The sequence below is a fragment of the Solea senegalensis genome, linkage group LG15, assembly GCF_019176455.1.
Source record: "Solea senegalensis isolate Sse05_10M linkage group LG15, IFAPA_SoseM_1, whole genome shotgun sequence".
NCBI lineage: Eukaryota > Metazoa > Chordata > Actinopteri > Pleuronectiformes > Soleidae > Solea > Solea senegalensis.
Window position 1 is genome coordinate 2,120,980 of NC_058035.1, and position 288,358 is coordinate 2,409,337.

Genomic DNA, 288,358 nt, shown 5'->3' on the forward strand with positions numbered 1-288,358 from the left:
GGTACAAGTCGGGAGGTCTGGGGAACAGAACAGTTGACAAATTAGTGAAAATGAATCATGTATCGAAACTGACTGTGACTGTGGTGAAGAAAATCATGAAAATCAAACTGTCAGGAAATTCCCATATGAATGAATGGGCAGCAAAGATTCTTCCCACTGACAAACGCGTCTTGTGTCGTAAATCCACACGTGCAGAACACCGCATATAATATACATATATATATACATATACGTATATATATATATATATATATGTATATATACATAGAAATCAAGTAATTTGGAGCCATATTTTAACGTAGAGATGTGGTTGAAATTTGACTTTATTATTGTTATTATTACTGAGATCATGTACGTTGTGTTATTTGGTTTTAAAAACCAATATTGAATTCAGTGTAATTCAAGTATATAATTATGTTTTATGGTGTAAAAACAAAAAAACCTGTAATTCCTCTACTATGTTTTTGCAGATATTAAAATAGGAAAATAAAATATTGGAATGTTGCATTAATTTACTCAAAACATCTATGAATGAATGAATTAATAAGTCAGTCAATCAGTTAATTAATTCTGAACATACAGAATACATTTTTGTTACTTTTTCACATGACTAATATAAACATTACTGCTATAAACAACCTGATTGAATAGAAACATTTTCATATTCTGTACAATTCCATAACTTATAAACATGAACAACTTCAATTCTATCATTTTTTCAAGCTGATTTATTGTTCTAATCCAATCCATCTGTATTTACATTGAAATTAAAAAACAACAATAGAGTTGCAACACAACATACTGTATAAGTTACTTACATTGTGCTTTACGTGACTTTTTCCATTGAGTATTTTTGCTTTCTTTCCAAATGTAGCTCTAAATTCATAACTATTGCTTGGAAGGAGAACATTTATTTCGTACATTTATATTAATTGTGGACCAATTTACCTATAAAATCTGATTAAAAGTGAATTTACATGATTTACTTTGTAAAATGTTACCTTTTAATTTAGCTTGAACTTAACAAACCGCACCTGCTATGTTTCATTGACTTTTAATCGATTTGACAAGTTTCCCATCAAAAACTTTTAGGCCATATTTTTAAGATTGCGTGTGAATTTCCTGTTTCTTTTTTATTCACAAACCGTAAACTGTCGTAAAAATCCGGCTGACGCAAACATAGGCTAAGGTGAAGAAGTTTAACTTATGTAATATTTCGTTTTCTGCTCCTTCTAAAATGTAAATGGCGGCCAACAGTGGGCGGGGTCATCTTGGACTTTGGCGACTCTGATTGGTTTGATGTCGCGTCGCTCAGCAACGATCCCACAGCTGATTGGTCGGCTGAGTTCCCCCTCTTTCTCAACTTCATGCTGCCTCTGTGGAAATCGGGTCCGACTCTGGGGCAACTGTCGTGTGGCGCACTTGTCCACGTTTGTCCGGTGTCGACTAAGTAAAAAAAATAAAAAAAAGGTACGGTCACCGGAGGGAGTTTGACCGGCCTTTCCACAGCTCACTACCGGAGGCAGCTTGTCAAGTGAGCCGGAACATTACCGGATCTGAAACTTTTTTTTTAGTTCCTCCTCAAGAGACAGTTAAAGAAGCAAAAGTAAGATGGCAGACGGTGAAGAGCAGCTCGTCTCCTCAACGACTCCTCTGTTCAGCGACGTGATGCACCACTACCAGGCCGAACCGGAACCCGAGCCCAAATCCGAGCATGACCTGTACAGTCTGGACGACATCGTGGACTTGGTCGGCGGAGCTCGGGACGCTCTGGAGCGCCACATAGCCGAAGACAGTGCGTCACACGAGTTCACAGAAACTTCCCCCGCTCCAGTGACGCTACTGGAGCCAGAACCGGTGTCGGTGCCGGAGGTACCGGACTCCACCAGCGCTTGTTTTAAGTCAGACCCCGTATTAAGAGCAGAGGACCCGATATTAATACCCCGCAAAGCCGAGCCGGAGAGTACAGAGATCGAACCGGAGCCACAGACTGCCCTTGAGCCTGAGCCCGAGCCTGAGTCAGAGCCTGAGCCTGAGTCAGAGCCTGAGCCTGCGCCGGACAGCGCCGCCCTCCCCGCGGCTGAACCCCGAAAAGCAGCGCCAGCCCCCGCAGAGGCAGCAGAGGAAGCACCGGCTCCTGCGTCCTGTGAGTATTTACACGGAAAAGCGACCGTGAATGAATGCGTGAATCTGATAAATAAGCTTCATATTTCTCACCGAAGCGATGGAAATTCAGCTTTAGCGGAGATTTACGCTGTTTTTCTTTATCTTAAGCCGGTTTGTGTGCATCACCTCTGGGTTAGCATTGTGTTCGCGCACCGACGTGAAGCCACGGAATGGAAGCACAAACCCGCTGTTTTCAACCATAACTATATCCTTAAAAACGCGTTGAATGTGGTTATTGTTGTCTCCGTGTGTGTGTATATGTACATACGCATATGTATATGCGGCATTTTATATGTACATACAAATACTATATTTGTGTTTTATGCGTGTCCCGGTAGCGGTACAGGTTAGCTAGCGTTGATGCTAGCCCGGGGCGAGGCGTCAGAGGCGGATGCTCTGGGGCGGAGAGAAGCCGTTTGACGCCCGCGTGAGACCGTGTTTTTGTGGGGGGAGCAGTCTCTTCAGCTGTCGCGTGTGTGTGTTTTAATTTTAATAAAATGTGGATTTATGTTGAAGATGCACTGTCTCATGCGGCAGCTCAGTCGCGGTGTTCTGCCGCTACTGCGTTGACGCGGCCCACCTGTTTTCTCGCACGCGGCAGGACGCGTCACGTCAAACTGTTAGACTCAATGGCCGAGCGATTCGTTTACCTCCGATAATCCTCTCGTAATCCGTTAACAAATGTAACCGTTAACAAACAATTAACCCCAAAACAACCTGTGTTGTTTAAATAAGAAGATAAGAAACATGTCCACCGTTTTCCTCTTTTCCCCGCTAGAGTCGTCACCGTCCATCTGCTCGGTGCCGCTAAAGCTGTTGCTAAGATGCCTAGTTCCATTAGCGGACACAGAGCATTTTTCCGGCTCCTGTCTTCTGTGTGCAAATGAAAAACCGCTGCATGAAAATCTCTTGTCTTTTAAAAATACACCACTTTATTGTTTATTATTACATTAAGCTTGAAATGAATGAGAGAACCAGGTTTGTGTCCAGTCTGTGCTGAAGCTAGCGCTGTTTAAACCGCAGCAGGCCTCGTTATTGTCTGCTAACCTGATGATGATGATGATGATGATGATGATGTGGTTGAGTTCTTAAAAATGACTTGATGATGTTAAGTAGTCAGTCAATGGTGGGGCTGGACACGTCAGATGATGACTGCATGTCCGATAATGGAAGCAGGCGGTGAGTTTGTTAGCACAGCGAGGCTGTGTCTCCCTGAGAGATTAGTCACAACAAAGGAATCCGCTCCACGTCCACTCCCTGTCTTTTTCCACATTATAAACAAACACACACACACACACACACACACAGCCTCAAATCACTGCTGGGTGTGTGTTTAGTCCAGTCATCCACCACCTGTTCTCCATCTTCATCATCATCTTCCTCCATCTCCACCCAAACCAATGCCTCTGAAGCTCCAGAGGCCTGGTGTCTCCTCATCTTCCCCTCATGTTGATGAAGTACAAACATGGTGTTGTTTCTGAACATGATGATGATGATGATAGTGCTCGTGTCGTCTTCGTCGTCGTCGTCGTTGTTGTTGTTGTTTACTGGATGCGGCAGCAGGTAAACAGGCCTGTGTGGGCCTCCAGCACAGATCCAGGGTGGGGCTGCTGCTCTGGCAGAGGCCACAGATGGAGGTGGATGAACCATGAGCTCCAGTTACATGATTCAGCACAGCTCAGTTCAACAGTCTGAACAAAAGAATGACATGTGCACGCAAAAGTAAAATCATAAATCACGTAGTTTTACGGCACCATTAAGGAGAACTGAGCTGTAACTGCTGTGGACTATTGGCATCACTGTTTATCTTCATGTATGTCGATAAAACTGCTCTCATGTGGATAAAAACTCAATATAATAGAATATTGCATGATACAAAAGGTATTTTATACTACTTTAAAACTAAATCAATAAGGAAACATGCATTTTTACGGGTTTTTAAATGGTTGAATACTTAAGAAAATACGCTAGTAAACAGTGTTTTACAGTGTTTTTTTATGTAAGTTAAAACTAAATAAATAGTACCACAGGCATTTTTACTGGCTACAAATGGTTAAATTCTGAATATTTTAGAAAAATGCTGTAATAAAACCAGCATTTTAACCATTTTCATGTGGTTAAAAATGACACCATGAGTGGTTACAGTGGACGTTGCCCCGGCCCCGCCCACTCTGTCGTCCCCTTCACTGGACACGTGTCTGACCTGACGAGTCTTACTGTGTCTTTACATCACATTCATGTTGTCACCATGGAAACAAAGCTGTGTGTGTGTGTGTGTGTTAATCGTCTTGTTTTGTGTATGTGTGTGTGTTGTTTTCTCTATATCCTGGTGAAGACGACGCATCAGTGAGGTTAAAGTGCGTCAGTGTCTCACACACACGCACAGCGCCACCACCAGGCCTCTGTCTATCAGCGCAGCAGCTGAATAACGTGATGAGAAGCACATGTTGGTCTGTTTTAAATCCTTTCTCTTATCGCTGCACATGTTCATAGCAGAGCGATGATATCGTTCCAGTGCTGACTCGTCACATTCTTCCTGATCTTACAGCTGAAATATTATACTTTGGAATTTACAGAATGTGACGTTTATCAGAGTGAACTTCTATGGAGCACAGGTCGGCCAGTGTGAGTTTTCTCTGGTTTTTACAAATCAGCATGGCTGATAAATTACTTTCTTTTACCCCATCTGATAAAATATCAATTCAGTTATGAAACAATACCAAAAAATAGCTGAAAAGCACTAAATATATGTCCCTCCAATCGACATTTAATGTCTGCAGTACAATTATATACATATATACATTCAATAAAAAAAACAAGATAAAGTTTTAAATAAATGTATAGCATTTTTATCGTCATGGCGATGACAATGCGACGAATAATGAAACACAGCACAGTAATCGCACATCGCAGATTTTGTTCATTTTATCGACAGGAAAAGTTGCTGCCTCCTCAACTTCTGTGCTAGCGCCCTCTACAGGTGCTGTTATTCTACTTCTGCTGGGACATGATGAGTATGAAATATATTCTGTTTAACGATCAGAAGAAACTAAATGACCTTTGAAGTTGGACACAGCATAAAACTTGTGTTGGTAACAGCTTACAGCACAAGCACTCGATATCTTAAGAACATGTTCACAGCTTTCTTTAATTGATACACAGACTTTTCCAACAGGAAACTGAAGTTTGTAAACCACTCACTCTCCCACACCAAAGCCCATAGAGAAAATCAGTGATTTTAACATCACAGCTCCCAGGAGTTGTTGATCCACTGGTGCCTCCATCTCTAAGTTCAAATGTATTATTTTGTCATTTTGGCATTTGAAAAACTTTGTTTGGATTGACCTCAGTGACACAAAGTGACCACACGAGGCAGCAGTAGACCAGCAGCTCCTGTGTCCATGTGAGCTAAAATCACTGATTTTCTCTATGGGCTTTGGTGTGGGAGAGTGAGTGTTTTACAGAGCTACACAAACAAAAGTTTCCTGCCGAGTTCTGTAAACTGTACCGTTTTTTTGTATGAGTATGAGCAGTTCATACAGTAACCACGGTGATTACAGGCTCAGACAGGATTGGTTCTGGTTTTGCTGGAGGCCAAGTGTTCTTCTTCTTCTCTCTGTGTGAACACCAACACTGACAGTTTAATGTCAGTGTTGTCAGTCTCACATGGGGTTTTTAAAGCTTTAAATCAGATGGTCTTATTTCACACGTGTGTCTTGGTTCTTAAGTTCTTATAACCATTAATAATGCAAACAAACTAATTCACTTCTTGAACATGTGAGGAAGCTTTTATTGTTGCTGAAATGCTTTTGTTATTATAGTTGCGTCACTGATGTTTGAGGTGGTGATGGCTCAAGCACAGACGGTCAAATGTCCGTGTTTGGAGTCGTGGACGTGAGGAGAAGTCATTTTAACGTGTGTATTTTAAGATGTTCTGTACATGGACGTTGTCTTTATGTTACAAGATGGCAGCAGGTGACGCGTCGTTGGCCCGGTGTCGTCTCTTATATCAGCCTGAGACACGTCGAGACGCACACATGCCTCAGGACACTTATAGCTCCAGAGGATGATGGCACATGTACTGTACAGTGTGTTATCATCATGGCACGCCACACTTTATTTTAAACCATCACTTTCTCATCGATGAATGAAAATGTCAGAGAACGTCTCATTCGTGATTTCTTTGTCTTTGTTTTTGGAGCAAAGAAACCAGAAAGTGTTCAACAAACAATAGTTAAATTTTTATTTTCATTAAAAACAAAAGTATAAACTTCATATTAAGAGGTCGTCAAACAACGTTTGGATGAAATATATAGTTTGATCTACCGAATGCATAAAATACAGAGTTAAAAGTGTTTTTAAAATAAATAAAACCATCTTTTTTTGTGGTTTTCCAGCTCCTTAAATGTGTTCTCGTTTCTTTGCTCCATAAAACAAAGAAATCATTAAAACTGAATCATTTTTAGTTTATAGACTAAAGCGAGACAAACATGGATCAATATTTTATGATATTTCATGGACCAAACCACTCATGGATTCATCTAGAAAATGACTGATTATGAAAATAGCCAAAATGTACCCTTCGTTAACCATCGTTGGCGTCAGGATCTTGAGAAAGTATCATCGGCTCTGTTATTCCACTGAGTCTGATTTTGAAATGTGTTTTAAGTCCTAGGTCGTCGTCATCATGACTGGAAGTTAAACCTCGACAGCAGAGGTAAAAAAACCCAAACGTAACAATGAAAGAATCACTTTGATCCAATCACCGACTGATAATCAGATAATCACCATGATTCTCTCAAACACTGGATTATAATGTTTGATCATCAATACAAGGAGATTTATGGATGCTTTGTGATTGACTGTGATTCTTACCCTACCCGGTGTTTCTCATTACATTACATGTCATTTAGCAGACACTTTTACGTCGACTTACAATAAGGGCATTTAAACATTTGGGTGCAAACAAGAGCTAGAAGTGCTTCAAGTAAGCCAAACTAGTGCGATGTATAAGTGCTTTTTTTTCTCCTGCCTGTGTCTTACTCACTGATTTAGCTTCTTCCAAATGTCAATAACTGGATTTTCATCTGATTTCATCTGATTTTCCAGATTTTCCAGATTTTTTTAAAATAAAGAAAGTAGGAGCATGATTACATCCCACATGATGCTTAAATCGTTTGCTTTGGTGACCAGAAGGTGATCGTTAGACCTTCTCTGTAATGATCCGACCTTTCGTTGACCTCCCGTGTTGAGCTGCAACTAATAACTGATGGATCTGTTACTTTCTCAATCAATCGATTGGTTGCCGGGATAATGTAATGATTTTTTCAGAAGCAGCATTTCCTGGTGACCTTGTGGTTTGTTTTGTTTTGGTTTTTTTTTGGCTGAAACTGAAGTGAATAATCACGTCCTCCTGATGAGACTGTTGTCATGGATCTCTGCATGTACCCTGACGTCTATCTCTCAGTCATGTGTCTTCTGTCGCTCTTATCCGACTCTACTCCTTCAACAAATATTATAAAATCTCACATTCCTCAGAGAACTTGTTGAGTTAGAACATTTGACGCCACAAACAAAAGAAACTCCCATTCATTATATTTCACATGAGGGACAGTTTCTAAGTCTGTGACATCTTAAGAATGTGTTCTTGTCTTTATCTCACTGTGAGACAGACTTTTCCTTGTGTAAAGTGGTTTACAAACTTGTGAAGTTTGTAAACCACTCACTCTCCCACACCAAAGTCCATAGAGGAAATCAGTGATTTGAACATCATAGGAGTTGCTGCTGCTGCCTGCTGCATCACTAAGTTCAAATGTATTATTTGATCACTTTGTGTTTGAAATCCTTTGTTCAGATTTTCATAAATGACACAAAGTGACCACACGAGGCAACAGAGCACCAGCAGCTCCTTTGTGCCCGCCAGCTAAAATCAATGGGAGAGCGAGTGGTTTATAAAAGGTCATAGACTGGACCTTTTTTGTTGAAGAAGACCTTGGAGCTGGTTTAGATGTTATTATATGAATCAGGGCTACAACTAGAGATTATTTTCATAATCAACTAATGCATAAAATATTAGTATTGAAAAATAATCTAAAACAATGCAGTAAGATGTAAGTGGCTAAGCCGTGATGTCACTGAAAGCTGAACTAGCCCTTTAGCCACACAAAAGATCCATGTTTGGGTGCATGTGTTTTCCTCATCAGAATCTCAAACTCTGCTCATGTTTTCGCTTTATCTTCCTCTGGTCTTTTTCTCTCTTGGGTTTTTTAACTTGACTCTTTTCCTTCTTCCTTCTTCTGGTTTCTTCCACAGATGCACCTTCTCCTCCTAAAGCTCAGCCTCATCTTCTGATGCACTTCCCTACAGGCAAGTCCTCTCTGCTCGCTGCTGTCCTGTCCCCGTCATCCTCGTCCTTTGCATGTTCTGTGGATTTGAGTTTGCCTGTGTTTGTGTTTTGCTCGTGTCACTGTTGTTGTCGTAGAGTAGATCATCGTCACAAGCTCTGACACTGAAGTTGTGTTGTAGAAGAATAAAGGTTCTCCTCAGGTCTGTTTGTATTTGACAGTAAACTTAAAAATGTTCTGTGGGAAGAATCATTATCTGTTGTCTTTGAGAAACACATGGCCTGCTTTACGATGGTTTATTATTCTTTATTCTTTATGGTTTATTATGCTTTATGATGGTATATTATTCTTTATGACGGTATATTATTCTTTATGATGGTTTATTATGGTTTATTATTCTTTATGATGGTATATTATTATTTATGATGGTTTATTATGGTTTATTATTCTTTATGATGGTATATTATTATTTATTATGGTTTGTTATGGTTTATTATTCTTTATGGTTTATTATGCTTCATGATGGTATATTATTATTTTATGATATTATGGTTTATTATTCTTTATGATGGTATATTATTATTTATTATGGTTTATTATTCTTTATGACGGTATATTATTCTTTATGATGGTTTATTATGGTTTATTATTCTTTATGATGGTATATTATTATTTATGATGGTTTATTATGCTTTATTATGCTTTATGATGGTATATTATTCTTTATGACGGTTTATTATGGTATATTATTCTTTATGACGGTATATTATTCTTTATGATGGTTTATTATGGTTTATTATTCTTTATGATGGTATATTATTATTTATGATGGTTTATTATGGTTTATTCTTTATGACGGTATATTATTATTTATGATGGTTTGTTATGGTTTATTATTCTTTATGGTTTATTATGCTTCATGATGGTATATTATTCTTTATGACGGTATATTATTCTTTATGATGGTTTATTATGGTTTATTCTTTATGGTTTCTTATGCTTTATGGTGATTTATTACTCTTTATGATGGTTTATTATGGTTTATGATGGTTTCTTATGCTTTATTCTTTATGGTTTCTTATGCTTTATGATGGTATATTATTCTTTATGATGGTTTATGATGGTTTATTATGGTTTATGATGGTATATTATTCTTTATGATGGTTTATTATGGTTTATTATTCTTTAGTCTTTATGGTTTATGATGTTTATTATTCTTAATTATGCTTTATTAGCACCAGACCTGGGACAAAACAAACCATGTTTTTACACCGAAGCTCCAGACAAATGCTGATAAGACGTAGACTGTGGTCTCTGGACACTGAGAATATCTATTTGATTTAATACATTTGCTGACGTCTGCAGAGCTGTGCTGCAAACATGTTCAATCCCTGGAAGATCGATCAAATCGTATCCTCGCAGAACCACAAAGTAGGGATGGAATAACACCGATATCACAAACTCAAAGACGCATTTCTCCAACCGTCTATGATAATACTCTTACGTGTTGAAAAATGTTGATCAGTATTCAAACGTCTTGTTTTTGTCCACAAACTAAAAATGATTGCGTATGAATGATTTCTTTGTTCTATGGAGCAAATTTAAGCAACAATGACCAAGTAGAAAATATTCACGTTTAAAAAGCTGAAAAATCACAAACTTGTTTTAATTATTTGAAACAAATTAACCGAGTATCAAAATAGTACCACTTATTACGTAATAGATTGATTGTCATAGGACTGCAATGATTAATCAATGATGAATTGTTTTCTAAATGAATCGTCAACTATCTTGATAATTGGTTTAAATGTTTGCTTTTTTAAGTAAAGTCAGTTCTCTTAGATTTAACTGTCTTTGTAAATAATATAACCATATTTAGTTAATTTCTTAAATATTGTCTAATGAATCAGTCTTCCCTCTAATCAGGAGGTATTGATTATTATTGAATCTTTAAATCTTTGTGTGAACTCTGCCTCCATTTCTTTGCCGCCACCGTTCAAGGGCTGCAATGAAGACTCTATTATTATTATTATCATCATCATTATTATTATTATTGTTATTATTATTATTGTTGTTATTATTAATAGTTTGTCCAAAGACAACAAAATTGTTTTGGAAACAATGATTCAAATTTTTTGGGGGACTTGATGATGTAGTAGATAATCTTTAGCTACAGCCTTAAACCATACATCACATTCATTTTGTTGTCAACACAGCATTCGTCGTCTGCGGTGGTGAACTCACTTTTTCACTGATTTTAAGAACTCTGACTGACTGATTCAGAGTGAATTTTCAGTTATAAAATAAAACCTTCCCCGTCTGTCAGTGTCAATCAGCTGATTTACTCCTCCAGGTTATTTTCTGCCACCATTAGGAAGACGCCCTGTACCTGTTTCCCCCTCAAGACTTTATTTAAAACCAGATGCAGCAGCTTAAACGAGTGCCAGCACGCTAAATACTACAACTGAAGCAAATTTAGTGCTGAGGAATTCACTATAAACAGACTCAAACCACAGCACACTCCCCATTCAAAATCAATACCTGATGCTGTCAACTGTCAGCATATTGTTCTCATAATAATGTCTCATTTTGCAGCTGAGTAAGCAGTTTTAAAACATTTAGTTTTCCTGAAAAAGGCACAGAATCAGATTTTAATTCCGAGGCCCCTTCTTCAGGTGTACGGTCGTGTTCGTGTTCACACCTTGTTCATTATTCAGCTGACGAATGATCATTTACTAAACTGTCTACCTGCCACAGTCGACCTTTCAGCAGCCTTTGTCTGGACTTAACGGCGTCAATATCATCTGTTAATTCCAATAAAATAGTGGGGAAATGGACTGCAGACCAAACAACATAAACTCACCATAGGGATAGCATGGATGCTAATGTATGTTGAGCTAACCTTTGATAGCCTTTGACAATATCAGTCAATAGCATCAACAACCTGTCCACGGAAAAAGTTGCTACATGTTCTACTGATTAAATGTGAAACAAAAAAAGACTACGATCAAAAGTAATGGTAGCAGCGTTTGGATGGGTGGCAGTTCCTCCAAGAGGAACACCCCTCTCAAGTCGAAAATTCCTACTTACGATTACAACTAGAACACACCATTACTGAAATGTTCAGACCAGACATTATGGAGATAGCACAGCATAACATAGCTTGTGGGTCACACTCACACGGGTGTGACATAATTCCCACTTGCAATTTACGATTTCTGGAACATACTTAAACATACTCAAAACATGTACGCCAGCATCTTAAGTCTAATTTCCAAACGAATGTGTTGCACAAAGACGGACAATACAAACATGTATTTTTCAATCTAGCTCTACTTATGTTGGGTTTATGTTGGCTGGTTTGCAGTTCCAAAGGGTCCTTTTTCCTTTGTTTTCAATCTCCAAACTTTCCTTGGTGTGATTTCTGTGCTAACTTCTACCCCGGTGTGGTGGGCTCTGTAAGGAATGGAGTATGTCTTTGATATGTGCTGTATTGCATTTTCCCTCCTCCCTCTCTACTCAAGCACTTGGGCAGAAGGGTGATTCCCCTGCTCCCATCTCTCCTCTCTCTCCTCTTCACTCCCCCGACTCTCTGGAGGAGCTCTCCCTGACTGAGAGTCCAAACCAGCCCCCTACTTCAGCATCTGCTGGGCCCCTGGGCTCCTTCTCCTCTCAGCCCCCAACTAATCTTTCCAAGGGCATGCCTTGGGAGCGTGAAGAGGTTGACTCCGGACCGGGTCGTAGTAATAACAAGGAAGATCTTCTAGATCCATTAGCTGGTCCTTACCTGAGTTTAGGGAAAAACCCAGGGCCTCATAATCAATGTGAAGACAGCGGAGTTTCCTTTTCACCTGAAGAGAAGCTAATTAGCTCAGACAGGTCTTCCACTGGCCCCTCCCCTGTGAACCCTCAGATGATGGTCCCCGAGTCTCACCTTGACTCCTCTAACCCAACAGAGCACTGGGATTCACCATTCCTAACATCTCAAGACAACTCCAAGGTCTCCATGGATAGCTTCTCTAAGAACACAGCCCCTATTAGCGCCCCCAAGTACGAGCCAGACCTGCACAGTAACCAGTCTGATGAAGATGATGACTTGATGTACGAGGTGAAGAAGAATGTTAACCCCTTTGAAGGCTTTTCCCCACTGGCGGATAGTGGGTACTCTCATTTTGGAGACTCTAAGTCTGACAGCAGAGCCTCTAAGATGTCGGAGAGTCCCACTCCTGATCTGGTCCAGTATGGACAGACTGGAGAATCCCAGGATAGCCCTCCATCTTTTGTAGATGAGGTGAAAACATTTGAGACAGCCAGCAAGATGGCCACTGACTCACTCATGCAGTCAATGAATCAGTTCTCATCGGGTTATAATGAGGATGAAGAAGAAGATGAGGAGGATTCTGCTCTTCCACCATCGCTTCCAGACATCCTGAAATCTTCCCCTCTCAACCCAGAAAAAATCGACTCTGGATCTTCAGAGGGAAGCCCAGAGGAGCAGAGCCCCATCTTAGAACGAAGGATGATGGAGTCGCCCAACCCGCCAATCAATCTGTCTGCCAATAACCCGTTTGCGTTTGATGCTAAAGTGTCACTGCTGAAGGAGATGACTGAGGAGATGGAGGTGAGGGCTGCTGACCAAGCAAAAGTTGATGATGACAAACCGTTTGGTGCATTCGATCTAGTCCAAGATGCCAAGGAAACCACTCCAGTCAAGGTCAAAGAAGAGGAACCTGTCAAGATTGAGCAGAAGGATTGGTTCTCGAGCCACGATTCCCCCAAAATGGCTGAAAAATTTGAGCCTCTTGACTTCCAGTGCAAAAAGACCCTGGCTGAGGATTCAGATTCAGAGTCCCCGACAGCAGACTCGCTGTCTCCTGTCCTGGAGGCCATGGCCAAAAACCCTGCCAGCTTCCAGGTGGAAACTGAGAAGAAGGACCTGCAGATGGAGGCGGAGGAAGTAGAGGTGGCTGAGGAGGTCTCTGAGCATGAAGTGTCCTCTGAGGAGTTTGAGTTCATTGAGCGACCACCCAGGGGCGTCATTGATGAGTTTCTTGAGGCTCTGGATACTTCCAAGTTTGCCTCATCTAAGCCCCCTGAAATCCCCATGGATGACGACCTGAGCTTCGGTCACAAAGATGTGGCTCCACCTCCAACAAACGTTGCCCCACCCCCAGTGGTCGAGGAGGAAGCTCCTAGTCAGAGCTCCTACTGCCTTCTCACTCAGGCATCACCGCAGAAGAGCAAGGCAGAGCTGGAGAAGCTGAACATCCAGCAGCCCCCCTCTGCTCCCCTCGACCACTCCCCCGTCCACAAACCTGAGGAACCTGTCGCCAAGAAGAGCACGGTGGTCGGAAAACTCTTTAAGATGCCAAACCTGAACATAAGAGCAGGTAAACTAAACCATTTCTGGCATGGAAACCAACCCCAACCCACATCCTCCTGTTTTTACTGCCACCTCCATGTTCATCCGCATAATTTTCATCTTTACCCTTTTTCGTTTTCTCTCGTGATCGCCACCCCAAACCAAACAACCGACTAGCAACCAGTTTATACTTTCAACCTCAACCCTTTCTCCTCAGTGTCCACTTTTCTTTTTTGCCTCGTCCTTGTTTTGAGTTTCCTCTGAAGATTAACCCTTGCCAGCTTTCATTCACATTTTGCTTGTTTCATCTGCATTTTGACGTTTAATTTTTTAAGCTTGCTGCATTTTGAGCCTTTCCCTCTCACTAACATCATCTGATCACGTTGTTTTATTTAAGTTTGTGATGCGGTAAGTACAATGGGTTATTTGACATTGATTTTTAAAGAATTTCTCTGTTTTATTTGACTTTTGAAAAACTAGTAGTTAAAGGAAAAGAAGTAAGTCGATGCTTTATACATAATGAGACATATTTTTTTTGACTTAAAGGTACAGTGTGTAAAATGTTGCCGGTAAACGTATATAAAAGTTTCTGCAGGCTCATTCTCGGGTCATGAAAAACATTTTATACAAACAGGTCATCAAACACATAGTATATTATTTGATATCTTAAGAACATGTTCATGTCTTTATCTCACTGTGAGACAGGAAACTGAAGTTTGTAAACCACTCACTCTCCCACACCAAACCCCATAGAGAAAATCAGTGACTTTAACATCACATACACAGAAATTGTTGATCCACTGTTGCCTCCATCACTAAGTGCGAATGTCTTATTTTGTTAAATAAGGCATTTGAAATCCTTTCTTCAGATTAACCTCAGTGACACAAAGTGTCCACACGAGGCAGCGGTAGACCAGCAGCTCCTGTGTCCCCGCAAGCTGAAATCTTTGGTTTTATCTATGAGGTTTGATGTGGGAGAGTGAATGATTTACGAACTTCAGTTTCCTGTTGGAATAGGAGCAGTGACTGAGAAACGGTTGAACTGTCCCTTTAAACACACCCCGACCCTCCACCCCCCAGTTTGCTCTCGGCTCAATAGGATTACCTCGCTGTCTGGTTTTAGCTTCTCACTGCCAGGGAAATAACTGGAGATGCTTTATTGTAACCCAACACCACTTTAGACCCCGACACACGCACACACGCGCACACACACACACACACACACACACACACAGACACACCCTGTTAATGAGTGAACAGGCCTATGCTGAGATTTATGTGCTTTACAACCACAGCCTATGATTCCATCAGATTTCATGTACCTGAGACACATATATGTACAAACATCGTTAACCCTCTCAAAATGCCAAGTATTGCCACCCCTAATAATCAGTTTTCCAAAGATTAAATAATAATTTTAGAGCAAAAAACAAACTATTTGGTATTTTTATCACTTGTCACATGACTCGTAAGTCTTAACTTTTATATATAGTTGTAGTAAATGTCAGATTCTCTTTGTCTCCATGACGACACCTTCAGTCTCCAGTTTAATACATGACTGTTTTATTTAAGTTAACATGGATCAGTCTGGTTTATACACACACGCACACACAGTTACAGACACACACACACACACACAGTTACAGACACACACACACACACAGACACAGACACACGCGGACTTTGGTCTCATAGAACGAGCTGGTCTCTAACTGTGTGTATGTGTGTCTGTAACTGTGTGTGTGTGTGTCTGTCTGTAACTGTAACTGTAACTGTGTGTGTGTGTGTGTGTGTGTCTGTCTGTAACTGTAACTGTATGTGTGTGTGTGTGTGTGTGTGTGTGTTAATTAAAGCCGCCTCCTCCTCCTGCATTGCGACACTGGCAGACCCACAAAGATTCTCCCCCGACCCAGATTCCACTCAGCAAATGTTCTTGGTTGTGATTTTCATAGTGTTCTTCATGAGTGGAGGAGGTGTGGCACTGCAGCATGCGCGCACACACACACACACACACACACACACACACACACACACACACACATGCACACACCTGCTCCTGATCATCTGATCTGAATTAGACAGGATTCTAAGTGTCTGTGACGTCACTTCCTGCTTTTAAAGGCAGTCGCATTGATAATCATCATATTTATTATATTAAACGCACTAAATGTTCTAAATGTTGATTCTAAATACAGGACGAGGAGGTAGCAGCAGCTTCTGCACTCTGCTGTCATATTATGGGATTTTAGCTGCTTTGTCTAATATTTTAAAAACCAATATCCAGATCTGTTGCTGATTTAAGTTTTGTTTTTCAATATTATTGATGAGTCGTTTCTTACTAAACTTGCATCGTTATGTGAATGAAACGTTTTCAGAGGGAAACAGTTCAAATAATCCCGTTTGTAGTGATTTAGCAACATTCGTCGAGGTTCTGAGAATGAAATAATAATCAGTTAATCCTCAGAGGGAAACGCAGACTTTGTTCTTTTCTTACTCAATCGTGTGTTTGAGCAGTGAAATCACGCCGCGCGCCGTGTCCTCGTCTCCAGCAGTGATTCAGCACTTTTCGCGACTAAGCTAATCAATAATAATAAAGACAAACATTTCATTAAAACAATATCTCTATACCTTTTTCTGAGATTCAGTTTTTTATTCTTTGTATTTCTGGCTTTTAAAGTGAGATAATAATGAGAAGAATAGAGGATCATTTTAACCTTATTACCTAATTTTATTACCCTTATGAGCATTTTTAAATGAATGTTAGTGTTTTATAATCTAAGTGATCTCTCCCCATTTATCACAAACGTTATTAAAATGTATGTAAAACTGAAATATTCCTTTGGATTATTTATCTTTTATTCATCCACCTTTTATCTCTAATCCTGGGTCTGGGAAAGAAGAAGAGAGGTTTTTAACATGACACTGTTGCCCTCTAGTGGACGACGTGTGTAATCGCCACTCTGATGAGACACGAGTGATGTTTGTTAAACAACTTCACTCAGATGATCACTGGAGTTTGTTGTTATCAGGGGTCAGAAGGTCACCAACTGTTTTTGTTTTTCTGGGTTTTTTTCCAAACCTGAACCTGGTCTGAGCTCAGGTCTGGTCTCCACACCATGACTTAAAATCATCAGAATGAATCTTTAATTCTGATGTTAATCTCACTATTTCTCTTCTGTAGTTGATTGTTTATTGTTAGTGACACATTGATTCTGAGAGGCTACATTTCATTGTGTGTGCGTGTGTGTGTGTGTGTGTGTGTGTGTGTGTGTGTGTGTGTGTGTGTGTGTGTGTGTGTGTGTGTCTGAAGGAGGGTAAAGATCAGACTGAGGCAGAGACGTTTATAGTTGCTGCGTCAGAGCTCTGGCAGCAGACGGTCAGCTGACACTTTTCTCGCTGCAGTCGTCGTCCTCCTCCAGAGGAAACCTCAGTAGGGTCCTCCTCCTCCTCCTCCTCCTGCGTTCGGGTTCCTCTCTGTGTGGAATGTGTGTTTGCTGATCAGACAGCATGGAGAACGACTCTGTGGAGAAACCTGCGGCCAAAACCTTCAGGCAGCACGGTACTCCTGCTCCTCCTCCGTCTTCTTTTAGCTGCTGGATTAGCTGTGTTTTTTTGCCGTGGCTCTCGTTCTCCCACAGCCTCTGATGATGTGAAATAATCTAATCTGTAATTCAGAGTTGGACGTTTAAGACGACGAGGTTTGCCAACTTTTGCAACGATAAACCTGTAGTTTTCGTACAGCGTCACAATGTTGATGTTAAAGGATGCAGTAGGTCAACTTTTATTCTGTCATTTGTGTGGGATTATAAGTGTTTTCTGGTCAAGTCTTGCAGATTATCCCCCACACACACACACACACACACACACACACACGCACACACACACAAGTGTTTTGCGGCAGCAGCAGTGATAGACAGTTTTTCTGTCCGAGACCTTTGGACGGTCAGACACTGTGACCAAAGGTAGGGCAGAAAGAGGGGGAGGGCCTTATGAGCAGGGTGACATCATCGCGGCAGTCTACTGATTGGACGACATGTTGATGAGTGTGAGGAGAACCTGACGCAAGCTTTGAGCTTTTGCGACGCCATGTTTACCGTTTGTGTGTGTGTGTGTGTGAGAGAGAGGTCAGAGGTCATGTGTCACACGAAAAAACCAAAAAAAGAGAATAATTTTCTCATGTTTTTTTTTCTTAGGGAAAAAAATATCAATCAATGACTCGGCATAAATGTGTAGTTCACAGCTTCATTCATACGTTCATAAACCGTGTTGGACTAATATCAGTGTCTCGATCCTCCAGTTTGTGACGTTAGCGTCATGGAAAGTTTTTTTTGAAGATGGAAAAATGAAAAGTTGCCTTTCCGAAGTTAGTGCCAAGAACACGTGGTATGGCACCTCCTACTGGTCAGATGTGAATGATAATCCCACTAAAATGTATTTTATAGTAAATATTAGCATCATTAGTGTGTTAATCACTCTCAAGCATAAATTCATACGTTGGTACAGGTCGCGTTTATTGATCGTCACTTTGAATTATTTATTGACAGAATGTTAGGTATTGATTCTGAGAGGTTACATTTAATTACCCGTGTGTGTGTGTGTGTGTGTGTGTGTGTTACCTCTTTCCAGCATAAACAGCAAAGAAACCCCATAATATTCACTTTTTTAAAAATACTCCAAAAATGTGTTATTTTTAAAATCAAAAATCAAATCAAAATAGTTTACTAAGAATTTAGTTATCGATGTATAATAGTTTTAAACCCATTAAAAAAACCTCCGGATATTTCACCAACAGGTTAAACCTGTATAATTGATGAATTGATCATTTTTCTTTTTTTATATAAATGTTAGAGGCTTCTGTAGAAATAGACGGGAAACAAAATACTGTATCACATTCTTAAAAACTCACCATTCACCATAAATGCAATATTTTTCCTAATATTTACTAAGAAGATGTAGAAAAATGAATGAACAAAGTAAGAAAATAATAATAATGAGTTTATTAGACTTGTATGTAACAGTTAAAAATGCTATAAATGTAATAATTTACTACAGAATAAACACAGATTTTAATGGGTTGCAACTCATTATTTCTGTTTGACCTCTTCCCGTCACAGTCACCGTTTGTTACCATGGTGACGGTATTGAGATAAAAGGCATAGTTCAAGCTTACAGGATACAAGTCACTTGACGAATAAAATTTACGATAAGTCTACGATATCTACGTCACATGATCACGTCTTTATCTCTCTGTTCAACTTCAAGTTTTCTCTCCCACATCAAAGTCCATAGAGAAAATCAGTGATTTAAGCTTGTGGGGACACACGAGCTGCTGGTCCACTTCTGCCTCATGTGGTCACTTTGTGTCGCTTAAATACATATAAGTTAAGATTTTAAAATGCCCAAGTGACAAAATACGACATTTGAACTTAAAGGGGACATATTATGCAAAATCAACTTTTTAACCATTTTAATACTGATATTTGGGACTCTGGGGGCCCTACCAGTCGCCAAAGTGTGGAAAAACAATACTCAGTCATGTTTTCGTGGTCCCTCTTAGTGTAAGTATAGGCGATAAAACGCTCGATGTTCAATTCCCTGCGCTTATGACGTCAGCATGCGCATTTCACCGCGAATGTTACCGCCCCACCAGTACGTTTACTTCGCAAGCTCCACCTTAGCTCCACCTTGTCCCTGCGAGAGTGCAGGCGAGGGAGGAAGAGCGGTATTATGTCAACGCGGAGGGACAAGTGTGCTGTTGGTGGCTGCACAGTGGAGCACAGTGTTTTACAGAGGATTTTATATATGAAGCTAATGTGCCGGATAAAGTCAGCAATCGTGTGTTCGTGTGTTCGCACCACTTCACATCAGACTGCGGCCAGCGGTTGCCGTATTTAGTCAGGGGACGTATTTCACCGACGTACAAACACACAAATTGTTAAGAAAAGATCACATAGAGCTCATAACTGACCATTCTGACACGTCCTGATTAAACATATTTGTTCAGTACGTCCTCCATGACCGGAGCACAGACTCAGTCTGATACAATCACATAAAGCAGCTGTTTATGCAGCTCGCCGCTGACGATCAGCGGTGCTGCACTCTCTGTGCAGCGGTGCTACACTCTCTGTGTCACCAGCGGCGCGCTGAATAAACTGTATGTTGCTGTATCAGACCGGAGACTGATACAGCGGTGGCGCGTTACACGGTGATCACCAGCTCGCCGGACCACCGGAGGTGGTCAGCGGTGGTGAGGTCTCCGGAGCACAGTCTCCGGTCTGATACAGCAACATACAGTTTATTCAGCGTGCCGCTGGCGATCAGCGGTGGCGATCAGCAGTTCTGTGTTTTTAACTGATTTACAGTTGGACAGTGTTCGGCTCGATCCTTATGTAGGACGTCTCTTCCTGTGACGGCACTCTCGCTGTTTTCTGCTCACACTGACATGTTGATATTGTCAGAGAGCTAGTGGAGGGAGGGGGAGACGAATAGAGCTGTAAAGCGCTGTAAAGAGGACAAATCAGAAACCCCCCTGGAAGAAGTGGGTGTGTGTTTGCCTGTGTCTCATTTGCATGTAAAGGGACCATGCACGAAAACCGAGCGTTCTGAAAGGGGCGGGTTTAGCAGGGTTATTGAACTGCTATGATTCTTCATCCTTATGGTATTTTGACCAAAGCATGTCACTGACATGTTCATTAGGACACCAGGGAACTATTTTAATGGGGGAAATAGGGTATAATATGTCCACTTTAATGATGGTGGATCAACAACAACAACTGTGTGCGTGCGTGTGTGTGCGCGTGTGCGTGCGTGTGTGTGTGCGCGTGTGCGTGCACGTTTTCTCTCAAATGTATTTGTTTTTATTTTCTCAGCTCTGAGGACAGTTCTGTTAAACGTCTAAAGATCAAAGACAACTCGCACACATTTATCAGTTCAAACAGCTGATGGAATAAATGATTGCTTGTAATCAATCACCTGTTTATTCACAAGGAGCAGAGCAGCACATCTCTCTCTCTCTCTCTCTCTCTCTCCTCCACCATCATCAAATTCTCCCCCTTTCATTCTTTCTGTCCGTCTTACTCTCGTCCTCCCTCCCTCTCTTCCTCACTCCCTTTTCTGTCTCGTCCCCCCTCCTCACGCTCTCGTCTTCCTCTTCTATTACTCTCTCTTCCTCCGTCTCTCACGCACACGCTCCCTCTCTCTCTCCGGTCAGTCAGGCGGAGCTGCGTGTGTGTAACGGAGGTTCAAGATGGACGCCAAACGGGGTTAGTCTGCCGTTAATCTTTTTTCAATTCTCTTCCTTCACGTTATCACGCGGTGAAACGTCGATCTCTGTGGCCGCGGTCACGTTTGCACGGAGCCGGTAAGCGGTGTTGGTGGCTGCCTCAGGCTCGGAGGAGGAGGCGGACCGGACCGGACCGGGCCGCCGCCCCCGCTTGCGGAGGTCACAGCGGAGATATAGCGTCCATGTCGCCGCTGTGGCGACGAGGCTGCCGTTGGCTGCTTTATGTCACATATATTTATAAAGAACAGTTTCCGGTGAATGATAAAGATAATAAGCCGCTGAGGAGCGAGCAGTAGCCGGGTTTAGTTCGCTGTGATGCGGCGTCTATTTTTAGCCGGGTTCGGCGATGCTAGCACGCTGCTACCATATGTAGCCAGGCGGCTGAGCCTCCTCCTCCCGCTCCTCCTCTTTCCACCGCCTCCTCCTCTGCTTCTACACCTTCAACGATAACCACAACACCGGCTCTCTGCCTGAAAACTCTCCCGGCCTTCGCTGCTGCGGGGCGGCTAACGGAGCTAACGCCGAGGTGGTAGCATGGTGAGCGGCGAAGCTAACAGGCTGCCAGCGCCCACTTTGACCCGGAGCTCCGCGACAACGACACCTTTAAATATATATGATTTTAATCAGCGACTTCAAATAATAGCACCGTGGAGTCTCAGCGTGGTTCTGACGTGTTCCAGGCCCCAGACCTTCTGTCAAATTCGGCTAAACTCGTTCATCTGTCACAGCCTTGAAACCATGATTTCTCTATAAATATGTTGTTAATCAATAACTAAATCAGCTGCCAACTATGTATAATCGTAATTTCAGCTTCTTAAATGTCCTTTTAACAAGTCATTAAAACGGAATCATTTTAGTTTGTGGTCAAAAACAAGACATTTAAAAAATATAACGTAATCATTTGAGAAACATTTTTTTAACATTTTCAGACATTTTCATGGACTGAAAAATAAATTGATTATGAAAATAATCGTTTAATACAAAATGTTGAAAAACACAGTGTGGACTAAAGGTTGAGGTCGTCTTTACCCAAAGTGTTTGGGAATATTTTGTCCAGCTTTCTTTTTTTAAAGCAGGAATTTTTGAATGATTACTAAATAAATTATCAAAAAAAACATTTTATAGTTCTAGTTTTTCAGATATTCCACTCGCTTAAATGTGAATATGTTCCAGTTTCTTTGCTCCATAAAACAAAGAAGTCATTAAAACATCATTGTTTAAAGGATTGTGAAACACTGACCAAACCATTATTCCAGAAAACAGATGAATGGATTATGGGAATAATTGCAGTCCTCCATCTTTTGTACTAAATGTTGAAAAACAACCGCAAAGGAGTTAAAAAAACAAACATTTTATTTTGTGACAGATTCATCTTGTTGTGAGCCGTGTGTGTTTTGTTGATGTTAAATAAGTATGTGTGTGTTTGGTAAATGTCTCTGGTTTGCTGCAGTGAAACTGATCTAAAGCTCATGTTATTGGACGTTAAAGCCAACAGTGGGAATATTTTGTCCAGCCTTAAACGTTGTGTTAGCTGTATGTGACGCTGACTCACACACTCGGCACCTGCCTTTGTCTCTGTGTTCAGCCTGCGTTTGCAATTTTATAACGCTGCTTTGCTTATCAGACAACACTGTCTGTACATGTGAAGTTCAACTCAGAGTTTATTCCTGCAGAGCTAAAAAAATAAATTATTACTTCCTACCAGGTTTTAAGCGTTAGTCTTACTTAAAAAAAATAACATTCAATCCATTTTGTAAATAAATGTATAATCAAAGGTGTAATTCATCAAAATAATCTCAAGTCCACTCACTAAATACTGATAATAAATGCACAACAACTAAGGTTTGTCATATATACGTGTGTGTGTGTGTGTGTATATATGTGTGTGTGTGTGTATGTATATATGTATGTATATATATATATATATATATATATGCAGCGCTAAAACAAATTTACACGTTTAACGCCTCAATGTCAACTTTAAAACCACTTCTCTTTCGACGTTTATTTTATTATCAACCTGGGAGTTTTGTTTGCAGATTTTTATAAAGCCACTTGTTTTTGTGGTTAAACCTGCAGCTGCGTGTGTTAGTGTCCTACAGTTTGTCGCGATGTTTGAGGAAACTCGGGACAGTCGGGACTCCGGCACGGCTAATATTGTCCACTGACCTGCGAGGAATTCCCTGCTGAAATATAAGCATGTGCTCAGTGCAGGGCTCATGAGCTCAGCTGTCCCCTCTAACAGTCCTGTCCTCGTCACAGAAAGTAGAAAATATTCACATTTAAGAAGCTGAAAAATGACAAAGTAGAAAATGTTCACATTTAAGACGCTGAAAAATGACAAAGTACAAAATGTTCACATTTAAGAAGCTGAAAAATGACAGAAAGTAGAAAATATTCACATTTAAGAAGCTGAAAATGACAAAGTAAAAAATGTCACACATTGAAGCTGAAAAATGACAAAGTACAAAATGTTCACATTTAAGAAGCTGAAAAATGAAAGAAAGTAGACAGAAAGTAGAAAATATTCACATTTAATAATTAAAAACTGAGCGAAAGCAGAAAATGTTCACATTTAAATGACAAAGTAGAAAATGTTCACGTTTAAGAAGCTGAAAAATGACAGAAAGTAGAAAATATTAACATTTGGGAAGCTGAAAAATGACAGAAAGTAGAAAATATTCACATTTAAGAAGCTGAAAAATGACAGAAAGTAGAAAATGTTCACATTTAAGAAGCTGAAAAATGACAGAAAGTAGAAAATATTCACATTTAAGAAGCTGAAAAATGACAAAGTAGAAAATATTCACATTTAGGAAGCTGAAAAATGATTGAAAATTGTTTTAATTATTAAAAACAAAAAGGTTGTAACCGATGAATGGATTATAAAAATGATTTGAGGCTGGTGGAGTCGTTTTTCTTAAGTTGTGGATGATGGTTTTTTAAGTGTCTGAATGTTGACGATAATGAGCGTTCACCAACATGTGACACCTTAAAATATATTATTTATAAAGTTGATATTTTTGCCTGAGTAACAATTGATTGTTGGGTAATTGTGAACAAAATTAGGAAAGAATTGGACGTTCATTAAAGTAGAAACACCTTTTCTCGTCTTGATGACTCACTCTGAACTGCTTTTACAGTGTCAACATTCACTCATTCACACATCTCATAAACATTCACACACAGCCGTCAGGAGCAACGCGGGGTTAAATGTCACCATGTCTGGAATCGCGACCCTTGACCTTCTGATGCCCTGGAAACCACAGGAAGTTAAATTTGTTTATTATTAAAATATAGAGCCGGAAGAACTAACCTCCCTCCTCGTCCTGCAGTGGTGGATCTCCTCTACTGGCGTGATGTGAAGGCCACGGGCGTGGTGTTTGGCGCCATCTTGCTGCTCCTCCTGTCACTGACGGTGTGCAGCATCGTCAGCGTGTGCTCCTATATCGGCCTGGCTCTGCTCTCCGTCACCGTCTGCTTCAGGATATACAAGGGAATCCTGCAGGCCATCCAGAAGTCTGATGAGGGGCACCCCTTCAAGTGAGTCCTGACACCTGACCAGGACTGTCCCACCTGGTCCCGACTGTCCTGTCCCACCTGGTCCCGACTGTCCTGACCCACCTGGTCCCGACTGTCCTGTCCCACCTGGTCCCGACTGTCCTGACCCACCTGGTCCCGACTGTCCTGACCCACCTGGTCCCGACTGTCCTGTCCCACCTGGTCCTGACTGTTTGAGAACATCAATCCCACATTTTTCTGACATTTTACAAACCCGACGATTCCTTAATGAACGATGATGAAAGTTAACGTTAATTTTTTTCAATTCAATTCAATTTTATTTGTATAGCGCCAAATCATAACATATATTATCTCAAGGCACTGTACATAGACAACATCAAAGAGAGCAGAGACCCCCAACAGTTCACACAATGAGCAAACACTAGGCATCAGTGGAGAGAAAAAACTCCCTCTTAACAGAAGAAGAAATCTCTGACAGAACCAGGCTCAGAGATGTGCGGTCATCTGCCTCGACCGGTTGGGGTGAAAGGAAAAATGGGGGACAGTGGAGAGGTGGGGGACAGAAAATGGGGGGAGAGAAAGGACAAGAGGGAGATGAGGGAGAGACAGAAGAGAGAGAGGGAGACCAGCAGCAGATACACAACAACTGTATCAGGTTACAAGTTTATACAGTTACTGATATCGACTTTTTAATTACAAAATAATAATAATGGTGACGATGAGCGTAGCCTCGGAAACTGGATCTTGATCCTTCAACCTGCATGATGAGAATACAGAGAGAGAGAGAGGGGGAAGGAAGGAAAGACACAAACTAGGGAGAGAAAGAGACAAGGTTAATGACATATAAAAAGTCATAATCAAATGCTGAGTGTGAGAGAGTGAATGTGCGTGTACCACCGGAAAATCCCCCAGCAGTTTAGTTCTATAGCAGCATAACTAAGAGATGGTTTAGGTTTCCCTGAACCAGCTCTAACTATAAGCTTTATCAAAAAGGAAAGTTTTAAGTTTAACTTTAACTAATTGCAGCTTTAATTTCGTTAATTGTAAGAAGAAGAAGAAGAAAGATTATAGTTTAAATGATAAATTAGCTCTAATCACACTATAGCTGCTCTGTATTCAAACCAATCCCCTGCTGTCCCTCTCAGGCAGTACCTGGACCAGGAGGTGGCGCTGTCCGAGGACATGGTCCACAAATACAGTGACATGGCTCTGGCCAAACTCAACAAGGCCATCTGTGATCTGAGGCACCTGTTCCTGGTGGAGGACCTGGTCGACTCCATCAAGGTGAGAACCACGGCTGAAACTCACTTTACTTCCGTCTGATAACATTTGATACGAACAACGCATGAAATAACAAATGTAGACAGACGGGAAAGTCAAGTTTGTACAACACTCACTCTCTCACACCAAACCCCAGAGAGAAAACCAGGGATTTTAGCTGCGCGGACACACGAGCTGCTGCGCTGCTGCGCTGCTGCGCTGCTGCGCTGCTGCGCTGCTGCTGCCTCGTGTGGTCACTTTCTGTCAAATACTGAATTTTACAAAATAAGACATTAGAAGTTAGTGATGGAGGCAGTAAGTTTACATGTGGACCAGCAGCTCCTGTGTCCCCACTGAGCTCAAATGTGACAGAGTGAGTGAACGTCTGAGTGAATACCCTGTGACATTTTAAAGACCTGCTGTTGTGCTCTCGTAAATATTCATCACGCAAACAAACAATCACAGGAAGTCAAGTTACAGTCGTACACAGTATCCCAGAATGCACTGGGACATGCAGGGAATGTGGAGTATTCCTGCCTCCTGATGGGATTAAAGAAGCAGACGTCTCTGTAAGGGAATGCGTGCAGCGCTGCTCTGTGATCTGTATTTGGACTGTGGTGGACTGTGGTGGGCGGGGCCGGTGGGCGGGGCAACGAGGTGACAACAGGCGTCCGACAGCTGCACAAGTCTGAGTCACATTCCACTGTGAACCAATTGACTCCGACTTTACGTTAACATGAACACAGGTGACTGTGCTCCAGTGCGCCCCCTGTGCCCAGAAACATGCCAGTGAATGGGGACAAAAAAGCTTCAGTCTTTATCACTGAGAAAATCAGTGATTTGAGCTCAGTGGGGACAGAGCAGCTGCTTGTGACTTTGTTCTGATTCCCCTCAGTGACACAAAGTGACCACACGAGGCAGCAGAGGAGCAGAACCTTGGCTTTCCTTTCGGAAAAATGTCTAACAGCGAGATAAAGACAAACCTCCATAGAAAGTCACTGCTCACTTGTCAAAGCTGAGGAATTGAATCATTTTCTTATATTCGGGGGAAAATAAGGACCTTAAATGACCTGTGGATAAGAAATCAAATCTAAAAAATCTGTTTGTTTCTCTGTAGTTTGCCGTGTTGATGTGGATCCTCACCTACGTCGGTGCCTTGTTCAACGGCCTCACTCTTCTCATCCTCGGTGAGTGACAATAACACACTTGTGCATTTGTTGCTTTTGGCTCCATCTGCTGGTGAAATCAGGGCCTGAATTAAATCGAAACCGCCTCACCCTGAAAATAAGGAAAGTGTTGAAAGATTTTGTGGGAAAATGTCTTAAATTGTAATTTATCTTGTGATATTTGCCATTTTTAAATGATTATTATTGTTATTATTATAAGATGAGATAGTCCTTTATTTGTCCCACAGTGGGGAAATGTATTATTGTTTTTATTATTGTTATTGTTAATAACAGTAATCATAATGACATTTTTGTTCTCATAAACTTGATAAATGTCACTAAAGTCACTGAAACTCAAGTTTCATCCAAAAAAGTAACATTTAAAGGTTTTTGATGACACGTTAACACACTATTTTCATTGGAAATTGTCTATTTTAATCATGTAAAAGCAGTTTTTCTTTGTATTGTTACTCATCACTGAACTGTTATATATATATATATATATATATATATTTCATCAGATGGAGGAACATTTCTATAAATCAGGATAAACTGAGTATTTTCTTCACTGATTAACGTGATAAAGTATAGAATTGCTACTTTTATCGACTGCTTGGTTTTTTGTGTTCAATTTTTTGTTCTTGTGTCTTTGATTGACAGTTGTGGTCGGAGCGTTCAGCTGCCCGATCGTCTACGAAAAACACCAGGTAAGACCCGCCCCCTTTTTTACCCATAATCCTGCTGTTTTTTGATCACAAACGGTGGATTGAAGACAATTTAAAATGTTTGGATCGTTGATTCTGTCACTTCGATTTGTTTCAGCTTCTTAAAACAAAGAAATCATTTTCTTTGTTTTTAAACCTTTTTATAGACAAAAGTCTCTCAGCATGTGAATGGATTTTGAAACGGAGCCCTAAAAAGATGTTGCGGTGTTCTAAACCCATGAGTGTTTGTGTCGTTTTTCAGGCTCAGATCGATCACTACGTGGCTCTGGTCAACAACCAGATCAAAGACGTCGTGGGAAAGTAAGACAATCACTTTCATCTTTGTTTAAAATGTTAAAGACAAAAGAATCCTCGTGTTTTTTTAGTTTCCTGTTGGAAAAGTCCAACAGATAACGACATAACGACATGAAAAGGTTCTTAAGTAGACTTGATTTTATTTGTTTACTACATTTGTTATGTCCCACGCCAAAGCCCAAAGAGAAAACCAGTGATTTTAACATTACACACACACACAGGGGTTGCTGGTCCACTGCTGCCTCCAACACCAAGTTCATGAAATTGGCATTTGAAAACAAAGTGACCACACGAGGCAGCAGAGGACCAGCAGCTCCTGTGTCCCCGCAGTTAAAATCCCCGATTTTCTCTGTGGGCTTTGGTGTGGGAGAGTGAGTGCTTCACAAACGCACACCAGACGAATGAATGTCGTCATTTTGTCGTTGCTGCAGGATTCAGGCGAAGGTTCCCGGGATGAAGCGTAAGGCGGAGTGAAGCAACGACGGGTCGCAGGCTGCATTCAGGAAGTCCTGAGAAGGAAGCAGGTGGGGGGGAGGGAGGGAGGGAGGGAGGGATGTGTGTGTTAAAGAAGGTGTGAAGAGCAGGGGGAGGGGCCTGGTGGTGACGCAGCCCTTCTTACTTCAGTTGTCAAAAAATAAACACTTTTTTTTCCAGCTCAGAATTCCTGTTTTTGTGTTTTCTGGAAAAGTGGGATCAGTTTCACATCGATGTTTTTTCCCCGTTTTTAATTGACCCCTCCCTCTCTCGCTCTCTCTCTTCACCCAGTGCATTGTGGGAGGTCTGCCGCCTCTTCGGATGGTTTTTACGTGATGTCGTTTATTACACATTATTGTTCTGCGATGACGAGCGGCGGAAAAAGTAGGTTTTTTTTTGTCGTAGGGTTTCGAGTACTTGGTGATTTTTTAACCATCAAAGTCAGAGCTCGCGTCGTCGATAAATCTGCTGCGTGCTTTTTCCTCGGACGTGATGAATGGATGAAGTGGTGAACAGCGTCTTTGACTTCTGGTAGAGCGGCGGGGGTGGGCGGGGTTTGAGTTGTATAATCATAGAGAAAAAAAAAACCAGTCACTGCTTCTGCGTAACTTTAGCTACAAACATCTAGAAACACACACAGTTATCTCCATGTCATCGCAGTCGTGTCTGTACGGAAACTCGTTTACATTCATCCACGTCAGAGAAAACACGGAAAAAGTCTAAAAAAAACAAATAAAGACATGAAATTTAAAAAAATAAAGTAACCATAAACTGTCTGTGGAGCTGAGTATCTTAACGGAGTTACAAACGTCATGTGACTTTTTGGGGAAAAACCTTCTGTTTGTTATGCAAGTATATTTGTGAATGATAAACTTCATACTTCAATTGTGACGATGATTAAAAAGCTTCCCCTCCGTCGGGAGTCGTGTTTGTGGAATGCATTGTGAGATGTAAACAATTATCAATAAAGCTTCTAGACGAAGAAAAAAAACAAAAAAACATCCCCGCTTCCTGGTTTTTTTGTCTGCTGTCGTGAGGCTAACGAGCGTTAGCTTCACGTAACTCACTGAGAAATGAGATGCTTTAAGATGAAATAAATACATTTTCTGTAAATATGTTGTGTTCAGGACGTCTATGACTAGTAGAATACTATAAATCAGACTTTTCTCCTTTACACTTTGAGAAACTTCAAATTAAAACTCACATATCTGGACTTTTAAATCAAATCAACTTCAATAAAGAGTTGATTTCTAATAAAGTTCTAGACAAGACTCAATAGGTTTTGTTCAGGACATCTGTGACTACTAGCATACTATAAATCAGACACTTTTACTGAACACTTTAAGAGGAATTTCAAAGTGAAATTCTCATATTTGCACTTTTTAATCAGAATAAATGATCAACTTTGAGAGTTTATAAAACAGTCATTTCCATACGTTCTGGACAAGACTAACTAGGCTGTGTTCACAACATCTATGACTACTTGAATACTTTAAATCAGACATTTGTTCTGTGCACTTTTCGATACAGTTCAAATTAAGACTCACATATTTGCACTTTGAATCAAAAAACGATCAACAAACTTAAATCTGCCAATACAAAGTTACACACTGGAGCTTTTTCACTGGTTTTTATTTGTATATAAGTGGCTGTTGAGCCACATTGTTTAACTCTGTCATCATTATTATGTAGTTACTATATTATTTTTATTATAGTTTGCAGACGTCAGTAGTAGAAAAGTATGTCGTTCATGCAGATGTCGGGCTGCAGGCTCTCATACGTGCAGTCGGACATGTCCATCGCACACCTGCTGCAGCTGCAGCTCACAGCCACCGGGTACGTGACGCTCGGGTCCACGCCGGGACCACAGTCCGGCAGGTGAAAGGTCTTGTAGTGCACGTCCTGGTACGTGCACACGTGCTGGTACATGTTGAGGAATGGTATCTTGATGACGGGATCCTGGAGGGTGTGAGGTAAGTGCGGATAAAACTCACCTTTACAATATTTACAATATCTATGTCTACGATGCCTGAAGAACACGTTCACGTCTTTATCTCACTGTCAGACGGACTTTTCCAACAAGAAACTCAAGTCTGTAAACCACTCACTCTCCCACACCAAAGCCCACAGAGAAAACCAGTGATTTTAACTTTGGTGGGCTTTGGTGTGGGAGAGTGAGTGGTAATAAATGTGCTACAACAAAGTAATTTCCCAGAATACCTTGGTGTAGCAGTGGCCGCTGCAGATGGTCGTCTCCACCGGGTGACACGTGTGACATCCGTCCTTCTCCAGAGACACCGTTTGGTTGACAAGCTGACACGGAGACAGCTGAGAGGACACTGAAGACACCGTACATTTTTTTAAATTTAAACGAACGTCAGCGCCGCGATATTTAAAAAAATAACAACAACGTGTTGTTAGATCTCAGTTTATGAAGTTTTAGCTGCTAATTTGGTCGATACCTCAGAAGTGTGATAAACCGTTCAAATTGAATCTCGGTCAAAGACGTCGTGTCTCGTTTACCTGCAGGAGCCGGCGGCCAATCGGACGTCGAGGATCCTAGGAGGACGGTGAGCGTCAGGTGAAAGGTCAACCTCCTGATCTGCACGGCGGCCATGTTCCTGCAGAGGAGAAACAACAACGATGTCCGATGTATGAGATAGGTAGCGTGACATGGGAGCGTGACATAGAATGTGACACAAAAGACAACAATGGAGGACGTCCAGCAGCTCTTTTTGTGTCCATTTGTCTCCACAAGACAACGTCAGATTTTGTGTAAGAACAGACGACGTCGCTGATACTAAACTGAGTCGAGTTACAAATGTGTCCTGGAAAAGATCAAAGATAAAACGTTCTTGTTTGGGGGCCCCCAAAAAATCTGCCGTGGCCCATCTGTGGGTCTCCACCCACACTGTTTTAAATTCTTCTTCACCTCTTTGACAAATGTGTGTCGGACAAACTCACCTCTGTGTCTTTGTCCACAGTCGTCCTCTGCGCGCCGTCTTTATACGACACAGACTCGGTATCCTGGGTCAAACTGGATCAAACTGGATCAAAGTGGACCTCATCGTGTTTCCATGCTGACTGTTTCCTGTTCGTCTTAATGTGTTTTTGTTTTGTTTTGTATCTGAGAGATTAATCTGTAACGTCCTGTTTGAGTCTGTGGGGACAGAGAGACGCTTCAGGGACATGGGGGACGTCCACAGATCATTAAAAAAAATTGATAATTTAAAGATTGCAGAAATGTCCAGGAAAAAAATAAACATCTTTTCTGTTTTTCCTGAATCAAAATGTTTTTCTGAAAATTGAAAAATTCTGCAGTTTTTCTGATTCTTAAATATTTTTACTCATTTTTAAAAAAACCTCTGCTGTTTTTTTATGATTCAACAATTTTTGTCATTAAAAATTGAAAATTAATTTCTCCACTTTTCCTTAAAAAGAACCATAAAAAGATACAAAATGTATTTTAAAAACAATTCAGAAAGAAATCATTTGAAGATTGAAGTCTTTTTTTTCAATGTATATTTTCAAATATCGTCACAGTGAATTTCATGTGAAAACAATCACGTTGCCTCGGTTGTACACGGTCCCATATGGTCTAGCGGTTAGGATTCCTGGTTTTCACCCAGGCGGCCCGGGTTCGACTCCCGGTATGGGAACTCTGGTTTTTCAACAGAAATTAACGGTGGCGTTTGTAGAAATAGGCGTGGTTTGTTTAACTATAGGGATTATAAATGATCTCGCTGGGTCACCGGAATGTAGAACTGTGTAATTTAATAGAATCCGCTGGCGACGGTCAGCTGATGTTTGAGGTCACGGTGACTCCGCTGCTGCTTCACGTTTGACCTCACTTTGATCCATTCACATGGAAACACGGAAATCCCGTGAGATTTAAAAGACGCTGTTGTTTAATAGGAAATGACACCTCGAGCTTTCACGCTTGACATTTATGAAGTTTATCACATTCACTTTGTAATTAAAAAGTAAATTTAATGTTGTTTGTGAAGAGAGTTACAGCCAAACAACAGAAAAGTAAAAATAAATTCAGTGAAAATGACTTATTAATAATATACGTATATTATTATATATATATATATATAGTTATAGAGTATATATTACAGTTATACAACTCTAATGTATGTCAATTGAATTGAAGTTCATTCCATAGTACATTTGTATATAATATATGTTACTACTTTTACCGCTATATACTGTATATGTACATATACTGTATATTTTGTGTTGATCTAATTTACACCGGAACTAAATGTCTGTTTCCTCTTTTTTAAGTCGGCAAACAAAGGTGAACGGACCACCTTGGCATCTAAAGCGCATGCGCAGAGTGTGTTTTTGGTCACCGGTCAACAGCGTTTCTTACGTGATAAACGTTAATATTTCTTATCATTATTATTATTATTATTATTATTATTATTATTATTAATAACGTAAATGGTTTGTTAACGTTTACGTTAAACCGAAATGGCGGGAGAAGAACAGGAGAAAAACGACAAGGTGAGGATTTAAATCCAAATAAAAGAAGAAGAAGAAGAAGGTGCTTGTTCTGGAACTCACTCGTACTTTAAGTTCGTTTTAAAGTCCAAGTTTAATGTTTTCACAGAGTTAGTCGTTAACACAAAATGTAGAAAGCTACAACCTTAGCAGCAGTGCAGTTTAGCACTATCACGTATGCTCCAGGGAAACAAAATCTCGTTCGGATAATCTGTCATTTAAGACTAACTCGTGTCTAGAAAACTAACATTACGTCATATGTAGCGGAAGACATTATTCTCAGAATTGTTGTGTCCCATGGACATGTTCGGCTCACATTGTCATCCACCAGATGAAGTTTATGGAACACAGTATTGTTGTTTAGAGCCATGTCACAACAGTAAGTTACACCAAAGAGGTGTAATAAAATGTCTCTGTCGGTCTGTCCTCCAGGGTTTCAGGCTGCCGGGGTTTGTGGACGTCCAGAGGACTCCGTGTGCCAGAGAGGCCTTACTTCATGGAGCTGCAGGGTCATTAGTTGCTGGTCTGCTTCACTTTCTGGCCACAAGTGAGTTTTTCATTTATGAATCACCGAGTTTCACATTTTCAATGATTTGAATGAACATAAAATATAGTTTGTACACAGTAGGACTGTGTGATTCTGCAACATTTGGTATCGATCCAATACCAAGTAAATACAGGGCCAGTATTGCCGATACCAATACTGATACTTTTTACTACTACCATCTACTTTTGTGTAGGGGAGAGCAATGTATCATAATTTATTAAGTGAAGGAGACATATTTATACCCTATTTCCCCAATTAAAATAGTTCCCTGGTGTCCTAATGAACATGTCAGTGACATGCTTTGGTCAAAATACCATAAGGATGAAGCATCATAGCAGTTCAATAACCCTGCTAAACCCCCTCCCCCCTTTCAGAGGGGAGGGGGTTGGCAGCAGAGTAAAGGGGAGGGGCTAATTGAGCATGCGTGAAGTGAGAGAAGAGCGGTGTTGTACGGTCAGTCGGTCACTCTGTAAATGCTTGCAGTTGTACTTAAGAATCGAGCTCATCACACAAGTATCAATAAATATCCAATACCAACGTTAGTATCAATACTATCGATATTTTAAATCGATCCTCCCACCCCAGTACACAAATTTAAAGAAAAATAAAATTTGTGTCTTGTCATGTCAGGTTTTGTTTGTCTCTTATCTCTGAGACAGACATTTTGTGGACGAGGTTTACACAAGTCTCAGGTGTCTCGTCCGTCTTCTGTCTTTTGTCGTCAGGTCGAGTGAAGAGGTCGTTTGACGTTGGCTATGCAGGTTTTTTCCTCACCACACTCGGCTCCTGGTGAGTCTTTATTTTGTCTCTTATCAGGGTGTCCATGGGGTCTTAAAAAGTATTAAAAATTGATCAATCAATTTTGGGAATATTCAGGCCCTTAAAGGCAACATAGACCTGAAGCTCCAATTAACGCTGCAGTTATATGTGTATCTGTGTCATGACCTCGTTTCTGAAACCCTAAAGTCTCAGAACAAACACATCAGCCACTGCTGAGAAAATAGGCTTTTATTGTTTTCCTGGGTTCTGCAAAGTGCAAAGTTACCTGGCCAATCACAGGACAGTGGTAAAGTGCTCGTTGGCTGGCCAATCACAACACAGTCCACGTTCTGGGGGTGTGGTTTTGGTCTGAAACAGCACGGCTGACGAGAGCGTCAGTGAGGAGATATTTACATCGGCTCGTTTGCAGCGACTAGGAGGGTTTTAATCATGAAAACAAGTTAATATATGTAAGTAGACCTCCATAACTAACATATATGTGACCATGAAAACAAGTTAATATATGTAAGTAGACCTCCATAACTAACATATATGTGACCATGAAAACAAGTTATATATATGTGACCATGAAAACAAGTTAATATATGTAAGTAGACCTCCATAACTAACATATATGTGACCATGAAAACAAGTTAATATATGTAAGTAGACCTCCATAACTAACATATATGTGACCGTGAAAACAAGTTAATATATGTAAGTAGACCTCCATAACTAACATATATGTGACCATGAAAACAAGTTAATATATGTAAGTAGACCTCATAACTAACATATATGTGACCATGAAAACAAGTTAATATATGTAAGTAGACCTCCATAACTAACATATATGTGACCATGAAAACAAGTTAATATATGTAAGTAGACCTCCATAACTAACATATATGTGACCATGAAAACAAGTCAATATATGTAAGTAGACCTCCATAACTAACATATATGTGACCATGAAAACAAGTTAATATATGTAAGTAGACCTCCATAACTAACATATATATGTGACCATGAAAACAAGTTAATATATGTAAGTAGACCTCCATAACTAACATATATATGTGACCATGAAAACAAGTTAATATATGTAAGTAGACCTCCATAACTAACATATATATGTGACCATGAAAACAAGTTAATATATGTAAGTAGACCTCCATAACTATCATATATATGTGACCATGAAAACAAGTTAATATATGTAAGTATGTAAGTATGTCCATGGAGTTTGAAAGCATGCATGAATGTATGACATTACGCATCTTGCGAACGCGCTCCTCCTCCTGCCGTGAAATAATTCCACGAAATAAACTCCAAAATCGTCAGTAATTGTAATTATAAACTTTTCGGACTCCTGGTTGGAGATTTCTGAATTTCAGCAATGGCTGAAACCTGTTTCTGAGAACAACCGGGAGGCTTTTTGTATATATTGCAGAAAGAAGATGAGCGTAGACTCGATGGGCATCAGCGCTGTTAAGTCGCTTATGCACGGCGCCACCCACAGGAGAGAGCAGGAGCAGCTGTCTATCGTACTTTCTGTGCTTCACCATTGACAACAACACAACTCAGTATTACGACAGATGAGACAAATTGGGTAAATCGTCCATTTTTTGAAGTGGTATAAAATACACAATTTTTATTAGAAGTTTCAGTTTTACTGAATGTTTATACCTCTAGTACTTCATGTAACAACACAACTGAGTATTACAACAGCAACTTCTGCCTCACTTCATCGGCCAATTTATTCTTTCCAGCTTAGTTCCTTGTGCTCTATAGATTTAATTGCAAACTTAAAGTGTTTTGTAAGTTAAATATGTTAGTGATTACAGCTTGAAGTGGCGATAAGGTCTTATTCTGTTTCAGAGATTGTCCATCACGTCTCGAGTAAAAGTTTAATCTGTTGATATTTAAATTGGGTTTTTATTATTATTTATTTTTATTGTTATTATTTTTCCACATTATTCATTGAATAAAAGTTAATCTCCAGTCATGTGTCTTCTGTGGCCTCAGGTGTTACTGCAGGATGCACAATGCTCAGCTTCGTGTTCAGCAGAGAATCATTCAGGAAGGAATCAAGAACAAGATCATCTACGAAGGATCGGGTCTGGATCCAAACAACAAACCTGGACCTCCATGATCTCAACTGATCTCAACTGATTTAACATCTAATGACTGTCTTTGTTTTTGTGTCATGTTAAACTGCGTCAGTCTTCATGTGGAAACGTCAAACGGTCTAAAGTTCCCTCTGACTTTTTAATTCATTTTATCATAAATATTCAAATCTTGAAAATAAATTGTTGACTTAAAGTGTGTTTGTCTTATACTGTATTGTAGAAATGAAGTCAACATTTTTAAATATATTTATTAGCATTTTAACTCTTTTAATCAAAATTTCTCAAACATAGTTACAACTTTTTCCACATCAAATAACACAAAATATAATATTTTATATTTAGATTATTTATTATATATATATTACATGATAATGACATTTACAGGGACAACACAACATTTCATGTGTCAATGATTACCAACTACTCTTGTTGTAGCTGCTGAGCGTATCGGTTGTACTGAGCTCAGCAGCTACAACGAGCTGCTGTTAAAAAGTAACAATATAAAGCAGGACACAGCACCAAACTTCACCTAAAGGAAGGAGCAGTGCCAACAATGTATATAACTGTCTTTGTGTGCTTGTTCTGTCGTTTAGCATTAGTGATAGCCGGCATACACATTTACACCAGCTCGTTTGTCATTTTTGACCATAAAAACGACTTCATGTTTGTAAGTACACCTCCATATCTCACATAGAAGTGAGATAGGACTATGCTATGACCTCTTTAATAATTTTTGTGTTTAACTCACTTCCATCACCTTCAGTGCCAAAAATGTCTCATTAAATCTCAGTTAGGTCTGTTATTATTTTCTAAAAATAGTGGATAAAAAAGCCTTAAAAAGCATTATTGTTGATAATAAAAGTGTTAAATATGAAAAGAATAATGATTATAAATCAAAATCTACAAAATCATCAAAGTTCAACGTGAACTGAAAAAGTTGATTTAAATAAAAACGTGATTACACAAAAACACGTGGAGGAAACAGAAGGCGTATCCATGACACGCCTTTAATAGACACAAACGTGTCTTATAACTTAATATTTGACAGCTTCACAGTCCAAAGGTGATCAACAGAGGAATGATCAGGTCGACTGTTGGTGCTGCTGCTGCTGGTGCTGCTGAGGAGGAGCCCTTACTTCATTTCTCCTCGTTTCTCCGGACACTGCAGACGTCCACGCTTACAGGTGAGGAACTCTTCTTCTCTTCTTCTTTTCCTCTCTCTTAGATCTGTGGGATTAGATCAGAAAGAGGAAGCAAGTGAGAGAAAGAGAAAAGGAAGAAGACAAACCATGGAGAAACAGAGACAAAGAAGGAGGAGGAGAAGAAAGACCAGAAACTGGAGAGCTAATTCAGACTCTGTGAAGCTGTGAAGCACCAAAGAAGAAGAAGACTTTGACTTTAAGAAAATTTTAATTAAGGAAAACAGTTTTCCAAACCAACAATTCATTAATAATAGTCAATAATCAACTCACTCACTCACTCACATGCACACACAACTAAACATTAAGCTGCATTGACCCATCCTCTACTACTGAACACAGGACCTGTCCAATGCCCCACATTTCCTCAAAAGCTCCCAGGTTACAGGTCAATCTGTGTAACGAGTGCTCTATCCTGAGCCTGGCTGAGACCAGGGCCTTCAGACAGAGCACCGGCTCCGTCCAGCCCACACCTGACACCTGGTTCTTGCTCCTCTTCCAGATTGCAAGCTTAGCAGATTCCGACAAGAAATTGATAAGAACCATTGTCTTTCTTTTTTTTACAGTATACCTCAACCCAAAAATAAAAACGGGAGCAGAAAAAACCTCTCCCAGAGCCTCTACCACCTGTGCAAAAACTTAAACAGGTCTGCCAAGCGAGGACATGAAACCAAGTGTTCTAGAGTCTCTGTCTGCCCACAAAAGGGACATCCCTCCCCAGTGCTAGGATCCAGGCGTTTGTAGCTATTGCTCCGTGTATGATCCTCCACTGGAGGTCAGCCATCCATTTTTCAACCGGAGGCTTATACAGGAGCCGCCAGCAGCCTTTAGGGGAAGTATCTGCATCAAGAACCTCAGTCCATTTGGATTCTCTGAGGCCTGCCAGAGAACCAAAGTTCAGCACTTCAACACAGCTTAGGTACAGCTGTTTTTTCCCACAGGTGATGAAACTGCCAAGGACCGGAGTCTTCATGGAGAGAAGGAGGCCACTCTGCTCTCTCCACTCTCCTACAGCAGGTTTGACGGCGAGTGATGGAAACACGAATATTGAGCCCTCGCTCCACTGGTCAACCAAGGCCCTGTCCTGGACAAAGGCCAAGAGAGGAGCAGACAGGGACAGCAACACCACCCCAATAGCCTTCCCTATCAGTCTGGGGGACCTTATGTTCAGTGTTTCAGCCAGTGCCATGGGTGGTAACTTCATTAGGTGCCCTATTTTGTGGCATGGCAATTTGGTGACACCAGCTTTGACGAACCGAGTCCTCACAGGCACCGGTGAGAGTACCTCGCTGGGCAGAAAAGTGTTGTTTAATTAAATTAGCTCCTCAAACAGCCACATTCCAGGCCTGGGGTTAAGAGGCCCGATGATGTCCAAAGTCCTCCAGGCCTCCATCACTGACCTATAGAAATCAGTAAGTCCAAGTAGGTTGCAATGGGGCTCGAGTAGAAGCAAATGCCTGTCCAGTATGAGACGTCCGGCTTTCCTGAGTATGAGCTGGGCAGAAGCTAGCCAACATTGAAAGCAGCTATACAGCAGCTCCTGAGCGGCCTGTAACCTGAAGGCCGCTATCCTGGACTGGATATCAATGAGGCCCTGTCCTCCCTCTGCCACAGGGAGGTACAGGACAGCTGCCTGCAAACAATGACAACTCGTCCAGAAAAAGTTTACCAGCAGTCTCTGCAGTGCACCACAAAACCTGGTGGTGGAACCAATACTTGCACTTGTGCCACAAGGCAGAGGCAATGAGGTTGTTAATGATCAGGACTCTTTCCCTGTAGGACAGCTGAGGGAGCAGCCATTTCAACTTTGACGACCTGGCTTCAACCTTTACCAGCACTCCCTCCCTTTTCTTTTCCCATGTCCTCATTGCCTAGGTAGATCCCTAGCACTTTTAACCCTCCTGTTCCCTAATTGAGGTTGCCCGGAAGATCCGGGGGGAGTTCTGAGCTCCACCGCCCCACCAGACAAGCCCCACTCTTCCCCCAATTTATCCTAGCTGAGGAGGCTCTCCCATGCATAGCTAGGGCCGCCTCTAATTCTCTGACGTCCCCCCGGTCCCGGACAAAAACATTTAAGTCGTCTGCATAAACGCATATGACCACAGGGGGGCAGTCAGTCAGCCCTGGAAGAGAGAGACCCCCCAGCCTGGAGCTCAGTCTTTGGAGGAGCCACAATGTAGAGCTGGCCTGAAATGGGGCAGCCCTGCCTGATCCCCCTATTAACTGGGATAGGCCTACTAAGACCTCCCCCCACCCTTATAACAGGCATTTATAACGGCACCAAACGCTCCAAGTGTAGCAAACAAAAAAGAGTGGTCTACATGATCAAAGGCCTTATCCTGATCAATACATACAATCCCCACATGTAACCCATACAATTCACACACATCCATGCAGTCTCTCATTAAAACAAGTTGTCCAGCATGGACCATTCAGGGACAGTACGATTGATCCTTTCCAATCAATACATCAATAAAAGCCTTCAGTCTATTTGATAAAAACCTTTGAGAGGATCTTGTAATCCGAGTAGTAGTGCAACTGGTCTCCAATTTTTATGGATGTGGGGTCTCCTTTCTTTGGCAGGAGGGACATCACTGCTCGCCTACAGGAAGCTGGTAGAGCACCTTTACTAAAAGATTCTTTAAAAACATCCAACAAGTCATGTCCCAACTGATAGTCCGTCAATCCCAGGAGCCTTTACTGTGGCCATTTGGGACACAGCAGTTGATAGTTCATCTAGACTGATGTCTGCGCCCAGGGTACAGTGTTCTTCTTGACTCAGCTGCGGAAGATCTTGGGTTAGCTCAGCAACAGAATCCAGATCACAGTTCTCTTTATTAAGCAAGTCAGTGTAAAAATTGTCTCCTGATCTCAGCCTGATCAGAAGTCAGCCTCCCGTCAGGCAGTTGGAGACACACGATCTGCTTTCTCTGTGCCACCGCCTCTCCAGGTTTAAAAAGAATCTGGATGGTGCATCCATGCTGTTAAGGTGAGTGAACCAAGCTCAAGTGTTTTAGCTTGTAACTGGGTATTCTGCTGACCAGATGTCAGCCTCTAACTGCTGCACAGCGTTCCTAATATTAGCTGTGGAATAGGCTGAGAACTGCTGACAGAACACCCTGATATGGCCTTTCCCAACCTCCCACCACTGACTGAAGGAGGGGAAAAACTATTTCCTTGACCTCCAGTATGCCCAGAAAAATTTAAAATGTTTTAATAAAAACACAGTCAGACAAAAGTTTAACATTAAAATGCCAAAAGGATTTGACGTTGTCATTGGCTGATAAAACTACTGGGAGGGTGCAGCACGTGGCCGCTGTATTAATAAAATCAGACGACAGGTAAACCCTGTCCAACCTGGCTGCACTGACCACACCTCCTACAACTCTTACCCAGGTGTATTGTCTGACTGACGGCTGTTTCATCCTACAAACATCTACTAGGTCAGCCTCTGTTAGCAGCTGTTTTAAAGCTGCAGCTGACTGAGGGTGCAGCTCTTGACCAGTCCTGTCTACAGGATCTGTGCAGCAGTTCCAGTCACCCTAACCCTTACACACTGTCCCTGTCCACATAGACTTAGGTGATTTTTTTAAATGTTAAAAACAACTGAGCGCTCTGGGCCTCGTTTGGAGCGTAGACATTAATAAAAATAAAACAAAAGCCTTGGATCTCCTGCGCTGATGTTAGAGCTGTGACTGAGCACAATCTGTCTCATTCACACTGTCACTATTATCAAGTTTCTTCTGGTTTATAATCTCAGATATTACGGCTCTCTTCTGTGCGTTTCTGCCCCCATTGATATTTAAAGAAGCTACATTTAAACCGTGCATAAAAGATGGAGAGAGCGTGGTCACCAAGAAAAAAAACAGACAAAGAGGAAACCCCCAGTGTTGTATGGTCATTATTCCATTTCCTTAAACCTTAATTTTTTTCACTCTTTTCCGAACAGTTATGCCTAACTCCTTTCTAACTGTAGTAATGTACCTCTTTAAACGGAAGGGTTTCCTTTCATCCAGTAGATCAAAACCAATATTCAAACACACTAGCTGACTTACCGAACGTTTCATCTAAAAAGAGATTTTTAGATGAAAAAAAAGCTTAAATCCTCTTTGCCCAGCTCTGACACTGTCTGACTCACAGCATCCAAAGCCACCTCCCGTCCTGCTCTCACACAGTGGAACAGAACCAGCGGGCTCCACAGGCGCGACATGCACCGCAGCCGCGGAACCAGCAGGCTCCTGTTTCCCGAGCTTGCGAACACCATAAAATAACCATTCTCATGTTTTACCCGGAAAGAGACATCAAGCGTTTGAGTCGGCGAGTCTAAGAACATCAGTACTTGTCTTCTAAAAGACTGAACACACGATCGGAACCCACAGGCAAACTTACCGATCCGCCGTAGCTCCTTCTCCAGTGCCTCGTTAGAGACGAACGGAGGAACTTCAGACACCGTGATCCTTGTAGAAGGAACAGCCAACGGTGACTCCTCACTGAGCACGAGGCCGCTCTCCACGAGCTTAGCTACATCGCGTTCTTGTTTAAGCAACACGACCACCGCTTTATTCATGCAGGAAGCGTGGCTGATGTTCCCGTGTCCCACTTCATCTCCCACCGCCAACAACACCTGTTCCACCGTCACAGCGGACGGAGGAACGATGCGCACTCCGTGCTTCAGGGACAGGGTTAGGGACGGCGTCTCAGCAGACACACCCCTGCCGTGAAAAACACGGAAACACACTAAACTACAAACAACTAACAATGAGCTAACAATACACAAACAATTAGAAAATAAGAAAAAAGATATTTAGGTTTATATAGATATATATCTATATCTCTATATATCTATATATCTCTCTCTCTATATATAGATATATATGTATATATCTATATAGATATAGATATATATGACTTTCTAGCTCTCCTTGCTGCTCTCTTCTCACAACCACGTGGTGAAGAAGAAGAAGAAGAAGAAGAAGACAAACCCTGAGAGGAAAAAGGACATAATGGAGTAGTGAGAGAAGGAGGAACAAGAACCAAGAAGAAGAAGAAATTTGAATTGAAACTCACAACTTCTGTTCTTCTGAGCTTCAGACTGTGAGTGAACTGACCACCAGGGGGCAGAATATTTCCTGTTAATGCATGGAAAGCCTTTTTTTTCTTTTTTTAAATGAATTAAAATAGAAAACAGTTTGTTGCAGTTGAGATGTTCTACAGAAGAACAGAGGATCTGTAACTCAACTCATGACTAACAATCAACTCATTTACAATTAAGAAATAAAGGATGACGGAATCCAGAGAAATGGCAGTACTGATAACAAACTAACAAACTCATTAACTAACTTACTAACTAACTCATTGATTGAATGTGTGTGTGTGTGTGTGTGTGTCTTCAGGATGAAGTTTGAGAAGATCCTGGAGGAGATCAATGGTTTCGGCTCTTTCCAGCTTCTCCTCATCGTCCTGCTCTGTTCTTCTCGTATCGTTCTCCCGTGTCACTACCTGCTAAACATCTTCATCACCGCGGTGCCTCCTCATCGCTGTGACCTCAGTGACCTCGGCGACCTCGGCGACGCTGCAGAGACGCTCACAAACCTGAGTGACGCACAGAGACTGACGGTCAGCGTTCCAAAGCACAAAGATGGGACCTTCAAGTCATGTGAGATGTTTGCAGAGCGTCAGTTTCAGCTTTTATCAAACATCTCAAACATTAGCGCTGACGTGTCCACAGTCCAGTGTCACAGTGGGTGGGTTTACGACAACTCCAGCTTCAGCTCCACGCTCGCAACAGAGGTAAAAAACATTTGTTCTCCCAGAAAACGTCTTTTTACAGAAACGTCAGTGTCTTCAGGTTTGAAGATTCAGATTTTTAGACAAAAGACTCACAAGATCAAATCTACCATATTTTATAAGATTCAGTTCAATTCAATTAAATTCAATTTTATTTGTATAGCGCCAAATCATAACATACATTATCTCAAGACTGGATTTTGGACTGTATCTGATTCTACATTGTTAGCTGTTTCCGAGGGGCGGTAACGTATTGTGTCACTTCCTGTGCTTCCACTGGTGTTCCACTGTGTGTCTCCTGCGCTCTCTGCAGTTTTATATCTACTGGAACTATCGTTTCACTGAACAAACCGCAGTAAGAGTCCTGTCAGTAAGAGTCCTGTCCACCGCAGTAAGAGTCCTGTCAGTAAAGAGTCCTGTCAGTCCTGTCAGTAAGAGTCCTGTCCACCGTAAGAGTCAGCAGTAAGAGTCCTGTCCCTGTCCACCGCAGTAGAGTCCTGTAAGAGTCCTGTCAGTAAGAGTCCTGTCCACTGCAGTAAGAGTCCTGTCAGTAAGAGTCCTGTCCACCACCAACCTGTTCACACCTCAAACAAGTGTTCCTCTCTCAGCACCACACACACACACACACACACACACACACACAGTGAGTGAAGGATCTGAACAACATGTTCACGTCTTTATGTCACCGTGAGACCCTTTTGTAAACCACTCACTCTCCCACACCAAAGCCCAGAGGGAAAATCAGTGATTTGAGATCAAGAGGACAGAGGAGCTGCTGGTCTACTGCTGCCTCGTGTGGTCACTTTGTGTCACTTGAAGAAATATAACTTAAGATTTTGAAAAGCGGAATTCACAAAATAAGACATGTGAACTTAGTGATGGAGGCAGCAGTGGATCAACATCTCCTGTGTGTGTGAGTGGTTTACAAACGTCTGTCTGACAGTGACGACAAAGACGTGAACGTGTTCTCACGTTTTTACAGAATGACGATATTTTTTTAATGACATCATTATTTTTAAGTAGCCAAAATTCCTGATGATTCCTGATGTCCCGCCTTCACAGTGGGACCTCGTCTGTGACAGGAAGAGTCTGAGGAACACCACGGGTACCATCTTCTTCCTGGGAGTGATGGTGGGATCCATAGTTTTCGGATTCCTCTGTGATAAGTACGTATACACACACACACACACACACACACATATACTGTATACATATATATATATATATACATACACACACACATATATGTGTATATACACACATACATATATGTAAACGTACAGGGGCGAACACACACATGATGTTTAACCTTAAAAATGATGAAGGTTTATTTGAAATGTTCCAGATACGGGAGGAAAAAGACTCTCCTGGTGTCGTACGTGATCTCGATGGTGTTCAGCCTCGCCAGTGCGTTTGCAAACTCCTATGTCATGTTCGCCGTGCTCAGGTTTCTCACTGGGTTCGGAATGACGGGAATCGGCATCAATTCATTGGTTCTCTGTGAGCCGACAAACATTCACGTTCAATCACAATCAAACAGCTGCTACTGTCGGAGTGTTTACGGTGAAATGTTGTCGCGTGTCTTGTGTGCAGCCATCGAGTGGGTCGACACAGACCACAGGTCGTTTATCGGCGTGATCGGCAGCTTGTCCTGGTCCGTGGGAAACATGATGCTCGCCGGCTTTGCCTTCTTAGTGAATGACTGGCGGACGCTGGTCATGGTTGTGACGGCGCCGCTGGGCTTCGCAGTTTTGACCTGGTGGTGAGTGAAGGATCTGAACAACATGTTCACGTCTTTATGTCACCGTGAGACCCTTTTGTAAACCACTCACTCTCCCACACCAAAGCCCAGAGGGAAAATCAGTGATTTGAGATCAAGAGGACAGAGGAGCTGCTGGTCTACTGCTGCCTCGTGTGGTCACTTTGTGTCACTTGAAGAAATATAACTTAAGATTTTCAAAAGCGGAATTCACAAAATAAGACATGTGAACTTAGTGATGGAGGCAGCAGTGGATCAACGACTCCTGTGTGTGTGTGATGTTAAAATCACTGGTTTTCTCTCTGGGCTTTGGTGTGGGAGAGTGAGTGGTTTCCTGTCTCACAGTGAGATAACGACGTGCACATGTTCTTAAAGACACAGTAGACTTAATTAATGAATAATTGAATGTATGTGCAGGTGGATTCCTGAATCTGCTCGATGGCTGTTGGCGAACGGTAAAGTGGAGACGGCTCAGTTTTACCTCGACAGATGTGCAAAGTTCAACAAGAGAGCAAAAGTAAACGTGGAGGTCAGTCAGCGTCACCTAAACATTTACGTCTGTGTTTAAAGTTCACGAAAGAACTGTTGGGAGGGAGTTTGCCATTCTTTACATTAAAGGGGCAGTTCAGGATTTTTTTTCAGGAATGTGTGTTTAATGTGTCACATTCTGGGGGCTGACCTCTGACCCCTGTTTACTTTGTGTGGGAAAAAAAATCCCTGGTTTTCTCTGTGGGCTTTGGTGTGGGAGAGTGAGTGGTTTACTAAGTGTCAACAGTGAGATACGTCTGCGCTTCTTTACAGACTCTCTGCAACAAGGAAGACCTTGAAACGCAAGACAAGAACTACACGTACCTTCACCTGATCAAGACCCCGAAGATTAGAAAAATATCTGTGGTCATTGGGATTGTGTGGTGGGTATCAAAGAAAGACATTGAAATGACCTTTGCAGTTTTACAACAGTACAAAGACAATAAAGAGATTTTTAAAGAGTAAAAATCAAGAAATATGAATTCAGTGTGAGCATATACAGTGAATGTGTGTGTGTGTGCGCAGGTTTGGAGTTGCGGCCACGTATTACGGAATCAGCCTGAACATCGGCGGCTTCGGTCTGAACGCTTACCTCACACACTTCATCTACGCAGCCATCGAAGTTCCCGCCAAACTCATGATTTACTGTTTACTCGACATCATCGGACGCAGGAAGTGTCAGTCAGGAACGCTGTTACTGACGGGAACCTGCATCGCCATCAACATCCTTGTCCCCAGAGGTCAGAGTTTAACCACACATGACAACATCATCTTATTTTGTGTGTAGAAGCCTCAGATTTCTGCACTTTCTCTACAACTGACAACAATGTGGACGGGAAGGTGAGGAAAAAAGTGAGGGGTGGAGCTTTTGTATAGCATAGCCACACCCTAAAAATATTTCCTGCTTGACTCTTCTTTACAATGACCCGTAAAAATAGTGTAAAAATAGACTCGAAAAAAAATCTCGTAAAAATCGAACCCTGAAAAAACCAGAGCCTTTTTAAACATGAGCTCAGGTGAAGAAAATGGTCATCATGGACTTTTTGTTTTAGTCGCCCCCCGATGGCCATTCAAGAGAATCCAGCTTCACTGTCCAGACACAGACGTCCATTTTTATCGTCAGTCTTCTAACGCTGATAACTTCACCACCAGAGTTGATGATAATCCACCCTACTCTAATCCCACTCGTTGCTTCGTAGATCTGTGGATTATTCGCAGCGTTGTTGCGATCCTTGGTAAAGGTTTGTCTGAAGCTTCCTTCACAACGGTTTTCCTCTACACGTCAGAGCTTTACCCGACAGTCGTCAGGTCAGTCACTGTCACACGTTCATCTCTGTATTCATGTATTCATTCATGTGTTTGGTGTGGGAGAGTGAGTGCAATCTTCAGTTTCCTGTTGGGAGATTAAGTACACACACACACACACACACACATTTGTCTGTGACGTCACCAGACAAAACGGTTTGGGCTACGCCAACTTCGTGAGTCGCGTGGGCGTCTCGGTGGCTCCGCTCGTCCTGCTGCTGGACGACGTGTGGACGCCGCTGCCTCAGATTGTCCTCTGCTGCGTGGCCATCTCGTCGGGTCTTGCGTCTCTGCTGCTGCCGGAGACGCTGAAGGCTCGGCTGCCGCAGACCATCGACGACATCGAGGAGGAGCCCGGGTGAGACAGAGACGTCTGACGTCATCGAGACGTTTCTTACATCATGTTCTATGACTTTGTTTAAATTCCAGAAGAAACGTCGCGGACTCTTCAGCTGTTTTCCTGGAACCAAAGAGCGAAGAAGACGGTTAGCAGCAAGGACACGAGGACACGAGGACGACAAAGACTTATTTTAGTTCCATACACTGAACCTTTTTAAATGAAACACATGAAGATTTTTCCCACTTATTGTCACAGCTGATGTCATGATTGCTAGATTAATTCATTTGTTATTTCAAATATAAACACTGCAAAATTTGTTTGGGGAAAATTTCCCGTGACCCATCTGTGGGCCCCAACCCCTACTTTGAGTGTCACTCTCATGGTGTCGATCATGAAGTCGATATTTTTAAAGGTGCAATTAAAAAAAAATGTATTTGATGTGAACGTATCAGGTAATCTGTTTATCCAGATTAATCTGGTTACTCTGAGATTACTGTCCACTGTAGACGATTGTGAAACCTGTATTCTCAAGAATATCCACCAGGGGGTGACTTCTTCTCAAACAGTTGTCAAAAATGTCTCTTCAAAGACTGAAGGACAAATATTTGTCCCCATCAACCGACAGATCAGATGATTGCAGATATCTCTCACACACACACACACACACACAGTTTCTTCTCATGAACAATTCATTTAATCTCATTAATGAATTTAAAAATACATTAATATTTATGTTTAATAAACTGTTTACAACAAATATACAAAACACACAAATATAATCTGTAATAATAATCAATACATAGGAATTTATTTATTCACACAAAGTTTGAATAAATAAATGGTTGAAAAATATTTTCAGGATATGTCAAACAAAAAATATTGAAATTCAGAGGATGTCCTCTGAAGCAAGGCGAGAGTGCTAACCACTACACCACCGTGTGGCCCTCATAGGTTAGTATGTCGTCCAAAATGTCTTTCAAAATGAGACAAAAATGTCATAGTATAATATGTTGTCCAAAATGAGACAATAATCTCATACTTTAGTATGTCGTTCAAAATGAGACAAAAAAGTCATAGTTTAATAAGACGTCCAAAATGAGACAAAAATGTCAAAGTTTAGTAAGACGTCCAAAATGACACAAAAAATCATAGTTAAGAATGTCGTCCAAAATGAGACAAAAATGTCATAGTATAGTATGTTGTCCAAAATGAGACAAAAATTTCATAGTTTATACGTCATCAAAATGAGAGATAAAAAAAGTCAATACTAGTAGTAATGGGTAAAATGAGACAAAACATGATTTAGTATGTCGTCCAAAATAAGACAAAAATGTCATAGTTTAAGTAAGATGTCCAAAATGTGAGACAAAAAATTTCATAGTTTGAAATAGTCATCCAAAATGAGATAAAAAAGATCATACTTTAGTATGTAGATCCAAAAATAGAGACAAAAAGTCATAGTTTAGTATAATAGGTCCCAAAATTAGACAAGTCATACTTTATTATATGGATTCAAATGAGACAAAAAAAATAGTATAAGAATGTTGTCAAAATGAGACAAAAAAGTCATAGTTAAATTCAAATGAGACAAAGAGGGTCATAGTTTAGTATATGAAAATCTGAGCAAAAAAAAAAATCATAGTATAGTGTATGCGTCCAAAAATGTGACAAAAAAGTCATAGTTTAGTATTATGTCATTCAAGATGAGACAAAAAATTAAGTAGTATAAGGTATGTTGTCCAAAATGAGACAATAATCTCATACTTTAGTAATAATGAGTAAAATGAGGCGAAAAAGTCATACTTAATATATATGGTTAGAAATGAGACAAAAGTCATAGTTTTAGTATATTAAGGTCAAAATGAGACAAAAAGTCATACTTTAAGTAAGGCGTCCAAAATGAAGAGACAAAGATCATACTTTAGTAGGCGATCAAAAATGAGAACACAAGGATCATGATTTAATAAGACATCCAAAATGGAACAAATAATGTCATAGTTTGGCAAAGCGTCCAAAATGGGACAAAAATCATAGTTTAGAGCATAGATCCAAAATGAGACAAAAATGTCATAGTATAGTATGTTGTCCAAAATGAGACAAAAATGTCATAGTTTAGTACGTCATCCAAAATGAGATAAAAAAAAGTCATACTTTAGTATGTCGTCCAAAATCAGGCAAAAAAATCATAGTATAGTATGTCGTCCAAAATGTGACAAAAAAGTCATAGTTTAGTATGTCATTCAAGATGAGACAAAAAAGTCGTAGTATAGTATGTTGTCCAAAATGAGACAAAAATCTCATATGTTAGTATGTCGTCCAAAATGAAACAAAAATCTCATTCTTTAGTATGTCGTCCAAAATGAGACAAAAAAGTCATACTTCAGTATGTGGTCCAAAATGAGAAAAAAAAAATCATATTTCTATATGTTGTCCAAAATGAGACAAAAAAGTCATAGTTTAGAAAGACGTCCAACATGAGACAAAAATGTAATACTTCAGTATGTCGTCCAAAATGAGACAAAAAAGTAGTACTTTAGTACGTTGTCCAAAATGAGACAAAAAAGTCATACTTCAGTATGTGGTCCAAAATGAGAAAAAAAAAATCATATTTCTATATGTTGTCCAAAATGAGACAAAAAAGTCATAGTTTAGAAAGACGTCCAACATGAGACAAAAATGTAATACTTCAGTATGTCGTCCAAAATGAGACAAAAAAGTAGTACTTTAGTACGTTGTCCAAAATGAGACAAAAAAGTCATACTTTAGTATGTTGTTCAAAATGAGACAAAATGTCATAGTATAGTATGTTGTCTAAAATGAGACAAAAATCTCATATTATAGTACGTCGTCCAAAGTGTGACAAAAATCTCATACTTTAGTTTGACAAAAAAGTCATAGGTTAGTATGTCGTTCAAATTTTGACAAAAAGTCATAGGTTAGTATGTCGTCCAAAATGTGACAAAAAAGTCATAGGTTAGTATGTCGTCCAAAATCTGACAAAAAATTCATAGGTTAGTATGTCGTACTGAATAGCTCTGCATCCCGGTGACATTAAACCAATTGTCATGCAACTATGTAGTTCATAATTTCCATAATTATGATATGCCATAATGTCAGTATCAGTATTTGCTTTCTACCATATAAACATATAAAAATGTCACTGAACTTTTGCTGTGTAATAGTAACAACGAGCACTCAAAGATATAGAAACAAGAACTAACCCCACCCCCAAAAAGGCACTGTAACGTATATGATAAAGTAGCAGTATTTTCTAAATGTTGTAGTTTTGTGTGTCATGGTGCATGGTGTGATGTTAGCTACATATTTAAAAAAAGAAAAGAAAAAAAAACAACTCTTTCCATTTGACAAAATTCTTAGTCCACACATCCACACATTTATTGGACTTAATCGTGGCACATTTCACATTTTCTGGGAGCAAAAACATCCAGGTTTTGTGGTGGAACTCAGCTGAAAAACTTAGCGAGCATTAGTGAACATCTATGGCACATTCAAATTTCAGTCAATAAACAACATACAGTCAATTTCAAGTATTAATAGTATAGTATTAACCTATAGGATTTACAGTATTCCTGCTCTTAATGAACATTTATTCATTCTTGTGTCAGATTTAAACTGGATTAGTTTCACTTTAAGTTGCTTCAAACCACAGTTAGCAAGTTGTGTGTATACCGTTTTGTACAACTGTACAAAGTTGTTTGCACAATATTTTTAATTTTACATTTTTGAACTACTAATGGTTTGCCTTTCTATTATTACCAAGCATGATTGAGCTGAACAACTCCACAGAACTCCACACGATTCAAACAACGTGTTTTCTGGGCTCTGTGTGGTCTTGACTCCAACACTAACTCATACTGTATATAGATATAATGAAAACAACCGTTTATATATTAAAATGCTGTACAAAAAAAAACAGGATGTGCAGGAAATTAGTTGTGAAAAGACAACAGAGAAAATACAAAAAAGAGGCACTTAAGAATATCAAATACACACATTCAGGCGTATTTATGTACAAAAAGTCAGAAACTTCAGCCTGTGTTGTCACACAATTCACCTGAAAAGATATATTTATATATAGATAGATATTTTTCTTCTTACAATTATATCAGATACACTTGGTTGATGAAGTGAAGAGACTGCGAGGAACAGGTGAAAAAGTCATCATCACTGCTGTCTTACACCTCACATGGCTTTTAATTTTCACTTAGTTCGACACTTCACAACCTGGAACGCAGCAGATTTGTGTTTGAATTCACACGTAAAAGGTTTTAGCTTCAGACTAAAGTACAAGGCTAATGATGTGACGTCAGCAGAGAGTCACAATTTTTTGTGCCTAAATATCCATCAAAAATATTTCAGTGTATATGATGTGTGTTATAAAAAAGAGGATTAGACACATGTAAAAAAAAATCTGGGGAAAAAAAGTCTGAATTTAGAAATAAAAAGTCAAAATTCTGAGAAAAAATAAAATTCTGGGGAAAAAACCCCACAACAGTTTGTTTCACAGAATTTTTACTTTTTTTAAATTCAAAATTCTGACTCTTTAAGTGTTTTTAGATTTATTAATCTAAGAATTCTGACTTTTTAAATTTAGTTTCCTAGTTTCCAACAGAATTTCACACATGGCCCTTATCCTCTTCTGTAGTATTATGTATTATGTAGCTGATTGAAAACTACATATTTTATAAATTTAACCCAAATTATTGCAAAGTTTTGAATACAAGAAAAACAATGACATGACAAATTCCTGATGATTCGCAGATGAATAATTTGGAGAAACCAGCTTTTCAAGCGGAAGACAGATTTTCAAAAAAAAACAAAAAAATCATGAAATGTCACATGTTCAACTTCACTCACAGTTCACACCCAATCACTTTGTCATGTTTTTTTGGTGAAAAGCCACATGAGCCTCTTCACCCACAGGGTTTGTGAAGTCATGTGAATCTGCTTAGAATAATGTGTGTTATTCCTGTGGTGTTTTAGTTTTCACCTTTGCATCACTGTGCACAGATTGTGCAAATGCACCACAAATGCACCACAAATAAAAAAGGTTGCAGGAAGATGAAAACTGTGGAGATCTGTCACACATTTTACATTAAGTTGTATTTTCACTGAATCACTGGTCAAAAACACCTTTAACACGGTTTTAAATGGAATTTTTGACCAGTGAGAGTGAAGAAAATCTCCATGGTGTTAGTCATAGTTCGCAGAAAAAAAGACTCCCTTTAGATATTAAGTGAACAAAACCTATTTTTTGCATTGCTGTACTATTTTAAGAGGCCAATACAGCCTATATTGTAGACACTAGAATTCACAGCAGATAAATACTGAACCTGTTATCAATATTACTATTAGTACGATTAAAATAAAGAGTTCAAGTCGGTAAAATATTGCTATAATAAATTGACCCAAACTTGACATTTTCAGCCAATTCTCTCCTGTTTGCACCTGGTGTTATTTCACAGGATTTAAAAGAAATTGTACCCCTGAAGAAACTTCTGACTTTTTCCACATCAGAAAATTCACTCTAGCGACAATTTTGGCAGAAACCAAAACGCTTCAAATCTACTGAGCATTGAAAGGATGACTCATGGTTCTGTAGCATCTGCCAGAGCTAATACTACGCCGAAACATTAATAATGGAGGCTTAATCTGAAACTCTGCTAATTAAGTTTGAATATGGCGTAATGCATGTGGATCGGTCGCTTTGCTTCAGACAGAAGCTAAAAATAGCACCAGCCAAACAAAATAGCTAATATAGCTGCACAGACGCTGACCAAACAGAGCTCTCAAACAAAGCTATTCTTAACCAATGCTTGTCGGATAAAGTGCGCCCCAACAATGGCTAACACCACATTGCAACCACTTTAGCATTACTAACTCTTGCGACAAAGAAGGCAAAGATATATCCTGCCCCGCTAACTTCCGCAAGTCGCCTCAAGCACCAAGCTTAAGGAGACCGTGTTTTAAAAAGAGTGTACTAAAGTAAATGTGGCAATGTGAGCGCTAGCCAATCCGATCAAGCTATGCAAATAATCTAGCACTTGTGCAAGTGAATCAAAATCACACACATTTAAATTCAAATGGAACGTCATCCACGGGAACTCTTGAACAAAGCTGTTGCAAGAGTTGTTGTCACACTTGTCGGACAAAGTGCACCCAACAACAACTCACCATCACTTTAGCATGATTAGCAATTCTTGCTACAAAGGTGTCAAAGACAGACGCTGCTCTGTTAACTTCCAAAAGTCACCTACCAAGCACCAAGCAACAGGTGTACCAGTGGTTAAGCATTTAAGTGCCACATATAGACGGGTGCAATCTAAAAATGCCGTTAATTAGCTTAGCTGTCTAAACAAAAAGTCTCAGTATGATCGCAGCATTTCAGTCAGTGCCAAAAACAAGTTTAGAATTTCTATACCTGGACCAGGTGTTCAGCAGACTGGACTTTTTTCCAAAAACCATTATGTGACCAACATGCCAATCAGCGGGTAACTTTGGTTGTATAACACTCTCCACATTTCGTACCTGCTACAGTTTCAAAAACACAACATTTATTAAATAAGGCAATCTCCTTTCTGATGCAACACACACATGGGTCTCCACTGGGTCTGGATGGTTTTTGGGATTTTGTCAAAGGTGAGATTGTTTCTCTTGGCTCAGGATAAAAACCTCTGACGTGTCTAAAACACCTTAATCCCTAAAAAGACAGTAAAACTGAACAATCTGCAAAGAAGTATTATCATAGTTTATAGTAGCCCTTAACCTGGATTGATACTAAATAAATGCTGAGAAGAAAACAAAGCTAAAACTGTTGTGTTTTAAGACTTAACCCTGGACTTAAGAGTCTTATAGAACTGTTAATAATAAAGTTTTTTGTTTTTTTTTCTTTTGCTTTGATAACCTGATAAACCCTACAAAGGAACGACTTCATTGTATTCACTCCTCATCCTTCTAGCGCCGCCCAACATCAGCCCTCCTTCAACTCTGGCCATACTTCCTGTGCAGCCCTTCAGTCCTGCACGGACCAGGTCCTGGCACATTACGGTATCATGGGAAGACACGATAATGGGGGAGGTGTTGCTCTCCCGCTCTCTCCGCTGCGGCTCTGGTGTCGGAGCAGGTGCTCTGATGCCACTACTCCCAGCACCGGTGCCAACACCAACACCACCGCCTCGCCTTTTAGGCGGTGGACCCCAGAGGAAGGCGTGTGCGGGGCGGTAGTGCTGGCGGGCGTAGCGAAGCAGGCGCCTGCGAGTGGCTGGGAGACGTATGGTGTAGACGTAATACTCCAGGACGCTGTGCTGCATGTTTGGAAGGGTGTTGTGGAACAGTGACTCCTCCAGGAAGAGGCGAACCAGTGGAGCTTTAAAGGCCTCGTAGCCCAGTTCGCCCAAGGACTTCAGGATGCGAGTGATTCGCAGGTAGTTGTGCTGGGACCTTAAAAGAACAAAACGTGAGAAGCAGTTTACGAGATTTGTAAGAGAGAAAAATATCTGCGTGCTAATTTTAACCACTTGACTTTACTGGCACTATTTTGAAAGACTCAGTCCTTCTGGAATGACTGTGGTGATTGTGAACTTGTATCATCTGCATAGAAATTAAAAAAGCTGTAAAAATTTATGTAAATTAAACTATTTTAAAACTGACAGGGGTCAGCTGTGTATGAACCCCACTAAGATCCATTATATTACACAATTAACGTGAATGTTTAATATTTTTGTCAAGTTTGCACATTTCCAAGATGTTGTCCTAAAAAGTACATTTTTGTCAAAACTCTGACATCAAAGGTTAAAACTGAACAAAAATTAAACAAAAGTTTAAAAAAATAATGTGTTGTAATGTGTTTTGTTGACTACGGCTCAACTAAATAAATCTCAACTTCCCAAACTTCAAAAGTTTGAGGCCCTCAAAAATTCCATAAATCTTTCAAGAAGGATGCCCAAACTTGATTGAAAATATTTTATCTCTGTAACAAGCATGACATCATTCTGGATCAAAATAATTGATATATTCAGCATCGTATTAAAATGTGAAGAATGGACTGTATGTTTCAAAGAATTTGCCATAGCCCAGTCTGAGGCCACACTGCAGTACCCCAAAGGCCCACCAGTGGGCCACAGCCCACACTTTGAGAAACTAGTTGCAAAATGTGTTAATGCAATCTGAAAATATATAACTGTTGTTAATAAGATTTGTTTGAGATAGTTCATTTGCTCTGAGACGTGCTGGGCTGAAGGAGAAAAACATGCTCATTTGTACCATTCAGGTGCTTCTTCAGCAACACGGTGAAATGTGATGTGGAAGAAACAGAATCCCTCTTACCAAATTACAATTAAACCATCTGTTCCCTCACTTTAAACAAGTCGTTTCACATTTGGCTGCTAATAAAGGGAGCAATTAAGTTGCATGGGCTTTAGAAAAATCGCTAAATGACAGAAAAGCAGCAGTTGTCCATGTTTAAGTGTGTTTGCTTACTCATTAAGGTGCTGGAAGCGCTCCTGCCAGTTGGGAGCCCGGGCAACGTTTCCACTCTTATCCAGCAGTTTGATGCCATAAAAGTCCAACATGAGGGAATAGGCTGCCAGGAATCTCCGCTTGGCTTCACGAGTGCTTTGGAATTCCTGATAAGATTCAAGGCGGTAAATGAGAAAACTAACACAGACAGGTACAACAGCATCTTTCTGCTCTGCATGTACTTTTTAAAAGGATGGGTCACGCCAAGTCAACATCAGAGTGAGAACAGCATTGAAACCCAACTGCTACATCAGCTAATGGCTAGCATCCTAATTTTTTAGGCTGAACTGCAACTTGTACATTCTGCTCATGATTATAGTGCAATAATTGTCATGATCAGAAGTCTGGAAGACCCACAACAGAATTTGCTAACCTCATACTCGCTAACAGGACGAGCACTTTTGACCAAAGGCCTTTCTGTTTGGGTAAAAAGCCAATCTTGGTATGACGCTAACTGTTGGCGTAGCGTGTCCTCGGCCTTGACAACAAATATAAACCAAAATCAAATAATCATCTCTAAAGACTTTGTCTGAAAAGGTCGGTTATGTTGCTTTCTGAAGGAACTGCTGCCTTGAAAGAAGCATTTTCTATTTCTTCTATTAAATGGAAGCTGCAGTACAGTGCAAATAATGCAGTAGACAGTAAACAAAGCTCCGACAATGACCCACATGTGGTTACTTGTACTGTTTGTGTCTTACTTTGATCTCGTCCTGAGTCAGTTCATAGGCGTAGAAGTTTAGCCCTTGTTCCCTCAATGGAAACAGCCTACGACGCATAAAAAAACAAACATAAAAATAAATAAATAATGATGTAGATTTCTCAACATATATCTTCTTCTTCTTCTGTTGATTATTTTCTCGATTAATCAGTATACTGTTTGGTCCATGAAGAAAAATCTTGTTCAACCTCAAAAATAATATTCTAAAAATCAAAATGATTCAGTTGTAATGATTTGTTTCCTATACAAAGCAAAGACATCAGAAAACATTCCCATTTAAGAAGCCAAAAAAGCAATTAATTTAGTAACTGATTAATAAATGCAGATACTTATATGCACATATTCTGTATATAATCCAGGTAACCACTCAGATTAACGTCTCACCACTGAATGTAGGTGTGATTGTGCTCCAGTTTGTCATAGTCTCCTCTCCACTTCGACAAAATCTCTTCTACGAAGATACCTGAGGAGAGAGACACACAGCAGTCTTGTATAAACTACATAAAAGGTGATACTTGAGTAAAAGTACACGTTTGTTACCAGAAAATGACTTTGATAGAAGCTGAAGTCACTTTTTACATTACTTAAGTAAAAGTCGTAAATTAAAATAATCTAAGTGGTGGCTCAGTGGTAGCGCGAGTTGTCTTTTATCCGTAAGTCTGTGGGTTCAGTTCCTGGCTCTGCTCGTCTACATGTGTCCTTGAGCAAGACCCTTGACCCCATGTTGCAACATAGAAATGGGTGAAAACTGTAGTGTAAAGCAGCTCCTCAAGTCTAGAAAAGCTCTATATAAATACAGGCCATTACCAACAGATAGATGTCTATGAGGTGTCCTCACTAAGATGTAAAAACAAGTGTGTACTGTACGTGTGTGTTTAAGCTCACCATCAGGTACCAGAGGGATCTTGTTTAGGTAGAAGCGTAGGTTTCGGTACTCATTGGGTTGCCGGGACCGTTTGTAGTTCTACACACAAGCACACAAACATCAGTGAGATCATGGTTAAGGTAAAAGGCTAGAGGAATGTATTATGTCTGTGAGTGTCCTCACTAAGATATAAAAACAAGTCTGTGTGTCTCTGTAGTACGCCGTGAGGACACATTTATTTTCAAACGTGTCTTTGTGAGGACATTTTGTCTGGTCCTTTTTGACTCGGTTAAGGTAAGGGGCTAGATAATGCATTTAATCTATGTGTGTTGTCTCTAATGATGCTGTACAAGTGTGTGTGTGTGTGTGTACCGGGTAGCTGTGACGGTATTTATAGAGATCTCTAGCAGCGTAGAAACTCCTCTTCATCTTTGGAAGAGACTCGGGGGAGTCAGTCAGCTGAGAGAAAGAAGAAGAGGAAAGAAAGTTATTCAGAAATAAAATAAAGGAGGGAACAAAAGAATGAGCATGAATATTAAAGGAAAGACTTACGAACACTATCTGAAATATAAAAACAGACGCGGTGTAGCTGCCGTTCAGCTAAAATTAAAAGCACCCACTTTGCTTTTGAGGTCGACAATTCAGATCAGCAGAGTTACTACAGAGGGATTCTGGGAGTTGATTTATTTTGTCTCAAGTGAATGAAATCTAGGTCACGTCACATTGCACTGGTCAGAGAATCTACGAAGCTGAAAGGAAACACTTTATCCTACACTTTCCCAAGTTGTGTTGTGGGCCTCAAAAGATTTTAAGGAAGTCCAATTCTTCTCACCCTGACCAGGTCAAGCAAATCACCAGATTCTCCATTACACAGTGTCTAATACATTGACTTTAATCTACATTGATTCTAAATTCATATTTACACTCGCACATAACCACTGCCTTCTGTTTTTGTTTTATAGGAAAATGATTTTTTTTAATGATTTATTTGTTATACAAACCAAAGAAAACGGAAAATAATCACATTTAAGAAGCTGCAAAATCAGAAAACTTGTTTTACTAATCATTTACAAAAAAACACTCACTATTATTATTCAACAAACAAAATAGTAATACAAGTAATTAAGTAATTGATTGATTTATTAATAGTTGCAGCAATGTGTTTTATTTTGAAGCACCTTTGGGAAAACACTCACAATATAATTGCATTAAATTTTCAGTAAAAACTTTGTTTACTTGTATTAAACCAGGAAAAAGTCCAAGAAGAATAAGTTATAACATGGTGGTTTTTTTTAGTTCAATGTTTCCCCCCCAAAATTGGGGAACCCTTTATCCCGAGCCCCCCTGGTAGCGCCCATGCTCGGTATGTCCCGGCCTTGTCAATATTGTGAGCTGCCAGTGTCACATGTTTCCGCCCACACTTTTTTTTTTTACCCCAAACCTCCCCACAGTACTATGAATCAAACGCACCCTCACCCTCGCCACCTCTCCCACTGTACCTGCGGGGACGAGTCTCCGGGCTCTCCCGGGGCTCGGTCGCTCTCCGGCGGGCTGACGGAGTCGGAGATGCCGCTGTCATCTTCAGCCGCCGGCAGCAGCAGCTCGTCGCTCTCGGAGTCCGACCCCCACGTCGAGTCGCATTCCTCCACGGTGCTCGGCTCCTTGAAACGCCAGCTGCCCAACAGATTTCCCATTTAAATACACACACGCAACAACCGCTCCTCTTAATTATCCTCTTTATTTGTCGGATTTAAAAAATAAAAAAAACTACATCATGTCGCTCATGACCTCGTTTGTATGTAGGTTAGCAGGCTCGCGCTGTCTCTGAGCTTTTAAATGGCAGGAAAGAGGAATCTCCACATCAGCGACGATGATGCGCGTGTCTGTATGGAGGGCGATTAGTGCCACAGGGCAGCAAGGGATGTATCACAAAACACTTGTGCCCAGTCTGTTCTACGTCCATCTGTCACAACCTTCACACAACCTTTATAGAATGTTCTCTTTTGGTTCCCAGAATGTTCTTAGAACGTTACATTTTTGTTGAGGGAACATTCCCCTAATGTTACTTGTCTACAACCTTGCTACAACCTTTGTAGAACGTTCTCCTTTGTTTCCCTGAACGTTCTTGTAACCACTTTTGAACAACCTGGCCAGAGGGAGAGATTCAGAGGTGACATTTTAATCTTTTTAAATGTGGAACTAAATAAATACTAACAATAACAATTAAAATATTTAAAATTACATTAAAACAAATGAAACTTACTGAAATTAGTAACCACATCATATTTAGTGTATAGCGCTCTATAGCGCTCACTTCTCTGTGTGGCACTAATCACCCATCATACACAGAGCTGGGGAGCGCAGCATCAGGACCAGAGCTTTGTCACGTGACACAGGAAACAGAAAGGAGGGTTCAGGGTGTTTTGTTTATTGAAATATAAAGAGCTGAGGTTTGGTGTGTGTGTCTAACGTTGAACGGAGATTATGAGAGGCAGAAACTGCCATCTATTCAGGGTAGTGCTTTTCCATTATGTGTATAATTCACATTTAAATAATCACCCATATTATTCATATACACACATATGTGTATATAAAGATATAGTTTACTAGTCAAGATATTAGATATCTAATATGTTATATACAATATGCAATGCACAATTGAATAGCCTATAAGAAGATAGAGTAAAACCTCTCTTCTTCAATCAAATTTCAAACTTTCCTGGTCACAGAAAAACTCCACAACAATATGTAAATGCCCTTTTAAAAAAAAGATATATTTTGACTGCAATACAATTGCTGTTAGATTATTTTAAAAAAATGTATTAGCATCAAAATACTATTAAACTCAAACACAAGGAGGATTAATTTCTCGTTTAGGGAAATTTTTAGGTGACATGATAAGAAACCACTGCACCAGACATGAGGAAAAACTAGTGAACTTTAGAACCAGATGTGAGAGATGTGTTTTCTTTTAAAGGCCTTTGACCTTTGAACATTATTCACATTTTAACTTTATCTGTCACATGCTTCAAAAGTACAGTGTAAAGATAAATGAAGGCAATTAATTACATGTCTGCTCTGAATACACAGGCAATAATAATAATGTGGTTATTTGTCTTCATTAAAACATTACATTACATTACATTACATGTCATTTAGCAGACGCTTTTATCCAAAGCGACTTACAAAAGTGCATATAAACATTTGGGTACAAAAAACATGCTGATCCTCAAAATGAAAATCCACTGATGGATCACTTAATTATAAAAAAACATGACTTCACTCTGTAAATGTAATTAAATAGTAATCAGTTCATTCTCCTGTAAATAAAAGACATTTAATCACATCATTAACCCTTTTTGACACATTTCAACTGAAGCTGCAACGTTTTTCTTTTCGCTTGTACTTACACAAATGAACCACTAGAGGGCGTTGTTTAATAAGTAATAATGTCTCGTTTTCCCTCTCTCCCTGTGAGTGTTGTGTTACCATAAACACTGACCTCGGTCAGGACCACTAGTCAGACATGGAGACCAAAACCTGGTCCTAATGAGGCAGAACTTCATTTCTGAGGAACTGGTTAAGTTCAGGGATAAGATTTGTAGATTTGTGGTTAAGTTAAGGTGACATGGTTAGGCATGAAGTGGTTATGGTTATAGATGAGAGAGCAGAGTTTGGTAGCTTCCCATTTCTGCAGCTCAGATTAAGGTCACAGGTCAGATTCAGGTTGAGGATTTAGCATTTAAATGCACATTAGGGCAGGATTATTGATTCAATAGAATTAAATGACTGAATAAAATTAAATCTGCCCCTACTACTGAAAATGTCACGATTACTTTTAAAGAGCCACCTCTTCTTTTTGGCCACTTATATCTCGATTTTACCTTTATTTCAGGGTTTTATTTTTATGTTTTTATTGATTTTATGTTTTACACCCTTGTTTGGACTTTGTTCAACCCTGGTTGTTCCAGAAATAAAGTTAACTCGATAATAATCTTTCTGCATGATATAAATTGTAATAATCTGAGAGTTTACAGCCTCACCTGTAGCAAATCTGTAATCTGATATTTTTGACTCAGGACAGAGCAGGTGCAGGAGCTGCAGTTTCTCAGCATTTAACGTTAGCAGCTACTGTTGCTATGACATTAAATGCTGTTGCTATGTTGTCTGGCTACAATAGAAGCTAACAACGAGCACAAATCCCACTTTATTTTGATTCAGCAGATGCTAACGACAAAACTAGGGCTGTCACGATTCCCCAAATCCTTTTAGCCAATTTTAGACTTGTCTAGTTTAGTCTTAGATCTTTCATTTTATGTCATGATTACTCATTTAATTTTGTTTTCATTTCCCATTGATTTCTGGGAAAAGCTAAAAGACATGCTAACATCCAACACTGGTGCTGCAGGTAGCTAACAATAGCTGCTAAAGTTAAAAACCTTACGCCACACCGTCCTTAAGCCAAATGACAATGCTATGGTTTCTGGGTAAAGCTAAAGGAGATGCTAACATTCAAAACTGGTGCTACAGGTAGCTACAATAACTGCTAACGTTAAACCGATGATGTCACAGCATCTGGTACAGTAGCTAGCAGCTTGTTGTTGTTTTTTGTACAATATCAAGTTAGATTGTTGTGTTCAATCTGAAGATGGAATAAAAAATAACCTTTTATAGATTTTATAGAGCATTTTAAACGCTTCATCTTCTCCGAGACACCTGACGTTCTGTCTGAGGTGGAAATTATGAGTGTGTCTGCCCGGGGAGTTCGGCTTACTATCAAATTTATATTCAAATCCAAAAGTGATTCCCTATTTAAATGCTTTTCATTTTCTATACGGGGGATGAAAAAAAAACAACATAATGAAAAACTGGTCTCAAGCAGCAGAGTTCGATTTCAACTGCACACAATATGAGATGATTGACATGAGGAAAATCCAAAACTTCATGTTAAAAAACTGCTGCTGTAGTTTTATTTTTACTGTTACATGAAGGATGGAGTTTATTTTCCATCTGTGGTTTCATGTGAAGGCGAGAACAACGAGTGTCATTTATGTAATGAGTGTCATGTAATATACGTGATAAATTATGGACTTGATGCATTGATTAAGTAGCATTTTTGAGAAGCCGGTTGTTCATTTGCCGCCAGTTCATTTTCCATCCACTGGTGAATGATTTTTTTTTTTTTTGTTGTTATTCCTGCACGGGCAGCATTCATGCCTGTAGCCTTTAGTGAGTGTAAACAGGTCAGTGTCGACAGCAGCCTCATCTGTTACACTGACACTTAGTCATTAGCCATGAGCCAGACTGTCGGCCTGAGAGATTAGCTGCTAGCCCACTGCTACTTAAAGGCTCTGAGGGAACAGAAAATAGAGGTGAAATTCAACGAAACGTGTTTGGGTGCAGAGTCAGACAGTTAAAAAGTGAATCTATAGTGGAGTTTGAGCGATAACCTGCCCGAGAATTGCAGGTTTTCGTCAGTTTCTTGACACAAACAAGTCGACTGTGATGTCCTAATCAGTGATGCAGAGCTCTAATCTGTGCTGATTGCTGATTGCTAAATCCTAAATTAAGTGGTTTATGCGTAATCACAATGTTGCAGGTGTTTTTCACAACATGGCATTTTGCTTCCCTCCCTCCTTCAACGGTGTTTTTGAGGATGCTTGTCAACAACCCAGCCAACTGCCTTGATGTTTGTTTCAAATATCTGTACATGCTTAATATTGCTTTATTTTGCTATTAAATGACCTTTTCTGATTGAAAACTGAAGATTGTAAAGATTTTAGTCACTCACACCAAACCCCATTCCCAAACGCTTGTGGAGACATTGGGGTTATTTGTTTACTGCTGCCTTATTTGGTGAATTTGTGTCAATTAAGTACATCAAAACAAAAATATTTCAAACCCCAAAGTCACAACATAACATATTTGGACTTTTTGATGCGTGCAGCAGTATATCAACAACTCTTGTGTGCTGTGATGTAAAATCTCTTATTTTCTCTATGGGGTTTGGTGTGGGGAATGAGTGGGTTACAAAGGGACAAATAACTTCTTCTTTAACCACTTAACAAAAGGCTCCACTGCTGATATCAATACATGCTTAATATTGTTTTCTTTTACCATTAAATAGCTTTTTCTGACTGGAAACTGAAGTTTATAAAAATGTTACACTCTCACACCAAACCCCATTGACAAATTCAGTGTTTTTAGCTTGTGGGGACATGGGAGTTGTTAGTCTACTGCTGCCTTGTTTGGTGAATTTGTGTCACTTAGGTAAATCCAAACAAAGGATTTCAAACACAAAATTCACAAAATAACACATTTTGACTCCCTGATGGAGGCAGCACTGGATCAACAACTCTTGTGGCTGTGATGTTAAATCTCTTATTTTCTCTATGGGATTTGGTGTGGGGAGTGAGCAGTTGACAAACAGTCTGCAAAGGCTGTCTCACAGCAAGCAAAATATTATTATAGGTATTGTAGCTACTATGTGTCAGTATTTCACACTACCACACTTACCTTTAACATCAAAAGATGTTAATAATGCGATTAAAAGCAGTTTAGGACTATGGAAATTGATTTCTTTTACCATTATTGACTATTACTTTAACTGATTCATTCTACAGCGTGCTTTGCAGCTAATAATTTTTTATTGGTATTCAGTGACAGATCCTCTCTGTGTTGAGTTATTCACGATTACCGTCTTTCACGACTGCGCGCGGCGAGAGAGAGAGAGAGAGAGAGACACATTTTTATCCTCTGCAGGAATCAATGCTGAAGTGATGTAAATCTCCCTGTATACAGCGAGACTGTGTCTGTGAGTGGAATGCCTATATTAGGGCTGACTGTCGCCCCGCTTTGTTATGCTAAACCAAAGATCTTTAATTTTAATGCAGAGCCACAGCAGATGGAGCAGAGTTTATTCAGCGGCGTCACATATTTTTCCATTTACTGCCACCATCCTTTTCTCCTACAGCGATGATAAAAGTCTGTTTTAATATTAGCATTTGAAGGGTTTTGTGCAATGGAATGAAAGCCTGGCAAATATATTGCTATATTATTTTTCTGTCACGTCATCAAAATATCTGTATTAAATGTATATGATCATGTGTTATCTTTTAAAGCCTAAATACTGTACGTTATTTCTCTTTGTTTCCATTTAACGTTCCCTTGATGGAACCTGACTAAACAGAGGGGTAAAGAATGAATTCCTCTTAGTTGAGTGACATCAGTTTTTATGCATTTAATATTCAGTGCAGATCTCATTTCCTCCTCTAGTGCTTCAAGAATTACATCAAACAAAAGCCCTGATGGTGTGAGATAAAAAGTTTTGAAACAAGGCCTTTGTGTGAGTGGATCATGTAAATCTAAAACCAAAAAAAATCTATATTCATTGTGAAGATAAGACGCCATTCACAGCCTTCTCTAAGGAAACTTAGACTTGGGTCGCTTTGTTAACACCCCCATACCAAATCCCATAAAGAAAATCTACGATTTTACGTCACGGCACTCAAGAGTTAGTGATCAACTGCTGCTTCCATCAGTAAGTAAAAATTTGTTTTTTTTAAATGAGTTCTGTGTTTGAAATCTTTCAATCAGATATTATCACAAACTCACCAAAATGAGGCAAGAGTACAGCTCCTGTGTCCTCTGAGCTTAAATCGACAGTTTTTTCAATGGACTTTGGTGCGGGAGATTCAGTCAGAATTCAACTTGGTCAGGAAGTTGAACATATATATATATATATGCATATATATATATACATATAAATATGTATAAATAAATATATATATATATATATATGTGCATATACTACATATATATATGTATTATTATGATAGCGTACGCTTCCGAAATCGGCTGATCTGTGCTGAAAATGTACCTGCAAAGCTGAACAGGAGGATGTTTCTCCAAGGTTTGATGCCAAAGAATCAATGTTTTAAAGCTGCCTAAGCTTGCGTGTGTTATCTGCTGGTGAACAAGTGGGTGGAGGAACATGGTATCTGGCTGGGAAGTAGAAGAGTTGTTGTTCACCCAGAGTGGGAGGCTGATTTATCTGAAACAGTATGTACACTCGCAGACTGTGGAGTCTGGAGAACAAACGCTCTGTTTTACTTCTCTCTGCCCACACTTTGATCTTCTGTCTGACGCCCAGTAGGCCACTGGTGGAAAATGGAAAAGTACTGTATCGGGCATAATATGAACTATATTTTCAGTTTGTTAACATTAATGTGACAGGAGAACCAGTTTAGCTTTCTCCTAAAATCATACTTTTATACAATTGCCAATGCTTAAAGTGATAGACCAGGGTTTTAAAGCTATTATAAAAAAAAGGCTTGGTTAATAAAAATATATGCCTCCTTAAGTCTACAAGATTTAATGTTCACTGCCTTACCTTACCACTAGATGGACTTTTGTCCAATAGGAAACTAGTTTTTAAACTGCTCACTCTCTCACACCAAACTCCATAGAGAAAATCACTATTTTTAGCTCACACAGAAGTAGGAGCTGCAGGTCTTCTGCTGCTACGTTTGGTCAATTTGTGTGATTAAGGTAAATCCAAATCAAGGATTTCAAACACAGAAATCATAAAATACCACATTGTGACTTACTAACAGAGAAAACCAGTGGATCAACAACAGCTCGGTCCCATAATATAGAATTGCTGATTTTCTCTATGGACTTTGCTATGGGCAGAAACCCAGACTAAAAAAAGTACATTTATTACTATTTAACAGTGAGTCAAATACACACGTACACACACACACATACACACAAAAACACATTAGAGCGGAGGGCTGGTTTTTCTGCATCAGCTTTGGCAGCTACCATATTATTAATGGTGGCAACACACTAGAGGTAATCCCCAGAGGAACACAACAGATGTGAGTACACACACTGTATTGTATACTACTGTGGATGTACACACACACACACACGCAGACACACACACACATTGAGCTGTACATTTCACTTAGCAGGCTTTTCTTAGCAGCTCATACTTTAGCTACACAGTTCTAGTCTATTGTTTATAGTGTGTGTGTGTGTGTGTGTGTGTGAGCCTGAGGTATCTCTTTACATTTAATCCACTCCCACCTCACTTCTTGTGGTTATCTGTACCCGTAGGCAATCGTGCAACATATCGTAGATGTGTGCGTACACGTCCGACACAAGAATCAAAGCGAACACACACAAATCACCAAAAACATGCGCTAATCTCCAACATTTAGCAAAGGAAATCAATATCTCAATATGAGGAGTCAAAAAGCCAGAAAAATTCTGCAACAAAGTCCATAGAGAAATCACATGTACACAGGAGCTGCTGGTCTTCTGCTAAGATAAGATAGCCCTGCTGCTACATTTGGTAAGTTTGTGTGATTAAGGTAAATCCAAATCAAACACAGAAATCATAAAATGTCACATTTTTACTTAGTAATAGAGTGGATCAACAGAATGTAAAATTTCTATTTGCTAATTGAGAAAGCCCGAAGGAATCAATTATTTGTGAATTTCTCTGTGAGATGAATAAAGTATCTATCTATCTATCCATCTACATTTATTACTATTTAACATTTAATTAATCTTGATTAAAAGGTTGTAAAAATTCTGGACATTCTTTTTTAGGGGCCGCAAAATAATCACCCGCTACCCACGTGTGGGTCCCGACCCAGTGTTTGGGAACCACTGTCCTGAAGGGATTGTTAATACACAGTCCAAACTCCAACATGATGAGATCGAACACTGACATTGTTGTGGCTAAAGCTAAGGCCTCCACTCTTATGCTAATGACGCTCGATATTGCCAGCATTTTTTAAGGTTAGTCAAACAGCAGTTTGTTTGTGTGTTTGGTTGATGGTCACGCTCCACAGACGCGTCCCTGACTCTCCTGGCTCAAAGACACGCTGGCAGAGCTACAGCCGTCAACGTCACGGCAGCGGCAGCGTTAGGTGGAGCGGTTTTTGTTCCCGTCCAGGCCTTTGTTTTTACACACAGAGAGAAAGAAAGGACATAAAAGAAAGAAAGAAAGAGGCAGGCGGAGAGCCAGCACTGTCACAGAGAAACACAGTCAGGGTGGAGAGCAGAGTGTGGTGAGATATAAACCAGGTTTATGAGAGATTTGTCATGTCGCCACATTCACACGTACACTCCCAGTCTGATGTGGAAACTTTAAAGGACAACTAAACCTCCACTCTAACTCTGCCCAATGCCTGATTTTGAAAAAAATGCCAAGAAGGGAGGTGAGAGCACTCTAAAGGGGGTGTGGCCTGGTGTTGAAATCTAAATAAATAAAAGGCGGAGTTGTCTGGGACAACATGTACGTGTAGTAACCGATTTTTATGTATAACTTCAATATTTTACTCCAGAGGTGTCAAACTTGTGGTCGGTGGACTACATGCAGCCCACCCAATCAATGAATGCGACCCCACACTTAATATCAAGTTATAATGAGTTATTAATATAATATTATTATTTCATTATATATTTTTCTCAAAATGTGGGGACTTTCTTTTTTTTTCTTCACACAACCCCTACTGACCCCAGGTCAGTGAGACCCCTGCTTGACACATGCATGGTTCTCAAACTGTGGTACACAGGCTTCCTCTGGTGGTACTTGGAGTAATATTTAGAAATACAGGTCTACTGTAGATTTATGTTTAACATTTAGATTTAGATTCAGCATTTAGATTTAACATTTAGATTTAGAGTCAACATTTAGATTTAACGTTTAGATTTACATTGAATATTTAGCTTTAATATTTAACATTTAGCTGTAACATTTACTATTTAGAAATATTTAATATATTTCTAGGTTAACAAATATTGGTGTACATGTGGAAAAAACACTTTTTTAAACATTGTTTGAAGCTAAATGTGGGAAAAAAAATTGACATAGGACTAAGTTCAGCATTTTGATTTAGGGTATACATTGTAGGTTTTCAAATATTGCAGTAATTACGGTTAAAAAATTTACTTAATAAACGTACACAATTAATTTTGTCACCGTTTGACCTTCAATGTAGAAAACCTTTAAATTCCGCATTAGCAACTTCACAAACGGTGCCCCCTAGTGTTCTGTAACAGCCATGTAATTCACTGGCACACGATCTTCTGTATTAAATATTAGTACAGGACGCACAAAAATACTTCCCAGAATAATCCCATGTTAATGTCCAGAAGTTGGTAATAAATAATACATATAAGAATATATATAATCAAATAAACATGTAAATAAATAAATACTATCTTTTTGGGTCAGAAATAAAAGGTCACGTGTCTGTGGTATGCAGAAACATGATCCTGGTGACTGAGCAAGTGAAATATAAAAGTAAGGCAGTGAGATTGAATATGGGGAAGTAAAAAAAGCAGCATAGAAAATAGAGAAAAGGAAGTTAGAGGAGAGAAGGTCTTTATTAGACTTTTATCAGTCAGTCGCTCTCTGTCTGTATAGAGGCACAAAAAAACCTGTTATTCTTTGGAGATTTGATTTTAGAGGCAGAGAATAGATTCAGTATATTGCGAGGTTCTATCGTTCAACAGAAGCAGTAATCTAACGTCTTTTTTTCCTCCTCTTCTGCCTCAAACTACTTTCCAATTGTATGAACTCAACTGTTCCTCTTTCTCTAATATTCCTCCCTAATATTGAAAGTGTCTGTAAAGAGCACAAATAAAAAAAACGGAAAAAGAGTTTCCTCACATTTCCCACTTTTCAACAGCGCCGTTAAAATCCATTGTGGTAAAAACATATGCAGACACTCAGTCTAACGATTCCTCCTCTAAGAAAAGGTGGAGAATCCCTTTGAGACGATTCAACATTATGAAATGATAATGAATCAGAATTGAAAGAAAATTGGTCAATGTGCTCTTCATGTTCCAGCCATAATTGTTTTCTTAGAAATGTCTTGTTCAATAGAAACATTTTCACCGATAATGACACATTCATTAACCACTTTATCCTCCACTTCAGGGTCGTAGGACCTGCTGGAGCCAGTCCTAGCTATAGCGGGCCAAAGGTGGGGTCAGTTGACTTCACATTTTAGTATCGACTCAGCTCGCTTGGAACCTCGACAGAGCAGGGAGTTAAAAAAATTCCAGGAACCAGGTACTTATCACTGATGGTAAAGCAGAGGAAAAGAGTCGAGTCAAGCTAGTATAACGGAAAATATGGAAGGATGGAAAGTTTGGAGTCTGACCAGTTTGACGTCTCGCCTCAGTATTTTGACTGTTTTTTCATTCTGATGTCATCAAATGTCAAATGTCCACTCTGCAGAAGACACCCAGTCACCCACCAATCTGCAGAGGTGCTGGACAGAAACTTATTTCTATGCTAATGTTGTTGACAAATTTAGTTTCGATCAGGCCGCCATTTTTTGGGGGGAGACCAGATTTTGAATTGAATTGGAACCTGAATTATCATAATTGTATTTTCAGCAGAGATTCATATGCACATCAGCGCCGTGTGTGTGTGTGTGTGTGCTTCAGGTATCTTCTGTCTCACGTCTGACTCCAGACACAGTGGGATTATTCTTCATCTCCCTCCCTCTTTATGTTTGTATAGATTAGGTTTGTTGGAAACAATTATTTCCTTAACTGAGGAACTGACTATAAACCTGCTGAATTTTAACCTCAGGAGTGTTTCAAAGAAGATACTTCATCTGTGTCTAAAAATGTCAATGTCCGTTGGACTGGTGGTCATTCATATACTGGAAGTACTTCAAAATAAAACAAGGTTCCACTAACAAATTAAAAACTCACAGGAAGTTGTCCATATCATAGAAAATGTACTTTTTAAACAATCAAAATCATTTACAATTTAAAATACAGTAAAATATTGTATTTTAAAAGACACTACTGCTAGACTACAGTTGTTTACCGACTTGTGCGTCAGTGAAATACATTAAAATAAAGTATTTAAGAAGAAAATGAAATGCCATACTGTGAAATACAATAAAATATGCTGTGTGTGGGTTTTTTTTTAAAGAAAATACTGCAAAATCACAGGCTGGTATACAGTCAGTTAACAAAATAATGAAAATATTCATGATTTATAAAGAAAATACAGCTAAATTAGAATAGTATATTATTCTGATGGCATTACTGTGAAACACATTACAATAAAGTAAAAAATCCAGAATTTATGAAGAAAATATTGCTATACTACCATAATTTACTGAAACACATTCCAGTGAAATATGTAAAATATGTTGTTTTTTAAAATTCAGGATTTATAAGGAAAATGTTGCTAAATTAAAATAATATACTGAACGACATTACTGTGACATACAGTAAAAAAAAGTGCAATATGGGATTTATACAGAAAATACTGCTAAATCACTGTAAAATGACAGAAATATGTGACAAAACTGTGGTTACTGTAGGTTAATGAAAAACAATGGCGTAATTTACTGTTAAAGTACAATATCTAGGACACAGTGATAAACTGTGAATTTACATGCAGTAAATTGTTGTTGAAGTAAAGCAACAAGTACCTTTCTGTGGCTGTACAATCAAATATTCTACAGTGTGTGTGTGAAGCAGAGCTGCTTATTCTTGGAGAGGGTGTAAGAGAAATGGACTGAATGACATGAAAATGAAGTTTCTTCCTCCTCACTCTCCTTTAACTGCATCTCCTCCCATCACACTTTGACAGAGTGCTCAGGTAATGCAGAGCAGATTGGAGTTTACCTCGCACAAACATTTCCCTGAGCCACTCCGGAGGCTGAAAAATATTAAAACTCTGGCTGATGTCTACGTGTATATATATATATATATTTTTTTTTTTTTATCTTCACTGATGTTTTTAAACCACATGGAGGTTTGCATTTTAAATTTCGTTTGTACCTTGGTATAAATGACAATAAAAGGATTCAATTCATTCAATTCAATATATATATATATATATATATACATATATATACGTACAGTATATATGTAAAATCTTCAGAGCAGTGGCACATAAACAGCAAATTGAGTCAATATTTACATCAAGTTAGAACTGCATTAAATCAATAATTTCAATGTAAGTGTCTGAGGATGGAGAGCATGTGGAGAGAATACAGATTATTTGAGGCATCTTTGTAATCTGGACACAATTAGATACATGGTGTGTATGTGACTTTGAGTACTTTCAGTTTATTCTTCTATTCTATTTCAATTTAAAACAAGAATTAAATCAATTAAGCGTAATATTGCGCTATGGCACCTATTAAAACCTATAAGCACAAATAACTGTGTTGCGATTGTAAAAAACAAAATAATAATAATAACAATATTTTTAAAGTGATAGTTCAGGTTTTTTAAGCATGCCAGTCTACGACGCAAAGGCTCGTTCTCACTGAAAAATGTCGGTTTGTGGGGAAACCAAGAAAAACTGACCTTAGCCTCTTAACAATATACAAATCTATGTTGTCTTAAGTCTATTTTTGTCAATTATGTTAGAATATCTTACAATATCTCACCTGCCACATATGATCTGTCCGTCATCAGACTCCCAGTCAGCTAGCCCTCAGCATGCTAGCCTATAACTAGCTTCCAAGTCGATGTTTGTTTTGCTATAATGTCCAGCTAGCCTCCCTGTTGGCTATAATGTGGCAAGTTAGCCCCTAGAAAACCTCCCACCCTGCTAGTTTGCAGCCTGCTAACTCCAAACCAGCCTCAAAATCTGCTAGCATACCAGTTGGCTAGTTTGCTGCTGACTACCCTCCCGCTAGCTTCCCAGTTTGCTAATCTTCAGACAGTTTATTCACACCAGCCAGCAAACCCCCAACCAGCCTCCAAATTGACTAGTTTGCAGCCTGCTAGCCTCAGGTAGGCCTCCCAGTTGGCGAGTTTGCTGGTTGCTAGCCTCCAACTAGCTTCCCAGTTCACTAGTCTTAATTGACACCAGCCTGCTAACCCCCAACCCGCCTCTAAATTTGCTAGACTCCAGCCTGTTAACCACTAGCCAGCCTCACACCCTGCTGCATGCTAGCCCTTAGCTATAGCTTTCTAGTTTGTTAGCCTTTAAGACAGTTTATTTACACAAGGACTTAAACTTAAACTAACCAGAATAATATACTACAAAGACAGAGAAGAACACAGAACAACAATGATCTTAAATGAAACATGTGTGGGAAAAACAGAACCACAAACCACTGTAAAACAGGGATCTAACAAGAAACACAACAAAATAAAGGAAAAACATCCCCAAACAGGAACAACCAAAACAAATGAACTCCATGATGAAGACCATTAGAAAATAACTAACAGAAAAACAAATGAATCAATCAGTGCCCAAAAGTTAAAACTGAATCATGAAACTAAATAAATCAAACGTCCTCCAGGGTCATGAAAACTTGTTAGCATAGCTTAACTAGCTTAATGAGAAGCAATTATGGCTCTGGCTACATTTCATCAGTTACATTAGCGGCGGGCGTTTGTCGACTCTTTTATCCTTTTCATTATACTTGTGTCTAATTTTACACTCTGAGGTTTACGTCTGTCCCCAGAGCCGTTCAGCCACTAAGGAGCACATGTACAGTATATTATATATAATATATATATAGTATATATAAATATCATCTGACAGAGCTTTTGTTGTGGCAAATTGTCATTTAATTTAGAAAAGCATACCTCAGCTGTGAGAATTAATGACACACTGAGTTAATTTGTTAGAAAGCTGCTGCTCAGTGGCGGTCGGAGCATGTTTTTATCTGCAGTCTCATTAGATGTGTAAAAAAAATAAAAAAATTTGGCCCTTAACTCTATTGTTATTTACAGCTAAACACAGCAGATGAATGAAACATCAGCAGTAATGTAGAAACAAGTGAGTGCAGTGATGGATGACCACATGGGTTTTTTTGGAGCGTGGTTGTATGAGGTACAGGCACCACGGTTGGGTATTTTTTTGTGTAAATGTAGAAAAATATTGCGATATGGTTGAGAACCTTTTGCTTTTCCACCCGTGATAGTACCTGGAACTTTTTGCTTTTTTAGTAATCTGCTCTATTGGGGTTTCAGGTGAGCTGAACCAATACTAAAAAGACTTGAAAATCACTGAAAACATGCATTAATCAACATCAACATTTAGCAAAGCAAATGTCAAAAACTTCAATATTCTGAAGGAATGAAAGCCGGCGATCGTGAGTTTGAATCACAACCCGTTCAGTGGTATTTCACTTCAGTGACTGACAGTCATGCAGGAAGTACTGAACGATTCTGTGAACAAATCTTTTTAATCAACTGATTCGACCCTGTCCACATTGAGGGGTCACCGTCAAATAATGGAAAACGATGCGTCTGATGCCAAACCGAGTAGTCAAACCGATTAGTGCTAGAAATGTATCATGGAAAAGTGCCATCATGGTCCCACATCAAAAAGTTTTAATTTTGACATCAAGATCTTTGTGAATTACAGGACCAGCACAATCCTGTTAAAAAAAAAAGGTAATAAGTAATAAGTAAAAATAATAATTTCCTTCACGCTTCATCTTTAATTTCCAATTGCTCATGTTCTACAGACAGCTGTGGGAACATGAAATCAACACAGAACAAGCATGACAATTTCATATTGGAACAGAGCCCTTTAAACCATTTGCTGCATCACGTCGATTTTTTTTTTTTTCATTAAACAAGCTCATTACTTGGTTCGAAACCAAATCACTGAGCGTGACATCGAGTTAAGCCTCAAAAAAGCCGGTTTTATACGAGCACGATGTAATTCTTGATAATTCAGAAAATACTGAAAAAAAGAAGTGCCAGTGGTTATCTCCATCCTCCGTACACATCAACGTTCCCAGGCCGCAGCCTAATCCGAACAATCAAAGAGGCTTTCATCCTGTGAAAGCTCGGCGCTAATGGACTTGGTTCTCACCAAACTAAATGCAGGTAAACCAACTCCATTAGCACGGATCAGACAGATCTCTTGATCCATGTTGCGTTGCATAATTATCCAGCATTGATTAGCTCCTGAGCTCTGGCTGAGAGCGTCAGTAAGACAGGAAGTCCCTGCACTTATCTGCTTCAAGGACCCTTGAAGGGAATCGACAAAGACCAGCGACCCCTGTTTGATCCACTCCCCTTCACATGAACCTCATCTGAGAACGTCGGCTGTGGTTATAGACGTGACCTTGATTAGTCGTGGCGGGTGAAGAGAGGCCGTATCATCAACGGCAGCTCCTCACGCTCACGTGTTCATCTTTCAACGCGGCTGCTGTGTCACATCTGATGGCCTCATAAATCCTCGCCATGTCCTGGATGAGCGATATACAGCAGGAGACGAGCATGACCAATCATAGCTCACCATCTGAAGTGACGTGCAGAACATACACACGCACACACAGTATACACTCACCAGCCACTGCTCTACTGCCTGTTAACACAAATATCAATCAGCCAATCACACAGCAGCTAGGCACAAATGTGCCACAGTCAAATAACCACCTATAAAAGATCATCTCTGGAGTCACAACACATGAGACCTTAAAGGAGATGAGCACCAGCAGCAGAAGACCTCACCACGATCTCCATCTTTAAACGACAAAAATAAACCTTATAATTCTCCATATTCTCACAAAAAATTGCGGGTAGATTTTTAATAACAAATTAGATCGCTGCAACAAGAGTTACTGAAGGAGAAGACAAACAATGAACAAGAAAACTCCATGTTTGGAGCTAATTAGTTTGAAAACTTTGTTGTTCTTGTGGGTGTTTACTCGCAGTGTTGATATATTCCACAATGCCCTGCGTTGTAGTCCACGTTCCTGCGCTTGGCGAACCAAGACCTACGTTTTTCAGGCGGACCGCTAGAGTTCGCTTCTTTGACGCGCATCAGAGGTTGGGTCGCACGTTCACACCTCCAGTCAAAAGTCAAAATAATATTACTGAACGCGAGCAGTTTAGATGTGCGAGCGAGCTTGTCAAGTCAAGTCCGCTATTAAAATTGAAGTTTGATGAGTGGTATGGGGGTGGAGACCAAGGAGGGCACCAGGCCTCTTATGATAGGTCACTTTCAGTGTGATCACACCCACAAGGAACTTCTTGTGTTTGATTGACAGCTATCACATTTGTAATGTTTGTAAATTAAATGGATCCGACTCCAAATAAACAATTCGAGAATTGACGGAAACTCACACATAACGCGATGAAAACCCAACACACACACACACACAATGGGAAGATGCAAACTCTACATAGAAAGGTCCTCAGTCGATTTGGGATTCAAACCTGTGACCTTTTTTGCTGTGAGGCAACAGTGCAAGCCACTACACCACCGTGTGGCCGCCCTTTACAGCACTAGTTTTTCTTTGAAAATTGTAATATTCATGCTGTGTGTTCATATCTGTATCAGCGGGGTTTATTCTCTGTGGACAGTGACGCGCACATCATAACAAGGCCTCTCTCTCTCCTCCCTCTCCTCTCTCTCTCCCCAGTCTCTCCTCCTTTTCCTCCTCTCTGCACCTGCTCCTCCCCTCCTCATCCTCTCTTATTATCCTCAGAGTCACACGGCAGCGCTCCGTCCTCGCCAAGTGATGCTCTTCGGCGGGGCGGCGCTCACTCTCCGGTGGTTATCACGGAGAGAGGGAGGGAGAGAGAGACAGAGAGGGGTAGAGGAGAGAGAGAGAGGAGAGCGAGAGAGAAGCTCCGGTTTGTTGTTGTTGGCAAACAGGAAAACACGCATCAGCTGAGGAGAAGAAGAGTCGAACATGGGAATTTAAGTGTGTGTGAGAGAGAAAGCTGGAGGAGGACAGAGACAGTCCCATCCGAGAGCAGAGAGGAGGCGGAGGAGGAGAGGGACAAGAGGGACAAGGTCCCGCCGGGACAGGAGGAGCGAACAGCGTCCTGTTTATAGTTTATATTTGACACAGTGCTTTCTGTGTGAGGAATTACATCAGGATTTCTTCTTTAAAAAGGACGAAAGGAGGGACGGAGGGATTGTTGGAGTTCGGTGTCTTGGTGATGGAGTGAGGGCGCACGGGTTCAACTTCAGCCTCGCCATGAAATCGGTGCTGTTCAGCCGCTTCTTCATCCTGCTGCCCTGGGTCCTCATCGTCATTATTATGATCGACATCGACAGTAAAAGGACGATCCGGACTCCGGCGGCGGGTCGTGGCGGCAGAACGCAGCCGCAGACGCCGCAGACGCAGCGGGCGGCGCGGACAGTCGGCGGCGCACCGGGGCTCGGCGTCACCCAGAATGTCACCGAGGCGCCGGTCATCTACGCCATCACTCCGACCTACACGCGCCCCGTGCAGAAGGCGGAGCTGACCCGGCTGGCGCACGCCTTCCGCCAGGTGCCCCGCTTCCACTGGATCGTGGTGGAGGACTCCACGACGCGCACGGAGCTGGTGGCGCGCTTCCTGGCGCGCTGCGGCGTCCCGTTCACGCACCTGCACGTGTTCACCCCACGCAGGTTCAAGCGCGTCGGGATGCCACGCGCCACCGAGCAGAGGAATTCGGCGCTGGTTTGGCTGCGCCAGCACCGGAGCCGGCGCGACAGCGGCGTGGTGTTTTTCGCGGACGACGACAACACGTACAGCCTGGAGCTGTTTGAAGAGGTAACCGGACTTCATTTTTGTTCTTTGTGTGCAAAAGTGTCGCCACACCGTACATTAACAACAAATCAAACTTTATTCACTTTATATGCAATCATTTCCACATAAAGTACTTTAAAACTAGTCAGTTATTAAATAAAACACAATACAAATGCAAGTAATGAAGGCTTTTATTGTTCCAAAGGGGAATTAGTCTTGCACTGAGCATAAAAATGAACAAAACACTATAACACATAAAATACACCACTTGCTTTACTAGAAATACATCATAAAATACTACACTATTAAAGCACAGAATGTTTTCTGTAAGGAGTGTAGTGTAAAATACTTGAAGAGATAATACAAATAAAATGAACAGTGTTTGCGTTTATGAATATTAAGTGGTGTTGGTGTTCAGAGTAAATATTAAAGCTGCCTCAAAGAATAAAGCAAGCACACAGGTTAACACAGCTATTCTTCTTAGGGATAAAGCTTTCTGCCTCATTAGGACCAGGTTTTGGTCTCCATGATGACTACTGGTCCTAACCAGTTCAGTGTTTATGCCAAACATAGCAAATATAATAACACACACACACAAAGCCTCATTCTGACTGGAAATTGAAGTTTATAGACGGCTCACTCTCCCACACCAAAGTCCATAGATTAAATCAGTGATTGTACATCACAGCACACAGGAGTTTGTTGCTGCTGCCATCAGTACGTTCAAATTTGTTATTTTGTCAATTCTGTGTTTGAAATCCTATATTTGGATTAAACTAAGTGACAAAAACTTAGCAGCAGTAGCCCAGCAACTCCCGTGTCCCTGTGAGCTAAAATCGCTGATTTTCTGCATGGACTTTGGTGGGGGAGAGTGAGCGAATTACAAACTTAAGTTTTCAGCTAGGAAAAACAGTAAATATGGGATATTGTTGCACTCAAGCAGACTTGGATTTAATTAGGCGAGCCTATGATTTAGTGGCTAAAAGCTGTTTTTTTTATTCTCTTCCTGCTGGCAACAGTGTTACTGTTTGTGGTTCCTGGAAACACAGCATGCTCAGCAGCACAGATAATGTGTAATTATAATAATGATAATAATATAATGTGATAACTCATATAACCACACTTGAGGAAAAAAAGGTGAAAAAGGTTTTGTCACATGTTCAGATTCAGGGAAATAGACATAATATTTAGTATATGTATCCACATGTATATCATCAGTATGAGATTAAGTGTCTGTATTTTTACCTGCACTCCAAAACCATTATAGTACTGCACAGGAAGAGTCATTGTTAGCCAATCCCCATACGGGATATTTTCAAAGGAATTCAAACATTAAAATTCAGTGGGTTCCTCGTACTGATGGGATCCCACTGGAACCCTGAGAAAAACCCCCGGAGAGGCTCGAGACCTGGTTTCTGGAACAGCCTGTTTCACTTGAAAGGCTGTTATCAAACCATGGAATTAAAGCAGTGCATGTGTGTGCGTGTATGTCGACGTTTGGTATGGAAGCAGGACACTAACTGAGAGAGTGGGAGTTGAGCGAAGCAGAGTAGACGAAGAGGGATTGCCGAATGATGGAGAGAGAGACAGGATGGATGGCCGTCGTGCCGACCCATTCGCTAGCACAGAATTAATAACGAGGTGTGTGTGTTCTTGTGTGTTTGTTACCTCTTTAGGACATTTTCTGGTATAAAGACTGACTTTGTTAGGACCACTACTCCTCATATACAAAAGACCAAAACCTGGTTCTAATGAGGCAGATCCTTATTCTGAGCAACTGGTTTAGAGTATAGGGACAAGATTTGAATTATGGTCAGGTTCCGTGCCTTTTAAATAGTGCCAGTGCAAGGTGTCAAGCTAATGAGATGCATTCAAAGACCCTGGTAAATGACATTGTGTTTGCGGGATCGATTGGCAATACTAATGCAGAAATAAGGTGTCATGGCAATTGAAGCGCCTGTCTAGTAAACAATAGATCCTGGGTTAAAATTCTAATGGTGCCTTCTTTGGCGGGAATATGGAATAGTACCAAAATAACCATCCCCTAGTCAGACTCTTGTAGAACTCTCCATACTCCTCATTTGTGATGTTATCAGGGTTTCTGGTCCAGATGGGTTTGGTGTTGTTCAGCTCCTCCTGGTCAATGTTCTTCTTTTTCTTCTTCTTGTCCTTGTCTTTTTTGTCACCCTTCTCAAGGTACCACAACTGTCAGCTGATTGGGTGATAGAATAAAATGTCACTCCCTTGTGACCAGTGTCTTCAACGCCCGTAATCTATCCTCATACAAAGCTTGCCGACTTGTTGAGACAACGTCATGCTGCATACATACGTCCTTCAGCCCTAGTTTGTGGGATTTATAGAAGTTTGAATAATTGGCGACGATGTTGATGAAGCCAGGCGCCATGGCTTAGTTGGTTAAAGTGCCTGTCTAGTAAACAGGAGATCCTGGGTTCGAATCCCAGTGGTGCCTTTTGGCAAGCTTTCTATCCAGAGTTCAACTGGTTTAAATACTTAAAAAATTGCTCTCCAGGTGCAGTTATATGCTGCTCACTGCTCCTGTGTTTGGTGTATAGGAACAGTTTGGTACGTATGTATTCTTTGGCGGGAATATGGAATTTTGGAATAGTACCAAAATAACCAGCCCCTATTGTTCCATTTTTGGTACCCTTCTCTTGGGTTACCAGTGTAAAATTGTACAATACGGTCTAGCTCTTTCTGTTTCTTCAACGCCTGTAATCTATCCTCATACAAAGCTTGGCGTCTTGTTGAGACGATGTCACACTACGTGGCCATCAGGGTGGAGTGGTTCAGTGGTTAAGAACGGTACTCTGTGTGCGAAAGACATCATGTTCGCAATGGTCGCAGGTTTGACTCCACCCCTGGCTGATTGTACTCAATTCCATTGTAAGTCACTTTGGGTAAAAGCTTCTTCTAAATGACATGTAATCACCCACTGCAAGTACCTTTGGTAAGCAGGTCTCAGTTGAAATACAAGCCTTACAACCCTTGACTTTACCATTCCAGACTAGGGCTGAACAATCAAAATTTTCGCAGGGGGCACAATATTTGTTAATGCCAAAATGTGTGTCAAAATATCATTCTAGATTAATTGTGGTCTTGATCTATACACATCTTATTCTACAGACATCATCATTTTGAATGTGTTTTTCGAAAGAAAATGAGAATAATGATGTAAAAGTTTCCCTTCCCTCTGATACCGCAAATCATATCGCAATCACAATTCCTGTCAATTGTAATTGTCAAAATATGCGCAATTTGATATTAATTCAACGTTATTCAGCCCTAGTTTGTGGGATCTAGAGCATGTTAACTCATTGGCAACGACACCATAGAAAAGAGGCGCCATGGCTTAGTTGGTTAAAGTGCCTGTCTAGTAAACAGGAGATCCTGGGTTCAAATCCCAGTGGTGCCTTTTTTTTTGGTGGGAATATGGAATAGTACCAAAATAACCATCCCCTAGTCAGACTCTTGTTTCCAAACTTCTGCCAGTTTGAAGCCCGGGAAAAATCAAGGGTGGAGGAGCTTCTAAGTAAGGTACCAAACCCAGATTGCTCTCCACTCCGGGTGTGGTTGTGTGTTGGGACTTGTTTAGACAAACTGCCACAAACCGAGCAGGGAAAAAACAGGGCTGCTGCGTCGCAAACCAGTCGGTACGACATCACGCAACGTATCTCGCTGGTGTGTCCATCAGGCACAGCCCACAAACCGCCTACCAAGTAAAGGTACTGTACAAGCCTGACCCATGGCGTTACCATTCCAAACCAAACTCCGAGTCCAAAAATCTTGACCAAGCCTGACTGAACCTGGCAGGCATCCCATAGTTTTGAGTGAAAGAGATGCAGTTAAGGTAAATGACAGAGGTTTTTGTTACATCCAGGAGGAAACAAGCTCTAGCTGAATGAACACACACAGATACACACAAGTAACACATCTTATGGAGTTATTACACCAGTTCTACATTAACGACAATCATATCTTCTGAACTGAGTCTTGGTGAAGTGTAATCACTGATAACTATTTGAGTCTACTTGTTCAATCACCTTCTACTTTAAAAAAAAAGGCATTTAAATTCACCATATTTTACTGTGTGTTTCACTAAAAGAGCTTGAAATTACCATGTCAACTGATGTAACTTAGGTCATTTCTGGATTTTTGTCTGACCCTAGTATCCATGTTCTAATAAGGATGGGTTCTAACATTCCGAACCTAAATTACATTACTTACTTAAACGTCTACAGATAAATGTGACAGTGTTGTAATTCCTTGGAGCAGAAATGAGGACATAAAGGTGATGATGAACTTTTCTTGGTTATGAAAGTGGTTTGGCCCAGGAAAAGGTTGTATTTTTTTCCCCTCATATTATCATAAATATAAAGAAACAGCATCACAAATCCTCCATAAAAACACACAATCTGCAACAAAACGTCAGACTTTTTCTGGTCTTTAACCTAGGTCGACTGCTTTCTCACAGTTGTTCTCACATACTGTACCTCTGTGAGGATTGTGCCTCAAATACTCAGGAACTGCTCTGCCGACAGGACGCGTATGAAACCATTTGTTAGAGTGGAAACTTCTTTTATCCACAGAATGTACAAATGTAACATTTCCCCTGGTTTGCAGCAAAAATAAAATGGCAGCGTTTCTCCTGGCGGCCGCGCTGCATTCCGATTAATCCCAGACTCAGAAACTTTTCAGATGTTTAAACGCTGACAAAAACATATCGACCGTCTTTATCGATCTCAAAGTCTGCAAATGTGATCTGCCAGGGTTAAAACCTCCTATTGGAAACCTGACACCTCCACACATCTATACACTGTTGTGTTTATGCCATTTCCTGCGTATCTCCTTTCACAGATCATTTGTTGTTTACACTTAAGCCCTGCTGCTGTCCTTGTGCGCTGGAAGACATCCAGATAATAAAGAGCGACGTGCTAATGTAGCAGCAGCAGCAGAAGGAAGAGAACAATCGTCTCACTCCTACAAAAGGCACAAACACTCTGAAAGAATACTGGCCTGATTACAGATTGCTGACTCTGATTAGGGCCATTCACACAGAGCTGGCCTTGAATCAGAATACAAAATACACTGAAGTTGTTCAAATTAGACCCATGAGCAATGAGTATTAGTGCAGTAATGTGGATGAAATATATAAAAAAAAATCATCTTAATTAGGCCATTTGGCAAATAAAAATTGCTTCCATTGGAACATCTTCTTAAAGGAACCTCCACATTATGGGTGCAACAATTAGTCAACAATGTCAACTAATTGGCAATATTTTCTGATTATATCTTTACACATCTTTTTCTCTCTGTGGAGCTGAACAGAATAGTTTTTACAGAGTGAGTTGTCTCACTTTCTACTCATCTTTGCTGGGATTCTGTAGACAGACGCTAACAGCTATGCTAACAGCCGAGTCCGCAGATTTGTTAGCTACTTTGTCTATGGTGTAGAACACGAAATACTTCCACATGCTAAAAGTAGGTAATATCACTTTTCCGTGTCCTGTATTGATATCGTGACCTCGACTTTCTACCGATATCAGTCTGAATAGATATTTTATAACATTTTAAACCATGAAGCTGTTATCGACACATTTTTGTTGACGCATTTACCACCTACAGTCATTTTCAAACTATTTCACAGACATAATTCTCCAACTGTGTACTGAATATTCCACTCCCATAAAGAAGAAATAAGCAGCCCATAGCATGACTCAGCAAAAATAAGGTTGCTGATTTGTATCTACATTTTTACAGTCTATGCAAAGTATATGATAATATCAGGACAATATTTGCATTGTATTGGATTTTGCAATTTATCTCTTTTTGTATTGTATGGGCTCATCCCTATACTTAAGAGGACAGATTAGATTGTTTGTGTCCTCCATTGTCACGGCAAAATGACATGAAGTCAATATCAACACGGCAAAGAAACAAGTCCAAAAACAGGTACACACCAAAGACATAACACACATGTATGTATCATGGGAGAGTTCCAGAAATGGAGAGATTGGGCTCAGATTTCCCATCACCTGTGAAACAAGTAAATCTGATTGTGATTATTTGATGAGGAACTGAGGACAGAGAGTTGCATCCAAAAATGTTAGTTTCAACTTTTCCTTTTTCCTCATAAGTGTCTGCAAAGAGTGTCAGGGCTGATGTGTGACAGAAGGACAGCAGCAAAAATGAAAGGGAAGGTCAACAAGAGGGTAGTGAGGCCTGCTATGATGTAAGGCGTGGAGACAGTGGCACTTGTCTAAAAGACAGGAGGTTCTGGAGCTGCAGGTGGCAGAGCTGATGATGCTGAGATCTTTGTTAGGAGTGACCAGGATGGACAGGATTAAAATATGCATATTTGATGGACAGCTCAGGTTGAATGGTTTGGAGATAAAGACGTTGAGATGGTATGGTCACGTTCAGAGCAGAGAAGGGACAGTGATTATATTGGACAAAGGATGTTGAAGATGGAGGTTCATGGGTGTTGTGAGGGAGGACATGAGGACAGTTGGTGTAACAGAAGAGGGCACAAGGGAGAAGACAAGACGCTGGCAAAAGAACTCTGGTGCCATAGTTTAGTTGGTTAAAGCGCCTGCCTAGTAAATAGGAGATTCTGGGTGCCTTTTGGACAGCCTGTAGCCAAAAGGAAAGAATTGGGCCTCGTATCCACAGGGCTGGTGGTTTGAATCCCCGGACACATGAAGGGACAGCTCAGGTGGAACAGTTTGGAGATAAAGAAAGAGAGTCATGGTTCGGTCATGTACAGCGGAGGGACAGCAATTTTATTGGACAAAGGATGTTGAAGATGGAGCTGGAAAAAAAAGAGGACCACAGAGACGGTTCATGGATGTTGTGAGGGAGGACATCAACACAGTTGGTGTAACAGAAGAGGACACAAGCAAGACAATCAAGATGCTGACAGACAAAGTGTGGTGCCATGGCTTAGTTGGTTAAAGCGCCTGTCTAGTAAACAGGAGATCCTGGGTTCAAATCCCAGTGGTGCCTTTTGTGGCCGAAGGGATTAGGAGGGTTGGTAGTTTGAATCCCAGGGCATATAGGACTGAGGTGTTCCTGAGCAAGGAACCTAACCCTGAGTGCACCTCTGTTAACACAGGATTATGTAGGATGTTTGGATTGTGTCCGAGCATCCAATTTAGACATTTTGAGTAGCATCGGCCCGATACTATAAATATCGTATCGGCCCGTCCCTACTTCAGTGGACTGTTAAGCTTCTTTGTGTCCTACCCTGTCATCACAAAACAACATAACATCAATGTTGTCTTCTTCTAATCAGCAAAGAGCCTTAAACAGTCTGATGTGATTCTAGGCTGTGCCGTTTGATCTAGGTTTGATAGTAAGCACACGACTATAGTTGATTAATCCTTTCAATAATCAGTGACTAGTTCACTATGAAACTAGTTGTTTGCAGCCTTACGTCATTAAAATCTGTTCTGGAAATAGTGAAAATTAAGTTTGATACACTTTATTTGAGCTTTTGCAATTTGTCTTATTTGTATCTGGTGTGTCAGGCGGGTGTGACAACAAAGCCGTGACTGAAAGCTCCATTCAGACGCCTGCTGAGAGAAGCCTGAGTCATCAGGAGACAGAAACAAAAAGATTTTTACGAGTGGAACTGATGATTCTTTCGTTTTCGGTTGATGTGACAATCAATCTGTTATTTGTTTCATCTATAAAATGTCAAGACGTACAAAGAAAACGCCAATCATAACTTTTCCAAGGGTGTGAAATGAAAGTGTGTTTTTTTTTGTCCAGGCAACAGTGCAAAAGCCGCCGAAAAAGATTTCACTTACAACAAAAGGAGGTGATGGTAAACAGGATCTTTCCTCCATGAATTCATTAAAAACTGACAACTTTCATTTTTTACAGGATTTTTTTCTTTCATTGTACAAACAGATCTATGAACACTTCTGCAGATACTTGCTTATAAAATCAACATATGGTGATGAATTGGAGGCTCAAAAATCTACTGCACTCAGGTGACGCTACAGTCACACCCAGTCTGGTTTGAAAATGTCTCAATGATCAGTATTTGATTTTTGCAAAGTTATGAGGACATGTGTGATGTGTCTGACAAGTTCTAACGCTTAAGTAAATGTATTGAATAGCCACCAGGGGGCAACTCCAGTGGTTGCAAAAAATGGTATAAAACCCATGCACTTTTGTGATTTTCAAATGCTTCGATTGAAGTTAACTTTGCTACTAAACACAGCAGGTACAATCTCAACAAGAAAGCAGGTGCAAACCTACTTTCAGAATTTTGAAAGTATTTTACATTCATTTACATTTAAGCATTTAGCAGACACTTTTATCCAAAGCGACTTACAAGAGAGGAATAAGCTACATAGGAGAAGTCTTGGAAAGAACTTCACTAGATAGGAACAGTGGACTGACATAGGGTGAGCATGCCGAGGTGGATCCAATAAGTAAGGAGATGCTAAGGACAGAAGCGAAGAAAGGAACGACACATGAGAAGAGCCTGGATTGTCTTTTACAGGGTGTTGGCACCGCCAGACGACAATCCTTTGATGAACGGAGAAGTCGAGGGCTAACATAAGCCTTCAGGAGAGCATTTATATAAGACTCAGAGGTTAAATACCTGGTTCTTCCCACTAGTTAGTCAGAACTGAAGGAGCCTCTTGGATGAGAGGGTGAAACGTGTTCAACTCAACTCAAGTCCAGTTGCCCACAGCTAACTGAAGTATTAAAAAAATGCTTCAGAAAATGATCTCCCACCCTACTTAATAGTCTCAGTGTTTAGTTTTAGGTTTTCTTCAGAGTGTGATTGTCCAGTAGTAGCTTAGTTGCAGATCTTGCACAAACCTCATGGCTTCACAACGGGAATTCAAGATTCCTACGGGCGACGTCACGAGTGGTTAGCACTCGAGTGCCGGAGCGTTACCAGTCGGCGTTTTTGGTTCCGGCGGCTGCAGTGCAAAGAGCATCTGTTTGATTTGTTAATAGCACACTGTCTTCCTTCTGTCCTCCTGCCTATTTCATTATCCGGCTCCTCTGTGCAGGTAATGGCCTGTCATGGAGAGATAATAGGCTGTCATAGAGCAGTAATAACCTGCAGAAACTGTCCGCAGGCTCTCGACTGACTGCGCTTATGGTGGCTGGCAGCTTCAAATTACAAACCCCCTATATCACGCCTGGAATGACTGCGGTAACATTCAAGAAGCTGAAATTTTTATTCTGCCTTGACCTCTTATGATAATAGTTCTTGGGATATTTCCTTTTTTGTGTTTTCTTTTAAAGACGTGGGCTCAGATTTAAATTAAATCTATCCAAATCATGCTATGGCAAGAATAATCCCACTGTCCAGATTGTAGTTCTCTCAGGGCCAGTAGTCCTCATGGAGACCAAAATCTGGTCCCAGTAAGGCAAAGAAGAAGAAGAAGAGGCTAAATGTATTGCTGCGATTTGAATTGTAGTTAAGGCTAAAATTAGGCATTAACTGGTTATGGTTACTGTTAGGGTAATTAAATGACCTAGGGGTCACTGAGAGTCTCGTGTGGTCAGGAACGGCTGGTGAAGTGTAAAAATAGTGAAAGTTTTTGTGAATATAACTGCTTTTCAGTAGGGGAGAGCTATATGCAATCACAATAATGACATTTGTGATGATATTTCATCGAATGTCAAAATGAAAGAGTTTAGACAATCAAAACATTCATTTATGACGCAAAATTAGTCTGTAAATTAAAAAAAAGAGAGGCAGAAATAACTCGTTTGAACTTGGAGGGGCCAGATGAAGTTGATTAGGGGGCTGCAAATACTCCACGGGCCACAAGTTTGAGACCTCTGGTTTGGGCTGGTAAAATAAATACAAGTCAATGTCAAAGAAGAGCTGTGCAAAGATGTGTGTGTGTGTGTTCTTGGAGGCAGCGTTCAGTGTTTACAGACCCGAGAAGCACTGCAGCCATTAAATATTCATAAAAGTACATCTTAAAACCTACATATTTTTTTAGCTTTTCTTAGTCCATAGTGTTGTTTCTATGAGTATTTGTTGTTTATTTTATTGCTGTATATTCAACATGGCTCTCTACACTTAATCGTACACTGACACTCCTTTTGGCAAACACTCCGGCCTAAAAAGCAAATAACAATAAAAAAAGTCATGTTAATTTTTTTGGCTTAAAGCAGTTGATACTTTTTTTATACCAAGTACCACCTGAGAAAAATATGTGATATAGTGGCTTTGGGCTCGGACCCGTGTGTTGCACCAGGGCTATTACAAGGGAATTTGTAATAGCCCAAGGCGAACAAAAAAGTCAACTGACAACACGGCCTCAACTCAACAGGAAGTCAGCCATTTTTAATTTGGCGTCCATCTTGGCGATGATCTGATTTTCTACACACTGCCGGTCAAAATGCCTCAGATCATATACCCTGGTATATACAACGGGATATTATTTATGATGATTTAAAACCAGTGGTACGTGAGAGGAAGCTCACGTACCACTGGTGGTACACGTACCGCTGTTTGAGGACCAAGGAATTAGGCTATCACGTCAATAATAATGCGGTCCAGTTGCCTCGGAATCAGGAACTAGATATGACATCTTATACTGAGTTTAGTGAGTTCCACTTCCTGCAATTTGACAAGTAGGATTCTTGGTGGTTAAAGTTAGCATCATAGCTCGGTTTGCTAACTAATTTCATGCCGTATTAATCCATAAAAACAACATAGATGAAATTGGACTTGCTTTGAATAAAGAGTAAAAACGTCTCTGTAGCACTGGAGCAGCCATTTTAAATTGAGAACACTGAAAATGAGGAGTTGTCTTGGATTATGTGATGTCACACGTATCTATACACAATCCCGGGGATTTGGTCGATTTTATTAGTGATAAAATGCAGTTTCCGTAAAACATGTTCAAAATCATGCAAGTTTCATAAATATTCAGTGTTTATCACATTATTTTCCTTCTCTCTGTCACTGTGGGATATAGACTGTGCACATCTGACCCGCTGTTGCCTAATTAACACTTGCGGAATTCCAGCTGGAACGAAAATCAGAGCTGTGGTTTCGACTCCTGGTTGTTGATTACACGAGAGTGGCCGCTCTGCGCGGATGAAGTGGGCAGCGGCCGACCGCAGAGTAATGAGGATAATGTGTAACAAACACCCTGCTTTGTTCTCGTATGAAAAAAAACATTTGACCGTGGCAAATGTTTAACAAGCCTCCTTACACAGAGAAATCAGGTGGAAAGGCATTTGGCATCAAGACATGAATTAAGAGGCTCGTTCTCTGTTTCCACCCGGTTGTCGGATCTCACTTTGGCGGTGGTTTATTATGCATGTGACACGACGCGGCTGAGTAACTTCCCAGCACTCAACAGTGTCAGAAAACACAAGAATGTTCATTTAATGCCTCACATGCACCGCTGCCATAATTGTCCCTGAACACACGCGACTTTCATTGTGTTTCTGACATTCGATTTTGCAAGTTGGAATATGATTTTTTTTTCCTACTTTTCCCTGCACCAAAGTCCATAGAGAAAATGAGTGATTTTACGTCACGGCTCACAGGAGTTGTTAAAGCACGACTGCTTCCAGCAGTAAGTTAAAATGTCTTTTTGTGTATTTTCTGTCTTTAAATTTCTTTGCTTGGATTTATTTAAGTGACATAAACTGACCAAACAAAGGCAGCAGTAGACCTGCAGCTCTAAAAACGAGGATTTTCTCTATGGAATTTGGTGCTGGAGACACGAGCGGTTCACAGACTTTTAGTTTTCGGGCAGAAAATGGTGAGATACAGCTGGAAATATATTCCTCTTAAGATACCACAGACGTAAGATGTTAATTCGGTTGCAGCCATTTTATTGTTTGGTAAAACCTGTCCCATATTAGAGAATTTTCTAATTGGGACGACTCTGACGATGTTAAAATGGCGTCACACGACAGGATAATTTGGCCAGATAATCTGTTCAAATTAGCCTGACAGCGGAAGACACCCACATTTGTCTGAAGGGACCAGATCCAGAACCAAAGTCTAGCCAATTGTCCTCCAGTGTGGGTGTGAATCTTTAGAGGATCATTTTAGAGGAAAATCACACAAGATTTCAGTCCACTTCCAACAATCATGGATGCCTTCCTTTGATTTTAGTCTTCCTGGTGTCAAACCGTAAGTGTTAAACATTAAACGCCAAGTGTGTGTGGGAAGGAGTTGTATATTATACTAAGGGGTGCAGCTGTGGCATTAAAGGTTCAAATCAAGCCAGATTCAACGTTTCTATCACTGTATTTACAACCGCATTTTGAAAAATAGTCTTTTTCAGATGATCTTAATCAGCCATGAGCTCATTTACAGTAATAACCAGATCGCATGATGAGCACTGCGGTGTTTTCAGGACGAATAAAAGCCAAAGTCGCAAAGAATAAGAGGAAATCCTCTTTTTTAATAAAATTGAGTAACCTTGTAAAAACTAAAGTGTGGTTCATTAATGTCCATTACTCAGCTCCTCTCACCGCGTGTGTTGGCTCTGTTCTATTTGGAGAAACCCATTTAGAGTTTGTTGCATAACAAGCAATCAGTAAAATTAAGCTCCCCCCCCCGTCTTCATTCCTGAAAAGCTGACTATGGGGATTGTTTGTGGGGGGTCAGCTGACGGCAGCATGGCAGAGCGGTTTGATTCAGCTGCAGCAGTCTGTCTGTCTGTCTGTCTGTCAGCGAGGCCTTTTCTTTTTCTTTTTTTTTTGAATAATTGAACTCCCCCCGGCTCTGAGAGCTTCTTCACCGCAGTCACGGCGACTATTTTAGGGAGCAGGTTCTGTGGCGAAGTGAAGTGTGACTCAGGCACACGTCTGCTGTTCACTGTCACAGCAGCTCTCACGTTCATTTGTTAGCTATGATCTGATTCGATGGATCGAGAGTGTGTGTGTGTTCACAGTTAAAGGCACGCTATGTGAGAAAAGTGTTGTAATGAGTTAATCGCTGTGCACCGTGACAAGGAGAGAGTGAATCAGCGCTCTACTACTCCATGGAACTACGGTGGCCCTGGAGTAGAGCTGCAATGGCTTGGTCCATAAAATGTCAGAAAAAGTTCGAAAATGTTGTTTAGTGTTTCTTAAACCTGGAAATGATGATGTTCTCCAATGTCAAACCAAAATAACATATAACATATGTAACATAGAGCAAAGAAACGGAGAAGATATTCACATTTAAGAAGCTAAAACATTCAGAAACCTTGTTTTAATCAGGAAAAAAGCTTCAATCCCATTAATCGATTTGTCTCAGCTCTACTCTGGAGTGACAAACACTAGATCATTAAGAAAACGCAATAAAAAATTTTTGCAAAAACACAACCACAAAGTGCTAATGTGTTTGTGTTTTGCTCAAGTTTTTGCACTTTCTTCATTTTGTTGTGTCTTCTCTTAATGTTGTGGCTTTTCCGTAATCGTTTCTGTGTTTTTGTAATGTTTTTAAATGTTGTTGTCGTGTTTGACACAACTATTAGAAGAAGGGAATGTTGTGCTGGCGACAGATAAATGAAAGACTTGACGTCGTTTAGTGTAAACAATCAATATCTCTCTCTCTCTGCCTTGCTTTTGCGTCCATTGTCGCTATTTTTCTTGGTCTACTTCCTTTATATTAAAATGTAGTTTCTTTCCTTAGATCCCCTGGTTTTTTCAGGCCTGGCATATACTGTATATTCTACAGTGTTTAGAGTCTTTCTTAGGTTGTTTTCTTGTGTATGAAGAGATTTAAGAGTTTATGAAAAACATTTTGAGAAGGGAAAAAGAAAGACATCGTACAGGGAAAGCTCTGTTTTCGTGTGGATAAGACCTTAGTCAAACACAATAAGCTATGGGTCAGAAACACGGAACCTTACTTTTCCTAAAAAGCCTCACTACCCATCTCAAAAAAGTCTAGAATGGCGAAGACATGAAATTAGGCTTTGTATTAGTGTAGCACTTCCTGTTTCGTGGCCAAATTGGCCAACTTCCTGTTGGGTCAAGTTTGTCCGTAGACGTGTTCCAGGTAAGTCTCTTGTGTCATGTATGACAATGTCCACACAGTCCAAGCCATTCTGTGTGGAGTTTGACCATGTGAGTCCGCCTTTCACCCTACGTCAGCTGGGATTGGCACCAGCAGCCGCTCGCCCCTCATATGGAGGATAAAAAGGTGATGGATGGATGTTAAACATCCAAATTTGCCGTCTCTGGTATTGTGAATTTGGATGATTTTCTCTTTTTCTTGTGTCAATAACTAAACTACTAAACTTGTATACTCGCAAACATTAAGGGTATTTGATCACTCGCTGACTTCATTGCTGTGGGTTTGACAGGGCGGCGGCGCGGAGAGAGAAAAACCTGTGAAATAAAGGAAGCAGAGCGAAATAGGCAATTCAATTTCCTCAAACCCCTACGAGCAATTATCATAATTACATAGTGTACTGGGAGAAGCGGTGGAGGGGGTGGAAGCAATGTCAGTGAAGCGAAGCAGAAAGGAGACGAACTTTGCCGAGAGAAAATGTTCGTGGGAGGATGTAGGACGGGAGGAGAGAGAGAGGGAGGAAGGAGACAGAGAGGTTGAAGGGCTTTAAGCAGCCAGTGTATATGTAAAAGACGGTGTTACGCATCACTTCTCTGCTCATTCGTCTGCTTTGACAGCTCGACTGCACAGCTTCTCTTTCTGCTCGCGCGCTCCATCATCAAACCGTCTTTGTTGCCCTTGTGTGTTTTCTAACAGCGGTTCAGACACATTTATGCTAAACTGGAACTGATTTACAATGAACCTGTTTAGCAAAAAGCAGCACATGTTTCTGGTTAAACCTGTGTTCTTAGTCTACACAGCTTTTCATGGACGCCTTAAGACGGTTTCCCACTAAAAACTGGGGAAAACGCACCATACTGTAACACTAGAGTCATGCACTGTCGCTTGTTACGACAGATTCTGTGCGTGTTCACATGCAAAAAGACACGATTTTGGAGCCAGAAGCCTTCAGGATACTATTTCTATTATCACATCTGAGCAGGTTTTTGTTGCCTGTCCATATGGAGAGCATATGCATCAATAATAGGCTTCTTTTTTTTATTTAACTACATTAACGTGTAGATGGCCAAAAAACCCTGTGGTCATGAAAAAAATAATCAAGGACCTGTTTCTAAAAATAGACTTCCAGTTTTAGAAGTAGGATGGAACAATCATTTAGACAGCAGGGGGCGACTGCACTGGTTTATAATGTCGTTCAACAGAGTTAATAAAGTCTTCAGTAGAACATGATGTCAGTTTTGTAAATGATGTTCACATATAGAGGAAAATAAATAATAATAAAGCACATATGAGTGGACACCGGTGTGAGTGACAGCTACTATGATCCAATAGTTGCCTAGTTTGTGAACTTCCAGTTGCAAAAACTGTCCAGGTTCAGAACTATGCAGGATTTTTTTTTGTTGTGGGGAGATTGTGGGCTGTCTCTACTGCCCCCTACTGTCTGTTAGCAGATGAGTCGTCAGAACCAGAAGGTCTTGTGGAGTCACGAGAAGTTTGGCAGCAACATAACAGAGATCAGCAAGTAAATGTAGTCAAGGGGCCAATTTTTTTGTAAGCAATTGAATATTTGGGCCAAAACATCATCGTGTCTTCATCAGACAAAGTGCCTTAAAACGTCTTCAGTCAGAAACAAAAAACCCACGTTTGCCTTAAGCTAACAATAATGTGGACGTTGTCTTTAATCAGCAGCGTGTTGCGAAGACAAATGTGTGTGAGATTTGTTAATATTTATCATGCATCATTTCAAATTTGACTTCAAACATTTACTCCCCAAACCTGGCTGTCTCCATGATGACAGCAGTGTTTTCATTTTTCTTTTTCAAACCAATCGTTTAGTTTAGGTTAACTGTCAATTCTAGCAACATAATCTATTTGTATAAGTTCATATTTTTTCAGAATACAGTAAAAGCTCTCAAGTCGATACGAAATGTTCCATTTTTTTCCAACAGTGAGGATAAAGGGGTAGACGACGGATGGATGTTTGTGGTGGTGGCGTAAAAATATTATTTATTATGTACTCCGAAACCTGTAGAGGGAGCTCCATAGAGAAAAAGGCGAAAAAGAAACCAGACATGCAAAGTTCCGCTTTAAAAACCCAAGTTCTGAGGCCTATCACAACATCTGAAGTAATAACCATGTGGTCCAGCAGAGGGCGCAGTAAACGCAAACTTGGTCGCTTTCACTTGGGCTAAATATCTATCTGTTAAAAACAATTAAGAAACCAAGCTGATGAGCCAAGTCTTCAGAGATCAACTCAAACTTTATTTACGTTTAAAATAACCACCGTAGAGAACCGCATCAACGACAAAGTGTTCTTAAGTAATCACACGCTCACACCTCCATCTATTTAATACATTTTTCCCTCTCATAAACCCAATAAATCTTTCAATGTGCACACATATCACGCGCCATTGAATCACAGTTTCATCGCCCCCCCGTCCCCGGCAGCCTCGCTAATTTGATTCATTCATTTTCTTCCCCAGCTCGTTTCTTCCCTCCCTTTCTCTACGACTGCCTCCGTCATGCATATTAATGAGGCGGCGGCACACAGATAAAAATATGCTTGATTAAAATCACAAACCCCCAACCCAGACGCCGGTCCCAGTGCGCAAACAAACGCCACGACGGCTCTTTCTGCCGGGGCGGGAAACGGAGACATCCATAATGGATGTCGTGGACTTCATCATTAAGAGTCTCTGTGTGTTCACACAATTCACTTCTCACCTACATATTTGCCCAGAAAGGAGTCAGAGTTGATTACTTGACTGAGCCGTGGCGAGAGAGAGGGAGAGGGGGTGTCCTGGCTGCGAGTCAAATGAAATGTGATTCCCCTCAGCGCTGAATTTTACACTCCCTCCAGCTTCTTCTTTTGTTTACGCGTAAACAGCAGACGTTTACCGACCGCGCCACCACCACCGCCGCTCTCATTTGTCAGGACTTACAGGTTTACGGTGCGCTCAGCTGCATCTGGAATTATTTTCCACGAGCGGCAAAGATGAATGATTTGTGATCTCTACCCTCTGGCAAACATATCCATAATAATAATGAGACAGGAGCTTTCTTTACGCATGACAGTGTCCGCTGGTGGCGACTGAATGTACGACCCGAACTGATGTACAACAGCAGAACACTGGCCTTCACCGACCATCGTTCACGGAACGCTCTGTACCGAGAAGTCTCAAATTACGTCACTTCTTCTGTCATAGTTCACAAGGAAGGCTGCAACCTCATTCATCAACTACTTTGATGATTGATTCATTGGTTTTTCAGCTTCTTAAATATGAATATTTTCTGGTTTCTCTGCTCCACAACAGAGAAATCATTAAAACTGACAAATTTGGGTTTGTGGAGCAAACAAGACATTTGAGAATATCATAATTTCAGGGTTCAATGCACCAAACATTTAGTTTCAGACGCTGGATTTACTCATTTCAATGGTGTGAGTTTGAATACATAATAATAACTTTAGAGAGACAGAGACTGCACTCTGTCTTTCACCAAAGAAAATTAAAAAAGACTGGCTTGAACCAAAGTTCCAAGGACAATCACTTCAATAAAAGTGGATGACATTCAGTCCTTGAATTTAAGGGAATTGGTCATGGTCCTGTTCCCAAATCTTTCTCAAATTACGTCACATTTTGTGTCATAGTTCACAAGAATATAGGGCTGCAACCTCAGTAATCTACAACTACACTATTTTGGAGGTTGAGAGATTGGTGGTGCACTCACAACCAATAAAGTTCCGGATGCAGGGTTCCCACGGGTTCTTGAAATCCTTGAAAGTTTGTGAATTTGGAAAAAAAAAGTTTTGATAAACTAACCTATAATGGATTAAGTGGTAAAACACATTAATTAAGTTCATTAAAACTATTCGATATGAATTCTTCTAAATTTCAGTAAATGCAACCATTTCCTTTTTTCCAGTGTATTCACTTCATAGAGCCGTCTTAAAAGGTGAACTCTGTGCTTTTTACTGTAACAACTGTTTGTACTTTGCTGTAAGAAGTAATACACTCACATATTTCCTAAAAATAGAAGAAGAGTATCAGGGCAGAGGATTACATCTGAGGCTGTATTGATTTTTGTCCTCAACTCCAGACTTTCCTTAAATTGTAGCGTTATCGCTGAGCGTTTGTTCGGATTCTTAAAACTTAAGTGGGGACTGAAACACAAAGCCATTTTCATTTTTTTTCTCCCCCTCAGATAAAATGCACCATATCTCCAACAATAGAAACTCAAAGCAGGAACAAACCCTCTTTGAAATAACAGTAAGTTCTTTTTTTATGGACAGTAAAAGAAAAGACAGGAGGTGATTGTAAAATCAATGAAGAAAAGGGTGGAGTGAGCTCCTGTTTTCTTTCTGAATTGGCAGTAAAGCGATTCTGGGGCCACTGCCAAGAGAAACCAAACCACTGGTCTGCAGTTAGATGATGAAGGATGAGACACACGGCAACAGACAGAAGACTGAAAACTGTCAACATAGGAGAGTATAGATCAGCCGAATTTCCACATCAGTCACCTGGATCATACGCTATGTTGCCGTGGTACATTTCTGCAAACCACAGATTATCTTACGCAACTTTGAACCAAAATTAAAGGGGCGGTATGCAAGAAATGTAGTATATGAAGACATAAAATGACTGATATGTCATCACGGATTGAGGAAACGTTGAAACTGGCTTCTCCAATATATTCACAGTTAAAACTTGAATTTCTCCAATGAAACACCTTGTAATACTTTAAAATACAAGTTTCTGTCAAAACAAAATGAGCTTCAGCTCAGAAATGCAGGATTGTAGGAAACCTAAAAAGCCTCAGTACCCTCTCAAAAACATCTCAGAGTGGAGATGAAAATATTGACAGATTTAGTTGGATCAATTTCTTGTAGACATGGAAGCAAAACAGAAAACTATAACCATGGTTAGGTAACACTGTCTCCCTTTCATTCACGCTATTGGTGGATATTTAACATATTAATTAAATGTTTGGTGGAACAGATCTTCAAAGAGAGAAAGTAAGACTCTTTTTTATTTTTCCGATTTCAATCTTAAAATCTGGCCATTACCCAGACCAGAGCAGGTTAAGTCTTTAAGGGTGTAAGTTGCCAGGATGATCTAGTGTCCGGTAAGGAAAGAAAATAAAGTGAGATGGTAGCATGGCCGAGGGGTCTAAGGCGCTGGATTTAGGCTCCAGTCATTTCGATGGCGTGGGTTCGAATCCCACCGCTGCCAATTTATTAACTTATGGGTTGCCAAAAGGAAAGGAGTTGACTTTAAGACTGTGAAATATATCATAAATTTGTTTAGTAATTTCAACAACTAAACTGGTTCAGACAGGTTCACATTATCACCGGTATTTCAAATGTTTTCCCTGCTATCTTAATTTTTATTACTCTTGGTCGTGACCTGGTCAGTTTCCAGCTAAATAAAGAAATCATGACAAAACATGGTTTGTACCATTTCAAATTATTATTTTAAACTCAACGAAACGATTATTTTCTGTGACTTTTCTGGGCAAATCAAAGACAGGCAATTTGTAGTGAAATATAATAGTTTTATCATTATCATGCCATGTTTCCGTCACTATTTATTTCATTTGCCAATTTCAACAACTTTACATCAAACATTTTGGACATTATCGCGGGTATTTCAAATGTTTTCAGACTACTACATGTTTTAAATGGACTGAAAGACGCAGTTCACGGCGAGAACACTCAACATCCCCCAACTACAATTTCTGGCGGGAAATGCACATGTTGCCGTTTTTATTGTCCTCGCTCACATTGTGCTCACCCAACCTTCACAAGGTACGACTCGGATTTTGTCCCGCAAAGCTCTCCCCGTGCCAGCAGTCGCCTGCAGATGGTGGCATCAAAAAAAACAAAAACAGCAGCAGCACGTGCCAGAGCAGTAGCCAGCGAGGAGAATAATGCACCATCTGTTGAAGCGGCGCCACCCCACAGCTTTGTTTGGCTCGCAGCAAACACGCTGACGTTGAGTAGTTGTCGATAAGACGGCGCGCGCCGGCTCTGAAAATGAAAATTGAGACGTTGTCCGCTTTACTCCGCAGCTGTCGGCAAAAGCTGCTTTTAACAGAACTTTTTTCTCTCTTTTTTTTGATGATGACGGATGAAAGTGATTGTGATCACAGTCCCGATCGCTGCCAAACTGTCAAGCGCTTTACTCTCTGCGCCGAGTCGAACTTAACTTGTTATTCTAATGTGATTCTTAATCCTCGGATCACATAAACGGGTCAGACCGGTTGCTTCCGAGAGTCGTTTTAAAATCTAATGACACCCCAGATACACAGACTCACTTTATACACAGATAACAGCCGAGCTGGACACGCTCCAGTCATAATGGATAAATGAAGGCTATAAAGACAAGAAAACAAGAAGAAAGCTGTTGATGTGGCCGTGCGCTGGCAGCCCACGGTGTTTATGTCACCCGTTTAATGCAATTTGGAAAAGCACATCAGGCATTTGTTTTGAAGCAGATGTCATTTTAATCACCTGCAGAGCAGATTATTGACATCTTCTTTCTTCCATCAGATAAAAACCCATGAATCTCTGCATCTGGTCAGATTAATGCACGAGCGACCCACTGAGCTGTCGCTGGGCCTTCGCTTCGAGTACAAAAAAAACCCGGACGGGAAAATGTGAAAATAATTCAATTACCTCAACAGAGTCATTCTGAAGTGTGATTAGCAAACGTAGTCTCGTCACGCTGTTCTCTGATGGTAACACACAATTTTCAAGATGCTTTCAGCTAATTTTGATGAAATATGAAGGATGTCATGAGGGAAATGTGTATTTTAACTCACTGGCCATTTTATTAGGTAAAAGGTTAGGTGGTTTAGGGTTGTAAATACAGCCCATTATGCCTTTTTTATTTTTTATGCCTAAATTGGTGCCACATGATTGGCTGATCAGATTCCTTTTTCTCCTCCTTCTCCAGGGGTCGCTACAGCGGATGATCCGCACATTTGATTTGATTGAGATTTTTACACCGGGTACTGGGAGTACACTACACCCGTGGGTGGGGTCAATTTAGGGTCACCAGTTAACAACAAGTAATGGGGATTGGGTACCTGTATGTGTATTAAAATGCAGTTGAAAGGGTGTACCTAATAAAGTAAGTCTTTCAGTAGTTGTCAGCTCATTAGAAAAATACAGCTATAAATAACATATTTTCACCCAGATAACATTTGTTATCATGACATAATTTATATGTAGTTGAGGCCAAATTTTGACACCGGAGGTGGAGATGTGGCAGATCTGTGCAAAATGTCCACCCATAGACCATACATTAAAAAAAAGGATGTAGACGTTTGGATTGTAGGAATATACTGAATATCCACCAGGGTGGCAATGGTGTAAAAATGATTCAGTTTGACCGGCGTGTCACATGCTTCTCACTACCGTAATTCCTAAACGCTTGAATAACTGCCAGATATGGAAAAGTGAAAGTTAACTCACTCATTGAAATGTTTTTATTTTTTTTATTCTGCAGTCATAAAACGAAAAATAAATCCAGACAGCCTGATTATCATGATGGTCATAAGAGAGGGTTAAGAGTAAAAATGCAGACAACGTTGGGCACATATGAGTCAACAGCAGTGTGACTGACAGCTGGTGGGTGCTCGGTTGCGGATGACGCAGGTGGAGGAGAGGGGGCATGACTTGACGTTTTTATAGGATAAAAAAAGTGAACAAACAGTGATGACTCTCCTTGACGGCGCTTGAGAATGACTTTGTGAGAACCTCCACGTTAACTCCGCGTGGTGAATTGAAGAAGACACAATCAAAGAGACGCAACTGAAAGTGTTTTCAAACATCTCGCCGTGTAAATGTGGATTTTCTAGGAGCCAAAAATCAAATGTTGTTCTTCAAAGTGGTTAAAGATTTGGATCAGTGTTTATCCGGCCAGTGCTTGGGAATGTTAGCACGTCCACAGACTCTGTTTCCACTCTCACTCTCACTCTGTCTCATAATGAGTCTGAGCTTTGAGGCGCAGCATCTCAAACCCGGGGATCATTAGCAGTCAAACTAGGACTTAATCGCTAAGCCAAAATAACGATCGTCCTCCAGGACTGATCTGGAAACGGCCAACTCTCCCTCCCTCTCTCTTTCGCTCACACACAGTCAGCCTCTCTTTCTTTTCATCTGTTTTTTTTACAAACCAGAAGAAACAGGAGTCTTTGAAAAATGACTGGAGAGAAAAAGGCAGACAGCAGCAAAAGAGGAACGAGGGGGAAGGGTTTTAGTGTCACACACGGGGGGAACTCAAGGGGCCATGCAGGGTATTTATAGGGAAAGAGTTTTCAAAGCTCCAGGCGTCATTCAGGGACGCAGACAGGAGAAAGAGAGGGAGATGGAGGCATTAAGGAGTCGCACACGAGCGATGGCAAGAGGAGGAGACATGAGAGACAAAAGGTGTTTGAGGTTGAAGTCAGGTGCTGTCATTTGATGACACTGTTTCATCAAATGTCATGTTTGTCTTATTTTGAATACGTTTGAAACAGTAAACCTTTTTTCTGCCATTGATTTCTGTTGAAAATCAATGGCAGATTATTGTTATATCTGTGGCTTTGAGGGGGTTAACGTGGATAAAAAAACTCTTGAAACTTGAAGCATGAAGGTAGCGCCACTCGATACTTGGTTATAGAACAAGACAAAAAGTCGACCGTAACCATGGCCTCAACTCAACAGGAAGTCGGCCATTTTGGTGTCCATTTTGCCGATTTGCACCCTACGGAAATGTCCGAGCATGTTTGTCGTACAGACATAAAAAACACAAACAGTCCTTGACCCCGACCGCCCCTGCACTACTGCTGTATACACACAAATGCTCCCTCTGTCAGATCTGAAAGGGTTTGCTAAATTAAGAGTTTTTGGACGCAGTCTCCTAAATTTCCAATTCAATATCATTTGAAACATTAAACCTTTTTTCCTGCCATTTGATTTCTATTTAAAATAAATGGGTTAGTCAATACCAATCTGCCTTTGATGAGAGAAAAGGCTGACACGGGAAAACTGTTATTGGGCATTGCTGACTCAGCATGTTTCTCTGAATTTATGAAATGTATAAAGTGGTGAATCGTACTGCTCAAAAAGAAACTCTGGTGATTCAGCAGTTTCATGTGATAAATGCTCCTTTTTCTACAATGCTGCTTTTTAAACACAATGGCTGAAACAGGGAATTGCTGACTCAGCATTTTAGTATTGTACTTTAGTTTGGGACCAAAAATTGGCAACAGAAAGAACAGGAAAACTTGAGATGTAAATACACAGAATTCCCAAGGGTATTTTCACAAGAAATTCAAATGTTATAGTTTCTTGTTGCCTCTATTTTTGTTTTAGTTTGTTGACTGTGCTCTTTATTCTACTTAATATTTAGTTATATTATATTTATTGACACAAAAAAAAGGTCATATCTCTTCATAAGCACATACTTTTCTCATGTTATACTGTATTTCATGTTATAGTACATACTTTATCTGCTGCTAATATTGTCTTTCTTAATCTTATTCCTTATTTTCTTCCTGGGTTAGGGTTAGGATTGAAGTATAATTCTCAAACTCCCTTAATTACTATCAAGCGGAAGCCACTTAATATAAAGTTAGAATGAGTTATTTAAGCATGTTTTTTTTAATTAATATATTAATTATTATTTTGCATCATAAATATGTTCATATTGTGAACTTTGTATCGTTCCAAAACAAACACTTTTATTTTAAAATTGTTATTTTGATGTCTTTTTCTCAAAAACTGACCAAACTAGGTCATAAAGATATGAATCATCTCTAAGAGTTATGTTTTTTATTTTAAAAGTTCATAGAACACAGAACGGTCTAAAAATTGCTGCTTTAGTAATTTGCCAATTTCATTAAATATGTGTTGAATTCTGCCTTTTCTTTCTTTTATTCAAAACACAGACTATATTTTTAGAACGTGTCTCACTTTCTCTGGAAACAGGGGTTTGTTTGTGATATTTTTAACGCCTCTGCCTGACACACACACACACACACACACAACAAGACACTTCTTCATGGTTGCCAGGACGCTTCACAGTTCCGTGATGTATATACAATTGGTTTTCGTGGTGGCTTTAACATCCACGCGTCACAGTGATGGGTGTGAGCGCCGGTAACGTGGCGTTGCTTACTGATGTGCTTCTGTTGTGGTGTCATGAGCGACTGGCTGGAGGCTGTTTGGGTGAGCGATGGAGGAGCAGCGTCTGAAAGAATGGGCTTCAGGGTGGTCGGCTGCGGAAAATAGAATATCTCACACGCGCATATACAGATGTCTCTTACACTCCCGCGTTAAAAAACAACACAACTGTCCTCACACCCTCCGTCTTGCTGTCCCTTTTATTTCCCCGACGCACCGCTTCAGGCTGTGTGCAGATTCATTCACTGTGAAATGGAAGGGCGGCTTCGCGGCACAGTTTCATTTAAGCTTCTATTCCATTAACCTCGGAGTCAGCGCCGGCTGCTCTCGCGCCACATTTCAGAGGAGGTTCTCTAATCACTCGTGCAGTCTTACGGAAGCGGCGTTGCTTTTGCTTAAATCAAAAAAATCAAAAAAATCGGCGTCTACCGCTTTATCCTCCACATGAGGGTCACTGGGGTCGCTGGAGCCAATCCCACAGACCAGGGGCAAAAGACGGGGTCACGGCCTGAAGAGGTCGCCACTCCATCTCCAGAAGGACAACCATTGTCCCCGCCCACCCTTGCACTGCTGCTGTATACACACTAACACTCTCAACGACGACCAACATTAAGGCAGTGCACCTTTAATTATCAAATCTAATCTGATCTTTTCTTCTCCTTCTTCTTCACAGATGCGCAGCACTCAAGGTGTGTCCGTGTGGCCTGTGGGGTTTGTGGGTGGCAGAGCTTACGAGCGCCCCCTGGTGTCTGGGGGTAAAGTTGTGGGCTGGTACACCGGCTGGAGGCCGGACAGACCGTTCGCCACAGACATGGCAGGTACGGATTCACTTCATTTAAGGGATTACGTCGACACGAACCAAAACAACACTCATTTTCAATCACAGCTCTTTCTTTTTTTTTCTTCTGTATTTAAAATGTAACACAACTCTCCATTAAGAAAATATTACAACATATTAAAGTGATAAAGTCTGTATTCACCTTTAAATCTTGGGAAATGGAGTAAATGTAGACTGTTAAGTGCAACTGGAGCGGAATCAGTAAATGAAAAACCTCACATTCAACACTTATTATACAATTATATCACTTATTATCAGCTAGTCAATTCTGCCAATAAACCCTCTTAATGTATATAAATGTACTGTATATAGAAATAATGGGTGTGAAACACACACATGTCCGCCCTCTGGGATTAATCTTAATTAAACTACAATAACAAGAGTTAACCTCTCATTTTTTTCTCTCCCCCATGACCAAGATCTCAGGATCTTACCTCACCATCCTCCTCTGAATGCACACATGCTGGTTTTGTATTCTGTGTGTGGATACTCATAGACATAATGCATTCACTAGCTCCTTACCTTAACCTTAACTATCACAACTAAATGTCCTTATCTCTTAGCCTAAAAACCAGGTTTTCATCCTCAAAACGCCTGTTAAAGCCAAAATGTCCACACAAAGATAGGTGTGTTTGACATTTGGTCCACATGACATGGCACATATCTATTATATCTATTCTTTTAAGGACTAACATTGACTTGCATTCATCTGGACAGCGTAATCCTAATCTTAACCATAACTAGAAATGAGGTTTTGGTCTCAATGAGGACAACTGGCCCTGGCCAGAAAAGGTCCTAAAGAGGTAGCAAATACAAGTATTTCTACACACACACACACACACACACAGTAATTATCAGCCTTACTTTTACGCAGCTCTACATAATTACACTGTCAATTTGCAGCGCTAAGATTTACAGCCGTGGCCGTGTTACGAAGCATTTTAGCCTCTCTTTTTTTTCTTCTTCCTCCTCCAAGAATAACAGCGACCGTCTGACGCCCCCAAACTTTATTCACTCTTAAATTATTATTCATAGGATTTACAATAGGGTGTCTGCAGAGCGCTGAGTGAGTGCCAGTGCGTGTCCTCATGGCATTGTGTTGTACAGAGTTGTATTGTTAGCAGAACACTGAAGACTCCCTCACATCCACGGCTCTGTCTCATTTGAGTCAGACACAAAAGGCACCAGGACGGTGACTGTGCTGCACGCACGCACACACACACACACACACACACACACATGCACACGCGCACGTGCACACCTGCCTGCACTTGAACCAACATGTACACTCACTGCAAATGCAAATTTCACACAGAAGCACATCAGACTCCGTTTGCAAAACATAGAAACTGGATAACAAATTCCCTACATCCAAACACATCTGAAAACCATTTTATATAAATAAGTAAAAATGGAAACCTTTGGAGTGACTGTTAGCTGTGAAAGTCAAACACTTTCCCTTTCTCCTGTTTTCACTATTGTTTTACACTCACATTTATTTGAATGGTTGTGTGATGTTTTTAAGTGAGTTAGTGTGGAGCTATACACTCATCTGTCTGGATGCAATGGTTTTTTTTTATCTAAACACCTTTTTAAATTAAAACGTATGGATTTAGCTTAAAATTGATTTTAGGCTTAAATCAAAGTTTAACGTGTTAAAACATTAACACAATTAACGCAGCTGAGTTTTAAACCCCGTCTTCAATATATTGGTGTGTTAGTCATGGGTGAATATGAGAAGACAATACTTTAGCTAACTGGATATGTAGGATTTTGCTAACTGGCTCAAGAAGCTAATCATTTGGCTAAGTGGATAGAGAGGCTGACTAATACTTTTGCTAACTAGATAGAGAGGCTAAGTAATACCTTGGCTAACTTGATAGACAGGTTAACAAATACTTTAGCTAACTAGATAGAGAGGCTAACTAATACCTTGTCTAACTAAATAGAGAGGCTAACTAATACCTTGGCTAACTAGACATAGATGCTAACTAATAATTTAGCTAACTCGATAGAGAGGCTAACTAATACTTTGGCTAACTGGATAGAGAATACTTAAGTTAACTAGATAGAGAGGCTAACTAATATTTTGGCTAACTGGATAGCGAATACTTCAGTTAACTAGATAGAGAGGCTCACTAATATTTTGGCTAACTAGATAGAGAAGCTAACTAATATGTTGGTCAACTAGATGGAGAGGTTAACTAATATTTTAGCTAACTAGAAAGAGAGGCTATTAGTGTGAATAACCAAACATGTAGAAGATGCTAACTAATGTTTTGCACAGTGGATAGAGTAGATAACGAATAATTTGGTTAATTGCATAGAAAAGAGACATAATACTTTAGCTAAAAACTGTTGCTAAGTTAGTATTGTAGAGGAGTATAGACTGCATCAGAAGACACATGTTAAACCCTTGAGAGGAACTATTGGGTGATAAATACACATTATTTGAAGCAGTTGAAGATGTTTGAACAAACACAGGTCACCGTGAGTCTCCTCCTGTATGTTTTATGAATTCTACATCTCACTTCCACAGTCCGGCTTTGTTGTAAACCTATTTTCAGGAGGTCTGTGTGATCATAGTTGCAATTCAATATGGATGGAAAACAGAGCCACAGCAACACAAAGATGATTGTGCTTTCGTTGAAGTGGCACTTGTTCCGTGGTGGGAGTGTTTGCTGAGATGAGGACACCAGAGTGTTTAACCCCAGGTGACACTGCTCCTGAGCTGGAGGAGCGAGGAGCGAGGAGCGAGTCAACGCGTGCAGTGTAGATATATAAGCTATTTAGCAATCTCTGTGATTTTTACAGAAAATAGAATTGAATTATTCACTTATATGTTTGATTGTTTAGGTTGACATGGAACAGAAACGCAGAAAATTTAGAAAAATCGCGTTAAATAAAAAATGATAAAATTATTCTGTTTTTATGATTTTTAGTTACATGGAGCAAAGAAACTAGAAAATAGTCACATCTAAGAAGCTGTGGCCCTATAGTGGAAACATGGCTGTCAGTAGAGACACCAGGGAAATAATATTTTACCTCATAAAAATAGTACAGCATCTTAAGTGTTTGAATACATTTGCCTCTTTAGCTCACGGCCGTTTCTGACTGGAAAACTGAAGTTTGTTTTGGTTTGTTTACCACCCACACTTCTGCACCAAATCCCATAGAGAAAATCGTCATTTTTACAGCACTGTTCCTACACCACTGCACACCACCATCCACTGCTGCCTTCCTCGGTAAGTTTAATGTGTTATTTTTGGACTTTAGTGTTTGAAATCCTTTCTTTGGACTTACCCAAGTTAACCAAAAATGAGGCAGTAGTAGACCAGCAGTTCCTGTATCTGTGTGAGCTAAAAATGCTGATTTTCTCAATGGACTTTGGTGCAGTGAAGTGAACGGTCTACCAGGACGGTAGGTGATTCTTAAATTAGTATTAAATAGATGCATAAAGTCATATAGGTCAGTGAGAGTGGGTCAGGGAAAAAAAGTAGGACAAAGTAAGTGCAGATTGTGGACATTAGCCTCCTGGGCAAACATGACTGCAGGGCAGGAAATGTCCATTTTGTATCTGCTCTAATTCAATCCGCTCCACCTGTGCTGCATTTATCATATGATGATTAGCCTGAGGCAACACACACACACACAGCAGCAGCAATAATGCACCTGAAAGCAGTGCAACCTGACATTGTTACAGGCATCACATCAGGTCTCTGTGTGTGTGTGTTTTGGTAAACAAGAGTTTTTGTGCTGTGGTAAAAGCTCTTTTGTGGTGTGTGTGTGTGTGTGTGTGTGTGTGTGTGTGTGTGTGTGTGGAAACACTAAATACTTTTTGTTTTGCTTTGATAGCTGCATTTACGCCCGAGCCTCACGGTGTGTTTGCTGCAGCTCGTGTTCTCTTTGTTGTCCGCACAGCGAGTGTGTCTGCCGAGAGGTTACTGCGACGGAAAGAAATAGGGTTTGCCTTTGAAAATGACCATAAATAATAGAAGTGTAACATGCCTATGTATGTAGCCAAGGGTGCGTGTGCGTTGTGGCTGCAATTTACAAGTTCTTAGTAGGAAATGTCAACTGGAACGGCCCACTTAAGTTGGATTTTCCAACTCAGAAACTCAGAGCAACCTCACATCAATAGTAAAAACATTACTTTTATTGTAGATTTAACTTCAGTCTTTGTTTAACGTTCAGTCAGTCGTGTCGTTAGATAGATAGATAGATAGATAGATAGATAGATAGATAGATTATTCTACTGCACGAGGAAAGACGAAGATATAGCGTCAGATTATTTTATCTTCTCTGGCAACTTCTGAAATCTATACCTCGAACACCAGGCGAGCACTGAGCATGTGTCAGTCCTTCACCACAGCTGCAGACTTCGAGGGAAGAAGGGCGGTGAGTTCTCAAACTGATGCAGTGATTGCCAAGGCGCACCACCCACGAACAATTTGCATGAATAAATATTCACTAATTACGGCGAGACTTTGAGGAGAGAAGATCACAGCATTTTCTGGAAGAAAAGATTTTTTCCCTCCTGTCATGCTGCTTTTTTTTTTCTTTTTTTTAACTTAACATTTGAGGATGGTGACCTTTTTTTTAACATTAAGAAACATTAATTACATTTTTTGCTGCATTTTTAGGATGAAACTAATCAATTAAATTGATTGAAATGATGACTAGATGAGTTATTAATTAAAAGAATCCTTAGTTTCAGCCCTAAATTACACCATAAATCAATCTTTTTAGGAAAGTAAATGGTTTATTGATGTCACAAGAACGTGAGTTTTGTTTTCTCTCAAGCATCATCTACCGGGTAATTAAGTTAAACTTGTATTGATGTGAATGTGCAGTACAGTACAGCGGGTTTCTGTCTTCATGACTCAGCAGGAAGGCTGCGAGCATGACTCAGCAGGGAGACTGATGGAGAGGAGGAGGTGCTGATGGGATTAATTTCTTTAAGCCCCAGTGGGGGAAACCTGGAGCTGCAGCGAGGACAGGAACTCACACAGTTTATACCTGATGTCATTTTTATGAACGTGTCTCTCCACCATCTACAAAAGCAAGGATTTTTACCACTTTTAAAACCATTAAACCACAAACAAAAACATCAAGCTCCAATGATTAAGAAGTGCTAATTCAAATCTTCAAAATGTTCAATTTTAAAAGAAAATTAAATGACTCCAAGCTGTTTCCTTCTTTTATACTTAATTAAATTGTTTGTGCTGAAAGAACCACTGTTAATATATTATATTAAGGGTTTAGAGATTATATCTATTTTTTTTCCTGTTGTACCAAAACTGATGTGGAGTATCAGACTGACTCATTTCTCATTAATAGTAAAAGTTTTCTTTTAAAACCCAAAATATAATTATGGAACGTTAGATTATAATGTTTTTTTTCTGGTTACAGGTCGACACTACATCACATTACAATCATGAACATTTTGAATTTCTCTTCAGCTTTTTCTTCTCATGTTACATTATAAACAGAAATGTCATTGTAACCCTCTTGGTCTTTTCATCTTAAAAAAAAACAAATATTACTGTTACTTTCTGAGATTGGTTAAATCTGCTTACTGATCTCGTGATATTATTCGCTTTTGGACCAATAGTGATGCATGATGAGTATTGGACTGGCTCACTTCTAATGTTACGGTATTTCAGATTAACATGTTTCAATCTGATGGATTAAATCTGGTTACTGATCTAGTGAGTTTGACCACTTTTGTACAAATACTGATCGTGAGTGTTGGATTTGCTTGTCCACAGTATAAAGTGAATACGTTTCACTTTTTAAGCCCTCTTTGCTTTAAATTTTTTTTTCAATCAGACTAATTAAATCTGGTTACTAATCTTCAGATTTTTATCCACTTTTGGACCAATATTGACCAATATTTAAGCTTTTTTTTTTTTTTATCCTATTACATAAATCCAGTTACTACTTTAGTGATTTTGACCAATATTGTACAAAACTGTAATCTCTAATATAAAGTGAAGTGGCTTCAGTGTTGGAATCAGATTGATTAAATCTGGTTACAGGTCAACTCTTCATATTCACACTCGCTGCAGTGACGGACATTCTGAACGTGTCTCATGCTTTTGCTTCTCGTCTGTGGTGTAATTACCTCTGTGCTAAATGAATTCCATATCATATCACAGTCACTGGATACACTAATGCACTCTATCATCTTCTGCTCTGATTATAATAGACTCATAATATGCTTTTAATTCACACCGACTGGCCTTCTCACCCCGCCTCCCCCTCGTTCTCTCCCCCTCCTCCCCTCTGTCTCTCTCGCTCTCACACTCTCAGGTTTCGCGGTGAACCTACAGGTGATTCTGGCGAACCCCCGCGCGCTCTTCAAACGCCGCGGCTCACAGCCCGGGATGCAGGAGTCCGACTTCCTCAAGCAGATCACCAAGGTCACGGAGCTGGAGCCCAAAGCCAACAACTGCACCCGGGTCAGTAATACCAGTCACCATGGCAACACAGTCTGTCAAGAGTGTCCCTTTTGGCTTCATACTAATGAAGGACCTTTGAAGAGCATTAGCATACGGCAGGACGGTCATTTCCATATTCCACATATTTCAATAAGTACAGTACATTAGTCTAATGTGAACAGATGGTGCGTTTTTGCATTTTTACACAGACAAATGTAACTTGCGTGTCTTTAAAAAGGTTCAGCACGCAACATTCTGCCACAGAAAATATTATGTACATATATATATGTGTATATATATATATATATATTCACATATATATATAGATATATATAGATAGATAACTATAAATACTGATGTGATGTCATATTCCAGTTGAGTTTGAGGATCATCAGAAAGATCAAACCCTGTACTAGGGGTAAACCGTTAACTGCAAAATTCCCTAATCTGTTAATAATTCTTAAAGCCATTTAGATTCTTAATTTCCATTTTAGATTAAATATAGTCCTGACCTTTACACATCATATTCTACAGACTAAAGAAAACATCTTTGTTTCCCACAGATCTGCACAAATATCACACAGTTTAATCATTTTAAATATGTAATTATTCATCATATCATAATCACAACTAGATATTTAGTCAGAATCGTTCATACGAGTCATCGTCTGAACTCATTCGACATCTATCTATAAATCTGACTGTATAGAATGTCACTCTTATATACAGTAGATACAGTATATAAGGGCACCAGTGTGCGCAGTACAGACTTTTGCTGTGTTTGGATAAGAAATGCCAGAGATATTGTCACAAATGCTAAAAAAAGCTAACACGCTTCAAACCTAGAGATATTCCATATATATAATATCATACAGGTTCTGCACGAGTTGGTTAGCATTAAATGTCCACGTTTTAGATTACCAAGTTAGATATTCTCAAAGCTTTGACTAATGACTAAAACAAAAGGCTGCTACCACGTTGATTTCTTTGCTGGTGCCCTGTACAGCTACTTTTTGTTCTACATCTATTCGATTTCAATTCAATTTTATTTGTGTAGCGCCAAACCTCAATCTACATTATCTCTAGGCACTGTATATAGTAAAGCAGAAACCTTTACAATATTATCCAGAGCAGAGAAACCCAACAATTCACACAACGAGCAAACACTACTAGGCATCAGTGGATGGAAAGAAAACAGAAAGAAATCTCTGACAACCAGACTCAAAGATGTTCGGCCATCTGCCTAGACAGGTTGTGGTGAAAGGAAAAATAGGGACAGAGGAGAGGAAGGGGAGAGAAAGCTGCTCAGTTATATTCTGTGTTTACAGAGATTCCCCACTTTCTCACGAGGCATTTACTCATTCGCATATCGTTGTAGTTTTACCATGAGGGACACTTGGAGGTCAGAACTCCAATGTTTCAGGTTCAGGTTGGATTAATCCGAATTCCCACTCGGAACGCAGCACAAAAGGCTCCCTAACAAATTACAGTGAGTTTCCCTCCTCACAGCGGCTCCTCATGAGCGGAGCAAACAGTTCATTAGTTGGATATTAACTACGTCATCACGCTGCACTGACCTGTACAGCGGTGGTGAGCGAGGCAGACCGGGGGTTGAATATAAGCCAGATTTGTCTTAATCTAGCACTGGTGGGTTCACGCGTGGTGCATCTGGGGGCTCGATATTAAACTGCACTCATAATAATAATAATAACCATCACAGCAGTAGCTAAACACGGGGCCCGTCTCCCCGCTGTTGACAGCATGAGTGATGCTCGGCGCTGGCGGCACAGTCAAACTTAGACTCACAGCTTGAATTGGATAGAAGTGGCGTTATAGAGCTATCAATTTTAGTTGTGTGCCGCGACAGCTTAGATCGATGCAGCTCATCTCAAATTACCACAGTCCCTGTCGGCACTTGGTTTTATGAAGCCACTCATCCTCCAGACAGCCGTCAGCGAGCCACCTGAAAGGACTTTTCGTGTGAGGAATGGATTCTATTATGTTTTTACTTTTTAAGAAATAACCCCACCCCCACCCCAACACCATTGGCAGGTGGAATTAATTTACCACCTCGGTTTGTTGACTTGTTTTTAAAGGGTTTTCAAACTTCAGTGCGCTCACACACGCATTACACTTTATGTCGGAGCGGTGGAGGAGGTCACTGACACCGAGCACTGGCTTTTGGAAACGAGCAGATGAGTATCCATCATGGCCCACTTTGTAGCATGAGATGCTAATGTTGCTTAAGTAACAACGAGGTCATGTTTCTGAGACAAAAATGACTTCATTGGGGAGAAAAGCAGTGTTTTTTGACGTCATGGGTAGAGTTGAAGCTGCCAGGTGGAATCGAGGATTGAACCCCCTACAGATAATGTAGCAGACACGGCCACTCGCTGGTGAACCTTTTTTTTTTTTTTTTTTCTTGAAGCCAATTTAAATGGATTTGTTGCCTTTAAAAGAAAAATCTGATTCATGGTTTGACGTGCTGTCAACTCTCTTGGTGCTAATCATTCAAATCGACCAATGGGCGGCTGAGATATCGCACAGTGTTGTCTGTCGTATCGTAGACCGTGTTCACGGTCATTACACTCGGAATACTGGAGGCTTTTATTGTGATTTCTAAGGTTTATTTTGGTGGAGTGGAAACATATTAGGAGCATATTAGTGAACATTTTTGGCACAGATTGTCATTTGGAGAGTTCACGCAACCATTTCTCTACTTTATCTGAGGAACTTCACGATCATAACACACGTACCAAGTGGGTTCAGATGCTGTTCTATGGTTTGCTAGAGGTGTTTTTGCTGCTGCTGAATAATTATGCGGAGGAAACGTCTCTCAGACTGGAATAAAATTAAATTTTTAGGGTTGTTCCGACCATCATCTACTCAGAACTGGTAACATTATCCCACGACTACATGTTTTTTGTAGCTCTTCGTGAGCTAAACAACCACTAAAGTCCAGGAGACTTCAATCAGCTATCAAGGGGCGTGAGAAAAAGAGTCAAATGTTCGTTCATTCAGGGTCGCGGGGTAACAGGGCAACATGGAGACAAACAACCATCAAAGAAATCCACAAATCTGCATGTTTTTGGACTGTGGGAGGTATCTGGGGAACCCGGAGAAAAGCTACGCACACACGGGGAGAACATGCTAACTCCATGCAGAAAGGTCTTCTTAATAAGTACACCTACTACACCAACTATGTAGAAGAAGAAAAAAGTGTTATTCGTACTAAATGAGTGTCTTAACATTTGACTTTATTGACTTCTGTACTTGTTACAGCAGCAAAGAGGTCAGAAGAAGACAAGTGACAAAAATAAAAAGTAGAATAAGCAATAAAATAGGGAGAGGAAAAAACCCCAAACATAACCAAAATATAAAAAAGTCATGCAAGTACATGAAAAGATTGCAGTGTCTCAGGACGACTGCTCAGTTTTAAGAGTGGAGGGAGCTCAGCGGAGCAGACTGACTTTTTCTGCTTCACCTCTGCTGAGGAAAAACTCAAACACAACCTAAACTGTCACTTCAGTGCAGTTATTTTGTGTTGTGGAGTGTGACAGAGAAAAAAAAAACAAAAAAACAACAACCCTCCCGTGAGTAAACTGAACCGACCGTCGTTCCAGTAGCTGCTTCCATTCTTTTTCCGTAATTCTGCAAAAACTGTACTTTTCACTCTCTGTGGAGAAAGTGTCGTCTTAAAAATGAAGACATGAGAAATCTAAATTTACTGGTTCACCATATGTGTGTAGGTCACATCGCTGCACTGCCAGTCCCCCGGGGGGTTATGGGTAAATGTTCCCTACAGGGAATAGGATAAAAATAAATAAATAAAAAAAACCTGGAGCTGCTGGATCATCATTTACAGCCGTCGGCTGCTGCAGCAGCTCTGTGTTAAAACTATCATCATCATTATCAGCCCCATTACGCTAATGGAAGGTGTCCTGTCCTCCTGCCCGCTGATATTAATACGGACCATTAGCAGGCGATGACATCATCAGTCACTGCCGATAACGCCGCGGCACGGACACGGGGCTGTGACATCATCAGCCTTTATCGTCGTGTCACAGTCACAAAAGGGAAGTGACATCATGAGCCGTAAAAAGCCGACGCTGAGCAGAAAGAAGATGACACGGGATTCAGAAACTTGTGTGTAACAGTTCTCATGGGACAAGTGAGAAAAGTGTAGTTCTGTTCTGGTGATTGTTGTTGATTTTCTGCAAATATAGTTAAGACTACGAACTAAGCTAAGAACTACGAACAAAACAACTCTGTTGACACGGGCAACTCTTCCGTCCTCATTTGGAGCAAATACCTGTGACATGTGACCTTATTCAGTGGCGGAAAACCCCTGGAATTAAACTTATCAGTCACGACACAATCTTGACAATGGAAATGGGAATTTTTCCAAAAAAATTAATGAATTATCATGACATAAAACCAATGAACGTAGACTTAACTAGACGACCTTCAAGTGAAGGATCTGAAGAATCGTGACACCCCTACAGATAATGGAACAAACACTGCCACACGCTGGTCAACTTTCTTTTTCTTAACTTGAAGCCAATTTACATGAGTTTGTAACCTTGAAAAGAAAATCTGAGCTTTGTTTTGACTTGTTTCCTCTGTTTTGTGCAATTTAAGTGGCACGTGACAGTGCTTTGTTGTTTTTGGTAAAATGTCTTGAGAATAAATACTATTTTTCAAATATTGAAATATTTAAAAGGACTTTTATATTCTAATAAAAAGAAAAATTACTTCAGGGAAAAAGTCTTTGCTTATTGTTTTGATTGCGAGCGATAAAGAGAGAGAGACCCCTAGTGGTGGAACTTTGCAAGTCTGGTCGCTTTTTCACTTTTTTTAACAGTTTCATAGAACATATTTTTACGACATCACCGCAAACATCCATCCTTCATCTACCGCTTTATCCTCACTGTCGCTGTGCATGTGTTTTCATGTTCATGCCAGTCGGGATCCGTTTAACAGGTTTCTGTGTTTGTTAATTCTTGTCCGGTCTGGTGTTTACTCGTGTGTGGTCCCGTCGCTCGGTCAGACAGTCTCTCCTCTTCCTCGCTTCCTCTGACAACATTTTATCACTGCCTTCATCTCATTGCTGGTATTTCTTGCAAGAAACTGAGGATTCTTGCTCGGCGGCCGCTAACAGGCAGTAGGGGGCAGTGGCGACAGCCCCCCACTCCACCCAAAACAAGATGTATTATCATCAGAATGACTCAGAAGTTGTAAAAATCCTGCAGAGTTCTGCTCTTTAGCACTAACAATAGAGTCATTATAGAAAATTCTGAGATTACAATTTCTCCTGCAAAACCAGGCTTCAAACTGTTTAAACAGTGTGGAGGAAACTAGCATGTGGCGCTGAACTGAGAAGAAAAGTGTGAAATCAATTGTCACAAACGAGAGAATAAATCTTTTCACAGAGAAAACACGCGAGTGCGTTTGTTTAAGACTTTTTTTTGCCGTTATTTGTTCAACCTTCCATTAATAAAAGAAAAGCTGTTGAAAAACTACATTAACTGAGACCTAATTAAACAGAAACAATCAGACTGTGAGTGCACTGGCAGCAGCTGTGGAGCTTTGGATCATGTCACACAATCCTCCTCAGCAGATGGAGTTTTCCAGGTGCTGTGATTTTCATTTTTCACAGCGTTTTTTTTTTTTTATCTCCCACCTTCTTACTTTACCGTCAAGAACAGAAACGCTCAATCTCACAAAGCAAGTCTCAGACTACACACATTCAGGCTGAATTTCGAGTGATTTGGGTTATGATTGGGATTATGAACCTCCGGAACGACGGCATCTGGCGCGCTCCTCTAGTCTAGCGTGTCTCGTCTGACACCTCTTACGACATTGCTCCTGGACGTTGACCGAAAGGACAACAGACAAGGAATGCTGCTGCTGCTGCTGCTGCTGCTGCTGCTGCTGCTGTTGTTGTTGTTGTGACAGAGAAAACATTTTGACAGTTACCTCAACTTCTTTGACGTGTCCCCAAGGGACGACCATAGCAAAGTTAAAAAACAAAGATTTTGGAATCAGTGGACGCACTCTTCAACTCCTTGCCTCGTCTGCCCAGTGACCTATGAAATCGCAGCGTGTCTTGATGATGATTGGTCAGGGTCATACCGGTAGTTTTGCCGGTCGTCTGAACAAGACACGGTAATAATCTGCGCCACTGTGATTGATAATCTGACACGGTAACAATTGTGAAAGATAAAATATCATGTAGTTCCCAGCATTACCTTTATATATCGGCCCTAGCATTGGTTTCTGGGTGTCAATAAGTGGACAGTAAGGACTTTTCACCCAAGAACGGGTCCACAATCTTTTTGCTTTGTCTTCCTTTGTGTGTCTAAGAACAAGACTGCGAGGATCACCTACAACGCTTTGATATGAAGACACTGAAAGAATCCGTGCCACTGCGATTGACAACCTGACACGGCGGCCATCGTGAAAGACAAAGTATGGTGTAGTCTGATCGCGGCATTAGCTTAATTAGCTTAATCAGTTAGTGGCCAAAGCACAGCCATGATTGACAACAACTTGCCCCCGTGACCTATGAACTCTCACAGTGTCATCGATCATATCAAGGTCGGGTATCATAGCTGTAGTGTTGCCGGTCTCATGGCAACATGATAATCTGACAAAAATATCTTGAATTACTAAAAAAAAAAAGCAGGATTCTGCCTTGATGCGACAGACAGATTAAGATGCATCCCGTACATTTGTAAAAGCTCTCAAGAAGCTTTAAGGATCAGATCACACAAGCCAGACCCAATAAGTGGAACTAATAGTGGTCAGAAATGCACCGAGGCACATTAATAAAGTACAAATTAAGTTTTGTAGAAACCTGAGAGCCGATGCAAATGAAATAGACGGCGGTTTCATCTTTCAGTCCTTGGCAACAAACCTCCCCGTGTCCCTCTTCTTTTTTTAATCTCAGCTTCAAATCAATCCGTCTACCTTTCCTCTTCTCTCTATATGGACTTTTACTCTTTTGCCTCCTCCTCTCTTCTCTATCTCCTTCTCCTCCTGAGCTATCATCTGTCTCCATCTGTTCCTGCCTCCCCCCACCTTTCTCGCCCTGTCACTGCCGTCTGTTGCCATTACTCTCCGGCTCTAACTACATTACAGCTCCTGTCAGTCGTCTCCAGATACTGACCCGGCCGTCAGAGGAGCATTTCGAGCCTCGATTCTCGTCAAGGTCGGGATTCTGTGGGCTCTGCGATGTGATTTTAGAAGCCTTCCTGGGATTGGACGGAGGCTGAAGCCTCGCGTTCGTCACGGTGAATGGAGAGGCCACTGACATCGAGACGCTTCAAATATAAACGTTTCAAAAAACAGCCTAAACAAAAGGTTGAGAGAAGATGAAATATGCCAATGCTCTGTTATCACTGGCATTTGGGTTGGAATGATTGGTCCCGCTTTATGTATATGTATATATATATATATATACATATATATATACATATATGTACATATCTATGTGTATATATATATGTATGTATGTATATATACATACATACATATATATATATACGTATATATATACATATAAACATACATATATGTATATATACATATATATGTATATATATAAACATATATACATACATATATAGATATATATATATATACATATATACATATACATATACATATATATATATATAGCTTTGAGACATGGCAGGTGTCTCATTAAGGGATTTAATATCATTTATGTTTTAAGTGTTTGTTAAAATAAACAAAAATACACAAAAAGCAGACACATGTTGAACGGGAACTACACAAGTTTATCATACAAGAGATGTCCGTCTGTCCAACGATTTGCTTGACAGGTTTAAAATTTGTCAGGTGACTTGCTCAGGACACCAGTGTGTGCGGTGGCGACTTTGACGATGTCCGGATAAGAAATACAAGCGTCATCAATAGAAATGTGACAGATGTATCACTAAACGAGCCATTTCTGCCCCCTCGCACTAAAACACAGGCTCATGTTGAACAGGTTCTGCACTAGTCTTTACAGATGTCTTCCTTCTAACGGAAAACAAACAAGGCTGCTCTCTCCTCGTGTCATTAAGGACAAAACAAAACCTCTTTCGGTGAAGTTGCTTAAGGGAGGAGGAGGAGGAGGAGGAGGAGGATGATGATGATGATGAGAGAGCAGAGGTAAGAACAAGTGCAAATCCATGAGAGGGAAAAGTGGACGTGATGAGAGAGGAAAACAGAGGGAGGACTGGGGGGAGGGGGGGAGGTGTGTGTGTGTGTGTGTCCAGGGGAATGGGGAGGGCACTGAATACATAATTGACATGCACACACACACACACACACACACACGCTCAGACAGAGGGACGGTCCCTCTTCTGCCCACTGCTCGGTGGTGATGCTTTAGCGGCTGCTACATTAGCCTTGTTAGATATGCAAAGTGGGCCAATTAGCAGCACAGTGGGCAGGAAGTGACATGTTCCACCTGAAGGAGCCCAGAAACAACGTTGGCGTTCACAGCCAGCAATAAATCACTGTGAGTCTCTGTGTGCACGTGTGTGTGTGTAGTGTAGTGTTGGACGGGAAAATACCACACACACACCTACCTGAATTAAAAGCTAATTCGCCACGGGCTAATAAAAACAATCAATAACCTGATTTGAAACTCTGAGGAATCACATCCACCGTCTCTCCAGGAAAAGATCACTCTGCCTTCGCGGCTCAGTCTGCGCTCACTCGAGTGTTGCCGTGAAATTGGCTGCAAACAAAAGACAAACAGCTGCAGTGGGTCGTCTGCCGCCTTTGATTTGATTTCAGTGGGTGTCACAGTGTTTTCTCGTGTGGGGAAATCCGTCCTGGTCGAGCGTCAAATTCAACATCAGGAGGACACAAAGCTAATTCTGTTGCCAAGAAAACAGCAGCGTGTCTCATGAGACCGAGAAACAAATCAGCTGCCAGGATCACATGCTGCCATTTTAAACGTCTGCAAAAACACAGATATATATAAACATATACACGCCAGCGCTGAAACTAAATAACTTAAGTAACATTTATGTACGTCATGGCTGCACAACATCATAGAAAATTGTGGATGTACATGTTGCAAAGACAGCTTGAACTAGAAAGTTCAAATCTTTTTCTTTGTCTTTTTCCATAAACATCATCCATTCAGGAAATGACTCTAAATGCTGCAGTACACATGCCAGGCCTGTACTTGGCGCTGTAGCCATTGAGTATGTGCATCAGGCATGGAAGTGGTGCACAAACTTTTTTCTTTTTTTAAATACATTTTTTAAATTTAGTCAAATGAGTATATGTTACAGTGTTTACAATCACAGTGCGACTAAGGAAAGAAAATTAAAGGTAAATTGAAGCAAAAAGACAAAAAGAGAAGAGGAAGACGATAATGACAATGACAACAACGACAACGAAGATGCGTGACAGCAAAAGTAACCACAAGAGATTTTCAGACAAAATTAGCATTTTAGATCTCCCAAAATGCCGTTTTCATGTGGATTAAATGCCAGTATGATTTTTTACAAACAAAAAAACAGTAGGGGATTCACCGAGAAGAGCTCTTAAGTTCTGTTTTATTTATCTCTAAATCCCATGTTTTTGTTTACTTGAGCAGAAAACGATTCCAGAATAACATGGTTACAAATATTTTCAATAAAACCACGTTGGAATGGAAATAGCACAGGTTAGCGACTGTTAGCGACTGTCACAGTCAATGTTAGCAAAAACCAAAGCAGACACATTTCCATTTTACATAAATGAACAAACATACACATCAACGTAAAATGAGTTCCAACATCCTCTACGTGTAAAACAACGCGGGTGTATGCATGTTTATGGAGTTACTGTTTTATTTTGCTAGCTTACCTCTGTTTCCTGATTCCTTCTCTGCCGAGTCCATCACGACCAGATTGCACTTTAATGCAAACAAACTCAGGTTCATAATCCAAATTGTGTAATCCAATGAGGGGGGTGGGTGGGGGCTACACAGTCTGAGCGAGGCAAATAACTCAGATCAGGACGAGGCTAACGTTTAGAAACCCCCCAAAAGAAATACAAACAAAAAGCGCATGTGCTAAATGCTGGACTATTTATGCACAGGTTGACCTAGGGAGAAAGGCAAGGACAGGGGGTGGGGTTGGGGTGGGGTTGGGTTGGGCGTGGTCATGTAAATAGAGGGGGAAACTAAATAAAGACCAGGAACAGGAAGTGGAAAACACTAAAGCAGAGTCTTAACAGTGGTTTAAGCTTAAAATAAGACTAAATGACAAATTTTGAGTATTTCGCAATGTATGATTTCGCAAACACTCAGTATTTTTGTAGTATCATGATAATATTGTATCGCGACTTAAATATCGTTATTATATCTTATCATGGTGTTTTGGCAATTCCTATACAATAAGCAATAGGTTATATAAACACTACTTTTTATCATATTTGTTGACTTTGTTTCAGGTTTAGTTTTCATTTCCAAACAACGTAGTCATTTTCGTATAAAACGCTGTCACTGAAGACAAGGTTGCTTGTTCACCAGTGTCGTTGGCTTGTCAAAAAATTCACACATTACCACAACATATATTTTACAATACCATTTGCCAACTGTGGGGGGAGCCCAAGAGCAAATCCTACATTGTGCTACTTTAAAACCAGACTTCTCAGATCAACTCTACTGATATAATGGTTGTTTTTTTCGTCTTGTAGTTTGGTTTTGTCACTCAGTTGTGTTGTTCCAGCGCGTCCTAGTGCGCCACCTAGGTGAATTTCTCCGTCCATGCTACTCCATAGGGCGACTGGTTGCTCAAAATCCTTTAACTTGACTGAGTGTGTGAGCAAAGTAGCAAATTATTGCAATGGATTACAGACATTTTTCTCCAGTGACACACATACACAAAAAATGGCTTTCAAATATCAGGTATCAGCAGCTTTAATCCAACTATCACTGTATCAGTAAAGCTGTGCCATCCACCTGCGGCAGTGCTGCATTCACCCGAGCAGAACAGCCTCTTTATTCTCTCTGTGGTCAGCAGCTTTTCCCTCTGTCAGCGCTTTTTCTTATCCCTCTTCCTCTCTTTTCCTTTTTTTCTCCTGCAGGTACTGGTCTGGCACACACGCACAGAGAAACCTCACCTTGCAAATGAGTCCAAACATCGAAAGGACACAGTGGTCATTGAGGTGTGATGGGAGGCGGCCGAGCACAGGATCCAGAAGCAGAAGGTCTTTGTTGCTGGCCCGTTATCTTCTGGCTGGGACTAAAGACAGACGGCATCCTGCTTTCTCTCCTTATCAGGGTCATTCAATCTGTTGGTGGCAGACGCGGACTCAGGGGAGCTGCATGATTTCAAGACTTTGGCTAGCTGTCTGTCAAAAAAACTGGCTTTGTGAGGACGTGAATGTGTTCATTTCACAAACTGGGATTTTGGTCATCAAAAAAACAAAAAAAAAACCTGAGGCAGAAATGTAAAAAGACAAATGCCATGTGACTCAATTTGAATCATTAGCATATCATTGTCAAAAATTTGCTGTGTCACTGTGTTGTAAGTTCCATAAACAAGGCTAGGTTCGGCTTATGTTTTACGGCAGTAAATACTGGTGCTCGTCATTAGCTATGTTTACATGGAGACAAGTGATCGGAATAAAAGCCTCATCTAATTTTCTGATTTCATTCCGAACAAGAGGGCTGGTATATGTATATGGCGACCATAATTCGGATCAGAGTTCGTATATACAGTCCATCCGATCATGGCTTCCTGGTTTGGTGCTATAGCGTGTTTGAGCCACGTAAACATGACGAGAAGACAGCACGAACCTCTTGGAATTGAAATAACTGAAGGGATTATTAGGGCCCGAGCACGAATGCTAGGGGCCAAAACGAAATTGTGTTATCCTTCAGAGTATTATGATTATTATTATTGTTCCACAATGTAAAATTGTGTTTTAGGGCGCCTAAGCATGCTCAAAAACTCACAAATTGTTGCATCAGATCTGTCGTAAATTTAGGTATTTAAGTGGTTCAGTAAATGCGTGTCATAAAATGGAAATGGGCGGGGCCAACAGAAAATGAAAATCAGCTTTCATGAGGTCAATTTTTAACGTGTTTCCAGAACATAAACAGAACTTGGTACACATGTTATGTTACCATGTCTGAAAAGGCAATGAAGTCCTACAGGAAGGCCGCCATTTTGGTTTGAAAGTCAATTTTTTGGCAATTTGGCACCTCTGGTATTTGATCAAGCTTTACTGCAGTCATCTTCAAATTTGGTGAGGACAATGTGGACCACTTGAACATGACGTTACATGTGACGTGTCTTGCCAGACAACAGGGGACATAGTCCAACCCAGTTGAGGACAGGACCCGTTTCATGGTCATCAATAAAAGGAGACGTGTTTACATTTAGTTACTGCTTGTGTTTCCAGTCCCAAAAAAAGAACAATGAACAGGAACACAACGACAACAAGTGAAGGTACTTGTTCCGACTGAACGCTTGAATTCTGCGTCCACTAAAACGATGGAATTGTACATTTCCATGGGAACAACTCTTTTCCGAATGAATACATCTTGCACATGTAAACATAGCTACTGTTAAAGGATTGCTCAGCATTTTGGGAAATATTCATTACTTACTTTTTTTTAAAGGGCGACTTGGGAAGGTTAGCAAACTGCTAGCTAAGACTGGAGGGCGCTACACTGGACGAGTCAAGCGTTTAGAAAATATGTCTCTCAACCCTTTGAAAACTGATGTATTGACACAAACTCATTCATTAAACTTAAAGAGGTTACAGACAAACTCTGTGTCGCTAATGTTTCCTGTTTGGATTAAAAAGACGCTGCAGTCAACGCCGTGTGTGCTTTTGTTCCACGAGAGCAGCATCATCCTCATGTCTGGAAAACTACCAACAACAGCACTGGCATTGTTTCCCCGTCTCTGTTGACATTAATTACATTAATGTCGCAAAGGTAATGTGGTAATGATTTATTGACGGCCGGCTGATATGTAATTCTCATTTCAAATCAGGCTGAACTGATCATATTTAACGAGGCGCAGAGACCTCGGCCCTCGGCTCATCGTGTTATGTATGTGCGGCGTGTGATCACGTTTGGAAACAGCGCTGGAGAAGAAACGGGGAAACATCTCTGCTGACAAACTGTCATCAATAATGTAGAGTCTCTGAATCACACAACAAAGGAAAGCTGCCTCACAGGAAAAGGCCCGCGGAAGAAGGGGGAAAAAACGAGTGAATCGTCGAGATAAGACGTGTTCTGGTTTACTTTAGTGAATTTTTACTGTGATGTGAACTGTGTTGGATTGTGGGGATTTTACAGATGAAGTCACACAGTGCTGATATTTTTCCTTCATCTACAAATTTGTCTTTTTCTTTTGTGGTCAATTTTTTCAATGGTATTCAAGCAAAACTATGAATGTGAAGCAAACAACAAATAGAATTTAATTTAAAAAGTGTTGCACCACCCAAATCCCCAAAGAAATGCTATTCATTTATTTAGATTTCACAAAGAAAAGTGATGGATTCATTGTGCGTTCCATTTACATCGGAAGTTGGAACTGGGAGTGACCGTGATCCAGTTGAGAATTTGGCTGTACCTCGAGTTAGCTATCGTTAGCGACTGACTAATGCAGTTGGAAATCAATCACAAAAAAAGGATCCCAATGCTAATACACAACAACGTCAAGACTTTTGGGGGTGGAGCTTTGACAAGAGGGCTGATGGGAGGTGCCTGCTATTGCTAGCTTTGTTGTTTACCCTTACTTAGATCAAACTATATTGCGACTAAGTGATCTAGGTATTTACCTTAATTATTGATTTGAATTTATTTGTGTTCAACAATGTCTGTGTAATTACTACTAGAATTTTACAATGGAACCACACACACACACAAACTAAATAAAGACAAGATTAAATCCAGAATTTTACACCCTTTATTCCAAATGACTCTCTTTTAAAACTTGAAACAGAAAGAAAAATAAAGACTAAATAAACTTCCAAAAAGATAAAACATTACTTATACAGTTAAAAGAGTCATTGATTAAACACAGAAAAAGAATTCTGAGATATTTATTGTTTTAATGCACGGAAAACACTTTTTTTTAATGTACTAGGCACCAGATGTAAATGTAAACACACTGTAAATAAACCTGGAGGACATCAGAGACATGGACTGTGTTAAAAATTAGTTATTGCGTGGCAGAGGGACGTCTCTGTGCGGTAAAGTTCGGCAGTGTGATCGCAGCGCTGTGCATATGTTGAGTGTGTGATTGTTTCTCCTTCTCGTTCATACCAAACTGAATAGAGTGAATTCAATTTTTTTATCACTTTGTATCCAAATATTATGATATTTGTTCAAAATCAATCGTTACAGCCTAAAAGTTCATCAAAACCATCTGACGTAATTTCTTTATGGAGGGAGAAAGTAGTCACAGGCTGTATTTACTCAGAATACATGCGTCAGTTGGCGGATCTGTCAACCATTCTGTTGTGGTGAAGCGGGAGCTAAGTCGGAATGCTAAGCTCTTGATTTACCAGTCGATATATGCTCCAACCCTCACTTACGGTCATGAGCTCTCGACCAAACGAACGAGATCGCAAATACAGGTGGATGAAATGAGTTTCCTCTCAGCCTTAGAGATTGGACATCAGGGAGGGGCTCAGATTAGAACCGCTGCTCCTCCACATCCAGAGGAGCCAGCTGAGATGGTTTGGGCATCTGGTTAGGATGCCTTGGGCATTTACTCTGGGCCGACTCAGGACTCACTAGAGGGATTATATATCTCGGCTGGCCTGGGAATGCCTTGGAATCTGACCCGGAGGAGCTGGCAGAAGTGGCTGTCTGGGCTTCCCTACTAAGGCTGCCCCCCCCCTGCGACCTGGACCCAGATAAGCGGAAGGCAATGACACGCTTATCCAGTTGCATAAGTAACTCATCAACAACAACAAAAAAACTATATCACATTTGGTGTGAACGGACTTTTTTTCTCTCAATAGACCCAATGGACCAATCCAGTGTTTTCATACAGGTCCTCTTTCTCCACCAGTCCAGCGCTCTGATTGGTCGTCCAGGTTCATTTGCTCATGACTAACTGTGCTTCTCTTGTACTACACAACAAAGCAAAAACACCACAAGATGGTGAACGGCAGAACGTCCGTCATCAAGGAGAGACATTTTATTGGGCGTCACACTGGTCCAGTTTTGAAAGAAGGAACATTTACTCTAAGTATAAGGATTTCCCAGCCTGCAGTTTGAGGTGAAATTCACAGCACAGTCGAGAGATACAGTACCTGCTCAGCTAGTTTAAGTGTGGAAAAGACAAACCACTGTGGCTCCAGTGCAGTGCTTTAAATTGCCTCGGGGAACGGAGGGGCGAAACGGCTCATTTATACGACGAGGTACGGTCTTAACTGGGTCAGAGCGCAGCTTCCACCAAACTCAGCTACTTTTAAAAGACTTAAAAACACCGCAGTGATGCTAAGAGACGTCCAGAGGACTCGCGGGCCGCTCTGTAATTACTGAGATTTAAGGGAAATCCTTGACATTCACAGATTTCGGTTGTTGTTTTTTAATCAGTTAGCAGTTTGAGAATCTGGGTTGAATTAGTTCAGCTCCTAATGAATGTTTTGTAGTGTATTTATCAGTAGTTTTCCAACCTTGGTTGTTGTTTTTTTGACCCTTTAAAGTAAATTAATGTCACTTATTAATCATCAAGGCTGAGATTTTTTTTCTTAATTATCTACATTCTGAAAACAGAAAATGTCAAAGTAATAACTGTACATCAGATTCAATGTGGATGGCTCGTGTGAATGTAGCACACACGATGTGTGTTAAAGGTCCAGTGTGTAAGAATTAGAGACTGATCTGTCCTTTTCCCTAGCATGCAAGGGAACTACGGTGGCCTTCACAGAACCAGAACCAGAACCGTTTGTAGCTTCCTCCTTCTTCTTTGTTGGTTTAGCACTGGTTTATGTGGAGGGAGTACAACAATCTTTGACTACAACATCCATTCAGTCTGCCCTAGAAATGTGGCGTCACAATATGGCAGCAAGCCCTCCTTTTCCCTAACATGCTAGGGAACTACGGTGGCCTTTGCATGACAGAAAGGTTTCCTGCTCCTTTTTAGCATTGGGATATTTTCTTTCTTTGAGTACAACATCCTTTTAGACTGCGTAAGAAACTTGCAGGCACAAGATGATGGCCTTTGCTGCTTTTTTGTTGGTTTTAGCATTTGGTTTGTGTGAACTGAGTTCTAAGCTTTCACTTCAAAACACAAAAACAGACCACTAACTTTCCCTGGCATGCAAGGGAACTACGTTTTTTTTGTTTCCTCTATGGTCAGAGCCATTTTTTATTACTTCTGTATGAAGCTTTTACAGATCTGACATCAACATCCATCTTAAGGGAATCAGATTATGCGCAGATCGTGCTGAGTACATGTCCGGACTCCAATCCCATTTTGAATGTGCCTGTGATCTGATTTTAAATATAAATAAATAATCGGAGGTGGTTTGAGGACACATCGCTTGTGCGTTCTTTTATTTGCAGCCATATTAACATATATTGTTACTTTTCTAATGGTTAAAATCTTATTTCATGCTACAGCAGCCCAAGTCAGGCTTTGATTCATTGAAGCTTCTTTCATCCCTCTGTTCGCTCTCTGTTATTTGCACACAGCTCTACAATTGGACTTATTAAAAACATAATTTTCTTCTTTCTAACAAACATGATGTCATTTTAAATTTGAATACAGGACTGGGGAAGCCAGATCTGAACATATGTGGTCACAGGATAATTGAGGATTGGACGTTTAGACCAGAGGACCGGAGGCTAAAAGACAAATCAATTATTATTATGGGTAGTTTATTGAATTTGCGCTGATAAACCTTCCTAAAATGTTACATACTGGACCTTTAAAACACGTAACTGTGTTTCTTTGTCGGGGAAAATGATGAAATCAGTGCAAAATAACATCTTGTTCTGGAGCAGCTTGAACAAAGGTCAGTCGAAATCTGTGCTAGTTAGCGATGGTAAACATCACATGATGCTTGTTAAGTAAAGGAGGCACCATCATCATCATCATCAACCTCCTCCTCACATACACACACACACACACACACACAAATTGTGCAATGCAACAAACACAACTCAAACCAGTAATGTGGAGAGTCAAAGCATCAACCTCACCCCGTATGGCTCTGAAAGAAGTCTTACAGGTTTTCACGTCAAATTCACATAGATACAGTACTGCTCACACGATTATCTGCTACACGGCTCTGCTCACCCTACAGAGAGAGGGGAGAGGGGGGAGGGTTACAATTTACACAGCAGAGAGAGGAGGAGGAGGAGGAGGGGAGGGACAGGGGAAGCATATACCAACAACGAGTTAGCCATATCTACTGCTACTGCATATCACAAACTACCCATTTTTGTAAAGATGTACTATAATATTACTATACTAGGTCTAGAGGTGCATTCACACCACACGCAATGCCATTTTTCACCGGACAAAGTCAACGCAAAGACGCTCGTAGATGCTAATTCCACACCAGATACACCAGGGGGAGACAAATCCTGCGACACTAATTCGGCGAAGATGCAAAATCCGCATTTCTGCATTGAAGGATTAGAACCAAGCGATAATTTGACTGGACACAAAATCGTGAGAGCTTATCAGTGATTTTTGATTCTTCCAATGTGGCGATGTTACATAAGAGCACATGTGTCAAACTGGCGGCCCGGGGGCCACATGTGGCCCTCCAGTCGATTACATGCGGCCCGCCCACCACTGTGCAAGGTGATGGAATAGAGACAGAATATAAGACTAAATGTATTTGCCGGCAATATTTGTATTATAGTATAGTATAGTATAGTATAGCTTTGTTAAATGTATTACACTCAACATGAAATTGCATATATATAAGCTGTTTTAATCACAATTATTATCCTCGTCATTATTTGCAAAATTTTCAATTTAATTCTCCATTTTTGTGCATCATAAATATGTTTTTATTGTGAATCATTTTGTACCAAAACAAGCACTTTTACTCTGCAATAATGTCTAATATCATAATAAATATCTTATATTGCCCACTGGCAACTAAATAGTTGTTTTTTCCACTTTGTTTCCTCTATGTCGGCCCCCACTTGACCAGACTAGATGCTCATTGGCCCCCAGGTCATTTGAGTTTGACACCCCTGCATAAGAGAGAGGACAGTTGGTGTACGTGAGAGGACGGGGCAGAAAATGAGCAGGGAGGTAAAGTTTAGTGTCTTTCAGCCGTTGGTCCCACTGTTGCTGGTTGGTCGGTTGTTGGCCGTCAGCTTTAGCATTAGCCACAGGCTAGCAGATGCTGGTTATGTTTACTCACGTTACTTAAGGGTAATTACTGGGATCACAAGGTTCACTACTGGCGACGTCAACTGGATTTAAAACCTCGAGTGATTCAACGGAATCTGAATAATGAGACGCAAACCAGAGGAAATTGAGGAAATTGAGTGAAACGGTAAAGAACTCGCCGAGGTTTTCCCGCTCTATGTGTCACCGCAGCAGATTTATTTGATCTGCGCAGATATTTTACGCCGAACGTCCTTCCTGACGCAACACTAACATTTATCCGGGCTTGGGACCAGCACTACGAGTACACTGTATGTGTCCCCCCCTTGTGGATTGGGACAATTTAGAGTGTCCAATCAATCAAATCAATGGGGAGCAATGGGATCGGGTACCTTGCTCAGCCCCCTGACCTGTTGGGATTCGAGCCAGCCAAGTTCCCTTTCCACTAGTCCATGGGTTACACGAGTAATAAGAAATAATTCAGCGACCACAGAAAAACTGCTTTGCGCTCGGTGTAAATGCACCATCATTAGCGAGTTATTGGTCCAGCAGCTCTTTGTTTCTTTTTTTTATTAATGTTCTTCTATATTTGTGTCTTTCTCCAGACATCAACGATAAAAACAAACACAAACAGAAACTTGAAATGACGCCAGAACACGACAGCTGCCACGGTATCTTTTTTTCTTCTCTGCTGTGATGTCATCTTGGTGGCTGCGTAGTTTGCGAGGGGAAAAAATCTTCCCCTGCGGTGCACTTTTATTAAGAGCTGTTAGAAAACGGCGGGTCGGGAGCAGATTTGTAGCTATTCTGACGCCAGATCTTTGACTGCCCCGCGTTTACCCCGCCCGACTCATCCTCCTCTGGAATCATCACTTCCACAGCTGAGTGCTGAGGGTCTGACCAGAAGCTGTTGGCGGGGCGGGGGGCCAACCGGCCGCGGGTCCGCCTGGTGCCGACTCTCCGCCGCTCACAGCCATGCCTGACATCTGCTGGGTCATCTGAGGGAGAGAAGTTCGGAGGAGAGTCAGTGTTGGAGCATGAAAGACACAGCAGCAGCTTCCCCGAGGCGAGACCCTCCATCCCTCACTTTATTTATTTTTATTTTTTTACCTTCTCTCCAGCTCTTTAAAGGTTTTCCGGCTTCCCCTGCTCCCTGCCCTCTCCACCTCATTCCCTCACCCTGCTGCCTCCAGCTCCTCCTCCTCCTCCTCCTGCTTCCACGGCGTCTCATCTATAATGAATGCACTGTGGTGCAGCGCGGCTCACTTATCTGGTCACATGAGAGCTGAGGCTGAGTGTGTGTACGCGTGTGTGTGTGTGCAGGAATATGTGTGTACGTGTCAGCAAGTCACACGGACGTGCAGTGGGCTATTATCGACCGTGTGCTCGTTCATCAGCCGACGACGCTCACATCTCATAACCATCCCCCCACCTGTCCTCTTAAAAGCTGGTGTATATATGAACACTCACTGGACCTAATAAAGTGGCTTGTGGGGTCTGATTTAGAAAATGTTGAGTTGTTGTTGTTTCTTTAATTTTTTCGAACCAGCCTGTTCGTTCTCCACTGACCTCTGAACTCGTGGAGACACTTTTGCCCAGAGAACTGCTGCCCACAGGAGATTTTTTGTGAAAAGTGGAGGGTAGGTCTAAAGCCCCTTTTCCACCTATGGTCCCAGCTCGTCTCGCCTCGGCACGACACAGCTTAGGTTGGTTTTCCACTACAAAATAGTACCTACTCAACGTGTACACTGATAACCATGAGCCTCTGTTGGGGTCACTACAGCAGATGATCCATATATTGGATTTGGCAGGATGGGTTTGGCACAAGGGGTTCACAGGATGTGGCAATGGGGATTGGGTACCCTGCTCAGGGGTACACCAGCACTTAACATGGAAGGGTTTCAACCCAGCAAACCCCAAGCCAAGATCACAAGCCAAGTTCCCTTTCCACTTGGCGATGGACTGCCCCCAAAAGAAGACATGAATGTTTGACAGAAACCATTCTTAGTTTTTCTTATTCCATCATTCATTTGAGGCAAATCGCTCAAAGACATTAAACTTGTGTTGTCTTCTGCAGTCAACGCAAAGATAGTAGTACGTGTAACTTTCACGTCAGTTGCACCATGGGAGACAAATCCTGGGACACAAAATCCTTAAAGATGTGAAATTCACACTGTTCCGTTCACCTGCTCAAGCCGGAATACTAAAACATGGAATGCAAATTTCTCAAAGACGTGAACAATTGCTGTCGTCTTGTTGAAATAATTCAACTCAAGCCAAAACATTTGAAGTCAAGAAGGAAGCCAATTGCCTTCCAACGTCTTGATGTTATAAAAGAAATGGAGCAGAGCTGCTGTTTGTGAGAGAGAGGAACAGAAACTAAGCGAGGAAGTTCAACAAGCTTTAGTTGTGCGTTGTCTCTGAGGTGGAATCGATCGTTCTGTCTCAAACTAGAAAGAGTCCTGGGAAGAAAGGATGGTTTTCAAGTTTCGTCTGTGGCTTCTGAACAGGTAGAGGAGGACGAGGACTGTTCTGGAAATCATCCAGGTTCACAAATGCTGGATATACTTGCGAGTTCTAGTGTGAAAGAGGCTGCTCTCAGGTGTGTCTGCCAGGATATTAAAGAGCCTGAAGGGGGGTGAAAGTCGTGGTTTCGCCCAGGATTACAGAGCAGAACACACTGTGTGGGACGACATATCAAATTTTACGACCTGGATAATGGAAAAATCTTTTTCAGAGGTGGAGGGAAAGAGCGCCACATAAGACAAAAGAAACAACATTAATGACTATTTTATTTCGGTCCGCGGACGCGCGGTAAACATTGCAACGAGATGTCTGAAGATTCAACGACCAGTGAAAGTGGAGCGGAGCCGCGGCGAGCTAAGTGTTATCACCCTCTCTTGACATGAAAACGTTTTTAGACTAATTTGTTCCTGTCTGACCTGTTAGTTTGTTACCTGGCTCATATTCCACTGTCCTTGCTGCTGCTGCTGCTGCTGCTGCTGCTGCTGCTGCATGTGGTAAGTGTTCTGTCCTTGGTTGGCTGCCATCATGCTCTGCTGCTGCTGCTGCTGCTGCTGCTGGATGCCCACGTAGCTCCCGTTGGGCAGAGCCATGCTGGACATCATCGGACATCCGCCCATAAACTGGCCCATGTACACACCTGCCAAAGTTAAAAAAAAAGAAAAAGAGTAAAGAGTTAGATTTGTGTCGCACTAACTCTCCAGAGCAAACACTGTTTTACAACTCAACACGCAGTAAAAGAGACAATTAAGTGTGTTTGCTTTCAAGGAAAACGGCTGTTAATCCTAGTTTGTTTTAATGCGCTAAAGAGAAACTAAAGTAAATGGCGGGCGAATAATGAACTCATAAAACAAACACTAACACAACTTCAACACAACCCACTTTTAACAAATGACCACAGTATAAACACAACAGAAAAAACTCTGAAATCTCTTCATATGAAAGGTTCTGCTCCAATAAATCCATAATTCACTCAGTATATAAATATGGAAAATAAAAGATCTGACACAACAGACCATTCAGTCCAAGAAACCCGTCTTGTGTGGTTTCCCAACAACATATGGAACCCGGACACAACTTGACGAGTTTCATGGATGAGAGTATCTCTGGAAGCGGTTCTCATCCATACGGCGCTCCCGAGGTTTCTTTTCTGTAGATGTTTCCACAACAGAGAGAACGTCAGCGTTTTGGTTGATTAAAAATACGGCAACTTACGCCAACCGCACCCATCGCGTCATAAAATGTACAAAGTCCAGTGTGAACACAAGTGGACGATACACACTGTTTTCCAGTCGTGTGCTGTAGCTAAACCGTCTAAATGGGAGCATAATTGACTATATTAACTACTTGTGCTGTTGAAGAAGAGCTGAAACTAGTGATTGAGACCATTAGCTGCTCAGGAAAATGTTTGCTGATGTTTTAAATCAAGTGAGAATAGACTTTCATGCAAACTCAAGTCTTCATTTTGTATATTTTTATTTCCGCATTGGGGTGAATGTACGGTCCAACGCTTCCTTCTCTCAGCTGTAATGGCACAGTCGATCCACCATCTTCCTGGGCTTCCTGCCAAAATGGCGTTGTTGTGGAGTCTTGCGTGGCAGGACTGAGTGACGTCAGCTCCCGGAGCTCTGAATAAAGTTCCGTGTTGATTGACAGAGTATCGCTGAAGCTTCAAGCAGGATATGAGCGAGAGATTTCTGGGGTGTTAGCCAGTCTTTGATCTCCACCCGCATTTATTTGAACTCAGGAAAGACAATGAAGCAGCGGAAAGCCCTACACGCCGATTTCCACTCCTAATCCTCTAAACACATCTGTGTGATCGCGCAGCGTTATAATCAACGTGCACAAGCAGAGAGCAAGAGCTGTCTGTGCAAATCTGCTGCCTACCATCAGCACACATGTAAGTAACTCCCACACACACACACACACGCACACACACACACACACGCTCAGGCCCATGTGTATACATGCTGTAGCACCCGCCAACACACACACACACACACACACACACATACAGACACATGTATACAAACAGTGCTGGCGCTTCATTCTTTGCTCATAATAACTGTGAGATGAGTGTGAATCCGCACACACGTCTCTATTTTTACGGCTGCAGTGGGACTCGTGTAAATGCGGCGTGGAGTGGACCGCGCTTTTTCCTTTCTTTTTCTTTCAGCACGCTGACCTTTAGTCCGCCTCGCTCGCCTCCATTTTTATGATGCATCTTTCTTTCCTCTCAGGTGTGTGTGTGTGATTGTCTGTGGAAGAGTGTGTGTGTGTGTCTGTGTTGTGCAGGCACCCACACGTCTGAGTGTGCGCTGTCGCGCTGATGATTCCTCTTTGCTTTGGAGAGACTATGCATACACATATGTATATACATACATGTATATATGTATATATATGTATATATATATATATATATATATATATATATATATATACATATACATATACATGTATGTATATATATATATATATATATATACATATATATATATATACACATATATATACACATATATATATATATATATACATATATATAGCATAATAGCCTCTGTATACATTTAACTTTAAAGTTTATCTTTGTCTCACTTTTTCATCCTTTTTCTCTGCATATTTTTACGACACCAGCGTAAACATCCATCCATTTATCTTCTACCTTTTTATCCTCAGTGTCGTAAAAACGCACTGCTGACGCTCCCCCTCTCCTGACCATGTGCGTTTGTTTTCAATGAAACCGAAACAACCTGGTCAGATGTCTCTGCCACGAGAAACGTCTAAAATAACGCTTGATCTTATTGTCGTGAAGCAATTAGTGTTTTTCAACCCGATACTTTGCAAGACCACCATGTTCTGAGTTAAAGTTCTCCTTTAGCTACTTTTTTCTTTACATTTATAACTTTTTTGGCCAGTTATGGGTGAAGGTTGGCCTCGCTAACGCCTGACTGCATCTCAGTCTCATTTGAGAGTACGAGTCTGGAAAAGACGTCGTTCGTCACCTTCCACTTCCGAGAGGCGACGTAATCAACGGACGTAATTGGATGAACCTACAGCCAATCAGACCAATGATGCGGACGGCACATGCAGAGCAATGGACAGGAGTGATGGCGATCCAGAAATGGCTTCTAACTAAATGCAACATCAAAAGACAGCTGCTCTTCAGTGGCCGCCATGACATATACAAAACATCACACATGCTCGCCTCTAATGTGCACGTTTGTGATTGGGGCGTTTTTTTGTTTTTATGAGATTCTAAAGTTGACCCAAAATGGCGTCCTTGCCAGACGTAAAGTTAACACACAACCTTTTTAACTACTCATTTCTTTCAATGGTTCAGTTATGACTTTTTGGCCAGTTATGGGTTAAGAATAACATTTAAATGACCTCTATTAGACGTCTTGACGGCGGCCGTCAGTCAAATAGAACCCCTCAGTCTAATTATTATCATTATTTATGATTATTATTAGCCAGTTGTATGTACAAAAATCACATTTAGCAAATTTAGGCCTTAACTGGGAGAAACTATTTCAACTTTTAACTTTCTTGCGTAACCTTTGTGCCGCTGTCGATTTGTGAGTGAGTGAGTGACACTGTACGTACGAGCAAGTTCATTTTATAACATGGGTACATTGAGTTGCTGGTGGAGCCGATCGAGCTCAGCTGATTTAATAACAGATAAAGAAAGGGTTAATAACAAAGATACTGCGTGTGTGTGTGTGTGTGTGTGTTACCTTGTCCTGCAGCAGGCTGTTGTTGACTCTGTGGCTGAGCACCCACCGAGCTGCTGGCATATAGAGACAGGATGGAGTCTTTAGATAAAAGCTTCTTCTCCTCCGCCTTCGTGGTGGCAGTGGTGGAGGAAGAGGAGGAGGAGGAGGTGGAGGTGGAGGAAGGATCTGGCTGCGGAGGTGCCGTACCGGAACCAGACTGTGTTTGAGACAGAGACGGCGAAAGGTGACGAGAAGAAATAAAACACAAGATAAAAGTGTCTTTTGATGTTTTCTTTCCTGTACGCATGACCCATGAATTTCTATTATTATTATAATTATTATTATTATTATTATTGTTATTAAGAGATAATATTATCTAGTATTATTATTATTCTTGACTGGTTTATAACGATGACAATTATAGGTTGGATATGGACCCATGCTGGCTTAAACTGGATTTGGTCACATTGACATGGACTGGCTTGCTTTCATGTTTATTCATCCATTCATTCATATTTTTACTGCTTCATCCTCCACATGAGGGTCTCAGAGAGCTGGGGACGATCCGTGGACAGGTCGGACATGACTCCACACAGAAAGCAGGATCCAAACTGGTGACCGTCTTGCTGTGAGACAACAGTCCTAGCCACTGTACCGCCGTGTGTACCCACTTTCATGTTCACTGAGGGAAAATATAGAGTAAAACTCTTTGTTTATGTTGGGATGACTTCCTGTTCGATGCATGTGACACAGTCTGAATGTAACACTTAAATGTCCAGTGTGTAAGAATTAGTGACATCTACTGGCGAGACTGCAGACACGCAGCTGCTAGTTTGTCCATATGGGTTGCCGTAGATATATGGTGGCAGGAGATGGCGGCCTTCACGAAGCAAAAACCCCTTGAAAGGCTTATTCTAAAGCTATAAAAACTCCTTATATAAGAAATAACGTATTTAATTTCTGCAAAAAAAACTTTTTGAAAGATATAACAAAATGTTTTTGCTCAGATCTACCGTACTGTATAACTTTGCGTCGTCTATTTCCTTAAACGTACCACTACACTATATGAATCACATGATTAACTGTGGAGGAGACAAAGATGAAAGGAGACTGTGAAAGAGGAGAAAAGATGGTAAGAGACGAGGTGAAGTGAGAGTTGGGGGAAAAGAAGAAGAAGAAGCATCGTCACTGTGAGATGTTAATTAGGCTGCGACAAAGAGACGCTGACATGAACTGCTGCACACACACACACACACACACACATAGAGTGATTCTCACGTGCACTTTTCCATTTTTTCCTTTTCAAACTTTTGCTCACACATCCATTACACCTTAATGGCAGGAGCTGACAAAAAAGCAACTGCATCGGCGTGTGTGTGCGTGTGTTTTTTAATGAAACTGAGGTGGATGATAATTACGAAGGAGTATTAGGGCCAGCCAAAAAAATAAATAATAAACAAAAACAATCTGGCACAAGGGGAAAAAGCAGGCAAAAAAAAATTAGACACAAGAAGTCAGGCAAAAAAAATAATAATAATCTGGCACAAGAAAAAAAAAGTCAGGCAAAAAAATAAATTAATTTAGAAAATATCAAAGTGCTATATATCAAAGTGCTTTTTTTTTTTCTCTTTTGTGGATTTTTTTTGCCTGACTTTTTTTGGATAATCTTTACACAAAAAAACAGGGTTCCTGCACCTTGGTTGACATCAATTTCAAGGACCTTCCAGGACTAATTCCCTCAAATGCGAAGATCGAATGTGCTAACACGGCTGAAGCTGGGAGGGCAACTTTTAAGAGCGTCTTCGTCCATGATAGCGTCCACTTTCATTGATTTGTTCTGCATCTGGACAAGTGATTGTCCTCGGGATCTTAGGTCAAAGTCAGTCTTTGGTGCGACAGAGATGTTGGAATTTTCATTTCTCAGGCATCACGTCCTGTATTAACTTTACTCGCTTGTTGTTCTACACGGAATCTCACGTCAACGGGGGAAAGAGGACGGTGGACAGTGTCCACAAGACTGCAACGTTTGTCCTGCGTTAGGCCTCGTCCACGTACATCAGGCAATGCAGGGCCTGAAACAGTAGGTGGCGTCGCAACAGACAAGGGAGACATTTACCTAAATATCAACTTAACTTTTAATGTCTATTTGGGGCGATTTTCAAAACTTTGACATTATTTTTTTTTCCACATTCACAAACTTTCAACAATTTCAAGGACCCGTGACAGGAAACACACACACACACCTGCATTTAGATGTGCAGAATCACACATACACAAACTATTTTCTTTTTTGCAAGTGCGTCGCGAGCTCAGCTGTTTAGCAGGCAGCGCTGCTTCTCTCCGTCTGTCTCTGCTGACTTTACTTGACAGGAGGGAGGGAGGGAGGGAGGGGGGTGAAGACCAAAAACAGAAGGAGGGATGGAAAAAGAAACAACGAGATAAGAACAGCAGTGGGGAGAAAAATGTAAGAGGAAAGAAATTAATGGATGAGAAAAGAGGAGGAGCGCAGAGGCCGTGAGAGGAGGTGGTGAAGGACATACATGGGAGGTGAAGGAGGGAATGATGGAGGGTTGGGACAGAGAGGACGGACAGAGAGAGAGAGAGAGAGAGAGAGAGAGGGAGAGAATGAGCAAGGGTGAGAAGAAGGAAGAAAAAAAGAAAAGGGAGGACAAGGACAAGTTGAGAGGGAAGGAGGATGGGGCAAAGGAGTAAACACATCCGAGCAGAATAAATGGATGGCAATTCATGCCAACACACACACACACACACACACACACACACAGTCTCCCCATGGTTTTCCAGCACCGCTTGAAAATACTCATACACTCCCCTCTGATAGACCATCTGTGGCTTTAAAACCACAGTGGCATATGCGGGGGTGTGTGTGTGTGTGTGTGTGTGCTAATTCACTGAAAACAAAAGCATGGAAGTCAGCATTCCAGTCAGAGTGTGCCAAAGAGAAATAGGGACAATAAGAAGCAACAAAAGCAGAAACACACACACACACACACACACACACACACACACACACACAATGAAAGAAAGAAAGAACAGGAAGGAGAAAAAAAATCAATTTCTGGACAACAGATCATTACCTCATATCTCTTTACCTCCATCAACCTTTTCTTCTGCTCTGAAAAAAAATGAATGCATTCATCTCTTAACCTCCTCCTCCTCCTCCTCCTCCTCCTCCTGACTCACAGCATCCTTTCTCCAGCTTCATTTATCAGCTTCATTTCCCCTCTCAGTGAAAACATGGCTGCCAACGAGGAACCGAGGGAAAAGAACAAGACAATAGCCACTTGAGAAAACCTCACCTCACACCTGCTCGCGCCTATGATACGGCATATATATATATATATATATATATATATATATATATAAATGAACGTTACTTTAAAAGTAAATATGGAAATCACTCACTCCTCTGCACCAAAGTCCATTAAGAAAATCATGGGCAGCAATGCATGAACAACTCCTGAGTGCTGTGATGTAAAATCGCTGATTTTCTCTATGGAGTAAAAGGAATAGCAGCCATTTTGGAATACTGTGTTGGGGTTTTTAAGGTTGTGAAATTGGAAATCTGACTTGAGGACAGTCTTGTATAAAATACTTAAAGGGGATACTTGCGTAAAGGTACAAGTATCTCACCAGAAAATAGAAAAGACTTTGGTATAAGCTGAAGTCACGTTTTTATAGTATTACGAAATCTTAAACATTTACTGTACTTAAGTATCAAAAGTAATTTTTCTGATATAAATTGTACTTAAGTTTTAGAAGTAAATGTAAAAGTATTAAAGAAAAACTGAGGAGTCAGGATTGAAGTCCTGGCCCTTGTCTTTGAGCAAGACACTTAACCCCATGTTACAGTGTGTGAATGGGTGAAAACTGAAGCATCAAGACTAGTAAAGCTCTATATAAAGACAGACCATGACCAACTCTTCTTATTCTGAGAAGTATAAATTACAAAGTAAAGTAAAGATACGTGAATACTCAAGTACTGCACTATGTAGTATTTGTACTTAAGACACCCGACCAGAAACTCAGAAATTCTGACTCCCTAATGCAGCTGAGCAGAGACACCATGACGCTAAGAGCAGCCACTGAGAGGAAGATGACATTGCTGACAGCGATTTGAAACAAGCTCACACTGACAGTGATGAATTAACCTCTTGTGTGTATGATAGTTAAAGTTCTCGTCACACCTCCAGCAGGGGTTTTTGTACGGGTGCACTTTACGATCACGTTTGATTAAGCACCCTGTCAATCATCTTCGGGCTTTGACTTTGTCTCCACTAAGCTGCTCTTTGATCAGATGGATTTGTACGGTGAGTTGTATGCAGATGGCGTTCTGTCTTCAGCGGGAGCCAACTCTGTGTCTTCTGGTCTTGCTTTAACATCCAAATAATACAAAAAAGTCTCTCCAGCTTTCACTGCTCTGCACTTACTCACCTTGAAATTGGCTGCAATTTCGAGGGCTGCAATAGTTTTCAGGCACTCGGGAGAACATTTGAGTTCCCCAAATGCTTCATCAAATATCATTATGAACAACTGGAGAAAGTGTTAATATTCAAGTCTTTTTTTTTCTCCTAAAGGCCGTTTAAGTCCTACAAGTGTTGGGATTTTCGTTACACAATCTGTCTTTATTCAACACCCCAAATTACTACAGCAGCAGCAGCTCATTACATAGTCATGTGGAAGAACTGGGATCCAGAAGGAAGTAATGCAACAATTACAGATGCCAAGCGCTGTAAAAACGCAGTCATCTGCTGAGCTTAAGCTGACGCTGCCTCCAGCCACAATGTTAGGACAGTTTGGATTACTATAATCTTTAAATTGGAGTGATAATGTTGCGATCTTCTGGAAAAAATGCTAAAAAAACAACGGCTACGCTTACACGTTAAGTTGCGCAACAAATTTAGCATTAACAATAATAGATTTTATTTGTATTGCACTTTACATTTGAAAAACAAATCTCAAAGTGCTAACAATGGGAGTCGAGATGCGATAACAAACTATTAAAGCTGCTGTCAGTGAAGGCCTTTAGTTGAATTTTATATTACACAGCTTCATATTCTGATGTTTATTACTGTTAGTAACATAAGTCTATCAATCTCAGGGCTTTATCTCACAAACACCGTATCCATAAATCTTCCATGCCCTTGGTTACTTTTGCTGTTTCGGACAAACTTTCACATCCAACACGGGGCTCCCGCTGTTGGTCTGATTTTTGGGGAGAGAAGAAAAAAGCAATCTTGGACAGACAGAGGTTAGTGTTTGAAGGCAATGGTGAGGATATCAAAGTGACTCAAAGCAACAAAACTGCACTAAAAAGAGAAATTAAAGCAGAGGACATTGGGGAGCAACACTGTTCCTGTAGAGCTGGGTTAGGCCTGCGCTCACCATTATAATCATTAAAAAGCAATCTCTATATATTTATACACTTAGTAGTAAATGACCTAGCTAAGTGTACTCTGGTTAGCTCCACAGGTTTCTGTGGCTATCACCTTGGAGTGGACAAAGCTGTGCTTATTGATTGTTGCAAGTAAAATAATGACTGTCCAAAGAGGCTTCTCCAGTTCTGACTAACTGGTGGGAAGAACCAGGTATTTAACCTCTGAGGCTGAGTTGAACAATGCAGGTTGTTCACCCCTCCCAATTTCAGGTTGTTGGTTTCACCTGAGACAAGGTGTGAAGGGGTCGTTAGGAGGTCACCTGAGAGGCAGAGTCAGGAGAAACCATCACTCAACAGAGGAGGTGGATTAAGACACCTCTTACCATGCTGTCCTGAGCTCTGAGCTCTCTTCCAAAGAGAAACAACAAGCAAACACATGACAACAGCGGTGAAGTCCAACTACTTTCTGCTACGACCACTCAGCTCATACTCACTGTCACACGCTTCATTACCATATTGGATGTAGTGTATGGGACATACTGGACTCAAGGCTCTCGAGAACATACTAAACAGCCCCGTTAGAATGAGGAGTTCTGGTACCAAATGCAACAGACAGACCAGCTACCACATCATATGCTCCATAACAACACACAAAGGAGTGTGATGTCACGACTCCACTATATAATTACATGATTACGGACATTGTGTTTGTTAATATGAAACATTTAGCGTGCTGGACTGTACCTGCTGGTAATGTTCAGTGTTCAGGACTTCAAACACGCACACCATTAATCCAAGTCACAGTAATTAGATCAATTTACAACATCCTTATTGATTCATTTTTCTAATTATCTTTCTTTTTTTTTTTTTTGGTGGAGCCCCTGAAGATTGCCAGAGGGAATGTGCGCAGCCGGTGTGTTTGATGTCCTGAACACTGAAAATTCTCCTCAGGTACGGTCCCGCACTACAGAGAGAGATGATGTTAAACTTTATATGATGCTTTTATTCGTCCCAGAGCTGATACCGACTGTGAGCACAGCTGCACCTGCTCTGCCCCGGCTGCAGCTGATGAAGCTGCGCATCAGGCTCTCTGCTGCATTAGTGAATAAATCTGTGATGGAGCTGGAATGATACAGACGAGCACCTGAGCCAGACACAGCTGAGTGCTCGCCCCCATTTGTGCCATGTTCACGATCAACAGTGCTCCATTACAGATCACACGATATCGTAATGTACAAAGCTCAGTCTCTGAACCTCTGCGGATCAGAGCGAGGACAAAATATACAGTATTATAAGAAATACCTATCGTTGTATGACCACACTGAGTCTTAGTCATTTCTAAGATGATTAACACAGTCATAAGGCAACTATGAGGTTTTGCGATCACCAGGACAAGGTGTCTTTATTATCATCGAAGGGCAAGTTGTTTCACAGCCAGCAGCGACACATGTTGACATACAGTACAACATAATAAAAATGTGCAGCAATAGACATACAAATTGTCGAATTGGTTTGAATCGGTCGAATCACTCTGCAATACCCATCTCCAACAACTTGATGTTGGACCTTGACCAGGAGCACGTCCAGGTCAAGGTGCTCTGACCCGATGTTATAGACATACACAGACATAAACAGTGTCAAGATGAAGTTGTTGCTGCTGCTGGTCTTAGTTTTAATAGTGAGACAAAAAACCATTTCGTTGAGCTTTGCATCTTTGACATCTCCTCCAGATACTACCACAACAAAGTTTAAAACAAAAATGTTGGCGAGAAATAGCTGGAGTAGAACTCCGTGCCCCGCCTCCCAGATGATGACCTATGAACTTGCGAACGATGATTGGTTGGGGGTCATACTTATAGTGTTGCCAGTCCCTCGAACCTGTGCCGCTGTGATTGATAATCGGACATGGTGATGATCATGAAAGACACTCTGATCCCGGCACTAAATGACTTGACCTTGTACGGATCATGAAGGTCATTGAGAGGTCACATTCACAGGCTAAATCAATGTGATTTCGGAGGCAAAAACACTTCTGTCACTACCAGAATCAGAGGCCAATCTTGGTGGCCAATCCTTGAGGCCAAGACGACAAATGTCGCCAAAGGAATTAGACGTACAGAGAGGGACAACCTGAAAACACTCATAGGCTATAGGCGTCTTTCTAGAGTTACCAGATCAGCCATGACCGACTTTGTAGCATGAGTTACTGATCTTGCAACTTCCAATGAACTGTCTGACAATGTGGAGATGGGCTATACCAAAGCTCTATTTGGAATAAGCTATGATTGGCTGGTATATTTCTCAACTTCTACCAAACGTAGCATGAAAGCAAAGCAACGTATCCACAGTCCGGTTTGGGGGCACGCTTGATTCTTTCTTGTGACTCATGTAAATCCCATCGGACCGTGTTTACACGTAGGGAATGTTCCACACAGAACTGACAGTTGCAAAGAGCGTGACCTCGGTAAAGCCCCAAAGAATAAATAATCTGGCTGAGTTAATACGTCTCCTCCTATTACTTAAACGATTTATGCATAAAATGCAGCGAGGAGACACACTCGGGTGACAAATGACTCGGGGAGGTGCATCTGCACTGTGGTGAATCAGTTTGATAAATTCACCACGTGTGTTCGGGGGCGTGACGAGCACTCACAGAGGTGTACGTATCGAGCGGCTCTGGGAAGCATGAAAACACCCTAAAGATGACAAGACTAATGTTATGTACTTTTGAGAACGGCAGCTTTTTCCGACAATATCCACAGACATCTACATTTACACTGAAGTTAATGGACTGTTTCATTTGCTTTTGTCGCCTTTAAATGACGTTGTCGTGTCACGCGTTGGGTTTGAAATGAATCTGACTTTTAACATATTTAAGAAATCCAGATATCTTTAGATAGACTGTTGGAACGGAAGGAATGGAAACTGGACGGTAGCTCAGTGGAAGAGCGAATGGGTTCGATTCCTGGCTCAGCTCGTCTACATGCCGCTGTGTCCTTGGGCAAGACAAACATGGGTGAAGGAAAATGTGCTGCACCTAAGATAGATGCAGTGTATGGAAGTGCTTTGAGTGATCAGCAAGACTAAAAGAGAGCTATATAAATACAGACCATTTAAGGGTGCGGGTGGCCCTGCAAATCTTTCACAATAAAAGCCTTGTTGAATGAAATGTTTTGCAATAGAAAGTGCTCCTACTTAGTTAACTCACATACGCACATGCTTTTAATGATGCTTAATAATGCTGCTTTCAGTCCAAGGCTGAACAATTGGAAAATATCTCATCGCAATTATTGCGACTGTAATATAACTTATGATTAATTATCTATGATATTATTATCTTAAAATCACACTGATGCTAAATACTCTGAAAATGTGATGGAGCATTTAGAAAAAAGCAGCAAAAACTTTTCAACACGTATTATGTATATGTATATTATGTATGTAATTGGTGTTGTAAGCAAGTTTTAATATTTAATATTGACAGGAAAACTAAAAGAATTCATTTTCTCTGGAAATAATCTGGAGTTCATTTTTAAAGTGGCTTCCAGAGTTCATGTGTGAAAATGGCTCGAGTTAAACATTGATTATGTTTTAATGCTCTTTTCCGTGGCGTTTTCTCTCCATAAACCTGATTAAAAAAACGAAAATTTCCCTTCACTCAGAATGGAGGGGGGACGGCAAGAATGAAAGACAGAGGACGGAACACGGAGACCAAGTGTGTGGCTGTGTGGATAACACAAATCCTCCCGCTCTTACAGGGCCTGTAATCACATTTTTATAATTGACATATTTGCAGATAGGCGAGCGCTCCCCGATGCCCGGGTAATAGCAGCTTCAATCAGCAGCCTGTGGGCTTCCTATTTTTTAACAAACCCAGCTAATCACAGCTCTAAAGCAATATCCGCCGGCTGAATCCCAAATTCAGCCCCCTCAGCGGATTTGTGCTGCTGCCATTGTGCATATGTACATTCAGAGGAAGTAAAGTTAAATCAGCAGTGGGCGGGATGGCAAGAATAATGTTGATATTTGACTTTTATTCGCAGGTTGGTACAATTTAATATTTGGGGCGAAATATTAAACAGCTGAGCTTCTACGATCAGATTAGCACAGACAAACACATTCAAACATAACTACAGACTGAATCTAAAAATGTACAAAGTCTTCCCAGGAAGTAGGACAGACGTTCGTCACCAGGGGGCGACAACACTGGATGGAAGTCAATGGAAAAACAAACTTCGACTTACCACTTGATTTAAACATCAGTGGACATTCTGCGGAGGAGTTAATGATCTCAGTCGCTAGTTTGTGTCCTTGAATAGAACAGGATGTCAGTTTTGTGGAATGATGATCCCACTTAGAGAAAAATAGGTAATAAAGGATGGCAAATGGTGTCGATTAAATCAGAGAAATCTTGAGGTACTTATTTTTGCAACTGGAAGACGGCGTCCACTTTCATGTGTAGTTTATGTTTGCTATAAATGACCCAAAGCAAATCCCTCCACCTCTGAAACTCTCTACTAGTATTAAAATGTGTTTTATTGTTTTTATTAGCTGTATCTCTTTTGGACTTTATATTTCTGGTTTCTTTGCAGTGTAGAGAAAATGATGGCATAAAAATCTTTCCACCCAAGGGACCTGTAAATGAGGGGGGACACATCCACCTGATGTAGATGTGACGTAGATTATGTGCTTTAATTTGGGCTCACAGAGACAAAAACCCTCAGGATAGAAAAACTCATGCTCGACAGATACTGTATAAATCTTTGTCCCCATTCATGTTTCCCCAAAAGGTTTAGGTTGGAAATAAATAGGCAATAAATTGAAACGTAAAGTAAGATAAAATTCTGACCCACACCTGAAAAAGCAGAATAAATGTAGTGTTATGCTGTATTCTCACCGGACAAGTTTACATAAAAAGTCGCACAAATCGTGTTTGATGCTCAAGCTGAAATTGTTCAACTTTTGTGAAAAATCGCCATGACACGATGGCCAATGAGCGTTGAGATTCTCCAAACAAAGAGGATTTGGACACGTTGGGTCAAGCTTGTGTCTGTGTGTCCATAGACGTGTTCAGGGTCGGTCTCTTGTGTCACATATGAAGTTTGGTGGCGATCGGTCAATGTGTGGCGAAGGTATAGGGCACGTCCCGTTTCGTGGTGTATGGTCGAAATTCGCCAAACTTCCGATGGTTGCAGAGGCCACGCCCGTTTGTACATACGTACAAAATACGTATGTACGATAAACGCGCTCAGACGAGTTTGTTCATTTATCATCGTTCAAGATGGACGCCAAATTCAAAAAAGCTGACTTCCTCTTGAGTTGTACTTTTTTGTTGGTCTTGGTCTATTACAAGTTCCCACCAAGTTTCGTGAAATTCGGTGCAACTTAATCTTGGCGTGCTCATCCACGTTTGACCTCAGGGGGGGACGCTCTGCCCCTGCCATTCGTGGCTCGGGCCCTAATTATTGATCGATAACCTGCCCTCAACAATCCTGCCTACTGTCCCCTTTGATGAAAGTGGAAAGACCCTCGCTGTGTGGACAGGACATCAGGTACGCTCATGCAGCCGTGTCTCAGCGGGACGAACCTGCACAGCACAGAAAATAAACTAATGACACCACTGGTGGTTTGGTCCGGCGGTGGCGCCGCAGGAAACGGTCGCAGGGTCACCTACGTCCAGTGGCTTTATGTGAAGCGGCCGGAACGAGCTCAGGCCATTAGTTTGTCCAATTTGTTGGAAACGGACAAATAAACAAAGGGAAGCAAACAGACAAACTTTTGAACAAAGGCAAAGGGAAGCTACTTTTTTTATCTACTGTCCACATGCTGTGAAGTCGCTGCCTAATCTTTAAGAACAGCAGGAGAAGTCGCACCTAATGCTGCTGTTATTAGTAGCAGTGCAGCAAATGCTCATTTCAGGGGGAACAGATTTGACTTTTTACTCAATTAGATAAGTACTTACTGACTAATTTATGCAAATGATGTACATAAAAGTTGGCCTTTGATAAATCCTGCTTACATCTTCACCTTTATTACTCGATATTTTTCCCCCAGAGGGCAACAACGACACGAGTGAAGCCAGCGGAGGACCACAAATAAAAGGTTTTTGAAGAAATAATGAACCTTAAACCCATATTAATACATTTTAAAAGAAACAAATGCTATGATTTAGCTCTGAAAGAACCTCACTGATACTTTTTCTTTCCTGTGACTATTTCAAAATAAAGGTCTGGCAGTGTCTTGGCTCATTAAGTCTCACCATATCAGACTTGGATCAAACTCTTAGTAAAACATTTTGAAAAATGTCCATTCTTGGTTAAAAAACGTTATGTTCTGGGGTTTTTTCTGTCTTTTTTGTTTCTGAGACGGTTTTGTTTCCCTGTTTCTTCTGTGCTCAGATTCTGTCATCAAAACGGGTAAAATACCGAGCAAGAGTCAACTGTGAGGACATTGTGGGCTAAATTAAAAGTGGTTCCCGACCAGATCCGGCCCCAGGGCCTTATGTTGCCCATAAATCATCATCGGCTATGGCAATCCCTTTAGGGAGAAACTGAAAGGCAAAAAATGTTGAATATTTGAATAGCTTTTTGCAAGAAATGCCCATCCCTGGTATCAGGATTAGGTGTTTTTATTTCTGTTTTACTATCAAATGTTTTTTTTTGGTCCCTACTGTATTGTTACACCTCACCGTTGTTCATGTCTCCGTCCTCTAAAGGACACCAGTTCAATTAATCCAGTAAAGACGAGTCCGTGACTGAGTTTACTTTGATATGATCCTCAGAGAGTGTGTTTCTCAAAGAAATATGCCCCCGTGTTTGTGAATATGTGTACATTTGCATCACAGGAGTCTCTGCAGACTCGGCTGTGTTGCAGCCTGCCTGCGGTGATAAGTACATGATGAAAGAGTGTGTGTGTGTGTGTGTGTGTTACCTGAGCCTTCTGTGTGTTGTTGGCAGAGGGGAGAGGATTGGAGACCATTGGTCCAAAGATGTCCAGTTCATTGCTGGTTGGTGCAGCACCGCTCGGGCTCTTTCCACCTCCTTCTGGAGCATCTATGTGGATGTAAACAAAACAAAAATAAAAATAACATTAACTAGGGCTGCACACAGTCATAATGGGGCCCCCTGCAATTCAGGGAGTGCAGCAGTTCCCTTACATTACTTTTCAACGCACTCGGACGAGTTCATCTTGGTCTATAACATCTTCCCACCAAGTTTCTGTAAATTTGGTGGAATTTTGCCTCTGTTTTCACCTTAGGGGGCGCTGCTATAGAGCCCTTGAGCAACACACGGGTCCAAGAACTATGCCAATATCGCATTTTCGCCAGACCTGACCAGACCGTTTCAGCCCCTGCCATTCGCGGCTCAGGCCCTAAATATAATTTGAAATGAAAAAGAAGGATAATACACTGTGTGTGTGTGTGGGTGGACCTGGAAATCCTGTATTCACAACAGAATCAGAACGACATTCGGGTAATAAAGCTGGAGGTAATAATTCATTCCACTCATGGCCAACCTTGTCTACAAGAAAATGACTTTCCCTCTCGATATCTTTTCATAACAAAATTAGTTTCCAAAGCAAAGTTACCTTTCTTATATATGCGTGTCTACAGACTTTGATGTTTTAACAGCTTTTCTGTTTTTTTGGCAGAAATGAGAGGCAATAATAAGAAGAATTTTATGGTGATGAATACAGTTTGGTTAACGCTCCAGTGTGTAACGTCTGTCACTACAACACAGCTGGCTTTTCTCTCTTGCTTTGGAACGTTGTCATTCTGCACAACTCAACGCAAGGCATGAAACAGGAGGTGGCGTCACAACAAAAAAGGGAGACATTTACCTAAATATCAACTTAAAAATCTGAGCACTTTCAATGACCCAAGTGTATTTAGGGTGATTTCCAAACACTTTCAAGGGCCTTTATAAGGTTTTCTAGGTGTGTGGTCTGTGGGAACCCTGGAATGATGGTTTCTGTTTGTTTAAAATGCTCTTGAAAAACCCAACTCGTCCAAGAGCATTTTCTGTCCTAGCACTTACCCTACCCATCGGCACTCTCACCCTCTATCAGTCCACTGTTCCTATCGAGTGGAGTTCTTTCCAAGACTAGTTGTACCCTAGCTTTAGACCCTTTGGATCAGAGCATCTGCTAAATGCATAAATGTAAAATGTAAAACTGGGGTTTCGTATTTTACGGCAGGCTATTGAAGTCACACACGTTGGACGTTCATACTTTTTCCGACAAAATAAGTCTTAACACGCAGTGAACCAAAGACAGTAATGGGTACATTTTTGGCCAAAGAGGTGAGACAGTGAGAGATTTTTCCACACTCCTCAGGAGAACCTGCAGAGCTTTCTGAAAGAACATCTCCAGGTCCATTTGCCACCGTCTTACAGTTTTTCTTCTCATCATTTGCGGCAGGTTGCACACTGAGAGGTGTAATGCTGCTACACACAGTTCCAAGGTCTTGATTTCAACCACTCTTCTTCTACTTCTAATAAATTCTTCAGCACAGACGTTCAAAGCCTTCCACTGCAGATCAAAGTCCCTCCTCGTCGCTTTATGTTCTTACATATAGACCAGCGGCGTGGAAAAAGTGCCAAAAGTGTCTCGACAGCAAGGCGACGATTCTCTTTAACACAGAAAATAGATTTTAAAGAATGCAGTCTTGCTTTGCTAGTGTAGCTGTTGCTTTCGGGAACAAAAAGGGACTTAGTTGGGATTAGAATGTTGTCATGTTTCTTTTGTTCTTTGAGCTTTACACATTTCTATCTCTTAAAAAGACAAAACAACAACAAATGTGAACGGAACTTTGGTGTCAAAGTATTGCTCTTGTTTTAAATGCAGTGTCTCAAGTGTATGGAATTGGATTTGTGTTATATTAATATTATCAAACAACACTTTTATGAACTGAGCAAACACAAATGAACCACAAAATCAAAATACACACAAATTCAACTTTTATTTGCGGATACCGACATTTGTCACAAGATGCCGGTTCACTCTGATTAGATTATCTGTCCAATTCATTATTACGGGGCAGAATAATCATAACTCAGGGTCTAGTGTTTGTTTCAACAGAGTTTTAATTCCATAGTTTTTATTCGTAATTGAGTTTATTTAGTTTCTCATCTTCCCTTTTGTCAGAAAGGTCAGTTTTTCTTGTTTTCCAGATTATTAAATTTCTCTTTAATCCACTGAGCTGTGGTCACTTATGTTTGGCCTGGAATAAACAAAAAAATACACGAGATTTTCACACTTAATTGTGTAATAAATTCTTTCCAAAAAATGTAAAGTTTTTACTTTTTATTGTTAAACGAGAGCAATGTCTACTGGAAGTGCTTTAAAAAGTTTCACTAATGTTTAACGTTCACTGACTTCTTGCCACACTAAAGGGCATAAATTCAGTTTTTGGTGATTTTAATGTGTAAAAGATATTTTATATAAACAAATAAATAGAGGTTGCAAACGGGAGTTGCACATATTTATGTCCAAACATTGACAATTAAATCTAAACTCTGGCAACAGAAGAAGAAGAAGAAGAAGAAGAAGAAGAACATGCACTTACAGGTGGACGAAGAGGCAGAAGGGGGACGTGTGTGTGTGTGTGTGTGTGTGAGAGAAGAAAGAGAGTAAGCCAGGGAGGTCATTTATATAACCACGGTGATGAAACATCCATAATTTATCCCTTTTTAAAGTGTGAACAAGGCTGAGCTCCTTCAGCGAGGCAGCAGGGTACAAGGAAAGCCGTTTAGTTTAGTGTGCAAAAGGCCAGAGACGAGCGCTCTTAAAACACTTAATAAGACTCATTTTCAAAGACCCCCACTGTGATGTCTTCAATCGTAATTTAAAATAGCCCTTCTCTTCTCTTGTTTTTTACTTTTATATTTTACTTTTAAATCCAACTCGCGGTGCTGTCGTCATCGCCGCGTCCTCTGTGAACTTGGCTTTAGTTGCCGAGCGTTAAAGTGCTGTAAAAGTGCTGTGATTATGGTTCTTTTTTCAGGTACTAGAACAGAGAAATGTGGATCAATATGACCGACCCTGCTCTGCCATTTAAAACTCTTTCATCCGTCGCCATGGTGATGAACCGCACGGGGAGAAAAGGGCCCATCATTCTCATCATCACAGCCACCGTCGTTGTCGTCGCTGCGGCGGGCAATGTGCCCACCATCTATTACTATGGGATGGAGCACTCTCAACCTCACCATGGTAACGGAGCAACAGTTCAGCTCTGGGGGTTGTGTTTCATAATCAGCCTGAACCCAGAGAACACACACTCTCTCACACACACACACACGCACAGTATACTGTAGATATATTGGACTTCCTGGTGTTTCTAAATGAACACAGCGTCACATTAGAGACTCGGCTGCCACCAGAGGCAGTATAGAGCCGGAGAGACAGCCCACTATCATCATTTTAAATTGAAGATTCGACAAAAATCCCCCCAGTGTCATGACCAAGAAAGCTGGTCGTGTTTAGTTGTTGTCTTGTGGTTGGTGTTTTTCCCACCAGTCTGATTGTCTTCCCCGTCCTGATTGTTTCCACCTGTTCCGCATTACCGTGTGTGTATATTATGGTCTGCATCTCTTTGTCTGTTGCCAGTTCATCTTGTGAACCAGAGAAGTTTTCCCAGTGTTTGTTCCATGCCCCTGTCTCGTAAGGTTTTTTTACTTTTATTTGCTTCTTTGCCAAGCCCTTATGAGTGGTTTCTCATTGCACTTTCATTATAAAAGGTTGTTTATCTTTTGTTTGTTTGTCTCCTGAGTCGCACAATTGGGTCCAGGTCCACGTTCAGTTGTGACACCAAGAAACCAATCATCTGCTTCATAGCACCTAAAACCGCGTTATATATACCTAACTAATCGTGGGTTGCGTTTTGGCTTCTGAACCGTTTTATTTAAACGTTGTTGAACATGAAATGCTCAACAACGCGGTTCAATTTTCAACATGAATTAAACGTTTGCTTTGCTCAATTCATTTCATTTGGTTTTTGTGTGGACGAAACGCGATACGATAAAAAGCACTGACGGAGTCACTTAGACTCTTTGTCATGTGGATGAAACAACCCGCCTCGGTCGCCATCAGTGGGGCTCACATACTTTTTACTTTCTAGAAAAACAACAAGCCGTGCTGTTTCACGCCGTGTCTTTGGTCACATGCTGAGAAAAAAAACACTAAAATGGCAGCTAGCACGAGAGCACATCAACCCCTCAGTGTGGACGCAGCAGGCATTTCCCCCGCTGCTAGGACTCTCTGAGAATCGTTGTGGGACTAAATTTAAAGGGGACAACAAGGAGGAAGACATGTCCCCACAACAGATCCATTAGAGAGAAGCAATAAGTAAGAAGAGTGAGACAGAGAGGGGGCTTCACTCCTGAAAAGATCTATTTTTGGCCAAAACCATCCAACTGCACTTGAAATACATGCATATAGTATGTAATGACGCAGCTGTCTTCAGAGAGAAGCCTTTTCAACAGCATTAGACGTCTTTGAAAGGTTTTCATAGTAGGTTTTGTCTTGAATTTCTTGAGCTGCAGAGCAAAGTGATGGAGAGATGGATGACGCCTCGACTTATTGATTACGTGTGAAATATCATCCCGGTCGACATAGCTGCGAGGTGTGTGTAGCGCCGGTTATTTATAGCAGGGGCGTCCGCTCGTTCTGCTTCCATGCTGTGGCCACAAAGATGTGATCAAAGCTACGTCCAGCAGCTGTTTCTCTCGCGTCAACTGTCGTCTGAAACGATACAGCGCCACGCATCGAAACACTGAATGAATAAATGAATGAATGAATGAATGAATGAACCCCTCTGAGCCGAGCGGAACCTGCTTTTCACTTGCTGTTCTGGGGGATTAAGGTCAACTAGCATGTAGCAGAATGTCCCGGCGATTAGCGGGCAAAGACACATACCATGTCGCTGGAAATGTCACAGGTTTGAATCCAGCTTGTGACCTTTGTTGAATGTCAAAGCTCCAGTGCCTTCAATCTCTCCACAGCTATTCTGTGCTGGTGTTCTGCTCTAAAGGCACAAATGTCATGCACGTAGGAGACACGTGATTTGTTCTGCACCGTCATCTATAAAACACAATGTTTTCAGTCCTTTTGTCCAGTCGACAGGTGATTGTGGCGACTGTACTGAAAACTGAAGGTCGACTAATTTGGATTTGGGGATATTTAAAAAAAAATGTTTTCCTATATTTACCACTTTAATGACAACAACTGATTTACAAGAGTCTATTAAAGCAAGCACTTGACGTTTTACCTCCTAAATACAAACACAAACCTAAAAGTAGAGTTTTATTAAAACACAGCATGCACGGCCTGATGGATTTTTCTGGCTTATATTGTTATATAAAAAAAACAAAAGAAACCTGTGGCTGACAAGAGAACACTTCACAAACTGTAATTATTCGGTGTCATTAACCTGTGTCATTGTCCTTGCATCTCTCACAGAACATAAAGCAGCTCATTGATCCGCGCCTCCTCTGACTGAAGGGTAAATCACTTAAGGGCGTCTAGATTTTTCCTGGTCAGAGTTGAATCACAGCGACATTGATTCACGGGCAGAGCTTACGTTAGGATTACAAAAAAGTCACCGTATACGTTACACGCACGGCTGTTACACGAGTCACAATCAGAGATTTTTGGCCCCCGGCGAATAAGCTCCTAGAATTGTAAAGTTCTGTTCTGAAAACTAAGGTTCTTCTTCAGAATCAAATCTTGTTTCTCATCAAAAGCTAGAAAGTTGCTGCCCCCTCCTTACCTCACCTTGCATTTGGCGATACTGAATCTTGGACGGTCGTTCCGCGGAAGTCCTGAGGTTCTACCGTAATGACTAGTATATGGGTGCAAAAAGCTCTATTTCCCCACTTTCCGGTATTCATCCAACCATCTTCTACCACTTTTTTAATGGACAGATCGCCAGTCCAACGGTCTACAAGTTACGGTAATGAGAAGAACTCATGTCAAATCCTGACGGCGACTCCTTGGCTCCTTCAACCTGAAATAAGCTACAGCAGCTTGAACTCTATGTGTCGGGAACTTTATATTTATCTCAAAAGCACTTAAAAGAAACTCTTTGGGAAACTTGTTCTTGTTTTTTTAGTATGTTTATCTGCTTCTACTCGGCCCTTTAATTTGAATGTTTTTACCGTTTATACAAACTCGAGGACCCAAATGCAGGATGCTAAACAAACAGAAAGAGTATGTAATAAAACAGAATAAAAAAAAGGCTAAATGATTCAAGACTGGAGGAGACGTTTAAACTAAAAACATGAACAGAAAACAAATGCCTTTAAAGAAAAAGGAGCAGAGACACAGAGAGGAACTGAACTGGAAGCAGAATGCATGGAAACAGAGCACGAACAAACAGGATGAAGTAACACGGACACCAGGGAGCACAGAGACTAAATACTCTGGGGAGGCGGAGATAATAGAACACAGGTGAAACCCATGAGACAGGTGATGCACTTCAAGGCAGACGATCACAGAGGAGGGGGGGAAAACAGGACAGGAAGTACAAGTAAACAAGGTAAACACACTGGGAAGAACTCAAAAAATAAAACAGGAAGCTGTTTCATAACAAAAGAGAGCCAGACACACAGACCTAAACATGCAAAGTCAAAGAAAACAGACAGAAACCCGGGGGTCATTACAAAATGTTGTGCTTTTATATGTCATTCTAATTTAAATCAACATCACTGTGTTTAATTGGATTATAAAGATTCTGGACATCTAAAATGATTCTGTGGTGTTCCTCAGGGCTCAGTTCTGGGCCCAGACCTGGTACTTTTGAGTCAAACTAATTCAGAGACATTTTGTTGGCTGATGACACAAACTTGTGTTTAATTACTACTGAAACAAATAATCTTTCGAAACTGTTGGCTTAAACCAAGGCGAGAGAGAAAAGTGTATTTGAGACCAAATTTCCTGGTTTGATACTTGACTACAAATGTTGGTAACTGCATTTGGCGCAGTTCTATAGAAGGAATTATCCTTAATTCGACTGCTACTTGAGCCTCTTTTGAGGATTGTGTTGCATTAAAGCTGTGTTTGATGAAGATACAAAAGCCCAGTTGTGTTTAAAAAACCATCTGTTTGTTGTCATGCAGACATAGGAACAGTTACAAAAGTTGTTGTGTTGCCTGAGGGTGAGTTCGTTGGGCAGAAGGTTGATCGTGTCTTACCCAGACCCAGCAGGTCCACAGTTGGCTCTGGGCTTTTCTTGGGACTGGCTCTGCATTCTGACATCTGAGAAGCACAAAGACAAAGAGAAATGATTTAGCGTGGTGTTACATTATTGTCCAATTTGCCCTGGCGGTCATTTAAAATACACGTCAATACAGATACTAGCAAGTACATTTGTATATTGGAACATGACTTTTTCTTCAGCTCTGTGTCTCTTAACCTTGTTTTTTAACCCAAAACCTTTAATTGTTGATGTTTTGTTTCAGGCTCCTAATCACACCAGCCGTTAATCACACTGGTGTCCACATGTGTGCTGTGCTTTAACATCTCTTTTCGTCTAAACATGAACGTAATCCACAAAAACTACATCCTGTTCTGTTGAAGAAAACTTAAAACTAGCGATTGAGCCCAGGAAAAGTGTTATAACTGACGTTATATAAATCAAGTGAGAAGTAGGAGCTAGTTTTCCTGTAGACACCCGTTCAAGCTAAGTTCTTTTTGCACCCAGCAGAGTCGCCCCCTAGTGGATATTCAATATATTATTGTACACCGTTTGGCTAAATCAGTTTTGGGTGATATATATCTAATATACTCTGTATCGCAGATTGTCCCATGAAGTATAAATTGTCATGTACAAGTTCATCAGCAAACGATTGTCTTCTCTTTTTGTCTTTCTATGTATTTTATTATTGAAGTGATGTGTTAAGTATTTGTGTAAAACTAAAAACTCGTCCACGTCGGCATCATTTCCTCCTTTGTGTCAGATCTGTTAACACCAGTTGGCGGCAACCTCGGGCTGCTACTAATGATTATGTTAATTATTGATTCAACTGATTATGTTGTGTTCTTGATTAATACATACATAAGTAGTTTGGGTCCATAAAAGGTCACCAAAATGTCTGTCTGTCACGGAAGAGCAGAACACATTCACACAGAATGAAGCAAAAACCCCCTTGTTTATGCATAGAATAGAAAACACACACAAAATGCTGACTAATTTAGTAACTGATTAATAATTATTGTTGCCCTCGAGCAGACATTCAACGTCAGGTAGAATTTTTGTGAAAACTGCCAAATGATCTGAGAGTGAAAATCTATAGGTTACAGCAGGGGTGTCAAACATACGGCCCGGGGGCCAGAACCGGCCCGCCAGAGGGTCCAATCCGGCCCACAGGATGAATTTGTTAAAATTTCACACTACGATTACAATCTAAATCTCTTCCAGATACCTGTGACTAAATGTTTGTGCCTTTTTAGATCCAGTGCGATGTGTAAATAGTACATTTAGGCACGATATTGTTGAAATTGCACGTCATGTTTTGGAAAAATATCCTTCATTAAATGTAAAACAAAGGAGAAAAAAAGCAAGGCGTTCTTGTTTATGCAATTATTTTACTATTTTTACTGGTCCGGCCCACTTGAGATCAAATTGTGCTGTATGTGGCCCCTGAACAAAAATGAGTTTGACACCCTGGGTTACAGTGAAGGTAAACACATGTACTACAGACCTTGTATAATTCCTTGAAAATCATAGCATTACAATACACATATCCACCTAATCTTTTAGGTCATACTTTATATGATTAATCACATTTACAGTACATGTGTATGATAAGCGATGACGAACACGGCACCTGCACAGAGACAGAGGCCGCACGTGTGGGGAAGAAAAAGTCGAGGTTAAGGAACAAAATGACAGGTAAGAACAGAGCGGGAGAGATTACAGGTCAAAGGTTATGAGACACAGCGGCAGGAGAATGAAGAGAGGAGGACACCGACGGACAGATATTTAAGAGAGAAATGTGGCGAGGCAGAGCGAGTGCAAAAGGTTAGCATGTGGGGCCGTGAGAGATCTACAACGCTGGTAACAAACCCAATTTCCCCCCCAACAAAAGATCGATGGACCACATTAGATTCACTGTCGGTCCAATCCAAGGCAATGAAAACAATTACCGAGTCCACACCTAATCAAGAATGCATTGGTCTCTGAATGGATGTGTGTGTGTGTGTGTGTGGAGGCTGCGGCAGAGTTTTGAACAGCACGGGGGGAAAGTGGTGTGTCAACAGCAGCAAAAGGCTGGTGTGTGCTGAGCATTCAGAGTGACTCACACAGGGAGAGAAAGGGAAGTGCAGGGGCATAGGGACAAATCTTTAAACGAGGCCGATAAGGCCTTTGCGTTCTACATCAGAACAGGAGTCGATGATAAGTAAACCACGGTCCAGATCTGGACACAGATCCTATCCAGACCAGGACATAATAACATCTTGATGATCCCTGAAGTCTTTTGGGACAATATTCTGCAGACTGATGAAACAAAAGTTGAACTTTTTGGAAGGTGTGCGTCCCCACAGCATTTCAGGCCAACAGTCAAACATGGTGGTGGAGTGATGGTCTGGGACTGCTTTGCTGCTTCAGGACCTGGAAGACTTGCTGTGATTGACTGATGGAACCATGAATTCTGCTCTCTACCAAAAAATCCTGAAGGAGAATGTGTGGCCATCAATTTTTGAGCAAGTCGTAAGAAAACCCAAAATGAAGGTTTTGGGGTGGCCTAGTTAAAATCCGGACTAGAATCCAATTGAGATTAATCTATAACTTCTATGACTACAATTGTTGAATATATGCTCCTGGCCTCTCTCTTCTGTGTCTACCTCAGCTTCCTCTTGTCCTTTCTCTCCCCCCTTTCTGTCCCCTACCTCTCCTCTGTCCCCCATTTTTTCTTTCACCCCAACCTGTCTTGGCAGATGGCTGTACATCTCGCACTTGGAAACCCTCCAATATGGCTGAATTAAAACAATTCTGCAAAGTAGAGTGGGCCAAAATTCCTCCACAGCGATGTAAAAGACTCATTGCCAGTTATTGCAAACACTCAAATGCATTTGTTGCTGCTAACAAATGGTGGCACATACAGTTGTTAGGTTTTGGGGGGCAATTACTTTTTCACACAGGGCCATGTAGGTTTGGATAGTTTTTTTTCCCTTCAAACTGCATTTTGTGTTTACTTGGGTTATATTTGCCTTTTTTTACAGCACTGTATATGGACAAAAGTATTAGGACACCTGACCATGACACCAACAAGGCCTATAATGACATAGTCAAAAACATAGTACTTTATACGCAGAGTCGGTCCCTCTTTTGCAGCTATAACAGCTTCCACTCTTCCCTCCATGATATTTAAGAGTATTTATTTGAATTTGTGTCCATTCATTCATCCATTCATTCTGTAGAGCATTGACAGGGTCAGGCACTGACTCTATTCCAGTTCCAAACACAAAGTTAGAAGCATAGCATTGTCCAATCAAAAAGATTGTCCCTCATTAGAGATAAGGGGCCAAGTGGCCTAAAGCCTGACTGAATCCAACAGGTGTGGCCAAATCACCAGAGGCGAAACAATCCAAAACTACTACCTGAGGCAAAGACGGACAACAGAAGACAACTCCAACAGTTGGAGTCTCCCCAAGCCTCAACAAACCAGAACCCCACCCAGCCCCCCACTGTCTCCACTCAGCCTGGACTCCTCGACTCCTACTGACAAGATGAAAAACCTTGTCAATATTGGAAAAGCCAGGCTTTACAGCGTTGGTATAAAACGGCAGTTTAGAGTGTCTCAATAGACTCAGCTCAGATTAACTGTGACAGGTATAATTTTGCCTCTTGGCAAAACTCCAACAAACAAACACTGAACTAGGTCTGAATAATGAATTTGAGACTGGAGAAAAAAAATCTTCTGATTGTTTTACAGCAAAAATGTGGTTTTAAATGAACTGAGACGAGTGCAGTTTCTCTGATCTAAAAAAGACTCTGCTGGGACGGGGGGTACACACACACACACACACACACACACACACACACTCTATACTGATTGGAAAACTGAAGCCTGTGTCAAAACCAAAGTCCATAGAGAAAATCAACAATTTTACATCACTGCACACAGTAGTTGCTGACCCACTGCTGCCTCCATCAGTGAGTTCAAATGTCTTATTTTGTTTGGATTGACATAAGTGACACAAACTTACCAAACAAAGTGGCAGCAAACCAGTATCTCCTGTGTCCCTGTGAGCTCAAAAAATGCTGATTTTCTCAATGGACTTTGGTGCGGAAGATTGAGTAGTTTACAAACGTCAAGTTACAATGATGTAGATTCCACTTTGTTAAGTGTAATGAAATGAAACTCTTTCAGTTCATCTGTTTTTCAAAATGAAACGAAAAAAAAAAAACAGATCGAGAACTGTTAATTTGATTTTCAAAATAAAATGAAAAAAATAACGAGTGTTTCCCGTTTCAAGTTACATGACCTGGAATTGACCTGTGACAGGGGAGCTTCACACGGGACAAAGATCATAAAAGTGTCAACAGTAAAATCAACAGTAAAGTTGCATCAAAAGTTCACAGAAAGTTTGATGACACTACGCTTTATTAGAGCGAAGATATTGAATGTTGTTTAATATCTTTTTTCGGGCGTTTTGTCCACTTTGTAGACAACGAGGCTGTGGCTTGTTGCTTACGTTGTTATGATTCAAAATATATCCTGCGTGTATTTCAACAATAAGTAAGTAAGTTCAAATCTGTGAATATCTTTCTAACTTTACTTAACTCGCAATTATAGGGTCATGTCACATACGATAGATGGAAAAAATTAAAACTTGTTATCGGCTTCAGATTCTCAAAGACGATCAGGGAATAACAAAGAAACAGGAAAGTTCTATTCCCATTATAGTAATGTCGGTGTACTCTCTATGGGAAATGTTGTTCAGAAAACCCAAGAAATCGACTAAATACCTTGGCAGGAAGAAAGCAACATGCCTGTCCATGTGATTCCCAACGTTTCAGACCACGTTTAGTGAGATTAGTGAGTAGCCGTTCAATGCTACAACCCACGCAGCAGCAGACAAAAGACATGACGAAGCCATAAATGTCGCCGTAAACAACAAGCTTAGATATGTTTGAGGGGATTTGGATTGACACGCTGGCAAAATGTGTGTGAATAAGCAGACACACACACACACACGGTGAGTTTTCTCGCTGACAAACTGGCTTCTGGACCTGCGTCGTAATTACTTATCCAGGACGACACCGAGCGACGCGGCTGACAGATGGCCGGCGACACACTGCGATTGGCTGTCAAGGTCCGTTGTGTTTCCAGAAGAAGAAAGAGGAATTGGAAAGGAGGCGAGGCAATCAATAACCCCGCAGAGCCGCCACAACACGCGGACACAAGTCTTTTGGCAATGACAGCGACGGCAGTCTGAATGGAAAACCTCTGAGAAAAGCGAACCCCGGGATGAGAGCTGTCACGTCAGATCGTTGTCAAACACGGAGACAAAGACGTCCACTGACAGCTGCTACGAACAAACATCTGAGTGTGGGGCAGAGTCTCCGTTAAGATCCTGGAGGTTTCTTCTGCTGACGCTTAGACAGAAGTGACAACGAGGTATCACCAAAATCCCTTCTACATCCACCTCCTTCTACCACAAAGGGTTAATTAAAGTCGTCGTTTCCCCGCGTTAACACGTTGTCTTGGGACCAGTTTCTATTAAAGCCTTGTTCCCACTGGTCATAAATCCAATTTAACACAGGTTTTAAGCCGTTTTTTGTCCAGTGGGACCGAGTTTAATCAACATCCACTCCCTGGGTCAAATGACTCAGCAAATCCACACGGCTTTTAAATATTATCTCTATATATTTTATTTATTATTTCTATTTTGTGCTTCTCAAAGTGTGAGAGGGAAAATACACTGCAAACACACTCTAAAATAAAATATCTACTCTTTATGATCCATGTTATTTATTATTTATGATCTTAAAAAACACCAGGTTTATTTCTTTGGCTTGTTAAAGTAAAGTGAAGGATATTTACGCTTAAAATTAGTGTTATTAAGTGATTCTTTAAATACAATTTTGTTGAATATTATCAATGCAGCAGCCCTTAAAACCAGGAAAAGTCATCAAAGATCACACCATATCACCGTTTTGTATATCTAAAATCTAATGCTTCAGCTTCATGTAAACACAAATTTATTCTTAATTGGCAGAAATGCAGATTACGTGCACGTTCATCTCCCAGCCGTTCACTATTAACATATTTGGATAACCTTAGATTTTACAGCTTGGGACAGTGGTCAGTATGTTTTATTGATGGTGACATTGTCCCTGACCTCTGTGTCCTTGTTGTTTTCGTCTTTCTGGGACTCACAAGAATGACGTGGGACGACTACCACTTCCAGGATAAGAGTGTTAATCACCTTTTTTATTAGTATACTTGGGATCTAGCCATAGACCGCCACTCCCTGTGTCACCACAAACTAAAAAATGCTTATTTTCTCTATGGAATTTGGTGAAGTTAAGTTTGTGCGGCTTCCTCAAACTTCACTTTCCAGGCCCCAAAATAGGCTGCAAGGCTAGATGAAAGCTTCCAAACACAGATGTTTCCTTATCAGCTCAAAGGGCACAAACACAAGGTCAAGACTGAGCGTTCATGCTCAGATGAGCGCAGCATTTTTTATTTAAAAACCGAGTCCTTTTTTTATCGTACAAGGTTGTGACCACATTGGAGAATTCAAGGTTTCCAGTGTCTCCCGATAACATTCGCCGTGATAAATATTCAGCATGCAGTGTCGAAGATTATTTTAAATAATTTTGAAGTACGTTTTAATATATGCCATAAAATAAACCCCTGGGGACTCTGCGAGGTAAAGAATTAATCAAGGCAGGGAACGAGCTCCCGGAAATTGTGATGCCGTGTATAAATATTCATAAAGTACATGAAACCGGACCCCAGATCCCTCGGGTGTCGGTGGCATCCTAATTACATCAAAGCATGAGATAATGCTGTTATAAAAAGTGCTTGATGAGACAATAAGCAGCAGTTTGACAGCAGGAAGCAGCTCATGCATCTGGCATTTATGCCACGACAAGCGTCTTAAATTAAGCGCAGGGTGCGCGGACGCCTCTGCAGATTGAATGATCACAAAGCGGCAGCAACCGTCTGGAGTTTTCTTTCACGTTCAGCAGCTGGTCAAACAATAGAGAGACGAGAAAAAACAAACCAGAAAGCTGCTGCCAAAGTATGTGAATGAAGATTTGGAGACTAATCATGTTGTTTTTCAACCACTGTGGAAGGTTTTACTGAAAACTACACGATATTAGTATAAGTGCTTGAATGTATAGTTTGTGCCTCCAATATTTGCAAATCACATGTTTAAAAGATCCAACATGTAACATTTGACCTTACAAAGATGTCAGGAAACAAATATTAACTATGTAAATTAGGGATAATGTTGGCAGGATAGCTGTATCTTTTTAAATGTATTATCTGCCAACACGTAAACACTACAGAAAAGATTAGATGACCTCTGCAGCTCTATATCGGTCAAGCAATCCCGATAAATAGGCAGATTGGTTATTAGCAAAAAGGCCAATATTTTATCCAATATCCCTAATGTACAGCAAATAAAGTGTAAAGCCATTTGTATTTGAGTATAAACTACGCAAATGGTAAAATAGGTAAAATAGGTCCTATTATGGACTAATATTGGTATCAGTAGTTACTCAAGGTTGTGATATCAGCATTGCATCAGACAAAAACAGTGGTATGGAGCCGTCGCTACTCTGTTTACATGGTTTTATTTTCCTGTCAGTCAGTCCAGACACATTTTTCACCATTATTACAAGCAGCAACCTTCATGTATCACCCCAATAAAGGCAAGACCTTTCAAGGAATTGTGTCCCGTGTTCATACAGATCTGCACTTTAATAAAAAAAGAGACAAGTCTGTTCTGCCGGCTGCATAAAAATATCATCAGGATCATCATTGTCTGAGACAGACGTACGTTTCTCAGGCTTTGACTTCATCTCATCTTGATTATTGCATTCGGCACTTAGTGGAAAATAAAATAAAAATGACTCTCATTTCTACAAACTGATGCTGAAAACCTTTTAACTCCACCTAAAAGAGAAGTGAGTACTTTACTCATTAGCCTTTACTGACTCACAGCTGCCTCGGAGCATTAAAAAAATGGATTTGCCCCGGCAACATATTTTTTGACCCAATAAGCTCAAACGTACAGAAGTGTGCCGCAGTAAAAGCTTCATCGTATTAGATTTGGTGCCAATTTTCTCCCTTTTTCTGGACATAATCACTGTTTTTGACAACACTGATTATGTCTTTTGAACTTATAGACTACTACAAGTGGGTTGGCATCTCCTGTTCTGGACCGTCTACAGCTTACCAGATATAATCCGAATTGGTGCAGGTGTTTTAATGTATCATGTTAGGGTTAGGTTTAGGAGGGTCCTGCTATGAGGCAACAGTGCTAACCACTACCAGTGCGAACCACAAAGCTAAAGGTCTAGAAAAGGGTGTAGTCACCTCCCACTTCCAAGAGGCGTGACCAACAGACGCAGAGGAAAATGCCTCAGAACAGGAACTGGATAGAACAAATCAACAAACATGTGGTAGTTTTCGAGGAGTGATGGCTATCTAATAATGGTGTCAAATGATTTTTGCTGGAATGGAAGCAACAAATCACAGATGCTCTTCAGTGACCGCCCTATAGCACCAGGGGGAAAAACCTGTTTGTGATTAGTTCCCTTTTTTGGCCAAAACGGCGTCCTTGCCAGAGCGAAATCAAATCGTTGTAATATTTGGCAAAGACATTTCAAATTTGACAGGATTCCTTGGTGACAGTGTGTTTTTTTTTGTGAGGTCACAGGAACCTTCACCTTGGATCAGTTCATCCAAAGTCCAACTGAACCTTTGTGTCAAATTCAAAGAGAATCCCTCAAGACCTTTGTGAGATATTGTGTTCTCAAGGCAAGAAATTTGATTTCTGAGTGAAGTCGACCTTTGTCCGGGAAAATCTAATCAGTTCTTCCTTGAGTCCAGGTGAACATTTGTGGCAAGTATGAAAGGATTCCCACAAGATGTTCTGGAATATAGCAAACACAAGACAGGACAAAAGGACAGCAAATGTCCTCTGGTCACAGCCAACACCAGAATAGCAACATAAAAAGACAAACAGTGGGGGGATACTGATCTGTAGTCCTCATAGCATGTTACACTAAAGATGAACACCCTTTTTTTTTTAAATAGTAACCATACGAATCTTACAAAGAACTGAAATTCATGTCATTTTGAAGTGGATAATTTTCATGACATGAGATTCTTTTAACATCCACCTTATTGTTGACAGACTGTATGTATGTGTGCAACCGGATCTTGCAGTGTGAAAAAGGGATAGTTGGACTACCTGTTAAGTTCTAAAAACACTTACGCACCAAAAAAAACACACGGCTATGAATAATTGAGACACTAAATATAACCCCTCTGCTCCTTGCACCTCACTTTTGCTGTGTTTCCATCATGGTACGGTACGGTTTGGTAACACGTGGTGCAGCTTGGAACGGTAAAGCCTTGGGTCAGGCTTGGGTTTCTACTGAGAACAGTACGTTGACTTGGTAGCCGGGGTTTGGGCTGTACCCTATCGCTGTGTGAACGAGAAATGATCGACATCGAGCGCAACACAACAGTCAACAATGGAGGACATCCATTCCTGCTCGGTTTGATGCTATTAGCTTTGTATGAGAATAGACTGTGGATGTTGAAGAAGGGAATGACGAGTTTCTGTCACCCAATCAGCTGACTGTCATTGGTGGAGCTAGACAGTACTGCACCTTTTTTCTTTGGTAGCCCAAGGGAAGGGTGCCAAAAAAATTGTCACGGTAGGGGCTGGTCATTTTGGTTCTTTTCCCAATGGAAACTGAACCGTTCCACTTGATGGAAATGTGGCTTTTTACATCACATCACGTTCAAAAGTGGAGCTAGAAAATGCCCTAATTCACTTTGGATCAACAGATCATTAAATAAAGTCCAATGTCAATCACTCGTCTCAACTTCTACCACTTTGTCGTCCACATGAGGGTGGCAGGAGGCGCTGGTGCCAATCTCAGCTGACACTGACATAGGGCAGGATACACCCTGGCCAGATTACCAGAGACAAACAACCATGTCCAATTTGCCTAATCCCCAACTTTGGGAGGAAACCGGAGAGCCTGCAAACTCTTGCATACTCCATGCAGAAAGGTCCTTGTTCTGACCAGGTCCTGAAACCAGTTCTTCTTGCTAGAGTAAGAGTAAGAGTGCTAACCACTACACCAACTGTGTGACCGGGCCCAATGTCCCAATTTTAGGACTGCTGTTGCTTGTCATCCCTTTTCCCATTTCCATATTTCAAGCCAATTTCCACTGGATGTTATCAAGTAAAGGCAAAATACCTTCAATATCTATGCAAAACAATTCCAATTGTAAGAAAAACATTCTATCAACAGCTTCACTGTGAACCTGCGCTGGTTGCAGGCCTTGAAAAAAGCGACACCATTCAAATTCTGTGGGACCAGGAACCAACGAAATTTAGCCAGACACACACACACACACACACACACCTGCGTCTCCAGCTCTTTACAGAGACGCGTGACGATCCACTGAGACTGTACTCAACCTCCTCATGTGACACGGCGTTCCACTCACTGTCCTCCTTCTCACGAACAACAGGCAGATGAAATGAGTGTATTATCCCCAGAGGAGACGCAGAGCGAGGTGAGGAAACAAACAAAGCGCAGACAACAGTATATTTAAAAAAAAAAAAGAAGAAGAAGAGGAAAATAAATATTGTGGATGAAGACGAGTGGGAGATGAAGGCTGCAAATTGGTTAGTGGGCAGAGCGCGAGAAACCGAGTGAGGGAGGGGAGTGGATATATAGCGAGAGAGAGGACAAACACACCGGGGACAGGAAATAGAGGACAAATGAGAGAATTGCTATAAACGGGTGGATGATTGAGGACGGTGTGAGAGAGATAACAGCAGACAGTGGAGCTGAAATGGAAGTTTCTAACAGCAGGAGAAACACTGCAGCAGCAGCGGCAATAAGATTTTTGACCTCAAGAGTAATTTTATATAACACCCATACAGAGACGTGCGTTAGAGACAGGCCTTTATTTCTACCTTTATAGACACATCATGGCTGCAACTAGCGATTATTTTCACAATTGATTCATCTGTCGTGTAGTACTGGCAGTAGTAGTCCATAAAATGTCAATAAATGTTGAAAAATGTTGATTATTGATTCATGATGATGTTCTGAAATGTCTCCTTTTGTCCATTAACTAAAAGTATTCAGTTTTAATGGTTTCTTTGTTAGATGGAGCAAAGAAAACTAGAAAATATTCACATTTAAGAAGCTCAATCACTTAAGTCATTTGATTAATAGTCTGTTGATGATCAGTTATGAAATGTGAAAATACAGCTATTTTCCGGTTTCACTCTGAGGCTTTAATTAAATTTCTGTCCATTTCTATCAATTTCTATATTTTAAGTATTTACTCTTCTTATTTGTGACATACAGCGCTGCCACAATTAATCAATTAAACGATGATTACTAACTTAATCGTCAGCAAACTTTAATTTCTTGAAACCAGCACTGGTGCCGTTCATTTTTGCAGAAGCTTTGCCTGCCAACATGGCAGAGTAAACACATCGAGTCACATAATCTGCAGCTCTGTTGACATTTTCTGACACACCTACAGTTTATAATGGCACCATTGCTAAGTGAAAGCCAGAGAGTTGCTGGTTCAAATCCCAAGACAGATCAAAGGCTGGGTTGCCACTAAGGAAGGCACCAGATCTCTATTGCGTACCAGACGCAGACAAGAGCTGCTCACTGCTATTGCTACTGTTTTTTGTACATCTGCTGGTCATAATCTCCTTTAATATGTATATGTATATATATATATGTATATATATATATATACATATATATATATGTATATATGTATATATATATATATGTATATATATATATATATAATATATACATATATATACATATGTACACACATATATATAGTAAACATACAAAGACATACAAAGTCACATAATGTCTTAATATGTTTGTCCAAAATAATGATATTTGCAAATGTCTCCTTTTGTCCACAAGTTTTAATGGTTTCTTTTGTTCTATGGAGCAAAGAAAACCAGCAAATATTCCCATTTAAGAAGCTGCAAAGTCAAAAAAAATGAGATTCAAAAAGGCACTCGAATACTACATGACTGAGATTGTGCTCCTGAGTGACAGTTAAAAAAGAAAACCTTGTGATGTCAGTCGTCCCTCTTGTGTCACACTTTATTCAAAAAATAATGACCTGAGACACACGCAGACCACATTATATTAGTGGAGAGTGTTAAACAGCAGGATTACTTGATGAGTATTGATAGGTGTGGTGTCTGCAGAGGTGACAGCAGCAGTGCAGTGGTGGAGTGCAGTCGCAGAAACAGCAGCAGCAGCAGCAGCAGCAGCGCTGCAGGGAGTGGATTGTCTTCCTGCCGATGACAGCTGCCTTATTAACACTATAAAAGAGAATAATAAAACTGCCACTGCCTGATGGGTAAATGATGCCAAAGGAGGAGGAGGAAGAGGAGGACGAAGAGGAAGAGAGTTCAACGGGGAGAAGAGTGGAGCATGACAGGGGGGTCAATTAAAGGGAGGGACGGAGCGATGACACGGTGACTGATGATGAAGACAGAAATGGAAGAGATGAACAGAGGAGAAGACAAGTGGAGACACATCAGGAGACAGTGTGTGTGTGTGGGCATGAGAGAGAGCAGGAGTGTGTTGAAAATGCATTATCGATACAGACTGAGACGTCTCACATCTTTAAGTGTGCAGCCCTCCCGTCGCTGTGGTGTGTGTGTGTGTGTGTGTGTGTGTGTGTGGGGGTGCTGAGGCTGTTAAGTGAGCTCGACTGCTGCAGTTCTGCACTGTTGAACGTGATCGGTCACTCAGCTGGTGGCACTGAGACACAAACACACAAACGTTTGGTTTTCCATCTTAGTGAGGACACATCATTGACATAATCCACTTAGCCTTACCTTAACCATCAAGACTAAGTGCCTAACCTTAACCCTGACCCTAAAACCAGGTCTTAACCCCTGAAAAAGTCCTTTAAAGTTGTGGGGCTAAGACAACAATGTCCCCACAAAGATAGGTTTGTATGTTATTTTGGACCTTGTACAAAGTACACACACAGACACACACACACACACAGACAGACAATATAAAAGGCTTTGTCACAGAGAGAAGATCTAAAGCTGCCACATGCAAGAGTCTCTTCCACACAGTTATATTCATCTGACAGTCGTGGAGAAGCAAGAGCAGAAAACACACACACACACATTCTTGTACTGCATCCTCACTGAGGACCTAGATATAATACAGTTGTATTTAAACAGGAAGGCCAATGTGTGTGAATGGGTATGGATGGAAATGTGTGACTAGAGTAGCTTTTGACGAGTCATTAAGACTAGAAAGTGCTAAATAACCACAGACAATAACCCTTAACCTAATCTTTAACCCTAAAGCCAAGTCCAAACCCTCATAAGGTGCTTCAAAATTGAGAGGACAAGCTAAAATGTCCTCAAAAGACAGGTACACACACAGGTTTATAGAGCTATTCTTCTAAGGAAACTGCATTGACTTCCATTCATCTGGACCCTAACCTTAACGATAACCACTTAATGCCTAACCCTTACCTTAACCTAACAAGGGATGAGCAGATACTCGTCAAAATCACTGGATCAAATATCAGACAGATTATAATGCCAAATCCAATATAATCCAAAATTTTTTTAGCTTTTTTAGAGTCATATGGTGTTTTGTTTTTCTTCATGGGAGAAGAATATTTGGAGAATTGTGTTTTTGAAATAGCTTGAAATGACTCGGCACAACATGTGTGTTCATAGTTTAAAAGACTTAAAATGACTGTATGACTGGTACCACGCCATCCCATAAACCATAACCACAATTCAATCTGAGAGGTAAAATTCAACCAGCTTCACAGAGATAAGGTTCTGCCTCATTAGGGACCAGGTTCTGGTCTCCACAAGGACTACTGGTCCTGGCAATGCCAGTGTTTAAGCCCAAAAAGGACCTAAAGAGATGACAAATACAAGAACACAGATAGTCTGGTTTCCAAGATGTTTAAAATGTAATAATTTACATTATAGGGACTTGGTTTTTGTCTCCATATGGAAGACAAGTCCCCGTAATGTGAGGTTTAGGTCCCCACAACATGAGTTTACCTAAAATACACACACACACACTTGAGTGTTTCAGAAAGGTCATGGTTTTGGTCTGACAGCTGATGTGTGACGGCACAGTTGAGGGAAAGAATAATCAAATCAAAAAACTGGCACCACACACGTGCATGTGCACGCACACACACACACACACACACACACACAGGAGTAACGAGGTAATCTGTGGTATTTTATGGAGTGAATGAATTTGTCGGTAAACAGGAGCAGAGAGAATCTTGTTAGGCTGTGGTTTTTCACAGAGAGTGACATTCAGCCTGCAGGTAGGGCTGAACGATTTAAGGGTAAAAAAAAAAAAATATTTCTAACAGATAATATATCACAATATGATTGGCAATATAATCATTTTAAAGTCAAGCCTCAATTTAACAGACTGCGTTATAGATTTAACAATAAATATTAAACACATTGCTCAGGGTTTTTTCGGGGGGGTTTCAGTCAATATCCTGACAGAAGAAGAACTAGTTTGATGACATCATGGGAATCAGTGTTTTCACCAGCTTCGCTGATGACAATCAATGTGACACAAGAGGGTTTATTCCAGAAGAAGTTACAGCAGATAACGGCAATAAAAGACGGCAAAGTTAAAACAAAAACAAAAAAACCTCCGTTATCTGAAATGGAAATATGGATTTCTGTGGTTTATGAAGGGTTTTGGAAAATTGTTTCCAAGTACACTGTTAAACAAAATATATCACATTTAGTCTCGTTGTTTTCAGAAGTCCAACTCCAGTCCTACTAATGTAGTAATCGGACTATGAATCACATTATCCAGGTAGGTTAGTCTGACTAAGACTAGCTCGATAATAGTCAGACTAACATGTTTACATGACATTAAGAAAACCAAATTACTGTCTTAGTCTAACTAAAATCTGACTTTAACATGCATGTCAACACACTGACTGACTCTTTTGTCTCTGTCTTATACAATCAGTGCAATCAGACTCCTCCCACTTTTTATAAACCTTTTATTGTCTTTGTCAATATTTTCCTCAGGTGGTACTTTTATATGGTACATTTATAAAACCTTTATTCTCTCTGACAAAGTTAGGGGCACAGTCGTTATAAGTTAAGTTTCCCCGGAGTTTGCCCTTAACGGCCGATCAGGAAGCTGCGAATCTGGAGGCCAACTTCAGTGTCGTTACAGACTCCACTGCTAATTAACTTAAATATCTTGTTTATTCAAACAACACTTTTATTGCAGCGTCTAAGCGTCCTCCAGAGTGGGAGACGAGGGAAAGTTTTTTTCAGAAAGTTGATGTCGTAAATACTGCGGCTGTTCTCTCATGCTCAGGGGTATCGTAAAGAAAGATCAGATATATTCAGGTTCTGTGATAAAAAAAATAATACTTTTCAGAGGCTTTTCCTGCCAACATGTCAGTGTAAACAAACTGTATTGGTAACCGATGACATTCCCATCACAGTTTCTTTTGGCTGCCGTAAACTCGTCGGCCAAATACGGCAAAAACGTCACTTCCACACAAGCTCGGCCTCTCTCTGAGTGAAAGAAAGCAGTTGGCAGTGGGCTCCTGCGTGATGATTGGAGCAACTGTCTGAAGGGGCGTAAAGCCATATTTAGACTGCAAGGGTTACTGTGCAACAACAGCCTCATAATGATAGTTTCCAGTTTCCGGCTCACAACAAAATAAGCTATGCAACTATGCAAAAAACTATTTTCCACAGTCGTTATATCTCCCAATTTCCGTTTATTTGCACATCCAGACAACTGATCATTCCGCCTTTTACCCTTTTCAATGATTGTCTCGATTTCTAAATGGTCATTTTTAAACCAAAAATCCGGTGGCCATCAAGTACACGGACCCTGGTCGTTGTGTGTTATTTGCTCGGCGATACAGACACTGTAAACAAAAACACTATTATAACGATTCAGTTTTACGTAATTATCACGTTGCCTTGTTCCAAGTTGCAACCGACATAACGCCCCATATCGGTTATTTGAACAAATATTAGTTTTACATGGCAACGTTTGCCTTTAGTCATTTGCTGTGCGTCTCCTTCCTTCCCCCCTCTCACATTACTCTTTCCTGTCTAATAAAGGCTAAAATCGATTAAAAAATAAATGAAAAGAAAAAGAAATCTAAAAAAAAAAACTTTGTTTCTGCTCCAGGCTGCGACAGCCTAATGGAAACAAAAGAAAACAACACTCCAGACTGTCAGGCGAGTAAAAATGTACTTTGTATTTGACAACAATAATAATACCGACGCTGAGCGGCGGCGAGATGATTAGCTCACCTGTCTGTCACCGGCCGTATTTACCGATGTCTGTCAAAAATAACTGGGTTATTATGGACCATCTCCTTCAACCCGGGCCCTGCACATAAATCTGTGACTGACAATAAATCTGGCGTATGATGTGTTTTGCAAAGCCTCGCGCTCCGTAAATGCCAACCTTCTCTGCGGACATGGATGACTCTGTTTGCAGAGGTGAGCTGGGAAATAACGACTCAGTGACATCTACTGTGTAAGCTCCACCGCGTCACGGCTCTGTGTGTGTGTGTGTGTGTGTGTGAAACACTGTGGCTGCAACTAACGCTTATTTCCATAATTAAGTCGTCCTTTGGGCCATAAAATGTCAGAAAATGAAAAACACTGATCAGCACTTTTCAACAAACCTGTGAATAATGATGTTCTCCACTGTCTTGTTTTGTTGTCCCCCAAACCAAAATGATTAAGTTTTGATGATTTATTCGTCATTTAAGAAGCTGAAAAACCCGAGAAACTCTCAAAAACTGAGGAACTGGTTAAGGTTTAGGGCTAAGACTTGAATTATGGTTAAGTTAAGGTTAGGATTAGTCATTAACTTGTCATGGATAAGGTGTGCGTGTGTACGTACATGTCTGTAGGAGCCAGAGAAGACGTGTTAAGGGGCTTTTTCAGGGTTGAGACCTGGTTTTAGGGTTGGGCACATAATTGTGGAGGTTAAGATAAGGGGAAAGGGGCTAGGGAATGCATTATGTCTACGAGTGTCCTCACTACTTGCTGTACAATGTTAATGTATGTGTGTATTCTTGGATTTGTCTCTTTTAGTGTCGCCTCATGGAGTCCTAGTGAGGCAGAACCTAATTTCTACAGAAACTGGTTCAGATTTAAATTGTGGTTAGGGTTAGGCATTAACTGGTTATAGTAAAGGTTGGGGATAAAGCTTTGTTTAGTCTGTTCAAATGAATGGAAGTCAATGCAGAGTCCTGAAAAGGATAGCTACACACATGTGTGTGTGTGTGTGCGTGTCAGGGAGAGAGAGAGAGAGAGGGGGAGAGAGAGAGAGAGAGAGAGAGCATTCTTGTGATTCAGGCCTGACTCTCTTCCTCCAGCAGTGTAAATCCAGCGTATTGATTGGCCTCCTTGTGGCTACACTATCGATCCCCTTGACTGTTAGACCTCAGAAATCATCACTCTCTATGTGTGTGGCAAATGTGTGAGTGTGTGTGTGTGTGTGTGTGTGTGTGTGTGTGTGTGTGTGTGTGTGTGTGTGTGTGTGTGTGTGTGTGTGGTGTGGCGTGTGTGTGTGTAAATGCGTGTGTGTGTGTCGCGTTGTTAGTCACAGAATGCTGCTCCTTTGGCCGCCCTTCACACACCATCCACTCAAACCAACTCCAATCGACCACAGATAATGCTTTAGCCAATGCTGCTGCACAAACACCACACATATGTGTGTGTGTGCGTGCATGTACGCATGCACATGTGTGTGTGTGTGTGTGTGTGTGTGTGTGTGTGACATCCAATCTCCAGCACCTTTGAGAGCCCCGGTCAGTCCAGATGTGCAGAGCACCTAGCGATAACACACTCCCCGGATCCCTGCTCTGAATGAAAAACACACACACACACACACACACGTTTGACATTCATGACTTGAGGGGACATTGCATTGACTTACATTCATTTCCTAGAGACTTACTCTAACCAATGTCATTTACATTGTGGGGACTTGCTTTTTGTCCCCACTATGTGTAAACAGGTTTAGGTCCCCACAACGTTAGTAATACCTGGACACACACACACATATGTAGAGTATGTACTACACACACTCCATTTCTATCTGTTTTTTTCCCCGTGAAGGAAAAGCGGCGTCTTGTTCTCTTTGATAATTTATTCATGGGCTGAGGAGAAAAAGACAACACACGCCAGCGGTCTAACGGGACGACAGTGATTTAGTGTTTATGGAGAGAGCGACAGTCACGCAGAGAGAGAGAGAGAGAGAGAGAGAGAGAGGGAGGGACAAATGAAGGATAGATGAAGATGAATTCAGGAGAAGGAGAGAGGAGAGAGAGAGGGAACAACTCCAGAGATAATGGAGTCACTGCTCGCCTTAAGAGCGCTGTGTGTTTCCACGGTGCGTGAGCGCCGGAGAAACACTGTGTCCTCTCTCTTTTTCTTTACATTCGCTGATGCACTCGCACCATCTTTTTTATCTTGTGTTTTCACTGCATTCATGTCTGCGCAGGTGAGGATATAATAAATAATGTGCGTTGGTTTTTTTTACCTTAAAGTAAAAGTTTTCGGCCAATTAATACTTCTGTTTTTCTTCGTTTGTTTTTGACACTAAAGGTTCTTTTTTTAAAATGTTGATTCATCTGTTGGTGATTTTCTCTGATTCATTGACGCTTAAGTGATGAAAAATGTCAATCAGTGTTTCCCAAACCTCCAGATGTGTCCATGAACCAAACATTCTCAGTTTTCTGTGACAGAAATCCAAAGAAACCAAAAAATATTCACATTTTAAGGGATAGTTTAGGTTTTTCAAGTGTGGATGAATCAGGTACTGACGCACTAAAAACTGAAAACATGGCTGCCAGTGGGAAAAACTGAGCTGAACTCTCCCGCACCAAAGATCAGCGCTTTTACTGGAGTTGTTGACATCCATTAGTACATTTAGATTGACCTCAGTGACACAAACCTACCACACGAGGCAGCCGTGGACCAGCAGCTCATGTGTCCACCTGTATGGACTTTGGTGCGATACAACAGTGAGATAATAGAAGTTCAAAAAGATGAAACTGGAATACTTGTTATTATTCCTGCTACTATAAGAACCCCATTTCATCTTTTTAATCTCTAAAGGGTTGAAAAACCTACCTGATGTTTACAAAAGTCTCTGTATAACTCATTTTAATTACACAGCCACCTCTGACTCGGCTGCTGAACATGTTATTACCATTTAATTTGAAATGGATGGGGAGGAGGAGAGTCAGCAGCGCTCCCACTTCATTTATTATTTTTTTCATTTAAATGCCCAACATATCCCTGTCACTTAACAGATACCATCACCTTGTCTGGCCTTTAGCTGAAAACATAAAAGGGAATCTATTTAGCCAGAGACGAGAGAATTTGAGTGGATTCTGAAGGTCAAAACGCCGTTAAAGTGGCTTCACTGACCGACAAATACCAACGAGTGGAAGGAAACATTACGACAGTGAGGAAAAAAGTCTCTTCTTAGGTTGTTTGCTGTGTGTTTGCGGAGAGTTGTGTAAATGTTCTGGTTACACGTACTCTAAATATGCTTCTATTCAAAGAGAAATAAAACTTGTTTAATTAGCAAAGGGACCAATTTGTCCTGTTATTTTACATGCGAAAATTCTTCTTTAATCTGTTTATAATTATAATAGTGCATATATATCATCATACTGTTTATGTGTGAGAAGCAGTCTTGTATAAAGTAACTTAAAGGTGATACTTGAGTAAATATCTTACAGTAAATGACTTTGGTAGAAGTTGAAGTCACTTTTTATAATATTACTTAAAAGTCTTAAACGGAGGTGGAATTAAATATTCTACGTACTAAGTAAAAGTACCATTGTTTTGATAAAAAAAACTTAAGTGCAAGCAAAAGTACTGGTCTAAAAATGTACTATTAAATGTACTCACAGTAAAAGTTCCTTAGTCCTCGTCATTCACCTGTCTTCATCATTTACCTGTCCTCATTATACACCTGTCCTCCTCATTTATTCACCTGTCCTCATCATTCATTCAACTGTCCTCATCATTCATTCACCTGTCCTCGTCATTCACTCACCTGTCCTCATTATACACCTGTCCTCCTCATTCATTCAAATATCCTCTCATTCATTCACCTGTCCTCATCATTCATTCACCCGTCATTCACTCACCTGTCATCATCATACACCTGTCCTGTCACTGTTCATTCACCTGTCCTCGTTCACTCACCTGTCATCATCATACACCTGTCCTCATCGTTCACTCACCTGTCCTCGTCATTCACCTGTCTTCATCATTTACCTGTCCTCATCATACACCTGTCCTCGTCATTCATTCACCTCTCATCATTCATTCAATTGTCCTCATCATTCACCCGTCCTCATCATTCATTCACCTGTCCTCGTCATTCACTCACCTGTCATCATCATACACCTGTCCTCGTCATTTACTGTCCTCGTCATTCACCTGTCCTCATCGTTCACTCGCCTGTCCTCATCGTTCACTCACCTGTCCTCTTCATTCACCTGTCTTCATCATCATTTACCTGTCCTCTTCATTCACCTGTCTTCATCATCATTTACCTGTCCTCATCATACACCTGTCCTCTTCATTCACCTGCCCTCGCCATTCATTCACCTCTCCTCATCATTCATTCAACTGTCCTCATCATTCACCCGTCCCTCATCATTCATTCACCTGTCCTCATTCACTCACCTGTCATCATCATACACCTGTCCTCATCATTCACCTGTCCTCATCGTTCACTCACCTGTCATCATCATGCACCTGTCCTCGTCATTTACTGTCCTCGTCATTCACCTGTCCTCATGGTTCACTCACCTGTCCTTGTCATTCACTTGTCCTTAGAGGAAATATAGTGGAGTAAAAGTTGCTTAATTTTGTACTTTGTTACATTACAACACTGGTGAGAAGTTAAGAGCTGTAGCAAATGTAGATATTGTTGTTTTCTCTGCAGCTTCAAATCCAACAAATTAAAAAAAAATGAAAATCAGCCTTGAAAAACCCATGTTGTTTGTTTGTTTCGTTTTTCTTCTCTCCTTTTCTTTTTTAGCCTCCCACAGACCTTCATCTGTAAAATGAGTTTAGTCGCTGCTGGTAAATCCACAGGTTTTTGTTTTGGCTTTTAACAACAGAGCAAAGCAGAGTGCTGGTGATGTGGGAAAAAAGAAAAAATCTCTCTGAAGAACAAGAAGAAGAAAGGAAATGAAGAGAAGAGTGAAAGGAAATGAAACATATCTGCTGATTAAAGCCTGGTCTGCTCCACCCTGATACCAGTGAGTGAGTGAGTGTGTTCATTTTTGTTCAATATTCTGTATTATATAAACTCACACAGTACCAGCATCTTGAGCTTCATCTGAATTTCCTTTGTGAATTCTCTCTCTATTGACCGTCTCTCTGCTCCAAGTGACCTTGTTTAGCGATACATGTGTCACGTTTCTACCGATACGTCTCGCCTTTGTTATCCGAACAACGCCACTGCACGTCACTGCACACACCTATGGCATAATTCCTCTCTTTATAGTATGAAAACATTGTCCATCTGTAAAAAGCAGCTACACAATCTAAAATTTGACATAATCTAATGATTTTTTCCATGAATTTTGCAGAAAGTGGCTTTTGTAATGTTGAATATTTAGTTTGAACACTGCTCGACAGATATGGGAATAAAAAAGTGTTATTGATGATGATGACAGTCCAAACTTAACTTGGCAGCGATAATCATTTGATTGTGTGTGTTTCCCAGAATCCCAGTTAAAAAAAAAAAAAAACGTATAAAACAATCACAAGACGCACTTGATGTGTACGAAAGGGTGCGTCGTAATTCTCAACGCGTCAAGCGTTTAACCCTTCTGTTACTTTTTGGCATGCGTACTTCCCATTCCAGTAACTGCTAAACCGTTTGCGATATCTAGAAAAACTATGGACCGCAAAATCAGAAAAATAAATCTAAAATGAACTAAATAATAACATGGACAACTGCGATTGCTAATTTAAAATAAGCTTTTTGTGTGTATGTAAGGAGGACTGCATGAAAACAAAAGAATAGAGAGGTGCATTCAGCGAACCTCGTAATATTTTGAATTCTTCTGCTGCTGCCACATTAGAGAAGCATGGAAATGAAATAAATTACGTTGTCGTTTGAATGTTGTGGATATTGTTATCGCAAGTTTTGACAAGCTTTCTTTAATTTCTGATATTTTTTGAGGTGGAGTTGGATTTTGTCATGTTCCAAACTTTTGTTTTTATCTGGGCTTTTAAAAAAAAAAATCCACCATGTGTAAAATCAGTAAATCAGTTGTGTTGTGAAAAAACGCTGCATCAGATTACCTGACAACATATGGACACTGTCACTGGAGTCCTTCACCTCAGAGAAATGCTCAGAGAAAATGACAGAAACGCACAAAATTAGTTTTCCAAAATGACACGCGTTATATTTACAGGTAACGTTGCCGAGCGACCTTGAAGATAATTGCCTGCTCTCGACGACGGCCCTCGCCCGCTGTAAAAAAGGATAAATGTGGCGATGACGACGGCGATGATCTGATTGAATTTGAGAGGCAGAGAGCGCCGCTGAGTGAAAGGGCAGAAATGACACCCCCACCCGAGTTGACGAGCGCAGCTGTAAAAGTCACAGTCTTGTTAACATCTGTTTTTTGAGCTCAGTGGACAGAGTCTAAAGCGTTACACCGACTCTGTTGCGTGAAACCCTGCACCACCTGATCCCAAACACATACACCGAACACACAGTACGACCTTGACTGTGAATACGAGACGTGTCGTGTCCCCTCTCTCTCAGGTGCTGTGTGTGTGTCTAGTATCCAGTGAGGACACATTTTTGATTCATACCTGTCTTAGTGAGGACATTTAGCGGCGAGTTTGGACACCCCTGGTTTAGGCTGTCCCAAATCTTACAAGGGTAGCTACGCAAACCTGTGTGTACTTGTATTTAAGTCTTTTTTAGGTCCAAAAACTCTTTGTGGACATTTTGACTGGGCCTCATAAGTGTAAAGGGCCTTTTCAGGGTTAAGACCTGGTTTTAGGGTTAGGGTGAGGTTAAGTCTCCAGCAAATGAACGTAAGTCAATGCAATGTCCTCTGAAGTGATGGAAACCAGTATTTGTGTGTGCGTGTGCATGTTTCATCTGTGTTTCCTCGTTCTTATCAGCAGCTCCTGCTGTCCATGAGTCTCAGAGTCAAGGAGATATTTGAGGGCATTTCTTGTGTATATGTGTGTGTGTGTGTGTGTTTGAGAGCGAGAGAGACTGAGAGAGAGAGTGAGAGAGCGAGCGAGAGAGAGAGAGAGGGAGGGAGAGAGAGAGAGAGAGAGAGAGCGATAGGCTTGTTAGTGTATACGTTTATGCTGACGTTTAATCTTCCAGTACAGCAGAAAACATGCTGACAACCATGTTTTCTGTCTCCTTGTGGTCACTTCTCACTCACTCTCTCTCGTCCCCGTTTCAACCTTGTCTCCTTGTCTAAAATTTACGCTCACACACACACACACACTCAAATGAACCGTCTCCACAGTCAAGAAGGAGGTGATTTTACAGACACTAGAACAATAGCAGCGATAGAAAGCATTTTCCCGGTAATGAACGCTGATAGTGAGAGAAAAAAGATCGTCTCTTTACAAAAGCACACCAGAATGTCCTCATAACGTCACAAAAATCAATTATTAATTGATTAAAAACTATTTTGATCAACTAATCCGTTTGAGTAGTTTTTTTTTTGTTAATAATTTGATTTAAATGTGAATATTTTCTGGTTTCTTTGCTCCAAATTAAATCCAAATCATTAAAAGTGACTCATTTTGGTTTGTGGACAAAAACAAGACTTTTGAAACATCCTTAATTTGAGGTTTGAGGATCCCAGAACATCATTTTATTTTCGATTACTATGTCTACTATGTCTGTGTTTTAATTAATGAACAGAATGTACTTTTTAGGACAAATGGCTGTTTTGATATTTACTGTGCATCCTTGTTTTCTTGTGGTTTTGCAGTTTACCTTCACGTTTATGGCGTTAGAATAGAATCCCAGTCTTTGAACAGCAGTCTGCAAACATACACGCTGTGCCGCCTTTTAATGTCAACCCGCGTGTTTAGCGTGGGCTTTGAAGTCACGTGTCGTCGGTTACAGAGCGACAGAAACGGCTGCTCTCGACGAGACTTTGTTCTCGCAGCGGAAGAAGATCAGCGCTGGGAAAGATTGCATTTCTAACAGGAACAACAACAACAACAACAACAACAATCTGGCTTTGGACTATTCACAGTCATTGAGGATGCAATTACCTCCACACGCTCTGTATATACTGTACTGTACATGATGCAAATCACAGTCAGAAGCGGTGGCTGTCAAGTCTCATGTGATGCTGAAGTGGTTAAGATTGAATGATTTAGCTTCTGCTTTGATTGGCATCATGGATATTTGGTTAATAAGAGTTCCAGGTGTCCATAGTGTTTCTTTCCTTCCTTCCTACCTACTTAAGCCAGCTCCTACCTACCTTCCTGCCTACCAACCTATCTATCCATCCAACTTTCTTCCTTCTTTCCTACCTACCTACCTACCTACCTACTACCTTGACTGCTGCCAAAGAAAAACATAACTATTTTATGATTGAAAAGCCACACCGCCACTCTGGAACAATGGACTAAGAGACAATTAAATAGCTATTTTGCACCGATGGAAACACAATTTCTGACTCAATAAACTTCTTTATTTTGTTGATACATCCAATATTATCTTTCATTTCCCACCGCTCCTTCGGTCGGTTTGGTTTTGGCCCTGGAGAATTACTGACAATGTCAAATAAGCTCTGTTGTCAAGGATTGTTCCTTGTTGTCATACCTGCGTGTGTTCTGTTTTATCTTTAGCTAAAGTTCAAAAAGATATGCACTGTGTCGTGCTGTGGTAAGGTCTGTGATTTCAGCTTCTTATATGTGAATGTTTACTGGTGTCTGCGCACCTCTACGACAGTAAAGTGAACACATTTTGTTCTAAGAAGAAATCTATCTATCTGTCTGTCTGTCTGTCTGTCTATCTATCTATCTATCTATCTATCTATCTATAAATCTGAATTGAATGAGTTGTAACCCATAAATAAATAAGTGCTTCATAAAATAAGCAATAAGCAACCTTGCAAAGTTTCTCAATACAAAGCTTTAAATTGAGGAAAAACAAAACACCAACATTTGATTAAACAAATGATGTTTGTCTTTCTTTTTTTGTTTGCAAAATATCACCTATACAGTGTGTGTGTGTGTGTGTGACTTTAACCACAGATACTGCAGGGTAATGAAAGTAAAGCAATATTGTTGTGTGTTAGCAGAGGCCTCTGGCTAATTTGCCTGATCTTCACTGGTCCTTGACTGCGGTGGACACTCACGCAAACCCGCGGTCTGCAGGGACGTCACTTAAAGGTCCAGTGTGTCACATTTAGGTGGGTGAGTTGTCAGGAATGGACTATAGCACACATACATATGTATTTTTATGAGTGAACAACTGCTTTAAAAATAAACATCATGTGGTTTTTGTGGTCGTATGGTGCATTCCGTTGACATCGCAAGTGGGCAATGGGAGTAATGACCGCGTTCCAATTGAGAAGTCAGGGGGAAAAAAACCCATATATGTTTAGTCGGACTAATATATGTATACATGCAGGAGTAATCAGAATATGAATCGCATTATACAGGTATTTTAGTCCAACTAAGTGTATTCAAGCAGCAGTAATCAGACTATTAATCATATTGTCCAGGTATGTTAGTCCGACTAAGTGTATACATGTGGGTAATCAGACTATGAAATTGTATTATCCAGTTTTTTAGTCAACTAAGCATATGCAGGAGTAATCAGACTATGAATCGCATTGTCCAGGTATGTTAGTCCGACTAAGTGTATACATGCAGGACTATTAATCGTATTATCCAGGTATGTTAGTCCGAATAAGCGTGTGCGGAGTAATCTGACTATGAATTGTATTATCCAGGTATGTTAGTCAGACTAAGCATACGTGCAGGAGTAATCAGACTATGAATCGCATTATCCAGGTATGTTAGTCCGACTAAGTGTATACATGCAGGAGTAATCAGACTATGAATCGCATTATACAGGTATTTTAGTCCAACTAAGTGTATACAAGACTATTAATCATATTGTCCAGGTATGTTAGTCCGACTAAGTGTATACATGCAGGAGTAATCAGACTATGAATCGCATTATACAGGTATTTTAGTCCAACTAAGTGTATTCAAGCAGCAGTAATCAGACTATTAATCATATTGTCCAGGTACGTTAGTCCGACTAAGCGTATACATGCAGGAGTAATCAGACTATTAATCGTATTATCCAGGTATGTTAGTCAAACTCAGCATACGTGCAGGAGTAATCAGACTACGAATCGCATTATCCAGGTATGTTAGTCCGACTAAGCGTATACATGTAGGAAAAATCAGACTATTAATCGTATTATCCAGGTATGTTAGTCCGAATAAGCGTGTGCGGAGTAATCAGACTATGAATCGCATTATCCAGGTATGTTAGTCCAATGAAGACTAGCTTAATTTTAGTCGGACAAACATGTTTACATGACATTAAGAAAAGCGGATTATTGTCTTGGTCTGAGGTAAAACTTATAAACAACTATCAAACTATATAAAAAAATTCTATGTAAATTAAGTCTTTGAGTGATTGTGCGTAAGATTTTGGAAAAAGTGACAGCAGAGCGCAAATAAAAATAACTTTAAATATTTGTGAGCAGATGGAGGTTGGGTAATAAATGTTTGCGCTTGTGTGGTTACGCTTCACCCTGAGTCGATAGAGTCAGCCATAGCCTACATTTCTGCTCCCTGTGGAACACCTGCACACACACGCACACACACACACACACACTCTGTACATACATGAGAATCCAGACCACTTTGAGCTGCTTTATTCCCTCACTGCTTCCGAGGCCATGGAAATACTGAACACTCAATTTACTAGCCATGACCTAGAAACACGTACTTTCACTCCTTCTTCCTCTAAAACACACACACACATGGACACTCACACGGGGCTGCAATGATTTATCAGATATCGATTTTAATATCAATCAAGGTTTAAAAATCTTGGGAGATGTACCAGGGCCTTAAGGAGTAATCATTTACTTAAGGTTGTCTTAGTGTCCTAATCCACTCAGGTCGGTGTTAAAATCCAAACGTTACGCTCTCACGCCAGTGGAAGACTGAAGTCTGAGGCCATCGCTCTCTGCTGCACAGAGCGATAACAGTCCGTCCACATTTTCAGCAGCGAACACTCGGAGGCACAGAGGGAGCGAGAGCGAGCGTCTGTGCGCCTCAAAACACGGCACAGTGTGTGGAGCAAGAGCGCAAAGTGTGAGCGATAACAACTGTTAATGACACGTGGGAAACTTGTTCAAAGCGGCCAGAAGTTTAAGTCACACTTTCTCCCCCCCACCCAAACCCACACTTTAACTTTTATGGATGGTATTTTAGTTTTTAAGGACCGCTCGCTGTGTTTACGTCCCAGCACATGAATGAGGAATGCTCCCCCGCGCCGCAACACGGAGCAAGACTAAAGCATCTGTGAACAACATGAATGTTTATGAGGAGTTTCCCTCGAGGATTTGGCTCCTGCTGCACCAGCGGTGGAGCGACTTGGCCCCTCTGTTGTCCCACATTATGTATTCAGAGGCACACACACACAAACAGGAGGGGGGGGGGCTTCTCTGTGTCATCACTCAGGACTAAATACCAGTGTAGACAAATAAGTGTTTCACAGGACTGTTTTCTCCTTGTTTTACCTCATTTACTTTACCCTTCTTGTTTCTAAAAGGCCAAATAATAATAAAATGTAAAAAAAAAAAGAGTGAATTTGAATAACAGTGATGTGTGTTTTACTGTAGATGCTGTAAATGGAGGTCAGTCGTGACGTCAACCACAAGAATCTGAAAATCCCGTTTTTTAAGGCGTCCAGAATCGGAATTTGTCCATCGTCAAAGTTCAAAGGCATCACCTGCTCCTATTGGACAAGACCAGCTGTCAATCACACCGGTGTTTAGAGGCGGGATGGGTCAAAATATCGATTTGGTGATAACCGATACGCCGGGGCAAATAATTAATTAAACAATCAAACATGAAGGGGCTCTAAAGTAAACAGTCACTCGCCGGGCGTCACTACTTCATGCCTCCTCACGGTGGCGCTGCTCAAATAAATGAGGGGAAACTAACCTGACCTGAAGAAAAGGGAGTTTACAGTGGGATAATGGCGGAGAAAGTTAAGAGATGCTCCATCCACGTTCAGTACATAGACTTTATGACCTTTGACCTCTATGTTGTGAACAAATACAGAACTCCTGCACTTTTAACTTTTCACGTTGGCGTTTTTGTTTTCTTCAGTTAAACAGATATCGCGATGTAACGCGATACATTGATTTTCACAGAATCGTTGTATCGTGATATTATTGGTATCGTGGACCATGTGGTTCCCTGTGATTCCCACCCCCTACTGTACAGTATATAATTTATATTCTTTTCTTAATTGTTATATAAGTATATCTTACCTTAGTTAATATATTAGCATATGTCAATTAGGGCTGAACGATTTGGAATCATTGCAATTATTCTCACTTAAATTGCGATTGCGATATGAGAAGGAACTGTAATTTGTACGTTACTGTTCTTATTTCACTATTACTGTGTGATATTTGTGCAGATCTGTGAGAAATAAAGATGTTTTCTTCAGCCGGGAGAATATAACGATTTTGCGATTTCCGATAAATTGTTCAGCCCGTACTGTGAATCTCTATCTGTTATTTTTTAGCCTTAATGAAAAAGCAATTCCACCTGAAGGAAAAAAGATTACGTCCATTTTTATACACAGTGTTTTAACCGCTTGTGGTCTCTGATGATTGTTTTGAGGAAAGGAGGACACGCATCACAGAAACACCCGCTCACGTGTCACAGACGTCGACATAAATGAAGTATAATAACCACCGGGTTTTACATGATTACATTTAGATTCTTCTGCATACACGTGAAAGTACTGACTCACACATACAGCAGCTATCAATTTAATTTGTGTGTACCTTCACGTTGCTGTGTCTCTCCCCTTTATCCACATCCTTCTCTTTCTTTTTCTCCTCTTTTTTCCTCTCAGGCTCCTTCTGTGAAGATAAAGAAGAGACGAGAAGATGGTGTGAGACAGTGATATTATCATATTGACTCATCCCTAGTACAGATTTGGTCCAATATTCAGGTTCCCACACCTTGGTTGACATCACATTCAAGGACTTTTGTACCGACGCAGCTTAAGACGGGAGGACAACTTGTAAGAGCTTGTCTTCGTCCATGATGGCGTCCACTTTTATTGATTGATTGATTGTCCTTGGGATCTTGGGTCAAAGTCAGTCTTTGTCATTTGCCTTTGGTGAGACAGAGATTGTGGAATTTGCGCCATTTGCTCCCTCTTGCTTTTAACGTTCCTCGCTCATTGTTCTGCACGAAATCCTTAACCCTCTCATGATCATCATGGTGTTCAGGCCGCCCTGGAATTATTTTGAATTTATGGCTGTAGAATTATCCAAAAAATGGTCCATGGTTCTTCCAAGATAGCTTTAACTTTCCATATCTGGCAATTATTCAACCAGAATCTTAGGAATAGGAATCTTGTCTGCCATTGGGCGGTCGTTGAGGTCCTGAAGGCTACCGAAGTGACATGAAGTATATATGGGCGCAAAGCTCTGATGTCTCTGCTTTTCTTGTATCCATCCATCCATCCATCCAACTTCTACCGCTTTATCCTCCACACGAGGGTCGCGGGGGGCAGGTGTGCCAATCTCAGCTGACATAGGCCGAAAGGCGGAGTCACACCCTGACAGATCGCCAGTCCATTGTTTTTGAATTTTCTGGATATTGCCAAGTGTCTATAGGAGCTACGGTAATGAGAAGTACACAATGCCAAATTCTGTCCAGCATGCATATTGGAAAATTGTTAGGATTTAAATATCGGTATCGGACACAAAAAAACATGATATCCAGCCATAACTAGAACAAATGCCCCACATTTCTTCATTGAATCCCCATCTGATGTCCATTATAACTTTCTATAGGAGCAGACGCACGAGGCTTAATGGTGAAAGACTTGCTATAGCTCACAGCAGGTTATAAACAATTACATCTCATTCCTTAATGTGATTTTAATGCACTCACAATGCAGATTTAATGTGCAGACGTTATTAGCGCATGGAGAGTTGATGTTAATGTGTTCAGGTTAATGGCTCTGTCTTGCTCCGTTATATGTAAATGAGTCAGTGCTGATGCTTCAGCTAATGACTGTCAGGATACCAACGAGAGAGAGAGACAGAGAGAGAGAGAGACACAGAGAGAGGGAGAGGGAGGTTTAAGCTTCAGCCTGATATCCAGGCCTTATTGTCTCCCTGTCTGTTTGCAATCACTTCATTTGCTCTTAGTGTTTGGCTGTTTACTATGCTGAGGTGGTTATTTCTCTTGAGGATATTATAAATAACGGAGCATGTCTTCAATATTTAGAATGATGCAAACCAGAGCAAACATTGATAGCGTCTGCCATTATTCAGTATTTAAGACGCTGACGCTCACTGCCAGAACTGCAGGAACATACACAAGCTGAAAAAACGAAATTTTAGCCATTTAACCAAAGGTTCATGCAATAGAATCCACGTCGGCTTAATTCAATGATATCTAATAAATATGTTCTCACCATTGGACAACATTTTGTGACTGGGAACAGAAGATTTGGAAGTCACTCACTCACACACTCACACCAAAGTCCACAGAGAAAATCAGCGATTTAATAATCATGGCACACACAGCGCTTGTCAAACACTGCTGCCTCCATCAGTCAGTTCAAATGTCTTATTTTGTGGCTTTGTTGTTCAAAATAATTCATTCTGATTCACCAACGTGACACAATCTTACCACACGAGGCAGCAGTAAATAAACATCTGATTTTCTCAATGGGCTTTGGTGCAGGAAAACAAATGGTTTACAAACGTCAGTTCCCAGACAAAAAACACCCAGCACTTGTGTTTAAAATAGCTTTTCCGTTGTGTTCCTGCTGTCGTTGTAGATCATGGATCAGCAAGTAAATGTAACGTCATATCTTCATCAGGCAAAGTGCGTTAAAACGTCTTCAGTCACAAACAAAAAAACCACGTTTGCTGTCCTAAACTAACAATAATGTGGACATTATCTTTGTGTGAGATAAGAACTCGTAATATATTTGTTGTGCGTCATTTCAATTTTAAGAATTTCTGCTTCTTCTTCTATGAGCCTAACACAAACCATGAGAACAGCAGTGTTTTTATTCGTATTTTTTCAAACCAATCATTTAGTTTAGGTTAAATGTCAATTCTAGCAATAGAATCTTATATGAATCAGCTCATGTTTTTTTTGTTTTTTTCAGAATAAAAGTTCTGAACTCGATACGAAATTTGATTTTATTTTTTTTGGTGAACTACTTGAAGATCAGCTTTGTTAAATCATCTCCTGGGCCCCAGACACTGATGCTGGCGGGCCCAGTTTTGGCCCACTGGTCACCAATTGCTGACCACTGGTGTAGGGGGCCAGCAGGGGGCGTGCACAGCTCAGGGTAGCACCACATTTCACCATCTACTTTAGGTCCAAAGATATTGTTTTTTGTCACTGGGGTAAATTAAACACAGACTTAACTGAATGAACTAAAATGACAAATGACTTCTTCTACCCTTAATATACTCGCAAATCATCAGTAAGGCTGCTTCCTCGTCAACAAATCCATCAGTAAACCTCAAACTTTGTCACCAGACAATGCAAGGACGTGCACAGTAGCTTGTTTTCCCCTGTCCTGAGAGTTCATGCTGACCAAACCGGAACGTGACGGGCATTCTGATTTTGTCGTGTCAGAATCTGACCCCGAGCCGCAACTGAATTCACCACCTTGTCCCTTGACGTGCAACTGTTACCATGGATACTGCTTGTTTCCCCCCCCACACACACACACACTACTTATAAGACGTCCACTCCAGTTCAACAAGCCGAGCCACGGGGGGGGAATATTCCCAGGAAATATTGATTGGCATTTCTGTTTAATATATTCTTCTCCACGGTAAAGAAAAAAAAAAAGGCTGCCTTTGCACTCTTTACAGCTTGGTGCACACAGAATCGATCATGAAAGCAGACAGCAACGGGTTTTTTTATCCTAAATAATTACTGCCATTTTCAATCCGTCTTCAACGCTCACACAAATTCCCTCCGCGACATAATTTCCCCATCAGCTGCCGTCTTACCTCAGATGTGCTAAAATAATTAGACACGTCAAGTTTACAGAGATTCAGCCAAACAACATTAACACCACCTCGGCCTTGCCTTTATCTGTGCCTTGTTTATTCTTTGCCATCTGGCCTCTTCTCCTTCTTCTTCTTCTCGCCGCCTGCCTTCAACTGCCTCCCACTGGAGTGCTCCATCCTCACTTACTTACTGCCTTCGACACAACGCGGCGCACAACATATTGATTCATCTGACAAAAACACAGTCGGAATAATCGGGAAACAGGACGACAACACCTCGTTCCATCTGCAGTCACTAGATCCCAACCTGGCTGGACATAAGAGTTGGTGTTGACGTTGATTCTCAGCCGCGCTGAGGCTTTAGAAGTGGGATTTTCTTTCTGTCACACATCTGTGTTTCCTCGCGCCGAATGTCTGATGTGAAATCCTAAAGGACATTCTGTATATTTACATTTAAAATGAGAGCCAAGGGGAAGCTACAGTGACAACTTTTACATAACAATAGCCCAAGGATTAACCAAGGATTGAAAAATAAGACAATATTAGCATTGAAAGAAGTTACATTTATTCTAATTTAAAGGGTAACTAAAGGCCCTCTGCTTAGGCTAACTCCGCCCCATCGCCTTATTTTGAAAAATGCCAAGAAGAGAGGTATCCTAACTGTACACATCAATAATCGTGACTCTATTGTCCTAATCAGATTACATTGGAAGACTCAACAAACAAAAAGAGTGCCATCTTGGCAGGAAGATATAAAACCTTCTAAATAAAATTGTGCCACAGGCCAGTGAAACAGTCGAGGAACTCAAGGCAAGCACAGAAGGCGGAGACAGAGAAGAGATAGGGGGAAACCCCAGGCACCAGATTCTGCTTACAGTAGTTATGTAGTGATGACTTCATATCAGGTACAGAATCCAACGCATACTAGCTTCATTATTTTAGCGTTCTTGTTAGATGTTGGACTACTACTGTTTTCATTCTCATAAAAGCACGGTCGGGTCACAGTCCGTCAGGTTCTGCGAGATATGACGTCTTAAAGATTTTCACGTATCGTCTGGAGCTCTACCAGTACTAGGGGCTGCAACTTATTATTATTTTCATTATTGATTTATCAGTAGATTATTTTCTGAATGAATCGATCGATCAATCGACCTCCTCCACACTTGCACATCTTCTCCGTTCCTCCACAGCTTGTCCGTCTGTCCACTCTGGAACACACCCCCACAACATATCTCAACAATAACGTCCATGCCTGCCTTCAAATCTCGACTCAAAATTCACTTATAGAATGAAAGTTTCTTTTTTTGCGAGAATTTGCTCTCATGATTCCAAACAAATTTCGAATGTACTTCCATTAGCTCCGCCCACCCAGAAGTCCGCCAGTCTATACATTTGAACGAACTCATCCTAGCATGTGTGAGCTAGCCACAACTAGCCAAACTCGGACCATACGTTCTAGACACTCTAGATTTTCTCTACGTCAAAAGGCGTGGCCTCGGTGCTCCGACAAATTTGACGTTAAAAAGGCAGAGAAACCACTTTAAAATTCCACTTTTTGAAAGCTTTAACATAAACATACGAGTGGTCCTAGTTATTAATACTATTATTAATTCTTCTGTCCATAAATTGTCAGCAAATAAGTATCAGACTGAAAAAAATCTCTATTGTTCACTATTGTGAATGCCATTTAGCATCAAAGTGTTAAGAGTGAGACACAAATCTCATCCCATGTTCTTTCTCCCCTCCCTCACCACCTTCCTCTTCCACTCTCCCTCTCTAAACCACCTTAGGGTGGAAACTAACACTGACAGTGTGTTTCTGAGGGCACAACACAAATGTGTTTTCTCCCTTTTTTTCCTTCATCTATCATCACTTCCATCCGTTTTCACTCCCTCCTCAGCTGTTAAAGCATCAAACAGCTGCCTGCTCTTGTTGCCTGTGGTGGTGAAAGGAGTGAAGCTGAGATGTGAATTCAGAACATTCTCTATCCCCCTGCTTATTCTGTTCATGTCTTTAAGGGTTGTTTTTTTTTTTGAAAACTTCCTCCTCTTACAACTTTGATGCTGGCCAAGATGTCGACAGAGCACTAAACAGGCACAGATGGGCTGATCATAAAGATAAAGAGAGAAGAGGCTGCAGGGTGGAGGAGGAGGAGGAGGAGGAGGTGTGAGCAGGGTGAAAAGAAGATGAACAGAGGTTGAATAGATATTAGGACATGGAGATAGCAGTGTCTGCTTTTTCTGTTGTTGTGAGTGCAGATAGTAAGAGAGAGAGAGAAAGATGGCTGACGTCTTCACTGAAACTGGAAAAACAACTACATTTGCTCATAATTTGTAATTATTATAGCTGATAAATAGATAAATAATAATATGCCTCTACCTGTACTACAGTGACCATACTCTGGAGTATTTATTTACTATGACATATTACTACAGCTTTCAGTCGTTTTGGGGGTTTCTTGTGGATGAAGACTTTTGTAAACACTTGTTTACATTCATTTCCGTTTCCATGTGGATACGACCTAAGACTTTTGCACCGTCTCTGCAGCTCTTCTCCAACTCCACCTATGTAGTCTCTCTCCTGTGTGATTAAAACTGACAGACATTCGTGTTCTCCCTGCACAAAAACAAAACAACACAAGTGACCTTGGCTCTCTGGAGCTCCTCTGACGTCAGGATATGATATTATGTCAGCGGACAGAAAGAGCACATGCACCGAGCGCTGACAGCAGTGTGGACAGAGCAGACAGGACATTCCTGTGACTAACGCGGGCAAATAAGGCTGGAAACGAGCAGAGTCGTCCTCCGGGGGCCTCCGCTGTCTCCAGCGCTGTCTCCACCGCTCTCTGGTGACATTTTTAGGCCAGTCACTGCGCTCGCCGCAGATGAGGTTCACTAGATGTTCTCCGGTGTCTTGTTGAAATAATCTTTAGGGGAGTCAAGTGGCGCGGTCGCACTGGTGCGGTCCACAGTGAGCAAACGTACACTGCACTACGCTGTCCCCTCAGACGTCTCATTAACCAAAGAGAAAAAACGTTTAGCATGGTTTCAGCCTTTTATCCACACAGAACCAACGTTTAGTTTTCTCTAGTCCTGCCTCTTGCTTAAGCTTTGTCTTCTTCTAGTTTTTGTGTTTGGAGTTTGAACAAAGTAAAGGACAGAGAATAGAAATACAACCACAAAGTCAAATAGAAATAGAATAAAAGAAGAACTAATTAGAACAAACATCATAGTGCAAAGTAGTAGAATAATAAACCAATGGAAATGTCTTCTTTACATTCTGTGCTTACACCATCTTAAGAAAGACACAGAGATGAATAGAAGTTAGCAAACTTTATGTGCATGTTCCAGCATTACAGTGCCACATACAGGCCTGGCATGTGTACTACAGAGTTGTATCTAGAGTTGTTTTGAGGGGTTTTCGCGTGTATGAAGACATTTCTCGAAACAATGCCGTATTAACAGAGAACGACAAAGAACGAACACGAAAGAAACTGCGTAGGGAAAGTTCCGTTTTCGGTTTCTTTGCTCCAAACAACAGATTTTAGGAAACACAGATTAGCATTTTTTGTTATCACCTGATATTTTTTAGACCAAACAACTCATCAATTGATCAAGAAAATGATTCAAGTTTCAGTCCAGGGTTCCCACACCTTGGTTGACATCAAATTCAAGGATCTTTCAAGGACTCTCCAGGACCTATTCCCTTAAATTCAAGGACCAAATGTGCTGACGGGAGGCCAGTCCGTCCATGATGGCGTCCCCTTTTATTGATTTGCAGCACGCTCTGCATCTGGACAAGTGATTGTCCTTGGGATCTTGGGTCAAAGTCACTTTGGCGAGACAGCGATCTTGGAGTTTTCGTTTCCCAGGCATCACACAGTTTGATTGGAATCTCACGTCAATGGCGGAGAGAGCGACAGTGGACCGCGTCCACAACACCGCTAGTAATTGCGACTCCACATTTTGTCCCGCGTAGGCCTAGTCTACATACATCGAGCAATGCAGAGCGTGAATCAATAGGTGGCGTCGTAACAAACAAGGGAGACAGTCACCTAAACATTAACTTCACTTCTTTCCGGCACAAAATTCAAGCACTTCCAATGACCCTTTTCAGAAACTCTCAAGGGAACTACACCTTCAGTCTCATCAAAACATACTGTTTACCTAAGCCAGTATTTACAGTGAGGAGGTTTTTCTTCTCTATAAGTGTTCATCACATCTCATTACATCGCACACAAACACACACAACAGCCGGAGGTCACCGTAGCCCGACTCTCCTCCTCTATCTGCACCAAAATCCTTATCGTGATAATGAGTTGTTCTTAATAATTAATTTGCATATAAAAGCTAAAACCCGTCTGCGTGGGAGGCAGAAACAGATCCTAGATCACAGTCTGACTCCTGGCAACACTTCAGAGAACACAGGAGAAAACAGATAAATAGAGTGGGAGGAGGTGGAGGGGAACGAGGAACTAAAAGAAGAAGAGCTCGAAGAGGAACAGGGAGTGAGAGAAAGTGAAATGAAGATACATCAGAGAGAGAGAGAGAGACGCTGCTGTGAGCGAGACATTTTCAGTGGAGTGTTTGGAAGTGTTTTGATTATCCAACAACTTTTTCTTCTGTTGAATAATATTCAGTCTGAGTACAGTACTACCTCCTTACACTTTGTAGCCAGTCGACAGATTGAGTTTACACATACTTCGTGTTAAAACCTCTGATGCTCAGCCTTTATGAAACAGTACTATCGACCATTATTACAAATTACAAGATTCACAGCCGGCCCGAGGCATACGAGAACTGCTTAATAGACATTTAACATAATAAAGAAAACTAAATATCTTTAAAGGCATTTACATATGTATATATAAATACTGTTTAGTTGAAGTTGAAGACTTGGAGGTTTTAATTGGAGGTTCTAAACTGAAGTGAGTTTGTTGCTGTATGTTGCCGGTGGACCCTGCCTCTGGCTCAGTTACAGACAAATGGTCACAAATAAATGAATCCTCTTCTTTTGGTTTCTCCCATATATTTGATTTGGCAGAGATTCTTATGCCTGATTCCCTCCCTGGTACCCCAGCCCTTGAGCTGGCGAGGATTTAAACTAGCAAACCATCAAGTTACTCGCCCAATTGCCTTTCACTGATTGTAGAAAATGTAGAATGTAGAAAAAGCATGGATGATACTTACTGGAGGTGTGGTCAGGCCTTTGTCGTCAAAATACTTTTTCCTCTCGTACTTGTCCCGGATGAAAACCTCCACAGCTCTGAAGATCAGGGTTAAGTACTGACACACTGTACAAAAATATCCAAACATCCTTCATGCACACTGGTGAAAATCATCCGCATACCCCTGGAAGTAACTGCCGATGACAGATGGAGCAGAAGAACAAGTCGTGCATGTGCTAAGTAGGGAGAACATAATCTGATGCTCCGACCCATATCAGTCTTTCACCATCATGTCAGTAAGTGTCTCTTGTGCCTGAAGCAACAAAATCTTTACAATGGGTGGAAGAACATTGAGAAACGGTCATATGAATCTAATTTGTAGACAGGGGCGAGACAAAATATCGATAAGGCAATATATCATCGTCGGCATCCGTCTTGTTATCCCACTTGTGAAGTTCTGTGGAAACTGGAACACACTTAACTCGGGGCAGAAGTGTCCCACTTTGACCTACCACCTCTGAGGCAACTGGCTTTTTTTTTAACCTTACACTGGGGAAGACTATGTGTATTGTTATTTATGCATATATTGTGTATTTTATGTTCTTTTTTGGGTTTGAGGAACAGAATTCAGACATTTTACTGAACATACACTGATGACGGACGTAAATCAGGTGTTTGGTGACATGACGGACGTAAATCAGGTGTTTGGTGACATGACAGATGTAAATACAAGGGTGGGCTGAAAAGTTCATAGATTGACCATTAGGGAATGGCCGAATTTGACCAAATAAGGTATTTGCAGCGCTTGGATGCCCCTGGTATATCATTCTGATAGTGAAGAAAATCCCCAAAAGCAGATATTTCCACTGCATGGACTGCCACTTTGTCTCTGGCTCAAAGTGCTGGACCCAACACTCACCAAGGGTTTAGGAAAGGTTCAAAACAAGCCAAGTGTTCCTGCGATATGGCCAGCCTGGTGTGCTTTTGATCAGGGGTCAAAAGCTTTTGGTCACCCATCGAGCGGAAACCTTCGACATGCCAAGTTTGTGGTGCAGAATGTTTTCTAATCTTTCAGAAGAGACGCTTAAGAGTATTGGCGATCTGATTAAAAGTCAAACGTCCGTCATCCATCACGATGTGTTGAACACCATCAATTCAGACCTTGGGTCCACTTCAAGGCTCTCCCTAACCCTCTTGAATTCACCTGCCCACTTTTGCACATTTGATAAAGCTGGAGCCTCATCGCCTGATGAAGTCACCATGTCAGCATGAATTTCCTTGTGAGCTAAACCCCTTTTTCTGCAGTTTGGTAACACCACAGTGCCTAATTTTGTCCATGTTCACGAAATGTCTGTAATACTATATCAAATGTGGGTTTATATGTTTATATGTTTATTTTGTGACAATATATATTGTCACAAAAGGTGGCGTTTAATGCACGCCAAGTTCCATTGCTTTGGTATAGCTCCTTCTTAGTCTTATGAACTTTTCAACCCACCCTTGTACATCAAAACTCAAACAGAATACGACATAAACACAGCATAAAGTCAGACTAAAATCATGATATTAACAGAAGCACACATAAATCTATGTATATTCACACACATTCAGGCACTAGCTGCTCTAATCCTGACTCCGTTATCTTCTGTTCTCAGCCAGCGGCGCTGCTGTCACGACGACTAATGGACTTCAAAAGAGTGAAGAATGATGACCACCCGCACAAACGGGCCCGCCAGATACAAGATAGGGTATTAAAGCACTATTTGGAACTGGGAGATTATTTATTTCAGTCTGCTGGTGGAAGTATGAGCATATGCTGCTACGCTAACCACACAGCTGTCTTGCCTTGTATCGTGGAAAAGGGCAAACTGGAGACCGCTGTTCCACCACTGCACTGACACAGTGTAGAGTGACACTTAACAAAGCCGGCCTGTCACTACTTGTTATTACACGGCGAGTATAACTGGGTTGCTGACCGAGCTGAAGTTTGAGGATGAGTGAGTCAGATCTGACAGTCTAACTTCTCTGGCTTTTCAGAAAAGTATATCTTGTTTCAGCACTGGTTTCAAGTCGGGTCCAGGAGACCAGAAGTGGGGGTTTAACCTGTATAGAGTATTGGCAGTAGCATGTACTGCTAATTCTGTAGCGTAACGCACTGATAACAGCTTGCTAATAGTGCTTTCCGTTTGACTCTGAAGTTTTAGGTCAAGACTGGGAATTACAGTACTTTTACACCCAGGGGAGCCAGATTATTCCGTTGTTAATGTTAGCATTGTTATGTTTGCTAACTTTGAAACTTTTGAACTTTGTAATGTCCCGCTCATGACTAAGAAATAGTTATCTCCACAGTGTACACAACTTTTTAAATTGGAGAAACTGGACAAAAAAAGAAAGAAGTGCTAAAAACATGTACAGCTTTATGTTTGGGGCAGCCATCTTGAATTGTGAACTGTGACTTGTCCTACTCATAACTAGGAAATAACAAGCTACAGATGGAACACATTTTAATAACTTACTTAAGTGATTCCAGCTTTTCAGTGGTTAATATTAACATTATAGATATGTTTGCTAACTAGCAAGCTAATGTAGTTCACTTGATAATCACAGAACATGGTATTTTATACATGAAAACTGAATTGTGAAAAAGGAATCTTCCTCTGGAGTGCATTTTCTAATTTTCTTTGATGAAACCACAAAAGACCGTGTTTGGATGAGGGGGGAAACTGTGTATTAGGCAAACCCAGTTATTCAGTGGTTAATTTTAACGTAATAGCTATATTTGCTAACTAGCCAGCTAATGCAAACCACTGAATGGCCTTTTAAGAAAATACAGGTTCAAGTCACTTCAGCTGTGCACATTCTTGCATGTGGCAACTCTCTCTTTCTCTGTCTGTACATGTCACTCAGACTCTATTGCACCTGACAGCGAGATTGAATTAATTCTGCGGGAAGCACTGAATATATATGCAGCTATAGCTTCTTCTGTTCCGCACCGTAATAAAAGAGACAGAGCAGTAACACAGGCAGACATGGGGTGTACAAAACTAAAAATAAAGAAATGTTTATCAGCTTGGTCTAGATCACTTCTAATGCCAATTCTCATGAGACACTCTGGGACACTTCAAATATGGTTAATATTTTTAGGGAGAAAATACGCTGAAAATGTTTTTGTGACTCAAAATGGATGTAGTCTTCCAGTTGCAAAACACACTCGTGTTCTGAAGCCTCGAGATTCACGATTTGAACGGCACCATTTCAGTTATTGAAACCAGAATTTCACAAATGTCCAACTGCAACCAGGCACCTATAGAGCTCCGGTAGCTGACGTCACATTACCGAGAAGTTAGTGCCCTCTGGCAGGGAACGACGCTGTTCACTCTAGTATATACAGTACGTCTGTATATACTAGACAACACATAATTCAGTCAAATAGGCCAGACAACTTGTCACTTCTCCGGCTCTTTTCATCATTAAATTGAAGATAGTGGATAGATGTTGTGCCAAAACAGTCTGAGACAGGCTTACGGGAGAGAATTTTACCGGATCCCCAGAGATCCAAGGTCAATCACTTCTATGAAACGTGCTCGCAGCGAGCAAAAGAAGATGGAGCGATAGGAACAAACACAAGCAAATGGATTGCATGGGTTAGCTTGTGGTAAATCACGGACACAGACTAGATTTATCAAAACTCACTTTAGCCAATAGCTTGAATGTTTGACACAAAGTCAGATTGCGGCCATTTGTTTCCCTCCAGGCTCTTGTTAACTTAGTGACTCTCTGGAGTAAAGACGAAGGGAAGTTGAAGGTGTCAGGATACTGCAGGTCTGGATTAATGTCCTCTCCGCCTGTTTACAAATTCCTATAAAGCACAAATATATCCTGTCTGTCAAGTTTTGCAGTATAACGGTCAATCTCCGTGGATTTTTTGAACTCAGGGTTGAATCCAGCACCAGTCCCGTTTATTTTTGCTGTATCTCAGGCTGCCAACATGGACAATGTGTCGGGACCTCTATTTTGCTCTGAATGTTCTACTGCAGAAGACCTGAGCCTCAGATCAGTGCTTCTCAAACTTTTTATACCAAGTTCCACCTGAGGAACCACCACAGGAGGCAGATTTATTCCCAAATAAGATAATTTGCTCTCTCATCATCCTCCTCTTCCTCACATATACTTCATACACGGGTAGAGTGACATTAGATTAAGATGAAGCCATTTTTAAATAATGTTTTTGTTATTTGTTTCATTTTCTACGCACTCCGGTCAAGATTCCTCAGCTCCACTCTGATCACATACCCTAACAGTGTTTTTGATTTTCCACCAGAGAAAGCTCACGTGCCACTGGTGGAGAACCATGGACCAAGAGATTGAAACCATTAACTGCTCAGTTCCATCCGACTTCCGGTGCCTTTTGTCTCTTTTTTGCTCTTTTGAAACCAAGAATTATTATGAACAGTCTACGTGACAGGAAACTACAAGAACAGAGAAGAACTTTACAATGGCTTGTCCTCTAATTGGCCGCCCATCAGTATGGAACACGACTGCGGCGACACCACGTTATTCTTATGCAAATGTCGGAGGACTTTGGGAGTTTGTATGAAAATGCACCATTAAAAAAAAAGATTTGTGTGTCAATATGGTGTTACACATATGGTGATAAAGGGACCTATTATGCTTTCATGCACGTCTCGTGTGGAAGAAGTAGAATAAGAACAGGAGGAGGATACTGGTCCGTTTGCGGGCGCCTGAAGCTCTCCGGTAGGTGGGCTTCGTACAGCTGTTTGCCCCTGGAGTTGCCCATGTCCACCATACTCTGCAAGAAGAAGGGTGGAGAGAGAAAGAGAGAGAGAGAGGGGAAGGAGCGAAAGGAGGAGAGATGGATGTAATACCAGCAAAGTAATTGGTAAGAATAAAGGCTCTTAAGAGCACGTCACACTGAGCGAGTTCTTTCATACATCACATTTGCATTTAACTCGATTTAACCCCGCTGACTCCTTACCGTGCACATGAACGCAACGCACTCTCTCTCTCTCTCTCACACACACACACACACACACACACACACAAACAGGACGCCAAGTTGAAGACACACTTGCCCGTATGTGACGAGGCTAAATTGAGAGGAGGGAGACGAATGGGGTGATGATAGGAGAGGTGGAGGAGACCGAGTTGGAATAATCAACCCGTTCCAGAATTAATTAGTCATTGAAAACAGTGATTAACATTCAGAGTGGGACCTCTTCCACTCACACTCAGCTGATGGATAGGCTCAGCCATGAAAACACACACACACACACACACAGAAGTTTGTGCAGCTATTCTTCTTAGGACACTGCATTGAGTTCCACTCATTAGAACGACTCAGAAATGAGATACTGCCTCTTTAGGACCAGGTTTTTGGTTTCCATGAGGACTGCTGGTCCTGACGAGGTCAGTGTTTATGATAGAAAGGGTTCTAAAGAGTTAACAAATACAAGAACACACACACACACACACCTTTATCCTGGTACACTCATGCACGGCAAACGAGTTGATGATTAAATTTAAGGCTTGCATGCTCAGGTGGGTTTAACAAGCGCACACACATAAACAAAAACAAATGTACAGTGTAATTCAATTAATTAGTAGCACCATAGTATACGATTGTATATCGTTGATATACACGCGTGCATACTAATACTAGTAGTGCATTCATAATCGCAGGTTCTTCTTGTATTTGTTGTTATTCTGGCATGAACACTGGCCTTGTCAGGATCAGTAGTCCTCATGGAGACCAGAAACCTGGACCTAGTGAGGCAGAACCTCATCACTGAGGAACCGGTTAAGTTTAGAGCTAAGATTTGAATTGTGGTTATGGTTAAAACCTTTTGATTTTATGGCTGTAGAATTGTCAAAAAATATGTTCAATGAGTGAGTTATTCAACCGGTAAGAATTACGGTACTGAGAAGCTTTCCGGTATCCATCCATCCGTCTTCTACCACTTTATCCTCCACATGAGGGTCACAGGGGGGTACTGTGCCAATCTCAGCTGACACAGGGCGAAACCAGTGGACAGATCGCCAGGCCATAGTTTTTTAATTTTCTAGATATGACAAACGGTCTCTAGGAGTTACGGTAAAATGTGACGTACGCATGCCAAATCTGGTCATTGATGACGGGAATGGTAACAGAAGGGTTAGGGTTAAGCATTAACTGGTTATGGTTAAGTGTGTGTGTGTGTGTACCTGGATCTGTTCATGCGTCCACTGGTCCAGATTGACAGATTTGACTCGGGAGATGTGGACGCCCAGGTTGCGGTGAATGCCGGCACAGCGGATACAGATGAACACCCCGAGGTTCCATGACGCCCATCGTGGTCCTGTGGAAGAAAAATAAACTGAATTAAAACAACTGAAACTACAAAAATAAGTTAATACATCACATTATCAATATTTAACAATTAAGACCAAGTCTGCTAAAACACTAGAGTCATTTACCAGTTCCTATGTTTTGGTTGACGTGTAAATTTAAGACTTTATCTAACAACTGGTGCAATGTGTGATGCCAGTGTCTTTGTTAGTGTTTTCTCACTTGAGGCGACAACATGATAAAGACTGTGAATCACTGTGAAAGACATGTCGCCTTGTGTTTGAATTCTAAATACACAGCCTAGAAACACACCAGACTATTGTATGCAATAACCAAATGTGACTGACATTGCTATGTGAGAGGGAATGGTACTTTTTACATAATTATTCTCTTTTTCAAGGTACTTGTAAGTAACAAAGAGGCTTTCCTAAGTCTTCGATTTTTGCTGGGGACGAATCATTGCACCCCTACCGGTTGGCTCCTGTTAGCCTCCGTTAGCTCAAACGAGGTTCCTTCATTCAACTAGATCTTACTTCGGCAGAATCCACATGTTATATGTGTTTATACAGCACTTTTCTAGTCTTGATGACCCCTCAATGCTCGGCATGTAGACTAGAGGAGCCGGGAATTTAACCCACAAGCTTCGAGTTGAAAGACAACTTGCTCTACCACTGAGCTACCATCACAAACATAGCAAACTAGGTTCTACCGCATGTTATTGCCCTCAATTATCTGATCAAATTACACCATTGTAATTAAAACAAATATTCAATATCTTTACCATTATAGGCACTCAAGCTACAATGTACAACAGTGAGAACAGAGACACAAAAACAAGTGAAAAATGTAGATGCTCCATCATCTTATGTCCCTTAAAAGGATGTTAGAAAAACTGAAATGACCCGTGATAGGGAAAAAAGTTCCCCACCAATGATATATAAAGTACAAAACATCCCATCCTCTGCCAGATTTCCATGAGGATAAATAGGAGATGGCACCGGAATGACAGCCAAATCATTTTAATGGACTGGTGGCGACAGTTCCCCGGTGCCATCTTTGGCTCCGTCCTCATCCAAACCAGCGAGCTTATCATTCGTCAATTTGACGACCAGGAGCGAGCGACTCTGTGAACAGGAAGTGCAAAGGATCAAATCAGACGGCGAGTCAAGCAGGATTGGAACGGATGGTGAATTTGAGTGAGAGCATCAGTTTATGCAGCAGCGCTAATGCACTTGGACGGGCTAAAGCGGCATTAAGGCAGGATAACGACGATGGAGTGTTAAGCCTAAATCAAGCAGCTCAGCCATTGTAAGCCGGACTCTATCTGGTGGATATCTATCAGTATGGATTGAACTTCACTCTGATTTGCTCTTGGATAACCTCTCTCCAAACACAACTGTCCAAAGCAAGCGTCCTTTAATAGACTCGAACGATGTCTCACTCACAGAGGAAGGACATAAACAGTGGATGGAGCCACATTCATCAGTTCTGGGTAGCGGCTAGGGCTGCAGCTAACACTTACTTATCATAATCGAGTCATCTGTCAATTATTTTCTCGATTAATTCAAGTTGTAATGATTTTTTATCACATTGTTATATGAGCAAAGGAACCAGAAAATATTCACATATAAGGAGTTAAAAACCGACTGGTGTAACCTTAGTAGGGGCTACACAATATGTTCAATGTTTATTATCATACATATATAATTATAGCTTATAATGCAACAAATGCTAGTCATTTCTTCGGTGCCACTGGAGGGAGCCCAAATCTTTCCAGTAATTTGAATATTATTAATAGTCCACTCATTAAAATCTTGCTTCTGCTGCCACCATGTGATAATAAGAGGCACGACAAACTAGGTAGTCCATGTAAAAGAAAGATTTGTACTTAAAAATGCAATACATTGAAAAAAATAGCTGTGTATATATTTTAATATGTTAGGAATAGCCAAATACTGATCATAAGTAATAAATAAAACTTAATAACCTCATAAAATTACACATTTTTCCACTAGAAATAAGTATTCTAGCAGCAAAGTTTCTTACCAAAATGTAAGATTCTACAGCATATTTTACATTTAATCGCACAAACACAAGGTCTACAGGTCTAAATAATCCTAACATGAAATTTCCATATCGTCCACTGTGTCTAGTGATTTTAACAATTTCCTGGTGTAGTGTGTTTCGTTAAGGAAACAACAACCACTTGATTATTGCAGCTGCGCTGGATTCATCAATTATGGTGAAGAATTAAAAGGTCCAGTTAAATGAAGATAAATAATTATACTTTCGTGTAAGAGTTATTGAATTGTGTTGATGCTAGATGAAGGCTGCAGTTGGAAGAGAGGGATGAGGTGACGGATATTCAGCTGCAAACATGTATCTTCACCAATAAATGTGTCTAAATGTTACGCACTGTACTTTTAAAAGGAGAGTGTATTTACTGAAATGGTCTATTGGTGTATCGATCCATTCCCCGCGCCGGATCAGCTCTCGTGCTCCAGTCGAATGATTCTGAAACACTGACCGCTGTCAGATCACATCAATAACCTGTGGCCCACGCTGATTTAAATGGACGAGTTAATAAAAGCCGATTTTAAAACGAAACATTTAGTTTATGTGAAGGAAGAAGAAAAGGTTTGTTTCTAATGCAGATTAATTATGATATTTTCTTCTTTTTTTCATCTTCACACTGCTCTGCTAAAATAGACAGCTGAGTGCAGACACACACTCACACTAAACTTGACTTATTATTGACATAATGCACTCTTTACATATCAAAATTTAACATATATATTCAACACCTTACACCTGAGATAGATCATTTAAATTGTAGAGGGCCAAGGCCACTGATAGAGAGAGAGAGAAGCAGAAAATGCAAAAATACAAGTGCCAATTTTTAGACTTTTGCTGACCTGATTAACTCCAAATGAGGTGATCTCTCCCTCTCTCACACACACAAACACACACGCACACACACACAATCACTCACAATTCCAAGCACTTCCATGCAAGTACATCTGAACACATCCTGCTGAGAGCTATGATGAAGGGAACATGAGCATGGTTTTGAGAAAAAAAAACACACACACAGATGAAGGGCTTCATTTCATGAAGATGATATCACAAACACTCACAGTGTAATGAATGTGCATAAATATTCACTTATATTCAGAGAAACACACACACACACAGAGTCGTCTCAGCTCATACACACATCATGGACATGATGCATTACAATAAAACAATGAAATATTATAGAACGTATAAAAACAATGCTTTCATACAATGAAACTATAAAAAAGTCAGAAAAGTATTACATATTTAAAAATGATTATTTCACTCTTTCTATTTGCTTCATCTAATCGAGCAAACTGTTCATCCCTTTATCCAAAATTCAAGCACTTTTCAAACCTGGGAAACGCAACGTTAAAAGTCAAGTACTTTTTCAAGCACCCATATGAACCCCGCTAATCCTAATCTTAACCCAACCACAACTCAAATCTTAGCCCTTAACCAGTCACCGGTTTCTCAGGAATGAGGTTCTGCCTCATTTGGACCAGGTTTTGGTCTCCATGAGGACTACTGGTCCTGACAAGGCCAGTGTTTATGAGGCAACAAACACACACACACACCCTGGAGCCTTGATGAGTGACGGCGGAACTTTCCAACTGGGAGGAGGAGGAGGGGTGGGGGCAGCTATCGGAGCATGAAATTAACGCCCCAACTGTCAACCTGAGGACAGTGAGGACGACGTGTGTGTGCGCGTTTGTGTGTTTGCGTGTGTGTGTGTGTGTGTGTGTGTGTGGCACACAGAGAGGTGACCACAGATGTGAGCAGATGTGTTTCACTCCTCCACAGGGATCAATATGTGAAATCTGGTGTTAAATTCTGAGAGCACATACCGCCACATGTTTGCACTTGAGTGGTTTAGTGGGCAGGTGTGGAGAGTGGGGTTTTTTTTTGGTGTGTTTTTTTAATGGCGGTTATTGGTCAATAAATCCATAATAACCTTTCAGTGTGATGTGGATCACAGAGCGACACCTCCTGCACCTCCTCTGTGCTCTGTTTATGGCCGAAGCTGAATCTCCCGACACATCACGGGAGATTTTGACCGATCACAGGACAGTTCAGGGAAACCGGATGATCCTATTGGCTGTTCTACTACAACTACTTCAGTAGGGGGTGAGGAAGTAAGGAAAATAAAACATCGGGTTTAGTTTTGCTTAATTGAAAACGCCTAATTTGCCAATTAAAATATCGATATTTGCCCTGGTGTATTGATTGTCTTATTGCATGAGGAAGGACGACGATATATCACCAAGTTGATATTTTGACCCACCCTTAGTTTTATCAATGCAACAGCCTTTAAAAGCATGAAATGTCATCACAGATACATAATCACAAAAATCTAAGACCATATCTTCTCTCATGCCACAATATAGATACACACTACACCAAAGGTTTTAGGTCCCTTTTACCTTGATTCTAAAAACCTGTGGATTCAACTTTAACAATCATCAATATTTTTTCTACAAATCCCTCTCCCAAGTACAGCTGTAAAATGTGAGAGCGCTTTGAGGAAAAACACAAAATAAATGTGAATTTAGCGACGGGAGGGGGGAGTCTGGCGAGATTGTTCTATCGATATTTATTAGCGGCAACAAAGTGTCTGTGACAACAAACTGGAGTGGACTCCTTCTTCTTCAGGAACAGAGTGGAGACACAGGGTATAAAGCTTTGAACCCCGTGTGTCACTATGTCCGACTGAACTAATACAACTCCTGCAGGAGCTACTAACATTACAGCCTTCATCTATCTGCTCTGAACCACAGCAGCAACAGAGAGAGAAGCACATTCATCTGTATGAGGCCATAATCCAAACTCAACTCTCACTCTCACCACTCAAACCTCTCACACATACTACTGAAAATCAAACCTCTCACACATACTACTGAAAATCAAACCTCTTACACATACTACTGAAAATCAAACCTCTCACAAATACTAGTGAAACCTCTCACACATACTACTGAAAATCAAACCTCTCACACATACTACTGAAAATCAAACCTCTCACACATACAAACCTCTCACACATACTACTGAAAATCAAACCTCTCACAAATACCTGAAACATACACTACACACATACTACTGAAAATCAAACCTCTCACATACTAGTGAAACCTCTCACACATACTACTGAAAATCAAACCTCACATACACACATGAAAATCAAACCTCTCATACATACTACTGAAAATCAAACCTCTCACACTCACACATACTACTGAAAATCAAACCTCTCTCACACATACTACTGAAAATCAAACTCTCACACATACTACTGAAAATCAAACCTCTCACACATACTACTGAAAATCAAACCTCTCACATACTACTGAAAATCAAACCTCTCACTATACTAGTGACATACCTGAAACCTCACACATACTACTGAAAATCAAACCTCTCACATACTACTGAAAAGTCAAACCTCTCACACATACTACTGAAAATCAAACCTCTCACAAATACTAGTGAAAATCAAACCTCTCACACATACTACTGACAAACACATACTACTGAAAATCAAACCTACACAAATACTAGTGAAACCTCTCACACATACTACTGAAAATCAAACCTCTCACAAATACTAGTGAAACCTCACACATACTACTGAAAATCAAACCTCTCACACATACTACTTAAAATCAAACCTCTCACAAATACTAGTGAAACCTCTCACACATACTACTGAAAATCAAACCTCTCACATACACTACTGAAACCTCTCACATAGACTAAAACAAATGAGTTTCCACTCTAATGCTGGTACTGTCTGTAATATGTTTCTATTTAGATCATTTGTCAGAATACTTTGTTATTATTTTCCGAGAAACAATATTATTTTCTGTCTGTAAATATATAATTCCTTGCATGTATTCATGTGAAGAGTAAACAAAGTTATACACAATTATCTGTTGTGTATTCACTCAGTTTCATCCCAAAACTATGGAGTATTAGGGTCAGCCCCCCAAAAAACAAATCCAGCACACGTGGAAAAAGCAGGAAAAAAATAATAATCCGGCAAAATAAGAAAAAAAAAGTCAGGCAAAAAAAAAAAGAGTCAGGCATAAAAATAAATTAATTTAGAAAATATCAAAGTACTATAGTCAATGGCCATATGGCATTGCCATAAATGGTTGTATCAACCGTCAGTCGCTTGTCGCTTTGTTGTGGTACGTGGTCAAGCCTTGTAGCAACCGATAACGTAATAACAGCCAATAATGTAATAACGGCCAATAACGTAATAATTTAAATGTAATAAAACCAATAACGTAATAAATTGCCAATAATGTAATAAAGTTGTTAAGCCAATAACGTAATAAGTTATTACGTTATTGGCAAAAAGTTATTACGTTATTGGCCTTGCATTAAAAAAATCCTTTGATAATGTAATAACTGAGGTATCACTTTTATTTTATTTTCAATTTCTGGAGAGAAAGTGTCAGACTTAGCCTTAATATTGCATCTTGCAACAGATGCTTAAATATCCGACCTTGTAGATACCCCTCCACCCTCAAACCCCCCTCCACAGGAGACCTAAAGGAGCAATTAAGAGTCAATTTGGATTTATATGTCACTCTTAGGGTTCCGTTATAATAGTCCGTGTATCCAACTCCGTGACCATACAGACACTTTGACGGGGTAGTGTGTTGTTCAGTTCCTTATTGTGTCAACTCTTGGTTTGGATGCCGCCTCTGTCATATCACCATGTGGTTACTACTGTGAAGGCTTGCCTCTTTTGGTTCTTGGACATTTTGCTGAAGGACTGGGGGAACATTATGTGAGTTTAGATGGACCTACTCTACTCTATGCATCTCTGCCTCCTGAATGGCTTGAATGTTCCTTACATTCAAGCCATTCAGGAGGCAGTGATGCATAGTGTCTCAATCTGTCCCTCTGTCTGACACTGACCATGGCTCTTTGACCTGCCTCTATGTCTCCAGATGAACGTGACTCTATATCTCATGAATCTGACTCTCTGTCTGAAACCTGAATCAGTATCTGTACCTAATGCTGATGCTCAGCCTGTGGATAACTCTTTGGTAAACGTTGTTGGGGATGCCGTTAATGAGCCGGGAGCTCAATACCTACCCACAGAGATCCTATCGAGAATAATAGAATTGTCTCTAAACCAAGATATGTCAATGCTTGGGACATTCAATCAAGCCCCATCTTATTCCGTGAATTATGTACATCATTCCACCCCAACTTTGTATATTAGAGAAGCACTTGCAGAGAGCCTAGACCTAGATAAAGAGATTGACTTTTCAATTAGTGTTATGAAGCTCTCCAAGGCCACAGCATGCGTTTGAAGGAATTGTTTAGTCAGGACAGCTGCTGCATGAGGGCGTGGCTTCTTCTCATTCATGTAGCCTTAGGGCGGTACAAAATCAAGAACATATTCTGGAAAAAGTAGGCCTAAAGTAATAATGTTTGTTTTATTTACATTAGTAAATGAGTGAGAGCTACTTTTCATTTAAAGCCTAAGTTCCATTTCAAGTTCAAATTTACCCTCCTCAAGCTATGTTTTTTACATTTGTAAATGAGTGCCGGATCATTTTTCATTTGAGATGCTAAGTTCCATTTTTTACAACATGAGCACTACATCTGTAACGACAATGACAGTTTCAGTTTACAGTTTGTTCAGAATAAATCACTTAGAGTTCTGTGTCCCTCAGTAAAACCCTGAAAAAATGTGTTGAATTTATTTGACAATGCAAGATCCTCACTGAGACATGATTTCATGTTACATACATACACCATTATGAGCAACTGTCTATTTATACAACAATATCTGTAAGAATTGTAATGACTAGAGACCCAAATGAGCAGATAGCTGTTAAAAAGACTGACCCTAAGAGAGAGGTGCACAGTACATATGGCTAGTGGTAATGACATGTGTTTATGTGACTATGCCATCCACTATACCTATCTTTTTATGAGCAAACTACACAAAAACTTACACATCAGCACATAAGACACTACAAAAACCTCTGGAATTACAGGAAGTTGATACTATCTTTATGGAATTTAAAGATTTCTTTCATTCAAGAACCACATGGTTGTGGATATGTGGGTGAATGAGTGCATTAAATTAATTTAGCAACATATCTAGAGAATATGCATCAGACACACATTAAGTTTTTAAATATTGGTGGATATTGGTGGATAAAGCAGTATGATATGATATTATTGAGTGTGGGGTGCGGGCTGCAGTCATATTTATGCAGTATATTATTACATTATCGGCTTAGTTATTACATTTTCAGCCACATCTGCAAGCAATTTAATGTTGCTTTGTAGATCAGACTGGCCCTAACACTGTTTTGGCCAATTCAACAATCAAAATTCAATGAGGGTGGAGGGGTATCTATAAGGTCGGATATTTAAGCATCTGTTGCAAGATGCAATATTAAGGCTAAGTGTGAAACTTTCTCTCCAGAAATTGAAAGTAAAATAAAGTGATACCTCAGTTATTACATTATCAAAGGAATGATGCGTCCGTGATCGCGAGTGGGCCACGGACAAAAGTGGGCCCACCTGCAACGCCGCGTATGGTTGTAAAATGAGATATATACATAGAAAGACGCTACACAGACGTTTTTATTAAAACAACGTCATTTAAACACGGGGTGAACATGCCTGCATGTTTAGAAAACAAAACAGCACCGACACGGCATCAACATGCCTGGTTAGAGAATAAACACTGCATCAACATGACAGTAACACGCCTGGTTAGAAAAGACAACACTTTAGCCTACCAGAAAAGTCATTGGTCGCTATCTTCATCTTCTTCTTGCACACTAAAGCCACTGAAGTCTTCATCTCCAGCGCATAATCTTTCTCTGCGTCTGTCTCACTTTTACTGCGTTTACTACTAGAGAGTGCCCCCCGGTGGCCGTTAGCCAGTAAAAATCTATAAATTAGCCGCACCGCTGTATAGGCCGCAGGGTTCAAAGCGTGGGAAAAGAGTAGCAGCTTATAAGTCGAAATCTACGGTACATTATTGCCAATTTATAACGTTAATGGTTTTATTACATTTAAATAATTACGTTATTGGCCGTTATTATATTATTGGCTGTTATTACGTTATCGGTTGCTACAAGCCTCTGCAGTTTTTTGGTTTCTTTTATGCCTTTTTTTTTTCTTGTGCCAGATTTTTTGGTTTTTGCCTGCTTTTTCCCCTTGTGTCAATTTTTTTTTTTTTTGCTGGCCCTAATACTCATTCGTAAAAACTACCAAAATGAACACATTATATAAATTTGAGGCACATTATCTAACCCCGCCCCCCAGCATAGAAAACGAGCGAAAATGAAAAAGTAGCAGAATAACATTCCTCAATACCACACAGCCAGCATAAGTCTACTTAAACACTGCAGGGAATCAAACTGTACGCTTCCAATAAGGCGAGACACAGCGGCGGAAAGTACACACATTACTGCCGGCGCAGGGAATCAAACTGTACGCTTTCAATAAGGCGAGACACGGCGGCAGAAAGTACACACATTACTGCCGGCGCTATTAACGAGTTAGCGAGGAAATTAAAATACTCCGATATGAGCGATACTCGTTTACGTTGATTCATTCACTTATGTCAATAGCACACGCCCCAAATACACATTGAGACTTTATGCACCTGAGGGATCAGAGACTTAACGTGTATTTGGGGCATGTACTTTTGGGGATGAAACTGAGTGAATACACAAGAGATAATTTTGTATAACTTTATGTTTATTCTTCATGTGAATACATGCAAGGACTTATTCAGACAGAAAATAATATTGTTTTTTATTGTTTATCATTTCAGAACTGTGTATACATGTGAGTGTCAGAATAAAGCCCCACATAGAAGTGATACTGGTCTTCTCTCCTTCTTGTGTCCCGACCGACCATCTTGGATTATATAGCTCATCTACACAAATCAGCTTACAGAGAGGTTTCAGTAGTCTATGTGAGAGGTTTCACCAGTCTATGTGAGAGGTTTCACCAGTCTATGTGAGAGGTTTCACCAGTCTATGTGAGAGGTTTTCAGTAGTCGGGAGTAGTCTGTGAGTTTCAGTAGTCTATGTGAGAGGTTTCACCAGTCTATGTGAGAGGTTTCAGTAGTCTAAGTGAGAGGTTTCAGTAGTCTATGTGAGAGGTTTGAGTAGTCACGTGAGAGGTTTCTATGTGAGAGGTTTGAGTAGTCTATGTGAGGTAGTTCTCAGTCTATGTTAGAGGTTTCAGTAGTAGTTTCAGTAGTAGAGAGGTTTCAGTGAGAGGCTGTGAGAGAGGTTTCAGTAGTATGTGAGAGGTTTCAGTAGTCTGTGAGAGGTTTCTAGTCTACGTGAGAGGTTTCAGTAGTCAGTAGAGGTTTCGAGAGGTTTCATGAGGTTTCAGTAGTAGAGGCACCTAGTGAGAGAGGCAGTCTACCAGTAGTGTGAGGTTTCACCAGTCTGTGTTTCACTAGTCTATGTGAGAGGTTTCAGATCAGTCTATGTGAGAGGTTTCACCAGTCTATGTGAGAGTAGTTTTTCAGTAGTCTATGTGAGAGGTTTCAGTAGTCTCTGAGAGGTTTCAGTAGTCTATGTGAGAGGTTTCAGTAGTCTACGTGAGGTTTCAGTAGTCATGTGTTTCAGTAGTCTGTGAGGTTTTCAGTAGTCTATGCAGTAGTTTCAGGTTTCAGTCAGGTTTCAGTAGTCTATGTGAGAGGTTTCAGTAGTCTATGTTAGAGGTTTCAGTAGTCTATGTGAGAGGTGTGTTTAGATTATGGTCTATACGGCCCCTCATACATCTGAGCTACTGTCACTAACACCAGACTTTTCAAGGGTTTATACTTTTCTGTTGATAATTCGTCTAAATGCCGCCTTGAAATGTCTTTAAATTATTTTCAGCTGCATTAAACCCATTTTAATATTTCTTCACACTTTTCTTCCGGGAATAAAATGCAGCTGGTGTGTGTGAGGCAGGCTTGAAAGGTGGCCAAAATATTTTGTATTTTTTTCACCGCTTTAAGAAACGTGGTTTATGGAGGTTGTGATTGGAAAAGGTAAAACAATAACTCAGCTTTTAGTTTGTAAGCAAATAATAAAACTAATGGCGTGTTTCCATCATGGCACAGTTTGGTCTGGAATGGTAAAGCTCAACAGAGAACAGTACCTTTACTTGGTTGGGTGTAGGATGATAATGGGTGCTAACGGTTCGGGCACGGAAACACAAAGAAATACTTCAGAGTACTGTACCCGAGCTTTAGATGGACAGCATGGTGCTCCTATGATGTATTCCAGTTGTACTCGGAAGTCGGAATTACCTAGTCAGACGTTTCAACTTGAATTCCCCCTCAAGTCGGATTCTGAACTCCAAAAACCTTACGAGTAACCTCACTAACCCATTCCAAAATGGCTGCCAGGGACCTTTAAGTCAAGGTATACATGAATATGATTTAAATAAAATCAAGTTTTCATTCATTTACTAATCATTTCATGGAAATGTTTCATTTTTAATAGTCACAGTAATTGATTGACTGGAATACTCATGCCCATCCCTAAATTATCTAGCCATGGTGCAGCAGGAAAATGTACAATAAACTGAACCCTCCTAGTGTTAGCGTTAAAAGATGGTTAACAGAATCAATTTCCTATAATTAAAACAACAGTTACTCACTAAATCCTGTAAAAATAAAAGCTGCCAAAATCCTTACAGCACAGAGCGGAGGAACGTTCGAGGAAGAGCAGTAAAATAAAGCGAGGAACATAAAGAAGTGTTGTGTTGCTCCCTGCTGGTCCATTAGTGTGATTCAGTGAGAAAGAGGAGGAGGAGGAGGAGAAGGAGGAGAGGACATGTTTTCCTGTTTGGTGTGTCTCCATTCTTCCAACAGGAGGAGAATTCATCATGTGATAAACAGGAGCACAACAAGCTTTATCACACCTAATATTAAACAATAAACATACACACAGAGAACAGCGAACATGCTCATGTTTGATGCAGGAGAGGAAGAAATGACTCAGGGGATGAGTGAGGATAGGTTTCCATCTGCTGGTTAAAGATGGAACTGCACAGTGATACACCAGCCTGAATAACTCAAATTATTATTAGTAGGAATAGTCGATATTTATAAGGCTGTCTGAACAAATAAACACTGATGTCATATAATTAAATTTAACAAATAGTTAAACATCAGTTAATTTTACATATTTCTGGACAAACTACTATTTTACTCTTTCAACTTACTTTAAATTACATTTTTTTTAACTCACAACTCAATTAGACCTCATCTATGTGTATAAATACATACATGTATGTGTAAAAATTAAAAATTACAGTAACAAAAAACTAATACCATCATGTGCTGATGAAATAAAATGCACTACAAATATTTATTTATAACTAACCACTACTATTTAATTTTCTTTCTATAATCTCTAAGAAAAATGAGCTCTTAATCTAACGTTTAATGATCTTGGTACTTTTTTTATCCAGTTACACAAAGACAACAGAAATCAGAATGGTTATTTTGATACCTCAAAACTATACTATATAATTGACTTATGATATTTAACCCAGAAAATATTCACATTAAAGACGCTACAAGTTCACAGAATGTACAGTATATGTATTATGTATATGTATATACAGTATATGTATATAATATTTCTCAAAATTAGTATTAAATTATGAATACTTTTCGCCAACTAATAAATCAATTAAGTGACTGAGGCGACTACTTTCAGAAGCAACAGGACTAAGATTTAAAGTGGGGTTAAGTTCAGGTTAGATGTTTGACATGAACTGGTTACAGTTAAAGCTCCAAATGAATGGAAAGTCAATGCAGTGTTGTATAAACCTGTGTGTGTGTGAGTGAATGACTCCTCATGTACAATATCATGGCCATTAGAATCATGAACTGCCCTGTAAATGCAGTCATTTATCATTAATTATCATTTACTCGGCAAGAAAAGATCAGGGAGTCAGACAGTCGTCAATCAATCACTTAAAATTCTGTTGTTGTTGTTGTTGTTTATCTTATATAATATGTAAGCGGTACATTTATCAGTGGTTTAAATCACCATGAACTGCACACACACGTCATTTTAAGTGGAAAGTAAAGTGACACAGGTTCACATTAGGATTCACTTAAATGCAGTTTATGTGACAATAAAAAGCTGTTTCTGTGTGTGTGTGTGTGTGTGTGTGTAGCATTTGAAGTGATTTTGTATGGCGGTTGTACGAGACAGTGTCTGTGCACCAAATCCCATAGAGGAAATCTTCAATTTTAATTCATGGCACACAGTTGATTGATCCACTGCTGCTTCCATCACTAAGTTTGAATGTGTTATGACGTGACTTCAGTGTTTGAAATCATTTGATTGGATTTACTTAAGTGACACCAATTTGCCAAACGTCGCAGCCGCAAACCAGAACCTCACAGTGTCCCCGGGAGCTAAAATTGCTGATTTTCTCTATGGACTCTGGCACAGGAGATTTCTTTGAATAAGGCTGGGTTCAAACAAATTGATCTTCCGAAAGATCTGATATGGATAAATAAAATACTGTTTTTCACTAAGTAAATCTCAAATATCTCAACACTTAACCACAATAGTGCTAATAGCTATGCTAATGTGACATTTTTAAATGTAAATATTAATATTTTTAATGATACACCCCGTTAGAGAGACCCAAATTGTATACAATTTGCAGCATTACAGTGGAAAATCTCTATCTGAAAACTGAAATATCTCAAAAATGAACTGATATTGTATTGAATCTAAATCGGAATCGATTCAGGAAATCGGCAGTGATACTCAGCCCTAACTTAGTAACATATCGGAACAAATCAAATCTGATCTGCAGCCAAGCCATACTACATGCGCCTTCTCTGTCTCACTCAAACCAGGCCATACAACATGTCTCCACCTGAAAACGTAATCATTTTTATTGGGACTTTGTTTAAGTCCCAATAAATGACTGTGTCGTCAGATTTTGGTCCCTGCAACACGAGTAAACTGAACCTGGAACACACACAGAGTGGAAATGTAGGGCAGTGTGTGTCTCTCTGTGTGTGTGTGTGTGTGGACAGGAGAGGAGTGTGAGGCTGGAATTACAGCAGGAGAGACTAAAAAAAAGTGAGTCACCACACTGCAGTGGTCACTACTGAGGGTCAGACGGTCACACACTGCAGCAGCAGCAGCAGCAGCAGCAGCAGCAGCAGCAGCAGCAGGAGTGTAGACAGCAGCGGTTTGTTTGTTCACGTTAAAACCCTAAAACAAACTGATCGATCGCATTAGAGCCAGTGGACAATCACGCATGAAGTGATCAATAGCAGCAAGCCCACTGTGTCCACAGGAGACATCCATGTTCAAATAAACATGCAGACATTTTTACGAGCAATACACCTTTTAAGGACGTTTTAAGGACTGGGGGTAAAGAAAACTATAATTTAACATCATTGTCTAGCATTTTATGGACTAAGTTAATCGATTAATTGGTAAACAACGATTGATCATTAATGAAATAATTGATCGTTGCAGCCATACATGACATGGTGTGATGAGAGGAAGGGTGAGAAACAGCAGCAGGTTGTAAGGAGGGGGAGCTCTTACTACAACTGTCAGGTGGCAGAACATGCACGCTGCTGATGACGCAAACTGATGACGCAGATCACGTTTAATCTCGGTCATAGATGCCCACGAGACGTTCAAACTCCACACAAAAAGCTGGGAATTTCACATTTACTAACACACACACATATATACCACAAAGTCACGACCTTTTTCATCAATAAATCAACATTTTTTGTGTGAAAAATAATTGTATTATTAAAAATATATCTTAGTGAGATCACACATCTCTCTAGTAATTCTGACACTAACTGGTTAATGTGTTTAAAACAGCAGTATTCATGTCCGTGATGTATGCCGAATTGCGTATTGGGTGCTAAAGTGTAAGAAAACTATATTCGGTCAAACTGTTTTTAAGGTTGAGTGTGAGGAAATACAGAATATACACATTTTTGAATGGGGTTTGGTGGGCGGCTGCTCGGCACGAGAGCATCGCGCGCCATCTGACAGGTGATGGCTGCGACTGTAACAGTAGATGTGACGCTGACGCGTGTGGGCGCGCGACATTCGGCGAATAACGCAACGCACACCTCTAGTTTAATGTTGCGTTTCCGCTCATAAATAATCCAGTCAAGGACATGACATCGATGTCATCGAGCTGCACACACACACACGCAGCTACCACAAACCGGAAACACAGACCACCCGATTTCAAAATAAAACTCGCAGTAAACGTTCACATAGTAATTCCACATCATGTCCATATAAAGGCCCTTCTAGCGACAATGTGTTGCAAACTAGCAGCAATAGAGTAAAAATATATATAAATACCATACAAAATTAAACACTGTGTGATTAAGATTTAGTTACATTCTAAAAAACAGTTTTAATACAGTTTTTAAGTCACTTCTGAAGGCGTTTTAATCTAATTTTATTTAGCTGCACTCCTTTTAATACCATTATTCTTTTTATTAGTGTGTTACATATTTGGCCATTATTTTACACATGTATTGACTTATTTACCTATATCTACCTGCTAAATCTGTTTAAGTGCTGTGGACTAAATGCTGTTAGATGTTTTTTAAAGTTTAATTTACCATTCAAACAGATGGAGACGCTTTAAGGATTTCTTATGATTTTTCTCGTTGTGGTTTTATTCTGTATTCCTTTTTATCCGGGAAGCACCAAGTGCTCACGTTTGAAAAGTTATTAACATCATTATTATTTTATATTTTTTTATTTTATTTTTTTTTTATTTCCTATAACTGAAAAATAATAATTGTTGTGTGGACTCATAATCTAGTAAAAAAAAAGAATTAAAATTATCATAAAATAAAGGTTTTTTTAGTTAAAGAAGATTTTTAGTGATTTTATTACTCATTCCATTACAGGTGAGCTCAAAGGAGAGTGTTTTGAAAGGGCTAACCGGAAGTTGTTCGTGTTTTCTTGCTGCTTGGTCAAATTCGCCTCAATATTATTAATTTTCTTTTGGTTTATTCCTGACTGGACACGCGACAACTTGGCATATTTGCGTGGTGTAAAATAATTATACATATTATTCATTTATTTTCAAATAATGACACGTACTAAAATTACGTAGATTTATCCAAGAGATGATGTAAGGTGCATAAAGCTAAATAACATCACAGTGTGTTGACAGCTGTAATCACGCTCACTCTCTCTCTCTCACACACACACACACACACACACACACAGAGCAGAGGTTGTTTGTTTGTTGTTTACCTTTAGCTTCACAGTCAGCACAGAACTTGTTGTCTTGTTCTCTCAGCAGTTTGGACAGAATGGCCTGATGCTGCTCGTTCAGTTTCTGGGCTTTTTCTCTCTCTGACCGCGTCGTCATCTCGACAGTTTAGAAGTTTGTCCTGTATATGTTTTATTTTATTATTTTTTTTAAATAAAAAGAAGCCCACGGAGTTCCGAGCTTGTGTTAAAGAGAGTGGCAGTGAGAGTGGAACATTCCCGTGCCTCCCGTTAGCCTACAACCTGCTAGCAAGGTGCTAACATGAATCCAAGGCAGCAGCATCCCTGATGGTGATGCATTCAAAGACTGTCGGAATTTTACTGCCGTTGGTACTTGTATTGCTCGTGTTGTGGGGACATAAATCTGTCCACACAGTCACATAATAGGGACTTGTCTTCCTTAAGGGGACAAAAATCAAGTCCCTGTATGAGTGAGGATATTTTGGCTGGTCCTCACTTCTTTAAAGGACTTTGTTGGTGTTATGACCTGGTTTTAGTGTTAGGACTAGAATAGGGTGTAGGTTGGATTTATTTTTTTGGCATTTCCATTAGGAATAGTACCAAAATAACCAGCCTCAACAGTTCCATTTTTTCCATTGTTGTCTGCGGTGTCGTGTTTGATGTCATCGTTTGTTGTCGTCACACCGGTACAACGTTGAGCTAGATGTCTCGCTAACGTGGCCATCGGGCACAGCCTGCACCCGCTTACCAAGTAAAGGTACTGACCCAGGGCTTTACCGTTCTAAACCATACCGTACTGTACCAAACAGAATCGTACCATAATGGAAACGCGGCATTTGTAACCTTCTCAATGTCTGACAATGGAAAAGCAAATAATTATGTAATGTGCAGTACTGAACCAAACTATATCTCATTGTTTGCTTGGCAGGTACCTCAATGTCCGAGATGGTCCAATGTCTCCCACCCTGCTCGATTACACTGTGAGCTAATAAAAAATTGTTACAAATGGCAATATTCTGCATTTGGTTGCATGAAAAATTTTTTTTACTGTTTTAATGTTGACAGAAAGATTGACCAGAGAGACAGCAGTTAAGTGTTAGACACAGTGACATGGCACAGGCAAGGTAAAAAAAACCTCGACACTTGAAGGAAAGTGTTAAAAGTAGAAAATACAAATGATACAAAAAAAGTTGAAACAATTACAATAAATTAATATCAAATATACATATTCTACGTATGTATGTACCACATTGCAAGTAAGTAATTACATGTGATTGTACTAAATAAACTCCACAGGATATAGCCATACTAGTTTAGTGTTAGGTTAACAGATCAGCTTAAAAAAGAAGGCTCACATTTTCTAAATTCCAGACGTACTAGCTTACATTATCTTTAAAGCAGACAGCTTTACCACACGCACAATGATCCAAAACTAAAGCAACATCATCGCAGCATAAGGAGACGCCAACACAAATGAAATTCACTTCACGTCAACAAAGATCCCTCACTTTTAAAACACAGCGTTCCATCACGAGACCGACTCGTGAAGCCGTCTTACCACACGTTTCTCCCACTGAATAATAATAATAGATCAAATAAATACGAAATATCATAGCATTCAGCAATCATCATTCAAAAACTCACAGACACAAATGCTCACCCTCTCTTATGTTTTTACCATCTCAACTTCCACGTTTATCCCAGCCCCCACTAGAGGGCAGCATAGATTCTTCCTTAAATCCTGGGACTTAACCCATCAGTTAATCCACGGTTATGATAGTGGAGAAGGAAAATGTTTCCTTCCACTGCTAATAATAGTGATCAGCAGTCATTTTGCTAAAAACAATGACAATGTTAGCAAATGTAACTTCAAGTTAAAGTTAATTTAATCACAAAAGTCTTCCTACAACTAAACCTTACAGCCCTCTACATTACCCCCTAAAGCTTCAGGTTTTGACTGGAGCTCTGTGTCCACCATTACAATTTTCCACCTTATCATGATAGCCAACAATATTTTAGTTCACACTTATATAAACATATAGCTTAATTAGTTAAAGCCAAGCCAAAAACATGCATGTTAGCATTGCTTTAGCTGGCTAATTGGCAACTAAACAAAGTTTTTAGTTTTCTTAGGATTTTTGGAGAGATGTTGGATACTTAATTAGTCGAATTTCTAATTTTGCTTCACCATGTCAACTGTGCATTACGAAAAACACCGGATAGCTAAAGTAGTTAAGACCAAGCCAAGAATTAATCCTAGCTAATAGAAAACATTTCTTTAGCTGGCTACAAACAAAACCAAACACATTTTTTGTCTTTTTGAGTGGTAACAGTGGTGCCATTGGATGTTCGGGGGCCATATATTAGCTTTTTTAGTTATAACTGGGAACTCTTTTGTGTCCATATCATAACTTTCCAGCTAACTAGTAGCTTTACAGGGTAGCTAAACTAGCCAAAGCTTCAAATTAGTCATAGCTAACTGATAACTGTATGTTAAACATTGCTTTGTAGCTTGCTAATTAGCAACTAAACTAACTCTTTAGTTTTTAGTACATCGATAAATTTGTCAAGATAATGGACCACTTAGATGTTTGCATGTTGGTTATTTAGCTAAACGTTAAAGCTATAAGTTTTTCCTTTATTCTGTGAGAAAATTAGCACCATACAGGTAGGTATAACCTAGGGTTCTGGTTTTTAGGAATAAAGAGAATTAGACAGGCGAGAATTTTTTTGTCTTCCAAAAGATAATATCGGCAACGCATTCCTGTAAACATATTAGATTGCAAATACAGTTGGTCCAGCATTAGCCATACTGCGTCAGCTGGAGACACTGGGTCAGCATGTTACATGAGATAGTAGTTAAGATAAATATGTCAAACTCTCTTTTTAGGGGTTAATGTTTGACTTTACTGATGGTCAGCAAACACATGCCTGGAAACAGGCTGTAAACATCTGTCTGGATTGTGACGACAGTTTCTAACCTGGAAACTAAAGTTACTAATTTGAATTTATCTCATTAGAAGACAGTGTTCCTCCCAATGGACGAGCTGTAGGGTAAATAAACTATGACAGACGCTTGCAGGCATTTGTTAGACACTTTGACGAGTCCGATTTTGGCAAATAGAGCTGTATAGTTACTGAGGGTCACCAGATTAAGTTAAAAACGAGGAAAAGTACTTGATAATGCTCTAACATACAAATCTATGGCCATGAGCATCTCATACGGTACACAGACTCACAGAACTATGACATTTAAGGGAATGTTTTAGAGATATTATACACATACGTTTGTTTTTATGACAAAAAAAAAGTTTACAAAATGGAGGGGAAATCTGTTTTGAATCGTAAACCGATGAAATGTTTAGAAAATTGTAAATTTTCAGAGCCACTTTATCCTAATTTGCATTCAAATGTGGAAAACCGACTACTGAGACATAAGTTAAAGTGACCACATGTCAAAACAGTAGCAGCAAATGCATTGTGGGGACTACCAATGCTGTTACTATGGCACTTTGTAAAACCATAAGTTGCCTTGTCTCTTTTTAAGAGAAATGTGTCCCCTCAGCAGCAATGTCAGATGTGTTAAAAGGTCAAATGTCACTGGAAAAGAAAAAAACGAAAAAAAACAGAGAATCTTGTTGAGTTCACAGAACAGACTCAATAGCTTCCGGCATGGATTCTCCGCCTTTGATTTGGTGCACGACCAGTGGCGAGGTTTCCTCCTCCGCGCGGGCATTGGCCACTGCCTCCACCCGCACCTCAGCCAGCTCCCCCTCTGGATGCTGCAGCAGCTCCCGCTGCTTCTTCATCTCCTGCTGGTTGATGTGGTGGAGGATTCCGGCACCCAGAGCATCGCCCTCCACGTTCACCACAGTGGTGGTACGATCCCTGCATTCGCAGCGCACAAACAGCAAAGGGTGAGTCAGCATTTCTACCGACATCTGTCGCCTTTCTGAGTCAAACGCAGCCAAAGTTGGCACCGCACACACTGGTGTCTATTGTCTGGAGTCTATTGTCTATGGTCGGAGTGAGTTAATGAGACTGTGGATTGCGTCCAGCCACTATTACCTGCATCCTTCAGCATCCTGCTGCTGTGAAAGCATCTCCTTCAGACAATGTCCCACTACTTCTGTCATAATGTAAACGGCAAACTCAAGATGAACTCTTGAGTTGATCTTTTATTATCTTACCCTACTCTTCATGTTTCATATTTAATCTCTGTGTTATTTACAATAGCGGTCAATGGTGTTGAATGTCGTAAAGGTGACGACCTGAATGCAGGAGATGACTCGTGCTGGTTCTAGTACAAATAGTCTTTGGTGAGGCAAAAACACATCGGATACGTGGGAAAAAAAAGTACAGTCACTTCACATGGCGCGTTGTGAAATATGAGTTTTAAAATCAAAACTGGACTGAATCTTCTTCACTTTGACTCTTTGTTACCTTCAGTGTAAGATGGACATTGTTAAGTGTTTTATTTTAAAGTCTCGGTGACTTGACGTGATGTAAAAACTGACAAAAAAATGTTGAACCATTACTTCATTGCACTTACACAGACTCTGATACAGATATTTAAGTAGATATTATGCTGACTCATAACACTAGTTACATATTATGAAGAAATGTACTTTATTTGGACCTCTCCAAGCTTTTACTCACACAATCCAGTCCACAGCCAGCATGAGGGACAGGTCATTGGTGGGAAGGCCGATGGCTTCCAGGATGATGGCGATGGTGATGATTCCTCCGGCTGGGATTCCTGCTGCGCCGACACTGGAGGCTGTGGCCGTCACCCTGGAAACGTAGAGAAATAACCACGTGATTTTTGGTATAAAAGAAAAAAAAATACCAGCATAACATCTTTGAATCACGGACTCACAGAATGGTGAAGATCTGTCCGGCGTTCAGGTCCACGTTGTTGAGCTGCGCGATGAAGACGGCGGCGATGCACTGGAAAATGGCGGCGCCGTCCATGTTGACGGTGGCTCCGATGGGGAGGATGAAGCGACTGATGTGTTTGTCCACGCCGTTGTTCTCCTCAACGCACTTAATCATGGAGGGAAGAGTCGCAGAGCTGGTGAATGACACGGAGAGAGAGAGAGAAAGTGTTTTTATTTTGACATAGTCAGCTGAAGAAGGTCCTGTAATGTCACATAATCAGCAACACGCGATCGAACGTACTGAACGTTTTCCAGAGTTCATGTCTGAAACTGGCTACCGTGCATCCTCTGCCAGGCTTATGTCACAGTACGTGCCAATTTGCTCTGCCCCACTACGTGAGACTAGCGAACCCTGAGCTATCTAAACACTGGCTGTTTGTTATGACTCTCTGTAATGTTATCAGAGAGGTCAAAGCTATCAGCCCGAGGTCTTCATCTCCGTCCCCGTTTGCCCTCAGGGCCGTCCTCCTGTTCCGTCCCTGCCCAGCCTCCGGCCAAGCCTTCAGCCGTGCCTTTGTGATCCGGCCTTTTCGCCGTCAATCCCACAACCGTTTATTATTTAACTGAAAATATGTGAACACTAATAGGATTGTCTTCTTTAACTAACGGTAAATCTAGAAGCAAATGCCAAATTTGATTAAAATCCGTCATAATTGTGAGCGTGTACCTGGAGCAGGTGGCAAAGGCAGTGGTAAAGGGCGTGATGAGTCCTGACAGGAAACTGAACGGATTCTTGCGAGTAAAGCCGAAGTAGATGAGCGGCAGGATGATGCCCCCGTGGATGATGTGGCCCAAGATGGAAGCAAAGATGTATTTTCCCAGACTAGTGACCAGAAGGACCACATTTTCCATCTCAACGATCTTACTGCCCACCAGGAACATGATCCCGAAGGGGATGTACCTGTGACACAAAACAAAATACAGAAAAGGGCTTTGATTATGTCCATTTATTGCTATCAGTGCAGTGCTGTAAAATCCCACTTGTGTCCAGCTCTACTCACCACATGATCCAGGACACGATCACCATGGTGGCCTCATTGAAAGCGTTGAAGAAGCGAATGAGTTCCTCCCCTTCCTGTCCGAGCTTTTTCAACGCCACACCAAACACCATGGCAAATAAAACCAGACCCAGGATGTTCATGCCCTCAGAGTCTGTTGGAATGGGAACCTAAAATATACACAATATATACTTTTTATCATTAAACATCTGCTTTTAAAGGCGCCAACAGTCCACTAATGGCTAAGACAATGACCAGCTGCGACGCTGCCTCAGTTGGCACGGGTAAAGGACACCAAATGTCAAACATCTAGGTCATAATCTGAAGAACTGAACATCTGCAGTTCTTCTAAACCTACGTGAGAGGATATTACTTTCCATACCAGCAGGTGGTGGTAGCCTGTTTTGGTAGCTATGGTGATCAGCCCCTTGCCACTTGGCCTCCATGACACTATCACTGAATTGGGGAAACCAATTCCCAACTGAAGACCTATTTGGCGGCGGGCACAAGAACTGCCAAGTTTCTGTAGCTAGCTCCAGGATAACATTTTAATGAGGAAGATCCTTGGTTTCTCTGCTTCTTGTCTTCAGATTAGGTGGAGGTACAAAACAAACCAGTGAACTCTCTCATCAACAAACCTTGATGCCAGTTCAATGAATCGCTCACAAAGCATTGGTCTGAATTTCCTGCACCTCTAGTGCCCTCATTCGTGATTGACCACTGGGTATGAATCAACCCAAGGAGTCTATTTTGAAAGTCTGGTTGAAACGCTTTGGCATGTTTCTACTGTTGATGTGATTCAGATTCATTAGCTGGGCAAGTCGTTTTAATGTCAAATCTTGTTCCAGGGAGTGTGTGGGTGCCAAGGTCTGAAGGGTTCAGTGAACTGGTTGATGGGTAACAAGTAAGGACAGGAATAAATCCTCACACCAATCCTCTACCATTGTCCTGGACTCTCCCACGACTCAATCGGCCTCATCCAGTGGCACTCAGTGGGGGGGGAGGAGAAATACTGCTGACCATGACAGACAAATACTATGGACTCAAGCCAAGATCAGATCGCCCAGTTGTCCATGGGGGGTAAAGATCGTCATCTTGATGTTCAAAATGTGGCAAATTAGAGACTCTTTTATAGAAAGTAAGCCATAAAATCCTGAAAAAACACGTCTAAAGTCAAAAACACGTACCTGGTCCATATGACCACGCTACAACACGGGTTTCCAATCACCAGGGCCAAGAAAATTTGCAAACACATTGGTCGCACAGAGAAAGTTGGTTATGATGAACTACCGGAGGGTTACCATTGATTCTGTCCCTGATTTCTCCAGAGTCACTGCAAGTTTAAGTGCATCTTAAGAACATGTTTGCCACTTTATTTCACCATAAGACAGATTTTTCTGACTGATGAACTGAAGTTTGAAACCACTAACGCTCCCATACCAAAGTCCATAGCGAAAATCAGCGATTGTAGTTCACTGACATACAAGAGCTGCTGTTCCACTGCTGCCTCGTTTGGTAAGTTTGCGTCACTACGGGGTATCCCTAATGAAAGACACCAAACACCAAAGTCACAAAATAACACATTTGAACGGACTGATGGAGGCAACAACTCATGTGTGCCCTGATGTAAAATTATAGACTTTGTTGTGTGATGCAAACTTGATTTTAATGTTGAAAAGGGTCGTCTAACATTGAGATGAAGCAATGAACATAATCTTGAGATGCAACCTCACTTTAGAGAACCTGAGCTATTACTTAAATAATTCATTTGTCCAAAATCTAACTGGGATAAAATGATGTTTGTATACTAATAAAACTGTAACATCTACTCGTGGTTCTTCATTTAATCTTTAAATGAAAGAACAGTGACAGTTTAAACACAGGTTCAAAGCACAAACACTGTATTTACAATGACTAACTGACCCAGTCTGAAAGCTCACAAAGGTCCCTCTTCTCCGCAAGTGTCAGCGTTTTATCCGTCAAACTTCAACCCATTCTCCGAAAAACAAGTCATCCATCAGTATCATAATCACTGTCCTTTTCCACCTAATTAGCTCTGGGACAGATTATTCAGGATATTTGGAAACATTGGTGTTGTCTCGCAAACAAGCCCACATTTCCACCACAATAATGGATGATAACATGCCCTCACCTGACCTGAACTGAAGCCCTGGTGCAACCATTATTTGTTTTTGTCCAAATACGACAATTCACCCAACCGACTGAGCATGAGACTCTAGCCCTTTATTTGTAAATGTCCCCATTGTGGGAATAATACAGAATTATCATTTTCTTATCAACTACTACTACTACATGTTGCCTTCTTTATCCTCAACTGCAAATTGTTTTGAAAAAAATTGTTGTAAAAAAAAATGTTCACCAACAATGACCCCTGAGCCTTCATCTGAAAGGTGAAAGGTTGACATGACATGAATGAAAATTTGGCAAACATTAAATTAAATTAAATTAAATTAAATTAAATTAAATTAAATTAAATTAAATTAAATTAAATTAAATTAAATTAAATTAAATGTAAAATTGTCTCTGTTTTCCCGGGAGACCAAATGGTTGCATTTCGGTAGTTCCTCACAGCTTTAAAGGAGCTTTTTGAGGGTTAAGATCTAGTTATAAGATTGGACTGGATTGGAGGTTTGGAACAATGCTTTATTTAGTCTTTTCAAATAAGTGTGTGCGTTTGTGTGTGTGTACCTTTTGATAGAGGGTGGTCCCATTGGTGTCATTCCCCACAGCAACCATCTTGTAGTCGGTGGCATACTGAAACAAGAAGGAAAGCAAAACTAGTTTTATACTTAAACTACAAAAGTGTAGAGTTCCAAAAAACACACGTTACATGTTTTTAAGTGACATTTCTTCTCTTTTCATTTCAACAATTTCATCAAACACAAGTTTTTTTTCTGATGATAAAGAGTATTTTGTGCAATTCTGATCTTGCATATGCAGAGTACATGTAAACACTATAATTAAAGTCGTCAAGGTCTGAAAAAAACAAAAACATTAACAAAGTTGTTTTTGTTCTTTTTCTGAGGAATGCAACAAGCTCATTCAACCACAAAGGAAACAAACATTGCTGTTTTTCTCTTTTGTCTCGTGTCCTTCAAACTGCCTGAGATGATAAAGCTGGCCAACCAGTGTGCAACTCGAGTGCAAAAGAAAAAACAAATTACCCAACTGCCATTTAAAGTTAAAATGCAAGTTAAAATTCACTATATAATTTGAGTGTGCAAATTTAAGAAATTAAAATTTTCATAAATTTCTTTGTTTATAAAAAGCTAAATTGTATTATAATTCTGCCAGTTTTTGTCCTTGTATTTTCTACTTTAAGGCACATTACAGTCTTAAAAAGACTATATTTAAAAGCTATATTTAAGAATTGTGAAAAATGTGCTCAGCCTACAGGCAGATTTCTATTCTTAAAACAAACAAAAAAGCAAAAATTCACTGATTACTGTGTGCAAACTTAACAAATTCAAATTTTTAATCAAGGACCAATGATTTCTTACATGACAGAATGTCTTTGTTTGTAAAAAGCAAAACTTCTCTCTGTTTTGTCTAAAAAGACACTATATTTAAAAGCTAGTTTTAAGAATTCTAACCAAACAAAATTTGCTTACATACAGGCAGATTTCTACTCTTAACCCTAAATCAACTTGAGAATATTTGACTTATTTCAAGTTTTTTTACAGTGCATTACTAAGTTTTTCCCACATAATCTTAATCTTTCACTTCGTGTTTGTGTGTTAAAACGTCAGAGTGCTTGCCACTTTGTGTAAATCTCCCCTCTACTCTGCTTTCATGGTTTAATCCCAACTTGGAACCTGTCCACAGGGGCTGTACCACTGTATAGGCCGGCTGGTTGGACGTGGGGGGGGTTGGAAAATCGAACTTAGTGACCTGACTGCACTTTGAAACTCCGTATAATCCCTCACCTCACCACTGCTACCCTCCATGAGACGTCACTACTTTCCTTGTGGGTTTATAATTCACCGGCCTCTGTGTGCACTTGTTTCACCAAATATTGAACTTTCCTTCTTATTTTAGCCACTAGAAGCAGGATCATGATTCTAGGTAGTGGAGCGGGGGCCATGTTCAAAAGCAGCGAGGCGAGGCGAGTTGCTAGGCTGGCGAGAATGGAATGGCCTCGCCATGGTAACGGCGAGTGAAGTACAAGGAAAAAAGAGGCGAACGGCGGCGAGCAGGCAGGCGGAGTGTGTTCATTAAGAGAGGCTCTCCGTCAAAGGACGCGGCAGTGGCATCTATAGTGAGGCAGGTGAAATAAATTCGAATGAACGGTCCCACAATAAATGTGGAGCCGTAAAACAAGATGAAGTGGTGAAAGAGTGAGGAGCGTGCGGGGGTTTGAAACGCTGGCACTCACCGAACGGAAAGCGGCGGACACCAGGTTCGCAGGGAATAAGTTCCTGGTAACGGAAGAAGAAAAACAAGTTAGATCCTCAGAAAAACGTCTGCAAAGAGGAAGTCTACTGTGTCTACTGACAGCTATTACTGAGTTAGCCGAACGTTAGCCAAAAAACATCTGATTAATCGATTATTCAGCGTCTTAAAGTCACTATTTTGAAATAATCAAATAACATTTAAAAAACATTAAAAATGTAATAATTTTGGGGTTATTATTTTTCTTTCGCTTTATTTATTTAATAGGGACAATGTAGTTTAAAATAGTTTCCAAGATGTAGCATGAAGCTAATGAAGCACGAAAGTTATTCGCTAAATCCAGTCCTTAGTTTATTCGTTTGTTTGTCTGTAAAATACAATATAAATACACAACAACGCAAAACAACAGCGGACATGATCACAGAGCACACATATATTATGGAAAGTGGTTTTAATCGGTAGCTTGGCGCGATTTCATCATTGAGCTAGCCAAACGTTAGCCAAACAGCATAGCTGATTAATCGATCAACTGTTCATTGTCTTAAAAGTCAGTATTTTTGGTTTCTGAATCATTTCGAGACGTTTGAGTTTGTGACATTTTATGGACCAAACGACTTATCAATGAATGGAGAATGAACATCGTCACAAGTATTTCAAGACTTGACTCCCAGCAGATTTGGTTCAGTCTTCTTACATTGAGTCTATTCTTCAATCTCCTCACCTAATCCAGTAAATTCTGATTTAGGATTAGGAAAGGTTTAGATTTAGGATTTAGGTTTTAAGTCTCCATCACAAGGTTTATTAGGTTTGTGGTGGTAGATTATAACACTTAACTGTACTTTCTAAATAAAAATCTAAGACAGCGAGATCAAGTCAACTTCAGTTTAAGACCAGTTTTTCTAACACTAGAACACAAGAAAGGTTAAATACACTGAAGAAGGGTGTTAAATTAAACTCTTTCAGTTTAAATGTAATAATCAAACCTTCAGAAATGGTGTTAAGTTAATAAATAAAAACATGTACATTGCAGAAACGGTGCAAAAGAGCAGTATTTTGGCACTGACTGAATACTGAGTAAACAAAGTCAAAGAGGTATTTAAATGTTTTTGAATTATAATTTCACTGTTTAATTCATCATCAATTATTCTAAGTATACATACTGAATGAGTTTAATGAGTTTCTTTTGTAAAATAAAAACAAAATCTGTTATTTCAGCTTCTTTCTTGCGACTGTTTTCTGATTTTGTTTTGGCTCCTCGGTCTCAGGAAACTGAATACCTTAGGTTCCTGTGGATTTGAGATTCTTCCAGCAAAACCCCAGTCAATTCAGGTTCTTCTCAGCTGGAGGACATTCAGCCTTACAAAGACGTGTCAAAACATGTCTGCACCATTCGTCCCTTTTTTTCCTTTTTGTGAAAACGTCTGACGTCAACACAGATCAACGGTTTACGCTGTTTTCTTACACTTCACGGCCAGAAAATGCAGAAAATTAAAATAACAGCTGTATTTTTACACGCCAGAGTGCTATGGTAATGATTTTAATCAGCTATAAAGCTAAACATCACTAGAGGTAGGGAGGAAATATCAATAAACTACAGCTGTCGTGCGAAAATATCGTAAAGTATGATTTCGCAAATACTTATATCGCAATAATATTGTATCCTATCATATCGAGTCTCTGGCGATTCCCAACTAGAGATAATCTGATTACTCACTCAGACAATTAATCAAGTTGATTTGGTTGTTACTCATTGCAAAAACACTATATAAAGGTGGTCACATGATCAACACGAGGATCTGGATTAACCCTGGTTTTTAAAGGAGAATTCCCTCAGAAATAACAATTTCCCAATTAAAGCATTAAAGCGCTCAGTGAGTTAAAAATCTGTTTATCTTTCCCCCGACAGCTGTCACTGATCTCGTGTGACGTTCTTATCTCAGTCTCAAGTCTGATCAGGTCTCTGAATTCCCAGTGTTTTTCCACACACTTGTGTCGTTCCACTTTAATTATTTATTGCTTAACATTCTCACCAACCACCGCCAGTTTTAAACGAAATTTTAAAACCAATTTTTTTTTGTTTTGCCGATAAATCTTGGGGCCGATGACGGATACTGACACCATATTATTTATTTATTTATTTTGGAGTAAAGAAACCAGAAAATACTTACAATTAAGAAGCTGAAAAATCAGAAAACATACACAATGAATGCATGTTAATGAAAGAAGTTGCAATAGGAGTTAAATTTGAATTGTTTTTTTCAAGTGGAAAAGGTTTGGGCAGAATTTGGGAATAAACACACCTGCTGCTGCACACACACACACACACACACACACACACATACACACATACACACTGCTGCTGCTGGAGTTTGTCCCTGCACTTTTTTTCCCTCCTGCTCAAAATACACTCCACTCTTGAGCAGCTGTCATTTCTCCCTCACACTGTGGGAACTTATTCTTAGTTGTCCTCCTGTCTGTCAGTCTGTGGGTCATTAAAGGTCACTGAGTTCATGTAGGCTGAAACCTATAGGATCTTCTTCTTGTAATTACCAGATTTCTCTTTTGTTTTTCTATTTCCATAACTTGAAAACCGCCTCGCGAGACCTAAGTGTGGCCTCGGCAAACGTTTAAGGCCCCTTTCACTTCTCCCGCTAAAAAGGGACAAAGTGAGAGGGAAATCATGACTCAGCACTAACCTGCTTTCTTTGTCCGACACGTCATGCTGAGCTTCAGAAGCAACCGGGTAATTTAAAGTGTAGTTGTGAGGAGGAGGCTCACCTTAAGTTGAGTTAAGTTTGTCACTTTTCCCTCAACAACTTTTTTCTTGCTTTCTTGTCGCTCTGTAAACCCGCTCCCCTCTCCCACACCAAACTCCACAGAGAAAATCAGTGTTTTTAGCTCACGGGAACACAGGCGCTCCTGGTCTACGGCGGCCTCCTTTTATAAGTTTGTGTTCCTTAGGAAACGCCTGAAGGGAGGATTTCAAACACCGAAGTGACAAAACGACCCATGTGAGTTTGCTCGTGGAGGCAACAGTGGATCAACGACCTCCTGTGTGCCGTGATGTTAAAAATGCTCATTTTCTCTATGGGGTTTGGTGTGGGACAGTGGGTTAGAAAGCAGCATATCACTTCATTGTTTTTTAACACGGAAAAAGGCTGGATAACATTTTAAGTTGTAACTGCTGTTGTTCATAACAGTTGGGGAATATATTATATATAATATTACACTCATGTCATACATATATATGTGTATATATATACAGTATAGAGAGAGATATATGTATATATAAACAGGTTTGCAGTGACAATGGTGAGGAACCCAGGAAGATTCCTTGTGGCTCTCCTACTTTAAATGGTGTAGTTTATACATATTTTTGCATCATTTTCATTGTCTAAATCATTCTTTTTTAATAACTTATTGAGTTTATGGATAGATGGACGTGAACTTCACACGCCGCAAAGAACGATTTTCAAGACAGTAAAATATAAAATAAATGGTTCTAATTGTTGCCTAAAAAGAAAAAAAACAAGTTTTGCACCAGAATAAATGTAAGAATTTTAATTTTAAATAAAAAAGTATCTCAGTTCAAAAGTTCAAAAGCTTTAATAACCACTCCTGGTTTGTGTATTTACTCCTAATCTGTATTTAGAATGCGTAAAATTTTACTTTTTTTATCTTCGCGAGGACATTTTTGTCTTTGTGGGGACATTTTGTCTGGGTCCCACAACTTTTCAGGGTTAAGACCTGGTTTTGGGTTTAGTGTTACAGTTAAGGTAAGAGGCTAATGATGTCAATATTATGTCAATAACGTGTTCTAGAAACAAGTTTGTGTGTGAGAGAGTGTGGATTACTTGTATTTATGTCTTTGTGGGGACATTTTGTCCTGGAACCACAAATTTCTAATTGTTTTTTTCTGGGCTAAGACCTGGTTTTAGGGTCAGGGTTAAGGCAAGGGGCTTGGGAATGCATTAAGCTTGTGTGTGTGTGTGTGATGTACTTGTATTTATGCATTTGTGGTCCAAAAACTACGTAAAAATCTATCTTTTTGTTTGGGTCCCACAGGTTTAAAGAGCTTTTCAGGATTAAGACCAGGTTTTAATGGACCCCTGGTCTGATGTGTCCTTACTAAGGCATAAAACACGAGTTTGAGTGCGTGTCACCAGTACCTGACCAGGTCCAGGAAAGAGTCCGCGGTCTCCTTGTCGCTGTTGATGCTCTCCAGTCCCAGGTTGTTGGTGTTCAGACCTCCCGCGCCCACGCCGGGCTGGATGATGAACGCCAGCGTGACCCCGATCCCGGACGCGATCAGCGTGGTCACCAGAAAGTAGCCGACCGCGATGCCGCCCAGTTTGCCCAGCGAGCGCGGGTCCAGGCTCGCGGCGCCGGAGATGAGGCTGCAGACCACCAGCGGCAGGATGATCATCTTCAGCATCCGCAGCAGCATCTCACCGGGGAACGCGAAGTAGGTCATCTGCGCCCGGGTCAGGTCCAAGTTCCGGACCAGCATGCCGAGCCCGACGCCCACCAGGACGCCGGACACGGTCAGGATCACGAGCAGGTTCTTGCTCAGACACGCCAGCAGCTTGTCCACGCGCGTCTTCTTCTCCTTCTTCGTCGTCGCCGTCTCCTCCTGCTGCTCCTCCATGATCTTCTCCGTGGACGCGGAGTTTGGCACAACGTGGCCGTTGATCTCGCTCGTTTTCTCCATCTTTGTGTCTCCTCGTGTGTGGCGTGGAGTGGCGTGGCGTGGAGTGGAGTGGAGGAGGCTGAGTCCAGCAGCAGCGTGCGGATGCACTTGCTGTGTGAATGTGACAGAGTGACGCACGCGCGCACACACTCAGCGGCGCGGAGGCTGGTCCTGAGCGCGCAGCACGCGCCGTGGGAGCCAATGGAAGCTGAGGGACGAGACAAAAAAGCCGGGTGTGGAACATGCGCACAAAAAAACCCTTATCTTTACACTGAGGGCAAATGATGCAAGAGCAGGAGGGATTGCCCAAGTCTGCCGCACATTCTGCTCTATTGCGTGGAATAAAACACGCACACATGGCGTTTTTAATGATAACAATGTGAATGATTATAAAAATAAAGGGCTCATCTCACTCAAATCTTAATCACGTTTCTCTCTCCTGCTCCTCTGACTCTCACCCTCTCATCCTATGCTTCTCTCACTCTCACCCGCTCATCTTCTGACTCTCACCCTCTCATCCTCTGCTTCTCTGACTCTCACCCATCTTCTGCATCCCACGCCTCTTAAGAATCACGCTGTCATCGCAGCATCAGTTGCATCATGTGCTGCAGGCTCACCAGTTCACAGACGTGTTGCATCATCTCCACATTATCAATTCTGTGATGTATTCATTAGTTTTTTGGTCCATAAAATGTTAGAAAATGTTCCCAAATGTCTTATTTTGTCCATAAACACAAACTGATTCAGTGAGTTTAATGATTTATTGTGTTGTTATATGGAGCAAAGAAACCAGAAAATAGATACATTAATAAAAACGATGCAGCTCTAATGTGTTTTTGGACTGTTTTGTTGTTTTAGTAAATCCATTTTTGATTTGACGGATTAAAATGCATTCATTTGTAATTGAAATAATCAATTAATCAAGAAAATAATCAATTATTTGCAGCCCTATTTGTGACATTATCCACCTCAGACAACCCAACACCAATAACATCTACAATATCTTAATATTTTCAATATGAAAAAGCATTTAGGTTTGTAACCTGCACCAAACTCCATAGAGAAAATCAATGATTTTAGCTCAGGAGGAGACAGGTGCTGCCTGTCTACTGCTGCCTCATGTGGTCAATTTGTGTCACTGCACTAAGTCTGGATAAAGGATTTCAAACGCCGATGTCACAAGAGAATGCTGTTAAACGTACACACGGAGGCAGCAGTTGATGAACACCTCCTGTGTGCTGTGGTGCAAAAATTGTTGGTTTTCTCTATGGGGTTTGGTGCAGGGAGTAAGGCGTTTACAAAGCAACAAAAAAACGACAGTTTTCAGCAGGAAAAGTGGTGTCAAACATATTCTTAAGACATTACAGACTTAAAGCAGGTGTATATTTTATCAGGGGAGCCTTTTGTGAAGTGGCACTTTAAAAAAAAAAAGCTGAACTTATTCTCCAAAAAGAGAAATATGGAATTATTGCTTGTAAAAGTATATTAAAAACGTGTTTTGAGTTCTCACCTGTCAGTGATGGGCGGCACTCAGAGACTCCACCCTCTGATGTGAAGCACCAGGGGGCGACACAACATCGCTGGCAGTTTCCTGTGTGGATCAATGCAGGGGGGCCTCCTGTTTTCTGTTGCCTGGGGCCACAAACTGCCTTGTAACAGCCCTGACTAACACAGCATGAAACAATAATAATTAATTAATATTATAATTACATATATTATTATTATTATTATTACTACTACTACAACAGAGATACAGGCAGTTAAAATGTGTCCTCTCTTTCCTTTAGATGTGTCCACACCCGCATCCTCCTTGCACATCTGCCTTTTGACCACAAGATGGCGCCATTATCAAGCTAATTTTTACCACTTGGGTGAAAAACAGCTGTTCTGTCTGAAAGTTTTTAATTTTAAGGCAAGAAGTCCTGTTTTTGTGCGAAATAGGTCCTAAAAACAAAGGTTTATTATTAAAATATTTTTTTTTTTATTTTGATGACAATATAATGTGAATTTTGTGACTTTTTATGAACTTCACTGATGTGAAAAGGTGATAAAAGGCAGTAAAACGTGTCAGGTGGATTTTTTTCTTATATCTCTCTCTTTAAACGTACAATTCTTTACCCATATACAGTATATATACAGTATGTTAAGAGCAATTTTTTGAATGATATAACTGACAGAATGAATGAATGAATGAATTCATTCATTCATTCATTCATCCGCACACTGAATATACAATTACGATTAGACTTATGAAAGACGAAATGAATTTTTTTCCAAAGTTGTATAAAACTCTTAAAAAGGCAAATCAATCACAATTTGCACCCTCGCATAAAACATGGCTGCCATTCTGGGGCCACATTATACATTAATAAACAGCTCAAGGCTTCACTCAGTGATTTTTCTTTTGGCTGGAAACTGACATTTAGAGACTGTTCACTCTCCTGCATCAAAGTCCATTGAGAAAATAGGCGATTTAAGCGAAAGGGAACACAGGAGCTGCTGTTGTACCAGTGTGTCGTTAGTTAAGTTTGTGTTGCTTAGGTAAATCTAAACAACGATTCTTGAACACAGAATGCACAAATTCACACATTTGAAGTTACTGATGGAGGAAGCAGTGGATTGACAGCTCCTGTGTGTCGTGCTGTAAAATCGATGGTTTTCTCTATGGGATTTGGTGTGGGAGTGTTTTCCAGTTTCCAGTCAGAAAAGGCTGTTTAACAGTGAGATAAAGCAGCATATTGTTAAAATAATGTAAACTAAAGTAGGTGTGGAAGTGATATAAGGATATATGTGACATATTTATGAAAGAACAATGAGAGAACAGTTGTGTTTTGATGAGAAAGAAAGAAAGAAAGAAAGAAAGGCAGAGTTCTGTGTCTCTGCCTCTGCTGCTGCTGCTGTCGTCGTCGTCTGCCTTGTCCTCGGCGACCTCAGCTCTGCGGTTTCTAAGTTGAGCTAAACTTTCCCTCCCTCCCTGCGCCAATAGAGACAGACTGTCCCCCGTCCCCTCACAGCTGTGTGGCCTGAATGCTGGAAATAACCCCCGGCCCGGCGGATCAGGATCAGGAGCCGTGGCTGTTAAACAGTGGCAAATGTTGGCCCAGAGCCGCTGGAGACCAGAGGGAGGGAGGGAGGGAGGGAGGGAGGAGAAACAGAGAAGAGAACAAAACAACTCAGGCTGAGATTTACAGCCAGTCAACAGAGCTGATACCAATATTTTTATATTCAATATCAAATGTGATGCAGTCGCTATGGTCGACCCTGACGACCCTGAAGGACACAGTCAGTGCAGCTGGAGACTGCTGTGGTTAAAAATGTCTTCCAGCTGCAAAACAAACACCAAAACAGCTCTGAAGCCTTGAGATGATTGGACGATGCTCGCTGTCAATCACACTGGTGTCCACTGAATTTTGTCATCTGTTTTCGCCTAAATTGACAAAATCGACATAAAGCAGGGTTTAAACTAGCATTTTAGACCGTCCCTACTCAAAAAATGTTTACTGATTAACATTAACATTTTTCTTTTTGCAGTGTCACAATTTAAAAAAAACAAAAACATAACATATATGTACAAAAATAAGAGAGAACACAAAACACATATCTCTTTTTACAGTTTATTGTATATATATATATTTATATATATATATATATAAAACTACAAAAGTAAGACTGTTTCAAATTCACAGACAGCTGTCCATTTATCTCATATTTATATATACACACACGTATACATTGGGATCCAAACGCGGGCTGTAGAACATATGTATGAGTCCACGTTTGTTTGCCAATACAGTGATCAGCTGATAGTTTCTCTCTCTCTCTGTGATCTATTGCATAGAAAAAGGCACAGCTCTGAGGTCTGTGTAAAATACAGCCTTCGTAGAGGGAATCAGTCTCTTTTTCCCCCCAGGGCGAATCGAATCCAGCCGCCGCCGCCTCCACCGCGTGCTAAAACCGATTCGGTAACAAACACTGATCGAAATAACAAAAAAACAAGAAATGAAAAAGGTCTCTGGAGCTCGAATGTTGTTCATACTATGTACATAACTTTTGGCATTGAAGCGTCTGTGACAGGCTTTGGAGTCTTTGACATCTGAAGTTTTGTTTTTTTTGAGTATTGCTGCGTGAAAAAAAAACTGAAACTGGAAAAAAATTAACAAAATAGAATAAAAAAACTAAAGTAATGTAAAAAGTTTGCGGCCGCCGAGCCACGACGAACACACGCACGCACACAGGGAAAAATAAAAATCAATAACATGAACGAAAAACAAACAAGATAATAATAATAATAATAATAATAATAATAAAAACCTATGTGTACTAAAAAATGGCTTCCACCCCATAATTCCACACTCAGATATACATTCCTATCTGAAGTACATTCCTCCTACCACACATTCTGTACACGCATTTACAATCCGAAAATGTTCACTTCACGTCCAAAAAAAATAAATATATTTACACAGAAAAAGAAAAAGAAAAGGAAAAAACAACACGAATAAATAACTTCATTGACAAAGAAAAACAAAAAGCACTCAGGATGCAGTCATCGACAAAGACGTCGTGTCACTGCTGCTGCTCGGCTTGCGTTCCGTTTACGAACTATCGCGTTCCAGCTGCTACTGTTTCGGCAAAATCGAGAGGAAGAGTCAGATCGTGCCGCCGGCTGGGAAGTCCTCGCTCGAAGTAACAGTACGTTCCCTTTTCTTCTTTTTTAAATTCGTCGGAAGTGGGAGTGATGTCACATCCGAGTTAATCGCATTCCAGTTAAAAAGTCGGGGGGGATTTCCAACTTAGAAAGTCGGAGCAACATCACAAATGGCGTACAAGTCTTACTGTTTTTTGCACACCGAACAGTGTAACAACAATCCCACGAATAAAACGGTACAACGTGTACATGTACTCATGAGGTTGCCCTGACTTTCCGAGTTGGAATTTTTACGACTTCCGACTACAACTGGAACACACCATGACGTAGTATTCTATTCCACGGAAAGGCTGAGATGGCAAAGTCCATCCACAAATATTTTCGGGCACATTAAGAAGAGGTTATGCTCAACTCAACGTGTACTTGTGAGGTTGGAAATTTCCGACTAAAACTGGAACGCACCATTACGCCACACAACATACTGTTCTACTCCAAGGAAAGGCTGCGATGGCTGATCATTTTTTAATGTTATTGTTAAGTCCATCTGCAAATATTTTCGGTCCTTTACGAAGAAAATACGGTAACCGCAAGAATTTGAAATCTAGTAAAAAGGGACAGAAACAATTGCGATAAAATGCTCTTACAAGACATCAACGATGGTGAATTAGCAATCTAGACACTGCGGTCGAGATTGCTCTGGTGCTGCCCCCATGTGGCACAAAAAGTCAACAAACGCAATTTAGAAAGCCCGTAAAGAAATACGATTTTATCCGTAACTTGACGCCTGGAGCTAACATTTAAAATAAGTATCTTAGAAGGTTTAGATTTTAGCACAAATGCTAACCCACGTCTTTGTAAACAGGTGGCTAACCAAACTGGAGGGAAGGGAAAAAAAAATGTAGTGATTTTGGTTATTTTTAGTGCTGCAACTGACGAGTATTTTGCGATCATTTTGGTCCATAAAATGTCTGAAAATTGATGCCTAAACATATTACGTGAGTAAAGTTTAGTTAGCTGTAGCGTTAGCTCCGGGGTTGTGTTTACTCACTTACTCAAGAACAGACAAATATTCCTGCAGCTGAAATGTTTAAATTTGTCTTCACGGTTGCAAACTTTGACTTTTTGGCATAAGGTAAACATTCTCTGCATTTTACAGGGCGTGTGTAACACTGTATGAAGCTAAGTCCGTGCTGAATGAAGTAAATGTCCAATTCTTACAAATACGACGTCGTATTGATGATACAATTCCTCCCTGTTCTGTATTGGGATTTAACCTTTCTGCTACCAATGAAAGGATCTGGCATGCGTACTTCTCATTTTACTGTAACTCCGAGACCGTTCGCAATATCTAGAAAATTCAAAAACCAGGGTGTGACCTTGCCTTTGCCCTATGGCAAATGAGACTGGCACAGCGCCCCCTGTGACCCTCATGTGGAGGATAATGCAGTAGAATATGGATGAATGGATACCGGATACTCAGGATTCACCGGCGCATCACACGTTTGTGACGTCAGCTTCTCAGTACCGTAATTCCTAAATAGTTGAATAACTGCCAGATATGGAAAGTGAAAGTTATTTTGGGGACAAAGTGGGCAGAAGAACTCACTCACTGAACATTTTTTGGACAATTCTACAGCCATAAAATCAAAATAAATCCAGGCGGCTTTCGAGACTTGATCGCATATACAGAGGCTAAAGATTGTGCTTCGGTTTGGACTTCTTTCCCCGTCGCCCGAGTCCGACTCCCCTTTGTAAACACGTGTGGTGAAGCTCATTTGAATTCTTCTTCTGCTGCAGCTGACAAGCGAGCTCATGTAAAAAGAGCAGCGAGCGCAGTTACACACGCCTGCCGACGAGAACGGGACGAAAGAAAAACAACAAGTAAATCCTGAACTGAATTCATTCATAAACAATACGTTTAAAAATAAAATAAAAAGGTACAGCATGTAAAAACTTGGACAAAACTATATTTTTGACGCTAAAATGAAGGCTACTTCGGTACTGCAACCGTAAAAAAATCTTACACACTGTACCTTTAAAAATAAACAAACCAGGGCGCAATTATACGTAATATCATTATATCCGAGCTAATACGTGACGTAGCACACTTGTAAAAACTATTGACATTTCATGTAAAAACCCTTTCTATGCTTGCTTAAATAAAAACAAAAAACATAGCATTTGCAATAAAGATAAAAGATTAAATAATAATTATTATTTGATCGAGAGAAATTACGTTATAATTAATAGTTTTTGAACAGATAAACATAATAATTTAAAAAGAAAAGAAAACACGGAAAAGGAGGAGTGACCTCGCTATAGGCTGAAAACAAAATACTGTAAAAACAAAAAAACAGGAATTAAAAAAGTGGTCATTTTAAAAAGGCACTCGTCTGCTAAAAGCCATGGATTCAGTGTGTGTGTGTGTGTGTGTGTGTTAACTTGTATTTCTCTACCTGTGAGAGGTCAAAGGTCCTCACCAGGATACAAAGACTATAAAATCCTACAGATTCGAGGACGAACGTCCGTCCTCGTGTGTGTCTCTATGTACAGTTTCCGTCTGTTGGGTTAAGGCTTAGGTTTGCGGGGGGTTGAGATGTGGATTAAATTAAGGGTTGTCGTTTTTTTCGGGAGGGAATGAACGGAGTCAGTGGAGGTCCTCACAAGTACAGAAATACAAACATGTTTTGTGTCTTTTTTGTTTCCCAGTTACTTCATTTCCATATTTTGGAAAAGGCGAGCACAGTGCATGCACAGTGTTTGTGTTATAGTAGTAGTAGTTGTCAAAAGTAGTACTAAGTGACATCAACAATTGATGTTTACAATTACCGACCTTTGAACAAAGTTTTTTCTTTTAAAAAATAAAACATTAAAAAGAACGACATTCCATTCCATCGTTCCAGTCTGTGTTTTCTACCGGATTTCATCGCCTGTGGGTTTCCCGGCGGCGAGTCACGAACCCACCAGCACTTCCATGATGTGGTCCAGTTCTGTCAGGTCGATTTTGAAAGGCTGATTGGCTGAAACCTGGGGGGCGGAGCCGGTGTACGGCGACGCCAGCGATTTGAGGAGGTCATCCGTCGTCACCACCGGCGGCAGTTTGGCGAGGCCCCCGCCCGCTGTCACGCCCGCGGTGCCCGCCGTTGTGCACGGGTCAAAGTCATACATGGACGTGTCGATGTCGGCAAACAGGACGTCGTCCAGTGCCAAGTCCGAGAGGAACCCCGACGGGGAGGTGGAGGAAGGAGGGGAGGAGGAAATGTCTACTAGGCCACCGGGGGGCAGTGTGGGCAGAGTGTCTCCCGGCCGCAGCGAGACGCCAGCTGCTTCTGGTTTAGCGCCGGTGGTCCTGCTGTCTCTGGGTAGGGGGGGCCGGGTGAGTGGCGTGGGAGCAGGGGAGGTAGTCACGGTCGTGATATTAGCTGCTGCTGTCCTTGTTATGGCTGTGGGAGGAGCCAACTCTATGTCACTCAGAGTGGAGGGGAAACCGTCGTTGGACAAGGCCGGCGCAGGGACCCTGAGGGACGCCTGGCTGAGAAGGGCCAAAGGTAAGGAGGGAGTTTGCGCCGGGGGAGGAGAGAGAGGAGGAGTGGGTGGGGAAGGAGCGCAGAACGTGGACTCCCCGCCGTCCTCCTCCAGTAAAGAGGCCGGAGTGAGGCAGGTCTCCAGGGGGGCGGGGTAAGCCTCGGCGCCGCTCGATGCCTGGCAGTTGGGAGGCACCATCGGGTGGGGCGAAGGCGGCGGAGCGATCGCCGGCATCAGTAACGCAGAGGGCTGGGAAACCTGTGCCGCCGCTGCCGACAGAACCCCAAAGGAAGGCGGGGCCTCGCGGAACCCCTCGTCCATGGGGTCGTCGGGCGGCGGCGACGGCGGCAGCAGGAGTGGCCGCAGCGAGCCCTCCTGCTTGAGCTCGTCCTGGATGCGCCGCAGCATGTTGTTGATGAGGACGCGACGCTCCAGGCTGGGCTCGCCGAGCGGCCGCTGGCTATACAGCTTCATCAGCGAGATGTTGAAGATGGTCTGGCGCTGCAGGGTGTACGACACCTTGGACAGGCCCTCGGGGCAGAGGCCCAGCGTTCCGCCCGCCACCGACGCCTCCAGCGTTTTGCCTTCCAGCCCCTCTTCATCCTCGTCCAGCTTCCGCTTCGCACCTTTACCGAACATATATCTGGAAAACACAAGAACCGGGAGAGAGGAGCTTAATTTGTGCCTCATTGTGACATACAGTACTATACTTGAGAAGTACCTGCCTATATTGTAAGTGAATAAATTAGGTTAATCTCGGTTAATTAATCGGCTACTTGTTTGGTCCGTGGTCAGTGTGTCCCAAAACTGGATATAATGGTGTCTTGTTTTTGTCCACAAACCAAAATTATTCAGTCTTAATTATTTATTTGTTTTATGGAGCCAAGAAACCAGAAAATATTCACATTTAAGAAGCTGAAGAATGCAAAAAACCTAATAATGAATGCAGCCCTAATTAGGCTTTCTATGGTCGCTGGAAAACAATGAAAATGCACATGCAGTTTTTACACAATTATACCTGCACCTAGCTATCGTTCAGTTTCTTATGTCATAACAAATAACTATTGCAAATATCCATGGAATAAGGAAGCTTATGTCATTCACCTCGACTTAATCACCCATTTAAACTGTTTATTACGTCTACAGCAGTCACCGGATTCATTTTGAGTGACCAAAGCACCTCCACATCCCCTCCACTGGATGTTCTCATGACATAAAATGAAAATATGGGTTATTTTTTTGTAGTTGTCAGTGAAATTTCTGAACTTATGTCAAAATATGACATGATAACTGAGCACCTGCAAGTAGATTCAAACCCATGAAAACTGCTGGAACCTAAAACTCACTGTGTATTTGTTAGTCAAGTTTTCAGACTGAAGCTTTTTTTTTTTTTAAATAAAACACAGACCGACTGAAACCAAGAGCAGCTGCAATGGAACTGTGGCTCGGCACTGGAACTAACACAAACACACACACACACACACACACACACACAGTGTTACGTAACAGCAGCGTTCCCTGCTGTACCACAGGATCATAGGGCAGATTTAAAGCCCAACCCCCTCCTCACATCCCCTCCTTCTACTGCCCTATTAGAATCGCACATTCAGCTACATGGGAGTCAGGTGGGGAGGAGAATAAGAGGGAGAGAGCCATGATGATGATGATGATGATGCCACAGTAATTCTCTGAACATACATATATCCAAAAACCCACTTTATTAGGGCTGTCACATTGTACCAGAAACCTAACATTGCCTAAAGCACTTGGAGGGAAAAGTTCAAATTTGAACCTTAAATATTCAGCCTAGAAGCACATGAGACTGTCTGAAGTCACTATACAATGGTCCAGTGTGGTTGTAGATCCATGAATGTGTATGTCAATCACTTCTTGACCCATTTATCGTTCTATAAATGCAAGGTCTGTTCATCACATAACTGTCCACGAGTTTGTTTGTTTGGCTTTAAACTTGGCAGGTGACTTGCTGAGGGCGCCAGTGTGTGCAGCGCCGACTTTGACATTGTTTATATAAATAATGCAAGAGATATTGGTATAAATGTGAGACATATGTATTACTAAAAGAGCTCCTGAAAGGATAGTGCACTGGTTAGAAAACGATGCCATGTTGAGAACATGAACCATCATTCTGTGTAGGAAATCCTTTCTTTCAGGCTCTATAATGCGAATGTGGGAATGGGAAATACCTTCCAAAAGGTAAAGCGTGTCAGGAAAAATCAGTTTAAAGTTGATTTTTTTGGTCAAAAAATGGACACAAAATGGAGGACACAATTCTGAGCAGGAAATCGCAACACGTGTGGAAGCATTTCAGGCTCTACAACACGGATGTGGGCAATCCGAAACATCTTTCAGGTAAAACGTGTCAGGAAATATTCCCTCAAACTTAATTTTTGGTGGATATTAACTCTTTTTCTGACTGTTCTAGAGATGATTGAGCATGGAAGTTTCAGACGATCGGCAGTTTCTGCGTCAACGAGCAGTTGAACAGGTGTACCTAATAAAGTGGTGAGTGTGTGTCAAGTATTTCTCTGATCATTGGTTTTGCAAAGAAAGAAAGAAAGAAAGAAAGAGAGACAGAAAGAAAGAGCTGCAGTGTTTGACTGTAATCCAGGCTGACAGGCTCATGCAGTCAGTCGCTGTCTACACACACACACACAGACACACACACGCACACACACACACACACATGCACACACACAGACACGCACACAGGAAGTATGAGCTGCAAGCCCAGTTACCACGACTGGTTGGTTGCCATGACAAACAGAGTCAGCTGGGAATTCACCCAAAGAGATGACAAAGAATGGGATGGGGGGGAGAGGAGGAGAGGGAGGAGGAGGAGGTGGGAGGGAGGGACGGGGTGTGTGCTGGGTGTGGGGGGGCAGGAAGGAAGAGGAGGAAGATGGAGAGGAGGAGAAGTGAGAGGAGGAAGTGAACGACCAGGTGAAGGCCTGGTTGTATGCGGTTACTGACACTAACGTTGAAAACCTGGGTCTTTGACACTGAAAACATGGAAGAGAGAGAAAAAAACTAACTTTTACCACTTTACAAAAGGCTAGTCTAAATAAATCTCCACCATCTTTTAGTCCACAGTATCTTTTTCTGACTGGAAACTGGAAAAGTTTGTTTTTAGCTTATGGAAGACACAGGAGTTGCTGGTGTACTGCTGCCCCATGTGGTCAGTTTGTGTCACTGAGGGAAAACTGAGTGAATGATTACAAACACCGAAGTCACAAAATAACACATATGAACTTGTTTTTTGAAGGCAGCAGCTGGTCAACAACACATAAATACTGTAATCTAAAATTAGCTGTTTTTTCTATGGACTTTGGTGCAGGAGAACGATCACCTTCAAACAACCAAATAACCTCAAATAACCAATTAGTCATTTAGACAGTGAAATGAAGAAAATAGAGTTACTCTCAATGAGGAGCAAAGAAAACATTCAAGCAGCTGGTATCAGTGAAACATAACCGATAAATGGATCATCCAACTAGCTGTCAATTTATTTTGCACCAATTTAAACTAATTATTGAGTCAGCAGTGGATCAAAAACTCCTAATATTCTCAGAGTCAGCAGCTTACAAATACTGTAAATGATCAGTGTTGGACATTTTTCCACCATTTTCTGGACATCATTTGACCAAACAAGTGGTCCATTAGTAGAGGAAATAACGTGCAGATTCATCCGTGATAAAAATAATCATTAGCTGCAGAGCTACATGTCTGCATTTCCTGTTCCTTTTCGGGAGGAAAAGGTAAGACGAGAAAGCAGAAAGAGTGTTACTCTGGTGTACGCCACCGAGGACTAAAAATGTCTGTGATTTCAAATCACCAATGAGTTTCATTTCAGCTGCTTATGACATTTTCTAGGAAAATGGCGAGTCGGAAAGAGAGAGAGAGAGAGAATCAAAGAGTGAGCAACAGAGTTGGTTTCAAACAGTTTGCGGCGGGTGTGTGATTGAGAGCTGGAGCAGCTGCACATGTCTGACTCACTGACTCATAGCAGTGTGTTTAGAGTCACACACACACACACACACACACACACAGAGAAACAGAGAGAGAGAAGGACTAACATACCAGAGGTGCCCCACCCCTTACATTCCACTTCATTATCCTCCTCTTCCCTTTCCTTCTCCCTTCACCTCTTCTTGTTCATTTTACTTTTTCATCCACCCCTGCTCCACCTCCACCACCACTATCACTATCACTATCACTATCACCTCCCTCCACTGACTGTCCACAGGCGCACAAACGTCCCACGCCCTGTGAGCTACATCTAGATATGATCTACACACCAAGAGAAGAACAACAGTCAAGTGAGACGAGGAGTGCTTGGTCTCCAAAATGGAGCCACGGTCTCTACTCAAGGTCACGGTGACTTCATGTGCTGCCGTTCGCCATCACAGTTAAAGATCTTCTCCATGTGTCAAGAGTCGAGACAAACAATCAAACTACACACAGCTCTGAAGGTCAACGACACTATTATATAAATGACAGAAACAAGATGACAATTTCTGTTTAACCCAAAAAAAATATGCCCAATATTCACAATTTTCTTGTATTCATTCTCGAATGAATTACCAGAATAGTTTTAAGTTTGCATTTATGTAGATGTATTTAATGTAAAGTCTAATCTGAATGGATTAGAATCATTTCAGGTCCAGTGTCTCTAATATTCCAATGGTATAATACTTTTAAAGGCGTGTAATTAATCACTGACATCAACCTGCATCATCTCTATCCTCTGAATACAGCAAGTGATATACACTGACAAATATTGATAATAATATATTCTACTCATAATAGATTAATAATTTGATTATTTTCTCAATTCATTGATACGTTGTGAGTTTGTTTGGTCCATTAAATGTTGAAAAATACAGCTCAAATCAGATTAATACATCTATCCAGGGCTGCATCTCACAATTATTTTCATAATCAATAAATCTGTTGATTATTTTCTTGATTAGTAACCTCAAAATGACGCCTTGTTTTGTCTCCAAACCAAAATGACTCAGTTTTAATGATTTCTTTAATGATTAATGATTATATTTTATTTATTAAAAACAACTACTCAAACTGATAAGTATTGTATCAAAAATTGTTGGCGACGTCATTAATCATCTAGTTGTGGCAGCTTTAGATCTGTCCAAAATCTTCAGGGATATTGCATTTAGTAGCATTTTTAAAGTCTCTGAGAACACATTATAAACTTATATAAGTAATAATCTGCTTGACACATGAATATAAAGAATATATACAAAGTTATTATCGATTATTAAACGATTACCAAATTATTCGTCTACTACTTTGATAATAGATTTATCAGTTTGAGCTTTTTTCAGGTTCTTAAATGTGAATATTTTCTGGTTTCTTTGCTCCATATAACAAAGAAATTAATAAAACTAATTTCCGGTTTGTGGACAAAACACCATCATCATTTCCAGGTTTGTTAAACACCGATCAACATTTTGCCAACATTTTCTGGCATTTTATGGACCAAACAAGTACAAAATAATCATTAGTTACAGCCTTATTCTAGTCCACAAACCAATATTAGCTTCTAATTCATTATATGGAGGAAAGTATTAAAAAACAACAACAACAAAATGGATGAATTAATTATGAAAATAGAGATTACATGCCTAATGATGACGAGTATGAATCTAAAATAAGACGTAGTAAAAACATGCATGTGTTTTACATTTAGGGGCTGAGCCAAGGGGTGTGCGTGCGCGCGCGTGTGTGTGTGTGTGTGTGAGAGCCTGTTGACCACACGTCACACATGTGAACGGAGCACATTAATCCAGGAGCTGGTGTAGTGTAGTGTAGTGTAGTGTGTAAGAGTGTGAGTGTTGTGCGATAGTGCAGTGCTAGTGGACGGACTCTGCAGTGATATTATGATCCTGTAACCGGATACGCTGGTTTCCATGCCTGAGCTGCACATCCACCATCCGCCGTCGCACCCCTCCTCCCCTCCCCCTTCACCTCGACATCAGGCTATTTCAGGTTCTCTGGACACACACACCTCACACTACACTGGTGCTGCTGCAGAAACTGCAGCTGTAGAAACTGCACTGCCGCTCACTTTAGCGCACACATGTGCCCGGGAGCGTAGAGTCGCAGCTCGCAGTCATGACTTTCAACGCTGCAGTTCATCCAACCCTGCACATGAGGACGACATTGTTACGCTCACTACTTGTCTCCGTGTGTCTCTGTCACGCACACACGCGCACACACACACATGCATAATGTAGAAGTAGTAAACACATTCCAGACACAAACCCAGAGGAAGAAACTGGGTTGTAAGCATTTGCCTGATCAGACCCCACTACAATAAACAGGCACAGCGACCAAAAGATACAGTTACACCGTGACGACAGTCACTTCTACTCTTTTTTCTACAGCTCTGCACCCAAAAATTACAATTCTAACACATTTTTCCAATACTTGCACACAAAAGAGTCTCAGAACCATCAAGAATCATGTTGCCAGCTTGCTCTTTTGCATTACTGTGCAACAAAACACAGCATGTGATACATGGAAGTGACATCATTAAGCTGTTGACCACACAGTAATACGTAGATGAGGGGTTGAGGTGTGATAATACAGTGAGTAAAAGGTCAAATAAACTCTTCTTTAAGTGGCTAAAAGGTCGGCAACAGTGTACGACTGCAGCCAATGACTGAATTATGGCAGAAAATGTTGTAAAATGTCAATCATTAACAGAAACTAAAAAGACATTTTTGTTTGCTGTCACAGCAGAGCAAAGAAACCAAAAAAAAAACCCTCACTCACTCATTTAACTTCTACATCTGTTTAATCACTTAAATCATTTAATCAATGTAAATTATTGCAGACAAAATGTTGAGATAGTTGAGGGTTATTGTTCTAAATGAAAATAAATATAGCTTGTGTGTGCGTGTGTGTCCTCGTAGTGACCAACAACTGCTCACATGACAACATCAGTTTGTTATCAGACACGGAATTCACCATAATCTCTTACATAATGGTTACAAAAGGTTACAAAACACGTCTGTTCGGACTACATAACGTGGAGAATCCACGTCAATAAAGAGTAGGTGGTTTCTTGAAAAACTAAAAAACTGGTTGGCCTTCCTGATTTTGATCAGGTAAGAGAATTACCTCCTGTGGTTGATTCACAAAAGAAAGTAAAAACACAGAGAAGCGACCTGAGAAAACACTTACTAAAAGACTTATCTGTCTACGACATCTTTATCTCACTGTTAAATAGCCTTTTCTGACTGAAAAATAAAGCTTGCGTCACTTTGTAAACCACTCACTTTTCCTCGCACCAAACTCCATGGAGAAAATCAGCAATTTTACATTAAGGTACAACATGGGCTGTTGATCCCCTACTGCCTCTGCTCATTATTTCAGATGTGTTTTTGTGTGACTTAAATGTTTGAAATCCTTTGTTCAGATTTACCCAAGTGACACAAACTTACCAAACAAAGCTGCAGTACACCAGCAGCTACTGTGTCCCTGTGAGGTAAAAACTCTGATTTTCTCAATGGACTTTGGTGCATGAAAGATAGTGGGGTTTACAAACTTGACTTTGCAATCATTAAAGGCTCTCTAATGACGAGATAAACATTTTCTTTAGATAGTATACACTTGAACAGGTGTAGATCAAGTGGATAAAATCAGGTTTCCCTCCTCTGATACTGGTTTTACACACAGGTGAGTTCAGCACAAATTATGAGTCAATACCACACATAAAAAACCTGAACTATCCCTTTAAAAGATGCCTGAGGAAGAATTCATCACACACTCATTAATGTATGAGTAATGAGAGCAAAGGTCAGGGCCAATACATCACACATGTAAAAGCCTTTTTTTACACGCAGTTGCCACTTTATTAGGTACGTACTATTAGGTTTTTATTACTAATTTCCAGCCTTACCCTCGTTCACAGGGTCAAAATACTAAAGAAAACTCTCAGGAAAATCAAGTTCTAATCGACGGGCACCTCGAGCGACGGCGAGCAAAAGGAGACCATAAATTATATAATCGATAAATTAAGATTTATGGCGGTGCTGTTGTTCGGCCGAGAGCAAAGTGAAGCGTGTGTGTGTTCAACCTGAGCACGGCGGCATTACTGCACAGCCAGTTAGAGCAAACACTATGAGTCACTAGTAACACAAGAGACCTGACAGGTGCCTGTATTTAAAGTGACTTTACAGTGTCCTGTTACTCAAACAGGAAAAATGGTAGTTTAACCAAAGAGGTCGACGGCTCAACGTTTTTCTGCGACTGACGTAGATGTTTATCTCGGAAATTGGGATTTAATTTGCGACGAAGACACATTGCCATCAAAATAGTAGCTAGAAGTCAAAAAGTGAGATTTGCTAAAAGCATCAATTCAAACTGTTAGTGTAATTGAGCTTATAGTGGAGATAAGATGCCTAATGTTTTTTTGGCCAATTTTCTGACATTGAACTGTTAAATAATAACAAATAATAGATAATTTGCTCAAATATATAAAACACAACAATAATCATGATTGTTTTAGTGAATTATCAGCATTTATCAAGTAATGTGTACATGATTGGGTAAATAATAATCTACTAATGACCATTATAAAAAATAGGGCAGGCTCAATATCACCATTTCGTGCCCGATATTACGATATTACAACCTCAAGTACCTACCAATACCAATATCAGCGCGATACAGTCACTTCCTAAACACTTTACGTCTTTATATTTCCCGTTTTCAATCCAGTGGTTGACCAATATCGGAGTTACTGATACTACTGACCGCTTTCTGAATTGTACAGTTCTGGCACTACTCGGCTCTACTTGGGTTTGGTATCAGTGACAACATTTTCCTAATACTTCCTTTAACTTCCTCGAGGTGGGTGGGGTCGTGGCGTTGTTTTCTACATGACACAAACACACAAACTAGTGACGGCCAAAGCAGTTGTTTTCGGTGTAACTGAATCATTAGAATCAGTTCATTAAAAATAACTGAAATACCGAGGGACGAGTTGTGATTTGAACTCATGTAGCCGGCTTTCAGCAGTGGATTTCAGGAGTTTTAAGTATTTTTAACCGATCTACAGTTTGGCATTGTTCGGTTCAGATTCTTCTATCGGACGTCCTGCTCGTGACTCTTCCAGTGACGACACTCTCTGTCTGTTGATGTCACATTTTTAGTATTGTCTCAGCTCACTTGGAACCAGGTACTATCCCTACTGGTCCAGTTGAGCTGAACAGTGCTAGAACTGCATAATGGAAAAGTGCCATGTGTATCCGCACGTCTCCAATCAAAAAAATGGCGAAAATCCGTCAACCTCTCGAACAAAAGTTATCTCACTTTTTCCTCCTTTGTCTCCTCCCCTCTTCTGTCTTACACACTTGAATCTAAAAATAAATTTGCCAAAGAAATAGAGCAGAATTGGGTCGACACAACGTGTCCATGTGCAGGTGGAGTGCTCCCGCCCGCCTCACACACGCACCACACAGCATCACTACCACAAAAAAAGTAGTCTCCATCTTATTACGGCAGGATCTGCCTTATTACTGCAGTACACAGTGTGTACACACAGCACAGCAGCGAGGGCATGATTATTACCTCAGTGTCCGTCTTCTTACAGCAGCAGCAGCAGCAGCTTCGGTGCTGCAAGTGTCATCCTTCTTACTGCAGGCAGCAGCCGTATTACTCCACTATAATCCTCATCATTGCAGTATGAGCCTTGTTAGCTCTGCCATGTCGCTGCACTGGCAGCGCTCACCCTACGACGACGTACAGGTACTTAGCCGCTGAAGGTGTACAGTGGTACAGTATAGTCGGGGATGATAATTAGGCCACATGGAAACACAACTTTCACTGTTAAAGATTTTTCCCTACGTACAACATCATTTGTAACTTGTAATAATTGGCTGATTAACAAGCAATAATCGGCCAATGCTAATTATAACAAAAAAAAGGCAAATATTGGAACGATCAATTAGCTTAACCGATGAATCGGTCTTCCTCTAGTGTATAGTATGTCAGGCCTGTATTTGGTGCTGTAACAAAAATACAGAAAAAACAGAAGAAGCCGTGGAGCACAAAGCTTTCGCAGCGTGTACGAACTAAGCCTCCAAGATACGGATTCCATGCTATGCAGATGTCTTGCAGATTCTCCCAAACTTGGGCTCTTAGTATCGGTATTGGGCCAATGGTGGTCAAAAAGTAAATAAATATCACTGGATAGTTATCAGCAAGATAAAGATGTAAAATCCATTGCAAAGCAAACATTCACAGCATGTTAGCCAAGTCATGTTTTGGGCTACTTTTTCACCTTATAGTAGAAGAATATTTGTTACCCCGTTGGAAAATGATGTCTTTGAAATGACTTTGAAATCGCTCTAAGTGGTAACTGTACCAGCATGTGTCGTCCACAGCTTCGTAGTTTAAGACGGTGTGAAATTACTGTATCAGACTGAAATCGCTAGCGGTAACCTGTACGTTCAGGCTTCAATTAATTAATTTTCCCACTAAAACCAAGCTAAGAAAGAGTGATAAACTCCGTTCCCATTGCTAGTGGTTGTTCTGCAATATATTGTTTTTTTTCCATTACTAAATTTGTATTTAACCCAGGCTAAAAGTTGTAAAAAAGGGAGATTTTCTTCAAACATTCATGGCTAATGTGTAATACGTTAACGTTTAATGAATGCATCTTTAAGCGTTGCAACAGAAATCGCCAAGTTTCCAGAACTTTTAATCTAAATGACCACTCAAAGCACCTTTACACTACAGTTTAACCTTCCATCCATTCACACTAATGTACTCTCATGTTCATTACATAAATCGTGCAATGCGATAATCTATCCGTCAGGGCAAACGTCGATATTTTAATTAACAAATTAAGGCGCCCTAAAGTAAACAGTCCCTGCCAGTTTCACTCGCCGGGCGTCAGTACTTCATGTCTCCTCGCGGTGGCGCTCCTCATATAAATGAGGGAAACTTGGGTGAAGTTTACAGTGGGATAATGTCGGAGACAGCTGTGTTAAGAGACGCCCCATCCACATTCAACACGTAGACTGACTGCACTTCGTCCGCTACGTCGCGAATAAAGACAGAAATCGTGCACCGTTGACTTTTCACGCTAACACTTTGTTTACTTTGGTTAGACGGATATCGTGACGTATATTGATGATGGCAGAATCACTGTATCGTGGACCGTGTATCGTATAGTGCGGTGGCCTGTGAGGTGACTTGAATGCACAAGAGCAGGGCCACAGCTGCTGTGATGTGGTGTCGCCTGTTATGAAACACTCGTCCACCACCACAACAGACTAGCCCTTTAAACCCGAGTGCAGACCAAACTCCACCACTTCTTCACACATCTCACACAGTAATTATGACACCAACTGCACGTTAATTTATCCATGAATATTTCTTATTTCAGACTCAATACACTTTCTTTACTAAAGTACACGAACGAGTCTTCATGCAGATTTAGGTCATTTTGATCTCATTTGGCTCAGTTTTAGCTTAGCACAACACGCTAACGTTATTCACTTAGGTGTAATAGCGTGTAGCTGTGGTGAAATGTAATTCGGTTATTTTTAGTTTTTTTTTAAAAAAAAAAAGTTAATTACACACTTTTTCTCTGTAGTAGAAAAGTGTCTTTTATAACAGAAATGATTGAGAGAATATTGGAAATACAGAAGAGAGAAGGGAGGGAAAAGTAAAGTAGTTAATTTGACCCTTAAATACGAAAACTTTTTCCCTCGGACCCCCGCTTCACTCTGCACAGCAGCAGCAGCAGCAGCAGCACGGAAACACATCGACCAGGCAGCCTCCTCCGCCGGAGACTGTTTATTACCCATTTAAAGACGGCTCACGCCGCTGCCTCTGTCCGTCAACTACGTGCTAATTTCGCCCGACGAAAGACATGAAACGGCGTCTTACCACGTCCAGGTCCGCCGGAGTTTGGAAGAGAAACATGGAGGGGGGTATTTAAACGGGTCCCGTCCGCCACAGCAACACCGACCGACCGTCCGAGCCGCCGGAGACTCTGACACACAATGGCGCTGATGAGAAGAGGAGGAGGAGGAGGAGGAGGAGGAGAAACTGCTGCTCCTCACAGGGACAGTGCTGCCTCCACGGACCGCGGGACAAACCAGTGCCAGCCGGGCGAGCTGCACGTGAAAGTCGTGTGTTTTTGACGGAAAAACACGTTACTGAGACATTAGCTAACTGCTAATGTCGATTATTATTGTTGAATATCACAACGGTGTGTATTATAATACTATACATGTCATTATGTATGTGTATACACATTAATAGGAACTGTAGTGCACTCTCAGATATGTGTTTATATTGTACATTTTGTGTACTTTTTTGGGTCTTATTTTATGTACTAAAGTTTTAATCTTCATATAGTTTTTATTTTCTTCTTACTGGTTATTTTTTTTTAACAACAATCTTTGAATTTTATAACTGATTTTCATTTGCAATTGTATTTATTTGCATTAAAGTAACGCTAATCCTTCAGTTGTTATCCCTCTCAACTAGCTAGCCCCCTTGCTAGCCTTGTTTGGATCCAGGCCCCTTACTTAAAACTGAATTATTTAAAAATGCCATCCAGTAATTATGTATGTATAACTTTTACTACATTATTTAACCTTGTTTTGTCGTTTTATTCTGCTTTGAATTTGTCTAATTTATGTTTGTACTGTTGCAATTTGTGCTACTTAAAAAGTGCTGTGTACATTGTTGGTACAAGTGCTATATATTTTATTAATGTGGTCGTCTACCTTCATGTTTATTGACCCTTATATTCCTTTAATCTTGTTCTTACATTGTTATACCAACACAAATTTCTTGAACATGCAGAAATTCTGATTTTGATGAACAATCAATGGCCACTTTATTAGGTACACAAGTCTCTTTGATTAAGTGTATAAACATTAAAACATAAATACATTCTTTAGGCAATGGCCTTGGTTTATGGAGACAGCCATTTTGTGCCGCCATGTTTTTACAGTAGCCTGAATGGACAAACTAGCCAAAGTACAGTATGTGTTCCACTTGTCAAAGCAGTAGCTTACTACACAAATGAGGAAAAACAACATTCTTTCTGGTATACAGAGGCCACCGTAGTTCCCTGACGCTCATGGTAAAAGTAGAGAAGCAATAGCAGGCATCAATTCAACATATAACAGACTGTAATGTCATACTATTCTGTGCACTGAATAAAATCTGTAACATTAACAACAAGTTAATTTGAATGCATTCAGTACTCAATGACTGAATCTAATCCATGACTAGAAGGTAAAATGTGTTCAAAATGTCAAAATGCACACCAGTTGTCATTATTCGTGTGACAGCTGTGTCATAAATCCATGTTTTGACTGGAGCGGGCAAATTTACGAGGAGCACTTGAAGGCAGCAGGAAAAGCTGAAACCGAGCAGCTGCCCCCGAGAAGCAGCGTCGTCAACTTTGCCCCGCCCACACACACACACACACACACTTTATCCAACACCGTGTCTCCCTCTCTCTGTCAGATTACTTCATTAATTATTAACATTATTGTGAAACTGTAAAGTGAAAGCAGCGTCCACGGTGTTTGGACCACACTTATTTACATCCATGCTGTTTTCAACAGTCATTCAAACAAAAACCCAGGGAGCAAAAAGAACAAGTTTGCAGCAAGCAGAATTCCGATCATAGCATAACAAAAAGTGTATTTTTCAAAACAAATAAAACACAATACATTTGAATGATTAATTAATTCAATATTTTGTTAGCAATATTGATTCTGCGGGTTCATTGCTGTTTGCTCAATTCATAAAGTGTTTGATAATATTGACACAAATCTAATCCCTAAATAACATCTCAATTGTTTTTTTGTTTTGATTGCGTTTCCGACAACAAATGGAACGCACCACCTCCTGTGATGCTTTCTGGCATCATTGGTCCAGGGTTGGATGATGGGAGTGTGAATCATTGTCAATAACTGTCAGGATAGTGAGGGTTTTTGTCACAGGAGTGAGCAGTGGACCGTCAGCTGCTCAGTAAATGTCCGTTCCACTCTGCAGCAGATGGCACAGAAATGACCACTGGACTCAAACAACGCCAAACAAAGTCCGCAGCTCCACGCAGACAAAAAACACCAGCGGAGCGTCCCGGGGGCAGAAAATGGGCATCTTGGACCGTTAGTGCCCCCGTTGCCCCCTGCTGCACACACACACACATACAGCTCTTTTCAGACCAGGCTGTTTGTCCTCAGTCCAGTGTTTACAGGGTTTATCTGCTGCTCTGAATGTTTCAGTTTAAAAACTATTCCGTTTTAATGACGTCTTTGTGACATTGAGCAACAAAAACAACAAACAGAAACTATTTCCAGAAATGACATTTCCTTCTAAAGTGAAAGAATTATGATAAAAGGTTGAATTTTAATTTAATTAAGAGTTTATGGAGTACTCGCACATGTAATTGTTCATTTATCTCCACGACAGCCCTTCTCGGCTGTAAAATTCAAGTTTGTGATGCTTTGTTTTCTAAACCTCTCCCCTGCACCAAAGCCCATAGAGAAAATCTGCGATTTTGTTATGATTTTACATCATAACAAACAGGAGATGCTGATCCACTTCTGCTTCCCCCCGTGAGATCAAATGTATTACTGTTTTCGGTGAATTAAATTCTTTGTCTAAGTGACACAATTTTATCCAACGAGGCAGTAGTACATCACAAACAACTGTGTCACCATGGGCTAAAAATGTCATTTTTTTCTATGGAGTCTGGTTAAAAAAAAAATCCAGCTCAAGTGAACACTATCTTAAGAATATGTTTGCCAATTTATCTCCACATGAGACATGAGTCTTTTTCAGCTGGAAACTCAAGTTTGTTTTGTTCTGTTAACCACGCTCTTGAAATAAAGCCCATAGTGAAAACCAGCTATTTTATATCATAGAAAAACAGGAGTTGCTGATCCACTTTGCGCCCACCAGTGAGGTCAAATGTGTTATTTTGTGATTTCGAGGAATCAGAATCACCTCAGTGACATGAACTTAAGAACTGAGGCAGCAGTCGACCAGAAACAACTGTGTGTCCATGAGCTTAAATTGCTCATTTTCTCTATGGAGTTTGGTATGGGAGAGTGAGTGGCGCTTACAGAGAGAAATACACTTACATTTCCAGTTTTTAATAAACATAATCTTCCATCATTGCACAATACAACATACTGTATATTAGATCTGTTTTAAAAAGGCTGAATTGACTCAGCACAAAAACAGCTCAATCACTGGAGAAGAAAAACTACCAGTCACATGATTAAATGCAAGGTTCCTCCGATGTTCTTCGATTCCCAAATAATCAAATTTGAAACCTCAGCTGGAGCACGAGGCGGGTCAGTCAGTCGTAGTAGCTCTGCGCGTGAGTGTGTGCATGTGTAACTGTGGTGAATGGAGATCTGATTTTAGTCCTGTGTTCATCTCTCCGGCCTCCGAGTTGACTCACGAATGCTGAGCAGCGAGGCGGGATGGCTCTAAATAAAGATTTCAGGTCAAAAACAGGAAATGGCTCAGTGAGCAGCGAGGGCAGGGCCATAGCAACACCAACTGGAGAGCTGCACCCACAACATCCCTCCCCTCCTTCACTGCATCTATCTCATTTCTCCCTCTGTCTTCTTTTATTTCCCCCCGTCTCGCTGTGAAACCTTCCTGTTCCTTGTATATTTGTCTTTTACTCTCCTCAGGGTTTACTTTCAGTTCACCATCCCTCAACGTGAAAGTGTAAAAAGGTCAAAACAATCCAAGCGGCGCGTGGAAACGACACAGACGTTACGGTCACATGTGACGTCTTATTGTTGTCTTCGTTGCTGTGTGCATGTGTCAGGTGTGTGAGTGAGTGAGTGAGTGAGTGAGTGAGTGTCACCATCAGTGTGAGCCTGACTCACGGTGACCTCACCGACCTCACTCATCACAACAGACCCGACACATGAGGCAACATGTCGCTCTCACGCGTCACCGCTGTTGCACATTTGGACGGCAACTCTCTCTGCGTTTGTGTCTCACACCACATTTAGTTTACAGTACGTTGACTGTCATGTTCCATTTATACTCGCTGACGTATTTTTATGTCACCAAGGTCGTTCACTTACGTTCACTTACATTCATTTCCTGGAGACTTACTTTAACTTTAACCATAACTACTACTGGTCTAATCCTAATCCCAACCTTAACTTTAACCTAATGTGGCTATGTCATCAGATTTAAGTCCCCACAACATGAGTAATACAAAAAAACACACACAAACGTATATATATATATATACATATATATATATATATATATATACATACATATATATATATAATAGTAGTATATATATATATATACATATATATATATACATATATATACAGTAGTATATAGTATATATATATATATATATATATATATGTATATATATTTATATGTATATATATATATATATATATATATATATATATAAATGATATATATTATATATATCTATATATATTATATATATATATATATTGAAATGATTAGCAGGGATTTCTTTAATTGCAGAGGCAGTGAGATTATAATTATGAATGTGTTAATCCGATTAAAACGCGACTTAAATAAATACAGTTTGTGAAATTGTACTTAGAAAGTGGGATATTTTGAAATTTAAGAATGGTAGAAAGACTCAAAGTGGCTTAAAGTAGCTAGTTTTAAACAGGAAACTGAGCAATTCTAACAAGCTGAAAGAGAGCATGTCGCCACCTTGTGTATGGGAGTGGACTTGCTTTGTTCGCTTGTATATTGCACTGAACGGAAAAGTAGCTAAAACCAAAGCTAAACTGTGCTTTTAATTTGTAGCTAATGATGGATTGAAGAAAAACCGTAAGCAGATTATTTTTTTCCACAGTTTCTACCTGTCCAGATTAAGAGCCCGAAACACATGAGAACAAGTTTAAGAGAATCCGTAAATAGTTCTGTATTGTATAAGCGTGTTATCCATATAAATAAATAGTATTTTTGTGTTTTTGTGTATGCAATCAACACGTAACTTTGGGAAAACAATGTCTTTCCTCCACCTCTCTCTTGCATTTGCTGTTACAGCGCCACATACTGGCCTGGCATGAATACTACAGAGATTTGCCGTGTTGTTGGCGTTTACGGAAAACTTTTTAAAGAACAAAAACAGAGATGACAAACGAAAAACGCTACGTCCATATGTTTCGGTTTGAAATATGCGTCACATCTGCCTGCTGTCCAGCACCTACGATGACCGTCTATACTCTTTAGACACGGGGTGTGGCTCGACGGAGGGGAAGGAGGGAGGAGGGGAGAGAGCTCCCATCTGCTTTCTTTCCCATTCTCTCTCCCTCCCTCTCTTTGTGTCTACCTCCCCCTTTTTCTGCCTTTATTCTCATCTCTTTATTAGTGTCCATCACTGCCCGTCTGTCCCTCACACACACACACACGTCCATGACGCAGCTTTAAAAAGCCATGATGGGTGTCATGGTGCTCGTGCTCTCTGACTCTGGACTGATACCAACTGGACAGAACCTGTTGCTGTTTGCCAGGATTCACCAGAAACCACAGACACCAGAATTATATTTACTGATCTTTTAAATCACAACAAAATGTAGTTTTTTCACCTGGACTTTGCAATACATACAGTATATCAGTGCAATGTCCTCATAAGAGCAATCCAGCACACAAGCAGTCAGCAACCTGTGGCCCGTGGGCCAAAACTGGCCCGCCAGCATTAATAATCTGGCCCAGTAGATGAAATCAAAAATCAGGTTTCATGCAAAGTCAAGTAGAATTCAGTGACCTAAATTTGCCTTTCTTTTTTTTTAACAAGATTGAATATTTAGATCAGGACCATGGTTCTCAAACTGTGTTATGTGTACCACCAGTGGTACACAAGCTTCCTTTGCTAGTACTTGGACGGAATTGAAATACTGGCCCGGTATTCAATTGCTTAATAAAACAGGGGGGCCAAATTCCCTTGCTAATGCTTCGGTACACTGTACATATTACTATATGTCCATTTGGTATTTTTACATACTGTAAATACATTACACGTGGACAACATAATGTCCTGGGGACGCAACGTCCTCATTGGTCGGCTCAAAAGACAGATCACGGTTGTGATATTAGCAGATGACACAGTCAGAGCTAAGATTAGCACATAAAAACAGAACGTGCATTCTTTTGAACTAAGTGTGGACATTCATCCAAATATTAAGTGTCAGTTTAAAGTCTGATATGGTGCGACACACTGTCACATTAATAGCATTTCATAACTATAGCGAAATACAGCCAGACTTTTACTTTGAAATACTCACAGATAAGGATATGTATCAGTGCAAATAGTGCTTTTACAGCATGTTTACTTTTAAAATGTACATGCTATTCATGTTGCATATACAAACATGGATTTAATAGTTTAGATTTCTGTTTTTACTTTTATTTGTGGCCCTTTCCTTGCTTCCTTAATAATATTCAATATATTTAGCTTTTTTGTATTTCCTGATGTTTTATAAAACCTTTATCAACATAAAAGTTGCTGTTGTTGTGGCACAAATATATAAGTATCTTATCTAATGTGTTCCAGTATCACTTTCATGAGAATCCCTCACCAGAACTGTCTTCATCTTTATCTCTGCCCTTTCTTTTGCTGGATTACACAGCAATCTAACCAACATTTTACCATTAAGTAATCATAGTTCCTGTGGTGTTTGTTTGTTGTTTTAGAGAAACCTTAACTACAAACAGATCAGCCGTTCAGAAGCAGCTTCAGCTCATCGCGTGCAACACTTACTGCATATTTTTGGAAGGTTGTGCAACGGCATCCCGAGTGTGTTGCTCGGCTGTGATTGGCCGTGTGACGGCACACGTCGGAGTTAAGCCCATGATTTGACGGCTCGGTTACAGTGAGCTGTCATTAAAGTGACACACCTGCTCAGGTGTGAGATCAGGTGAACGTGAGAAACACCACAGCTCTGATTTTACACAGCGTTGTTTATTTGGAAAAGAGTAGAATAAACAACTGTAGAATAGAATAAAGTGGAATAGAATAGAATAAACTACTGCAGAATAGAATAAAGGAGAGTAGAGAATAGAATATATAATTATATCACAATATTCCATCATGACATTGCATTAACAATATTTGTGGTGATAGCTCACAGAATTTGTGCCCATACTAAAAATAGTAAAATTAAGAAGTGGCAGTGCTTAAAATAGTAAAATTCAATAAGAAAAAAGTTATAAATAGAGAAAGTTTGTACAAAATAGAACAAGATATATAAGAGATAAGCTCCACAAAGATAGAGAGCAAAAAATAATAAATACAAACATAGGATAGTAAATTATAAATAAAGTAAAAGTGTAGCTGGTGCAAGAACAAGATTAAAGAGGTAAATTTAATTCTTTTTTATGAATGAACTTATTTGAGGGAGAGAAAACTTTAGTTCAGGTGCTGGAAAAGTAAACTTTGGCCTCGACTAAGAACAAGAGCAGACTCAAATCCAGACACACAGAGAGAGAGAGGGGGGGTGTGTTTACTCGTGTCTGTGTGACGCCTCCAGTGTCAGGTGACTTACAGGAAAGAAGTTGTTGTTCTCTTTCTTTCTTTCTCTCTCTCTCTCTCTCTCTGTTCATGGCTGTGTCTCTTTTGTTTTCCTGCCTTTTTTAAAAAATATAACTATTTCTCAGTCTCGTCACTGCAGTGTTTTATTAATTAATTTATTACACTACAAAACAAACAAACAAAAAAACAAGAGTACAGACAGTCTTCACAGACACTGTAAGAATCACCATGTTGGAAACACAGTGCAGTTCTCTGTCGTGTGCTTTAATGGTTTTGCCTGGAGGCTGTGTGTGAAAAAAGGTTTATATACTAACCCTTGTGTTCTTGTATGTGTGACCTCTTAAAGACCGCAGACAAACACTGACCCTGTGAGGACCTGTCGTTCCCCATGGAGACCAAGAAAAAAAAACCTGGTCCTAATAATGAGGAAGAACCTAATTTCTGAGGAACTGGTTTGAAGTTAGGGCTGGTTAACTGGTCATGGTTATGGTTAAGGTTCTTGTATGTGTATCTTTGTGAGGACCACACAAACGTAACATACCTAAGGAAGTGAGGACATGCTTGGCTGGTCCTAAAAAATGGCCTTTTTCAGGGTTAAGACCTGGTTTTAGGGTTAGGGTAAAGGTTAAGGTTAGGCACTTTGTCGTGATAGTTAAGGTAAGGGGCTAGAGAATGCATTATGTCTATGTGTGTGTGTGTACACCTGGTATTCCTTATGTTGTGGGGACCTACTTTTTATACAGTTTACACAGTCACATTAAGGGGACTTGTCTATCTTATGGGGACAAAAATCAAGTACCCCATAACGTAAATTACTACATTTTAAGGTGAAGATGTGTTTTAAAGTTAGGCTGAGGTCAGAGGTCAGGGTTAGGATTAGGTCAGTAATAATTATAGTTAAGGTTAGAGTAAGTCTCTAGGAAATCAATGTAAGTCAATGCAGTGTCCTCTGAAGTCATAGAAATCAGTGTGTGTGTGTGTGTGTGTGTGCCCGTCCATAGCAGACTGGTGAGTGTGACACATTCCAGTGGGACAACTCACCAATAGTGTTGCAGTAGATGGAACACAGATACTTCTGTCCACTGGGAGAAACTCAACAAAAACACATTGATGACAGAGAATTCAGTTCCCACAATCTGATGCTGTTTCTTTTCTTTTCTGAGTCCCATGTAACTTCTAAGTTCTCTCATAGTAGTAGTAGTTTGTTGAGGTAATACTGGCTATGATGGGATAAGTTAAGTGCAAGGGATGAGCGAGGACTTTTTGAGTTCATTATTGAGTTTATTATCATCATTTTATCACATCAAATATCATCTATCATATTATTATTATTACCATTATTATTATTATTAATAATAATAATAATAATAATAATAATAATAATAAAAACTATCAATTCCGTGGCAGCTGTGGTCAAAATCTCTTAATTGAAGAAGAAAAAAGTAAAACAAAGACTGATTCGTACCATTATCAGTATCAGTACTCAAGGATTTAACACCAGTTCCAATCAGGACCAAATACAATCTGGAATAATGTTAAATTAAGCTATTTTGATGTTAATTTAATGCTAAAATAGTTCATTTAAATTTGAAATTTAAAGTCAGTTTCAGAGTGTATTTATCATTTGTAGAGATACGTTAATACTAAAAGAGTTCTGAAAGTGGATTCAGCCCTAATCTGAACATTTTTTACAGTGTATATGCCACAAAAAACATGGTATCCAGCTTTCCTCAAAGGTTAAACAGTTAAAGTACCGGTTCAAACTTAAATGCAGTTACTTTTCCCAAAGGCATACAACAAGTTTACAACAAACAAAACCTTGTTGTTTTTTAAAGTGTGCATCACGTTGTGCTGAAGAGCCGTGAAAAGTGTGGAGAAAGACACTGTGGCTGAAAACAGGAAGGTCATTAATCTTGGAGGGAAACTGGGCTGGTTCACAAGTCACAGCACGAGGAAGCTGCTCCAGAGTCAAGCAGTCAGTAACAATGCTGCTGCTTCTGCTGCTGCTGCTGCTGCTTATACATCCATTTTCTTTTCTTTTCTGTCCTTTTCTTTTTCTCTTTTATGTTCCAGCAGCTTAATAATGCAAAACATTCTCTCCCTTCCAGCATCAAACGTCCTCCAACAGCCCAGTTAGTTGCTGTGAGTGACAGAAAGACTTATGCGACAAAATCAAATTCATTCATGATCATGATTTTACAGCTCGGCTCGACTCGCTTTACTCTGCTGTTCCATCACTGATAGTTCCTGGTACCTGCTGTTTATTTAGCACCTGCTCTGTCGAGGTTCCAAGCGAGTCAACGGACCACTGATCGGTCAGAGAGTGTCGTCATGAGTGCGACGTCCAACACAAGAATCAAACTGAACAATGTCCGAACTGTAGATCAGTTAAAAAGACTTAAAAATCCCTGAAAACACGCATTCATCTCCAACATTTAACAAAATAAATGTCTATATCTCAATATTAACCCTCTGTCATGTGTAGTTCTCATTCTACCGTAACTCCTATAGACAATTTGTGATAATTAGAAAATGCCAAAACTATGGACTGGCGATCTGTCCAGGGTGTGACCCCACCTTTCACCTGTTCTAGGTCAGCTAAGATTGGCACAGCACCTGCATGGATGGATGGATGGATACCGGAAAGCAGAGAAATAGCCCTCAGGATATTGGCGGGAACGACCGTCCAATCACAGACGAGATTCACCAGCGCGTCACATGTTTGTGACGTCAGATTCTATATATATATATATATGTATATATATATATATATATATATATATATATATACATATATGTATATATATATATATATATATATATATATATATTGTTTTTAAGGTTTATTTAGTATAAAACAGTTGTAATCCAGTTACATGAACAGTAATCTATTACTACTACTGCTGCTGCTGCTGCTGCTGCTGCTGCTGCTTCTTCTGCCCTCCCACGCCACACCAGACTGGCTGAGTCAGCTCCGCTGCTCTATCACGATTCAGCCTGACACCCTCCACCCCCGACCCCACTCTCCCTCCCCTCCCCTCCCCTCTCCTCTCCTCCGCTGTGTTCCAAACTTCCTCACCTCTCTCTGCTCCCACTGTGACTGTCTGTTCTGTTGTGTCTGACTGCGCTCGCTCTCAGCGAGACGCAAATATCCACCGTCGGACACATACTATCCTCGCTCTTCTCTTCCATTTTCTCCTCGCTCTTTCTGTCCTTCCCTCCCTCCCTCCCTCCCTCCCTCGCTCCTGGCCGCCTTCAGGGTAGCAGAAGGGAAGTGAATGGCTTCAGCCCTCCCAGCTGGTCCCATCACCCGGCAACCCGGAGCAAAACAAAAGAACACACACGCACACACACACACACAGTCAGGTTCACCAGCACACGAGAACATGCATATTCTCAGACAGAGGCTCACACACATGCAGATGAATGCCTACACACACACACACACACACACACACACGCACACACACACACACAGTCAGGTTCACCAGCACACGAGAACATGCATATTCTCAGACAGAGGCTCACACACATGCAGATGAATGCCTACACACACACACACACACACACTCACTGCCGCCACCTTTGCCCCCACCCAGACTCACAAACACAGCCAGCCATCCGTCCGTCCGTCCTCTGCAGACTCCCACCCATCATCCCCCCGGTCCCCCTCCTCTCCTCCCCGAGCACCCAGTCCTTTGTCCACACTCTGATCCCCAAAAAACATATTTGGGAGGAAGTCAGAAAACAAAAACACTGCTCCTCTGAACCACCGTAACGGAAAAATTAAAGATCGGGAATGGAGGAAACCCCGGGAATCAAACCCAGCACCTTCTTCCTATGAGGCAACATTGCTAACCACTGTTCCACCATGTTGACATAGATGTTCCGGATGCTAAAAAAATAAAAAGCTAACGTAGCAGTTTGGGGTAAAATGTCTTAAATGCCCAAGGGATCAAACCCCAACCTTCTGGATCACTCTACCACTGATCCACAGCTGCCTGCGAATGAAAGTAAGATGTATTATAAATATGTGATAAATAATAATAATGATGACGTGAGTGGTGTTTCGACATCAGTGGCAGGTTTAAGCCAAAAAGTTGTCGATTCCGACCTTTAAATAACGGCGTTGCATCAACTCAAGACCCCAGCTGACAAACTTTCGTCTGCTGCGTCCAAACTCTTAAAGTATTTTTAGTTTTTAAAATGTATCACATCCACATGTGGTCCTTTTTTTTTTTTTCTGGTTTGGAAACACTGCTGCCTCCATTCTTCAGGAGGGCTTTTATTCTGGAAGGGCAGAAAGGAAGTGTGGCTTTTGCATTGGTTCTTATTAGTTACGAAATGTTCCGTTTTAACCTTGTTATTGGTATTGTCATTATCAATAAATCTTTGCGGTTTCTCGTCAGTGGTACTTAATCTACTTCCTGTTTACGTTGGCTCGCACATGCTCAGTGGTGATGTACATTTTGTCTGGTGTCTTATATATATTGTGCAACAAAACTACATTTTCAGAAGGTTCTGGGTTTAAAATGCCCCAGTGAACTCTTAAAAGCTTCAAACAGGCAAAGGTTTGTGCACTTTTAGAGGTTTTTCCTGCCAACATGGCCGACGTAAGCAAACTCGTGTCATGTGACGTCCAGAGCTCTATTGATTTAATCCCGATACGGAAATGAAACACTCGGCAACTCTTCACATTTTCTTATTGATTCTATAATTTGTGGCGTCTGTGTCTTATTGTTGCGGTGGAAACACAAACACGAGGAACCAGTGGGTGAACAAAGAGCCACTGTTGTGCAACAAAACAAATTTCATCTTCATGAAAATCAGAGGGGAAGCAGTCGGAGCAGGGCAACGACCGTGGAGCGGACTGCTAAATATTTAGTTAAACTCTCTCTGTCGGCACGGTGATGTTGAGCCAAACCAAAACGTGTAAGAAAAAATGCTTTCAAGCTTTTTCTTCACACACACAAACACAGGCAACGTGAAGCGGAGAGAGAGAGTTTTTTCAACACAATGTGGAAAACCTGAGAGTGTGAGTGGATTTATTTTTTCTTCTGCAGCCTCTGGGAACATCACAGCGAATCAGGGAGGTGGAAAACAAGAGAATACATGATGTGAAATGAATCCCAGCCAGATTATTCTGGTCTGATCTGCAGTAAAACAAAATGGCACAATAAAAAAAACCACACGGCTCAAGGTTCAGTCCAGGCCTCCAGGCCAGACTGGTCCAGTCCACCTGAGCTCAGACTAATCTGGTGTGTGGCCCCAGTTCAACGCTGAACCAGTGGTGACCAATGGAAAACAGCCAGTCCAAGTGGAGGCTTATCAACAACCCGGTCACTGGATCACACTGTGTGCTGAATTTGTTATGGCGACAAACGGCAACCATTTCCTACACTGGCCACCAGAGCATTTTAGAATTGATTCTAAAATTGTATGTTTTCAATTCCTTAAATGGGCTGACACCTTCAGTATGTGGCAAAAAATGTGTCTAGAAATGTTTGCTCAGACTCTCTGTAAACACGTCCAGAGACGAGAAGCAGCACCAAGTGGAAAAAGTCAAATTTGCTTTTAAGTAATTAGCTTCTATACAAGCTCCAAAAAAACTTTTTGCTACCTGGTCGTTTGAAATCAGCTGCAAACAAACTTTGCATCTCGTCCTTGGAAATAATTGGGTTGTGCCATTTTATAATTTATATTTAGCTTACCTTTATTTAATCACCATCTGTCTCTGTTGGTGCCGCAAATGTTGCAAATTAGCATTTGCTAGAAACACGACGGTGTTAACGAGACAGAATTCTCCCGACTGTGTAACAAAAACAATTCCCTTCTTCTTAAGAAGAAATTAGCAGCCCACAAATCGACTCGTCTGAAATTGATTTATATTCTTACAGTGTGTGTTTGCGCAAAAGTGAAGAATGTGACAATATCCAATCTAGGGATGGGGCAATACCAATGTTTTGTGTCCGAGTGTCTACCGATACCGATATTAGTACCGATACAGTTCAAAGACATAATTCTCCAACTGTGTAACAAATATTGTGGTAATTGTAAAACAGCCCAAACATGACTCAGCTAAAATGTTTTTGATGATTTTTATTTATATTTTTACAGTCTGTGCACAAGTGAAGCGATATTGACCAATACTGGCCGATACCGATTCCCATCCCTAATCCGATCCACTGATCATGACCAGTATCGGACTGATACTGATAATGACCGATCCCGATTCTCATACCAAATCCGATCCACTGATTTTGACCAGTATCGTGCCGATACTGACCGATCCCGATTCCCATCCCTAATCCGATCCACTGATTTTAACTAGTATTGGACTGATACTGACCAATCCCAATTCCTATCCCTAATCCGATCCAATGATTTTAACTAGTATTGGACTGATACTGACCAATCCCTCCCATCCCTAATCCGATCCACTGATTTTTTAACTATTATTGACTGATACTGACCAATCCCAATTCCCATCCCTAATCCGATCCACTGATTTTAACTAGTATTGGACTGATACTGACCGATCCCGATTCCCTTCCCTAATCCGATTCCGCTGATTTTGACCGGTATCAGACCAATACCAATACTGACCGATACCGATTCCCATCCCTAATCCGATCTAGTGATTTTGATCATTATCGGACTGATACTCACTGATTCCCATCCCTAATCCGATCTAGTGATTTCGACCAGTATCTGACTGATACCGACACTGATAATTTGGATCCTATCGGCTCATCCCTAGTCTGGACTATCACCTGTGACTCTGGAGCCAGGGAATCAAACCTCTGTCCATAACGCTGAGTGGTTGACCCACTTTTTTTTTTTTTTTTTAACTAAAGGCACAATCCACCTGTTTCAGCTGAGTGCATAAGCCTGACGCGTTCACCCAAAAACCCAAATGACATCATTAAAAACACATCATCACTCAGTCAGACGCTGCTCTGCACAACAGACACAGATATCAGTGACCTGAACCACTGCCAAGCTGACACAGCACTCTATAACAAAGTATATCATCATTAGGCCGTAATCACACAGCACCTGCAAGCCTAATATGACAATATGAAAGTGGGCCTGTTTACAGCATCTCACTCTGGCTGGACACGGTTCCTGATCCAGCGCTGGGTAACATTTCAAATCTATGCCAGGTTTTAATCTGTGACCATGACTCTCAAACTGTGGTGCCACCAGTGGTACGCAAGCTTCCTCTGGTGGTACTTGGGAGGAAAAATCTGAAAAACCTAACTTAACTTAAATACTTAACTTAATAATATGTCCGTTGTGACTTTTCTGCTCCCTCCCATTCAAAGGCCCATAGAGAAAATCAGTGATTTTACATTAGAGCACATAGCTTTATTTAATTTACTTCAAATGTGTTATTTTGTGTCTTCACATAAGTGGCACAAATTTGCCAAACGTGGAAGCAGTAGACCAGAAGCTCATGTGTCGCTGTGAGCTAAAAACGCTATGGACTTTGGTGTAAAAGGGTCAAAACTTTGAAAAAGTTGAGAAAGGCTCTTTAAAAGGTGAGATTAAATGGCAAAAAAAAGAAAAAGAAATCATTACACTTGACTGGACTTGCTAAGATCAGAATTCAGCAAATTGCCAAACACGGTATTTGCTGATAAAATCTGCCTCCTGTGACTAGTAGATTCTTTCTGAAGAGAGAACCACGTTTTCCATTTAATAACACGCAACATGTAGCACATGTTTGTCAGATCGGAGCTTTTGTGAGACACTCACACTGGTATTTGAGCTCATACGCTAAAGAGTTTAATGTAGAACCTCTGCCTTAATCTGCTCCAGAGTGTTAGCGACTGCACGGCATATTATTCTCACCGACACACACACACACACACAGGGAGGAAGAGTGTGTAGGAGGGGGTATTCCAACTCACTACATCATGATGTAAAGTGTGGACCACTTACACAGGTTGTGGGACAATGAGTCACGGAGCTGAGGGAGGTAACATGATAATATGTCAGCATGTTCACGTCCATAGGTGTGTTAGTTCTACTTTAAATCAACTGCTCACACATCCACTGACCTCAATTACATCTATATATATGTGTAGACATACATTAAGTTCAAATAGATCATCAGTGAGGGGCGTGAAGGTGATTTAAAGGTCAAGTCTGTAGCATTTAGGAGGGTTGACTGGCCGTATACAACTCATGAATATGTTTTAATGTGTTGAAAAATGCTTATTCATTCATTTATTACCATTTATTACATTTGTTATCATTCTAAAAACAATTGTGTATATGTATTTAATCATTAATATACTTGTTTTTGGATTGATAAAACAATAAAAAATACAAAATCAATCAGTTTACTGCAGCCTTTTATACTGTCTGCTCTTTTGCATCTTTCTACAGAAGCCCCACATGGACAAACCAGCTTATTTTATGCAAACAAACTACATCCTTTCTGGTCTGCAGAGGCCTCCGTAGTTTTTCATTGCTAAACTCCATGTCTGGAAGAACAGAAACTGAATCCTGAACTGAGCATCCTTCACGTTAACTTCAGTCAAATCTCACTTCTTCGTTTTTTTCCCTTTCTTTTAAACATTGTTGTTGTTTCTAGAACAGAAAGTTGTGTTTCCTGAAACTACGCACACAACTGCAGCGGAGAAAATGTCCTTCCTGTTTGCACTGGCACAGAAATACACTCACAGTGAAGCTGACTGCTCGCGTTACATACAGATGGATGCTGATTTCTTCTTTAAACAGTGATTAAATGCATTATTTTCACTTTTATTTCACCTTTATACAACAAATTATGATATAAAATCTCCTTTTTTTGCTGTGGTCAAAGGTGATATTTAGTCAGTAGTAGTTGTTATGTGTGTGAGTCTGGTTTCCATGACTTCAGAGGACTTTGACTTACATTCATTTCCTGGAGACTTGCTCTAACCTTAACTATATCTATTACTGACCTAACCCTGACCCTAACCTTAACCTCATCCTAAATAACACGCCTCCATCTTAAAATGTAATAATTGTGTCCGAGTAAGGAAGACAATTCCCCATAATGTGGCCGTGTAAACAGATTTCGGTCCCTACAACATGAGTAAAACACACACCAGGACACTGCAAACAAAGCGTTATACATAACCACAGTTCAAACCTTAGTCCTACACTAAACCAGTTCCTCTAGAAATGAAGTTCACGCTCATCAGGACCAGGTTTTTCCATCTCCATGAGGACTACTGGTCAGTGTTTATTCAAGAAAAGGTCCTAAAGAGGCAGCAAATACACACACACACACACGCACGCACAAGTACATTCTTTTAAGAGAGAAAGATAAGAAAGGAAGCAAGAGAAGGTGCTGCATGTGTGAATAATGAAAAGGAGGTCAGTGCCTGAAGGGGTGGAGCCATGGTGAACACACACACACACACACACACACACACATTTCATTGCCTGTCATGACGCCTGATTGATGGGAAGAACTAAGAAGCCTGCACTCATGACTTACAGGGTTAGTTTGGGTTTCATTTTTTTTTTTTAAAGCATTTATGAAGAACTGACACCACGTTCACACGTGAGCCGCCGTCGCTGACACACAAAGAAGAAACTGTTCTACACACTATGTAACATTTGTGTGTTCCAACACTCAACGTACTACTGTGTTATTTTGTAGAGTTGTTGCCGATGTCAAATATTCCAACATATCGGGAGTGTTTGACACAACTGTCTCTCTTCTGTCTCTACCCCCAATTTTTCCTTTCACCACAACCTGTCTAGGCACATGGCCGCACATCTTTGAGTCCGTAGTGCTTGCTAATTGTGTGAACTGTTGTCGAAATGAAGACAATATTTTGAATACTTTTAATACAAGCTTCATGCACACATACACACGCATTCTTACACAGCATGTTTAGTGAGGACACTCATAGATATAAAGTGTTCCATTAACCTAAACATACTTCAAACCCTAAAAACACTGTCACACCAGAATTCTGGAAACATACCAAATTGGAAAAAACTTTCCATGGGAATTATGGGAATTAATGGGAATTTTTGCAAGTCCCCACTTCCACAAAATGTCCCCACTTCCTGTGTTTTTTAAGTGTTTTGGTCCTCACAGCGTCAGAGTAAGAATTACATTGATTTACATTCATTTCCTGGGGACTTCCTGTGACCTTTGCCATAACTACTACTGGCTTAAACCTAACCTTAACCTTAACCTTAACTTAACCATACAACATGGTCACTTAATAATTGGTATTATGGTGACTTGATTTGTGTCCCCGTAGGGAAGACAAGTCCCCGTAATGTGACAGGAGGTTCTACCCGATTGGGACCAGGTTTTCCGTCTCCATGAGAACTACTAGTCCTGACAAGGTCAGTGTTTACACACACACACACACACACACACAGAGTGAGTGAGCAGTGGGTCAGAGGCTCAGGTTCAGGGGAAAATAGAACAGATACCTGTTCACTGCTCAGGCTGCTGTCGTGCAGTGGAGTAACGCCAGTCCTACTGTAGGATTATTGTTCGGTGATGCTATCATCACAACTGCTCTCCCTCTATCTATTTATAGTTCACAGAGCTCCCCCACCTCCCTCCCTCCCTCCCCTCCCTCCCTCTCTGTCACATTCTCCACACTGAATGCCAAATGTATTAAAGGGAGAAGGTTGGAAAAATTCAGAGACACCGACCACTAGTTGGTGGTTTCTGGACACAGAGAGGGACACAGCACCTGTTCCCTCACACAGAGGCCGACACTCACTGTCCACTTTATTAGGTACACAACAACCGAGTAAAGTGGCATGAGTGGCACTTGAGGTCTGGTTGAGGTCCTCTGCTGCTGGAGTCATTGTTTTCCTTGTTTAAAAAAAGGAAGTAGAATGGAAGTAATAAACATTTTCCTGAGGAGATCCTGCTCTCAGTCACTTTTGTTTGTTAGATGATTCTGCTCTGACCTCAGAATCGCTGCTGCTCACAGGATATTTTTAGATTTTATTTTTCATTCTCTATAAATTTAGAGATAGCTATGCATGAAAGCTGGTCTGGTAACAACAACCATGTCACGTTCAAAGTCATTTAAATTAACGTTCTTGCTCATTCTGATGCTCGGTTTGAACTACAGCAGGTCATCTTGACCTGGTCTAGATGCCTAAATCCAATGCACAACACATGTCATTGGCTAATTAGAAATTCATGATAAAAGCAGTTGAACTGGTGTACATACATTTTGGAAAATGGCGTTTTTGTGTATAGAACCAAACACAACTTTGCAACTTCGGGAACAATTCCCAACTTTGGGAACCAATACCCAACTTTGGGATCCAAAACCAGAACACAAGCAACTTTTGGAACCAATACCCAACATTATGGAACAGTGCACGACTTTGGGAACCAATGGCAACTTTGGGAAAACAATGACGTCATAGTCAAAAGGGAAAGGGAACTTGACTTGTAACCAGAAGGTCGCCGGTTCAAAATCCCCACCCGGCCAAAAAAGGGCTGGGGTACCCCTGAGCAAGGTACCCAACCCCCCAATGCTCCCCGGGCGCCACTCAGTGTGGCAGCCCACTGCTCCTAATTCTAGGATGGGTCAAAATGCAGAGGAATACTTTCCCTAAGGGGATTAATAAAAAACTAACTAGCCCATCTTCTTAAATGTGACTTTGTTCTGGCTGCTTTGCTCCTCGATGTCCTGTATGAACCTGAACGTTTTGAATTTGTGGGACTGAACGCACAGTGCCAGTGTTCAGACGTGGGACAGTGAACGCTGGACGGCTGCCGATGCCGTCATCTGCCAGACGGACCGCGACATCTGAGCCCCAGGCTGGGAACAGAACAGAACAGACACGAACCATGGGCACCTTAATCTGGATTAGCTGCTAAATTAAAAGGCCTGATTGCTTGTGTAATCCCATTGACAACATGCCGGCCGCCTGATGACCATTTGACGGCAGTCGGGTCAAGACAGGCCGACACAAGCCTGACAGAGGGCTCGGCAAATGTGGTCGTAATGTAGAGAAATGACACGCATGGTTTATACGGAAGCTACAATCAGATTACCAGGAACACGTTGACCGTCCTATGAAACAACAACAGAAAACGTTGCTATCGTAGCTCTGAAGGACGGAACTCTCTTTGAATGATGTTCGAATTGCTGCTCACATGTTGTGGGTCAAGACTCAAAAAGATGCATTGCATCACGTACACAACACATATGTGACGGTAAGAGGTGAATTACTTCCCAAAACGTGCAAAATTACAATCTCTGCATGTTGCAAACTGTGTTGCTTCAACCTGCAATGGTTTTATTTTGCAGTTGAGGATTGCACATAATGTCAGTAAACTGTTTTACCCTCTAAGGTTAAACCAAAAAAACAAACAAAAGTGATCCAATTCTGCTTAGGACCCCATAAATGCATGGGCCGGCCCTGTCTACCTACATATGAAATACATTTACAGTAAATAATATAGTATAATATTGATGTCTTTTAAAGTATTGTTGTAATAAAGTAAAAATACACACAAATGACCAATTCATCCACCGCTCTCTCACTGAATGTGCAGCTTAGGTCAGAGTGGACACTGTGCTGTCAGTCACTGTGTGTGTGTGTGTGTGTGTGTTCCAGCTTAAAGTCACACATGTTACATAACACAGACAGTAGCTCTGCTCTCCACTGATGTTCCTCAGGACATTGGTCACTTTATCCAACTCCACACAGATCCATGTGGTCTCTCTGGACTGCCTTTAACACACATTTACTCCTATATTGTCAATAAATTACATATGTCGAACATTGTGGTGTAATTTCACCTTTTAAAACTGCTACTTTTTTTAGAGAAAGCCCCAGTGTCCCCCTCTTCCTTGGCTGCTCTCTCAACAAAGTTTAAATATCTTACGATGAAAATGTCATAATTCGTGATTAACGTGCACGCCGAATTGAAGAGCACTTTCGATTTATGTGGAAGAAACATTCAAATGTCGCTTTATTTTGTGTTTTAGCTTGAAATAGTAACATGATTCTGCACATAGACGCATTTCCAATGGGGTTCGGCGGAACTCAGAGGAAATTCGGTGCGTAACGGGAATTCCACGCTGCGCTTTTTTTCCTCCTGACTGATGTAGAGACTCGGTCCATTCATTAGAGGCGTACGCACGCGATGTTTACGTCTTTTGAACAAAGTGTTAAACCCATGTATGATGTACCATCACAACAACAGAGACACACGCAGAAGAATTAGAGTTTAAAGATGTAGTTTGAGAGAGACTCACCCTCTGAGGCAGATCCGTCCAGCACGGAGCTAAAGTGGGAAATAGATCTGAAGGAACTGATCCCAGTCTGCAGGTTCTTCCTGTTTGTTTGTTTGTTTGTTTGTTGTTTGTTGTTTGTTGTTATGGTTCTCTGTCCGCTGCTTTAGAACGTAGAGTGTTTTCCTTCACAACTCCACTGATGGTTCACGTACAGACTCTGTCCAGCGTCTCCAATGTCACAGTGAACGCGTCCGATGTGAAGTCGTGTAAGAACAGCCACTCTGGTGGTGCGTTCACGTGCCAGTCACGCAGCCGGTAATCTGAATTACTTAAAAAAAATGAAAAACAAAAGGTATGGAACATGATAAATAGATTCCCTGTCACGATGTTTCTGAACAAAGGTAATTGCAATTTACAATATTATTGTGAAAATGTAATTTCACAAAATTTACAATTCAGTATATAAATGAGCAGAATTAATGGCTGTTTCCCAAACTTTTTCGTGACCATAACATAAATCACGACTATGGCTGCAACTGGCAATTATTTTTACAACTCATCAATCACTTGATTATTATCTCAATTAATTGATTAATTGTTTGGTCCTTACAATGTCAGAAAATGGAAAAACAGAGAATATTCACATTAAAGCAGCTGAAGGATTTGAGAACTTATGAATAGGTGACGATTTATTTACAAATTGACTAAATATGAAAATAGCTAATTAGCATAATCTCTAACACCTAATATAATTTTGAATAAATTATAATGCATATTATTAAAAAGTATACCCATAAATCTTAACTAAAAAGTTGTTGAAATCAGCAAACCAAAATAATCTCCTGTGACCCACCTCTGGGTCCCAACCCAGTGTTTAAAACTGAAAAAATGCTGGTTGTGGCCCAAATTGAGACAAATCATGAGATCCGCCACTGCCAGCAGGGGGCCCCAACAGCTGTTCCAAACTCCAGACTTGACAGTAAATGTGACACGACAGGCAAACATCTTTTGTATTCCTTCTTAAACCGTAGTATTTAATTTACATGGTTTATTTTTAAAATAATTTGTTGGCCTTAAATGTTTGTTTTGACATTTTGGATTTGATTATTTTGATTGTTTTAGACCTTGTTTGATTATTAATCACAATTTTAAGGTGCTATACAAATACAATTATTCTTATTATTACTATTTTCATGCATATATACGATATTCTTGATTTAAAAAAATGGTTTGGTGACACGAATGTGACGTGAAATAAAGAAAGTCCTACGGTGCCTGAACGCAGCAGCAGCAGCAGCAGCGGGGCCGTGTGTGTGACAGACATGACTGTGCCGTGACTCAGTGCTGAGTCACGGCGTCGTGTCCCGCCCACGCGGCGGTGGCGGCCAATGGCGCTCGTGCGGAAACGGTCGGCGTGAAAAGCAGTCACGCAGCCCCTCCACAGTGTGTGTGTGTGTGTGCGCGTGTGCGAGTGTGTTTAAAGGGACCGCTCATGTACGGAAATCAGTCAAATGCAGGTGGGCGGGGTCACAGATTGTGAATCAAACGACATGGAAACGTGATTTTCTGCATTAGCAATATATCATATATACATATATACGTATATATATATATACGTATATATATACGTATGTATATGTATATATATATATATATATATATATATATATATATATATATGTAATATTTCATAAATGTATAGATTGTCCATCGGTGGTGTCACTGATTCCTGATGACGACAAACTTGTTGGGGCTTTCCAGTTGTAGCCTAGTTGGAAATCGGAATTTCCAAGTTCCTTGTCGGAAGTTTCATCTGGAATGCCCCACAAGTCATACTTCCAGCTCAGAAAGTCGGAGAAACCTCACAAACCCCTGAAGTTTAAGAGAATGGTCCAAAGAAGAACCCAGACAATATCCAGTAGCAGTCGAGTAACCTTTGATTAAAGCTGATTAGTCACTAAAACTGTTTGGATGACTTCTTTCATGTCTTTACTATTTACTTTATACACCATTTTTACTTCAAAATGATGACTACATTGTAGCACAAACACAAAGTACGGTTGAGAGACTTCAATTTAAAGTTAAAGGATTTTGTCACGTTTTATACTTGATGGAGATGGAGGGTTTGGGGAGTGATAAATAAATGTCTTGTTGATGTTAGAAGTCAGTCTTTTTCCACATTTAACAGCTTCACTGCCACCAGAGGTCAGTTTAGGAAAGCTTTGGTGTACATTGACCTCTGGTGGCAGTGATTAGGAACTGCAGCTCAAAATACTACATCTTACCTTCTTGATAAGATGTTCCTGTAAAGTAATTAACATATGGGTTTAAGGTGGCATGCCTGGACAACCTTTCTCAACTAGAACCTGAAGTTTGTAAACAATGACTCTCAAAACACCAAATGAGGGATTATAAAATGCCAAAATTACAAAATAACAACACATTTAAGTTCACTTGTAAAGGCAACAGCGGATCAACAACTCCTGCGTTAAAATCGCTGCTTTCCTCAATGGCGTTTGAGCTCTTTACAATGAAACAAGCTACAGTTTGCCTGAAGGCGTAATAAAGTGGGTAAAACCTGCGTATGGTGCATAAGTGATTAAATACATTTTTACTGGATTAATTGTTTTTTTGATAAACCACCATGACAAATCCCTTTAACAAGTTTTAAATATAACACTGAGCCTTGACTGATCACTTCCACTTCTCATCAACCACATGTCAGTGTCACTGTTTTCCACGCCCCACCGCACAGCTTTGCTGCTATTAATTAGATTAAACGCAACTTTATTTGGAAAGTGCACCACAGGAGGGCGATATAAACTGAAATTACACAGCACATAAAACAAGACGCTGACGTCGCACTCCTTTAAAGCACAATGAAGACATGAGTAATTAAAGCACAGCTCTCTCTGTGAGGCTGCTGCTGCTGCTGCTGCTGCTGCTCATGAGAGATGTTAACTGGTTTCCCAGCTGCCTGTGTCCCCCATCACATGTTCAACACTTCAAATCTATTCATAGCACAACACTGGGGTGTATTAACCAGCAGTACAGGTGAATAGTTTTCCAGTTTTTCACAGATTAACCATATTAAAGGAATAATTCAAGTGCAAATGCATGAAGTACTGAAACATAGTAAACTAGTATATCATAAGAATATGCATTTTGCTTTATCTTGCCATAATTTAGCCTCTTCTGCCTGGAAACTGGCGTTTGTTCACCGATCAAAGTCCAGGGAGAAAATCAGTTATTTTAGCTCACAGTAACACAGGAGCTGCTGTTCTACTGCTGCCTCGTGTGGTAAAGGCATGTATGTTACTTATGTAAATTTCAATCACCAAAGTCACAAAATAATATATTGGAAGTTACTGATGGAGGCAGCAGTGGAACAACAACTCTGTGTGCTGTGATGTTAAATTGCTGATTTTCTCTATGGGCTTTGGTGTGAGGGAGGGAGCGGTTTAAGCAAAACTCAGTAAAGGGTTGTCTAACGACAAGATAAAGCATTAAACTTAATTTTTTCATGATATGATTGTGTCTGTGCATAAATATATTGTTATGAACCAAAATACTTGTTTTTTTTGGACTCCTAACCCCAAAACCAGCTCCAAAACCCGCCAAAAAGCCCTTTAAAGTTATGAGAACCAGACAAAATGTGCTCACTTCCTATTGTTTATACATTTTTTGGTCTTCACATAGATACCCACACACATATAGTATACCAGAACTCAAATTTTCTACAACAGGACGCAACTTTTTAAAGATGCCAAACTATCAAGACCCAAATCATAAAAAAAGCATGACAAGAGCAAATTTGTGCATAAGGAAGTTACTAATTTACACCCAAATACGTAAAACCTAGATTCAACTTAATTTTATACACAATACACAATAATCTTATCTTAAAAGGGACAGTTCTGCAAATTAGCCCAAAAAACCCATCTGTGGGTCCTGACCCCAGTCTGTGAACCAAAGCAGTACAGCACATGGACCTGATAAACTCTCCATCTGGTAAGGCTCTACCTCTGTGTGTAAAATGGTTCATTCCACCTGCCACATCCTGCTCCTTCATAAGCTCCTGTAAATCTCATTAAGTCCCTCACACACTTTTATCTCTGACTCACGGCAGAGATGAGCTACAGCGACCACTACACCTCGTCATCCTACCGGAAGATTTTCGGGGACTCTCCCCGGGTCCCCGTCTCCTCCTCCCGCTTGGGCTCCACTGCAACTCGTGTCTCCTCGGCGGGGCTCAGGTCCATGATGGCTGTGTCCCGTCCCAGCATGTCATCCTTGAGCATGACCCGGCGGGTCGGCCGGTTCTCCACCTCCTCCTCCTCCTCCTCCTTCATCCCGATGCACACCGACTCTGTGGACCTGACTCAGACTTCTGTGGTCAACAACGAACTCAAAGTCATTCGAACTAACGAGAAGGAGCAACTGCAGGTAGATTTGATTTGGCATTCATTTAGTCACTTCAATATCTTATCCAGTGTAAAGTACAACTAACTGAGTAGAGAGAGTTGTTGTGATTTTCATGATTCTTAAAAGGTTGTGTCTCCTGTGCCACCATAAGCAAAAGAGATGTTTTCACCATTAACAGTGTATTTAAGGCAGATACCACAACATGTAGTGTGAATTTGGTACAAGCCAGCATGTTCCAATGTTCCTTTAGTCCCATGAACCCTGAAATAAAACAAATTCTTCATAGCAGCAGTTCCCTGTAAGCTCTGCAAACCCCAACAGGGACTTGCAAGGTAAAAAAATCTACTAAGTTTGTCCAAAGGTTCCTGTGAAAACCGAGCTATTAATGTCAGAAAAGTAGACCCAGAAATACTCTGGCTCTTATTTAGGTACACAGCGATAAATTTCTTTTTTAAAATGTCAGTAAGAAACATTTGCTAAAATGTTGGCCATGACAACCGTTTAAGGTGTTAGAGGCCATTTTCAGGAGTAAGCCGTAGGACTTGTTTGAGTAAAGTTGAAAAGTTTCCTCTCCTATCCTCTTGGATAAGAGGTAAAAGGTCTTCAAGTTCAGTTGCCTTCCAACTGAACTAACTCCTAAAGACAACGATGACCCAGATGACTGAGAACCGCCACAGACTCTAAGATAGGACAAGATGGAGTCGGATGATCTGAAAGAATAAGATTTGTCATGGTCCATAGAAAACTCGTGAATGCAGAAACTATGAATTGATATTTCTTTGTCTAAATTACGTGTATTTTCTTGCATTGTAGGGCCTGAATGACCGCTTCGCCATGTTCATCGATAAAGTGCGGCACCTGGAACAACAAAACAAAGTGTTGGAGACAGAGATGGGGACTCTGCGACAGAAGCAAAACGAGCCGTCGCGTCTCGCTCAACTCTACCAGCAGGAGATGAAGGACCTGCGGTCACAGCTGGAGGAGCTGGGCAGAGACAGGAACCGCATCCTGATCGAGAAGAGCAACATGGACGATGAGCTGCAGGTACAACCGGGTGGTTGGGTTGTTTTGTTTGCTTTTTTCTGAGCAAAAGGGAATTGGACAAGGTACCCAATCCCTGTACTCCTAGTGCCAGTCCTGAGCCCAGATAAATGTGAGGGTTGCTTCAGGAAGGACATCCAGCATAAACAAAACTCTGCCAGATCAAATAAGTGGATCATCTGCTTCTCTAACCAAAATCGAGTGTTGGTTCTGACCTTTTGTCTTCTTTCATTTCACATTGTAGAGGCTCAGTATGAAGTATGATGAGGAAGTGAGCGTGCGGGAGGAGGCTGAGCAGACCTTGAAGACTTTCAGGAAAGACATGGACAACGCCACAGTCGTTCGTCTTGATCTGGAGCGCCGTCTGGAGGCACTGTCTGAAGAGATCACCTTCCTGAAGAAGGTCCATGACGAGGAGATCCAGGAGCTGAGCAGCACGATGGAGGTGCAGCAGGTCTTAGTGGAGCGTGACCTGGTGAAACCAGACCTCACCTCAGCTCTGAAGGAGATCCGCAACCAGTACGAGTCAATCGCCTCCAGAAACCTGCAGTCGGCCGAGGACTGGTACAAGAACAAGTTTGCCAGCCTCAGCGAGCAGGCCACCAGGAGCAACGAGGCCATGAGGGCCAGCAGGGAGGAGATCAACGAGTTCAGGAGGCAGCTGCAGTCCAAGACCATCGAGATAGAGACCCTGAGAGGCACCAACGAGTCTCTGGAGAGGCAGATCACTGAGATGGAGGACACCCACAACGCTGAAGTCACGGTCATGCAGGCAAGTTTAATTTTCATGGACACTTGCCGCTTACACACTGAAATTACAATAACCTTCTCTTTTCCTGACACTTATCCTAGGATCTTAGCTCTTTCCAGGACTTATCTGCAATTATTACTTAGGTACAGGCTTTTCCGCCTGCAAAAGTAATTTGCTACCTGCTGCCACACAATGTGAAGGTCAGTTCTGCCTGAAACTCCGTTCTGTAATAGGATTGGAAGTTGGCACATCTCACAGTCTTGAATTATGTCACAGCTTGAGAAAAGCTGTTGGCTAACTGCACACAGCAGGAAATACCCGACTTTTAAGTTTCAAGAGCAGGGTTGTTGCAAGAGGGCAGACAGAGCAAACAGTGACCTGAAAGTATCGCCTACATTTCTCTGACGTCTCCGCTCCTTGATTGCCGCTTGGTTGGGTTGTCTCACATTCAGGTGAAATTTGGTTGGGTTTAGTCCAATGTAGGGCCTCCCCAGGTCCCTTGTGGGTCCCTCAAATCCCTTTCAGACATGCCTGTGATGCCCATGCCCATGAACTGTAGGTTTAAGGCCCGATTCCGCCCATGTCTGCTACGGTATGCACCAACACTACAGAGATGTACATGAGCACCCCCAACAGTTTGTGATGGCACAAACCATTAGATCTGATTGCTCATCATCATTGTAGTACAACGGTTTCCAGTCCAAGAGGTTCTGGACTGTTGTTTTGGTCCCAGAAGGCTACAACTAAGAAGATATCCAAGGACATTTGCTTCGATTAGATGAGTTCTTCTGAACTTCTTCTGTCATCTTTGTTGTTTTCAATGTGACAGGACACGATTGGTCACCTGGATAGTGAGCTGAGGAACCTAAAGGGGGAGATGGCCCAGCATCTGCGAGAGTATCAGGACCTACTCAACGTCAAGATGGCCCTGGACATCGAGATAGCCGCCTACAGGTTTGTGTGTTCCAACATTAATTAGTGGATGAATCTCTTGAGATGTGCCACCTTGTTTTCAGTGTGGTCAGCAGATTCAAGGAGAAACTGCTCTAACATGGCGTGTCTTCCCTTCCCACAAGGAAACTGCTGGAGGGGGAGGAGACTCACTTTAACACAGGGATGTCTTTCAATGCTGCCAGCTACAGCTACCAGCCTCGAGTGTCTGCCGGCTCCTCCAAGAGCAGCCAGAAGGAGAAAGAAGGAACCTTGAAGGAAAGCTTCAAGGAGATCAGTGAGGACAAAGATGAGATAGACATCAACTCCAACTGAATTCAGAGCCAGACAGATATATCATAATAGGTTGTCTAGCAGCAAGTTAAATTGGTAAACGTGTTTTAAACTTTTATAGACTTAAGCAGGTGAGCCTTTTTGTGAAGTGGCTAAAATCTGATGGTGAGAGTGCATGTTTCAGGCTGATTCCTGGCAAAGAGCCTGTGTCAGTACCCTTTATGATGACACTAGATTATTCCTTCAATGTCAGTTCTTTGGGGTCATATTTAATGCCTTCATGCTAAAGAATACAAACTTAAACATCATTCCTGGGGCATCAGTTTCACCATGAGGACGTTACTAATTATGACATATACTGAATGTTTTTGTGCCAGATGAGACAGACGTTAAAGAAACCAAATGTTAGCACCGTTTGTGTTGTTGCACTGTTGCACATTGCACCTTTAATAGTTGTGATTGTGTTAGAGCCAGTGTTGTGGACACAGTTCACTGTGATGAAAAATTATACGGTGACATTTATTTAGTAAGCATCGAAGAGGGTCACGTTTAAATGTAGGATGACTGTCCTGTGTGTCTGTACTTAAACTGAATAAAATACAAAAAAAATGATTAACATTTTTCCTGCTTCTATATCGAAATGAAAATGTGTATTTTTTTAATTACAGGTAGGTGTTTTTATTCAGTGTGGAGTAAAAGTGTTAAACGATTTTGGTGTCTTTTTGGAGGTGGATTTTGCTCCGTTTGGAGTCAGCTCACTTTACTAGCTCAATGTTGCCGTTGTCTCCCACTGCTGACATAAACCTAATCAAGACCTTTTAACACTCACCATAACCATGGATAAATCAGGAAACAATTTGGTTGTGAATTAATTTATTCATCGTGTTTTTACAAAAGTAAGTGTAAGAAAACCCCATCAAAGACTTTCTCAAGCTCCTCACACGAACACACAAAAACCTTTGGTAGCTATTTTGTTTAAAGCCCTTTAAATCACAAGTACCTGGAGATCACAGTGAACCCTTAAAGCTCTGATATGCAAAACTTGAAACACAACTATTTGTCGCAGTTAAGCACTCGTGTCAAACAAAACAAAAGTGATGGTGACACCAATGGAAACAAACGTGACATAATAAACAGGGTTGCAGCAGCTAAAGATTATTCTTGGATTAATCGGTTGATTACTTTCTTCATTAATTGATTATATGTTCAGGTCCACAAAATGTCAGGATATTCTGAGCTGTCATGTTTTGTCCACGAAACAAATTTTTTTGTACAACAATATCTATAATTACTAATAAAATGTATGCATCAAATTAACTTACAGGTCCAGGAGGCTTGGTCCAAATCTACTTAGAGCGCTTCCTTTAGAGAAGTTTAAAAACCCTTCCTGTTAATTCTGGGTAATTCTGAGTAAGATTTCAGGGATTAGGGTTATAATTTCTTATGTTTTTACAAGTGTAAAATGAGCTGATTACTACAAAATTGTACAAACTGTCACATAAACTACTATTTTTTGCTGGTTTCCTTGCTCCACATAACAAAGAAATCATTCAAACGGATGCATTTTGTTTGATGGACATTTGAGAACATCATCAATTCCACATTTTATGGTCCAAACATTGAATCATTGAGAAAATAATCAACAGATTATTTAAATAATCTTTAGTTCCAGCTCTTTTGATATAAACAGGGTCTAACGTTTCCATTGGGTCCTCAAATGTAACTGATGAGGCACCGGCTACCGAAAAACAAACACCTCGATAAAGTCACTCTCATCTCAAGAACATTGATACTTTAATGCTATATTTTACATGTTAACATTTGTTCCCTGACGTCTTTTGAGGCAGAACGTTGCATAGTGGATCTTTACATCATAAATATAGATATATTTATATCGGTATAAAAGTGATAAATGGCTCCCTGGTTTTCAAAAAGGTCAGTTTGAGTAAATCCCAGTTAATTTCCAGTTTCTGCAGCAGACGTCAGGTTCTCGTGCGGAGTGGAAGAACCAAACGCCTAAAAAGTTAGCTTCTCATTTTCCCCACTTCTGGGGTAAAAAATAAACACGGTGGCAGTTTAATTTTAACAAATAACGCATTCTCTTTCCAGTGTTTTCAAACGGAAAAAAAACAAGTCTGGAAGTGTTGAATTGAACTGTCAAACGCACTAAAAGACACCGTTGACCGACAGTTTTATTCCCTTAGGAATCGACCGTGAGGGTCAAGAGTGGGAGGGCAGGACCAAACCAAAGTGCAGCACCAACAGACCGTCCTGGAGCAAAATAAATAAATAAATAAATAAATGAGTAAATAAATAAGTAAAAAGAGCAATGATATTATGACGGCCGGCCTTCAATAGATTCTCACCTGTATTCCCTCGTTTCCTGCAGTGGTCTGCACGTCTTTCAGAGACTGGTAGTGATCGAGAAGGTGATCTCCGCAAACCACATCCACCTGCAGCACAAATCAAAACCACAACAGAGTTAGTACTAGTTAGTAATGGCTTGATATTGGTCCGAGTTTGAATTGTGTCCTATAAAAATGCATTATTGTAAAAAATATGAGTTTGAACATTAGTATTTTTTATTTGTTTGATCCAAATTCATAAACAGATTACTCTGGCGTCGGACTTGGCGTTCTGCACATGCACCAAAATGGTTTTTGACCCGGAAGTAGAAGATGACGACGTATAAGCTGCGTCGTTTGAACACTGAAACACCGTTGACGGAAATTCCGAATTCAAAATTTCGCAAGTAGTTCAACTCTTGTGACCTCTGCTCTGTCCAAACGTGACCCTTCTGCCAGCACGGTGAAGAACCACAGCCAGGGGAAATCAGTCTAATCTGATAATCCTCATCCACGTGTCACGAATGACTAAAAAAACCCCACCAACTCCTGAACTGTTCATCTGAATAACTAAAAGACACTTGAGGAAAACGTCACAAATAAACCCACACTACTACAATATCAGTGTGATGAAGAGCTTTCTCACATGTGATTTAATCAGATTATGTTTGTCCTGAAGGAGACTGTGCTGTCAGGCAGCCTTGCTGAGATTTAACCTGAGCAAGTACGTCTTCTTACCTTTTAAATCAGCACTTGTTGCGGTTTATTTAGACTATTTATTTGCATATTTAACAGCGCTGCTGACTCCGTGGCTCACCTGACAGGTCGGACTCAGCTCCATCTTCCTCCTGATGAACAGCTCCACGTGGCGGACGGTGGCTTCACCGGACACGCGGACGTACGGCCTCTCCAGCGGCTACACACAGACGGAGACACAGAGAGGAAGACACTTAAGGAGACAACAACAAAAAAACTCCTTAACCTCTCACAAACATAACATCACTGTTGTCTTCCACTGAAAAGACTGGACTAAAATGTCAGTTAATCAAAATGTCCTTTTTTAAATCACCAATAAGGTTCTTACCTTATAGTTCTTGACGCCCTCTTCAGCTCTGAAAACAAAATAAGAGTCAATGTCAATGTGTTTTTTTGTACTGGACAATACTGCCACCTGCTGACAAGTCTAAATAACTGCATGGTAAATCAGACAAGTCTGTCTTTTACTTCTCACAGCAGAGGAAGTCGTCATCCTCCACGGAGTTACACTGCGACTACTCACTAAGTTTTTATACATCCTTTATCTCACCAATCTCTAAACTATAAGAGAGACCTCGCAAAGAAAACAGCATTTAATAATGAAAATAAAATAAATAAAACACAATATCCAGAAAGAAATACATGAAGAGAAAAGAATAACACTATTAAGTATTAATTATATAAAGAAGAAACTCTAAAAATATTAAAATTGTCCTTTAGGATGATTTGATTTTACGGAATTTGTTTATTTTAACAATATTTTATCCAATTATACACTTTTATTTTGTACTTTGAATTTATTGACCTGCACATGTTTTACTCCACGCTCTTATTTTATTATTGTTACTATTTTTTTTTCACTTCTGTTGAGGTTGTTGTTGAATCATTAGTCCACGTTCAGTATTTCTTTTTTTAATGTTTAATTTGTATTGTTTTATAATAGAGGAGGACGATAGATGGCTTTGTTTGACCCTGAGAAGCACTTTCATGTACATAACATTGTATTAAAATGTTAAAATGTAAGCTATATTTTCATCTACAGGCAAAAGCAAAACTTGGAAACAGCCTTTTACTTTTGGAAACCTCTCATGTTAACCTGCAACCTTTTCGAGAATACCTCAAATCACAACATAACTGTAGCAGTAGGCGAGATTCTTACCCGACAAACTCCAGCAGCAGAGAGACGTCCAGCTCTGGAGGAAGACTGGACACAGACGGAGGAGAGACTTCTTTCCTCTGCCTCTTCACCACGACAGGAGGCGCGGAGGAGATCAGCACTACAGAGAGAGAGAAAGTGTGAACATTTATTCTGACTCTGTGTGAGTACTTCAACAACCCCCACTTAAAAAAAAAGACCCTTAACTTTCCCCTTTAAGTCATCAGAAGACCTTTGTTCACAACAGTTGTGTAATTCATTGACGGAGAACATAGTGATATCGCTGACATTTAAAGGACCAAACAGCTGATCCAATTTATGGTGTAAACAATCGACAGATTCATCAATTTGATTTTTTATTTAAAAAAATTATAATTTACATAGGCATGTGAATAATTAATTTACCTGGCTTTGGTACGTCCAGTCCTCTCTTTTTGTAGAAGCTGCACATTTGTTTTCTTTCCACTGCAGACAGAAATAAAAACACATTAAGCAAATACATTAAAATGACTTAAATTCATCTGACTGCATAAAATCATCACCAGACTAATCAATAATGCAAGTCATTGTTAGCCGTAACTTATAATTACTCCATATTTCAGGGACAATGATCACATGTACTTACGTTCCTCCAGGAAAGGAACCATTTTGTAAACGATATCCTGCAGTTTTCTGTCCGGCCTGCAGAGAAAACAGAGTTTTTAACCTTTAAGACACAATAAACAACATTTGTGCCCAGGTGTTATTAATATTTAATCACCATCATCAAGAAACAGCAGTAATAAGATGCTGGTAAAGACACAAACACACACACACACACACCTGCCAAAAGCACCGCTTCATCCCATGAGGGATGTAAACGGGTTGTTTGTTACTCTGAGCTGCAAAAATCGACATCGTCAACACCACAGACAGCGGAGGTCAAATTAGAAAAGTAAAAAACAGGAAGAAAACAGCAGCCCATAAATCCAGTTCTGCATGATACAGCAAAAAAAAAACATGTATCCTGGTTGCCATGACAACGTCAGTAAACGTAAGACTTACAGAGAACCAAACGATAAACAAACATTCTCTATAAGTGTAACCCTAATAAAATGATAGAGCATCTGTACTGGAAACTGAATAAACTGGAGATTAGCTCCACATTTTAATAACATGCAAAGCAAATAAGATGAATGTAGAAATATGGGACTTACCTGATGTTGTAAAGAGGTTGTGTTTGGTGGACAACGATGCCACATGTTGGACACCGGTTGCTGGAGAAGAAGTGCTTCACGATACAGCTTTTGCAAACTGGGACAAAATAAAAATAAAAAAAAAAAACACAAATGAAGACATGAGAGTTATGTAGATTATAATATTTTAAATATGCTGGTGACTTTTTTGAGTAGCTGTTCGTCCTGATTGTTTTATTCCCTACATCTCGATCCCCCAAAGTCATTTATAATCCTTAATTTCATTTTTTAAAATTTGTTTTATTTGTTTATGGAAAAGGAAATATATACATTTTCTCTCCCTTTATCCTCCCTTTTCTCTATTTGTTGAGAAATATCAATACAGTCATGAGTCATGATAATAATACACACATACATACAATTGTTTGACACAGTGCCTAAAAGCTTTTGAAATTACCATTGAAATTATGCATTTTGTATTTTTTTTCATCTACATTTAACACTAAAAACTCAAATTTTCACTTTAAATGAACAATTCTTTAAATTTCACATTAAAAAAAATATATATGTAAAAAATCTAATTAAAATCAGCTTTTACAGAGCCAATATTGTTCATACGAAGCTCAACGTAGTCATATATTTGGATTTTCACATTCTTATTAATAATGTCAAAATGAAAGCTGATAAAGACCATTTAAATAATGATCCAACTCTTTCACAATCTTCTGAATTCTCCTTGTTACTTACACGAGTGCAGACATTCCGTGATGGTGGTGGCGTCGATGAGGAAGCCGCAGCACAAAGCGCAGCGTATGTACGGATAGAACTGGTTGAGTGGGAGCTCGGGCTGTGGACACATTCACAGTGAAGACGTTCAGGGTTCAAGTGGAACGGTTTTCAAACGAGTCAAAGTGTACTGACGCAGTTTTGGTCAGTGTTGACAGGTGTTTTGATCAAGTAAAACTATCATCATTTAGAGATTTGGGAAACACCCATCAACACTTCTAAACATTTTATTTGACATTTTACTGACCAAACAACATTAATAGTTGCAGCTCTCCTGTGATGGACTGGTTAAAATGTTATTCTACAGCTACTCCAGTAACATTCATCACAGTAACTAGTAACAACAACTGGATAAGAAAGGACATTAACAATCCTTCATCAACGTTACAGCAAGTCACCACTGCAGACGAGGCTGCAGAGTGCTTAACACACCAGCAGCAGCAGCAACGACGACGACAACTACAGTAACAACAACAACAACAACAACAACAACAACAACAGTGTCTGACTGGGAATGACATTCAGTAAGAGAAAAACCTCATTTTACATTTACTTTATACATGATGTGTCATACTGGAACAGTAATATTACATACAGCAGGATGTATATATATATATATATATATATATATATACATATATATACACACATATATAGATAGATAGATAGATATATACACACATACATATATATATATATATATATATATATATATATATATATATATATATATATATATATACACACACATTATGACTAGGTGTGAGTGTGGTAAACAGCTGGACTACTGGCATTTTGCCTTTACCCCCAGAATGCATTGCATGTTGGTCACATGTTAGCTCTATTGAGAACCATGGCTTTGGACCAGTGTTTCCAAAACTACACAGGGAGCCACTTTTCTATCTAGCATTAATTTGCAGTCGTTTCAAATCTGTAAACAAACTTTAACTTCATTTCAAGCTAAATATACACATAAATATTAAATAAAAGGCTGAAAACATTTTGCCATTTTATGGGGGGGACCCAAAAAAAACTCTCACGATCCATTTCTGGGCCCTGACCCACACTTTGGATGGGAACCACTGATTTACACTATCGTGTGTGAATAGTGAAAGATGACAGAGTTAAGTCAAATACGTAATAACGCAGAAAATGCGTGAACGTACCTCGTCCTCGGATTCGCTGTCTGAAATGTTCGCTGAGCCTTCGTAACTCCAGCGACCGCACAGAGCTGCGGCCATTCTCCACAAACTACTTCCCTTTCACTTACGAACACAAAATGGCGGAATAAATGTTCGTAAATAAAACAATAAAGCTTTATTTCGTCAGTGTCCGTCACTAGATACCTTAGTTGCAGGTGACTTTGTGCTGAATAAGCTACGCCCTGCTTACTACGTAAGGTACGCAAACACAGGTGCGCGTAGAACGTGGGTTATAACTTACTTTTTCACGGCGTACGACAACGAACTTTCGCCCGCGCCGACAGCTGCACGGAGGCACGCGAGATTTAACGCGAAATGAATTTACGTAACTACTTTAAAAGTCCTTTGTTGCCTACGCTACCAACTTAATTTCCCTCGCTCGTGTTGCGCGCGAGCGGCAACAGCAGTACCAGTTCAGGTCGCCTCCCTTCAAAATAAGAGTATGCCACAAATAAATGAATAAAATTAGTTTTCTGTGTGGCTTTTTATGATTAATTTGATTGAAATAATGCTTTATATTTGTTTAAATGCACATTTATAACATCAAAAATGCCTTTTATCCCATTTTTGTTTAATAGTTTTTTGCGTTTTTTGGTCTTGATAAAAAAATTATACTTATTTTGAAAACACCGAGTGACCTATTTCCGGGAAAAGCTGCACACGGAGAATTAGCTGTTTAACCACGAGGGGGCGCTCAAAGCACATCATAGAAGGCCACCAACTGAGGCTCAGAAGGCATTGTTGTTATTTTATCTATTTTAGTGTTTGGAATTGTGAGATTTCTGTTGTTGGCTTTCTTTTCTTTTCTTCACTTATTTTTTACTTTATTCGAGAGGAATCATAGTAAAAGCCTCCATTTTCAAATTAGTTTCCCTTTCAATAATACCAACCCTTATTCTCATTACAGTGTCCAATATAGGTGACAGTAATGTTGAGAATGATTGTTAGTTTTTGATTGTATTTTCGTGGGTTGAATTGGTGCTGGAAATCCTTTTTTTAACCAAACAAGTAGCCACACTTTGCATTTGTGTAGAGTAAATAGTTAATTTTATTGATGGTTAAATTGCATTCATGTGTCATCTCTTATCTTATCTTATCTCTGATGTCACGTCTGAGCAGGGACTTCCCAGACGTCTTGTTATGGTTTGAAGCTGTTATGTGTTTGTGCACATGACACATATTTTTGCAAACAAGTGCGATTACTTCACATTCACTGGCCTCAAAGACGATGATGTGAGTTGATGAGCTGGTGCTACATTTGGCTCTAGAACCCGTTCTAGAAAAGAAAAACTTCAGAGAGTTTATCCCAAAGTCAAACAGGGCGAGGACTCATCATCATCATCATCAGACAAAAGTCTGGTGATTTCCTGTGATAAAGTGAGAGGTTTAAACCTGAAATACCTCCTAAATGTCATCTGTTGTGCGCCTCGCTCAAATTGAGACCAATGTTTTTGTATTTTCATAAAAGCAAAGTCTCTAAAGGATTTCAGGGGAAATTAAAGCAGAACTATGCAGGATTTTGGCTGCTGTCTCTACTGCCCCCTACTGTCTGTTGGCATAACTCTCCTATTTGCAAACCTATTTACAACTATACTATATATGTATGTATATATATATATATATATATATACATATATGTATATGTATATGTGTATATATATATATATATATATGTATATATATATACACATATACGTATATACACAACTATCAATTTAATTAATTATTTAATTTCTGAATATAATTTAATCTTACCTATCTAGTTTTACATACTTGTTTTTAGTTTAGTATCTAATTTTATTGTAGTTATTTCATTTATTAATCTTTCAGTGAAATATGTCTACTACTTTTGTTGTTATATTCCATATTTATTTCTGTTATGTTAACCATTTTTAGTATTGATGTCTGTTTAAACGTGACATTTTTAATGTTTGACTTTAATTTATACCTTACAACATGGGTTTGTCTTTAAATGTAAATATAAAAAATGAGGAATCAACGTGGAACAAATCTAGAATAAAAAATAGACCAAATGACTTTATCAAAACACAGTTTATATATTTTTCTTGTGTCAGAAAACTTAAAGATATTTACAATCAAACCCCCGTCTCCTTACATCATATTTCCATGTTACACATATAAAGACTGGTGTTGTCAGGGAACCTCACACAGACAAGAAACCAGCTCAAACAGGTTCTTCATATCAGTGGAGTGCATCTATTTATATCCCTGCAGTGCAGAGCAGTTGGTCGTCACCGGTAGCTCTGATTTGTTTGATGAACGGTCGTTTCATTTAGTCTCGTTGGCGTCTGACGGTTTGACAAGTGACAAAAGTGTTGCAGCTGAGCTGAGAGACATGCAGCTGGTGATGATGCAAAACAGTTATTTTTGTGGTTAAGTCATGTAACAGCATGGACTTTTGTCTTTTTCATGTCATCCCATGTGACTTCATGACCTTTGGGTCCTCAGTTTGGCATCACACTGTAAGACGGAGCTGATTGACTGAAACAATAGAAGATTACAGTCAAAATAAACACAGTGCTGTAGCTTTTGTTTTTTTGTGTGTTCGCTATTGTCCTGTTTTGTCGAACTGAATGGGTTGTTGACTTTGTATCCATTTTGCATCCATCATTAAAGTCTCTGCATTTCCCAATAAACAAATAGCTCGTGTTTATTTTAAAAGTCTAACTGGCCTAGTCTGGCTAACACCAAAAACCACATTGTTACTGTACTTAAACACAAAATTCACAAGTCTTTACTTTTACTCCAATACATCCGAACAGAACTGGGAATCGAATCCACAACCTTCCAGTTGAAAGACAACTTGCTCTACCGTCGCTCAGTTCTAACTGTCACCTTTACTTCTAAACTGTAAGTGCATTTTATATCACAACAATTACTTTTGATACTTAAGTACAGTAAATGATATATACTTTCACGCTAACTTTTACTCAAGTAATATTGTAAAAGTTGACTTTTACAACTTCTACCAAAGTCATTTTCTGGTAAGTGTCCCTTTTATGTAATTTATACTCAGTTAGACAGACTGATGTATCGCGATGACGCATGCAGCGCGACGGAAAACGTGTCAACAAACGTGCTAGTTGTAGTATTCTAAGAGTGTTAGCGCTCCAGCCTCTGAAGTTGTGGTTTAAAGACAAAAACACATCATATTCAGGTGTAGTTACATGTAATCATGGAGCAACCAAAGAAAAAAAACAACAACAACTGTCAGACAAACACGACCTCAGAAGCAGAGCTCCCCTGGGGGAAGAACATATCAGATTTATTGAGGTATAATGTTAATCCCAGATCTGAATTGGAGGCTTTGGCACTCTCTACACACTGAAACATAAGCTAAGGGTTACCAAAGGGCCTGTGGCAGCTAACTGTCATGGATATGTTAACTGGACTTTTGTGAAAACAGCTGCTACGGATCCAGGAAGAGCACCAATAAATACTAGTATATCTGTATAACACTAACCTGACTAACATGAGTGGTGGTTTAAAAGAGGGGTCAGAATGGTCTGTGGCACCACTTAAATATTATATTATTAAATTGTTTTATTTATGTGGCAGAAATGTAAAATAAAATAATGGCACTTAACTTTTTTGTTAGTGTACAATCACCTGATTGGACAAATGCACAAAAATTGGCAGTAGCGCCCCCCCAAAAGTGAAACCCGGTAGGACAAAGACAAAACTATGTTGCACCAAATTTCACCAAACTTTGTGGGAACATGTCACAGTCCAAGACCAACAAACAAGTCTATTGGGACCATGGCCTCAACTCAACAGGAAGTCGCCATTTTGAGTTTGGCGTGGCCATGACAACCATCGGAATTTGGGCTCATTTTAGCCATTCGCCATGAAACAGGTAGTGAAACAGGTATTTTGCCGTACATTGACCGATCTGCTCAAAACTTCGCATATGAAACAAGAGACCCAGCCAGAAAATAACGGCTGGACGCTTGGTGCGATAGAGGTGGAAACAGGAAGTTAGCAGAGCAGTGTTGTTGCTAAATTAAAGAGTGCTGTTATGTCCACCACTGTTGGGAGAACTGTCTTGTCTGGGATCTCGGTTTGGATAAGTGTGGTGTTTAAGCTTAAACACATGAATTCATTGGCAGGTGCTCTTGTCACTGCTTGGAAAGTTGGACATTTCTCAACCTCTGTCGTGTGCAATGCCAGCAAAGTGAAGCAACAGATAAACAAAGCAGTTCGGCAACACTTGACACAGCTCCGCTCACAATTAGTCAGCAGTTTTTCATGACATTGGGACAAAAAAGAAACTTTGACATGTAAGTCTGACTGAAATTATACTAAATAAAAAGTTCTTGAGATCATCCTAACACACCCAGATAATGTGATTAGGGAGTTGAGTTACAACTGCATGATACCTTCAGTCGGTCCAGAGTCGCACAT

The 288,358-nt window shown here is 40.6% G+C and overlaps 12 protein-coding genes and 5 non-coding genes across 28 annotated transcripts in view; 10 read left to right on the plus strand and 7 right to left on the minus strand.

Moving 5' to 3' along the window:
* The first annotated feature begins 1,360 nt into the window (after positions 1-1,360).
* LOC122782286 (reticulon-1-A-like) lies at positions 1,361-29,596 on the plus strand. 8 transcript variants are annotated; one of them, XM_044046575.1, is made up of 10 exons: positions 1,361-2,146; positions 6,836-6,883; positions 8,479-8,532; positions 12,035-13,900; positions 24,490-24,697; positions 25,822-25,960; positions 27,054-27,123; positions 27,763-27,809; positions 28,069-28,127; positions 28,553-29,596. In XM_044046575.1, the coding sequence occupies exons 1-10, from the start codon at positions 1,612-1,614 to the stop codon at positions 28,593-28,595; spliced, it is 3,069 nt and encodes a 1,022-aa protein (XP_043902510.1). In that variant the 5' UTR covers positions 1,361-1,611; the 3' UTR covers positions 28,596-29,596. The 8 variants fall into 8 exon arrangements, with proteins under 8 accessions (XP_043902510.1, XP_043902512.1, XP_043902513.1 ...); XM_044046577.1 differs by lacking the exon at positions 6,836-6,883 and having other exon boundaries at positions 1,362-2,146; XM_044046578.1 differs by lacking the exon at positions 12,035-13,900 and having other exon boundaries at positions 1,368-2,146.
* Positions 29,597-30,210: 614 nt separating this feature from the next.
* On the minus strand, positions 30,211-31,569 carry LOC122781975 (gonadotropin subunit beta-2-like). The gene is made up of 4 exons (XM_044046109.1): positions 31,560-31,569; positions 31,119-31,216; positions 30,816-30,934; positions 30,211-30,554 (listed from the first exon to the last, which is right to left on the minus strand). Exons 2-4 carry the CDS (start codon positions 31,210-31,212, stop codon positions 30,321-30,323), a joined length of 447 nt encoding a protein of 148 aa, XP_043902044.1. The 5' UTR covers positions 31,213-31,216; positions 31,560-31,569; the 3' UTR covers positions 30,211-30,320.
* A 613-nt stretch (positions 31,570-32,182) lies between these two features.
* trnae-uuc lies at positions 32,183-32,254 on the plus strand. Its single transcript has one exon. It is a non-coding gene; the product is annotated as a tRNA-Glu (tRNA).
* A 655-nt stretch (positions 32,255-32,909) lies between these two features.
* LOC122781976 (cytochrome c oxidase assembly protein COX20, mitochondrial) lies at positions 32,910-36,718 on the plus strand. 2 transcript variants are annotated; one of them, XM_044046110.1, is made up of 4 exons: positions 32,910-33,107; positions 33,537-33,651; positions 34,377-34,440; positions 36,439-36,718. In XM_044046110.1, exons 1-4 carry the CDS (start codon positions 33,075-33,077, stop codon positions 36,563-36,565), a joined length of 339 nt encoding a protein of 112 aa, XP_043902045.1. In that variant the 5' UTR covers positions 32,910-33,074; the 3' UTR covers positions 36,566-36,718. The 2 variants fall into 2 exon arrangements, with proteins under 2 accessions (XP_043902045.1, XP_043902046.1); XM_044046111.1 differs by lacking the exon at positions 34,377-34,440.
* Positions 36,719-37,672: 954 nt separating this feature from the next.
* Positions 37,673-47,898, plus strand: LOC122781974 (solute carrier family 22 member 7-like). The gene is made up of 11 exons (XM_044046108.1): positions 37,673-37,726; positions 43,135-43,531; positions 44,591-44,694; positions 44,874-45,028; positions 45,122-45,290; positions 45,705-45,816; positions 46,089-46,198; positions 46,341-46,555; positions 47,015-47,123; positions 47,269-47,478; positions 47,550-47,898. The coding sequence occupies exons 2-11, from the start codon at positions 43,136-43,138 to the stop codon at positions 47,608-47,610; spliced, it is 1,641 nt and encodes a 546-aa protein (XP_043902043.1). The 5' UTR covers positions 37,673-37,726; position 43,135; the 3' UTR covers positions 47,611-47,898.
* Positions 47,899-52,027: 4,129 nt separating this feature from the next.
* ogfrl1 (opioid growth factor receptor-like 1) lies at positions 52,028-59,444 on the minus strand. Its single transcript, XM_044045007.1, has 7 exons — positions 59,081-59,444; positions 57,954-58,040; positions 57,602-57,680; positions 57,101-57,179; positions 56,697-56,763; positions 55,960-56,105; positions 52,028-54,921 (listed from the first exon to the last, which is right to left on the minus strand). The coding sequence occupies exons 1-7, from the start codon at positions 59,273-59,275 to the stop codon at positions 54,396-54,398; spliced, it is 1,179 nt and encodes a 392-aa protein (XP_043900942.1). The 5' UTR covers positions 59,276-59,444; the 3' UTR covers positions 52,028-54,395.
* Positions 59,445-76,305: 16,861 nt separating this feature from the next.
* Positions 76,306-120,022, plus strand: b3gat2 (beta-1,3-glucuronyltransferase 2 (glucuronosyltransferase S)). The gene is made up of 4 exons (XM_044046485.1): positions 76,306-77,110; positions 101,966-102,110; positions 108,446-108,594; positions 119,674-120,022. The coding sequence occupies exons 1-4, from the start codon at positions 76,550-76,552 to the stop codon at positions 119,758-119,760; spliced, it is 942 nt and encodes a 313-aa protein (XP_043902420.1). The 5' UTR covers positions 76,306-76,549; the 3' UTR covers positions 119,761-120,022.
* Positions 79,483-79,556, plus strand: trnat-agu. Its single transcript has one exon. It is a non-coding gene; the product is annotated as a tRNA-Thr (tRNA).
* Positions 80,446-80,519, plus strand: trnat-agu. Its single transcript has one exon. It is a non-coding gene; the product is annotated as a tRNA-Thr (tRNA).
* Positions 84,036-84,109, plus strand: trnat-agu. The gene has a single exon. It is a non-coding gene; the product is annotated as a tRNA-Thr (tRNA).
* On the plus strand, positions 96,271-96,352 carry trnal-uag. Its single transcript has one exon. It is a non-coding gene; the product is annotated as a tRNA-Leu (tRNA).
* Positions 120,023-127,765: 7,743 nt separating the features above from the next.
* Positions 127,766-213,337, minus strand: LOC122782220 (stromal membrane-associated protein 1-like). Its single transcript, XM_044046488.1, has 10 exons — positions 213,036-213,337; positions 196,557-196,690; positions 195,059-195,144; positions 190,357-190,432; positions 181,949-182,026; positions 152,741-152,804; positions 145,482-145,603; positions 133,178-133,373; positions 129,878-130,083; positions 127,766-127,918 (listed from the first exon to the last, which is right to left on the minus strand). Exons 1-10 carry the CDS (start codon positions 213,151-213,153, stop codon positions 127,790-127,792), a joined length of 1,209 nt encoding a protein of 402 aa, XP_043902423.1. The 5' UTR covers positions 213,154-213,337; the 3' UTR covers positions 127,766-127,789.
* A 707-nt stretch (positions 213,338-214,044) lies between these two features.
* slc1a4 (solute carrier family 1 member 4) lies at positions 214,045-228,252 on the minus strand. 2 transcript variants are annotated; one of them, XM_044046486.1, is made up of 8 exons: positions 227,535-228,252; positions 223,349-223,391; positions 221,662-221,727; positions 218,956-219,122; positions 218,622-218,855; positions 217,894-218,088; positions 217,674-217,808; positions 214,045-216,902 (listed from the first exon to the last, which is right to left on the minus strand). In XM_044046486.1, exons 1-8 carry the CDS (start codon positions 228,074-228,076, stop codon positions 216,659-216,661), a joined length of 1,626 nt encoding a protein of 541 aa, XP_043902421.1. In that variant the 5' UTR covers positions 228,077-228,252; the 3' UTR covers positions 214,045-216,658. The 2 variants fall into 2 exon arrangements, with proteins under 2 accessions (XP_043902421.1, XP_043902422.1); XM_044046487.1 differs by lacking the exon at positions 223,349-223,391 and having other exon boundaries at positions 227,535-227,591.
* A 4,982-nt stretch (positions 228,253-233,234) lies between these two features.
* Positions 233,235-269,434, minus strand: sertad2b (SERTA domain containing 2b). Of its 2 annotated transcripts, none has more exons than XM_044045854.1 (2): positions 269,094-269,434; positions 233,235-236,871 (listed from the first exon to the last, which is right to left on the minus strand). In XM_044045854.1, the coding sequence occupies exon 2, from the start codon at positions 236,865-236,867 to the stop codon at positions 235,656-235,658; it is 1,212 nt and encodes a 403-aa protein (XP_043901789.1). In that variant the 5' UTR covers positions 236,868-236,871; positions 269,094-269,434; the 3' UTR covers positions 233,235-235,655. The 2 variants fall into 2 exon arrangements, with proteins under 2 accessions (XP_043901789.1, XP_043901787.1); XM_044045852.1 differs by lacking the exon at positions 269,094-269,434 and adding an exon at positions 248,178-248,296.
* Positions 269,435-273,156: 3,722 nt separating this feature from the next.
* On the plus strand, positions 273,157-277,125 carry LOC122782168 (alpha-internexin-like). The gene is made up of 5 exons (XM_044046407.1): positions 273,157-273,518; positions 274,311-274,541; positions 274,783-275,310; positions 276,119-276,243; positions 276,366-277,125. Exons 1-5 carry the CDS (start codon positions 273,204-273,206, stop codon positions 276,553-276,555), a joined length of 1,389 nt encoding a protein of 462 aa, XP_043902342.1. The 5' UTR covers positions 273,157-273,203; the 3' UTR covers positions 276,556-277,125.
* A 244-nt stretch (positions 277,126-277,369) lies between these two features.
* On the minus strand, positions 277,370-284,345 carry pcgf6 (polycomb group ring finger 6). Of its 2 annotated transcripts, XM_044046409.1 has the most exons (11): positions 284,175-284,345; positions 283,898-283,996; positions 282,693-282,792; positions 281,967-282,063; positions 281,396-281,451; positions 281,176-281,235; positions 280,774-280,891; positions 279,943-279,970; positions 279,676-279,774; positions 278,880-278,966; positions 277,370-278,784 (listed from the first exon to the last, which is right to left on the minus strand). In XM_044046409.1, exons 2-11 carry the CDS (start codon positions 283,970-283,972, stop codon positions 278,734-278,736), a joined length of 771 nt encoding a protein of 256 aa, XP_043902344.1. In that variant the 5' UTR covers positions 283,973-283,996; positions 284,175-284,345; the 3' UTR covers positions 277,370-278,733. The 2 variants fall into 2 exon arrangements, with proteins under 2 accessions (XP_043902344.1, XP_043902343.1); XM_044046408.1 differs by having other exon boundaries at positions 283,898-284,345.
* A 2,848-nt stretch (positions 284,346-287,193) lies between these two features.
* The window catches only part of LOC122782246 (RING finger protein 122-like), a 10,248-nt gene continuing 9,083 nt past the window's right edge, over positions 287,194-288,358 (minus strand). Inside the window, exon 6 of the mRNA XM_044046529.1 lies at positions 287,194-288,358. This exon is cut by the window's right edge and continues 1,529 nt beyond it. The gene's annotated coding sequence lies outside the window, so the exon portion shown is untranslated.

What these genes read in the sequence shown, in the direction of transcription:
- sertad2b (XM_044045854.1), bottom strand. Translation starts at nt 236,867, where the DNA reads ATGTTCGGTAAAGGTGCGAAGCGGAAGCTGGACGAGGATGAAGAGGGG.
- LOC122782220 (XM_044046488.1), bottom strand. Translation starts at nt 213,153, where the DNA reads ATGACGACGCGGTCAGAGAGAGAAAAAGCCCAGAAACTGAACGAGCAG. An exon ending in AGGCGCCCGCAAACGGACCA is followed by an intron (nt 190,433 to 195,058) that starts GTATCCTCCTCC and finishes CCTGATCTTCAG; the next exon opens with AGCTGTGGAGGTTTTCATCC. An exon ending in AGAGACACAGCAACGTGAAG is followed by an intron (nt 152,805 to 181,948) that starts GTACACACAAAT and finishes TGTGCTTCTCAG; the next exon opens with ATGTCAGAATGCAGAGCCAG.
- LOC122781976 (XM_044046110.1), top strand. Translation starts at nt 33,075, where the DNA reads ATGGCGGGAGAAGAACAGGAGAAAAACGACAAG. An exon ending in AACAGGAGAAAAACGACAAG is followed by an intron (nt 33,108 to 33,536) that starts GTGAGGATTTAA and finishes TCTGTCCTCCAG; the next exon opens with GGTTTCAGGCTGCCGGGGTT. An exon ending in CTCACCACACTCGGCTCCTG is followed by an intron (nt 34,441 to 36,438) that starts GTGAGTCTTTAT and finishes CTGTGGCCTCAG; the next exon opens with GTGTTACTGCAGGATGCACA.
- pcgf6 (XM_044046409.1), bottom strand. Translation starts at nt 283,972, where the DNA reads ATGGCCGCAGCTCTGTGCGGTCGCTGGAGTTACGAAGGCTCAGCGAAC. An exon ending in ACAGCGAATCCGAGGACGAG is followed by an intron (nt 282,793 to 283,897) that starts GTACGTTCACGC and finishes ATGTGTCCACAG; the next exon opens with CCCGAGCTCCCACTCAACCA. An exon ending in CACGGAATGTCTGCACTCGT is followed by an intron (nt 282,064 to 282,692) that starts GTAAGTAACAAG and finishes ATTTTGTCCCAG; the next exon opens with TTTGCAAAAGCTGTATCGTG.
- slc1a4 (XM_044046486.1), bottom strand. Translation starts at nt 228,076, where the DNA reads ATGGAGAAAACGAGCGAGATCAACGGCCACGTTGTGCCAAACTCCGCG. An exon ending in TGTCCGCCGCTTTCCGTTCG is followed by an intron (nt 221,728 to 223,348) that starts GTGAGTGCCAGC and finishes TTCTTGTTTCAG; the next exon opens with TATGCCACCGACTACAAGAT. An exon ending in GGACAGATCTTCACCATTCT is followed by an intron (nt 217,809 to 217,893) that starts GTGAGTCCGTGA and finishes CTACGTTTCCAG; the next exon opens with GGTGACGGCCACAGCCTCCA.
- b3gat2 (XM_044046485.1), top strand. Translation starts at nt 76,550, where the DNA reads ATGAAATCGGTGCTGTTCAGCCGCTTCTTCATCCTGCTGCCCTGGGTC. An exon ending in GTTCGCCACAGACATGGCAG is followed by an intron (nt 102,111 to 108,445) that starts GTACGGATTCAC and finishes TCACACTCTCAG; the next exon opens with GTTTCGCGGTGAACCTACAG. An exon ending in AAGCCAACAACTGCACCCGG is followed by an intron (nt 108,595 to 119,673) that starts GTCAGTAATACC and finishes TTTCTCCTGCAG; the next exon opens with GTACTGGTCTGGCACACACG.
- ogfrl1 (XM_044045007.1), bottom strand. Translation starts at nt 59,275, where the DNA reads ATGGGAAATCTGTTGGGCAGCTGGCGTTTCAAGGAGCCGAGCACCGTG. An exon ending in GATCCCTCTGGTACCTGATG is followed by an intron (nt 57,180 to 57,601) that starts GTGAGCTTAAAC and finishes CTCTCTCCTCAG; the next exon opens with GTATCTTCGTAGAAGAGATT. An exon ending in TGACTCAGGACGAGATCAAA is followed by an intron (nt 56,106 to 56,696) that starts GTAAGACACAAA and finishes GAATCTTATCAG; the next exon opens with GAATTCCAAAGCACTCGTGA.
- LOC122782286 (XM_044046575.1), top strand. Translation starts at nt 1,612, where the DNA reads ATGGCAGACGGTGAAGAGCAGCTCGTCTCCTCAACGACTCCTCTGTTC. An exon ending in AGCACCGGCTCCTGCGTCCT is followed by an intron (nt 2,147 to 6,835) that starts GTGAGTATTTAC and finishes ATGTGTTTTAAG; the next exon opens with TCCTAGGTCGTCGTCATCAT. An exon ending in TCTGATGCACTTCCCTACAG is followed by an intron (nt 8,533 to 12,034) that starts GCAAGTCCTCTC and finishes TCTCTACTCAAG; the next exon opens with CACTTGGGCAGAAGGGTGAT.
- LOC122782168 (XM_044046407.1), top strand. Translation starts at nt 273,204, where the DNA reads ATGAGCTACAGCGACCACTACACCTCGTCATCCTACCGGAAGATTTTC. An exon ending in ACATGGACGATGAGCTGCAG is followed by an intron (nt 274,542 to 274,782) that starts GTACAACCGGGT and finishes TTCACATTGTAG; the next exon opens with AGGCTCAGTATGAAGTATGA. An exon ending in CTGAAGTCACGGTCATGCAG is followed by an intron (nt 275,311 to 276,118) that starts GCAAGTTTAATT and finishes TCAATGTGACAG; the next exon opens with GACACGATTGGTCACCTGGA.
- LOC122781974 (XM_044046108.1), top strand. Translation starts at nt 43,136, where the DNA reads ATGAAGTTTGAGAAGATCCTGGAGGAGATCAATGGTTTCGGCTCTTTC. An exon ending in GAGCAAAAGTAAACGTGGAG is followed by an intron (nt 45,817 to 46,088) that starts GTCAGTCAGCGT and finishes GCTTCTTTACAG; the next exon opens with ACTCTCTGCAACAAGGAAGA. An exon ending in GTGGTCATTGGGATTGTGTG is followed by an intron (nt 46,199 to 46,340) that starts GTGGGTATCAAA and finishes GTGTGTGCGCAG; the next exon opens with GTTTGGAGTTGCGGCCACGT.
- LOC122781975 (XM_044046109.1), bottom strand. Translation starts at nt 31,212, where the DNA reads ATGGCCGCCGTGCAGATCAGGAGGTTGACCTTTCACCTGACGCTCACC. An exon ending in TTGGCCGCCGGCTCCTGCAG is followed by an intron (nt 30,935 to 31,118) that starts GTAAACGAGACA and finishes CGGTGTCTTCAG; the next exon opens with TGTCCTCTCAGCTGTCTCCG. An exon ending in GCGGCCACTGCTACACCAAG is followed by an intron (nt 30,555 to 30,815) that starts GTATTCTGGGAA and finishes CACACCCTCCAG; the next exon opens with GATCCCGTCATCAAGATACC.